Source organism: Drosophila subobscura, chromosome J (assembly GCF_008121235.1).
Source record: "Drosophila subobscura isolate 14011-0131.10 chromosome J, UCBerk_Dsub_1.0, whole genome shotgun sequence".
In the NCBI taxonomy this organism is placed as follows: Eukaryota; Metazoa; Arthropoda; class Insecta; order Diptera; family Drosophilidae; genus Drosophila; species Drosophila subobscura.
In genome coordinates, this window is record NC_048532.1 from 4430494 (window position 1) to 4681079 (window position 250586).

A 250586-nucleotide genomic window follows, 5' to 3' on the forward strand; every position below is an offset into this window, starting at 1 on the left:
TCCTTACTCCCGCCTGGAAGGAATTAATAAGGTCCTGCCCAAGCTCCAATAGGATTTTAGCCAATCCTTTTTCAACCACTGGCTCTAACCTTACTCTGGATGCCGGAATTGCATTTATTATAATGAATTTGGCATTTCCCCATAAGATTTTGATAACATTCAGAACCAGGGACTGATTTGAACATCGAAAAACGCCGATCTTTTCAGATGAAACCCAATTTCCCCACCCAGTTGGCGAGCTTTCTTGAGTATTTAGGATCATTATCTTGTTGAAAGCTCCTTTTCAACGGTTTTTTTCAACTGGAATATGAATGTAATGTATGAAAAAGCATGCTGCCCACACAATTTTTAAAATGCTCCAACTAGGAGGCTAGGAAGTACCACTTCATGTGGACTGGAGCTCATAAGGATCAGCCCAACATGCCCAATACCGTTTTTTTCAAGAATTTGAACACTAATCTGATGTCTGTGAACGCCAAACCTACTCTTTTTGTTATTTCTTACCATATTATACAACTTTACACTCATCAGTCAAAAGTATTTTTTTGTCACTGCGACACAGCTCAGCCACATGCGTTCTTGCAAACTTTAGCTGTATACCCCTATACTCTCAGAGACAAACGCGTAGCTTTCTGGGATTTCTTGCAATTAAATAATATGAAGTCAATCGTCAACGAGCTGTCATAACACTTACAGTGTGATATAAAATTGTTTTCATAATTTTTGAGGATATTGAAGACCTTGACCTTGCCTTCGACCATCTTCGACCATCTACTAAAAGACAATTTTTTCTCATAAAAAATCATTTTTCAGGGTGCTTTTTTTATTTTAAACTATTACATATAACAGTAAAAGCTCATTCAAATTAGTTTTGAATTCCATTATAACTCCTGATTTTAGTTTTTAGTCTAATTCTAAAGTCTCCCATATTGGACCGTTCAATGATTACTTCTACGCTCCAAAAACAAAAGTACCGCTATATTCAAACATTTCTTTCATCAAAATATTTAATATATAAACTAAGCTTACTGATGGTAACTCTTTTGAATTGATTTAATTTTTTTTAAATTTTTTTTTAATACTTGCACCCAGCACTACTATTTTATTGAACAGCAGTTTTCATGGGTATTATTCTAAATTCATGTAAAACAAGAAGATGGAATACAAATGGAATAAGATTTCATCGGGTTTATAATGCTTACTTTCCAATCTTTTCAAAAAGGTATAAATTGTTTAATTTGAAAGACTGGAAGGGTCTCAAAAATAGTTGTGAAAGTGATGGGGTGCGGCACTACTATTTCATTGAACACAACTGTACATAGATTGCATATGTAGAAAAAACATAAAATGTCACATTCGAAAAAAAACGAGAAGGGACGTGTGAGACGCTTCTTACGCGTCACAACTTTTATACCCGGCACTCAGTACTACATCTGTACATTCGCGGTTATTTGTCAAATTTTAAATTTTTTCTTCATCTGTCATCTACATCTACAACACTTCTCACACCAACACGCTCCTTTAGCTCGCCCCCCTTCCAAAGACCCACACACTGCAGACTCACGGCAGAGGCAGAGCCAGCGGCAGAGGCAGAGCCAGCGGCAGACGGTCAGTGTGCTGCTATAAGCTGCGGGATGGGGTGGGTTTGGCCACTGAAAATTAATTTCTTCATTGTGGCTATAATAATGATCCAATCGTATCCTAATTTGGTGATCTGATAGATATGGTCATTCCCTACGGAATGGCGTTTTAGTTCTCTGTTATCTTCAAAATTGTAGATTTGGAAGGTTTTCGCCCTTTTGCGGGGGCGGATCTCATTTTTGAAATACACTGGTTTCAGTGGAGCATACAGCAGTCTGGTGCCAAAATTTGGTGGCTCTAGCTCCTATAGTCTCTGAGAACTAGCCGACAAACAAGACGGACGGACGGACAGACGGACAGACAGACATGGCTCAATCGACTCGGCTATTGATGCTGATCAAGAATATATATACTTTATGGGGTCGGAAACGTTTCCTTCTGTGCGTTACATACAACCGTTATCCGCACAAATAGAATATACCCTATTTACTCTTCGAGTACCGGGTATAAAAACACAAAGGTATATGTCTTCTTGTCTTCTAAAAGATTCCATATAAAAGGAGCTAGGAGGAGAATTAAAAGAGCAGGAAAAACAGAGAAAGCGAACGTCCTTTAGAAAAATAAAAAGTTGCTGGGGAACTCAACTTACAAGTCCCTCCACCCATCCCAGCTCCTTATAACTCTCTCTCACAGATGAAAAACAAAATGTAAATAATTTTGCATTATGTTTACGTAGTGTGCGGCGAGAAGAGCGAGAGCGCAAGAGATTTGGATGGTGAAAGTTATAGTTTGAAGAGCACAACACCAAAATGAAAGCGAAAGTTTTGAGACGAAAGTACCACATTTCATTTTTGTTTTGTTTCTAATTTTGGTAATTTTGCTTGCTTAGCTGTTTTAGTTGTGTCTAACATCTATCTTTCCTGCATGTTCACGACATGTTCGGTTAAAAGCGCCGCGCGTCATGAGGCAGTGCCCCTCGGTCAGGCTTCGGCTTGGTTTCGCACGGGCCACTTGATGTTGCAGTCATTGCATATCAACTCTAGGATGTGAGCTAAGCAGACACAAAATATGATCTGGCTCTAGGCCAGTGCAAAGAATTCACACGGAACTGGACGTGTCAGTGGCGGTGCATGCTAAATGCCGGTTTTTCGTGAGATCCGCAGGACACACAGACGTTGAACCAGTATCAGGCTCAGGATCGCACTTGCACTTGCCCATAAAAATATAACAACAATTAGGATAAACGACGCTTAAGTGCCGCAAAGTTCTGGTACCGCTTAAAATGCGCCAACAGCCAGCACTAAAAAAAAATTGTTGGCTCAGAATGTTTGAGAACAGTTCCCGACCCGCTACCCTTTCTTCCTTTCGGGCCTATTAGCCTTAATGGGACTTTTGCATGCTTTACTACAACAACTTGGCGCTCTGGCTGCTGAGTGTTCCGACCACTCCTCTGCCAGCTCTGTCTTCTCTTTCACAGTGTGTTCCATACATTTCCATTGCCGCGCATGCTTTTTTTATAAGCTTTGGTCAAACCTTTGCTCAAGTCTCTTTTAGCACGTCTTTGCAGTTTTAAATTATTTATGGTTTGCGGATGCTCTTGCATTAAAAATGTCTAAATATTACCCAAGTAGGCCATGTTCAGGCAGGACTCAAAAATGGGCAAGCAACCAAATCGGCCTCACGATATGCCCTCCCACTGCATGACAGTCAATTTGCTGACTAGCCCCGACTATGCCTCCTGATCCAGCTAAAATTACGACTAAGACTATTTGCTGCTTACTATCTTCTTGTGTAAAATATCATTAGGCGCGCCCCAAAATACTTAACTGTAGGAAAGTGCAGACAAAAAAAAATAAAACACATACTTTTGGGCCTAAGCAAAAAACATAGAACATATTGATTAAATAACAAAGTCAGTAGTACCAACCCCAGATCTGTATTGAAATTAAATATTTTAAGGAGGTTGCAAACGTGTCAGTATTATAAACCTTGTTAAATTTGAAGGAGAAACTCCGACAGATACTAAAAAAGAAAAAAGGTAACATTTTAAATTTAAAAAAAAGTTTATTTGTAACTGGGTACCACATTATACTTTCCGAAATGTTCATTAATTTTGAAACAACTTTTGCACTATATGTGGATTTGTGTAAGGTAACAATCAATAATAGTGCAGCATTTTGTAATAAGACTCGTTTTAGCTACACCCAGGGACATCAACCCAACAAAAACCAAGCGAGTTGGAAGAAGAGGAGAGGAAGAAATAGTGAGAAATGGTACGGAAGAGTACCGGAGTGGCATTCAAATAACATCAGCAGCAGCCAGCAACTGAAATATTCAGGAACGAAGCGGCCTCATAAATAAATTTTATACCGAAAACAGCTTCTCTATCCGTGGTGATGGCGGCACCAAAGCAGAGACACAAGTGGCATTGGAGCGGCGCGAGAAACTAACAAAATGCAAGGGAGCCACACCTCCACTTCAGGTGTCCCCGATTCAGAAGCATCAGGGTTTGATGATTCTTCGATTTCGTGGAATTAGCAACGAGGCAGGCCGACGATGGGGCTTTGCCACTGCCTCTGCCAACTCCTCCCAATGTTTAACTTTTAATATCACCTGGGGAACTTACGGCTGGGTGTATAAGGGCAAAGTGCAGGTCAAAGACGAGTGCCGAATGCGCCATGCAGCAGCCATCAAAGTGCAACTTCTGAATTATTTTCCAGCGAGAGCAGGAGAACACTGGAACCTACACCAGCAAAACATTTGTGTGGCAAATGGGGCTGGAAGACTCGTGAATAAGTCAGACTAACCCAGAAGAGATGCTGATGAGGAATGATTTTCCTTTCACTCTTTGTGTGTATGTGTGTCCTACCCACAAAACCTGGTGAATATTGTGGCAGATTTCCATGGAAAATTGATTACATCCCATTCCTGTGGCCCGTATCTCTACCTTCAATTGAATCACGATTAAAGTGTGAAATGTGTTCTATTTAATTTAAGAAGAAGACACATTGGAATAGCTCTGCTGAAATCAGGATTAAATTTTGCAATTTGCTAACCTTTCAGTAACCGCCAGGCTTAGGTCGGGGATAGAGGATGGAGTTGGCGACAAAAAGCCATGAAATAAATTATTTCAAGAATCAATTACAACTAATTGCATAGACCACTTGGGATCCAATTGAATTCACTTGAAAGCCCAGACCCCAGACGCAGACGGCGCACAGTCGGCCCAAAAGGGATCTATCCGTCGTCCGTGTGTGTTCACAAAATGGCTTGTCGTACATTTACATATGTATGTACATAGATGCAAACGTATGTATGTATGTACATACATATATACATTTGCATGTATCTTTGGATTAAGCTAATGCATAATTGATTGAAATGCCTCGGCAAGCTTCGACAGAGCATCCCAACACAGATTTATAACGCAAAAGGATTCGGATTCGCCTTTGAATTCTCGCAATTATACTAAGACTTTTGTCGTGAACGTCGCTAAAAGCAACTTGCAATCATAAGCAATATCTGAATTGCGGGAAAAACACACGTATGTATATCCATAAGTTCAACTACATTTCCTTTTCTAAACTATCTAAATATCCTATCCTATCTAAACAGATGGAGATTGTTATGAACTGAATCAAAGTCGATAAACTCGATTTCCCAGATGCCCGAGCCCAAGGCAGAACCAGGCGACATCCAAGGACTTTATTTACCTTCGTGTGTTATTGTTAATCAATTGAATATGTCAAAGTATCAATTAGCATAATCAAATTGCAAGTTTTCCATAGAGCCTGTTTCTGAAAGGGTCCAAAACTTTTGACAAACATAACACTTTGAATATTAAGAAACAAAAAGAATAGGAAACCAATTCATTTAGAGTTTCATGGGAGGAAAAAGTTGGTCTTTTGTTATGCCAAGCACGGACACGCAGCCTACGTAGGATGCACAAGCACGCATATCCTTTGATGATATCAAAAAAGTGCAGACACACAGATAAAACCATTATAGACGCACGTTTGCACACCAAAAAGGAAGCGGTGGAAGTGCTGCAGCGGCTCTGTGGCCCTATTGGAACAGCTTTAAGGCCCATACATGTGCGCCGTAAGAACTCACTCTGGGGGGTAATTAAGAGAGATTACAGCTCATTAAATGATAAAGGAACTGTGTGCACGCAGAATTGTATTCCCCTGTGCCTCATCATTAAAATGATAAACATGCACGCGATTTCCTAGCCATGTCCTTGCCGCAAGCGACTCGCAATTGTGGCCAATGCAAGAGCAGCAGCAGGAACAGCTTGAACATGGGCAGTAGCAGTAATTTTTGTTCCTTGGCTACCTTCCAAGTGCAAGCAACAATTTCAAAGCAGCCGCCAAAGTTATTATCATTTTTTCCACAGGACCTGGTCTTACTTTTTGCTCCTGCCACAATTGCGGACAAATTGTTTTTTTTAGACATGTGCGCCCAGCATGTTAAATTGTAAACATGCATAAACGTTGTTTATTGGAACAAGCTATAAACAACAAATTCGGTCAGGCTGGCAACACGGGGTAAGAAAATGTTTTGGCAGGCAGCAGCTCTTATTTGAGCCTTAGATAAAGCTCCTCTCAGTGCTGGAGTGCGCTAACTGGGGACACTTTTGGCATGTAATTCCAAGTAGTAAAAGCAATAATTTCCTGTTATTTTATTATTTTATTTTATTATGTTTTATTTTTATTATTTATTATATCGCACTTTTACGGACATAACTCAATGTAAACGAACCGCTTTGATTTAAGGAACAATAAAGTGACACTGCAGCCCACTCCAAATTAGGTAACCATGCAAATTCGGCAGAGAGTTATTGCAGAAATGCTGGGCAAGAGGACCAGATGCAGAAACGACTTTATGCAAGAGCATTTGTAAGCGCAGCTGTTGCAGTTGCACTTGCCTCGCTTGGAGGTGCTGGGGTTGCTACAGCAGCAGCTGTTGCTGGCAGCGAAGACTAAAAGCGTCGCTTGGCATAAATCCCGACCAGGAGCAGGAGCGGGCAATCCTTCCACCCGCACCTAAGCGCATTTGTATTAAATCGAACCTCTTCGTTCACAGCCGTCGACTTTGACTATTCTAAGAGTGCTACACTAGAAAAATAGCTTTCAAATATGGAGTATAGCAGAGAAGATTATACATACATACATATGTATGTACAAGGTAAGAACAATCAAATCAAACAATCAAAAAGAACTAAAACGAGAACCATATCTCATGCGAAACTTTGCAGTCAAGTAGTGATAGTTTGGTAGTAACTATCGTTAACTATCGTCGGTAGTAACAAGTTTGGTAGTATACATTTCAGGAGTTCTGATCTGTTAGAGCCAAATAACCATTTCCACCAGCTCACCATTTTTGAGCTAGGTTTACCTCTCAGTGTTAAGACTCCTGCCACGTCTGGGGCCACTGCTTTCCCCTTTTTATTTAGGCAAGGGAGTACACAACTGTTTTATTTATTGACTTCACGTAGCGTGTATCCTTATAATTTTTGTATGTGAGCTGTACATATGTCTGAGCAACCAAAGGAAGGAGAGATCCCATCCGTTAGTTTTCTTTTCTACGCTTGAATGCACGTCCAAATATCTACAACAACTTCTTCGTCAAATGGCAAGGCAGTGAGGTACCTCTTGTTCCCTCTTCACTATTTCTCGGTCTCTTTCTATGTATGAAATCAACTGAAATTGAAACCTGCAACAAATAGCCATGTTTGACTTTTGCAGCGAGGCCGAATTCAGTTACCTTCCCGTTCTTCTTCGTACTCTCATGGTTAGTCGTCCATTTGTAATTCATTTTAACGGCTCACGAGCAAATAAACGATTTTGCATTTTAGATTTTTAAGCGTCATCCCGGCAGCGGATTCCTGCTACCTACATACATATATGATATTTAGGAAGATTGCATATCGATTGGGACTTCTCTCTCTCACAATGTCTGCCGACTTGATTCTCATTTCCTGCCTAAGATTACGGTTTCATCGTTGGGACTTAAAATGAATGAATAAAAAAATAAAATGGATATGGGGGTGGATAAAGTTTGGATACAATTAGTCACGCCTTGCGGATTCTTTTGAAGGAGGAAAATGGACTCTCAACCCCATGGCTTTCAGGGGCAACTATTTAATTGACTATTTCCTTGTTACTTCCAGGTGCTTGCCTCATGCTTGCTTTCTGATAACACTCTCCCCTCGAATTTGATTACTGGAAGGGGTGGCGGGTAGCAACTGGTATAGTCATTCGGACTATAATAATGATCCAATCTCTTCAGAAATGCGCTTTTAGTTGTCTCTTATCTTCAAAGTATTGGATGTAGGCACACAGACACGGCTATATCGACTCGGCTATTGATGCTAACGCTTCATTCTGCGCGTTACGCACATTGCTCCGACCCTATTTTCTTTTCGAGCACCGGGCATAATAATGTTGCATAGTGCGTGGCACCCCCAGTGATTTATGCCAGTCACACGGCACCACCCACCCTCACCCTCTCAAACCAGCAGCACTGAGCTCTAACTTTTAAATAACAGCAAGGCGGGGAGTGGTCCTACTGGCACAGTGGGAGGAGGAGCGTTATACCGCAAAGCTCCAGGTGCTAGTCCGCCCTACATCATCGCTTGACAGGTAACGGTGGTATACGAGGAAGTAGCGTTAAAATTGAGGCTTTACAAATACAAATATTTATATGCGTTGCAGTTGTTTCCATTTACATATCAATTTACTAGCTCCAATCGGTACCAAACGGTACCGATAACAGAAAACCACACCTGAAGTGCACTTGGTCCAAGATCCTTTCGAAACTGTTAATGTGGTGCGAAATGCATTGCCTCTTCCGCCCAACTGTTGACTATTTAAATGCATTCAGACCAAATGGTGGGCTATATAATCTACATATAGTACAAATGGATATGGCATTGAAGAAAATACTTGGAAATACCAAGGAACCAACCGACTTTTCTGATAGATATCGGTCATTAAAATGATTTAATGAATTATGTTTTTTTTTCTATGCCAGAACTTTTATTTTTAAGAATTTTTAAAGTGTCGTTTTCTCTTTTTTAAAGGTTTTTTCAGAGGTAGTGGATTGTTTTTTCACATAACTTAAGTATGCAACATCTAGTTGCAAAGAACTTTGTTTATCTGAAAAGCTGATTGATACCAGGGAAGTGGAAGGCAAAAAAAACCATTACTATTGATTGAATATCATATCACTTAATCCAGTTCGAAGCCAAATTGGCAGAGAATTAGAAAATGGTCAATTGGCAGCCACGCCTTCCGCCTCCAGTCTTTACCATCATCTCGGCCAAGTCCAAGGCGGTGACGCCAGAGTATGCCTCCATCAGTGATCCAGTCAGCATCTGCCTCGCTATGTATGCCATATAAATTTTAATTTCCTCCCTGCCTGGCTGTAGGCCAAAGCCAAATCCAACCCAAAGCAACAGCCAGAACCAGAGCTGATGCCCAGGCATAGCGTCAACCAAACCGAACAATCTGCAAAGTAGGAGCAGGGCGCCTTCCAATTTCAATTCCAATTCCAACAATTGTTGCAGAGTTAACACAAAATGCAGCCAATCTCCCTTGGCCAAGTCTATTCTGGCTATGGTTATGGATGTGGCTGTCGCTTTGCATATTTGTCAATGAACCCTGGCCAAAACTGCTTGGTCATTGGCAGCGCCCCTAACCAATAATGGAGTGTGTTTTCCGGTCTCTTTATGAGTTTATTAGTGATTCGGATTCTGAGCTTGGCAGCAATTTTGCATATAATTCTGGCGTTTATTTAATGCAGCTCTTGGCTCGGATGGCATTGATAGTCTTTCTGTTTGCTCTGCCGATTGTTGGCTGAGCAGAGACTCATTGAGTGTGTCTATCAATAGATTATGTGTGGGGTTTTCCTGCTCAACTAAATGTGTTTGTCTGTTTAATCTATTTCCATTTTCATAAGTATCACTCTGAACCACTTGACGTACGCTTAATATTTTGTTTACGTTTTCTAATGGCGAGACTTTCCAACTCAGCTTTGCTCATTTGTAGCTCATTTCTCTGACATGATGGCCTTCTCTGGCCTGTACCGCACATAAAACAAACTTTGCGGTTACTTTATGAAGCTGAAAAATTGCTTTGGTTTTCCCATTATATTTGCACTTGCTTTCGCACTGTCTCTTCTTGTTGCTTTTTTTTTTTTTTTTTTTTGTCTATCTTTTGGGAGGGGTTTGAAAGAGGTAGGAGAGCTGCTCGTCTCTATTTAAATATGCCTGACTGTAGCGAGCTTAGAAAGGGGACATTAGGCAGCCTCCCTGCCAACAGGAGAACACTTAAAGCAAGTCCTGCAACTCTCTAATCAGATGGACTAAAGTGAAAAACCAAACACAACAGGATTCTACACACCAAACTCGGTTTCAATAGCTGCTATATTGATTACAATCAGACATTCAGATCGACTCGGCTGATGATCATCCTGCAACCCCTTTTAAGACCACCATGTATTCTTGTAAAGCAAAAAACCGAATAAGTTAATATTAATTTAATTAATTAAAATCCTTTTGTAATGTCTTAATTGGGCTGTTAAGGTACTAGATTTCAAGTAAAGACTCAGCGCCGAATAAACTAAACTAAATTTGTATGTTCATCAACAATAACCATGAGTTATTGAAATGCAAAAGCGAAGTCAGGTCGAGCCAAGAAACAAGTGAAGTGCATAATGAGTACAACAATGAGAATCACAGAGCCGCAAGCTTTTCATAAGCAGCCCGATAAAGGACCTGGTCGAATGAGCCGGGGTAGGACGGAGTAAAGTGCTTTTTCCAAAGGTGCCACAACAGTGTTAATGGCTGGGCACTCTGAAAGTGTTCCAGAGTTGCGTGTTATGGCGATATATTGCATGGTGCTGCAGGCGCCGCTAGGCAAATTGCTTTAAAAGTGAAACGCAGAGAAAAAATATACAAAATATAAAAAAATTGTGTTATGGTTGAACAGTGCTATTACGATGATTAGGTACATAAATAAAAAGCGAATGAAAACCGCTACCCTTTGTGAGAATTTTACGGTGTTTTTGGCCTCAAAAACGAACTCGTTTCTTGTCGACAATTTTTGGCCATATAAGGTTTTGTATGCAATTGTTTTGTATTTTAAATGCTCAAACATCTTAGCTAACTTAATCTAATTCAGCTTGTTCATTTAGTTGTGCTGGTGATTTCCGAGCAGCTGCAGCAGTGGATACTGCACGTCCGGCTGCATTCGAACATCGATCGGTGGGTCCGAGATCTCGGAGCAGGGCGAGCAGCCACAGTTGGCGGGCACCTCGTGCTGTAAGCGAAGGGGAATGTGAAAGTGATTTCCAGGCAGACGAATCTATGTATAGAGGATATGCTCACCCTTTGGCTGTACGTGTGACCGTCTTGGCAGACCATTTTCACTGAGATCGGTTGGTAGGACTTGATGCTGCAGCAGGTGCAGAACTTTTCGTGCATGTCGGTGAGGCTGTTGTACTTGGATCCGGACGAGCAGGCACCCTGGCAGTCGGTGAAGCCCTTAATGGGTTCGGCATTGACACAGATGCCATGTCCGGACTTGGGGAACTTGAGGATTTCCTTGGTCTGCGACTCGGCCAAAGACACAGGCAGGCAAGTTGCTAACAATTTTCTCAAATAAGTAAAAAACTGCGTACAGAATTGATGATTCTACTCACATTTATCCTCCACCATTGGTTCCAATTTGCAGCGCTTGCAGCAGCCCTCCTGGTACAGGAGATGGGACAGGCAGCCGGTCACATCCGGACAGATCTCCTTCGAGGAGGTAACCATCAGCTGGTTATCCTTCTTCAGGCAACTGTAGAGCGTGCAGTTGTCCGCCGACTTCCACTGATCATTGACGCCGTACAACTTCTGCTCGAACACACAGGAGGATTGGATGCATTTGCCACAGCACTTGCTTTTATCCACGCTCTGATAGCTAAAGCCAGGAGCACAGTTCGTAGAGCACAACTCCAGAGTGCTGAGCACCTGTGCATTGCCATCGGGGCCATACGAACAGGTCTCGCGCTTGCACACATCCTTGGCATGAGTCCACTTCTCGCCCACTTGCTTGGTGAACTTTGCGGAGTCATCTAGCTCGTACTGGACAATGCACAGATTCTTCGGCGGCACTAAAAGTGAGAATAAATGTTGACTGAGCAATTAGTTTAATCTTGCTATTTGGTTTTTACACTCACCACAGGAGTGGGTGGAACAGCAGGCGTCGACTTCCTTTGTAGTCTTCACTTCGTAGAATCGCTCTGGACAGCTAATGGGCGCCTTGGGGCACAGCTCTGTCTGGCAGACGATCTTCTGCGTGGGACAGCAACCCTCCTCAATCTTGACTAGCTTCTCGCCAGGCAGCAGCTCCCTCGGCGGCTTCAGTACCTCGCACTCTTCCTTTGGTTTGCATTCTACAGAAGATTGATAATGGTTAGTGAATGTTACCTGCGGGTCAAGCATCGTATCTTACCGCATATGTATTGTGGGCAGCCATTGACATCGTTCTTCTGCTTCTTAAACTGTCCCGGACCGCAGATGGGCATCATAGGTGCCAGGCACAGTTTGGCAGGATCCTTGGGTTCCGGCACACAACGATACCTGGGGCAGCACTCCTCTTTGGTAACAATTATCTGCGGCTTGTAATCCTCGGCGCATATGTTCTCCTCCACTTGGCACTTCTTCTGCACGCACGACGTTTTGCCGTTCTCATCACACTGGCAGTCGGTGCACTTGTCCTTTGCCCACTTTTCTCCCGGCAAATGTAAACCATCGTCGCACTTTGAGCAGGCTATCTCCGGCACACACTTGCCGGCATCCATTACCTGCCCGGGGGGACAGAAGCAGCCTTCGAAGCGCTCCGAGCTGATGCACATCTCATCGCTCTTCACCGTCTGGATGACGGTCTGACTCTTCAGACTTACTGCATCGTACTCGGACATGGCCTTGATCGTGTCGCAGGTCTTGGCACAGCCGCAGGGCTCGTAGACCATATCGCTGGGACACTCATAGGGACACAGCTGCGGCCTTCGCCACGTGGTGCAGATGCCGTGCTGGTTGCACTCCTTGGCATAGGCAGCCAGAGCCACACAGACTCCTTGTTGAGTGTTTCCCGGCTTGCAGATATCCTGCTGGCACGCGGACACGTACGCAATGGGGTCCACGACCAGCGGACACTTGCCGAACAGCTCGGCGTTGTAGAACTGCAGACAGGGATCCTTCTCCGGCGGCAGAGGGATGCACTGCTCCTTGGGCACATCCTCGCTGAGGCACTCTTGCGCGTCGGTGAGTCCCAGCTTGGGCTCGTCGGCCTGCCAGCTCTGGATAGCGTCCACTCCCGGCTTTTTCTTGGCCGGATTGGGCTGCAAGTCATTGGCCGCGTTCCCGTTGCAGTCCCCGCAGAGGCCCTCCATCTTGCTGCCGTACTTGATGCTGGGCACGCCCAAAGAGAAGATCAAATCCTCGAACGAGGCAGTTAGTTCCACATGGGACTCGGGCAGGGAAAGCACCAGTTCCTTGCCCACCACCTGGCGCAGGGATATCCAGCTGTCCTTATAAGGCATCCGCTTCACCTCGAAACCATCGACCAGCACCTGAAGGGATTTCGGCTTCTGTGGCACCCTCTGTACGTGGATCACATGATCCCCATTGAGAATGTGCAGCGACTTGGCGCAGCTGCCGCCTTCGACGGGACTGCTCTGGCCCACCTTCTTGCAATCGTCCATGCTGACGTACACCTGGAATGTGTGGACGCCGGGCAGGACAACATCTCGAGACAGCAGATAGGTGCAGTTGCCGTTGAAGCTGAAGCTCTTGCGATCGTAAGTCATGTAGTTCGAGGCTCCCATGGCATTGCACACACAGTCCTTGCACTCGGAGATGGGCACGCAGTTGGGTCCCTTGCGGACGGTGCCCTCCGGACAGTAGCAGCCCGGGAAGCAGGTGTCGGGCAGCACGGGGCAGTCATCGCCATGGATGTTGTCGCAAGATGGCTCGCAGCGTCGCTTGTAGCAGTCCGTATGCACCAGAGGCGACGGGCAGCTGATCTCGCACTGAGCCACCGCCCTCCACGTGGGAAGCTGAACCAGCGGATTCACACTGAGGCACTTCTTCACGAAGCTCTCCAGAATGTTGCACTTGCAGGCGGCTGGGTCTCCGCCGTTGGCCATCATGCAGTCGCAGGCGGCCTCGAGGCAATAGTTGTTCAAGAACTGCTTATAGTTCACGGCCTTGTGGCAGCGCGCAAAGGTGGGATGGCTGTGGAAAGAGAAGTATCGATACAGTAACGACATGGATCAGGATCAACCATGGGACACTCACTGAATGATATTGCACAGCTGCAGGGCCTTTGCCTGCATCTCCCTAGAGCACTTAAGATCACCGCACTGATCCTTGGGCACTCGCTTGTCGTACCAGCTGTCGCCGAACTTCTCCGTATTGGCGATGATCTGACCCTCAGGCGAACGCTTGTCATCCCGGGGATTGCCATTGTAATAGCCGCACAGGCCGTCGACAGTGCGTATGAACTTGGAGGAGATGCCCACCTTGACGATGCCAATGTCATCGAGTTGAACCCAGAAGCCGTACTTGGTAGAAACAGCCAGCAGAGTCTTGCCCGGCTGGGAGACCACAAACGAGGCCTTGCAGATGGGCGAGTTGATGAGCTGCTGGACCGTGAACTCAAACCCATTGAACTTGAGCTTCAAGTGGGGCAGGAGGATCAGCTCATTGCCGGCCTGAATGTCCTGGATGGTGATCACTTTGTGACAGACCTTTCGCGACTCGTCAGTGCACTGCTGATGAACTGTACAAACGTGTCAAAAAGTTAATTATTTTCATTTTGATCAGTGATCAATCCCTACCCGATATGGACCAGCTTCCGTTGTGTATGTCCCTGGCCAGAATGTGGCTGCATGGGCCGTACTTGAAGAGGGTTCCATCGAAGGTGGTGAAGCTCTTGCCGCTGATCTCGCAAACATCGTCTTTGTTGGGCCTGAGAACACAGGTGTACTTCAGGCAGTCGCCCGCCTTTGCTGTGCTCATGTCCAGCTCCACGTCGTACTTTTCCGGGCACTTGGGCTCCGTGCAGGTGACCGTCTCGTTCTTGTCCACCAGCTTGCTGGGTATGGGCACACAGGTGAACTCGTCGCACTGCTCCTCCAGCTGGAAGTCGAGCTCTTGGGTGGGCATCGACAGCATCTGCTCCTTGGAGGATACGAACTTTGTCTTGGTGATGGTCACGCCGTCATCCACAATCGACACCTGCTTCGAGAAGCTAAACATCTTCGACATCTTGCGCGCCTTCTTCTCAATGATTTTGATCTTCATTTGCGGAGGACAAACGGGAGCAGGACAGGTGATGATCTCAGCTGAGAGGCGAGAAATTTTCTTAATTTGGGGAAATTCCTACAGTCTTTGGGAATCTACTCACTCTCATTCTTCTCCCGCTTAATGTCGGGCTGAACGGTGAATGAATCGCTGCAACTGGAGTCCTCATCGTCCGTACAATCCTGGACACCATTGCACCAGAGCACCTCCGGGATACAGTCGCCACTGGAAGGACACAACCTCTGCTGCTTGGGACAGGGCTCGCACTTGCAGAAGCAATCGCTGGTGATCACCGGACGCAATTTGGCATCCTGACAGGGCGCACACTTCTTGGGCTTGCAGTTCTTGTGGCCGCCGAGGACACAGACACACTCCTCGCAGGCGGAGTTCTCGAACTTGTTTCCAATCGGGTAGCTAACGTAGTTCTCTACACAGGGACACAGATTGTGCTGCACGCAACTGTTGCCATCCCAGAAGAGAGACGGCTGGCTCTGGCAAGGGCAGTCGCTGGTGCTGGACTGGGGACCTGCAATGCCATCGCAAATGTTGCACTTTGTGGGTGCGCTGGTCTCGACAGGCACTTGACGCTGGATCTCAGCTGGGAACACAAATTAGAAGCATTAAAACTCAACACAAGTAAAGGCATACTTTGGGTTGCGGCTTACGATAGGGTTTAAAGCATCCCAAGGGTTCGATGCGCATGTTTATGTTCCTCTCCCACTTGGCTGGCACCACCTTGAGGAACTGCGTGAGTATGGGCGTCTTGAAGTGATGTCTGCGCTCCGTGTCCCCGTCAACGTTGGCCTCAAAGATGCGCGGCTGCCCGGCCGGCGAGAGCACCGTGTTCCAGGTGGGCTTCTTCTTGGAGAAGAGCACCTTGTAGCCGGTCACCCAGCCATCGGGGCCGCCCTTGGTCACAAAACCAGAGATGTTTCGAGGCTCCAGGAAATCAAACTCCACGAATTCGTTCGGGGTGTTGGACAGAGGGCGCCAAGACAGGGGCGTCGATAGCTTCAGTAGATCCAACAGTGCCGGCTTCTTGGCCGTCTTGGGCAGCTGCCAAATGCTGCTCGATTGCACCTGGTCTGCATACATTTTTCCTTCATCCACACCCATCTGGTCGATGCACTCCATTTCCTGCAAGTGCTCTGGATGCTCCGTGCTGGTTGGAGGAATGGAAACGGTGGGCTTCGGCTCCTCCTTATCACCGCACACCAGCAGCTCCACACGCATGGCAATGGAGCCATGCCATTTCAGGGGATAAATACGCAACGAGCTCGCTTCAATGGGGATCTTGAAGAGGGTCTGCACGGGCGCTCGGGAATCCAGGGGGCCGTTGAACATCTGCGGCTTTTCTGTCTCGTCCACCAGATAGTGGTAGGCTATGCCGTCATGGCTGTGCAAGATCTGCAAGTAAAAAGGGTCAGAGACTGCTGAGCATTAGGAGTGGAGGAGGTTTCGCTCACTTTGAAGAGCGTCACGTAGTTGTCAAAGTCGGGACTGCCCGCCATGACCACTCCATAGAAGGGCTCTGGGCGGCCGAAATTCAGCTCTAGATACTGCATTTGGTCGTTGATGTTGGGTGACCAGCTGCCCCTTGGATGCTGCCTGGTGAGACGAGCCTTGCTCGGGCCGTATTCGGGGGCGAGCTGGGAGCTGGCATTGAAGATGCTATCGGGCACCGAGTGAGGGCCATTCTCGATCTTCGGGATGAGTCTAAAAGGAAAAGGACATTGAGAACAAATAAAGATTGAGCGATATTAAGCGATCTGTTACCGATCTGAAGTGCAGTGCAGTGGTGGGGTAAGGGTGACGGGGTAAATGGGCACAAGAGGCTCAACCTCAGGCACTCCCTCTAAAAGTACAAGGATATCCACAGATTAAGTCATGAATGGCCCAGGTGCGAGCTAAGCCCTCACCTATAGGTTGCTCCGGGATGGGATCCGGCTTATTTGGCACACAGGTAAAGGCATTGTCTATGCACTGGCAGACTTCAAACTCGCCGAAGACGGGTTTGTGGGGCTGGACGTAGTGCTCGGCCTTGTCCATGCAGGGGCACTCGTCGGCATGAACACAGGTGTCCTCGTCCCGCCAGTACTTAGCCAGATGGTGGCAATCGGGCCGTTGTTGGTCCACGCATCCAGGCTTGCAGTGCTCACCGGGCTGGCAGAGACCACGTTTCCGCAGGATGCTGCCGTAGTAATGGCAGGTGTGTTCGCACTGATTGGCACAGTCCGTCCAAACCTTGCCCTCGGGGCACTGCTTGATAGGCTCCAACTCGGGCTCCGGCTTGGGCTTCTTGCCACAGCTGGGCTTTAGCTCCTGGACAGTGGCGATGTGGTCGCAGATGAACATGGTGGGATTGAACATCATGTACTCGCCGCAGGTCTGCTCCACGTAGATCCAGCCTCCCTCCACCCCCTTGGGCTGGCAGTGAAGGAACTTGTGGCAGTCCCCGGGGAAGTCCTTGTACTCCACCACGCCAGCATCGCAGGACAGACCTATCTGAGGCCGCTCTGTGGGCTTAGGGGCGGGCGGCAGTGGCTCCTGCTCGCACTGGCAGAAAGCGCGCAGCTCGTAGTCGTGGCACTTGCCAGTGCACCGCAGGCCGTCCTCCAGGCTACAGACCACGTTCTCATCCATCTGCTCGGGCGCCTCGTGGGTATCCTTAACCCGACACTCGACCTTCGTCATGTACTCCTTTAGGCAGGTGCCGTAGACGTTCTCTAGGCGATCGTAGCGTGGCACCTTCTCCTCGTCGTTCAGCCGCACACTCTTGTCGGAGGCGTCCTTGTCCTTGTCGCACCATCTCGTCCAGCCCTTGACGCACTTGGTCTGATTCTGTGTGGCCAGTGGCATTGCCTCGGTGGTTCCCTCCACGAGTGGAGCGGAATGGGCGGGCGTGGTGGGTGTGGGCTGGTTGCACTTGACACCGCTGCAGATCTCCTTGCGCTTGGAGCAGCGACAGGTGGCACAGGAGTCCGTGTAGGTGACGTCGCCCTCGTAGTAGGTCTTTCCGTCCCGCACCGTGCACACGGGCTTGCACTCGGCCTTGGGCACGCACTCGCGGTATGTGTCGTTCAAGTAGATGAAGCCATCGTCGCAGGGTTTGATGTGGCACCCCTCGAGGCAGTTCTCCCTGTTGCACATGCGCTCCGCGATACCCTGATCCAGGAAGTTGTCGCATGTCTCCACGGCGCAGGCCGGAGTGCAGGACTTGTAGTCCGAGCAGTGGGGATCACATTGCATGGCTGAAAGAGTTAGGGCCGAGACCGGTTAGCTACTATCCGAAATGGTAAAGAGTCCTCAGCTACTCACGACAGAAGTGCTGCGATCGCCAGCGAATGTTGATGCCCTTCTGGGCACAGGCATCCGCATAGGCAGCCATCGCCGTGCAGAGACACTCGCAGTCGCCTCCCTGATCGCAGGCGCACGTATCGAAGATGCAGCGTTTCCAGTAGCGCTCCAGCGGCACCTCCGAGTGGCACTGCGCAAACAGCTCCGACTTTAGTGCTCCGCACTTGAGCTGGGCCCAGGTTTCGCGCTCCGGATGAGCCTTGCAGGCGTCGATGGGAGCCACCGGGGCTGAGCAATGCGGCTGGAGCTTCCAGGCATGTCCGAAGAGCATCGGGCTGGTCTCTAGACCCAAAGATGGTGTCTGCATGTCGTCCAGTCCGTTGCCGTTGTAGTTGCCACACAATCCGCTGACCTTGTGGCGCCACTCGTTGCCCAGCTTCACGTAGACTCGAGTGCCCTCGTCCCATTTGACCTGCAGCTTGAGGGGAATCACCTCGACTACCACGAATACTCCCGCCTTGTAGATATGGAAGGCATTGTGTCCCTTGGAGTTGACGCTGTCTCGCAGCTCTAAATGGAAGGATAATGATTACTACAGTGGCAGTTGGGCAATTTATCCTTCACTCACTCTTAATGGGCGTCTTGTTCGGATCCGTGCTGTAAGCGGAATCTGCACTGAGAACCAATGACTCCTGAGCATGGCCAGTGAGGGAAATCTCCAAGGATTTGGAGCAGGTCACACCCATTGTGCCACAGAGGACATTCTGTATGGTTATGCTGAAGCCATCGCCATTTTCGAAGGCACCCTTGGCGAGGACGTAGTCGCAGGCTCCCTGGAAGTCAAAGTCGTGGCCATCGAAGGTGGTGAAGTGCGAGTCTCCCCACACACTGCAGGTGGACTCGCAGCCGTTCTCCGAGCACTTCCAGTTACCCGCTTGACACACGCACAGGTTGCAGTCCTCCTTGATCTTCTCCCCGTCGTCGTAGCTCTTGCCGGCGTGGTGGCACGAGCAGTTGGTGGGCAGCACACAGGACAGGCGAGAGGTGTCGTACACATACCCCTCCATGCAGACACAGCCGGGCAGGCACTCTGACGAATCCGCCACATACTTGTCCATATTCTTGCACGTCTTCGGCTCCTTGGGGGCGCACTTTGTGAACTCGGCAAACGGTTGCTTGGAGCACTTGGATCGCAGCTCGGACGAGGGCGGATACTTGTCCTTGTCGCCCGGCTCGGCATCCTGGCAATCCCAGACACCGTCCTGGCATGTGCATAGATCGAGAAACTTCTCCCCGGGGCGCACCTCTTTGTAGCCCGGCCGGAAGGACATGCCATCGAAGCTGCAGTGGCACTTCTGCTTGGGCACACACTCGCCCTGGTCGTTAATGTACTCACCGTGCGGACAGCGGCAGCCCTCGACGCACTCCCGATTGCAGCTGCCCTTGCTGGGCAGATCATCACACGTGAGGGCACATCCATCGCCGCACTCGTCGAAGATCTGACCCATCGGACACTTCACAGCTGCGGGTATGGATGGGTTAGACTCCGGAGTTGCTGTTGTTTATTCTGCACTTACCACACTCCTTGACCGTCATGCGCCAGCCCGTCTTGACACCCTGGCGCATGCACTCCGTGCCATAGGCGGACAGGATGGGGCAGAAGCACTTGGACAGCTCGTCCTTGCAGGCGCACGTGTCGTACAGGCAGTCCTCGTAGAACTGCTCCGGCTCCACCATGAAGTGGCAGTCCTGAAAGATGTCCTGGAGTATCCAGTCGCAGTGCTTCTCCGCCTGCGTCTTACGCTCCGGATTAAGCGTGCACGGATGGGGGCCCTGATGTGTCTCCGCCTTGAACTGGCACGTGTCCTTGGTGCGCCACTTGTCTGCAAAAGGTTCCACGGCGGTCTCCACATCGCCCTCGGGCGTCAAGAAATCGTCCTGCGTATTGGAGTTGAAGGTGCCGCACAGGCCCTGTGTCTGGCCCCGCCAGCTGGGCGGGGCGTCGATGTATACACGTGACACGCCGTCCCACCAAACGCGAATGCCGTCGGCAAACTCCACGGTGAGGAAAGTGGAGCTGGCCCGCCGGATCAACACCTCTCCGAGTCCCAGCATCTTGGGCAGCTTGGCAATGGGCTTGTCATTGATGATGGTGGTCAGGCCCTGGTCCAGTTTTATCACAGAGGGCGTGCCATCCCGAAGGACGAAGCGAATGGTCACCGACTTGGTGCAGGACGGATCATCGGGTGCGGCAAAGTTCATGGCCTCCGAGACGGCGCCCGAACAGGGCACGTTCTCGGCCTCCACCGACATGTTCTGCGTCTTCAGCAGATGGTACGAGCACTTGCCCATGAAGTCGTACCGCTTCCCGTCGAAGGTCTGGTAATGCGGGTCACCGATGGCCCCGCACCGAGCACCGCACTTGTCGTCCGTGCACCGCCACTGGCCGTTCTTGCAGGTGCAGGTGTTGCAGTTCTTCTTCACCGTCGACTCCGGCTTGAACTCCTTGCCGCGCAGCGTGCAGGGACACAGCTCGCGGGTGATGCACGCGTCCTTGTACTGCACCGTGCCCTCGGGACAGAAGCAGCCCTCGTTGCACGTGTCTCTGGTGGGCGACAGGGCCACGTCTGAGTCGCAGGTGGGCTCCACATTGGGGCCGCAGGCTTGATAGACCCGCCCGAAGCCGCAGCTAATGGCTGAAATGGTACGCGGAGTTGTAAGGAACTCCTATAAATCGCATCTATCTTTCAGACTTACGACAAATCTCCAGATTGCGCCAGCCATGCTCCAGCTTGATGCCCTTGAAGCCGCACTCCTTGGCCAGCATGGCAATGGCATCGCAGTTGCAGCTCTCCGGGTGCTCCCGGTTGGCGCAGTTGCAGTAGTCGGCCATGCAGGTGCGTATCAGAGCCTCGTAGTTGAAGGGCTTGATGCAGTCGCCCAGCTTTTCGTTGGCCAGGAGACGCTCGCAGACAGAGACTGCCTTCTGCAGCTTGCTCTGCTCGCAGGACTCCATGCCAAAGTCCAGCTCGGCGCTGTTCTCCACGAGGCACATCTCACTGTGATCCTGGACGCGCCAGGCATCGGCGAACGCTTTGACAGTCTCCAGTTTCTTGCCAGTGCGAGAGACAAAGTCGGTGTTGGGATCGCCGTCGAGGGAGCCGCACAGGCCACCCACTTTGCCCCACATCTGAGGTCCGGCCTGCACCGAGACATACTGATGGTGGTCCCAGTCGAGCTTGAGGCCCACCGACTCCAGATCGATCTGCACATGCTGTGCCACGGGCATCACCTTCATGCCCATCACTTGGACGGACATGGGCAGCTTCTTGATGGGCGTGGACAGCTGAATGGTTCCATCTAAGAGAGTTTTCTATGTGAGGAATATTTCACCCATTAAGTACAGAATCCTTACTCAAATTCTCAAAGGTGTAGAGCACCGACTGCCAGAGCACCTTCAAGGTGTGAGCGCAACCATAGCCGGAACCATAGGGACAGGCCTTCAGAATTATGTCAAAGGTTCCCGACACTTTGTCCGTGATCAGCGTGTGCGAGCAAGAAAGAGGTGCCCTGCGGGAAAGCAGTTATCCGACTGAATCATCTTATCATCTTATCTAAAATGAACTCACTTGAACACCAATCCATCAAATGTTTTCATGTTGATGCCTCCCCAAGTGGTGCAAAGAGCGGGTCTCGGGGTCTTGTCTATAACCACATCCAACTCGCTGCTCTGGTACAAGGAATACCTTCCAGGGGTTACGACAGTCTCCTCCGACGACCACCATTCCTGTGGACATATCAGAATATCAACGAGTGTCAGTGCAGTGCCCCTGGAGCACGATTAACATACGCTTCGTCGCTCCATGTCCCTGTACTTGGCCAGGAGGGCCAGTAGCTTCTCCCGCTCGGTGCGTATCTCATACGCCATCTCGCCGCTAAAGCCGCCATGAAACACGCGTCCTGCCTGCTGCGTCACCTTCTGTGTGGACGTGCTGGAGCGGATGGTATAGCCAGGGCTGTGGAGATTTAACACTCATTCGACTCAATTGTTTTGCAGGATTCAATTATTATTAGCTTAGCGGCATAGTGGTGGCAAGAAGTTGATTCTTTACTTGAAATATTCGTTTAAATTTGCTTTACAACCCAACCATCACCTCTAGTAAAAACAAAACCAAACTTTCTCGCGTAAAAGTTATAAATAAAATTCCATTTAGGGACACTCACGAAATATACACTTTGGAAGCGGCGCGGGAAGATACTGTCCCCGCTGATAGTTGCACTTGTACTCAATGTCCAAGCGTCCTTGCACTTTTAGTCCGGGCACCTGGGGACAGTTGAAGGTGCACCGAGCCTCCTCCATCTCATAGGCGCACTTGTAGTTGCCATTGAAGTTGGTGTTGGTCACATTGCAGGAGGCGATGTCTGCGCGGAAGCGAAGCATTCAGAGATTGTAAGAGCTGGTGGGAATGGTAGTTCTTTGTGCACTTACTGTACTGACAGTGGGCACCGCGGAACATCTTGGAGCACTGGCAAACATTGAAGCTGATGCACTGGCCGCCATTCTCGCAGGCAGGTGCACAAGTGGCTAAATGGAGCAGAGTGAGAGAGGAACCATTCGGAATATGGGATCTACTTACGGCCACAGTCGGGGGGCTTGGACAATCCGGTCTTGGTGTGTACCCACTGGCCATCGCGGCATTCAATGTTGGTTATTCCACTGCCGTCGGGGAACTGGAATCCCCGCATACATTCCGCATGGCAAACACTGAAAAGAAGATGAGCAAATCGAACACACCGCTTTTCGTTCAAAACTCACTTGTTTTTGCAAGAGACCTTCGAGTTCTTCGGAGCCTTGGGAAACGAGGCGCACACGGATTTCTTCTGCTGGCACGCGACTCCGAAATAGTTCTCGGGGCACTGACAGACGCCCGCTGAAATGCAGATGCCATTGTTCTGACAGGCTGGCTGGCACAGGGCCTGGCAGGGGGGCACTACGGAAAATATGGAGTTGCCGATGATCCAGCCATCGTTGCTGCAGAACATCTCCAGCACTTGGATGTCCTGGCCGAAGCTGTATCCAGCCGGACAAGAGACTTTGCAGCGACCATTGTGGCACTCGGACTGCACGTTCGGCGGCAGCTCCAGGACTGAACACTTTCCGTACGCAGCCAGAGACTGTCCGGCGTGTCCGTAAAAGTTCCCTTGATTGCTGAGCATGAAATTCTTAGATGAAAACTGATCAGGATTATCGATTATGTCTGTACCTACCCCTTGCCGAAGACTCCGAATAATTTGTTCACCAACACACCTCTGAAGCAAGAGTGCATATTAGAGGATAGACAATGGACCAGATGATGCTTCCACTTACCCGTAACCTCCGGCATTGGCTGAAGTCTTGATGCCACCACCGTATCCTGCTCCCACACCTCCTCCACCAGAGCCAGCGTAACTGTACCGGGTGCTGTAATTTGGTATATAATTAGATCTGAACTTGGGCACACATCCTCCTTATCTTGCTTCCTTCCGATTTATCATTACCTCACAGCGGGTGCATTCCGCAGCGAGAAGCTTATGTGGCGCTCGTCGCGGCCGACTTCGTTATCGACGGCATCCGGTACGGCCTGGACGAGGGGGCTAAATATGCGAATATTCCAGATAAACAATTAAAACTAAGCGCAATTTAAGTGCGACTCACAAACATATTTGGCATTGACATAAAGCAAGGGAAATGGACGTTCTTCAAAAGGTTTTAAGGGTCAAGCACTCAAGGACATTGTCCAACAAGGACAACATTGTCTCCAAAGGATTCAGAGTTAAAAAGTTGTCCACAATTTTTCACTTTGGTTCACAATTTTTGTTGGATATTGTGGATCCTCCACCAAACGGATAATTCACTCACTTTATATCCTCGTCATCCTCATCGTTCATCACAAGATCTCCTTCCTCGGCCCACACATGGCTGATCAGGAGCAGCCACAAGGATGCATAAATCACTTTCCCTGTCATTCTGGCAGGACTTTTGAGTTCGTAGATTCTCAACTGCAAGCGACACTGGTAATCCTTTATCCTGTAGAGTATCAACACTGGTAATCCATTATATCCAGGACACTGCGACTAGGTCCTTCCTTGGCACTATGATTTCTCACTTGAACACTTATTCACTCAACACTTTTACACTTTTGTAGATATCCACGAGACTTGAAGACACTTCCAGGCAACTGCGCGATCGCGACTGATGATGCCAGTGGCTGGGGAACGCCTTTTATAGGCCCCCAGGCCCACGCCAATCTCCATTTTGTTGCTGGAGGGTGGGCTTATCAAAGAGCTTGGGATTTCTGGGGTCAAGCCCACCACTTTATCCGGAACGCGCAAAAAATTCACTTTTCTTGAGCTTATCGGCTGGGGGGACTGCTTTAAATAGCTTCGCGAATGTATCTAAACTGTGCCAAGTTGAGGCAGAGGCTGAGGCTGAGGCTGAGGCCAATGCCTGGCTGATAATGCCACTTCCCGTTTGGCCTATGTCATAACTACATATCCAGCCCACAGACTCGAGGTTCTGCCAAGTCGAGGGAGCCACAATCTCTGGTTACGTCGCCATTCCATTTATCAATAATGCAAAACATATGAATGGAAAATACGTACCACATTTACGCAAAAACTGCCATTGAACTTGAATAGTGCCGCGAGAAGAGATTAAACTACAACCCAGGCCTTGCCGGCATTTCATTGAATGTTTTATATCTGAACAGCTCTCTATTTGGAAGTTACTTTTATTGCTCTCAAGCAGTACAGCAAAATCGGATGTCCGATGCCCCTTAACTTATAACAAATCAAGGAGCTTCACAAGGAAGATGGCCCCACATCGATGCCAAACAACAGCAAACATCCAATATCTTCAGAACATTTGCCGCTATGAATGGGAAGGCAAAGTAAGTTGGAGTGGAGCTGCGGAGTATTAAGTTCAAATCCAATTGGGGTCCCAGTATCAGGCCAGCTATGTCAAGCACCACAGCCAGTAACTTTTCTTTCAAGCTCTAATAATCCTGTGACTCTGGCAAACCCATGAGAAAGATCTAGAAAAAAGCCACAGCATTTACTGCAGCAGCATGGTCAATCAGCGCATACATATATTTTGTATTTGTATCGCGTTTCTGTAAAATTGTAAATTTAATTGAGCAACGCTTTTTCTACATTTTCGATTCGAATTAGATTTAACATTTTTCAAATTAATTATTTATCGTTCGTTTCTATCGAAGAACTGTCATCACAACAACAACAATTGAGACCGACCAATCACAGCAAAGAACGGTTTGCATCTACGCGGCGCTAGGTGGCGTGGAACAAATATTTTATTCGCCACAAAAATACGGCAGGCAGCGCGCCACCCTTGCAAGCGACGCTAGGTGGCGTGGTTAAATGTTTGCCAATTAAATGAATTAAAAGATGATCGTTTATTTTTTAGTGCTCGTCAGCTGTTTTCAGACAAGGATTATCACAGCCCATTTGATTATGGTGGATTTTGAACTCTATTGCGGTCTAGATTGAGCGGAAACAATTTGTAGGTAAATGCCGAGGTGCAAATACTACTCCACATATGGTTGAACGTCGTGCTGCTGGCGCACAGCCTCAGTCTCGGCTCCCACGGCGCAGGCCAGCAGAGAGTTGACCGTCTGCTCCTCTCCTGCCTTGTAAACATAGCCGTTGGCCTTGTCGATGTGATTGCGTAGTCGCAGCATGCTGTCCGTGCTGAAGGAGTCGAGCAGCTGGAAGGATACCAGGGCATAGTCCTCCACCATGGAGCAGATGGCCTCGTTGAGCTTCTGGTACTTGCGCATGGTGGGGTCGTCGTCCAATTTCTCCAGCAGATACTTCAGATCCAGCACGTCCGTGTAGTAGTCCACGTTGAAGTGCAGCCTCGACTCGTGCTTCCGCAGCAGATCCGCCTTGGAAAGGACATTCACATGCGGCAGGCTCATCCTCATCATGGTGTTGAGCGCCATCAGCAGCGTGGCAATGAACTTGGCCGGCTCCGAGCAGTAGTGCGAGTCGATGAGATTCACTGTGACCAGACTGTACCGCTCCCGCTCCAGGCGCTCGAACACCAGCGCCATGGCATTGTGGTGCGTGTACAGCTCGACTTGTCCGGGGCAGTCGAACAGGAAGTAGTTGTGGGTGGCGCTCAACTTGCGCAGAGCTGGCAGTAGCCAGTCCTCCATGTGCTGCTCCAGGTACTCGGCGCAGTGCATCAGGGCACCGTTGGGCCCCAGCTGCAGGTGCTCCATGCAGTCCTCTGCGGTTATCAGCTCCATAACATTGATGACCGGCTCGTAGGACATGTTGTCATTTGCGGGATCCAAATTGACGACGCCCACCTGCCTGCCCAGCTCTCGGTAGAACTTGTAGGCCTCGTTGCAGTAGGTTGTCTTGCCGGAGCCCGGCGGGCCTATAATCAGCTGCCCATAGCGGGGATTCTCCACTTTCGCCTGCGTTTGGAAACGTTGCAACATCTTTGTTGTCAAAATATGTAAATAATAGTCATCGACGGGAACGCTTAACCCATTGTCGACCACGGGTGTATTTCGTTTGACGCATGAATATTGTGAAACGTTCAGGTGGTTACGTGGTTACGTTTTGATTTAAAATAATGATCTACGAGAAGAATATGAAAACTGAATTATTTGATGCCGATCGACTCAAGTTGTTCATCTTTTTAAATAGAGGGGAGTTAAGAGGAGTTTAATGACTGTTCTTTCCTCGGTATATTTACGGTATTTCTTGAAGATGAGAACGGTATGTTTCTGAGGGGCAGACTGTATATTTTATCGAAAATCCGCGGTCACACTTGCTGCTCAGTGTTTTCATTTTTCGAAAAAAAAAAGTCTTCAATTAAACAAAGTCTCCCAATTAAACTTAAGCACAAAGTTATACTACCCGCAATGGCTCAACCTCAACCACCAGCCTACGAAAACAGTGAGTGTGCCTGTCAAGAGTATCAGCGCATTAGGTGCTTCACAATTTCACCAACTGACTGTGACCACAGGGGAATGAGTCAACCTGCAAAAACGGTAAAAGCAGAAAGCAATCGCCGGAAGCGCCATGATTATGCCCATAAATGGGCAGGAGCTGTTCTCGTTGGCGAGCGCTGATTAATGGGAGGAGGGAGACATCGGCGTCTATCTCCCACTCCCATGTCTTCATGCAAAAAAGCAAACAACTCCGCCGCCGACGCCGGCCGGCATGAGGAGAGGCCGCACCCTGTTTTTCCTACATCTGTGAAATATTTTGTGTCTGTGCTTTTGTGTTCGCTTTTATGATCCTTGGTATAGTTTATGGTTCGTTTAATTGCAGAAAATATCTATGCAACGCTGCCGCGCACCCAACGCGGCCAGCCCATTGTCTTGGGGGCCGATCCCAAGGGCAAGAACTTCCTCTACGCCAATGGCAACTCGGTGATCATCAGGAATATCGAGGTAAGTTGATATTTTACGCAGCATATTCGGACGTACTCCTGCCTGCCTGCCATCATAATCTATGGCATTTTCCATGCCGAATGTTTTATTTTTGGACAGCTGCAGTTTCTGGTCTTATTCCTCCCCTGCATCTGTGTTTGTGTCTGTGTCTGTCCGCTGCTGGCAGCTGTTCTATATTTATTTTTATACAATATACGCCGTGTAGCCATCCCAGCCTATTCCACAGGCCGGCAAAAATCATACACACTCTCGCTACACAGTCCACACGGACGGAGAGACGGCCAGAGAAATGTTCTTGTTTGTGCCGCCCACGCATCATCATAATGATGGTGATGTTCGTTTGGGTCGCTTATTAATTGAGAACTCAGTTTTGTTGCCCCAGCAAAATGATTGTAAAAGTGATTTTTCAACTATTTTCCCCTGCTTCTTTGCGCCCTGTAGAACCCAGCCATCGCCGATGTCTACACGGAACACTCGTGTGCAGTCAACGTGGCCAAGTACTCGCCCAGCGGCTTCTACATTGCATCTGGCGGTAAGTGTACCATTGCAACTTCACACTTGGCTTGGACGCTGGCTTCTGGCTCCGCGGCGCGCAGTGGAGCGTGCAGAAGCCGTACCGCGACCAGCCAGATGAGTCACGTCACACCATAAGCGTTCGTTTCTCTGTGTGCCGTACCCCATCATTACCATAACTATATTTAGTGCCCATCGGCTGGGTTTCTTTATCTTATCTTTGCTTTTTTCTTTCGTTGCGGTTCGGATTGTTTTCGTTTGGTATACACTCAAAATTCCCCTCTTATTACCCACTCCAGACGCGTCGGGCAAGATACGCATTTGGGACACGGTCAACAAGGAGCATTTGCTGAAGAATGAGTTCCAGCCGATAGCAGGACCCATCAAGGACATCAGCTGGTCGCCAGACAACCAACGCATTGTGGCCGTCGGCGAGGGACGTGAACGTTTCGGCCATGTCTTCATGTCGGAGACGGGCACATCGGTGGGTGAGATCAGTGGCCAGTCCAAGTCCATCAATTCGGCAGACTTCAGGCCGGCCAGGCCCTTCCGCATCGTAACTGGTAGGTAGAAACAAAATCTGATGGAAATTGCAACTAGTAATTTGAAAATCTCTCCGAAACACAGGCAGCGAAGACAACACGGTGGCCGTGTTCGAGGGACCTCCGTTCAAGTTCAAGATGACAAAGCAGGACCACTCTCGGTTTGTCCAGGCGGTTCGCTACTCGCCCGATGGCAAATTCTTTGCCTCGGCCGGCTTCGACGGCAAAGTCTTTATCTACGACGGCACCAGCTCCGAGCTGGTGGGCGAATTCGGATCGCCCGCTCACAAGGGCGGAGTGTACGCCTTGGCCTGGAAGCCGGACGGCACGCAGCTGCTCACCTGCTCCGGTGACAAGACGTGTCGCCTCTGGCAGGTGGAGTCCCGCGAACTGATCAGCGAGTTTGTGATGGGCGCGACTGTGGATGATCAGCAGGTGAGCTGCCTGTGGCAGGGGGACAACCTGATAACTGTGTCGTTGTCGGGCGTAATCACCTACCTCAACGTGGAGGATCCCAGCAAGCCTCTGCGAGTGGTCAAGGGCCACAACAAACCCATCACTGTGCTGGGCCTGAGCGACGACCGCAGCACCATCTACACGGGCAGCCACGACGGTGTCGTGACCAACTGGAACTCTGGCAGTGGTGTCAACGACCGCATCACGGGCACCGGACACGGCAACCAGATCAACGGCATCGCTGCTTGGGGAGACTTTGTCTACACCTGCGGCATCGACGACAGCCTGCGCCAGTTCAGTGTGGAGGGCAACTCGTACACGGACTACGTGGTGAAGCTCAACTGCCAGCCGCGCGGACTGGCCATCTTGCGAAGCGAGAACATCGTTGCCCTGGCTTGCGTCAAGGAGCTGACTCTGGTGCAGGACCAGAAGAAGATCTTCTCGCTGCCCATCAAGTACGAAGCCAGCTCCATTGCCGTCAACTCTGAAACCTCCGATGTGGCTGTCGGCGGCGATGATCAGAAGCTGCGCATCTACAGCCTGAAGGACGGTGCCCTCGAGCTGAAGGCTGAGCTGGACCACCTGGGCGCAGTCACGGATGTATCCTACTCCCCAGATCTGAAGTATTTGGTGGCCTGCGATGCCCATCGCAAGGTGGTGCTCTACTCGGTGGAGGAATACAAGGTGAGGATTTGCAGACAGAGGCGTCTGATACTGAATTTACTGATGGTTTTTTCGTTTCGCCTTTAGCCTGCTCACAACAAGGAATGGGGCTTCCATAGTGCTCGTGTCAATACGGTGGCCTGGTCGCCCAACTCGCTGCTGGTGGCCAGTGGCTCCTTGGACACCACCATCATCATTTGGTCTGTCACCAACCCAGCCAAGCACACCATCATTAAGAGTGAGTCCCGCCAACAATTTTACCAAGTCATTCCTATAATTTTGTATTCTTCCCCTTTAGATGCCCATCCGCAGTCGCAGATCACTCGCTTGGTCTGGCTGGACAACAACACTGTGATCTCAACTGGCCAAGACTGCAACGTCAAGGTGTGGCACGTGGAAACTATTTAGATCACCCTCTGAGCGCTAAGCGGGAGAGCCAAGCCAAGCCAAGCATATTTTTATACTTATCCATGGGGAGTGCCACTAGCGCCCCCTTGGCTTCATTTCATTTCAGTGCAACAGTTTACGTTTAGCTATTTATGTCCCTGCAACTACCCACCCCCCATTTGTCGTGTCGTCTTTAAATTTAAGTCCAAAGTGTTTGCTAATCATCATATCATTGATTCAGATCTGTTTTGCCTCAACCGTTCAGCGTCTTTCGATTGTGTTTTCTATTTTGAACACCTTCCTTTTGTACTACAATTAAAAGAAACACAAGGATTAATTATGTAAAGTACGCCAGCGTACATAAATTATTGTATTATGAAATGAAGTAAACTAGTTTTTGCATAACCCGTTGTACTCTCTGGGGACCCATCCTGGGATGGAATCGGATCAGCTTCTATATGGTCTATAGCCTATAAACACACACACGTCGTCATCTTTTGGCTTCTTATAAATTTATTCTTTCATTTTATTCTGATTTGGTTTAGTAGGTCCTTTGCCTTGTCTTTTTGTGTGCAAGTGTTTGTGCGTGCGTGTGCGTGTGTGTGTGTGTGTGTGTGTTTGTGTTTCTTGGTGTATAATTACAATATTTATAAAAAACTTTACTTAATTTACTAGAATGTGTAGGTGCGAGAGTGTGTTCGTGTATGTGAGCGTAAGGGAGAGAGAGGAGAGAGAGCAAAAGTGAAAGGGAACGTAAAATTCTGTAATTTGAGAGCCCCGCTGGTGGCTCGCTGTAAGCTCAACAAAATAAAGATTTGTCCTAAAATAATAAATTATAATAAGTAAATTAAAGAGTGTATGTGTGTGTGTGCGGGCGTGCGTGTGTGTTTGTATGTGTATATAGAAGACGAAAAAACGAATTGCGCTAAGTATCACAGCCGGGTCTAAGACGTTGGTTTCGTTGCTTTTTTGTTTGTCGGTGGGGGATAAAGAGTTCCATATGTATATGCATGTGTGTGGGTGTTTCCAGTGTCAGTGTGTTTGTGTTTGTGCATCTGTGCATGTCAGCATTTTCAGCCGTTCAACATTCGAAATTCGAAAACATTTCCACCACCAAGAGCTAAGTGCCCGCCACCGCACTCGTATCGCCACATCCCGGCTCTCCATTGCTCGCCACGGCCGGCTCCCGTTCGCTTTTGATGTCTGGCGGCGCCTCTTGAGCCAAATCCGAGGAGGGTCCAGCATTCGAAGCGGATTCCGCCACGGCAGCTGCAGCTGCCGCCATCTGAAACTGATTGGGTAGAAAGAGGTACGGACTGGACATAGTTTCTCTCGGGCTTTGTCCCTGTCCTGCACTTCCCAAAATATCGCCGCTGGTCATCGTGTGGCTGGGCGTGGGAGTGGCCGTGCCAGTTGACAGCTTAGCGACACGCTTGCGTCGCGCTTCGTTTTCGCAGGGCGAGGGCGCTCCAGGATGGCGGTAGCTGACGTGCTTCCGCAGAGCATCCTTGCTGCGGGACACATGTGAGCAGACATTGCAGGCGTACCTGTGGATAAATGAAGACTAAATCGTAAATCATTCCTCGAATGATGTTCAACTACAGCTACAACGATCTTTCTTAAAGATCTTTTCCACAGACATATATTGAGAGAGTGGCAGAAAGCCAAAACTGGAGTAGAGAGGCATAATAGTGCTTGGGGAAGGTAGCGTGGATGTATTCCTTCTACAGTTCTCCCTAAATCATTCTCTATCCGAGCAACAGCAGTCTTCTGCATTTTAACATGTTGTTAACATAATGTTAGGTGGTTACCGCTCGCTGTTACCACTCGCTGCAACTGGTCGCTCGCTGTTATGATTCCCTCTCTCTGTTATGACGTGTGGACTTGTGGGAAACTGTACAGCTCTTGAGAACCGAGCAGTGGATGAAACACTGAACTACATATGTATACCGCTCGTCATTGCACTCCTACCATATCTACAATATCCAATCCACCCTCCCACTAACGTCCTTTCGATGTTCTTGCACTCACTTCCCCATCATCTACTTACCGCACATTCTGATGAGTCTCGAGGTGCACACGCAGATTGTATTGGTTGCTAAGCTGCTTGTGGCAGATGAAGCAGGTGGCGTAGAGCTTGGAGTTGGACGGCGGCTTGAGGGGGGCGGAGGCCAGCTGCTTCTCGCGATCGGCGCTCAGGGAGAGCAGATTCGGCTCCGACTTGGCGCTGACCAGAGCCATGCCACCAGCTGTAGCTGCTGCGGCTGCGGCCGCGGCCGCCTCCCGCTGATACTGCTCGATGTGAAGCTGCAGCTTGGCGTGGTCCTCCGCGGAGATGTAGGGCGAGGAGGCGACGGCCTGGCTGTGGTGCATTTGGGCCGCCTGCTGGGCGGCGGTGGGCGTGACAGCGCAACTGTAGAGCGGAGGCTTGGTGGTGTACATCTGGTTGGGCGTAAGGGGATTTGAGTAGCTGGCGGAGGAGCACTTGACCACCGGCAACTGGGGCGAAAAGTGCGCCATGGCCGGAGGCGCCAGGGTGATGGGTGAGGTGGCCACAATGGGATTGGGGACCGAGCACTCTGTGGGGCTTTTGTTGCTGTTGCTCGCGGAGTTCCTGAGGCTCTTGCCCAGCTTGTCCTGCCGCTTGAGTTCCTTCGGCGGACTGTCGCCCTTCAGCCGCTTGGCCCCGAAGCAGTCGTCCTCCTCCTGCATCCCGCTCTGGTACAGCTGGCACTGCTGCTGGTACTTGGCCAGCAGCTCCGTGGTCTTGTTCAGCGCCGTCTGCGAAAAGTTCAGTGGCTGCGGCAGCAGGCTCGGATAGAACTGCAGCGACTTGAACAGGTTCTCCAGGGGGGAGGCGGTGGCGGCGATCATCGGCCCTGCCGCTGGACCCACCGATCCCAGTTTGTTGGCCAGCAACGGGGTGCTCAGAGCGGGGCTGGCATGCTGCGGCAGCGGCAGACTCGGAGTGGAGGTGGGTGTGGGTGTGGGCGTGTGTGGGGGGGGGGTGGGAGCCGGCGAGGGTGTGCCATGATGCTCGAACTCCGAGGACTTCTCGTGCGGTGGCTCCATATAGGAGTGGGCTCCGCCCTTTGCCGTCTTGGGAAGCTGCCGGAGGGTAGAGTCAAGGTTAGCAGAAGGATTCGGAATAAGATTATGACGAGGCAGCACTCACATTGTTGTTCTGGACATCCGCCAGTCCCTTGATGCCGAGTGTCTCTGCCAGATTGAGGAGCATCGGTATCTGCTCCTCGTACACGTTCACCTCTCCGGAGTACATGAACGTGAGCAGCGACACGATGGCCCCGAAGCTGGCTCCGGGTATGATGATCACCGGGTGATTGCTCGCCTCCAGGGCCCGGAATATCTCCATGAAGAAGCTGCTGCAGGCACTCAGCACCACCCGGTGGGCACGCAGCTGCCGTCCCTCCGCCGAGATGGTCACATCCGTCAGCTGCGACTGGTCCAGCAGCACGGGCAGAGTGCTCAGCAAACTGGTCTGGAAAGAAGAGATCATAGGAGAGAATCTGAGCGTGAGAGATGGAGAGCAACTGGGTCACAAGATCATAAAAATACACTTGCCCAGGGCAGGACAGGACAGGACAGGACAGGGCAGGGGAGGCAGGGACTCTTTCCCAGGGATAGTGGATCTGCACTCGATGCAGTTCTGCTCTTCTGTCCAACTTTTAGATTTACGCTCGCTGCAAATTCTTTGGATTTTGGCAATTGTCGCGAAGCTTTTCATTTATTTGACATTTTCTCCGCACCGGCCCTCATCTCACCACACTCCTCCCTCTCCCCCAGCTGCTATTTTGGACAGCCTTTGGGGCTGCCTGCTGTACGAGTACGAGTGGCTGTAGTAAACATCGACAACACAAAATTGTCACTATATGAAAATGCGGAAAACTATGTGTGAATCTGTATGTGGATCGTGGTGTGGTGTGCTGTGTGTTTTTGGATGGATGGTTCCGCTATATATAGACGGGGTGACATTTCGTTCGCCCGACCAGACCATACCGAACGATGTCCAGTCCAGTTTTTATGAGCGACGCTAAGCCCCCAGATAAAACCTCAGAGAGAGAGAGAGAGAGAGATGCAGAGGCATTTCGATGGCATTGCTCATAGATAGAGTCATATATTTCCCTCTACCTTGAGGCTTTTCTATCTATTTGAATACCCTGGAAGCTTCAATCTTTAATCCTTTGGGACATCTGTCATACCTGATGATTGTGCCACCTGAGGCAGAACTGCTGCTGGTTATCATTGTGCTGTTGATGCTGCTCGAACTGATGCTGCTGCAGTTGAAGATGCTGCTGATGTTGCTCTTGCTGTTGCTGCTGTTGCTGCTGCTGCTGCTGTTGCTGTTGGTGCTGCAGTCTTGCATTTGTGGTATTTACATGTTCCATAATTCATCTGGTGTGGATCACATATGTGTAGGTGCGCTGCAAGAGGGGTGGAAGGGGAGGGAAAATTCGTTCATTAGTCTCTAATGTATGGCAATTACTCTTTCATTCATAATGAATTCATGATGAGGGGCATCTGGCCCCACTGCTCCTCGTTGCCCACTCAATTTTCACTCAGTTTTTGTTTTCTCGCCTCTCATAATTTGTTTGTTTGTTTGCCTTTTGGCTTGTTTATTTATTGAACATTTTGTCACACACTTTTCGTGTCGTTTCATTCCGCATTTCGTTTTATTTCGTTGCTTTTTAATAGACCCGAACACCACGCGGCGTATACGTACTATGTATGTCGTAGCAGTTGGCTTATTACTCATACGCCGCGGCATGCCAAGGGGATTCGAGCGTTGGATACCTTGATATCAGGCCATATCTATGTATCTATGGATGCATAGATAATTCTGGATAATCCTTTTCCATTTCATTTGCAAGTGGCAGGAGCAGGAGCAGGAGCCGAGCCACGTTGCTGTGGAAAGGTTAGCTAAAAGGTTGCCTGCGCATATATCTCTTAGATGGATATGAATATAAATATTCCCTGCAATTTGTATCTGTCAGCGCATCGTTGGGCATCAAGAAAACAATCACCCAAGCATCACGGATGCCATCGGAGGATAGAGAGAGAGAGAGAGAGTCGCACAGTTGACGAATCTAAATTACAACAATAAAAACCCACACGCACACACACACCACACACCACACACACACACTGCACACCAGAGATTGTTTCGTGTTTTGCTTGCTGGCAATTAAATTAAATTTATTTAAATAAAATAAGTTTCTTGGCTATCCTGGCCTGGCCTGGCCTAGCCTGGGACTGCTCTGGTTGTGGTGGTTGGCTGGTTGTTGCTTCTGTGGGTTTCTGGGTGCACTATAAATTTGGCAATTTCCATTGTTCGGATTGTTCTGGGTATGCTAGCTGGGATGGGGATGGGGATGGTGATGGGGAGAGGGAGAGGGGGCTGCAGTGGCCACTACACAATCAGATCTCATCAGACTTTTGTCCGAGGGCTATTTATAAGAAGATCTCTTTGCCTCGGTCTATGCTGCACTGCAATCCATTGGAGGCCCCCCACCTCCGTGCCGAAAAACAACCCAAAGTGACAAGTCCGTGTCCGAGGCTGTGCCCGTATTGGTGTCCACATCTCTGCCAGCCCAGCATGCAATTGTGGCTGGCTGGCTGATGTTGGTGTTTGTTTCTGCTGCTGCTGCTCTTGCTGTTGCTGTTGCTGTAGACGGACGGAATTTTCTTCATTCCATTATGTGTGCACATGAGACTGAATCGCATCTAAGCACTGCTCTACGAGTATTGAGAGACGATGGATGCTGTGGAGGTTGCCTGACGCCTGACGCCTGATGCCTGGTGGGGCACAATGGCTGGGCTGCTGGTTCGCTGGTTGCTGGTTCGCTGGGTGGGGCCCGCTGTCAAAAGGGGGTGTTGGTGGTGGTGCGACAGTGCGGCCTTTTTGGCGCTCGTTCACACAAGAAAGTGTCGTGGCAGAAGGCAGAAGGCAGCCTTCTTTTTCCGTAACTCTTTGGTATTTCGCTCAGTTTTTACTTGATTTTCCGAAATTAGTTTTTCCTAGCCTTTTCGGCGCAGTTCTGATTCTGCTGATTCCGCTGATTCTGCGACTGCTGTTGTAGTTTTTAAATAGCCATCCAAAAAATAAAGATCTGTGCTAAACGCTCTCGCCAGGCTGTCTATTTTGATTTGTTGTCCAAGTGCCTTGGCTGCCTTTTGTCTCCGCCATCGTCAGCGATTTGTTCATTCCACCTCACCTCATCGCACGGAATCGCTTCGATCACTTCAGATCTCTCCAACGCTGCCTCAGCTTTTAGTTCTGCTGATGCGTAATATTTTACACATAATCACTCATCCGCCTCCAAGCAGCAACAAAAGTGAGCAACAGTCAAGCGAAAGAAAACACATTCCTAAGCTCATTTTGCTCATTTTGCTCATTTTGTTGTTCTTTAACTTTCATTTGTTCCATGAAATGGGGCGCACATAAATTGTGTCCACTTTTTACTGTTGGGTATTTAAATTTCATTATAGAATTCGCACACACACACGTGACATGTGTCTGTGTGTGTGTGTGTGTGTGTGTTAGTGTTTGTGTGATTCACGCGTAATCCAGCAGCAGCCCAGCACTGCCTCTGGGGGATGGCTAATAATAGAGAGCTCTGCCCTGGCCTAGGTCCAAGGAACCCTTCTCCGACATGCCGCAGATCCTCTTCACAGGTTGAGTTTTATGCGCTTAATGGACCCCTCGTGGCAGCTATCAAATGAAGTGTTACTCATCGTTTTATCTTATTTAGTGTGTGTCTTTTTTTATTGCCCGTCGTTTGGTTTTTTAATATTCCGAAATACTCTTTGAAAATACTTTCGACACTCTTTTCCAAAGGTTTTCCTTGGCCAGTTCTTGTTCTGGTTGCACAATTGATTTGTACCAATTATTGTGTTCGAAGGAATCCTTCACATTCTCGTCGTTGTTGTTAGGATCCCCCTCCCCTGTGGCGACGACACGTTTCGCGCCCGCTCCGAAGTGCTCCCTTTTTTCCGATTCCGATTCGGCCACAAATCTGTCACCCGCTGCGCTGCGCACCTTTGTTAACCGTTTGCTGCTCGCATCTGAAATGAAAAGATCCGAAAATGTTTCAATTCTTTCGGTTTTAGTTGGAGATTTTCTATTTTCCGAATGTCCATCTCTTCACCATTTTTTTCCCTCTGGCTTTGGCTTTGCTTCTGCTCTGGCTTTTGCTTTTGCTTTTGCTGATTGTTGTTGTTGTTGTTGCTGTTTCTATTGCTGTTGCTGTTGCTGTTGCTGTTGCTGTTGCTGCTCCTCTTCTGTGGCTGTGTGCTGTGCCATTTGTTTAGTCCATTTGAATTTGAATCCGAGTGGCTCTCCTCTCTGGCTCGCTGTCGTTTTTCGCAGTTTGTCGCCCGATTCCATGTTCTTTAATTAATGAGGAGACAGCGCCAGAGAAAAGAGAAATCTCCGCAGTTTTGTACTCGCGATCGCGCCTCTTGGCCAAATTAATTGGCTGCCCCCAGCAGTTAGTTAATCAAAACATTTGCTGGTTGGAAGTCATCATCGTGCGAGTGCCCCATCCACAACCACATCCGAGGCAGGAGCTGTGGCCAGTTCTCCTCTAGACACAATTGACATGCCCCGAACCAGCAGCAGCAGCAGCAGCAGCAGCAGCAGCAGCAACAACATGAGGCCTCAGCCTCGTGTGCATTATTAATTTGCAATAAAATGTGGAAGCGGCGACAGCAGACGACACCGCCTCTGGTCCCCTCCCCATCTCTCGTGTTGCACTTGGTGCGGGCACGAAAATACATTTCGTACCTGCGAAGTGGATTTGAATTATGCCTGACAAATACAAATGGAATCGCCAGATGGAGACGTGGAAGGTGTGCAGAGAGAGCAGCCAACCCAGCACCCAGCCAGCACCTTCATTATGCACTTTTTCAATTCATTAAAATGCCACAAATACTTATTTATTATTGTCATCTCTGCGCTGCTCTATTTGGGTTAGCAGCGCCTCCTCCTCGCATTGGAGGCTGCAAATACCACAAAATAAACTATCCCTAGCCCTACCCTCAGAGTCCATAAATCTATAAGCTGTGGCACTGAGCCTCCGCCAGGGGCAGGCACTGCTGCTTGCGAGAGTCCCATCCGTACTTGTAGGGACATCGCACAATTGTCAGATAGCCGCTGAGGCAGCGGTAGAAGTACTCGCACCGCTGCGGATGGGGGTGGAAGCTGTCGCTGGAGGCGTCACAGTGTGGGCGTCCCACAGGTACAGACGGGGCAGGTGCCTCAGTCGAAGGAACACTCTCAGGTGCACCAGTAGTTGAGGGGTGCTCCTGCTCTGGGGCACTCTCTGCTGGCTGCAGAGTCTCCTCCATGGCAGAGGGAGCTTCCCTGAGACAGAATCCTGCATCGTCGAAGGCACACTCCTGGGCCTTGTCGTCGAAGTAGGTGTGTTCCGGACAGCTGTCCCTGAAGGAGTCCTCCCCATTGCAGTAGATGTACGAGGCGCAGTCTTCGATGGCCATCACAAAGGTCTCGGGCTCCACGTTCACGCACTGCGGAAACTCCTCTCCCCGACTCACAGTCAGAGCTCCAGCCAGGAGCAGTAGGCAGAGCACAGTTGGCACTTTGGTAGACATATTGGACTTGCTTGGAACTTGTGATGGAGTGCTGCCAAATGCCTAACCCTTTTATGACACATGTTCAAGGTCGTTGGATGTCTCTCCTATCACTGCTCTTGTACTTCTTATCTGACACGAATTTGCCAATCGATGTCTCTTTATCGCACCTAAATCTGTGTCAAGGCCGTCCAATGACTTTTTTGCTAAGGAAATGGGCAAAAAGATAAATAGATTCAAAACATACTTTCAAATCGGTCAGTTCACCATAACAAATTCAAATCGTGAAGTTCACCACACCCCGCCACATGACAGGGCTCATGTGCATGAGCGCCAGATGGCGCTGTGCGGCATGAAATTTCAAAATTCGATTTTTAATTGATAATCTTTATCGTTTATTTATTAATGTACTGCATATTGCACACTAATCCCATATTTGATAAGTGATTGGTTAATTAATTACTTAAAATCCTACTAATACTGTTGCTGCTGCGGCGGCTGCTGCTTGATGTGTAAGTATCTACGGCACCTGCTACGAGTATTTCTAATTTATTTTGTCGTTGCTTTGGTTTGTTGCTTTGGTTGCTTGTTTCGTGTTTTGTGGCTATATGATTATATGTATATGTGTGTGGTACTTTGATCTCTTCGATCTCGATCTCTTTCTCTTTCTCTCTTTCGCATATCACAGAACAAAAATGACAGTAGAAGAAGACATCTTTGGGTCGAAAGATCGTGTGTTTGGGTCGGTTTGGGTCGGTTCGGGGTTGGGGCACGGGACTTAGAAAGTGTCAGAGTGTAAAAATATTAGTCGGAGCTTAAAAGTACATATCCATAAATAAGTATATGTGTATATCTGATATAGTATATGTGTATATGCATCTGTATATGTTTATATAAAGGGGACTTTTTAGAAAAATACTGAGCAAAAGTACTTGGCATTGGGTGTGGTATGTGTGGGGGATTCAGGGCTACAGGGCTACAGGGCTCCAGGGTGCTGGGTTCCTTCCTCTGAAATCGAAAGCCTACCCTAGATGCCCGAGGCCTACACTAGAATCTTGTCGTAGGACGGCGGCGGCGACTCATCCATCGGCATCTGCTTGCCCATCGCGGCGGTCTGCTCCGGCAAGAGGATCGCTATATGGTAGGGCGGCGGACCGGCAGTCGCCGCACTCCCAGTGGTCACCTGGCGCTCCTCCAGATACCGCACATCGCTCATCTCCAGCAGGCAGCTGGCGGCTGCCGATGCACTGGCTCCGGGCATAGCAGCGTTCACCCCGCGACTATGGCACACAGTGGCTCTGGCCCCGCCACGGTTCGACAGCAGTCCCTTGGGTATGCGGCAGAGGCTGACCATGCAGGCGGCCAGGAAGAAGGTGGCCGAGAAGGCGCAGAAGATGAGCACCTCCAGTCCGGTGCCCTGGTGGTCGAAGTAGAACTTGGTGCCGGCCACGAAGACGGACGCCAGCACCAGGGAGGCGCACATGCCGCACTTCAGGTGGCTGGGCAGCAGCTGGGAGTCTGCGTGCTGCAGGAGCGCGTGATGCTGCTGCTGCAACTGGTTGGCGTGTGTCGTCTGGGCGGATGTTGCGGCAGCAGTGGCCACTGGTGCTGCTGCCATGACGGAAGTTGCGCTAGCTGCTGGCTGTCTCATGCTGCTGCTGGAATTGTGGCGACGTGGCGTTGCATAGGCGCTCGCTTGTCGATGACTGTGGGCGTGACTGCTGCTGTGCTGATGATGATGATGCTGCTGCTGCTGCAGCTGCTGCTGCTGATGGGGATTGTGGTGATAGGCGCTGTATGCATCATCGCTGGGTAGGAGGAGGATCGGTTATAGTCTGGGAAAGATAAGTCTGGGAGAACTCACGCATAGACGCCGGAATGTTGCTGCTGTTGCAACTGTTGCAATTGTGACTGCTGCTGCTGCTGCTGCTGATGTGTATCGTGGTGTCTGACGGGCACCATGTTCCCAAACTGTGGATGGTGATAGCTGTACTGGTGCTGCGCTGGCTGCTGTGTCCTGGGATGGTAGCGCGAGATACGCGCCACCAGTGGCACAATGGTTCCACTTCCTGTGAGCACCGCCGCCGCAGAAGCCGTGCCACTCGCGTTGTTGTTCGAGCTTCAGTTGGTGAACAGAAAGAAAGAAATTATTAAACAAATTAAACCATTTGATTATATTTTAAAGAGTAATTTATTCGTATGCTGTCCGAAACGATCTTGATTGCAGTCATCTTGAGGATGGTTGGAGGAAATGTTTATTCAAAAATAAACTTGGTTAATCCATGCTGTTTCCTATCATAAAATCTCCTTCTAGATTTTAAAGCATACCGATATAAAAATATTTTGAAATATATTAGAAGAATAATAAATGCTATTTTTTGCGCAGTCTGATCTGAGGATTTGGTTATGCACCTTAAGAACAATTAACAATCGAATTTATGCTCAGTCTTTGCTGCAAAGCAACTCTGTGGCTTCCTAGAGAAAGATATAAATTATTTTTGCTCAAATACAAAAATTAGTTTGTAGGCCTCGGTGAGTAGATCACTTCCTCATACTTCGAATTTGCAGTTTACCCCCACAACATTTTTTTTAAATCAAAAACATTGATTCGGTGACTGTTTGCTCTTTTATAAATTTAAAACAGATTCTCCAGTGCGGATTACCACAAATTAATTGAGTTTGATAGAGAATTTGACCAGGATTTTTGAATCGTGGTGATAGAATAGATATATTTGAAGATACGGATAAAACTTATTAGATGGATATGTTTAGGTTATTGGAATATTTAGTATGATTACTTCGTATGAGGCAAGTGACATTGCAATGTCATAATACACTTTCTAAAAATTCGAATTGCAGATGGAAGCGCTCAAGAAACCACCACAGACTGTTGCCAGCTGCGTCCCATCGCACTTCTATACTGCTAAAATGTTACTCAGGGAAAGGTTATGCTTGGTACATTACATGTTGTTGCTGGCAGTTGGAGTTCCTGTGCCAGCAGCCAAGTGGCTGCTGTTCACGTTGTTGTTGTTGGTGGAATGTTGCTGCATCATCTGCTGCTGATGCTGTTGCTGCTGTTGCTGCTGGCCATGCAGGGAATTGTTGTTCACATACTGGGAGTGGGAATGGGACTGCGAATGGGATTGTGACTGGGACTGGGACTGTGACTGACGACTGGTGCCCGGCTGATGGCAGTCATAGGGCGTCTGTGGCAGGGATCTATGCACGGGGGGCATGGTGCTGCAGCTCGAGGACTTGGCTCGCCTGGGCGGATGGCCGTAGCTGAGCCCGCTCCCGGCATGGGAGAGGGAGGCAGCCACACGAGAGCGTCCGAAGCCGCATTGCTGCGAGCGTTTGTCTATCCAGAAGTGCATGTCCACGAGCAGGAAGAGCAAATGGAGCAGTTTAATTAATCGGAGCTGCTCGGGCGGAAGGATTCAACTGCAAAGAAAGAAACTGAAATTAACAACAAAATAATTTAGGTTTTCCCCATGTTTCTCCCAGTGTTAGCAGAGCAACAGAGACTCTCAGAGACCACACCAGGGGGAGTGTTTAATCTTTTATTTCTTTTATCGTTTATGTGCCTAAGAGGAATAAATGTTAAACGACAGAGACAGACCGACAGTTGGCATTGAGTGCTGCAAACTTATTTGAAGTTCACGCTGCGGTGCGCAGGAAGCGAAACCCTTTCCACACACAAAGCGCATCTGAGTCCATTTGGCTTTGTGTCTGCCAGACGGAAGAGGGTCCTCCGCATGGGTAGCTGGCTCCCCCACGACAAATGCTAAAACAGGAAACGTGCTCATCGTATTTTACGATGCCTGCACTCTGCACACTCCCTTGTCTGCCGCACACTCTCTCTCTCTCACGTCTGACATTTCCTCTTTGTGCCTGGAGCTTGAATCCCTGCTAAGCTTCCCCTTTTTAAAGGTGCAACAAGGAACAAAGGCTGCTTGGGCTGCCTGGTCAAGGAACTCGCCCCAAAATATACGACTAAAACATTCATTGGCCGCTTTCACTTCCCGTGTCATTGGCAGCAGCAGCAGCCACACCACCACCAACAACAACCACAGACACAAAAGCCTCAGCGCGCCAAAACACACAGAGTCTGTGTGTGGGGACTCGAATCGGGATGGAATTTGGGGACCATGCAAACCCCCTAAAGGAGCGATGCACAGTGGAAAGGAGAGGTTCAGCGAAGCGAAAGAAAGAAAACGAACTTCAGGTTGACAAACTATTCAAAGATGGATTATGAGGATTGCTTCGATTGTTCCTTGGGTGCCGTTCCCCTTTCGCTTTCGCTTTTGGACCAACTTTCAGTTTAGTTCAGTTTGGCTAAGCATCCCATTCTTGGGTCGCTTAGCTGTTCGTTGAACCGAGACGCCGGGGGGTTGTCCTCTGTGTGTGCGTGTGTGTGGTTCCTGTGGCAGTGCCGCTGTGATATTAGTCAATCAACGATGACAACAGCAGAAATCATCGTACTTAAACAGCGACACAAAAATAATGAATTTTTAAAATTATTCCACAGACACAGAGCCCAACAAACGAGGGACATGTACATATGTACATATGTATGTATGTACATACATACATACCAACAGATATGCACGAGCACATGTTCAGTAGGCACCGTGGTCCGAGAACACCATAAAAGTCACCGCACCGTAAAGCAAATTTTACTGTGGGAACTTTCCTGTTCATTTTGGTGGAAAGGTTCAAAGTTCAATGCCTGTCAACGTCTTGAATGAGGAGAACGGGAGGTCCTGGGAGAGTTCTCGAGAGAAATTATACAATAAAATGCTGCAGCAGAGACTGGAGTGAGCAGAGCAGAGCAGAGTGCAAATAAATAAATACCCAAGCACGAGTCAGAGGGCAATAAAATAAACATATTCAAAAGAGACATTTTGACAACCTTTTGATAGGTTCATTTCGGCTCTCGTTTCTTGCCTGGCGCCACCGACATTTCTATCTGTTTCTGTATTTTGGGTGGGTGCATGTCCTTCTCCGGCTCCCGGGTTCAATGATTTTTGGTCGCTTGATTTGTGCTCTCCTCAGAGCTACATAAATACCCCTCCCTGCCTTGCGTTGGCGCATGATTACAACTTAGTTTTGTTGTCTAGCGGGGCGAAAGTTCAGCTCGATTTGGTTAAGATTCGTGCGGAACTCGAAGCAACTCAACTCGGACATTGACATTGTGTACATGGGAGGGGGCCACTCAATGGCAGCCAAGCCAAGTGTGACTATACGTAGATGGATGGACTTTCATAGAATGGGTTGCCCGACAAAGAACCATTGTTTGGCGTGAAACAGAACTACCATACAAATTGTGGCTATTTATACCTAAATATCAATCACTATCTCAGCAGCTAGACCACACCTCGCTACGCATTAATATATATTTTATCACCGCTGCCTGCTCCCTGCCCCCGCCTCACGAACACTCAACAATGACCAAACTGCCCAATCATTGAGTGAACATTCACACAACATAAAACTTTAAATAGACTTGGATTTTATTCACTGATCCAGTTTCCTTCTCCTTGGCCCATCGCCAGCAGGGCGGCCCCGCCGAGGCCCTCAAGTTGACCTTTTGGCGGCCATAGTTTCAACTGTTTCCGTGGTGTAGCGGTTATCACATCTGCCTAACACGCAGAAGGCCCCCGGTTCGATCCCGGGCGGAAACAGATGAAACTAACTTTTTTGAGCGCAATTCTAAAATCCATTTTTATTCTATTTTCTTTTTAAAATTCGAAAAAGTTCGAGCAAAGTCCGTTTATGGAAACATTTCTGTTCTGTTATGTTCTTGGCATTTCCTTAACAAGAAGAATATATTTTTATATTTCCAAATTAATTAAGCTCCTGCCATTTTATGCTAACACTATTTGAGTTCATTGGCGTATTATTGATTGATCCATCGTATGGGGATCAACCCTTTGGTTCTTCAGTGAGAAAATGTGGCTTTATGTCTATGAAACTTATTGAATTTGTTAGAAGTTTGCCTTCATGGAAACACCACAGATTTAGCTGGTATGTAGTACCCCTTAATTTTGAATATTTAATTATTTTAAACGGTCCAAAGAAATGAAAATGCTGAAAAACGAGATAAAACTTTTAAATAGTGGTTAAGAAGAGTTAACCGCTACACCGCGGAACGACTCGTCGTTCGGGCATAGAGGACTCTTGTGGCTCGAGAGGCGTCTGCTGTTGGGCAAGATGCCAGAAAACCATTTCAAACCATTGCGGAAATTGAAATTAAGCGAGCTGCCGCCACGCAGTGATAAAGATAATCTTGAATGGGTATAATACGAGAATGTGTACGAACTCGTATTTATATTAAAATTGTTGCAAATGTTTATTGTGTGGAATTTCTAGGCGGTGAAAAGTTCTTGGATGAGTAAGAGCAACGCCAAGCACATGCCAAATCGAATGTCTGACGCTTAAATCCTTTTCCCATGGTACCTAAAGCTGCTCCACAGAAAGGCGGCCAACACAAAACAGAAGTTGTAAACTTTAAATCGTGTGCACATCCCTCCCTGAGGACAACGACAACGACAACCAACAACGAACCACCAACAACAGCAACTCCCCTCGTTTACTCTCACTTGAACGGTTTGTTTTTTGCCATTAACCTTTGCGTTCTGTGTGCTGTGTGATGTGCTGTGCTGTGCTGTTCCTGCCTTTTACTTTTCGCTCTTTTTATGCGATTTCTCGTTGGCGGGAAGTGAATTTTGTCCCATTCGAGTGACTGTGCAAAGGCAAAGTTGCTCTAGGGGAGGTGGAACTGTGTGGGATGTGGTTCGGGACGTGGTTGGAGTGGCTAAAGGTAGATGAATATGGACTGAGTGAGGACTGGCTGACGGGCTGTCAGTCTGTCTGTGGCTGTGTCTCCTCCTCTATAAGAGCCACAAAAACGAACAAAATCCCTGCCCACTTGATGGCACTCGCTGCGTATGAGCAATGATAGCAAATGCAATGGAATTGTCAAGGGGAGGGAGAGTGGTATATGTATAGGTATTGGTGTAGGTGTAGCTGTTTGTGTTTGCGTTTGTGCAACTGTATTGGGGATATGTGTTCCTGTTCCTGTGCCTGTGTGCTTTCAAGTGCATGTCAATCCGTCAGCCATTTGTTGGCTCGCTTTTTTACCTGCAATATTTTCTTGAAATATTTCTCAGATATACTTGAATATTTTCCTTGGAGCTTTTCAATGCCTTTTCCTATGGGCACGTTTCTGTCACGTTCGTTGTTGCTGTTGCTGCTGTTTTTGTTGTTGTTGTTGTTGTTTGTGTTGTTTTTGTTGCTAATATTGCACCCATATTGTTGGTGCTTTTGTTGTTGGCGCAGCACTGGAAAAAGTCCTTGAACGCTCAACTGACCCGACACGATACACACACGCACACCCTCGCAATGGATATCCTCTTGAAAATGCTCTTCACACACACACACACACACACACACACACACACACACAAACACACAGATAGACAGAAGCCAGAAAGACAGACAGACAGACTGACGGACAGATACAGAGACTGAGAGATGGGGACACTCACGCGACTTGCAACTTTTGTATTCAATTGCAAGCTCTTCTGCTGACAGTCTCCACTCCACGAAATAAATGTACTTCTTAAGGCTCCTTTGGCCTAGCCTGGTCTGGTCTGGTCTGCTCTGGTCGCGCCTCCCGTTGTTCGAATTAGAAGCGCGCGCTGCCGTAGGACTCGCAGCCGACTGTGCTGCCACTGAGTGCAGCAGCCAGCCAAGAAGCATTTCGTTTTCACTTTTCACGAGCCACGAGAGAAGAGACTCTGCTGCTGAGAGACACCACACATATGTATATTGGGGCATGAATGGAGCCAGAAAGCTCTTTCTCTCTCTCTCTCTCTCTCTCTCTCCCGCAGTGTACGGATCATGCGCGGATAGCATTTCAAATCAAACCGCCAATGGATGCCATGGTGAAGCTTTTGGAGCTTTTAAAGCTTCACCAGGGTACGTTAGACAGAAGGTAAAGCAGCACATCATTCAAGGGGAACAACTAGCATTTGTTTATTTTTAGGATCCAATAAACTTTGGCTCTCGGCACTCGTTAACCTTCGGGTCAAAGTACAGACCCGGAGTACAGTCCAGGGTCAGACCATGGCCATCCACACAGTAGTAGTAGGAGTCCGAGCGCGACTTGTGCGGATAGAAGTGGACTCCCACCAACGGGCACTCGATGTCAGCGCGGCGCAGGGGCGATCGGTAGTAGGGCTGGATGTTCCGGGCCACTGCATTATTCTGAAAGTATAAATCGTCAGCTGAAGACTCACGCAATCAGTTCCGACTAGAACTTACGGTACAGTTGACGTTCTTGGCAAAGTCACAGCACTTGCACTCGGGACTGTAGTAGAGACCGGCGGAGCACTCTTGCTCCCATGGCCGGCCATTGGAGCAGATGAAGTACTTGTCGCACTTGGCTTTGCTGGGCAGGTAAATGATGTTTTCGGGCTGTGCCGTGGCCGAGCAATTGTTGGCCACACAGTCCACATACTCGGGGAAGTCGCAGCGATCCGTCGCGTTGTTGTACTGGAGGCCGTCGTGGCATTCCCTCAGCACCGGGCGCCCATAGTAGCAGAGGACATACTTGAAGCAGGTGTTGTCGTAGCAGTAGCTGCTCAGCGCGTAGTCCGTGCACTTGGGCTGGCATTGCACTTTGCTCACATAGGTGCACACCTGAAACACAGGGTCGAAGGCTAATTCAACGTTTCCGCTTTGGCAGTCTCCCATGCCCTTAATGTCCCCATCTGGAAGTGACAAAACCAATCAATCGCAGCTGGCACACAGCATGGGCTCTTTCCACTCACCCTCACACTCGATCCACTTGCTGCAGCTGCCGACATAGGGCAGGTGGACGCCATTGGCAACGTTGGCGCATATCTTTATGTGGGTGTTGTTGTACATGTCATACTTCGACAACTCATCCTCCTCACCCTCGCGATCATCCTCAGGCGAGGGAGCCACCACCAGGCCTTCGTTATCGTCGCCCCACACATTGTCGATCAGGAAAACTAGCACCAGCGCGCCCAAGTACATCAGCCACTTCACTGAAAAGACAGAAAGGTGTGAGCCAATGTGTGGGCAGACTCTGGCAACGAACTACTTACTCCTGGATGGCAAGAGATCCACAAGTCAACTGTTTCTCAATCACCCGCTAAATATGCAATTTATATCAATCCAAAATCGGTCGATTTTTATTCGCCTTGTTTTGCGCTCGTGCAGAGAGTCGCCTAATGAGTTCTTGCCAGCTCCCTTATCGATCCACTCCACTCGGCACACGACTCCCGCAGGAGAACTACATTTTAATTTCCCCAAACATTTCAGCACTCAATTTGTCTTTGCCTAAACATTGCTAAACAAAGATACAGTTCCAAGAAACAGATATCTGCACAGCTCGTGATTGATCGCCAGAGATCATGGCATACCCATACCCGTACCATAGCATATCTAGTTCCTTATTATCAGATATGTATCTCTACTAACTACTTTGCTCGTATCTCATGGTTATGTTTGTGTTACATAGCTGCAGACTCGGCAGTGATTCACGCCAGAGTAACACCATGGAGGAACACCCATGACAGTGACAATGGCAATGGCAGAGGATAACCAAATTTCATAATTATTCATATCCGTTACACGTGTTCCCACTGAATACTTTTATATGCGAGTTCTCATTAAAAACTTACTCGAGATTTTCTGTTGTTGTTGCCGCTATCTGTCAGAGTCGAATTTGAATGCGACAAGCTGGGAGCGATTCCAATTACAACTGGCAATCATGCATCCTCCTCATCTGATAAGTTTTGGCAATTCGCAGTGAACGAAGACGAAAGACATGGCCAGCAGCTGATTGCCAAAAAGGGTTACCTATAAATGGAGGAGACCGTCTCGACAACCCCACAGTAGACAGAGCAAGACTAAATCAACAAGTGAGTACGGAATGCGTGGCTCAGAGGTGGCATTATTAACGAGCTCTTCAAACGAACAGTGATGTACCGCCTGCACGCCTTGCTGGCCTTGGCCTCCCTGATTGGAAGCTATGGAGCCGTTGGAGCCGACATCAACATCTGCTCGGGTGTGGTTAGCAATTTGTTCTTGCCGCACATCAGCAACTGCAGCCAGTACTACCTGTGCATGAGTGAGTGACTCTCTCTCTGGTGACTCCTCCTCGCCATTCTATGACTCTATGACACTTTGCAGGCGAAGTGGCGGTGCCGCGGGAGTGCCCGCAGGGCTACTACTTCGATGCCACCGATCAGCAGTGCGTGGTTGTGGAGGAAGTCCGTTGCTTGCCCGCTTGTCCAGCCAAGGGTCTCTCATCCTTCTGCTACGATCGCACCTGCACCAAGTACGTGCTCTGCTTCGATGGCACACCCGTGCTGCGGCAATGCTCCGACGGACTGCAGTACAATGCCCAGACGGATCGCTGCGACTACCCGCAGTTTGTGGACTGCGTGGACAACCTGTGCGTCAGGCAGAACAATCCCGCTGACATTGTCTACATAGCCAGCAAGTCGTTGTGCGACAAATACTTTGTCTGCGTGGATGGCCTTCCACAGGTGCAGAACTGCACCCGCGGCCTGCAGTACAATCCCGCGACCACGAGCTGTGACTTCCCCTCGAAGGTCAACTGCACGGTGAGTGGACTTTTTCGTCTCCATCTTGGGAGGATATCATATCTTGCTGTGCCCTCTTTCAGGTGGAGACTCTGCAGCGCAACATCCTGCCCTATGCGAAGGCTCCGCCCCGAAGCGCCGGCAGTGTTTGCCCTGCCGAGGGTACTCACTTCTATGCACACAAGACCCGTCAGGATGCCTACTACTACTGCCTGAATGGACGTGGTGTCACCTTGGACTGCACACCCGGTCTCATCTACGATGCCAAGCGCGAGGAGTGCCGCGAGCCACAATTCATAGCGGCCTAAGTCCCGCACAGAATAAAATAAATTGCACTTGTCTTTGAAAAATATCTCTGGCTTTTGATTACCGCATTTTGGAATGGCTACTGGCAACTGGCTAGAGATCACATTTTAACACTGATCTAATTAATAATCACCAAAATTATACCCAAAGAGTGAGAGCTTGAGGAGCCAATTAATGTTTTCGAAAATAAAATTTGATTTTATTCTATTCATTGCATTCTCTTAGAGTTCTACATTATTGGGTTCTCGACACTCCTGTACTTTGGCATCGTACCAGAGACCAGGAGAGCAGTCCAGTGTCAGGCCATGGCCCTCCACACAGAAGTAGTAGACATCCTTGCGCGACTCGTGGGGATAAAAATGAACGCCCGCAGAGGGGCACTTCATGTCCGCGATCCGTGGGGACTGTCGGGAGAACGGTTGGACCATTTTCTGCCGGTAGGATATCTTCATGGACATAGGAACTGGTTACCTTCGGTTTCATTGGGGAAAATGCATCCAAAAATAACCCACCTGACAGTCAGAATCTGATGGCAAGACGCAGCAGTTGCATGTGGTGCTAAAGTACAATTCTTTGGCACAGCTCTGCTCTCTGGGCACGCCATTGCCGCAGAGGAAATACTTATCGCAGGACACCTTGCTGGGCACGTAGTGCAGTTGGTAGGCATTGTAGTAGATGGAGCACTCGGACTCCACGCAGTCGACTTTTTGGGGGAAGTCGCAGCGATCCGTTTTGGCGTTGTACTGGAGACCGTCCTGGCACTCCCTCAGAACCGGATGACCAAAATAGCAGAGGACATACTTGGTGCAGGTCCGCTCGTAGCTGAAGGTGCTCAGCGTGTAGTTCGTGCAGGTGGGCAAGCAGTGCGCCTGGTTGGGGCTCACGCAGCTCTGGGTGGGAGCATTAAACAGGTAAGGCCATTCGCACTGCAGTTCAATGGCCTGTCCGTCTGAGGTATGGAACAAAAATAAGCATATCAACATGGAATTCGATGAATCATGAGGATCCGCACATACACCGACAGAGATAGTACTTGTTGCAGTCACCCACATAGGGCAGGAACACACTGTCGGCCACGTTCTGGCAGAGACTGAGGTTGCCCGTGATTAGACCCATATCAGTGCCATCTTCCGCATCGCCTGCGGCTGTGATGGATGCTCGGCCATCTTCTCTGTCCGGCAAAGCACCTGTATTCACATCAGCATCTTTTGCTTCAACCAGAAAATGGTTGCAGAGCAGCAGTCCGAATATCAGCAGCCCTTTTCCTATTGTAGGTAGTCAAAGAATCATCATCAAATATGAATTTCAGCTTACAGTTTGTGTCCGACTTACCTCCAGTCATTGTCAGCTTATACGCCCAACTGCGGGCGGAGTTCTTCCTTTATAGGGCTTTTTCTGTTAAGTACAATCAATTGATAAGACAATCGCGCCATCGATGTCTTCTCCATGGGGCTGACAAACTAATTAGCTGCAAAAAACAAAGACTCTTGACTGTACAATTCTCTTTGGATTTCTAGGGTCTCTCCCCCATTGATGATACATCGTTTGGCTCGTTGCTCTGTGCATTCGGCCCCTAATTTCCTAGCTGCCACACATCAAGATTGAAACGTTCGCCGCCTGGGCCAGCCACCGACCGAACTTTTACTTATAGACAAGATCGTTTGAAAGAATTTCATTTTCGGCACGATTCAGTTGGATCTTTGGCATCATTCTATGCACTGCTCGGCGCTCTACGGAAAGGAGAATAATTACATTGGATATTTTGAAAAAGAATTTTCTGCATTTGTGGAGTGTGTTTTTATTATACCTGTTAACCTCTGTGTAAGTATACATAATGGCTGCATTTTTGAGTCCTCCCACGATTGCCGCACTTGAAAAGCAAAGCGTAAAAATGATTGACACATTTTTAACCGAAAAGTCAAACCGACACAAAGAACAACTTATTTATAGACAGTGCTTCGTGGTGGGCCTCTGTTTGTATTGAAAACATTAGCAATCTGCCCGATATAATATTTAGATAGAGATCTCGTACACTCTTCATTCAGCTGCATAATGGTTAACGAGCTCAACAGGCCGCCAAATGGGGATAATGCCGCACTCAGCGAGGTAAGAGCTGTAATTGGATATTAGGAGATTACAGAGTTTAATATTGTTCATCTTTCGAAGCGTCTGGCCGCCTCCAATCGGCAGTTGCAGGAGATGCAGGAGGAGCATCGTCAGCTGCTGGAGGAGATGGAAACGTTAAGAACACGCGCCGCAGAGCTCACCCGGCTGAATGCCCAGCGCCAGCAGCTAAGGCAGACAGGACGCGGAGAAGAGCAGCAGCCCTGGCTGCAGCGCCCAGTCCAGCAGAAACTCCAGCTCCAGCAGCAGCTCCAGTCGACCTGGACCCAGTGGCCGCTGGTTCTGCGGAGGCTGTCCAGGAGGAGGAGGAGGAGGATCAGGGCGATGAGGATAAAGAGGAAACTGCTAGTTATCTCCAGGAAAAGTTGAATGAGATTGCCAACCTGAAGGCTCAATTCAAGCGAGTCCAGCACATGGTCGATACCACAAAACTGATCGAGCAACACGTGTCCACCAGAGAATCTGTGCAGACCTCAAGTACCTCAAGTCAGAGCAGCAGCAGGCAAACGACAAGCACCTCAAATGCCAGGGAGGTCCAAGTAGCGGCGGAGACGGAAGATGCGCCCCAACCTGATCGAACCGCGGCTGCTCCTGACAACGCTGAGCTGTTGAGCTCCATGCTGAACATGTTTACGGATTTCACTAGCGACCTGCGTGGTCAGGCGGAAAGTCTACGTGCGGAACGCGATCGCATTAGGACGCTTAAAGAGGAGATTATTCAGCGTAAACAGGGAAAGTAATCTTTGAAAATGTTGTTACGAAAATAGAGCCAAATTGCAGCAGTCACTAACCGGCACGTGCTTTCTGTATCCATTTCGAAAGTGAGTCGAAATACACATCCATATCTGTTGAACCACATAGCTAATAACAGTAAATAAATATGTTGAGAGTAGGAAAACATGTTGCATTTACTTTTTTACTTTTGCAACCAGCATTATTTCGCGCCGAATAACTCTGTTTAAATAGAGTTGATTATGTTTTGATTGTTTTAGTTGTTTTTCCACTAGATGTAGCGTTTTTCAATAGCCAGATGCTGGATGGAGGCACTAACCAAATAGTATAATAGATATCCAGCTTTGAAGAAGCAAAACGTCACCGCTAAATGTGCGCCTTGGAGTCCCAGGCCTCTGCCTGGAGTCCCGGCCACAAGTATTAGTGCGTGTAGAACACGCAGCAGAAGCCCAAGCTACATGGGTATTAGTGCTTGTAGAGCGCGCAGCTAGAAGCTACATTTGTATAAGTTCGTGTAGCCAATGATTTTGTAGCGCTCCAAACCGGTTTTGTCTTCATTCACACGGACACTGCAAGCAATGTATGTGTTGGTGCGTTGACTTGCTAAACTGTGATGGATAAAAAATTCGTTTTGATGATTTGATTTTGTTTTCGGGGCTTGGCGTATGAACCTGACCTGCCGCAACATGTGCAGAATGAGGGGTGGGGGTTGGTGGCCAGACCCTTGGGGGTTGGAAAAAATAAATATACCAATAAAAGTTGTTATTGTATTTGAACTCTGTAATTGTTTTATGCATTTATGCATAAATTGTATGCATATTATGGAAACGCCGTCGCTTCTCGACTTCGTTGCTATCAACATTATCAACATTGTTACCAAATCCATCTTTTACAGACAAATCATTTCATTCAAAGCTGGATATCTATTATACTATTTGGTTAGTGATGGAGGCCTGTATCCATTTCGGATATGCCAATTTTCAGATCGAAAAAAAGGGTCCGCTAGAAAAATCAGGGATGAGCACAAGTTACTTTCTAGCGGCTGTACGCCAGCACTAACCATATAGTATAGTTGGGACAGTTCCTATACCATATGATTAGTTGCGCCAGGCAGTACTCAGATCGACAAAAAAACAGTCCGATTATATCTAGAAAGTCTGCCGATAGTATTTTGTGGTATTGATAGTATTTGTGTAATATTCGTTGGTATGTTGCTAGTAGCTCGACATATATAGATTTTTTTATATTCCGAGAGGGTACCTAGCAAACAGAGTGTAAAGTCTTAATCAAATGGAGGCAACAATGCCGCTGAAGTTGAAAGATAAATGACCACCGTGCTTCTAAAGGGGCTTAAGGCCATCAAACGGCAAAAAAAGGAAACAATAATTATAGATTAATAAGATTATATTGATTGTATTTGCATTTTTAATTTGTTTAACTTATTTGAACGCCAGTTGCTTCATGTTGCCAAGACACATACCGGGCTGGGCTGTTTTAAGCTGTTTTCGTTTTGGGACGAAGTACTGCTCCACAGGGTCGTGCCGTGGAGGCAAACCATCCAATTTTGAATAGGAAGGGTGCTTGGAGGCGCAGTATTACAACTTTGCAGCGGAACTGCGGAATATGCAAAGGGTATCGTTTCATGGGTTTCCATAAATGTACACATAATTATATGATATGGACAAACGACCGTCCTGGTCTTTCCTGCGCTTATTTCGTTGATTGTCCTCCTCCTCCGATCATGCAAGAGCCGCCAATCCCACTAAAAGCAATCTCCTGCATGGATCCATTTTACATTCATTGTTTTATTAACCTTTTATTCAATTTTCACATATTTTCAAAAAGGTAAACAAAACAACACAGCTACCTGAGAAGTGTAACCGTGCGGAATGCTGTTTTCACCTCTGGTCACACTCTGCTGCAAGCAAAATATATTGCACAGTTTGCTAGCAAGCGTGTTTTTCGAAATGAGTACTAGGCTTAAAGGCGGGTATCCAGCACCGAGAAAAAAAATATTCCTGCCAAATTTCATATTAAAGGCGGGTATCCGGCACCGCGGAAAATTCCATCCAGGAATTTGCTATATACAAGCATAAAAATTAGCTGTGATACGCTTTTTTAAATGTATGTCAGCAGTCAGTTGATGACTGAAGAAGGTCAAATGAATAACTAAAATATTAGCGTTAAAAAAATAAAATTCTTATGAATGAAATTTTATACAGCTTTGTTATAAACTAATTAAATATATTTATATATCAAATTCTGGAGCAACTACTTTTTGTTTTGGTTATTTAGCATATTCTGTGCAAAAAAATGTCCAGATATTATAACTCTTCAGAAATTAAATTCACCTCGGAACAAGGTGGTTATAATTTGCGAGATTGCTGTTACAATAAAGTTTCAAGACTTTAGCGTTTTTTTTAGCTTCCATCAAAATTATCTGTCTTTTTCTAGCTTTTTTGAAAGGCTAGTTTAGCTTTTTTTTTACCCAAACAGTTGGCAACACTGAATAGAATAACAGCTGTCAGCTGTGCTCAAAACGACAAGAGAAAATTTATTAGTTTAAGGCGTCTTTTTTGTATATGTATATTTTCTGATGGCGCCGCCCATTAAAATTGTTGTGGACCCAGCTAGTAGCAAGGGCCGCAGCAGTGGAAGCAATAACAACCACACGAGCAGTGGTACGGGCGCAGTGCCCAAACAGCAGCAACAAAACTCAAATGCAGGGGGAGCCGCCTCTGCCGCAGGATCTGCACCTGCCAGCAGATCGGCACGTTCCAGACGCCATCAAGAGCATCTAGGGGAGCCAGACATGGACTTTGTGGAACCTCTGCAAAGGGAAACACTAAAAACATTAAATGTGAGTTAACAAACTGCGAGATTCGGTTCTCCTCCCATGCACTGCCATCGATTGCCGCCCACCGTTTGAGGCGTTGCCATGGCATCCTCCGGCCTGGCATCTTCTAGAAGTACATAGTGAGAACTGGCCGCTCCGCTGTTCTCTTTCGATTTATAAATAATTTTCACACTCATCTCGGCCACCGTCTGAATGAATTCGTGGCTGCCGAACGTTTCAGTAACAGAAACGAAACGAAAGCAATCACATCGGACGACTTCGATCTGTCACAGAAATACTATATATATATATCCATATCTATACATCTGTAGAGATATATATATATATATGTAAAGACCCTATCTTCAAAATTACCGCGTTTCTTGTACTTATATTACTGGTAATATTTACTTGCTGCTGGTTGAAGGATCTGCTGCAACGGACCCGCATAACAAACGGCCAGATCCGCAGCCAGGAGGAACAACAGTCGGCCATATCAACAACCACATCGCCAGGAGTTCAGCAACACCAGAGGGAACGGGAGCGGGAGGCACTGCGTCACTTGGCTGCTGAGCACAACAGCTACGACCCAACAGGTAAGTGGCGGAAAAGTTCTTACTTGGCCCACACACTGAATGAATGTGCGCTAGTTCATGGTCTATAAATACCCATGGGGGCCACAGAAATAACAGCCTCTACGCTCCACGCTAGCCAGCAGCCCACACTTATGCCCACACACAATCTTCTCCTCCCTTTTGCAGAGCAATTGCAGGAGCAGCAGCAGCGCTATTGCTTTCCCGTCCGACCTGTGCAACGTGTCCAGCATCAGCCGTCATCTGCTGCCCCGCCTTCCGCGTCATCGGCCTTGCTGCGTTTGCGTCAATCGACGCCCCCGAATGCGACAGTAGGCGTGGTCATACCAAACGCGACCACAACGAACGGCAACGAGGAGCACTTGATACAGTTCGCCGGCGGACTGCAGACACTGGTCCAACGACTGCTTGGCGTCGCCTTGAGCCCCAGAGGCGAAGGAGCTCGCCCACAGCTTGAAGTGTTTCGCTCCCTGATAGAATTCGATGAGAACTTGAATAGCAGCAGACTGCAATCGAACGGAATCTCAGCCGAGCAACTGAAGAACATGGTGCACGAGATCAATCCCAGCGCCGAACAGGAGGAGGGCATTGTCAATTCGACCAGCCTCGAGGATGTGGCATTGAGTGAGGTAGGCCAAATCCAAACATTTATCAATTAATATGTCTGTCTTGTGCGGTTATCAATATGTCCTCTTCACTTTTAAGATGAGCGACAATCGCGCCCAGTCGATACAATCGTTGCATAGCGTCCTGGAGACGCCCACACCCGATGCGACGCCCAGCTTCGATGAGCTGCAGCAGCGCCTGGATGCCTCCAATCGCAATATGCAGCACCTGCAGGATGAGCAGGCCAAGCTGCTGCACATTCAGAACATGGCCAAGTCGCATCTCAGCGAGATGGAGCAGCTGCGCCAGCACGCCAGCCACATGCCCCACTCGAGCAACGGGGGCGAGGGGCCCAGCTATGAGTCAGTGCAACAGGTGCAGGACGACATGGCCTCGCTAGTGGGTCGCATGAAGAACCTTACCGCATTTATACACAATCAAAACGAGCTGAGCAGCGTCCTGGGTGACGACGGTCCGGAGATCCTTGCCGAGCAGCAGGCCCTGCAGGACAAGCTCGAATCGTTGCGAAGTCAGCGCGAGGACATGCGTAATCTCGTCGACCAACTGAATAGCATCAATCAAACGGCAAAGGAGACCAACCGCGCAGTGAGAGAAGCCAAAGAAGACACTCAACCGCCGGCAAATCCGGCTCCAGCACCGGTTCCGGCTCCTGCTCCAGTGTCCTCAACAGATCGCGTGGTGCCCGTAGAGTATCAACGGAATGTGCCCATTTTACGGCAGGAAGCGGCCAATGCCGCTCAGCGTGCGCTCCACGCCCAGACGATGATCACCCAAAAGACGGCAGACATTGATGCCCTCAAAGCCCAAATGGCAAGGCTCAAGGGCATGCTGAACACGGTCAGCCAGATTGAGGACTCTACCCCGAGCGTCGGTGCTATATTAGAGCGTGAGAGTGTGAGCATCGAACGACAGCTGCTCCCAGACGATATTAGCCATCGCGTGCACACCCTCAACGATGTCACGTCAGAGCTGAGGGCCGAAGCAGCCAGTCTGCAAAAGGAACGCGACCGCATCTTGGCGTTGAAGGCGGAGATCGAGCGACGCAAGCAGCAGGCAGCCGCCGCTGTGCAGATGGGTGAAGAGGCGCTCAAACGAAGCAGCCTGACACCGACACCCACGCCCATGAGGCAGCGTGAAGAAGCTCAAGAGGAGGAGCCATCCGAGGTGGAGACCTCCCTGCAGGCTACTCCGCCGCGCGAGCAACTGCGCGACGAGTTGCGGCTGCAGTGCGAGCGTCTGCGCAAGGAGTACGAGCAGAAGCAGCGCGAGCTTGAGCAGCGGTACATGAACAGCAACAACACCACCTCGGAGGCAGATGACGAGGGCAACGACGACACCGACAGCGACAAGTACTTTGCCAATGTGCGCACAGCCTCGTCGGCCACCCTGAAGCGTGCTCCCTCGGCCAGCACTGTGGTGGAGCAGCGACGGTCGCAGCCAACAAAAAACCCACCGCCTCCTCCCATGCACAACGAGGAGGATTTGAATGTGACCATCGACACGCTGTCGCTGGGCAACGACAGCCTGCTCTCGAGCAGCGCCAGATCGCAGTACATGCCACCGCCCATGGCGCCAGTTCAGGGTATGTGGGGTAAGTACAAATGGAACGCCATGTGACCTGTGATCTGATAATTATGTCTCGCCTGCAGCCACGCACAATGCCAGCAGCAATGCCTGGCACGGTCAGCAACCAATCTATGCCCCAGTGCATCCCAGCAACGTGGAGTGCAAGCCAACAGTTCCGACTGCGCCACAGGCCACATCCTCGAACGCCTCCGGCTCGAATGCTTCGGCCGATGCCGTGATGCTTCAGCAGTTCATGCAGGCCCAGCAGATGCTCATCAACTCGGTCTGCCAGTGCAATCAGACCCTGTGGCACCAGCAGCGAGAGATCGATAATCTTACCAATCAGCTGCATGCCGTAAGTCGAAGTCTCTTCGAATACCAAATTGATCTTTGGCCAATGTCTCTCACTCTCTGTTCGAACAGCTCCAGGATCGCTTCAATGTTGTGGGATGTCAGGACCATAGCTACGGCTTGCGCTCAGAGTCAGTGCCGCCACCGAGCCTCTCGGTGGGGACTCCCATTCTGGGCCAGATACCCAACAACCTCTGTCTGGGCGGCAGCAACCACCGGGCTCAGTCGGAGCAGATGTTCAATTTCGGTGCCCATCAGAGCGGCCATCAAAGCGCCTTCAGCAACTATCAGCGCAGCTGTCACCGCAACGCGGGCACAACGGCAAGTGTTTACAGCACCAGTAGCGATGCCCACCAGCAGCAACAGCAGCAGCCGTTCCTCAATAATGCAGCCCCGCCACAGCAGGCGCCACCGACACACTTCAACAACGAGACGCCGCTGTCGCCACCCTCATATCGCGCCAGTCCGGGACCCATTTTCATGAATCACCACAACAACACCATCCACCAGAACAACGCAAATCTGCGCACCCAGAATCAGTACGCCAACAATTTGCACTCGCTGCCAGTGGCCGGAGGAGCAGCTGTGGCACCGCCGCCACTGCAGCCGACGCTGAACAACCAGGTGCCGCCCGGCAATCGGGCCAACAACTACTGGGACAACTTCAGAAGGTAATGAGAACCCTGAATTACATCTATGTACGTGGGCTTGGGCTTGGTTGGTGGTGGCTTGGGCCTTGTAGTTGGTTTTTATTTGGTCAGTTTGGTTCGGATGGGGAAGGCAGAAAGAAGGCAAAGAAATAAAAATTATTAGAACCTTTGAGTGTTATTCAATTTTCAATTCATTTTCAATTCTGTCTAATTCTGGCGGTAAGTCTAAGCAAATGAATGGTTCAATTAACAGAGTTGAAAGTGACTAACTAACAAAGCTTATAAGTACTAATCCCTAATTAACCTAACACTTTGATTGCTAACCTGATTGCCTGCTTTCTATTAACCCATTAATATTTCTGCGCTTTTGCAGCTACTCGCGCCAGAATCTGCTCTCCAACAAGAGTAATGAGGAGCTAAATGTGGACCATCAGCAGTATCGCCGTCAAAGGTCGCGTCTCACATATTTCCCGTCGCATGCTGCTGTGCCATGTTCGCGCAGCTCCGCCTCAGCCAGCGCAGTCCTGTCTTTCCAACAACAACAACAACAACAGCCGCAGCAACAGCAGCAGCAACGACAGCACCATTTCTTAGAGTCGTCTCCACTAACCGCTTTGCATGGCAGCGGCAGCAGCAACAGCAATAACCTAAACAATACCACTAGTGGGGGCAGAAAGCGGGACTGGCGTGACGATCCACAGCTCGTGGACGAGGACTTGGACGAGGTGGAGGAGAACAATGACAATGCCATCTATGGCGGTGGCCGGCGACGTAATCGCCGCCGTCCTGCGGCCTCCCCTCTGCTCGATGACGATGCCGATCAGTCGAGCTCCTCCAATTTGGTCAACATGAACGTCAACTTCGGCAACAGTCCGTTGTATCAGCGAAACAAGGTGCCAGCCAAACCCACCACCTCGGCCGTCTCACTGACTCCACTGCAGCAACGTCATCTGCGCTTTGACTTCGAGCTTCCAGCACAGTACATCGACTATGATCTGCCCCAGGCGACTGCTTCTGCAACAGCGGCACCTCGTATCGATTCTTCCAGCTTCAATCATGAGAGGGGAGTGCCAGTGGATGAGTCGAATGCTTTGGAGCAGAGCGAGGAGACTGCCTCCGAGGAGCTGAATCGGAATCTGCTTGTTAATGCATTAAAAAGCGACAAGTTCACGACCAAGTTCTACGAATCCATTAAGGAAGATGTCTACAGGCGGCTGGAAACACTATTCGAGCAACAGCAACAGCAGCAGCAGCAACAACAGCAACAGCTGCAACAGAGCCAGGAGACGCATAGCCTGCGGAAGGCCCTCAACCAGGGTACTTCTCCCCCAGACCGTGCGCAGGCACAGGAGCAGGAGATCGAGAACGAGAACGAAGGGGAGAACGAAGCTTCTAATGCGGAGGGCACTGAGAGCCGCAGCGAAACGCCTTTGGAGGCAATGAGCCTGCAGTTGGACAATGACAGGCCCGAGGACGAGAAGGGATCCCCTGCGAAGCCAGCCCAAAACGGGCACGCCCAAGCCCTCGAGCTGAGCGATGGGGCTTACGGTGCTTCCGCTTCTGCTGTAAGGACAGAGAACGAAGAGGTAAGAGAGAGGGAGCAATCCTAACAAGATCTGTGCCAAACTCATCCTTCGATATTTTGCCAGAAAATAATTGAGCCGGCCCTTGAGAGTGCCGCCTCGGGGGCGGTGGCGGTGGCTGGGGCAGTGGCCAGCGTAGAGATGGCTCCGGATCATGCGCTGATCGAGTACATTATCAAGCGCATTCGAAACCAGACGCACAACAACACAATCATTAACGACTCAATGCTGGTGGAGGTCTCCAAGCTGACGGCGACGGCCGCACGAAACTCTGCCACCAGTTGGGCCCAAAACGCTTCCTCGCCCCTCATTTCGCCCAAGCGGATCTATGCCAAGATTAAGAAAATGGACATACCCCGACAGCGGGATGAGTTCCTGCTCTGGTATCGCTCTTATTTGGAGCAACTCTTTGTTGTGGATCATCCGAAAGGAGACAGCCATGCCAAGTCCAAAGTGTCGTCCACCAGCAGCCCCAAAAACCAGACAAACAAGCGAGTGCGCGAGCAGTCGCACTCCCAATCACAGGACTCCAACAACGATGCCGATCTTGCCGAGGCTGACCAGAAGAATGTCTCCTCTTCCAACGGCAACGGGGACCTCGAGTGCGAGAACAACGAGAATCCCGATGAGGAGGCTGACGCGGATCCGGATGGTCTTGCTGCTGGCGATTCGGGAGATGTGGAAAAGAACGATATCAGTCTAGACTAGCTACGATATACCCAACCCAACCCACACATTCCTAATCTCACTTAAAACATAAGACACAACATACGCATCTTTGTATGGGTAAAGTCCCTCGCTCACTCCCATTCTTCATCGCTAGAAAGTGGTTAATTTCTGTTTGTGTTTTCGTTTAGTTTTCACTTTGAGTTTTAGTTATTTTTAGTTTAAATAACATTATATAACAATTACATAAACATGGATTTTGACTAACACTGTGTCCTGAGAAGAATGGACTGCTCCTTCCTAGGCAGTGGGGCTAGCTCGCCTTACTGGCTAGATCCTCCAACATGCGATAGTAGCAGTAGCGACTGTCGTACTCCATGTCATACCAGAAATTGACTGCGATGCATTTGTGGCTCTGTTGGACATGATGGAACCAGTAGTTGGGCAGGTACAGGACGTCGCCAGCATGGACGCGCACTTTCAGTGGCTTGGCTCGCGAATACTCGGGATACTTGGCCAGGTCGGGGGCCAGCGGATCTATGCTGACCCACTCCGTTAGTTGTTCCCCACCATCTTCGTCTGTCAGTGGATCTATGTAGAACTGCCCGGAATCCGATGTCTTGTAGACGCCCGTGGGATAAGTGCTGCGTGGAACACAGCTCAGCTTATGCGGCGGTATGAGAATAAAGTCCTTATGGCCGGATATCACACAGTACATATTCTCATAGGGATCCTTGTGCATGGAGGTAATCGCGCGCTCGTCCCCCAGCCAAAAGTTGACGGCGTCTGGGGTCTTATTGAAGGACTGTTGGGCAAAGTCCAAGTCGCCCATCACCAGATCACTGGCCAGCTCCGGGAAGTCCTGGCTTAAGTTGGAGTTTTGCTTCTGTACGTAGTGGATGGCGCCCATGGGATCATCGAGTCGCACGATTAGCTCTGAGAGTTTCATTCGCTTCTCCAGGGGCAGGACAAAATACTCTCGCCCCTTTTGGGTGGCCAGACCATCTGCGTAGCCATTCGGTGTGACGGCCACATCCACAATCTTGTCGTTCAGTTTCTCGACCAAGTACTCCGGGGTCCATTTGCCAATGGCCGGCCACGCTACCGCATTGCGGATGACGACCGGCGAGTTTTTGGCATAGTAGTCGCGGCAAAACTCCAAGGCACTGGGGAGGTGGTCTAGCTCCGCGATGCTGTTCCCAATGCACAGATCGTCCGCCTCTTGGATCAGCAGATCGATGGCAGCTTGAATTTTAGACATAACGCATTGCGGGTGGCGACCGGCGACGGATTTATCAGTAAAATATATCGAGTTAAACCATATCATTTCAAAATATACCTTTAATCCTAAACCATTTTCCTAGACTTTGCTATTCTCATTAATATTACCAGCTAGTTGAGACTGTCAGCACTAAAACTATAATTTTATTGGACTCATCAATCAATTCTCCGCAAGATTGGCTAGTTTTTATGGCAAAGTATTGGATTGCATACAAAATAAGAATCAAACTAAAAAGGTAAAAATAAAAAAAGTAGCATAAAACGTAAGAATGTTACGGGATTTGGCTACTTGTAGCTTGTCAACCGGTGGTATGGTATGGAACTTCGAATACCCTAATTCAATTAAGTAATGTTAAAATTCTGGTTTCCAAACAGCTTTTAAACATTAATTATGAAACATAAAGCATGCTTTTAACCTATCAAGCATGCTAATGCCAAATGAAAATTTAAGTTGTCAACGGAAAAAGTATGGAATTACATAAAAATAAAAACAAATATTCATAAACAAGGGATTCATTAAATGTACTTTAGTTTCGCAGTTGTTACTTACAGTAATTTCGATATATTTTTGAGGGTCAGATGGTATATTTTGTTGATAAATCCACACTGGCTGTGACATATGGGAAAAAACATGTTGCGCTGGTAAAAATCGAATAAATTTAAGCAAAATTAAATTAAAACGGAGACAAGAGGACCAGGAGGCGACGCTGATAGCATGGGCGACTCAATAGCCAGCGAAGGCGACTGCGAGGAACAAGCGTTTAACTGCATTGACGAGGCCAATGCGATCATCAACGATGTGAAGGCGCACGTCGCTGAAATATGCATCTCTTCCAAGCTGGCCAGCGATGCCACGCAGATATACTTAAACATACGAACCATAGAGAGTGCAACCTGCTGCGTACAGGTCACCAGTCGCGGCTTCAAGATTGTCTCCTCCCTGTACGACACCGTCGATGCCGACAAGAGGATGGCTGCCAAGCTGCACATCGACGATGAGGAGGAAGCCGCGCCAGAGGATGACGAGGAGATCTTTGAAACGCCCTATGCGTTGCTGGACAAGATAAGTCCCCGCTATGTGGAATCTTTTGGCAACCAACTGTGCCAGCAACTCCGGCAGCTGCAGCAGATGCGGACAGAGTTCCTCGAGGAGGAAGAAGAGGAGGAGGAGGAGGAGGATGCCGACCAGTGACTGTAAAGAAACTCGGACTTGAGGCTGTATACTCTTTAGACAGAAGATTTTAATGTTAGTTTTATTTAATGTTTACTCGTAATGGTATCTCGTGCGTTCTCTGGAGCGGGTCTAAAGTCGAGGCCGAGGACGAGGCCTAGGCCCATCTCCGATGTCTTAAGATATTTATGTGTGTGTGTGTTTGTGTACCATAAAGTATTCCCGCGAGTGTTGGCCACCATAGAATATCCAATTGTAGGGCCAACTCCTCCCGTTTCGCGTGTAACATCGATGTAACATTGTCCTTGCTTAGCAAAACCAAACACTCAATCCAAATCCAAAATTAGACTTTAAGGCGTTTCAAGAATAAAGATTGTGATTGCAGTTCCAAGTCTGTTAGTTTCCTCACCGTCGGCACCAGCTGCTCCACATGGTCCTTGTAGCCGGTGCCGGTGTTCAGATTCTTCTGCCCGTAGACCACCTTGCCGTCGAAATCGTTGACGGGCACCTCCATGGCCTTGTCCACCTGCTGTATGGTGATGTTCAGGTGATCCTCGACTTCGGCCAGCAGGTTCGGCTCGTTATACCAAATGCAGCAGCCGCGAACTTCGGTCAGATTGGTGTTGCTGCAATTGCGGCCTCGCGACTTACACCACTCGCCATGGTACCAGACCTTTTCCGGCACCGTGGAGACCAAACTGATGGCCAGGCCCATGCGCTCGGCTCGACCAACACGTCCGATGCGGTGCACGTAGTTGGCCTTGTCGTCGGGCAGCGTTACGTTTATCACTGCAAATCGAATGGATAGGATTGGTAAGGAGATAAAATGTATGATGGGAGAAACACTTACTGAAGGGCAATCCAGTGATATCCAGGCCGCGGGCAGCCACATCTGTGCATATCAAGAACTTGACCTGCTGCTGCTTGAACATCTCCAGATTCTGTTTGCGCTCTTGCGGCTTACGGTCGCCGTGCAGGCAGACACAGGAGAAGCGCTGGCCCCCGCGCTGCTTGAGGTACTGCTCCAGGTTGTCGCAGTCCTGCTTGGTGCGACAGAAGATGATGGCACGATCCATCTTATGCTTCTCTATCGCATGGAAGCAGTACTCGCCCTTTAGGAGCTTGACAGCCTGCGAATAGGTCTCCTCCGACGGATAGCTGGCATGCACATTGTCGCGATCGTGCACCCCGTCGGTGCGGATGGGCTGGCGGAGGGACTGCCAGCTTCGATCCGCCTGCGGATCCACCAGGCATACCACATGATGTACGGTTTCGGGCACGGCATCTTCGCCCTTCAGATCCACCCAGGTGGGGAAGTGCATCAGGCGCTCGGCCATTTTCTTAACCTCGAAAGCGTGCAGCGTGGCCGAGCAGACAATCATCTGGAGGCGGCGCCCTTCCGCCGTGATCTTTGGTATTTGCTTGTGCAGACGGTCGATGAGATCCGTGTAGCCCTGCTTGAGCAGCGCGTCTGCCTCGTCCAGCACAAAGAACCGGCAATGGGTGAGCAGCACGAAGCCACTGTTAATCAACTCTTCCAGGCGGCCGGGAGTGCCTACCACAATGTGGATGCCCTGCTGGAGCTGCGCCTTCTGCTCGTCCAGTCGGACCCCGCCTATGAGCAGCAGGGAGCGCACTTCCGGATTACTCAAGTGGTACTTGAATTTCTCGATCTGGTTGTAGGTTTGTTCGGCCAGCTCCCGACTGGGCTCGATAATGATGGCTTGGGGAGCATTGGGGGCTGCTTTGGCGGTTGCCGCATTAGCGGTGGGACTGGCCAAGGGATTGGCCTTGATGTGCTCCGACCCGGCCTGGCAGACACCTACGAATCCATTGCCTGGACAGTACTTAAAGTCTGTTTTGCCAAAGTTGAACAACATTTCGGCGTTCTTCAGAACCACAGCCGGGTAAAATGTTTCCTTGCTGAGGTTGTCTGGCACGCGGAAGGCCACGCCCAGGCTCTGTCCATTCTTGGTGAAGCTCACCTCCAGGCGCTGCAAGTCCAGCAGGCAGCCAATGACGTCTGCCTTGCCAAAGGCCTCGCCGTAGTCATCGAACTGACGATTGTTTGACTTCTTGCCCGTTCCGCCAAATCCGAAGCCATGCCGGCAGGTTCCTAAATCCAAATTGGCCTGCTGTGTGGACCAGCCGACGCGGCACAATCCCTCATCCGTTACTGTCGTCTCAAAGTAAAACTTTCCCTTGCCGCGCACTCCTGTGGTGGCACGACATCCGTGCCACTCCTTAAACTCCCTCGACTGGCAGCGCAGCCCATCAGGGGTCACAGCTAGAGCATTGCCCCGATCGTAAAAGGACATTGTCCAGGGGGTCACAGCTGCTGCGGTGCCTCCGCCGCCTTTGCCAGCCTTTCCCTCCTCAATATCTCGTAAAGTCTCCCACACAATTTGCAGGATGGGCAGACAGAAGGCTCCCGTTTTTCCGGAACCGGTCTCGGCGGCCATCAACACATCGCCACCACCCAATATGAGGGGTATGGCCTCCGCCTGCACATCGGTCGGCAGGCTGCAATGATACCAATTTATTGTGAAATGTCTCATCTTGCAAAATGTTTCTTACGTCCAGTCTGCTTCGTCGGTGGCCTTTCCCAGCTCCGGGAGAACGCCAAACTCTAAAAGTGAATTATTCATTAACCAAAAGAGTATAAACTTTGCTAGCTACTCACCCTCAAATGCGGTCATTTTTTATTTTATTTGTATTTATATTTTTTATAATTTGTAATGCAAAAAACGCCGGCCGACAATCTACTGCGGTGCTATCGATCAAATATACCGAATATACCTTATCTGTTAAAATATATACCGTAAATAAACCGTCTTAAATCATTTTCCTTGATTTTGATGTTTTATGAATCAATCAATCAATTTATCAATTAATTCTCAACAACGATGGATAGTTTTCATGACTTTCTTTTATTTTTATTTATTTAAAAAAAAAAGTCAGCCAAACAATAGCTTAAAACGTTATGTGAGTGGGAATGTCTATCCTAATTCCGTTAATTGATATTAAAATTCCATTTTCCCAGCTGCTTTTTAACAATAATAATGACTTTATTTTAGACTGACATACTTTTAACCTTTCCCATGTTTTTCATATAAATACATGAATAAGTACATATATCGATTTAGCTACAATATAGGTATCTATAATTTGTAACTTTTCGTTGAGACAGATATCCAAAACTGATTGACTAGTTTTTGCATTGATTGGCGCCTGTGCTATCAAACATTTCCTCAATTCTATATTAGCCTTTTCCCAACGGTAGCAGAATGTTCCACATTCCGTGCTTATGGTGGGGAACAAGGTTGCTCGGAGAAACACCAAAATATACATACCGTAAACGGTCACACTAGACCGCTGTGCAAAATCAGTGCTGCAAAACAGATGTTTTGGCAAACAGCTGTGATTTCGAAATGTTTGCCAACACTCTTATTTGTATACGCGTAAATTGCAGAGATTTTTTGTTGTATTGTGCTAATTAGTTGAGATAAAATATGTAAAATTGGTCGTTCAAGATAAAATGTAAATGCAGACACGACTTGCCGCAAGTACAAATCAGTTTCGCCATGTATTCCAGATTGCTAACGTTCTCAACGTTCTGTTCTCCTTGCGCAGTAACTTTTCACTCGGAGGATGTACTTTCCAGTGGGCTGGCCCAAGCGGGTTAGTCTGGCGCTGCCCGGAGAGAGTGCCAATATACGTCACATCTGCTGTGATGCCGTCAAAATACTCGTGGCCGCCGTGGGCGATGATTTTCTTGGAATCTGGTACGCCAATCCCCTGATACCCATTGCCTACTTTCGCAGGACGGAGGAGTCCCTCAAGCAGTATGGGACGAACCATTTGATTGTCTGGAAACCCGACTCCAGGCAGCTGGCTCTGCTCACCAGCGAGGGAGCCTTGCTGCTCTACCAGCTGGACTTCGATGCCAATGGCAGTGGCATACTGATGCAGGTGGATCCCCCAGCGGCCAGCCTGAAGAGGGACTCTGCGGAGCTGTTCATCAAGGAGAACATACCCCGCCTGAGCCTGAGGGAGCTGTGCAGCGTCACCCTGGGCTCTGTCATCACAACCGTCTGCTGCATCAGCCTGAGCGAGCTGCTGCTGGCCACCCAATCGTGTGAGCTGCTGCGTCTGCAGTGGACCCAACTGGAATTGGCCGAGAACGAGCAGGAGCTGCCTGCCCTGGCCTCCATCAAGCTGCGCGACATTCCCTTCTACGTGCAGCAACAGCAAGCGCCGTCCAAGAACTTCCCTCCACTGGGCAGCGACTCGTTTGTGGCCTCCCTGGAATACTCACCGTTCATTGGAGGCTGTGCGGCCGTTTTCAGCGATCGCCGTGCCGCCTTTCTAATAGCCAATCACCTGAAGTTTGAGACGGATCACATGCACGGCTTTTGGGTGCAGGACGTCGAGGATGCGAGCGTCTGCAGCGTGAACCATAAGTTCCGCCTGCTGGCCTATGGCCAGGAAAGCTCGGCGGTCAATGTCTATGCGATAGACGATGCCACCGGAGGACTGGAGTTCTCTCACCGGCTGACCCTCACAGAGAACGTGCTGCCTGGTAGCCTGGGCGCTGTGAATGAACTCAAGTGGAGTCCCGATGGTTGTGTTTTGGCTGTGAGCTGGGCCAATGGTGGATTTTCGCTGTGGAGCACCTTCGGTGCCCTGCTAATGTCCACGCTTAGCTGGGACTTTGGCCTCAATGTCGATCTGCTGAAACAGAATCCGCTCAAGATGCGCCGCCTAGAATGGTCCACGGAGGGTTATCAGCTGTTCATGCTCATGAAGGAGGCGGAGAGCCAAGCCAACAACGTGCTACAGCTGCAGTTTGTGAAGAGTGCGCTGAGCATGAATCCCTGCATGACGGCCAATCCACACATTCTGCTGCAGGGCGATGACTGCCTGTACATCAACCAGGGAAACAATCTGGAGGAGACCTATGGCGGCAACAAGTTTACATTCCCCTCCAGCGGAGGAGCCGACCAGCCGGAGGAGGACTGCCTGGAGCTCAAGCAGAGCTTGAACACGGGCAGCATCCTGACGGAGAGCAAGTACTGGACCCTGCTGCAGCTGCCCTTGAACTACGCATCCACCAATTGGCCCATCAGGTATGCGGCGATAGACAAGGAGGGCCTCCACGTGGCCGTGGCTGGGCGAACGGGCCTGGCCCACTACTCCCTCATGACCAGGAAGTGGAAACTGTTTGGCAACGAGTCGCAGGAGAAGGACTTTGTGGTGTCTGGCGGACTGGTGTGGTGGCACGGCTTCATCGTGATGGGATGCTACTCCCTACTGGACAGAACTGACGAGCTGCGCTGCTACCCCGCTGAATGCAAGCTGGACAATCAGTTCGGTCACAAGCTGCAGGTGCGGGCTCCCGTCATCAGTCTCAATGTCTTCCGCAACCAGCTGATCGTGCTGACAGCCGACGGAATCGTGAGTCTCTTCCACATGTCCAAGAAGTCGGCCTACGCAATAGACATTGAGTGTGCGTACGAGCTGGATGTGAAGAGCATCTGCATCCACCCCGCCTGTATTGTGAGCCTGACGGTGACCAACCTGAAGAACGAGCTGAAGCTGCAGGGACAGCAGCAGGACCAGGCCGAGACGATCATCGTGAATGTCTGCGGCCGCATCCTGATGATACAACGCGATGCCAATGAGAATGTGCCCAACACTCTATTGGCCACGTGCCTGGCCAGCTGCGTCGAGTGCTTCTGGCTCTCCCACACCCTGGAGCGGTGCGCAATGAGGGACTGCCTGTGGCTGTACTCGGGAGCGCATGGGATGCGCGTCTGGCTGCCCATTCTGCCGCCTGGCCGGGAGAGAAGGGAGCAGGGTGGCGCCCAGCGGCTGCACAGCTTCATGTCGAAGAGGATCATGCTGAGTTTCCCCCTCAAAGTATATCCGCTGGTGATCCTGTTCGACAATGTGATTGTGCTGGGCGTAGAGAACGAGAGCACGCTGTACACCAACGAGTCGTCGTCCCATTTCTCCCTGCCATTCGCTCTGATGGAGCGAAAGTCACAGATCTACCTGCATAAAGTGTTGCGACAGCTTATCAAACGGAATCTCGGCTACTCTGCCTGGGAGATCGCCCAGTCGTGCCGCGCTTTGCCTTATTTCCCGCATGCCCTGGAGCTGTTGCTGCACGAAGTTCTCGAGGAGGAGGCCACCAGCAAGCAGCCCATACCGGACGCTCAGTTGCCTAGCATTCTCGACTTTATCCGCGAGTTCCCCGTCTACCTGGAGACCATCGTGCAGTGTGCCAGGAAGACGGAGATTGCCCTGTGGCCCTACCTCTTCTCAATGGCGGGCAAGCCCAAGGACCTCTTCCAGCTCTGTCTGCAGTCGGAGCAGCTGGACACGGCGGCCAGCTACCTGATCATCCTGCAGAACCTGGAGCCGTCGGTGGTCAGCAAGCAGTACGCCACAATGTTGCTGGACATTGCCCTGCAGCAGAGAAAGTGGGAACTGGCAAAGGATCTGATTCGCTTCCTCAAGGCCATCGACCCGAACGAGATCGATTCGCCGCGCTCCTCGATGGTCGTCAACGTGAAGATTGCCCCACCGCCGCAGGTGAACACCCAACAGCAAGTTAACCAGAATGCAGATGCCTTCAACATGGTCCTGGGCCCCATTGCCCGGGAGCGCAGTTTTTCCACCACTGTGACCAGTAATCTGCCCAAGGACAAGCAGGCGGCTGGATCTGGCGGCGGAATGGCAGCAACACCCATCGGCGAGACGAGCAGCTCGGGTGCGCCCTCTGTGGTACGTCGGCGTTCCACGAAGCATCGGGAAACGTTCTGCATTGACCTGATACTGCAGCGCCATGCCAGACAGCTGCTCCAGAACCATAAGCTCATGGACCTGGGGTACATGTGCGCGTATCTAGACTTTCATTTGGTCACCTGGCTGTCGCAGGAGGCAGAGCGGACAGCCAAGTTGGACGATTTCGCTGGCGCCCTGCAGGCTCTCCACGAGGAGCTGCAGCTGCCAAGTCCGTTTCCAGCTTCGGGCAAGGACGACTTTGCTCAGCTAAGGGCAACACATCGGCAGGCGGGCGGCGGTTCATCGCAGACCTCAGAGTCGGGCTACTTCAGCCTAGCCACGCCCAATGGAGCGGCCACGCAGTCGCCCCAACTGCAGCCCAGCATTAAGGAGGAGGAGGAGCTGCAGCACAGCTCCCTGCCAATCTTGAAAGCTCGCTCCAGCTCGCAGTTGTCGTTTGACAACTTTCGCTACCGCCGGCTGTACTCCTTGCCGGCTTCCGAGGATGACCTGCTGTCTGATCCGTTGCCCGAAAAGCTGTCCATCAAACTGCGGTACCTTCTGCAGCTGTTCATCGAGGCCAACTGCACGGACTACGCCCTGGTGCTATCCATACTGCTGCAGGATGCCGCCTCCATCTCCCGGATAGTGAATGTAATCATTCGCAGCGAGTCGGTAAACTCCTGCAAACGAACGGAGGCGGCTCTTAAGCTGCTCAGCCAGTGGACCTTTGAGCACAACGGCTCGCTGTATCGGGGCTTCGTGATGACGCTGCAGCCACACATCTATCTGCTGGAACAGTACATCCAGTCGCTGGGGGACGTTTCCAATTCGTCCACCCACGATGCCAGCACCAGTAACGATTTGACGGCCGACTCCGCTGACGCGCTGGATAATGATGAAGGCGACTTTGTGCCAAAATTGCAGCAGGTGAATGGAAATCAATGGAAGACGGACCTGATACCGGCCCACCAGCGCCTGACGCGGCATGCCAGCCTCGAGTCCAACGGAAATGCAGGCCCAACGCCCGGCGGCTCTGCCCAATCTACGCCCACGCAGCAGCGACTGCATCGCCAAAACAGTAGGGAGCGAGAGGGCTGCCGCCTGATGTAATTCGTACATACATACTCGATGAAAAGACGTAAATGCCGTACATGTGTACATTAGTGAATGTTTTGTAACTTTTGTGGTGAGAGATGTTTTGTTGCTGTACTCGTAATTTGTTGAAATTGTTCGTTAATTGTAAGCCAAACATACACACAAACACACACACACGCATGGACAACGAAACAAACAATTGTATAACTGTACTGTATGATGCATACATACATAAATACGTAACATAATTCTTAATTTAGTAGATGAAATTTGCTGCAATATTTGTTAATTACAATTATACAAACCATATACATACTTAAATATACAAAACGTAACTATATTTTTACTAATAAAAATAAACAAAATAAAAGAATAATCTTAGAAGTCACTTGAAGTCATTAGACGCTGTGCATTGATGATCAGCTCGAGATGCTCAAGTGAATTCTGATAATATGTGAGTTGAGTCTGCGATCGCATTGGAAACATTCGTTGATGCTCTCGCTCTCGAGATGGGTTCTTCCAACCGATTTGTCAGCCATCTCTGGTGCCTTTTGTGTCCATCCGCAATATACGGTTGTAAAAGTTAATCGCTGTGACTGATTCATTACGTGCAGTGCTTGATTTGCTAATGCAGGTGGATAGTTAGTCCGTGTCCGTATCCGTGTTTTGTTGGCTGCGAATTTGAAGTTTCCAGCAAGTTTTTCCGTGGAAATTCGCAAAGTTCGAAGGCAACAAACACACAGCATCAGCAGGGAATGGGGAGGGAACTTACAATAAAACCGTAACTTTTGCAGAGTGTAATCACTGTAATGTTACGATGCGACAGGCCAAGAGTCCTAGAACTTCCCCAACTCCATCTTCCTCTCAAGCGTCAGGGTGCCCCTGGGGCGTAATATCTATGTAAGTTGAAAGGCAGAAATTCGTGTACCTCACATCCGGCCTGCGGCTGGCTGGTTGCTGGCTGGTCGGAGGAATAACTATTGACGCTCCACCGGAGAGCGGGCCAAAGTTATAGAAGCAAAGGGCGCAACGGCAGCATATAAATAAAAGCATCAACACCAGACACATTGCTGCGGAAGTCGTCGCCGTCATCGTCAAGTGCGCAGAAATTTTTTAAAAACTTTTACAAATTCTTTATATTGTGGCCAGGAGGAGCAGCCGAAGCTCCAGCCAGAATCTCTGCTGGCGGCGCTGAGAGAGAGCGAGCAACGACAATAACAACTGTAATAATGCCGCAGACAACACAACATCCAACAGGAGCAACAGCAGCAACGTCTCTGCCACAGCCACTACAATGTAATCAACAACGCCACATGCGACGCTCGTCCTACTGCCTGGATGGCTGGCTGGCTGGCTGGCTGGCTGGCTGGCTGGCTGGGGCTGTCCTGGAAACTCCTGGGGCTGGACAGTAAAGTTAGGGCGGACTTGAAGCTCAGTGCTGGTGGGTCGGAAAGTGGCTGGTAGACCACTCAAGGACTGGGATGCCGATGTACTAGGTGTTGTTGTAACAAGTTTTCTTCAAATATCTGATGAAAATTCGAGTTGCCTTGGCGATTTTGATGAATTCCTTAATACACATAATCCCTTCCACCCTCATATGCATGGCAGCCAGTGTGTTTGGTGTGTGTGTGTGACTGTACATTTTATAGCTGGAACTGCAGTCTAAGTTACAGCTGCGGCTCCACTCTCCCTGCCTCGTTCTCTATGCAAACGAATGGCATGTAAGCTGGCTGGCTGCCTGCGGTTGCAATAAAAGTCTCCCATCGGCCATAACAACATTAAAATATGTTCAGGCATTTTATATTAAGGAACACTGGAGCTAGAACTTATCCGTTCATCTGGCCACTATTGTGGGAGTGAGTGCTTAACAATACCTTAAGAACTTAAGCGTACATAGCAGAGTTTACCGCTAAGTGGCTTTAAGATACTTATTCTGGGCAGGACAGTTGTATCGATCGAAGGAAACACAAATCGATCGATTGATTTGATTTCGATTCGAGGAATTATTATTCAAATAATTGTACCTCAAAAATACTGGCACGCTCCTCGGTAAAGCACATGGCATGGCTTTCTATTGGTACCAGAACTCCTATTATCTTCAAGTACATAACACTTGCTTTTCAATTTGGCCCAAACACAATTTGTTTATTTGTCTTGGCACCCTTTCCTTAACCCCCTAAGCCCTTACCCACTGCATTGGTGTTTTTGTGTTGCTGTTGCTGTTATGCGAAAAGTTTTTGTGAGTTTTGCTGTGGGGTGAAATTTTCGTTTTAAAAACCCCGAAACCAAAAACAATTTCATTAGCATAGATTACGAGTCATTCAGACAAAACAACGGCTTGCATTTCAAATGAACCCCCGCCCCAAAAGCAGAAACAGCAGCAGCAGGAGCAGCAGCAGACACTGCCACACAGAAGGATGTGCCTCAATCTGCTGTGCAGCTCAATGGAAGTGAACTGAACATAACCTCAAACAGTGGCTGGCACTGCGACTGCCACTGCAAGCTCTTCCCAAATTGCTTCCCCTGATGGGTCACGCCCTGTCCCTGCCCCTGCATCAGCCACTGCAGTCGTACTGGTTCCATCGAGTCTAGTATTTTTTGGTGTAAAAATTTCTAAATTGTACATTCATTGCATTTGCATTTTACAAGTAAATCCCCAACTGCCAATCTAATGCATGTTGCAAACGCTTCCCCAACTCCATTCATTCCACTCCCCACCTCTCTGTGTGTCCGTCTGTTTGTCTGTCTGTCTTTCCATCTGTTTGTTTGTAGCCATCCAAGCGTCTAACCATTCGTCCAGGAACCCGATTCCCGATCCCCAACACAGGCAAAGACACATACTATACTATACCAGAGAGACAGAGCCGGGACCCATCCTTCGATCCTCGATCCCCGACCTTTCCTTTCATGTCTATGCCGGCGCTTTTGTGTAAAACACTAAAAAGTCTACACTTTTCTTCGTTTTTCGTCCTTTTCCCGCCCCAAACTTTTGCAGCAACTTCAACTTTGAACTAACACGAGGCGGAGAGACCCCGCTCGTATCCCCCTCATCCGTTCACCAAAAACATAATAAAAGCTCAAAATGCAGCCAGAACGAGGACGAGCACGATGGCGAGAGCGAGGGCGAGGGCGAGGGCTAGGACGTAGACGAGTCCCCGAAAAACTTTTCCTCCCAAAAATCACGGAATCAACTTGCACTGCAGTCCATTGCTAGCAACGCCGCTCCATCTCCATCTGCAGTTCTGTTTCTGTTGTTGTCCCTACATCGTTAGCTGCATTGAAGTTTGCTCCTCTCAGCCCCCAGGCCAGTGCCTTGGCCAGGGCCACTGCCAGGTCCTGCCTGGGTCCGGCGTTCGAATTGCTTTTTGCGAGCATGAATAGATAAATACGCTGAGCAGTAGCACCAACTGGTAGGTGTTGGTAGCTCTCCCTGCAGCAGCAGCAGCAGAAGCCTCCCCTCGTTTTTGGCACCACCTCCTTCGCCGGGCTTTGGCCAGGGAATCCTCGGCCTGTCTGGGCAGAAATTTGAAAACCGCAAAACTGTCTGCCACACTGAAAGAAATGCCGAACTAGACCGATGTTACAGATCTGGTAATTTTTGTCAGAGCTCCAAAGATAAAAGACCTGTAAAATATTCGCTATAATCAAGCTCTAGAATCTTTATTGATATTTAGGCTGTGTGTTTTCTCGCAGTGTTCCAGTTTCCCATTCAGAGAGCAGTGTGGGGGTGGAGAAGGGGGAGCGAGGTGTCTGAAGATGTCCATCGCAACTGTCGAATTTTATTTATTTCGCTAAGGCTAAAAGCTCACAATAGAAACGTTAATGGCAACGTCCGACCCCGGGCGGGGATTTGAGGGCGTCCGTAACAGAGTTTCCGTTGCTTCCTTGAGGCATCTCCCCCTCTTGCTGGACCACACATTACCACCTTGTGGATAGATGGATGGATAAATGAATGTACGGTATGGATGCCCCGTACTCTTCACAAAAGAATTGCCAAAGTTTTGGTTGTTGCTGTTTCCCCACAGCTCCACCACTCCCCAGGCACCTGGAGTGTGCGTGTGCCATGTAAATGTTAATGCCTTGTGCTCTTGCTCACCTACAACGTACTCGTACCACTGCCCCCTGCAGCAGAAGCAGGAGCAGCAGCAGTGATGGGTGCCGGGGCAGCGTTTCATCACGTGTCAGCAACAGCATTGACGTCGACTTGGTACACACACAAGGGGGCTTGGTTTCTTCCCCTTCCTGGCTGGAGATGGACACGTGAGGAATGGGCCAGCTCATGTAAATCAGAGCTGGGAATGCCACGATTTGTGCCACAGCTTGATGACAAACGGGTTTTTACAGCTCCCTCTGCTGGCATGCATTGCATGGGGAGAAATACTAATCCATCTATCATCATAGCTGGCAAATGTGAATAAATGATTTTACAAACACATAGACGTTAGACTTTAGTTGAAAATTGTCTTAAAGTTATTAATAGAGTACAATTTATCACAAAATATCGATACACAATTTCCGATGATCGCTGGGATCCGTATTCCATCACTATGCGCAGGCTAAGTCTTTCAGGTTGCAGTCATCTTCTATTGCCTACTTTTGTGCGCCCGGCCAAAGTTTTCTCTGGGCTGACAAGCTTTTTTGCTGCTTCTCCTGCTGCTTGCTGCTGCCTGCTGCTGCCGGCTGTCGCACACTGACCTCTTGAACCTATACATTAGCAAACCAAAGACAGAGACGGGGCCAAAAAAACGTAACGTAACGTTACACGTAACGTGAGGGGGCATTAGAAGCAGCCATTGAACAGGAGCAGGAGCAAAAGCAGGAGCAGGAGCAGCACCTCCACCCGCTTTGCCTTTGACTTTGCTGTTGCCGTTGCCTTTTCTGTCATTGAGGTGCAAAGTTTACCTCATTAATTCATTAATCAATGTGTCTGCGCCCTGTACTTGTCTCTGTGTGGGTGTGTATCTGTGTCTGTGTGTTTCTTTATGGGTGGGTGTGCGTGAGCATCGGTATACGTGCGTGCGTGTGAGTGAGTGCGTCTGTCTGCTTTGTTTTGGCACTTTTGGACGAGCAGCACCTGTACATAATGGCCCTTTGTTCTACGCCTCAGCGACGGCGCTTGAAAGGAAATGGACGGGGAATGAGCACATTTCGATTCGCAGCAAAAAGGGAGGTGGCACCCGCCATGACTCGACGACTTCTCTTGCTCTCACTTTGGCCCAAAGGCGAAAACTCCAATGAAGATTTATGCCCTGTTCCAGTTACCATGTCCAAAACATGTCCCTCTCTTCCCCCAGCCAGTTTTCGTCAATCATTTCTGTTTGCTAGTAGTTTCGATTTCGATTTCATGGCTTTTACACGCGCTTTTGGCCCACAAATGACCAGAGCGGAGAACCAGAAGGGAGAACTAGAGTGAAATTTATGCAACTCACTTCCTTGGGAACTAAAAAGCCATTTACGCAATACAACAGCACAAAAACTTAATTTCCTGCCCCTAGTCCCAGCCCCAGTCCCAGTACCAATCCCAATCCCAGTCCACCCCCTAGATGACCCGCAACATATGCCGCAGATCATTAAGTTTTCGCCTTACCCAAGATGCAAAAATAGAAGGTGGATGAGGAGTAGTAGCAGTTGTAGCTGCAGGAAAAGGACGTAGGAGGGAGCAAAACTATCGCCGGCTAGATAAACTGCAATTTCGTTGCAACACCTGCGAACTGCTTAAGTTTTACCCAAAAGATACACCAGTTATGGCCATGGCTATAAGCTGCATGCCGCCCTGCCCTGTTGCCCCCCCACGTTGTAATCTAAAAGATTTCACCCTTTATGGGTGTATCAGACTGTGTGCAGTAAGTGCATAACACTTAAGCAACATAGAAAAGAGCCAAGAGAGAACCAAGCCAAGCCAAGCCAAGCCACTCCAAGCAGCTGTAAAAGTCCAGCCGACAAAGTAAACCAAAGTGCGGAACTTGGACTACGACTCTGCTGATGGTGGAATCTATGAGAAATTATTTCCAATTGGGATCAAATTAGAAGTAGATTAGTATTTCAATAGGGTACGCGAGAGGTGTGGAAACGGTTTAAGGAGCCATGAGATCTATACAAGTTAGTTCTGGTCCTGGCACCTTTCTGGAGCCCAGAATATGTTGGTTTCTTCTTGGGAAATACTTTGTCGGGTGTTGGCTTTGCTTGAGACAAAGTGAGACAGTGAAAAAGAGGATGTAGAAAAGAGGGGTTGTGGGTGTGTGTGTGTGTGTGCATTGCCTTAAGATCATTTATTGCAGAATTATGCATATTTTTATTACATTCGACTTGCATAAATTCTGGCATTATTGCACTTTACGACCAGCTGCTGCTGTCCCGCTGCCACGCCCCCCCTCTTACAGGTGATTGCCAGGGAATGTCGGAATCAAAAACCACAGACAGACGGACAAACGGACAGGATGAGTGCACAAGGGGAGACGGACTCATCATCTCGATGCAGGCTTAGATTTTTGCATGCCCATAGAGGTGTGTCCCCGCTGCAGCTGCAAAGTCCTGGCTGCACTTACATGTACTTTACCCCACTAGCCCTGCTTCCAAGCCAGGCACATGCACATGACTTGTGTCGAAAATGCTGTCATTCGGAATGTGTTTCGTCCCCGTTCTCTAGATACCTCTGGATGGCTCTCTTCGAGTCTCCCTGGCAATGATGTTTGGCAGGCTGCTTTGAAATTTAGATTTTTATGACTCGGCAGGGGGCCCGAGGAGAGTTCTGATGCTGCTGCTACTGCTGATGAGAGTGCTGAAATTGGCTGTCGTCTATTAGAAATGCACAGCTCAGCATTATTTCGCATATAAACTGTGGAAATATGCTAAAATTTCGTCCTGCCAGGGCTCAGGTATTTCTCGGGGGTTGTGCTACCATTAAAAGGGTTGCTTGATGGCCAAAGAAATGCGAAACTTGTCAGCAGGTGGGAGAAATTATTGAAATTCTTTTAGGTGTTGTGTTTGACTGGAGGCCAGTTGATATTGGCACTTGAATTGGGAGTGACAGCATTTAACTTTTCGTTTCTATTGCTGCTGCTGCATAATTTCCACCTGCTGTCCCTCAGTCCGCCCACTTTTCATTATCTCCTAAGTATCGGTTTACAAATGTGGCACGCTTTTAGGCACGCATTATGCCAAGTATTTGAGTGAGTCTCGTTTCGAGAGTGGAAATAGAATATCCTTTCACGCACACAGCTGGGCAGGCTCTGGACCTACTTTTGTGGAACATTGGGGACGATTGCGATTGGGGCACCCAGCTCTTGAGCAAATGATATGTGATAGTTCTGGAGCCGAAAGCGCCCGTTTCAGATCAATCGAATTAAGGCTCGCATCAACGTTATTCATGTGGCAACATTGCCATGGAAATCCCGTGCTCATCAAGCATAAACATAATTCTGTGTCTTTCTCTTGGGGAACTTTCGTGCTTTGTCCACACAATTTCACTGACAATTGTTTTCATGCAATTCAATTGTTTTCAAAAAAAAAAATGCTTAATGATCACAAAAAGTGGTGGAAAAAAAGCAAACGATTGCAGATTATATATCAGGCTGTATGACAGACCAAAACATTTTCCCAAATTATCCGCACTTAAAATGCTGGAAAATTAAACGCTTTTTAATATTAATTCGATTTTTTCATGATTTTAATTTTGCTCTTGTTTTTGCATTTGTTTTTGTATCTTTGAGGCTGTTTTGTTGTTGCTGCTGCTGGAAATCATTGTCCTCTCATTGAAAATAATTTAATATGCAAATTATTATAAATGCGAATCACTTTGCAAAGTAATTTTAATAACTGCAACTGCATCGACATCAGCATCAGCGTAGGTTTAACGACAGCAAAACCAGCAAAAAAATAGCATAAACTGTTTTTAAACATGGCCAAAACCGACTGGCCAATCGAGGGAGCCTGTTGAGCCTTACAGGCAGGGACAGGGATGCAATGAATAAATAAAGAAATAAATAAACAAGAAGGGAAGGACCCTGCTAGACGAAGAATCGATACCCTTTTACACCTAATTTTGAATAAACTCTGGAGATTTAATGAGAATAAATGTTAAGATGCAATGCATTTTGGAAGAGTTTTTTTATTGCACAGAATAGATAAAAACGAACCATACTCTCGGCAAGTGTATAACAAATAAGCAAACTTTGAATTGCCGAAATTTGAGCTGTTTATGTATGTATGCATGTATATTTTAGCTCACATGCACATAAATCTGTATGTATCCACTTGTATGTACATATGTATGTATCCCACTATGCACTTTTGCGATAATTGTTTAAATACTCTCAGGTCTTGGTCAAAAAGTTGACAAGCTCTGACTGTCGCTTGCTCTTTCGGTTTGCCAAGGTGCCTCTCTTTCTGCCCTTGTAATTGCGTCTCTTTTGCTCTCAATTGTTTTGTTGACATAGTTTAAGTGGTCGTAGAATATTTGTAGCTGTACAGTTTAAATGGTTAATTAATAGAAATTCTTTATGGCGTCCGAACAGCGAGATTGGTCTGGTAGGACAGCTTGCGGCAGATTTTGATAGAATGCAATAAGCTGAGATGGGCATTGCGATATGAATCATTTTTCTTATGGATACGCATCTGTCAATGTTAATGGGTTTACGGAAGAGTAATAAGTTATTAGATTAATAAAATGAAATTTTAAAACCAATCCGTTTCTATAGAAAACAAGAGACAAGCTAAAAAGATTAAGTGGAGAAATTTGTTTAATAGCTATCCATGATGAAATGGTAGGTGCTTTTATTGAATTCATCGCAATAACGGGTTAGTTAACTTTAGTTAACTTATTTTAATGGTATTTATCTCAGGTGACCCTAAGTTTCACATCTAGAAATTAAGTTTCACATATACCCATGTACATATGTATGTATGTACATATGTACATACATTCGAACGATGAATCTTCAAGTCTATTTAAACATTTTTCCCTGAATCTGACTCTATAGTTTCATACACGGTAGTTGAGAGTTAAGGGGTACTTTAGAATTGTGGTCGAAAATATTAAAAGTCATTAGGTTATGTTAGGTTATGTACATACATACATCTGTATATGCTGACTGAGTACCGGGTTTAAAGGTAGTGACGCTGCTTGTGCAGCGTCTCACCGCGTTCCTTCTCACTGTTATTTTATTGTTGGCCCCCAAAACTTTAAAATTATTTGTGCTGGTACTTGACGCCTTGCCGGCGGCACGCGCCTTCCATTTGGCACAGTTCCACCCCCAATGTTCTCTATTCCTGTTGACTTCCCTCCCCCTGGCCATGTGTTTGCGCTTTAATTGAATATAAATGTAAATTAATGATGCAAAAATAATTTTTGCTTCGAGGCTTACCTCGCTTCGCACCGCTTTTATCGTGTGTGTATTTGTTTGCTTGTTTATATTTATACCCTGTGCGCATATAGTGCAAGGGTCTGCTGTACTTGCATTACGTAGTGGATTCAAGAACGATTAGCGTTTTCCGTGGGTTTAACCTTTTTGAATAACCGAGAATCTGACTTTGCAAACTGTTAAAAAAGATTTAGCGAAAGTTGTCGCTTCGATAATAAAGATTGCGAGAAAAAAAAAATGAATGAAGAATGAATGAACACTTCACGCCCGTTTCTAGTCAGAACTTCTTTGTTAGTCAACATTTCGGATTTGATTGGCTCCACTGCACTGGGTAGCGGGTATCCCATTGTCTATGCACTCGCTTTCGCTTTTTTCAAGTGTGTGTGTGTGTGTTAAGTTAGCGATTCTGATGCGGCTTTTGATGTTGCTGGTGCTGAGTTTTGTAAACAGCGTTTTCAGCTTTTATAGGCAGTTATGTAATTAATTTGCATTCAACTAAATTTGCATAAATAAATACCAGAGTTTAAGTGGGTATAATCTACCCATACACTAATATTATATGTAGAAGCACAAATACACGCAAAAAAAAAAAAGAGAAGGGACGTGTGAGTCGCTTCTTACGCGTCACAACTTTTATACCCGGTACTCAGGCAGTATATTTGTACCTTAGTGTACCTCCAACACGCTCTCTTTAGCTCGCCCCCACCACCTAGCGATGCGCACAGCACGAAGCCAAGTGTGGAATGAGAGAATGTGCAAAAAATAATAAAAAACCGCTGGTCGGGGTGGGTTTCCACTGCAAATCAATTTCTTCGTTGTGGCTATAATGATGATCCGATCTGATCCCAGTGATCTGATAGATATAGCCCTTCCCTACGGAATGGCGTATTTTGGTTTCTTTTATCTTCAAATTTGTGGCTGTGGGAGATTTTCGAACTTTGCGTGGCGGAAGGGGGCGGGGCTAATTTTTGAAATACATTTGTATCAATGTGAGCATACATCAGTCTGGAGGCAAAATTTGGTGGCTTTAGACCTTATAGTCCCTGAGTCCCGACAAACAAGACGGACGGACCGACAGACAGACACGGCTATATAGACTTGGCTATAGATGCTGGTTAAGAATATATATACTTAATGTCCACTTTGTACACAAATACAGCATACCCTATTTACTCTTCGAGTACCGGGTATTAAAATTTAAAAAGACAATAGCCCCAAACAAAAGAAACGAGTCCCATGGGAGGATTACAATGGCACTTTGATACCACAAGATTTGGTTCCAGATAAAGAGTGAAAACAAGTGTCGATTCTATATATATATATATATATTTAATATATATTTTAATTTTATTGTTTGTTTTTGCTTTTGTTTTGTGTCTTTTATCAGATTTTCATTCAGTTTTGTTTGTTTTTCTTGTTATAGTAAAAGTTGCTTAGCTTGCGGTTTAGTATTTTACAAAATGATTTTAGTGAGTAACTTAAACACATTCATAGAGAGTAGTTGTTGTTAAAGTTTTAGTCGGAACTTAACTCACAATCAAATAATGAAATTCACAATAGATAAATGATGATGATTCTCGTTTTAATTCGGCTTCCACTTCTCGTCCGAGTATCTGGCTATCAATTAGTTTGGTATCAAAAAAGCCCTGTTTTTGTCGGTCTCTGGATGTGTGGATGTGGGCTTTTGGCTGTGTGAGTAGAGGCAACCGCTTGCATTTTATCTTTAGACAGAATGAGGCTGGGTTGAGCTCAGTTTGAGGTTAGTTTGAAACAAGGAGTTGGGAAAGGTTAGGGATAGGCCAGGTGGAAACTGAGAGTGAGCGTAATGGAAGCTTAATAGAAGATATTTCTGGCGTTTTAACGGTTGCTTCAAGCACAGTTGCCCCTTTTCACGCAGAGTTTAGCTTCAGTTTTGGAGTTTGGTTTCTGTCTATAGCTTATGATCGAGTGTTGTTATGTAGCTTGATTTCTACGCGCATTCTTTGGGTCTAGGTGAGGGTTGGTTCTATCTCCATATATATACTATATATACTATCTGTATGCGTTACTATGTATGTATGTATATATATATATGTATTGTATATGTATCTATGTGGGTTGTGTGTGTGTTCGTACTTATTCCATTTCATGCAGGAGATATACATACTCAAACACTGATGATGCGATGCTCTTCCTATGATGCTGGCTATGTTATGTATTGTAGTTCTCTTTGATTCGGTATGATGTATGGTATGGTATGTATGTTTCTTCCTCATGCAACTTTGCTACTATGGCTAACGACAATGCAACTACAATTTTGTTTTGTGGGGTTTTACTTGCCTACTAACGACACATTTAAATATTTCGCAAACTGCTCTACTTTAAAATAGTTTTTGTTTTGTTTTACTTGGTTTTGTTTATGTTTTTAATCATATGCACTTCGATTTCCCGTTTTTTCTTCTTTCGCCACACAACGCCCATCCCTGTTCCCATTTCCGTTCCTGCCAAAAAGGCTGCCCCAAAAAGAATGTTACCCCGTTTCACTCGTTCTAATCTGTTACCTAAATCTTTGCCTAGAGTTATGGTATTTGTTTAGCCTAATCCTCCTATCCGATCCGGTCCGCTCCTCATATCGATAGCTATGCGTTTGCTCTTTATTGCTTTATTGCTTTTCCTTTTACTTGATTTCTCATTATGGTTGCTCCTTTACTCGTACTCTATATGTATGTATGTATATATGTATGTATGTAGTTCTCCTGGGGTAATCCGCTCAAGGTTTCTTTCGCTTGGAAAAAATCAAGGTACACACTAAAAATAGTTAGGTTTTGTTTTCTTGCTTTAGGTAGGTTGTGTTTTTTGTTTTGTTTTGTTTTGCTTTCTTCGCTTCTACTCTGCTATTCTCATCCTGCTGCATCTGCTCCTCCGTTCCGCTTCTCGGCGAACTAAAGACTTTCAATAGAGGGCCTAAGGACATATACACATATCTTGATACTACTAACATCCTACATTGTTCTCGCTCTCTCTCTCTCTCTCTCTCTCTCTCCCTTTCCCTCTCTCTATCTATGAATGTACTGTGTCTCTGTGTGTTTGCCACTTTGCTACTTTGACAGACTGGAGCTGGAGTCGGGGCAAGAGCTCCCATCTCCTGGGATTCTCAGGATTCCTTTGAGTGGATGAACAAAAGGTGTCTTTGCGGAAGAAAAGACTGAGCCATGGTAAGGAAACAAGTTAAGCGAGCTAATTGGGGCAGTTTTAAAAACTTATTAGGTTCCTCAATGGGTTCCTAGTCGCTTCCCAGACCAAAGGACCAAAGTCAGAGCAAAAAAAAGCAAAATCTTTATAGAAAAGACAGCAGAGAGCTAGCTGGCTGATGCCAACAAAGGCATTAAGCCAGACCAGGTAAAAAAGGCCAGCAAATTGGCAGAAAGACAGAACTGGCAATGCAATTGAAATGCTCCACTCAGGAGTTACTCCATAAGCAGGATGTTCCATTGGTACCCCACTGCAGCAGCTCTTGGGCTGCGTCAAATTCCCCAGATGCCTTATCCCAACTCCATGCCGCGACATCTCTGCCCCACGGCTCCTGCTGTGCTCTCGTGTGTTTTTCTGGTTTTCTGTTGCATTTTAAATGTAGTTTCCGTTTGGATTTTGTTGTTTTTTTAGTTTTAGTTAGATTATTTTAGTTTAGTTTCTTCCATTTTTCTCGCTTCGTTTGCTTTTTGTTTGTATATGTTTTTAGTTTTTGAAACTATTTACTGACTTTTTTTTGTGTTATCGTTACTATCGCAAGTACATTTTCCAAAACCGTTTTTTTGTTGTTTGCATTTAATTAAATTATATGAATACATTTTCCTCATTCTCCATGTGTGTGCCTGTATGTGTGTTTCAGTGGATCTCTGTGGCAGAACAGAGCAGAACCCAAACTAATTTCCAATTGGCGAGCCAAAAGAAGAAATGTTTGCGTTCTGGTTTCCTTCCGCTTTTGCCTTTGTAATTGTGCGCCGTGTTTTTGCTCGGGTTTTCCTTTCTCCCGCTCTCTCTGTCCCCTCGCTTCACTGGGGCAAGAAGTTTAATTAATGTGCCAAACAAAGGTAGAATGGTTAAAAAAGACGAGGCAAGAAGGGCAAAAATTACCAGGTTGCTATGACAAAGGACAAAGCAAGCGAATCGAAAGCCAAAACTATGAGAACGATGTTGGCTGCTCATCGCTCCTAATTAGACCTAGTTGGGCCTGCCAACTCGACTCAAAGCGGTCGCATTCAGCTGAAAGGGCCTAACTGGAGGGGGGCAGGAGGGCATGCCTTTAAAAAGTTGCACGTCAAGTGGGAAAACCTCAAAAACAGGATGGCCCATATTTAAAGGGCACGCCTCGGGCTGCAACAAAGTTTCACTTTTTTTACCCTCGGCCTCACCAACAAGCGTTAAAGTTTTCACTGTGTGAGTGAGTGTGTGGGTGTCTGTGTGAGTTTGGAGGAAAACTTTTAATAGTTTTTTTTTCTCAAAATAAGAACTGTACTGTTTTTTTTGTTTAAACGTTATTTTGATTGTTTCAACTTTGCATTTGCATTTTGCTTACGCCAACTTGTCACTAATCATAGTTATAGCAGTTATCCTAAAATATATATCTATATATATGATTTTTATTGCATATATATATAGCGTTCGATCATGGGGGATCGGATCGTTATCTCGATCGTATAAAAATGGTTTATTCTTGTTCGGGTTTTGTTTTTTATCGCTTCATGCTTTGCTTTATTTGCTTTTTATTTTATTTTATTTAATTTTTTTTTTTTTTTTTTTGTATAAAATACTCACATTCACATTTACAACTACGAACCACGTAACTACTTATAGATGTAGGGTATTGTATATATATAGACTTTATAGTTATAGTTATCGTATGTACTATATATATTTATGTTAATGTCGTATGTGTGTATGTATATGGTATATTTTTACTACTTCGAACTGAACTTGGCGGCCCCGTCATACAATGCTACGTGTCCTCTAACCGTCTATCTGTATCATCTGTATCTGTTTCTATATCTGTATAAAGTACTCGTACAATCCTACGCCTAGAGCTGCTAGAGCTGATCGAGAGCCGTACCTAATCACACACCCTGTATAATGCTTCCGTATCCTCCTACTATTTCCCTCAATTACCCCCGCTTTTCTAACAATTCCGCTTTTAGTTTCCCCCTTTCCCATTTCCCCGTTCCCTTCTAGTGGAGAGTATTTACAGCTTATATCTAGCAAAACGTGATATCCTATGTGTGTGTGTTTGTGTATAAACTAGAGAGGGATTAGTAGAACGACAGCGAGTGAAAAAGAGAGGAGGTTGACACTTTGAGTGTTGAGAGTATTTCCGCTTCTTCCGCTCATTCATTTCATTCTGTCCCCAAAAAGCGCAGGTAGATTTGCAATAGTTAACTGAATTGAACTTAAGATTAAAGAGCGAGTATAGTGTAGCCACAATAGGTTAGCAAAATTATACAAAAGCACAGACTGCAGGCGGGTATGGTTAGCAAATAAGTTTTGAAAGATGGTTGAAACCGATGGCATTATGTGAAGAACTTTGACAAAAAAAAAAACCAAACTATCGACTTATCGATCATTAAGCGATTAAACGCACCATTATAAATGAAACTGATCCACTTGCCTCAGTCTCCCTTGTTCTCTGCCCTAACATATAGATAAATTACAGGAGTGCTGAACTCAATTAAATATTTCGGTTTGTAACGATGTCATGATTATTGCTTTTTTTCCTACACTACAGGGTTTTGCCTCTCTTTATGCTCATGTAAATTTTCCTCTTAGTCTTTTCCCAACAAAGTAAAGATATCCAAGTCTTTTTCTAATAATTACGTTAAACTAAATCGGTTTTGCCTTCTCTCGATCCCGCTTTCTATATGGACGTATAAAGTTGTATTTATGTATGTATGTATGAATGGGGGTGTGTATGATTTATGTTGTATGTTTTTTATGATTTTGCCCGTTCGAACTTAGTTCCACTTGGTTGTTCGCACTAAACTTAACTGGGGGGAGGACTCTGATGCCTTCGCCTAGGACTTGCCACTTGATGTCGGTTCCCTTCTACGATTGTTTCTTGCAATGCCCAACAAAACCCATCAGACGCTCAAGCTTTACCCAAGTCAGACCCTCTATTTATATATATAAATGTGTGTATATATGTCTAAATATACATATATGAATCCGTATATATGTATATATATACTATATGTATGGTAGAAGGAATGACTGCTCTATATATATGTAGTCAAGGTGTATATCTATAATATCTTTTACAATTTCGCGGTTTATATATTTCATAACGACAACAACAACTAATTATTGCTTTTCGGTTTTTTTTCGACATTATTCTTTTGCTCTTTTGCTTGTATTTGTTTTTTTTTGTTTTGTTTTACTTTTAGCTTAAACTAGACTAAAATAATCGTTAATAATTTAATAAAACTCTAGAACAAAATCAACAAAATTGTGGTGGTAGGGAGGAGAATAAATAAATGGGAGTTGTTGTGGAGGAAGTGGGTGTATAGGGGGTTGCAGAGGGAACAGCAGGTGCTGGTGTTGTAATAGGAGTTGGAGTAGGGAGAGCTGTTATACGCTAGCTTATTATGAATATTTCATGTTGGCTCTTCCGCTTTTCACATTTTCCTACTTCTTCTATTTGTATCTGTAGTAGGATTAAGAGATGTCATTTAAAGTTAGAGAGCTGTAGTTGAGTTGAGTTCGCATTTTCCGTTTTCCACAGATTTTGCATCTTTTTTTTCTGTTGTGTTGCTGCATGTTTAGTTTAGTTTAGTTAGACGGTGGTGCCTGTGATTCCTGCTGTTCCAAGTCCTGCTGCTGCTGTTGCTGGATTCCCTCACGTCCTTAACATGAGCAGGAGCCACCAGGAGGAGGCGCCCAGCCAGAGCAGGCAGCTGACAAACTCCCGGCAGTTGCCTCGACTTAAACTCAGTCCGTGGACATCGGTCGCAGAGCTGCGGCTACTCCGAGCCGCTCCTTCGATGATGTTGTTGTTGTCCAGCTCGTGGAGGACGGGAAGCTCGCTCAGATCGGAGGCTGGCGATGGAGCAGTCCTCTCGGTAATCGGTGCAAAAAGGCGCTTGGGCTTGCACCGCTTGTGCTTCTTGTAGGTCTTGGTAACATTTATGCTGTAGCCTTCGAGGAACTCGGAGCCCTGCAAAGGAAATGAGAAACATTAGCGCTGTGGAAGTCTCTCTCTTTTCTCTGGATCTGTACGTAATAAATTACAACATTAATTAAATTTATCTTTTTCCTCGCGAGTCTTGCTTTTTTCGGTTTTTGTTGTTCTGCCAACACAGAAAGAGAACCAGCGAGTCAGAGGAAATTGAAAAGCTTATTTATGCCGTTGACATTGCAACAAAAGAGAGAGATGAAGAGACAATATATAATAGGGATTTTAGAACTCTGGAATGCTCTTCAAATTAATATGTACTGTCAGAAAACCAGGAAAATAGGATCATCATTATGTTTTCTGTGATTATTTATTGGTCAAACTAGGTCAGTTTCTCCATAATCTACATAGCTTGGTAGCCTGCAGGTGCTATCCCAAAAGTATGCCACATTATTTTGGGCGGATTCCATACCCGAATTCCTTTGAGGAACCCACCAACATGGCAGGTGTTTTCACGCGGAACAAGCAGCCTAACAAAACAGTTATACCCTCCCATCCGCCGAGCGCCAGAGAGTAAGAGAGTGGAGAGCCGGCGAGAGTAAACAGAACCCACGCCAGAATAAATTCCTGGTACAATAGCAAAACAATGAAGCCTCAGACCCAAATAAAACAGACCGGGATCCATCTCTCACACTCCCCACACCTTTCTTGTTTGCTCCCGGAGTCCCCAGCGAATTCGTTGGCTCTGAATTTTGTGTTTTAATTACGCTGAATAAATTTGTGTTTATAAATAGGTGGAGTGTTGGTCGGGGCTGGGTCGGGGCTGGGTCGGGGCATGGGGATCCCCCGGACTTGTGCTGCGGTCAAATATTTTATGCCCAGTCCAAAATCTAAATCTAGCAAATGTCTGCATTTGTGTGTGGGGCGGAGGCAGAGTCGGAGGCGTGGCTGACTTCATAACGAGTGTTTACTAATAATATTATGCAAATCGCAACGACAACGACGAAGGACGATGGCAGGAGCAGAACGGACGGACCTTCCCTGCTCGTTGTTTTTTGTTGAATTTTTGAAAAGGCATTTTGTGAATCGTTTTGGGGCGAACAGAACGAAAAAATAGAAACCAAAATCTATGGGTCAGCTCCCAATCCCCTGCCGCCTTGGGATATCCTCGAGAAGCTTGCTTGACAGACATATCCAGGTGTTGGCTTGGCCAGAAGGAGCCAGCCTCTTGTTGCCACTGACAGACATTTTAATTGAAAAGGAATGTGTGTTGTGTGCTTTGTTTGTGCCATCTCCTGATGGCTGAAGCTGCTCCTAATGCTACTGCTGCTCTTCTGCCTTCATCGCCATTGAGGTTGAACATTATAAAATGTGCAATTTGTGTGTTGTGCATAAATTTAAGGCTTTAATTGCTCTCTTCTGGCACTCGGCGTGCCACAATTTGTTGCCTTCCCCGCAGAGCTAGCTAGGGCGTGGAGTTTTGTGTGTTTTTCGGTGTGCAGAGATTGACATGCTAATTAGGTGGCCGGCTTTGGCCTTTTATGTATTTGTTGGGTTTCTCGCTTTGCCAGCTTTGATAGCGCCCATCAAAATTGGGGCTACAATATTTTATATTATGCTAATTAAGTGGACCCAAAAAAAAAAAAGAAAGACAAAGCGGGACTTTGGAAAGCCTCATAGATGAAGTGCCTTTTGGTACTTGAATTCAAACCCAACTTAATATCAATCCTGCCGATTTCTCTGCTAGTTTTGTTATATTTTTATCCGGAATCTCTTCAGCCCCATTGCTCAGTGAGTTGTGTCTGCTTAAGGTATTTTTTGTGTGTTCCAGGATCAGGAACAGGGCAGGAACTAGGCCTTCCGACTCAACGAACCCTGCTAGAAAGGCGCTGGGCGAAAACTAATCAGGGACTTCTTTCGGTTCTTTGTCACCTTTTTGCCGCTGTATATTTCACGCTACATTTAACTGTCGTTCACCTTTCTCTGTCACGCAGGAACTATACGATAACTTTTTGCCCTGCTTCCCTGCTAATTTAGGCGCCTGAACGGGCTCTTCTTTTTTCCCTTCTAAATTCAATGGGCCTGTCTGTCACCGAGGGAGAGATTGGTTCGGCCCGGTCCTCCAATGAATTATTGACTAAAGAAGAGCTAGAAGGCACCCCGAATGGGCAGCATTTAACGCAATAGCACGGAAAATCGATGACAATTCAAGCGTTGATAATTTTGGTCTCGAGTGCTACAGGGAAAAAAAGGAAGAAATCACCGAGTGAAAGCCAGAGAGGCAAAGGCTGTTGCGGAGGCAGAGCCAAAGACAGAGAGCCAAGTCAGTGGCATAAAAATGGCAACAATTTCCAACTTAAGCAATTTCCCACAATTTCCACACAGTGGAAAAAGCGCCAGAGAGAGAGAGAGGGCGAGAAATAGAGGGAGGTAGAGGGAGAGGTAGAATCATGCTCATATGGGAGCATTCACTCAGTTGGTCTAAACCATTTTGGACGTGAATTAGAGGCAGCTTGTTGGGAATCGTCGTCCTAGTCGTGGTCGTGGTTCGTCCTCGTCCTCGTACTGGTCCTAGTCGTGGTTTAGTGTGTGACCCATTAGAATGATCGTTGTCGAAGTCGTACGTGTGTTGGCCTGATAGATGTGACTCCCCCTAGAACCACTCCACTCTGCGAGCGACTGCTGTAAAGTGGCGCCTAACAAACTCGAACTCGAACTCGCAACGAGCGGAGCGAACAGAGCCCTGGCCCTGGCCGCAATGCAATTGATTGCACTTTATAACGTGCGGTTTCCGGTAGACATTACCCGCATTTTGCCCGAGCCAAAGCAGGATGGTAGATGGGGATGGTAGATGGAGGTGGAGAAAGGGGTCCTAATGTCTTTTCTGCTTTAGCTCTACTCCGTGCGCCAGCCCCCATTCCTCTATCCAATGAATAAATGAGCACTTGTCTAGCTCTGTGGCTGTTTTCGTATCTGAGCGGCAGGGGGGAGGGTATCTGTGTGTGGGGGCGGCTGGGCCATCAAATGGCAGCAAGAAAAATTATCCCAGATATTGTCTAGCAATTTAGCTGATTAAGCTGATGGATGTAAAGCAGGACTAGGAGCAGCAGCGGCAACGACAAGCAGGACAAGGGAATCCAGCTCGAAATGTTCTCAGCGATTAGCGGAGAAAAAGCCAGAGAAGTGGAGAAAGAGCGAATAAGAAAAACGAGATTGAGATGCCCAGATGGATAAAAAGGGTTAATGCGATTTCAACTGTGACAGACACTCGGACCCAGAGAGGAGAATGAATGAGAGGTTTGCTCTGGGGGAGAGAGTACGAGCACGCCGTCTGCCGCTTGTCGCCGCCAGAGAGCCCGAGAAGCCAGAGAAGCGAGTGAAGCGAGAGATGACTTTTCCCATTGAAAAGTTTTAGCCGTTATCTTGAAGCATAAATCGGGGCAATGGGGAAATCTCTACGCTCTACTTACCGGCACCACATGATTCTTGGCCCCCCAGCAGATGGGCTTGAAGCTGCCCTTGCGTGTGGCCTCCTGGAATTCGCCAAATTGATTTTCCCAATCGTAGGATATCAGACGTGCCTCCAGTGTCATTCCGGCCAATTCGGGTGGCGATGATATAAGCACGGGATTCGAGTCGCTGCAAGATAAGACACAGAACGGAGAGTTACAGAGGGGTGTGGGCACAGATCTTAAATAACATTATTAACTTTATTATTATTGTCAAGTTTGATTAGGACTTAAAATTTATTACGTATACAGTCTGGCAGGCAAGCTGGCTGGCAGGCTGGCAAGCTGGCAGACTCAGTCACTCCACCCTCAAAAGGCGCTTTGCCAGCAGATTTTCGAGTTTTCCCCCCCAAGAAAGACGAAGGATGAAAAGAGGGTTGTCCTGACTCTGAATCTGATCCTTGGCTTGGCTTTGCTTGGGTCCCTTTTTTCGGTAAGTCGTCGCAGATTTGCGCTCGGATTTTCGTGGGGAGGCGCGCGCGCCCGACAAAAACTTGAGCTAATTAATCTTTTAGATTTTCATTTGTGACGCGTCAAATACGTTGTTACAATTTCTGGTCTGCCAAACGAAATAAAAACCGCACACGGAGAACCGCAGGACGACGGCAAGGCAGGGCACCACCACGCGAAGAAAATGGAACAGAAGAAGGCAGAGAAAAACCTAATAAATGGGCTAAAAGTGTAAAACCTCAGTGTGCAGCAATCAGTGGCGTAGTCTGGAGGGATGGAAACCCGTCACTCTCGGAGCGACTCACAGGGAGAGATGACTAATGGAATGGCTTACGGAAGTCGCTTTTTGGGACCTTGTGTGTTTACTGATTACTCAATTCAATGTCAACCCTGTGTCGCCCTGGGTCCTGATTCCGATAACAAATATGTATAATTTGGTTGTTTAATTTCATTTCGCTTTTGACTCAGAATTTGTCATTTATCATGATCTTTCAGTATCCATAGAGGGGTTGTCTCGTAAAAGCTATTGGGCTGTCTATTTTAAATTTACCAGAAAGTTATTCGCTAAAGATTGCCAAAATTGCATGAGCGAAACTAATTGAAATGGGGAAATCCTTGCTTAAAAAATCTACATTAAGACTCGAGTGCTTCGAAATTCATTCGCGGAGCAATTTTTTTTATAGTTCCACTTATTCTTGTCAATTTAACTCACTGTCAGTCCACTGGCAAAAGTGTTTTTTCTGTTGCACTCCACTCTGCAAGCCTGTCGACCCCCTTCTTTTTGCTAAAGCACTGACCGCCGCCACTGTCGGGTGAGGGGGATCTTGCGCAATATAAATTCCTTCTATATATTCATCTCATCTCATTCATTCGCTCCATTCATTCATTTCGCCTCGTTTCGTTGGTGGCTCAGTGTCTGCTGCCCCTCGACATGGCCCCGGCACCCGCTGTCCGCCCTTACAATTAGGCTAATTAATTTTGTTCTTTGCCCGGCATTACGAAAAATGTTGCTTTAATTTCATAGAACACCCACACATTGATACAGAGACAGAAGGAGAGGACGGGAGGAGGGGAGGGGAGCGGCCCGGCACTAGCACGAACGCACACAATTTCTTTGTGAGAGCTCTTTTGCTCTTGCGAGCTGTTTTTGCACTGGCCCAAGCCCTGGTACTGGCCCTGCCACTGCCACTGGGATGGCTGAATCCTTTGGAAGCCGCAAACAAATCTCTTTTAATTAATTTATGATTCCACTCAATCCGCATCGAGGGTTGTGTCTGTGAAACTGTAGTCCTCCAACGCCAGTCGAGAAAGGTGCTCTGACGGGGAGGGGGTTGGGTTGACTCATGTGGCGAGTGAACCGGAGAGAATCTGTAGAGAGATGTTGTTGCTGGGGGTGGGGTGGGGTGGCTGCTGCAACAGCCGCAACAATTTGCGGTTGCAAACACGAAAAATATTAATGTCTGCGGATTGATTGCAAAACCTCCCCTTCGACGGCCGACTGCCGACTGCCGACCCCTTCCTCATTGTGTCCGTTCTCCTCTAATGGCGCTGGCCACTTGTACGAGTCCCGCATGTCTGTGCGGTCCATGTCCATGTCCATATCCGTGTCCGTGTCCTGCGTCCCATAATAATAATAATAATATAAAATAATATATTGCATTTGCCCATCTCCGTCCATCTGCTCTGCACTGTGGAAAGAGCACACGAGAGGTTAATCCGTATGACATTGCATTCCAGAGTCCATTTGCAGAGTCCTGTTTCTCCCTGTGTACCGTGCTGCACTCTCTCGCTCGCTTCCTCCCTTTCTCGCTTCCTTTACATTTGGTGTTTGCGGTTCATTGGTGGCGGAGGAAGAGGAGGTTCGCTGCTGCTAATATATCCGGGAAGCATGACCGTAACCGTGGTCGTAGCCGCCGTAACCTCCCACATACATATAATAAATATAAATGCAGTGGAAACTCACACAGATGTTGGTAATGTAAAAACGGGATAACATCCTGGAGGGCCATCCCACCCGCTGTGCGGGCCAGGCCATCAATCGCCAGCGTTTTAGCCTTATCGCCATTGACTTCATTGGCACTCAGTATAATTAAAATGATGGCCCAACAGCAACAGGAATCCAAATCCCCCCGAAAAGCCAAACCCAAACGCAAACCCAAACCAGAAGCAACATCAGCAGGCAGCAGCATGACAAAGGCAGAGTCCATGGTTTGGCATTGTTGATTATAAAATCCAATAGCACATCACAATGCCAGCCCCTTCCCACACCCCCAAAATACATTTCGAGCTGAACCAGCTCTAGGCCATAGACTGCAACAACAGGGGGCTCCACTGCCACTTCCACTTCCACTTCCACATGCAAGTGCAACTGCAACTGCAACTGCAATGCGCTTTGCAATGGGTTTATTTATGTAGCGTTATGACGACGGCGCATTTCGACAAAGGCTGGAGTACGAAAGTAGGGGAGCAGGGGAGTAGGAAATGCCATACCAGTGGCGAGCAGAAGGAAGGGGGAGCTCTGTGCATTTATGACCTCCTGCTTCGCATTGGAGCAAAATTCAATTTTGAACTCGAATGCAATTGCAATTGGCTGGCATAACGGCCAAATGGCCATCTCCCGATGACAAATGAAAACTAAAATAGCACAAACAGGCAACTGGTTGCTGGTTGCTGTTTCCAGGAAGGCTGTTGCACGTTAGAAGAGGAGGATAGAGCATTGAATATCTGGTACAGCCCTACCCATTAAATGTTACAAATTTTTTTAGGGAAAAGAAACGCAAATCAATTAGGGTTTAAACCGAAGCTTGTAATAATCTGCAAAATAACCACAAAGAGACTTATTTTAACGAGATTCTCCCTCTTTAGCTTTGGCTTTAATTAACTTAAAACCTGGAAAATAAAAAGCAAAAATCAGGCAAGATGAAGGGAAGCCTTAGAGCTCCACAGCGAAAGAAATATCTTTGGGATAATTGCGACCAGCCACGCAAAGAGTATCGATAACAAAGAGTAGAAGAGAAGCAGCCAGCAACAGAGACTGGTACTGGTACAGGGACTTGTATTGGTATTGGGAAATTCCATGTGTGCAGTCGAGCAATCCGATATGCAAAGATGAGGCAAGCAAGCAGGAGGCACTGCAGGAGCCATGGGGCTGGAGGAGAAGAAGAAGTCATAAAGTAATAAAGGATATCATGAGCCTTAATGAGGCCCCTTTTTTATGCCGTAAAGGGGCTGGGTTGGGATGGCATGGGATCGGGCCCGAAGTGGATATCTATATCATTCAGCCTTAAACAATTAACAAAAGCTGCGACCCAAAGGCAACAACTATAAAATGAAGCCAATTTGCGTAGCTCAACAAACAGAAAGCGCCAATAAACAAAGGGACCAAAGGAGACTGGGGCAAAACCAGAGCAGCGACAGCGAAACAGTCAGAGACAGAGAGAGGGAGAGACAGAGAAAGTGAGGGAAATGCACACAACTTGAATAATTACTTTGATTTTAATGCCAGGACCAGAACAGAACAGCACCGAACAGAGCCAGGCCACACAGTCATGGAAAATGACTGGGAGAGAGATACGCACGTACAATTAAAATTAATTTCAGTGGCCATGGCAAGTGCGTAAATTGTAAAAACCACTATCACATTATTTTTACTGGAGCGAGAACCGTGGCCCAAATGGTCATCGAGCACACACACACACTGAAAAATCAGGCAGCAGCAGCAAAAACACAAAAACGTAAAACGTAAATTAAGCCAATAACGGGGCAATCGGGCCCAGGCATCAGGGCGATTCAGGAATCGCCAGGCACTGTCCGAAAGGGAACGAACCGTACTCCCGAGCATGAGGCGGGGAGTGCTTCAGGTGCGGATTCGGGCACGGGTTTTTTGGGCTATCCTGGGCGCATGATCAACGTACCAGGCGGCACTGCGAGAAATATAGCCTATTTTGTGGTTTTCTTATGGCATCAAAGAGCTTAATCTCGAAAAGGTCATTGAATCTTAGCAGCAGCTTGAACCATTCAGAGATCTTCCATCCATATTCAGCTGTGCGCTATGCGCTGTCAAAACTTTTGGAGGTACTCCGTAACCAAAATACACTGAAAGAAACTTATTAGCATAGCAGCAGCATCATGTTATGGAGACACACTACAAGGGAATGCCTGAATGTGGCTGGAAATTTATTCCAGTGCTGGACATGCCATTCCTCAGTCAGGCCATGTCCTGATGCCTGCCACTGCACTTCCTCGTGCTCATCCTTTACTCCCTCGCACTTCCCCTTCCGCCCCCACACTTCTGGTGTATTGTGTGCTTTATGTCCTTGGGCCCCGACGCACGCTAACGACTTCAATGAGTTTTGCATGATGACGATGACGATGACGACAACGTTGTCCAGCCGATGCGATGCTGATGGGCGCCTCATAATTCTCGGCCGCCTCCACTCTGGCTCAGCGCCTCCCCGTGCACAACCCCCGGTCACCGCTCCCCCTCTACACCCTTCGTCAGTTATTGTGTCGCATCTGTCCTTCCCTCACTCTCTTCCTCGCTCTGTACGATTCGGATTCCGTCTCTGTCTCTGGTTCTGTGCAGTTCTCTGTGTTGGTCAATTGAGCCGCAGTTGAACTGCAAACAATTTTGGAAGCCCCTTCGCTGGGACTATGGCATACACTGACCGAAATCTGTGCGTATCAAATTAAATTGAATTTCAACCACAACAAGCATCACAGGTCAGATGCGAATTCTAGAATGCGCCATGCAGAGGTGGCAACTGGTCCGGGGCATTTGCAAGTGGCTTATAATTACATTAGTTGCAGACCAATTGAGCCTCAATTTGGATGCTGCTGCTGCTGCCTCTCCGACCTCTGTCTCTGTGTGTGTGTGTGTGTCTGTGTGCATCATTAGCTTATCATTCAATGTGGCAGGCCGAATCAGAACTGAGTCGAACAGGACGAATAATATATGACCAGTGTTGTGTGAACCAAAGATAAAAACAATCAATTTTCGACTCGAAATTACTTAAATTTGCCAGGCTTAACAGACTGCATGGAACAGGTTTAAACGGTTTCTGTTGATAGAAGGCTATTAACTAGTTATAGTCCATTTGAAACAGATTCATTTGGTTCAATATTGATACTACTATATGTCTGTACATACATAGGTTCACTTTAAAGCACAATTAAATCCCTTGGTGATTGGACATAATCTTTCAGCTTATGGAATAGGCTTATTTTGTTGATGGGAAACATCTCTCCCTCTCTAAAGCTCTCCTATGACTGAGCAAGGCTCAATCGTTGGAAATAATTTAGATGTTTTTGAATAGTTTATACTGGAACACACAACTGTCCCACCTGCCCAACTTCGAAATGTGGTTATGGTTGCGTTTCTATTCGTTTTCTATCATTGTTTAATTAAACCTGAAACGTACAACATGCGGCTCCTGCGGGCCTCGAACATAGAACAAATAGAGGGACACACCGCCTCCCCCACCACTCATTGTTCAAGAGGTGATGGGTCCCAGAGAGTTGTTATTGTGGCTCTATTCTCTTCCCATCCACCTCCACTCTGATTCGTTCCGTTTGTTGTCGTTCGGGGGTTTTCATTATGAATTTTAATCCTCATATCGCATTCGCACTTTCGGTTGCAGTACCTCCCCTCCCTACCCACCAACACCATTGCCGACCCAGACGCAACCGTAGCCATGGCTCAGACCCGTAGCCGGACATTAAGCGCTACAAAATTGCAGTGGCCATAATAACTGGCCAGCAACAACAACAACAATAACAGGAATACGGAGGGAGAGGGAGAGGGAATGGGAAGCCCATTGTATTAAACAAACAACAACAAGCGCGTGAAACAACAACGACAACGGAGACGAACCGAATCGAGGCCCGAAACTCGGTTCTGGCGAGGGCCCGAGGCCCTGAGCCCTGGTGTTCTGGTGTGTCCTGGTGTTGCCCCATAACGACAGACAATTGCAAATGACTTTATCAATTCATGTCGATTTTCGGTACACGCAGGACAGCAGGAGGAAGGACCTCCTGCTCCTCCTTGTCGCCCTGCTCTCTCTGTCTCCCTGTGCATATATGGAGTCCATGAAGTGGACATTGTCTGGACAAAAAGCCAATGTATGGGAGGCCATGGGCCTTCACTTCACAATCACTTACATTGGGCCAGACAATGCCAGTCGATGATGGGTTTGTGTTCTGTTCCTATATCGAAGCGATTGTACCATGAAATGGGACATTATTTGACAGGATATGATATGATCTAGAAGTGGTATATTGAATGTTAGCCTCTATTACATTATGATAGTTCCGATTGAATGTTTTCCTGACCCTAACCCTTGAGATAAGGATTTACTACAGGTATATAGACGGGGCTGAAGGGCTTCCCCTCTTCCTCAACTAATCAAAGATTGAGTGAAGCTTCTGCATCGTTAAGATTCGCCCTGATGCTCTCATTCCCTAATCAGACTCAAAATCCAATCAAACCGCAAGTACCCAACTAACACTTTTAACTCAACAAATCCTTTACAGCTAACCTCAGCCCAGACCAGACTCTATTGGACCATTCCCTTCACTCTTAACTCATTTACGTGGCCATGTTTTCCCTTCTTTACATTTCCTCCCCCTTGGCTGTAATCTGTTTATGCCGTTTACTTTGATTTGTCTGCGGTGGTAAGGAATGGAGAGGAGAGAAGAGGAGACGGCAGACCATAGAAAATTATCTTTGATTTGGCTTGATTCGATTCGGACCTGGCCCTGTGTCAATAGGAAGTGATTAATGGGGCATAGCAAAGTCCTTGGCCATCTTCCGGCTCACCCCCAAATGCCATTCAAGTTTAATTTCGACTAATTTTTAGCGCACGCTTTAATACAATATTTATGTGGCCCCGAGCTGATTTATCCTAGACCATGGCGCTGCATTCCCAATTGGTGGCCAGAGCCATTCAGGAGTCAACTACAAAGTGGGGGTCCTGGGCCCAGAGCACTGAATGGACCTCGAATGACGGCTGAGTGATGGCTGACTGACTGACTGGCGGGCTCCCCGGCTTCGTACTTGGCTGTTTATTTAGCACTTGACGATAATAGAAATCAATATTTTCTAAATAAAAGCGAGGTCTCTCCTAGGTCCCTCCTGCGAGGACTCTCTCTCTCTCTCTCTCCCTCCACTCAGTTCTCTGGGGTTACAGCGTTTGGCTTTGCTTGTCTCGTAATTTATTTTTCCACATTCACAATTCTCAATTAGAGAGCAGAGCAGAAGAGTGGAGTAGAGTAAGGAAAAGCAGTGTGCACTGCACAGTTCATTTTCCGATTGTTTGTTAGGCAAATACTTCAGAATTGAGCATACCCGAGGACCCGACCTCTTGGCCTCTTCAGGCTGCCTCTGCTCCTCCGACTCTCGCTCTCCCAGTCTCTTTGGGTCTGTGGCAGTGCCACTGTGAGTTCGTTAGGTGATTTGGTTATGCAACAACATCATTAAATCACCAATTACTTTAGTCAACAGAGGAATAAACCAAATTTCCTTATACAAAAGCCAAAACGAACGGAGGCCAGGTCCCGGCAATGTCGAGTGGGTGGAATGAAAAGCCCGGGCCCTAGCTCAGGCCCCTGCAGTAGGACGAGAGCGGACAACAGGAGGAGCTGTGCTACAATGGTGCCAAATTGAATGTGAATAGCGAGTAAATTGATTCGGCGAGAGAGAATAGTTCTAGTTCTCAGTGTTGCAACTGCAGCCGTCTATCGATAAACGATGAGCGCTCATTCTGTAGCGCCTTCTGCATCGTTCGATAAGCCCCACTGTATGGTGGAGCTCATTTCTGTTTGAAGTTTCACGGCCTGCCATGATATACATATTCTTAATTCCGGTAGATGCCAATTTTCATTAGCCGCGCTTCTGCCTCTTCCGGATACGAGTACGGATACCGATACGGATCCGGAACTGTGGACACTCCCCGAGCGGGTAAGGTAAGCCCAGGCGTAACCATACAACATTGATAAAGAAATAAAGGAAGAAGGAAAGAAAGGAACTTACGTTGCCAGTTGTTCGATGCCAAGCGAATGCAGCACTGTGGGCAGACTCGGCAGTGAGTGACATGTTGTCAGCTTCTTCTGGCGTGGATAGTAGAGTGTCAGCACTGTGCAGCTTTCTTCCTTCATGGTGAGGCCACCTGTGCGGGGGGGGGAGAAACGGAGAAGAGCAAACGAAATGCATAAGAAATGCTGCTGTGAAAAACAAAAGCAAAATGTATCCCCCTTGTGCCATGCCACCATCCACCCTCCCAAGACAGGAGCCCACACACAAAAAAAGCAACAAATTTTCACCGAGAGTTGAGGACAATTTCCTGGCTGCCCTCCCCTACTCCATTGTACTCGCAGTTGCACCTTCGGCTTGAGTTGGCATGGCTGGCTTGCAACAAAGAACAAAATTAAGCGGCCGATGCAGTTGGCAGCGCCGTAAAGCAGCCCAGGCGCCATCATAAAAATATTGCAAGAACGGAGACAACGTTGATGTTGATGGCTTGGAACAGAGCCGAACAGAACGGTACAGCACGGTCTGCCTTTTGCTTTATTTGAGTTGGGAAAAGCTTTATATTTCCCGAGTACACGCCTGACTGCCTCGTTCACTGTTTACGGATCTATCTGGTACTCATTCCCATTCCCGTTCCCGTTCTTTTTAGTGCAACATCGTTACGTTTGTCTATTACGACTCACTGTGTCTCTATTGAGACCCGTTGTCACCCCTCGTCTATCTGCCCGACTGCCACTCCTTCTGCCGGCTGGCCTTCTGCTGAATTGTGTAGATTGTGTTTGAATTTGTGCAAGCAAGCAAGAAAGTCAAATTTACGTTAGGTGTTGTCTTTCGAATCAACTGGGATGAGGTGGCCAGTGCACTGATTGTGTGCTGGAGTGTTGAGCATTTATGGCATTGAAGGGAAATCTTTGTCGATCTCTGGGGAGGAACACTGCGGGCTGGTTCGGTGATAAATTCTTGCACCAGTTGAAATTTACTAGTATCAATCGCTTGCCTGTGCCTTCTGAGTAGATTTTCAAAGATACATCTGACTGTGGACTTGTTGCCGATGCTATGCGCTAATTATAATCTCATTTTCATTTGCACTTTTATGAAAACCAGTTTTTTCCACTATGATTATGATTATCTGTTGTGGCAGCTTCATTTTGCCATCTTTCGCTATTTCAATCTCATTAACAACATCCTTCTGCTGCACTCTGCATTGTCCATTTCGCTGGAGTCCTGAGCAGCTGTCACAACAAGACCAGAACAAGGCAACATCCACATCGGACAGAGCCCGCTTTAACACCTGCCAGCCAGCTTGCCTGCCAGGCCCCGCCCGTGTCCCGTGTGCTAAGTGAAATGTTCCAGTCTCTTGGTTTATGTATTTTACAATGACGTTGCTCCTCTGTCTTCACTGGCTTCCCTCCTGGCCTGCTCTGCTCCTGCTCCTTTATTGCTTTCGCCTTTGTCTTGAGCTTTCGTGTGCAACGATTCCTTCTGGTCTCAGTCCAAAGTGCGGAGTCCGCCCAGTCCTCCAGTATTCTGTCTGGGGCTCCTGTCGCATATCGTTTGGCTGATTTAAATGTGTCATAACGACGATTGCTCACCGTTGCCATTGCCTGTTTGCACAACCACCAACTCAGCTATCCAACCATCAAGTCAGCCCTTCCCGAGCCACATTGGAAATTTCATAGAATATTTTTCGCTCCCGACAATGTTTGGACTTTTTCTTCACTCGCTACAAATTTTTTTGCAATCTTTATTGTTGCTTGGAGGGTGTGTTGGGTGGATGGGTAGATGGGTTTGGATGTGTGTGTGGGTGTGTGTGTGAGCTACCTTCCTTTTATATACTCCCCCGAGCACTTACCCAAGGTAATTGCCTTTCGTGACGAACTGTCATAAATGCATTCGGCGATGAGTCTATCCCCAGGCAGGGAATGCACCGATTGTGGCAAACGTCGAAAATCCTGATAGGCAACATCTATATTGCTGTCGTGTGCAATTGGCGTCAACTCCTCGGTTTGTCGTATCTGTCATGGAATGGGGGGGTTAGAAAGCAGAAGTTTGCTCATTAGCATATACATTTTATATTCCTTGCGCGCAAGTAGGGGGACTGGGGACTGGAGGCCATTACTCACCTGGCGCAGCTTAACCTCCTTGCCGATCTGGTGGGTGCGCATCATCACCGCAAATATGTTGATGCCCTGCTGGGGGAAGGCGTAGCCGGTGCAGTCCTCAATGCACTGTCCCTCCGATATGACGCGCTTCTGGCCCGGCGGGATAATGTGTCGCCAGTTGGGATCCATTCCTGTAAAAGGTAAAAATTCGAATTTCGGGTTCAGAAACGTTTCAGCGCTTTTAATTAACGGTTCTACTGGGGCAGGGAGGGACTAAGAGCTCTGACTAAAAGCTCCCGTGGTTAATGGTAGCACGCCCACACGTCTGGCACATAGACACATACAGTCACACCCTGCACACACTCTACACACTCTCTCTGAAACACACTCTGCTGATGGACCCTGCCACGACACGTGGAATGTGCAAAACCCCAAACCTCGTTATCATCGCTCATCAGTGTCACCCCGGCTCCTGGTCGTCCTCCTGCTCTATCCTCTGACACTCTATTTAACTTTGAACGTTGATTTTTTAATTCGATTTGTCGCAGAACGTGTAATTACATTTTAATTGCTGCTTTTGATGTTTTAACAACTTTGTCAATGCAGTCGCGAGACCATGCCCCAATGCTCCTGCCCCTACTCCTGCTCCTCATACTCATCCGCCATTTATCAATTAGGGACATTTCCCTGTTCTGTTCTTCCAGGAATTGTTCACAAATCAAATTTTGAATTTTTGGATTTTTCTGGTGGGGAGAGGGGAAACACTTTTTTGTATGTTTGCTCCTCGCTGGCTCAATTAGTTAAATGTTGTGGAATATTGTTCATACATACACAAGGAGGGCAGGACCCCCTTGTTCTCTCATTTTTGGCCTGGCCTCGGGCAATATACTTTCCCTTTCCCGCTTCCGCCCACACTCAATTAGGGCCGCGTGTCGCCTGCCATGTTGAAAAAATATTTGAAATTCATGTGCTACATATAAATTTGTTTCTCTTTCTCCTCCACCACCAGTTCGCTGCTTCTGCTGCTCCTCCTGCTGCTCCACCACTGGATGGCATTTCCATTGTTGTGCGTGGGGTGTGGCACTGAGAGGGATACACGGGGTACAATCGTAGTACGAGCATGCCACGAAAGGGAGGAATGGGGAGTGGGCTTCATAGTATGCCAATCAAAATACTCGCGGGAAATACTTGGCATTGCTGGAGGAGCAGCGCATTTCTGGATCCAGCTGGCAATTGATTTTATTTTTGTTTCTGCGCTGCTCTTTTATTCTCTGGATCTCATAAATCTGCGCTTAAATGCCCTTTAAATCCTTTTTTTTCTTGAAATTTGATTGAAGCGATTTCTTTTATACCTACGAGCTACGATTTTTATATTTTTTATTGGAAAAGTTTAACTTCTGACTGAAGTTTTTCTCTGCATAATAAAAGGGGTTCGCCAGTCACTAATCATATTCAAGGCTGAAGATTCCCAAATTTGTTGGACTGATCTGTCAGATTATAAAGTGTTTTTTCTCTGTTTTCTCTGAATTTCATTTGACACAACCCCTTTAAAATGTTGAATTCACAGAGATTTCCGATTAGTTTCCAGATTGCATTAATATTTTTCATTCGATTTCTCTCGTTTATTTTTTAACCCAGTTCCAATTACCATATGCCATGCCCTTTTTGACCTACATGCTTGTGCGCCTTTTTCCGATTCGGTTTATCGCCCATAATCCCATTGAAGCAACGTAAAAATATTAACTTTAAAACCGTTTGCATAAAATATCCATTTGGCGCTGCTGGACTTTTTTTCATCAGCTCAAAATTTAACAAAATTTTACGTAATCAATTGTATTTTTCACAGCCTGCCGCCCCGGACAGTCACGGTGGTGTAAAATAGTATATGTACATACATATGTATGTATATACACAGCAGTCCCTGTATAAGTATGTACACACATACATATGTAGATATGTAAATTTCCCCTCTGGATGTTTGCAGTGGAGATTATTTCTATTAATTTTCATAGTCGCCCTGAATCGGGCTTTGGCTTTGTCATGTGGCCTGGAATCAATTTTCAATTACCCAAAAATTGCAAAAACGATGCCGTGTTGGCTTTAAAAAGTTTTCCCTCCTGGTTCGCGCATTTTGGTCATTTTATAGAATGTCACGCGAGGAAAATCAATCAATCTGGCTGGTAGGGAAGGGCAGGCAGGTCTGGGCACTGCGATGGGCGATGGGCTAGGGGCCATGGGCGATGGGTGATGAGCATCGGGAAAGTTATGATAGAAAAATTCTCCATCATCAATTTAATTGAAAGTTACAATTCATGCGAGTTCTATGCAAGCATCGGCCAAGTTTTTATCGCTTCTTGGAGAGCTGGTTGGAAATTCGATCTGAAAAGTTAGACAAGAGTTGCGAAAAGTTTGTGGCTGTCCCTTAATTGATTTCCATTAACTTTCAATTCGATCAGGTCTATTTGAATATTATCAGAACGTGTGCCACAGAGACCAGAGCTCTTTCTCTCTATCTCCCTGTGAAATGGTCGTCTGTCACAGATTGGAGCTCGTTGGGATTCATTTCATTTCCATTTCTGGTTCGGACTCTGATTCTGGTTCTGGTTCTGGTCTGTCTCTATTTCTCTCTTTGCGTTGCTGCCAATTTCCATTCATTAAATCAAAATTCAATATTGGCCATGCGAAGCATGACGAAATTTTCTGGCATGGCCAGGAGCGGGAAATTCGCAGGGAGAATGGCTCTATTTCTATTTGATTTGGCCCAGAATGCGACAGGGGGACAGGCGCCCCTTTCCCTCTTCGCTCTTTCGCTCGCTCACTCACAATTCATAACTACACATATTTTGCAAATCGATATTTAACGCTGCCATCGCGGGGTCCTTCTTTTTTGGCAGTTGCATGCTGACAGCCAGCGAATGGCAGAATGCACAAATGCAGTCCGATTGGAACTTTTCTAATTATTTTAAATGGCAATTTGTGTCAAAAGCGTCAGCTCAGACAGCGAGACTCTCGCCTGGCATGCGAAACAATTTGATTATAGGGTATTTTTGGAAGGCACAGATCAGATGCGATATACTCGTACACGTCGAATACCCGTATGCACCCACAGTTAACTAAAACATGACACAAAGATATTTGGGTGACCATTTTGTGGCTGAAATGGAAACTGAAATTCCAATCAAGAGTTTGATGGAATTTCAATTGCTATTCAAAGAATGCGAGGGATTCGCTAGGGATACGAAAGGTATTTTCATGTTGGATTGTTGGATTTTCAAAAGCTTTACGAATATCTTATCATAAACTATCTCATACATTTCAACATGTTCAAGCTCAGAGTAGGGGAGATTTTTAATTGGATTTCAAGTCTTTTCTATATTATAAAAAAAATTATAGGTTTGGGTTTGTCATGAGAAAAGAAAGCCCTTTCTTGATCCTCCTCCAAAGGTATTCTTCGATAAGCTTCAAGGGATTACAGTACCACAAGGAAGTTTGGCTTAATGTGTGTGTCCCAACCTCGATGATTTCGTTTCTCTCTTCTCTGGCTGGCTGGTGGCATCGTCTCCAAGGTGCCATAAAAATTCGCCAAGCCGCAACATTAATCACAGCTCCGTTGCATACACCAGGGCGCTATATCAATAACCAATTAAATTGAAATTAAATTTTCCCACACAGCCGGAGAGAGAGCCCGAACGGCAGAGAGGCTGGAAATCAGGAAACGGAGCAATTCCGCAGCTACTTATGCGAGTGTGGGACCCGAGAGAGCTTTAGCACCAGAACCTGACTCCCCCCTTGATTCCTCTGCATCACTCGTAATTCAATTTATAGCAAAGCAGAAGAAAATTGTAGCAAACATTTTATTTTATTTTTTTATTCGCTTCATGATTTTACTCATTTTTTATTTATTGACTTTCGTGTGTCTGTAGCTGAGTATCTGTATGTGTGTGTGTGTGTGGTATGCGTTAAATTCCAATTAAATATTTCAATAGCAAATGCCGACTGCCGCCCCTTAAGCCCACCCACACCCAATCGGCTTTTCCTGCCCATGAAATCTACCGACAATTTCGCTCCATTTTCTTTCGACTTTTTCAAAGATATTTTTTTATCAAGATGTATTAATCCACTTCTCGTTTTTCTCTCTGTTTCTCTCGTTCTTTGTGTTTCATCGTTCACCTCCGGAAGTTTTGGCAACACCTACTCAGATAATATATTTATGTGTATGTGTATGTGCCTCAGTATCTGCTCCCAGAACCTGCCACAGTCCCTAGTCGAGTCCATGTTCCCTGTTCCTTTTATTCTTGCCCCTTATTTAGCGCTTGGCCATGTCTCTCCTTCTCTCTTGTTGTGTGTGCGGTCGGCGAAAAAGTTATATTGGTTTGCGTGACTCTTAACAAAAGTGAAATAACAACTGCAACAACCACAGGGATCTATATCCTTGCGGGTGGCCCTACTCCGCTACCAACTCGCCCCAAAATGCCAAAAACAAACACAAGAAACGGGCACGAAAAAAAAATGGAAAATAAATTCTAAAGTGAAATTAGTATTTTAGTTATCCTCTGCCTATCCGCTGCCTTCTCACGAACCACACAATGAATATACAAACAAAAAATTGAGTACCCCCAAGAATTTTGAGGTGGTTCCTCCACCCCACCCTCTGCCAGGTGTAGGGCGTGCAGCGGTGTGTGGCTGAGAAGTACTCAAAAAGCGCTTAGTGGATGGTTGGGGCGATGGTTTGGTGGATGGGTGGGAAGGGCAGACTGGCGCTTGTAAATTGCTATTTTGCGGGTTATTCCAATCGAGAGACGATTGGTGAGTCAGAGAAATTTTCACCTGGTGGATAATTCCGAAAATATGTTTATTCAGGGGGGGTGGGGGAACAGCGAGGGCAGCTCCTGGCGAAACAAAAGGCAATGGCTTTTGCAAGCGTAGATTAAGATATTAGTTTTTACAGATTCCAGGGAAGGAAATTTAAGTTTGCTTTCCATTGAGCAATACATATATTTCCGTTTAACTTTTAACGAAATCTTGTTAAGGATAGAAAATAACATTATTTAATTAGAACTGAAGAAATTAAATACTCCCGATTATAAAGAGGATTACTCTCAATTAAGCAATACAAGATTGAATGAGTTTTAAATGGAAGGACAATTTTCTTTTACAGATCTAAGAATTACATTTTAGAATCTATTAAATATATTTACCAAAAATGATATTTTTATGAGAATTTGGGACATGGTAGAAGGACAAATCAAAATTTGCAATCAATTCTCTTACAATCTTATAACTCTTGTGGCCACACTCGCTGCAGCAGTGAGTGCACAAGCTACCCGCAATCAAACGACTAGTCGCAGAAGCCTTCGAATGCTTGAATTATTTAGTTGCTTGGCAGGAAAACTTTCATTCAGACACATGCCAGGCACCGACTATTTCCGAGTATTTGATTTAGATGCGTGTAAGGCCGTGTGTCCATGGTACGCCAAAAATTTAAAATTAAAATCTATTTGTAAGCAATTTGGAGCGGCAGGAAAAAAAGTGAAGAATGGAAAATGGAAAACCATTTTCATTGTCTGTCAGCCATATTAAAAATTGTGACGATATAAACTTTTATGTGGGGGGCATAAAAGGTAGTTAAATTGCTGTCTGGTAGCGGGTGCTGCTGCTCTTGCTGTAGCATATTCTCCCTGGATATATCCTTTTGTTTCTTGGTATTGTATCTGCAGACACACACACACTCCCATATATAGATACATGGATGGATACACACAGATAGATACATAGATACATGGCTAAACCGCATTTGGACAAGCTGGGCAAAGTCATAAGCTTTTGTTTTACTAGCCCCACCAATGTGGTTAGACCTTCCACACTCCATGCCACTCCACTCCACAGTTCCATAGTGCAGTTGCCCCCAGTCTCTCTTCTCTTCTCTCCTCTCCTCTCCTTTCACCCCTCCCTGCCGTTCAATCGGCAATCTCATAAATTGCATGACATGAGCTGCATATAGAAAGCGCTTCCTCATCTCTCTGTCGCATAAAATATACAAAAGGGCAGCAGCTGCACTCCTCCCATGATACACGCCAGACACACCCGCCCCGTGTGCATACATACATATACATATATGTATGTATATATATGTATATTGTAGAGATAACCCCTTTTGAGTTTTTGGGTGGTAACTTACCGATTGACAATATGCCAGCATCGTTTGGTCGCAGGACGTGCGTAAAGTAGATTTTCAAACCCGAATTATCCGCCATTTGTCGGGCGTGCAATTGGGCAAAGTCGGGCTTCAAATTGTTGTAATGAGTCTCCATTAAGTAATATTTGGCCTGTCGCGACTCGATCGGGTAGCCAGCCTCGAGTGGATACGTAAATCCCTGCAAAAGACACACAAAAGAGAGACCAAAAAATTAAGTCAGCGAAAAAAAGCGCAGAAAGGAGAATAAAAGGAGCAGCCTGGCAGGAGAGGATGGGGGAAATATGTTGAGTGTTTGTTTTTATACTCGTCCGAGTCTGTGTAAGTATATGGATATTTTTTGGGATGTGTGGGGATGTGTATGTGCCTGCAAGTTGGCGCTCTGGGTCCGATGGAAGTTGATGCCACGACCATGTGCAATTTAAATGCAGGCTGCCGGTGGAGGAGGAAAGGCCCAGTCACAGTTCCAATCCCTTCTTATTCATTGCCATTCAATTGCATTGCAGAGCGCCCCTTGGCGGACAGCAGCCATAACATGCCACTGCATTATGGCGTTGCTCTGATGAAATTATGAAAACCCTGGCCTGTCCTTCTCCATGTCCTTGTTTTTTTCCTGAGCCATGAGCGGAGCTCCTCCCAAAAACAAGAGCCATGGGGCTGCAGGTCAGAGGCCAGGGGCACATGGTATTTTCTCTTTCGGAATACTCTTTTGAAAATGGTTGTACCCTGCCTCAGCGATGGTGGATGTTGTGTTCTACGAAGGAATAAGCCCTTTGGAGTATTGAACGCATTTGGATTGAGGGTTTTTGGGATCTCTCGTTTTGATTTCTATCTCCAGTTTTACTTTTACTTTCAGTTGCAGCTCGTTGTGTATAAAGTTAGTACCAGATTGCATTTCTAGTAATATTTACAATTACGGTTTCAGTTTGAATTAGCTTTTAGCACAATTTTTAGTTAAATATTCCAGTTTCAGATCTTGAAAGTAGAGTCCCAGCTCCTGGTCGCTTTTAAGGGCATTTGATCTGGTCTGATATCTTCGCAACCTACGCTCTTCCTTTACGTATTTCTTCGTGTTGAAAGGAAGCATTTGCGAAGGTTAAATTAATATTGCATGGTTATGGTTATGACGAGATGGGCAGCATAGTGCTGGCCAAGGGGAAAGGATAAGGAAGGGGGTAAAGGGTTTCTTCTTCCGTTCCGTTCTGTTCTGTTCGGTTCGGATGCTTACCTCACTGCCGCGCGACCAGGAGGCAACAATGGCATTGCATGCCAGCGGTATGGATCGAGCGCCCATGCACTGGCGTCCCTGCTCGCGTGCCATCTCCTCCAGCTCCGAGTGGGCGCCCTGGCACTCGTGCAGCGTTATGTGCTGCAAGTAATGCACGCTGGACGATGAATCATAAATCGGCTCGTACTGCCAGCCATGAAAAGAAAATGAACCGACCCGAGAGCGGGTCGGCAGAGCGAGAGAGAGAGACAACGGTTAGTGCATTGTTGGTAACAGTGAGAGAGAGGGGTAGGGAGAGTGTGGATAAATTTTTAATATTTCAATTTGGTTATGCCGTGGCCAAGAGACAGCGGGAGCACGAGCAGCGTCAGCATCAGCAGCGGGAGCACGAGCAGCAGTGACAGCTACAGCTACAGCCACTGGCAGAATGCCACTGGCACTGCCACTGCACTTGGCCTTAATTATGCATTGTATTTAATAACGCTTAGTCCTACAGCAGCAGCAGCAGGAGCGGGTAAAGGTACAAGGGAGCAACATAAGCGTGTGCCTCACCCGGATCAGGTGGTGCTTGCGATTGATGTCCTCCAGCTTGAACATCTTGCACCAGAAGAGCGGCGTGTCCCCGCCGGGCAGCTCCACATCCTCGTTGCGCAGCTCCAGGACTCGCACGCGCTCGTCGTGCGTCGGCGAGGGCATCGGCAGTTGGGCGCGCTGCATCAGCACCATGGGGCGGTAGGGGCGGAAGGCGCGCACCGGGTCCGGCAGGGTGCCCGGGCGCACCGAGCCATGCGGCGGATCCTGTGCGTGGTACATGTACAGCAGGCGCATCGTGTCGTTCTGGAAAGAGGGCGAAAACAAAAGGAAGCACGGATAATGGCGGGTTGAAAAATGAGAAATGTGTAAAAAATTAGTTGCCAAAGGTGGTCCAAGGTAGGGCAGGCGGGGTCAGGGGTTGCGTCCGTTTGGTGGGGTCGAAATGGCGTTATAATGGCGTTGCAACAACCGACAGCAACAACAGCAATAATGTCGCTGCTGACGTATACATGGATGCCCTGTCTGGTCAGGGACTGGACTGGACTGGACATTGGACAGGATTCCGTGCTAAATGAAGTACACAGAAAAACGAAAGGAGAGAAGCGAAGCTCGCGCTTGCAAGCAGGAAGGAAGCGAGGATGTTTGCCTGTGGGCAGGCCATCCGCGTCGAAGGTTGAAGGTTAAAGGATGAGGAGTGGCAGCAGATGGGACTGCGGCCAGGTGGCAGTTTGGTCAGCTGCTTCTGCTTCTGTTTTTGGGGCCATTGTCGATTGTGCGTTAATGATGCAGCGTTGCCGCTCTTCAGTCGGTCCCTGCTGAGTCCTTCTTCCATTCATTACTATTCGAGTGATCCTCTTACGCTGGCCAAAACTCGACTCTAACTGACCGCATTTCATTTATTTAATTCCCATTTAACAAATTAATTTTGTAGCTGTAGCTGCCAGCCACGTTGCCTTGCTGCCCCGTTGCCACGTTGCCAAATTTCACCCCCAGACTCTCCAGACTGTACTTTCGCCCCGAATTACATTCCCGAGCTCTGTGCACTTGTGTAATTTGCACTCACTCGTGGCCTCCGCAATTGCATCTTTGGCCAGCCAATTTACACTTCAAGTGCTGGGGTCCGCCCTGCTGCTCCCTACCCCTCCCCTGGCTAAAAAAAAAGCCGGAATTTTCCCTCAGATTTTCGTTCAGTTCCCTGAGGGACCACCTCTTTCGCCTTTGTATTATGCATTCACTGGACGGAGGGGGGACTGCTTCGTATGTATTTTTCATTTGGCCACGTAGTTTTAATTGGTAAACCCGAAATTAAAGCTTTTATTCAAGAATCACGGGCCCGTAACCGTCGTATCCGTCTCCGGGTCTGTCTATGACTCTGCCGCCGCCGCTGCTGCTGCTGCTGCTCACCTCTGACTCTCGCGTTCTCTGTGTCTTTGTGAACGATGTGGACTGTACGCCTCCGGGGGCTTTTGGAAGCCAACAGTCAGCTGTCATTGTGTTCATGTCATGTCCACGTGTGTGTGCAGCAGAAACAGCAACAACAACAGCAAAAGCAACAACAACACATGTACGAGTATGCATGTGTAGCCCCTGATGGGGTGTCGGGTGTGTGTTTGCAGGAGCAAAAATACAGCACGAAAAAAAAGAAGAGAGCTCACGTCGGGGGCATCCATTTGAATTCATTGTGGCAAAGTGCCCATTGTAGCTGTTAAGTGGAACTGTAGAGTACCATGTTCGACAATTGACGGCCCAGGAGCGGCACCAGGAAGAGCAGAGCCGTGCTGTAGTAGTACGAGTACTAGTAGTTCCAGTAGGGGCCACGAGTCCTTGTTTCTACTTGTTCATTTTGCCAGCAACGAGGAGACAATACTTTAATTAACAATTCCCTTTCCCCCCAGCAGTAGTCTCCCACCCCATTCTCTCTCACTCGAGAGAGAGTGGGAGTGAGAGAGAGAGAGAGAGAGAGAGAGAGAGCGAGTGTGTAAAAAACCTGTACAAATGAGTCGGTTGTCCTGGTTGTCCTGGCAAACACTGCGGGCGGTGGCAAACGCGCGGCACTAACCGCCCGGCAATCGCCAGTAACAACAACCCACAATAACAGCAACAAAAGCAACAACAACGGAACGCACAGCGGGGGATTCACATCTACAGCAACATCCACATGGCACGGCAGAGAGCAACAAAAACTCTGTTGGCCAGTTTTAAAACATTTGGCCAGGAGACAGACGAAGGGACAGCAACAGAGAAACAGGACAGAGACAGCCATAGAGACAGGCGCAGCACAAAAGTCATTAACGTTGGAGGCTACCGAACGAAGCTGACTCTGGGGCAGGGGGCCTGGACATGGCCCAGATGTAAAAACATGACCACTGTGGCAAAAAACCCAACGGTCAGTCAGGAACAAAGAAAAAAAGAGGCCGTCACCCAGCCCCAACAAAAGGGGCCCTATGGACTCTGGACTATGCGAATGACCTGTAAATAGTTTAATTTTGCATTGAATGGATAGGGACAGGCAATGTCAGAGGATTGTTGATTGATGAGTTGATCAAAGCGTCACCTCTGGTTGACTTGTCAAAGCAAAAGTGGGTGAAAATTGCAATGGAGTGCTCCAGGGATGGGGAAAACATTTCCACAAAAGTTTCTAAACTAGAAATGCTCTCATTATTGAGATCAATGGGGTTAGTTGGAGCTGAAGCAGTTTCCCCTGTACCTGACTATTACCTTTTCTGATGATTGGAAATTTTTGCTTTGAAGTTTTTCCAGACTCTTTCCCCAAAACTCAGCTAACCCTTGCTCAGTGCAGGATATTCCCACTATGCCATGAACAAAGTGTGAAAAAGTGTGCACCGAACTATGGCAGACGCACGCCCCACACATGACTACGAGGACTACCGACGACTTCGACTCCCAGCGATGACTACGACTACGATGAGGAAGAGCCGTTGCCGTAGAAGGACGAGGAGGAGCAGAGGCAGCAGCTGCGAGCTGCGAGGAATGAAATGAAAAGCTTCGGCAAGGATTACAACCAAAAATTAATGAAAGCAAACTGGCTGCGGTCATTTGCCGTGGTCAACGGTCGGCCAAGGCTTAATTGCCAAAGACGATGACGAGAACGATGGAAGGTGGATGGTGTTCTGTGGAGGGGTATCTGTGCGTTGCGGTACTTGCAGTGTGGTCAAGACTACACTACAGGTTACACTTTAGAGTGAATGTTGTTCCAGCTCCGGCTTCAGCTCCGGCTACGGGGTTTAGGACGGGACTGAAGGACTTGAAGGCTAATTGTGAATGCGGCGGGACTCGAATTCGGACTTGGACTCATTAGAGTGGCTTTGGTTACGGCCCAAAAAACTTGCGAGGGTTGCAACAACACGCACACACACTGTGGCAGGGAGGCAGTCTCATGGCTCGAGGCTCGGCTCAGCAGGGACAGCCTCGAACGCTTGGCTGAATGTTGTTGCCTGGTTAAGTGCAATACAAAGGTCATTTAACCTCTGACTGAGCAGGTTTTCCGACTGTACTGTTTCGGGGTTGGTTTGGGTTTGGGCGAACGACTTTTTGGCCCAGTTCGCATTCCATTTAGCCCTGTTAACAATGTAGCAGATGCAGCTGAATTCGATTTGATTGGATTTGGTATTTGGCACAGGATACGCCAAGTGTTGTTCAGCGCTGGAAACACTTGCACTCGTATGGAAGTGCTGCCTAACACTAAAGTTGAGCTAATTGTTGCAGTACTCCACACTAATTGAATTATTTGAGTTTTTACTCAACACTTTACGAGAGATTCAATTTTTAAACTCTGTAATGCTACTGAAGAGCTTTCAAAGTGTTGCCCAACACACCATCTAGATGGTTTAGAACGCTAAACAACACTAAGTGGACGGACTAAAGCCCTGATCCGCTGCATTCTCCTTCGTTGCATGCCTCTTCTGTTGGCCATAAACTCTTTCCTGGTTAGTCTTTCACACATTGCACCTTTAAGGGCCATTGTAGTAGTTGTTAATGGCATTGTTAGCCCTTCGCTGACTCCACGGACTTCTCTCCACTCTTCTGCTCCCTCTGCGTCGATTCTCTCTTCTTCTATCATTGTTTTTTTTGCCCACTTTCATTTTGCCGTTTCAACGCGTTCTCATAATGGGCCAATTGTCCTTAAATGGGAAGCGTGTTCCGCTCGCTAAGTTGGCTCCAGACTCTGGGCTCTTCCTGGCAAATGGGACGAAGCTCTGGCCATCCATGGTAATGGCTGTGGCCGTGGCCCTGGCGCAGGCCCGGGCCCGGCCAAGTGGTCAAGTCTTAGTCCTTGCTCTGGTACCAAAAACTTTGTCTGTAAGTCCTGTGGCTGTGTGGCTCTGTGGCTGGGCTCCAGTTTAATGTGCACGTAATTGAAATGCATTTACAATTGAATTATAAACAGAACAAACAAATGCAACAGCAGCACAAGACCCGCACACACATTCACACTTGAGTGTGGCAGAGCCAGAGACTGAGCCAAGAGTTGCATTGTTGAAACTTTTCCAAACAGCAGCCGCAGCAGCAGCAGTAGTAGCAGCAGCTGAGCTTCAAACTCGCAACTGGCAACGCTCTAGAGGTCCTTCAGCTGCTGTTCTCGTTCGGACAGCAATCAAATCTACCGCTCCCCAGAAACCCATGTCCTTTGCATACACGTGTACAATATCCTTCTCCGTTTCCATGTTTGCGTGTGAGTGTGTGTGCGGAACAGGTTACCATGGTCACGTCGTCCATTTTTGTGAGTGGCTGTCGGGGGATCTGCTCTACTCTGCTCTCTTTGCTGCCTGCTGCTTACCGAAAAACTCGCCAAAAAACCCATTGAATATCCATTCGATATGCAGCTCGGATTGCTGGGAAATTGCATCGGAAATTCGCCTTCGCATTTTGACATTCTTTGTGGCATCTTTTTGTGCATTTCTTGCAGTGCATTCTTGATGCTTTCTCTAAGCTGGCATTTATGCCAATGCAATCACCAAGAGGCAGGGGCACATGTGCCATTTCGGAACTCTTTCTGACAGCTGATTTCAATAACTAATAGGGAAAAGTGGTCACCAGGACATCAGACCATCAGGCCACCAGCCACCCACCTAGCCACCTGCTTTCCCATTTATCCCAATTCTGTTGTAATCTAATTGCCGTGTCAGGCCTTCTGATTGCCCAGACCAGAGTGGGACGGGAGGGAAGACAGAAGGACTCCTTTCATATTGCTGACATCCGCCTGGGCAGACATTGGACACAGCTGGGGTCCCAGACTCAGGTGAGGATGTAGCAGACCAGATCAGGACAAAATATGTCTAGCTCTGTAATCGTATTTGGCTTTATCTCTGGCTCTAAGTGGCTTAATGATTTTTGTTTCATTAAACTGAGGCATAAAGGACTTGTCCCGAAACGAATCCTTGTGTGACTGCATTTGTTGTGGCAATTGACATTAATTTGATTTATTTATTGCAGAAGGCAAAGGCCATTTGCCATTTGGCTCAAGGTGCAACTGCTTTTAGAAATTGCAGTTAAATTAACAAATCTAATGAGGTTTCTGCTTGCACCAGAGCCCAGTTTCCTCGCTCTGCCACTCACTCACTCAACAACCCATTCGTCCTGCCCATTCACGTGTTTGTGTAAATGAAAATGTTGTTTAAGCTGTGTGGAAAATTAATGTTCATCAGTGGACAAAAGCATCAGGAGCAGCATCCACGAAGTAAATGTGTGTGTGAGAGAGGGGATGACGGGGAGCCCGGCTAAATTATTGCAGCAAATATATCCAAATTTGTGCATATACATACATATGTAAATATGTATATAGAATGTATGTAGCATTTGTACATAGTATATGGGTATGGTTCACATGAGCTGCTTAAGCGAAAAGTATAAACAAGAGGCTGCTTGCCTGCCTTCAAGTGGGTCAAAAGGAAAGTTCCTGGCCAAGCAAATAAGCTCGCAATTATGGCTGAAATAAATTATGGGAGAAAGCTAAGTAAAGAGCGCTCCCAAAGAAGAGTTAGTGAAGTGTGCTGCTGCTGCTGAAGCTGCCGCAATCAATCATGATTGAGTGGAATTCTCACAGAGGAAATGTTGGAAAAACACTTGCCAGAATTAATAGGGGAAGCTATCTCTTCTCTTTGTTTAACTTCAAACTATCCATAGACCTTCCGTTCCCTCTGCATTTTCCACCTGTTCATTCCATTTACCAATATTATGCAATCCTTTCAAGGGGAGATACGTTCAGATTCCCTGAAGCCAAATGCCCAAGAACATTCACATTCACATTTCCATTCACTGAAGTTATTCAACACATTTTCGTATTTGTGGCTAAAGGTTTGGGGGGCAGGGCAGAAAACTCTTCATACGATATTTCCAACACATTTGTATCTGTTCCGCTTTTGGTTGAAACTCCCTCTCTCTCGTCTCGTACCTCGCTTTCCTTGTTGCCTAATTCATATTCATTTATTGTGTTTGCTGCAGTAGTTATCCTCCAGATCCTCCTGTCTTTGGGGTGGAAGTGGAATGGCACTGGAAGGATATGGACATGGACTCGGACATGGACGTGGCCAGATGGAGTAGAGTTCAAGCCAAACTGGCATATCCGTTGCTTTATTACATTTCGTTTAGTTTTTGGCCAACTGACCACTTTTTTGCGGTTCTTTTGTGTGTGTCCATATATCTGCATCTGTATCTGTATCCGTATCTGCATCTGAATATGTGTGTGTGTGTGTGTGTGTGTGTGTCTGAATATGTGTCTTAGTTGCTCTGACTTTGCGGTTGCTTTGGTCACTAGCGCGCTATTTGGCTTACATCAGAATATGAGCGGAAAAACCCCTCCAACCCATAACCCTTCACCCTTGCATGGGGAGGTGGCGCATGGCGTATCCCCACTTGGCTTAAAATGAATTCACTAACCGAGTTTGTTCAGAGTGTACAAAATGGAACGAGAAGAGCGAAAGAGTGGAAAAAATGCAAGTTTACTTCGCCATTTGACCATAAATAATATAATAAAATAAAATAACTACACAGGTCGGGGAAAACTATTGCATACTTTATGGCGTCCCGCTGGGTGCCCACTGCGAGCCCGTACTCCCCTGCCAACTTCCACTGCCACTTCCACTGCTCCGCTCCCTCAATATGTGGTCTAATATTTTTATAAACAACAGCTCTACTTTCGGTTAGCCAGGGGAATGGGTGGCAGAGTCCGGCCCTGCTGCCACAGTTGATTTTCCCTGCATATAGAGTTTGTGGTTGCTCTCTATAGGGTTTTTTGTTTTTTAAATATTTCAGAGTTTTGTTTTGTTTCTGCTTTGGCCCTCGGCCTGTCAACGTTTGCCACTTTAATTACTTTGGTTCCAAGGATGCGCAGATTTTTTACCTCCTCTTCTTTTTTTGTTTGCCTTTTTAGTTTGTTGTCTGGTTTTTTGGGGCTTTTTCCTGGCCCTGTTGCATTTGACAGGGCGTTCCTGGTTCAGTCTGCTCCCGCTTTGCCGATGCCCCACCATAGTGCAGCTGCGTTGAAAAGCAACTCAACTCTCGGCTCGTTATTTATGGCCCTTACCCTTGCCCTCGACTGGACTGAACTGGACTGGACGAGGGCTGCCACTCACCTCAAAAAACGGTTCTCGGATGGAAAAATAGATGGCCAAAAATGGGCGATCCGTGGCGTACTTGCTTTGCCTTTTCCCCGGCAAAAACGCTCTCTCGCTCTCTGTATGGCTGCTGCTGCTGCTTTGTTTGTCATTGCATTACTTTAGCTGTTAAATCCCGCACTGGAGTTTAGTATTGCAGCATTGCAATGTATTCTTGTCTCCTTCCCACTGCTCACTGCTGCTGTCTCATTCGCTCGCTCTGGCTCTCTTTCAATATTTGTCGCTTTAGGGCATTAAAACAAACGTTTCCCATTGCGTTGCTGGGTCTGGCTTTTGCTTTTGCTGTTGCTTTAGCTCTGGGTTTGAGTTTGGGTGTGGGCCTGTGCTTGGGTTTTTTGGCCGTGCATCGTGCACGTTTCGCATGCACTTCTAGTGGTGCCACAACACCATCAGCAGGGACCACGAATCGTGAACGGGAATGGGTATGGAAACGGGAACGGGTGGTCTGCCCCAGAACAACAAAAGCGCACACAGGCACGCACACAGGCACACACACGCGCGCGCTGAGTGGGTGAAAACAGTAAGCGCGGGGAAAGCAAACTTGTGAGCGAGAAACGTGAAAATCACAGTCCGAAAATAAAGCGCAACAAGAGGGAAATGTTTTTTGGGGCCACTAGCAAAGGCGAGCAGATTGAAAAAAATACTCTACAAAAAGGAAGAGTATCCTTGAATAAATCACAGAATTTGTATGGATCGTTAAAAAGGTTATTCCACTGATCATTAAAATTGGATATTTAGATAATTTATTCCCCTTGGAAAATCTTGTTTCAATATAAGCTTATTGTTTCTTTCGAGATCGTTGGCTCTTTTACTTATAAAACATTCAGCAGCTCACGGTTTACCCTGCCTCTGTTGGATTGTTTTCTGGAGAGTGTACGGCAGCTGCTGCAACAAATCTGGAAATACGCGAATCTCTTTGCAGTTTATACAAGTGGAGGCTGCCATCTACCGTACCAGTGCCCGTACTCGTACTCCGTTGACTCGTTCGTAACTCGTCAACTGGCAAACTCATGTGTAAAAGGGACAATGCTGGGTTTTAACTTTAATAAAGCGACTATGCGCGCTACCCATGGACCACTCCAGGAGTACGCCATTCGGCCCTTTCCCCCATATATAGTACTTTTCGTATCGCTCATTGGGGAAAAGGGTAGCCCAACCACTTTTCGGACGGGCACAAGGCAACATCAAAATCCACATGGCTCTCTGCATCTGCCTCTTGCTCTTGCTGTTGCTGGCTGCTGGTTGGTTGTGTACTTGATTTTTGGGCAAAGCGGCAAATAACATTTTTGTTTGGCTTTGACGTTGTTGCAATTGCAACGGTTATTCCATTTGCTTGACAAATATACGACGAAGCGATGACGATGTCGGGCCTTGGTCTGGTTTGCTTTGGTGTGGGTCTGGTGCTGATGCTGGTCCTGCTCTAAAATCGTTTAGAACTTCCTAAAGGGAGTTTCGGTTTGGTTTGGTTTGGAGAAGTGGCTGAAAACTCGAAACTTTTACTGAGGAATTATGCGCAATTTTTGTTTGGCAGCTCGACCATTGCCAGTGCCCGTGCCAATGCCAGTGCCAGTGCCCGTGCGAGTGCAAAGTGGTCTAGGTCTGGGATGAGAGTGTTTGTGTTTGAAAAGAGGCTTTTAGGCGGGGGCAGCAGGACCAGGAGAAATCCATTGTGAGCTTCAAAGCAATCAACATAAAACGGTTTTTCCGAATAAAAAGAAAACCAAACAGCAACAGGAACAAACACGCCCGAAAGTAATGAGCGGGAAGTTCCATTCAAAATGAGAGAGGAATGTCTGAGGAATCCAAATTAAGGGATAGTTTTTCTTGTTTGAAGGTTTGCTTATAATTTTGTATATTTTCTTCGTGAGCTGTTGCTGCTGCATTAATGGCTTTCTGTAAGAGGAAAGGTGCAGAGCCACTTCCTCACATACTGCCGTGGACCACCTTGTGCACTTAACTTGGCTTTTAGTTGGTTGAAGGCTAACCATTTTTGGTTCGGTTCACGCTCTTGTGACTTTCGGCATTAACAAAGTGCCAAAGGATTTCCAGTTGGCTGACCCAACCTCTGGAACTCTCTCTTAGCCACCACCACCACCACCCACAGCAGCAGCAGCAACTAAAAAGAAGTCAAAAATTAAATCAATTTAAATTTACGTTGCATACTTTTTGGGGCACTGGCTTGGTCTTTTTTTGTGCTGTTGTGTTGTTGTTGTCGTTACAGGACCTATTAAATTTTTAAGTGCCAAGCGCTGCAACCGCAAGTCCCGCAAACACCACACGAGACGCAGGCAGCGGCCCCCGTTCCCACTCCGATCCCCTGACCACTCCACTAATAATTCATTATAAAAGTCGGTGCTTTGGTTTTCGGTTTTTGCGTTCTGTGCTTTCATACCCTACCCTGCCTCTCCTACATCCCTCCTATATCCTGCCCTGCCATTTCCCTCAAGTATAGCAGTTTCGAGCTTATGTCGTGACAAAGTGCACACATATGTGACCCGTAAGAGAGATGTCTGGGTCTGGGTGTTCATGTTTATGGCACGGTTTTGCACTAAAGTCAGCGTCAGCGCCAGCACCAAGAAGGGGCGCTCTGCTCTGTCTGGTTCCCCATTGCGCTTTCTCATACGAAACGCCAGCATTTTCCATTAGAAATGGAGCATTTGGCTTCATTGATATGTTTTTTTTTAGAATTTCCTCCTGTCACGTTGAATTCGTTTTGAGGAATTCTCCCCGTTGAATGTGGAAATTGCAATGGCCATTGGGGGGTGTCTGGGATTCAGGGGTCTTTGGGGGTCCTGTGGGTCCTTAGCGCAGCTTGTAAGTGTTGAAAATTACTGTCGACTTGACTTGTTGCCTTTTTGTTTTTCCCATTTGACTTTCCAAAGGGAAAACAGCCATAACAATACATATACTCGTACACACATTACATATATACTCGTATTTATATCAGAATGTGAGTTCAGGAGCCGGACCAGGGCCCCACCACCATTAATGGGCAAAAATTACTGTTTACAAGTGGGGAAAACTCCTTGGATTCCTTCATCTCTCACCCATTTGCCCTACTCGAGTGCAAGTTTCGTGTTAAAATAATAAACACATAGCAAAAAATGTAGCGCCATGTGGCTGGTTGCGCTGGCTTGAAATTGGTAAGGCACCTCTCCCTCCACACATATAGGGCCGTAATTCCATTACAGAACTACTTGTAGACCCATGCCCGGGCCAGGCACATAAATTATATTAAAAACAATATTTTCAACAGGCTTCGAACAGAACTTCACACAGGCAAAGTTTTCCCACAATTTTTCCACTCTCTTTGCAGTTCTTTTTTATGCATTTTAAATTGTTGGAACAGGGAAATGCCGTGGTAGCTTAAACAATTACCCCAACAACAAGAGAGAGAGAGAGAGAGAGAGAGAGAGAGCGCAGCAACAAACATAAAATAACAATATGAAATTATTATAATGACAATTAGTGTTAATTGTCACTTTCGGTGTGGAATGTTGTGGCTCTCGTCTCTCGTTCTCTCCGTTGAATTATAATTTTGCGTTGGCTTAGAGGAAAATTTGCATTTTAAATGAGTTTTTCTTTTGTTTTTCTGCGTTTTGTTTGTGTTTTTTTTTGTTGTTGTTGTTTATTTCAGTCTAAGCAAATAATGAGAATAATAATAGCCAGTAATCAACATGAAAGTCAATGAGAAATTAAAAAGTGTAATTACTCAATTATGTTGAATAAATCTAAACCAAAGTTTCAGTCATTCAATTCTCCTAAAAAGTTTCAGATGTATAGCATAACAGTGGATGGGCGATACTTAATGACAATTTTGAGTAGATGGAGGGGAGTACGGACTGGAGGGACGCATAAACATTTTAATGATTGGAAGTGGGCGTTTCAGCAATTAAGAGACTTCGGCCAAATTAAATTAAAGTCGCGCTTCACTTCTATTGTGAAAGGTATCAAATAAATGGAAACCCATTCATTATCGAATCCCTAAAAGACAGCTGAGACAGAAGAACGAGCAGGGGCTGTGGAATATTGAGTGATAAATGTATTTCAATCTCTTCCTGCCAGTAAAAATCCTTTCGTAATCGCTGCTGTTTATTCCCCGGTCATATTTCAGTGCAGAAGAACTTTGTTGGTTGGCAAAGGAAATCATTAAAAGGATTTAAATTGACCAGCACTTAAATGGAAAATGGAGAGAAAAGTTTTGAATGTGAAAGATGCACACTCTCCCTCCTTTACGTTATAAAAAGTTTTCATTGGGGAACGAAAGGAAGGAAATATCCAAAATCTCGAATCTGAAATCAAATTGAAATGACGCACTTAATGGCATTTTATGGTTTATGCCCAGACTTTTATTAGTCTTTCCACCTCACCCTGCATTTCTTTCTGTATCTTTTTCCTTCGTTTATCCACTTTTTTTTTGTATTTTGTGTGCTGCCCTTCATTTAATGCGCCATCGTTTTTGTTAGATTTTCTTCCGAGCACTTTCCCTCAGCCACAGAGGGCGTGGAGTCGTCTCTCTTCCTGACGTCATCTGTCCTGTCCTGTCCGTCCGCCCTGGACTTGACTCTTTTTGGCCAATTGGTAATTTCGTTATTAGTCACGCTCTTTGCGCTTCATTAATGTTCATTACACATAAATGAACCCACATCGATTGATATTTTTCAACTTGGTCGACGGCGGCATCGTCGCCATCGTCGATGGCGGTTTTTAGTGGCTGTAATTTTTGTATTGTGGTTGACGTTTTTGCGGTTTATACCCATACCCCCCACCACATCGCTCCTCAGGCACTTTCGGTCAATAAAAATACTGTGCGTGCATTTGCGGACCCGCCTCCGCCCCCGCGTCTGCAGTTTTATTTATTTATGAACGCAAAAAGGGAGGAGAAAAGGGTTGCTCCCCGACTGTTACGATTAATTATATAAATAAACATTTTTATTTATATTTATAGGAGAATTTGTCGAGACACAAACTTTGAACTTTAGCCCGGATAATGCCTCCCCGCACATATGTTCGCTCGACTTTCTGTCCTCGTATCGGTTCGTACTGTATCGGCATCAGTATCAGTATCGATAGGGGTGGATGTGACTGCGGCTCGGAAGGGAATTTATTGTACACGCTTAATTGAACATTGGCAGCTCTTGAAAGGTTGAGCAGCTGATTGACTCCGCCTACTGCTTCTGGGCTCTAACTTTCCCTTTATGCTATTTTTTTATTCGGTCTTTTTTTATGACCTTTCACTGGGAAATTGTGTGCTGTGGCGAGTGGAGGGTTGACTAGGGACCCAAACAAAATTCCAGAAATCGTTGCAAGTTATTTAAAATAGGGTTTTTTTTTATTATGCGCTTAAACAGCTGGAAATTTCATTTTGGTATATTAAAAATGCAGGCCCATCCTCCGTCGCCGTCTCCCAGTTTTCCGCTCGAAGTTCGAGTTCCTTCTGGGCTGGGTTAATTTTGGTAACCTTGCGGGACGAATGGGCCAGATACGGAGGGGTGGCTCGGCCTGATTATGCCACTTGAGCGGCTTATACTGATAAATCCATATGGCAGGCTTCAGTGCGCTTTGAAGTGGCACAAAATCCGAAGAGTGAAAATATTATGTGATGAGCAGATTAAAATTGGAAAATTTAAAAAAAAGGACCAACGGTCCACGTGCATTGTGGAGTGTCCCTTGTATCGTTCGGAAGTATTTCCCTAGCAAATTTTTGCTGTAATTTGCACGATTGCCACTAGTTAAACGCGGAAGGAAAGTGACTGGAGTGAGTGGGGAAAGCCTTCTGGGGTCCGTGAATAGTTATGGGAGATGGAGGAAAGCATAGTTGGAGAAACGCAAACAATTAATAAATTTTTAAGTGCATGGCAAATCATGCCTTGCGCTGACCTCAAAGTTCTCCGGACAAACCAAACTCAGACCTTGCAAATGGCTCTGCACACAATACATTATTAATTTTCACCAACCTCCCACTCCCCCCACAGTCCCTCCCTCGACCACCCCCTCGATGCACAACAAACAGCGCTTAATTTGCCAAATGGTTGCTTCTGCTTTTCCCTCTCTAGTGCGGCCTTCCATTCTCCCCTCCGCTACACCAACCTTCCCTCTCCTCCATTGCCCTTAATGCAAAAAACTGCAAGTTGTAGTTTACTTTTTTATTCATGGGGAGTGCGGGAGAGCTTAAGGGTGGAATATAGAAAGGAGAGAGAGCGAGAAAGAGCGAAAAGGAGCATACTCAACGCGCGAGTGGGCAAAAGATGCAAAATACCTTGTCCAGAAAATTGCACAAAATACGAAAATCGGGCAAAGAAGTTAAGTGAAAGCAGAGAAAAGCAAAGCCAAAAATAGGGAAAAACTTCTTCTGCAATAAGAGATAAAGGGAAGAGTAGGGGAAATACGGACAAATGCATCTCGACCCAATTGTTTCCCAGTAATTTAAGTGATTTAGTGATTTTACGACTCATATAAAAATGTTCTTAAATGTATGCGACCATAATAAAAACATTCCAAATATCAAACTTCAAACCTTTAATAAAGTTATAAAGTTTCGACTCACGTAAGATTCACTGCTATACATCCTTATACTTGCCACTTTGTAACTTTTAAATTCAGACAATTATCTCAGAACTTGCATAAAACTTCTTACATACATATGTAAGTACGTGTGTTTAAATGATTTTAAATATGTTTAACATCTGTTAAATGATTGCTGCTTGGGTGTTAGCCAATATACCTCATTAGCTGTGCATTCCCTAGGGTAACCCGAGTATACAAATAGTAACAAATTTGTGCAGCAGCCAAACGCTTGTGCCCCCGCTCTAGCTCCGGCTCTGGTTCGGGAGCTCTGCTTGAGAGTAAATTGAAGCGGAAAACTTAAACCAACTGCGTAAAGCAGGGTCAGCTAAAACAGAAATTCATTAAAACTTTGCATTGTGCTCCAAAATTACCCACAACAACATCCACAACAACAGCTCCGACAACATTAACCAGCCAGCTTATTGCAAACTAATTTGTCTAGGGCGATTTGCCCAAAAGATTTCATTTCGGCTTTGTGTGCCCTCCGTGTAGAGTTGCTACATAGTTCCTTGCCAACTCTCAGCATCAACCCCATCCTCATCCTAACAGTGTCGTTGATGACGCGACAAAATCCAATTAATACGCTAGACAAATAAAATACTTGGCCCCCAGCCACAGCCACTTCCACTGCCCCCAAAGAAATCTCTCGAGGGGTCTGAGAGACCGTTTAGATAAAGCAATAACCAAATGTGTCTAGAAGCAAACACACGCGACTCTGCATAACATTTTTCTATCCCTCCCACAATCCTCTTTTGGGGGTTAGTCAAAGTTGTGTGTGGGGTCCACACTAGTATATCTCAATATAATACGAGTGTATGACTGTGTGTGTGTGTGGTTTGGTTTGGGTGTCCTTTTCAGTCTTTGTCGCCATGTCTGGCATATGTCTCACTCTTCCCTCCCTCTGCCTGGAGGGGGAGTATTTGTGTTTGCGCCACGCGCTTTGTTTACTTAAGTTAACCAGAAAGTTTTCTTTAAGATTTACGCTTAAGTTATACGTGATAAAACTTTTATCACTATGACTTGTTCCCACTATCACCGAACCCCTGGCCAATATGCCAGTGAGTATTTTTGCGGTTTGGATAGAGTGCTTAGAGGAGGTAGCAAAAGATGAAGAGATTTCCGCAAACTAATTGCGCAATCAGTATTTATGTTTCTACAGTGCAGCAGCAGCATTATCGAATGCAACCCTTGATCCCGGGTCCTTAATCTTTGAGCACTCTCCATCTCCCCCTTAGCATTCCATCTACCATCGGATGCCCTCGGCCTGATTCCGTATGCTTAGCATGTCACAAATTTCAATGTTTATATTTGTTTAAGGTTATTGCCACAACTTAAACAACTCCCTCCCAACTACGAGCTAGCAAGGAAGGAAGGAGATAAAGACCGAAGGACAGACGGATGGATGGCAGGATGGAGGCAGCAGCGAAATCACTTTAGTACTTTGATGGCAGAAAGCTTATATCATCAGAGTTTTGGGGGCAGCGTAGACTCGCATCGCGTCGCATCGCATCGCACTCTCTGAAACTTTTTATTAACATAAATTACGAGGACGAGTACGAGAATGAGAACGAGAACAACTACGAGAAACAGAGAGACGCATTCGCTTTACGTAACAGTGGACTGGACTGGAGTGGAGTGGAGTGCATAAATTCCATTTGGAAGTGGCAAAACTTTGGCCAGTATATCTATTAAGGAAGGGGGAGGGTTGGTCGGTGGAAGGGCTGAAGTCTGAGGTCTGTGGACTGTGTGGACTCACCGTTATGGGCATGTCATGTGTGCCGTCGCATGTGTCCAGCTTGCGGCGGAATCGCAGGACCGTGTGCGTGGCGTTCTCGTAGCCCAGCATCAGCATATAATCCTGCGAGGGATCCACCATCGGCTCGGGGTCACCATTCCGTGTGACGTGTCGATCCTGTAATTAAATGCAGGGCACAGTGCGCCAGAGAATGGGATTAATGAATGGAAAATGCGAGAAAAATACTTAATTTACGGAATACAGAATACGGAATACTTTTTGTGTGTAACGCTACTTCAGGATGTGCTCCCTGCCTGCCTCCATGGCTTTTCGGTTCTCGGACATATTTTCATGTCATTATACAGATAATGGAACTGCTCGACTTGTTGTTATTCTGGAACACCCCACTCCCCGCACACCACCCATCACTGTCCGACCACAGGCACTCCCGAGCACTGCACTCAACTCCACTCAACTTTCCCAGCATGTGAGCTCAAGTTTTTCCCCATACATACGATATCGTACATACATATATACTCGTACGAGTTTATTTTTTTCATGTTTGTTTTTTTTGGTAAAATAATTTAAATTTTGGAGAAAACTGAAAGCAGAAGACGCCTGCCTTGGCTCTTCCTCCCCTCTTTCTCTCTCTCTCTCTCTCTCTCTCTCTGTGTTCTTTTCTTCTGTTTTGACAGAGTTGCCAGGCTAAAGTTGAATAAGTAGTTTTGCCCACCAAGAAGCAGATGGGAAGACCCTTTTTCGGTTTAAAAATACACAAAATTCTCCTTCTCTCCATCCTCCTCCACCTCCATCTGCTGCCGCTCCTTTTCCATCTTATCCAATTCTTTTGCACATGTTGGCCAGCCTCGAAGTCGAACACAGAAGCCAGATATCAGAGTGGGTGTCAGAGCGGGTGGGTGTCGAAGCAACGGAAGGTGTTGAGTGTGGGTCGGGCGTATGTAAATTCATATACATTCGAGTATAACAACATGACCTCTTTCTGCCTGCCCTCGGTATCGGGTAGAGTCGCCTCCCAGCATGGCCCGGCAAAATGTTCCCTCGGTGCAGGAAGGGAATGGCGAGAGGTACAGAGGTGCCTGGTAAAAGGATTTCAGCTTTTCATATTGGCAGTTGACTGCAAATGGGCGTTATGCTCCTGCCATCTTCTCCTGTCGCACACTCTTTCCCCACTTCTCCACTTCTCCACTTCTCCGCTTCTCGTTTTCTCTTCATCTTTTTTGTTTGGCTAAAAATTTTGATGATGTTGCCAAAGTCAAATTTGTGAAGGAGGAGCAGAGCGCAGAGCCAATGCTTGCGGGGCATGCCCCACACTCCTACCGTAATTGAAGCTGATGGAATTTCAGAGGAGACTAGAGACTGTCTCCTGTATAAGGATTGCTACATTTTATTGATTTAATTATTTGCTTTTCTATATCAAACGAAACAAAAAAGGGGTACCCGAGAGTACTTTCCTTTCAATGGCATTTGTATGAGGAGGGGGCAGGTAATGGAATTTTGTGAGAGATTTCTTTAGATTCCATTTACTTTTCTCCCGTTTGGCCATTTGATAATTCTGCTGTATTCATCTGGTAAATTGCATTCTCCATCATTCCCAAAAGGAAAACACGCAGCTGATGGTCAGTTTTTATTTGCTGCCCGCGTTCGCCCTCGCCCTCGCTAACACGTAGATCATCATCCCCACCACCTGAGGGCATTTGATTTATTTCCGTTAATGTTCTATCTTTTATCACACTTAACAAGCGGGCTGACAGACAGACGGACAGACAGAAGTGCGGACGGAGGAGGATGTTCCCTTTCCCAAGCTGTTTTATCCCATCTGACAGATTATAGCGCATAGAAAAAATCTCTCTCCTTTCTCCCACTCGGTGGGATAGCAAAATGAGCGTTTTCCATCATCTAATTACAACGAAAATTTCCCACACACACACACACTAGGGCACACTCGGGCACAGACATACACTCAGACACATACACCTGAGGCTGTTGCAATTAATTTGCCCCAATTTATATCATCTCTCATGCTCCTGCTCCTGCTCCTGTTTCGTGCCAAACGCCTCCCCCTGTTGCGTGTTGTTACATGCCAGCATTTCATTAATCATATCTCTCCGGCTGCGCCATTTGCCATTTGCCATTTTAGTTAGCTAATTAAAAGTTTTTTCCATCGCCATCACTTCGCTGTGGCTCTCGCTGTTTCTGTGCACTAGCGGTGTTCCCGTAGCGAAACATTTAACATACATTTTGTGAAAATAATTCCCATCTATTCTACAGATAATTTTCAACAGTTTCCTTTCTCTCTCTCTCTCTCTCTCTCTTCTGTGTATATCATATGTTTGTCCTTGTCCTGTGTGTCTCTCTCGTAGTCTCTTTTTTGGTGGTAATCTAGAAACGCATAATTCAAGATCACAGGCGTACAGTGCCAGTTCCTCTTCCCGTTTGGGCCTGTTTTGCACACAGTTTCCCTTTTAATTTTACATTATCTGCCTCACACACACACACACACTCCAACACACAGGCACATAGTCATACCTTGACATGTTTCCCGCTTATCTAGAAAAAAGGGAAAGAGCAGAGGGAGACAGAAACTGACGGAAATTAAAAATACGCGCTGCAATGTTGCAAAAGAGAGAAGCGACACGACGTTATCAAAATCTGCGTGTGCGTGGGCGTGTGTTCCTGGGGGAAGAGGAAGAGGAAAAGGGAGAGGGAGAGGCGATGGATGCAGAGGGGTCGGTCTCCTCTGCTCAGGTTCAGGTTACCAAGGGTCGTTGGGGGTAATTATGCAAAAAGGGAAGGCGCATAAATTTGCAATATTCTTAGGAGCTGTTCTGCTCTCAAATGCCAACGCGACGTTTAAACTGCTCACAACTTTTTTTATTGGTGTATGAGTGGTGCCATCTCCCTCGCAACTCCCTCTCTACCACTCTTTCAGCTCTGTCCTTTTCACTCTGCACAAAAGCGCAAAAGAAGTAGAACAAGAAATGTCGCCTTGAAGGAACCGAAGCTCCCAGTCAAAGGTACAACAGTTTTCTCATTTAGTTTGTAGGTCCTAAAAGGTATGCTATTTATGCATATTATTCTGGTAATATCCAAACCTGAATGATGGGAATACAACTGTTTTATTTATGCGTTTTACTTATTTCTTTTTCGGATACCAAAACCCCAATTAAATCTGCTTTAACTTCTTTCGATAGAGTATTCCCTGGGGGTATCCTTTCCCAGCGAAGGACATTTTCGCTTCTTTTTAAGTTGCATGCCACGTTGGCTGGGTGCTGTTGTAGTCGTCCTGCAGTTGCCACTGCCCCGTTTTCCCTCCCCTTGTCGTTGTCAACGCACACGTTTTTTTAATTGCTGAAATTTTATCACACCTTCATGGTTCGCAGGACTCGTAAATTGTAATCCTTGCGCGGCTCGCAACTCGCAACTCGCGTCTCGACTCTACTTCTGCTTGAGCAGCAGCAGCACCAAGACAGGACGTACGGCTCCTTGGCCCTGGTTTGCCCTTTTGCGATGTTGTCATTAACGTCGCTGGCTCTTAAGCATTTAATAGCCTTGTCAAGACTTTAATGCCTTTTAGCCTGAGCTCCTCTTCTAATATGTGGGTGTGTGCTGTGCGGTGCGGAGCGGTTTGTGGCAGCGGGTGGGGGGGAAATCAATAAAAGCTGCGCACAAATTAAGCACCTTTAGAGCTGTTTTTCTCTCCTTTTGCAGTTGGTTTACTTTGCCCGCAACGGGAATTTAATAGGATTATGCAGCGCACTAAGGAAAACGCCGCGAGGCAGAACGAGGCAAACTTATGCAAAGCTCTATCCTCTCCCTGCCCACCCCTCTGCTTTTACCACTGTAACTGCACTTAAGAGCAAATGGGAACCAATTCAAGTAAGAACGAAAGAACGAACCCTTCCACCATGCATGAGCCTAATTGTTCTGATTTTCGCTTGATGGCAACTTTTCACACCCACTCCACGCCCCAAGTTTTGTTATGCCAAAAACAAACTTTGGCAATTTATGATAATTCAACGTCAGCTGGGACAGTTCAGTGAAGTACATCGGTTGATGTGGGAATGGCAGTGGGAGTGCCAGTGGGAGTGGGAGTGGGTGCAGAGGTAGTCAACGAACCATCATCAACAAACTCAACTCTACTGCCACTCTGCTCAAGTCATCTGAGCTGAGCTGAACTGAACTGACAGCTGGCTAGCAAGAGGCTGGCTGGGATGGCTGGCTGGCTCAAGTGAAAAGCCTTAAAATATGCTCGGAGCACACATTAAACTTATTACCAACCCCCAGCCACAACAGACCCAAAACCTCCTCCTGTCCTGCCTTGTTCTGCCCTCACTAATGCCTAGCATCGTGTACAGATTTACTTTGCAGAGCAAACGGTACAGCAAAAGGGTTGGTTGCCCGCCCGACACCCCGCCACCCCTGCATCGCTCTCTAACATATCAAACAAATATCAAAATGTTGGCTCTCCTATCTCCTGGCTCTGTTCTAAGTACGACTACGAGTTCTGGAGAGTTGACTAAAAAGTTGTGGACCACTCCGGCAGGTTTGTATGATTTTGATGGAATGAGGTCTGGGGACCACAGCAGAAAGGAAACACTTTTTAAGAAAATGTTGCAACTAAATGATGGAAAACGCTGGTGACAAAAGGTGCCGTGTCTGCTTCCTCCTTTTTCCAAACTCAAATTTAGTTTTCTCTTCAAAACAGACTGTGGAAACCACCCTCGTGGGCACACGCCCCCTGCCCAATGCCAAGTGTCTTAGTCATCTATTGCCATTTGCCAGTGCCAAAATTGTATGCAGCAGTATCTCCTCGCTCCTCCTGCGCCTGCCCCTGCCCAGTCCTGTTAAGTTGGTGGCATTGTAAATTGTTTTCCTGTGCACTGCTTGTCCTTCCTTTCCTGCTCCCATTTCCCGGCCCCGCCTTTACCGACAGCCTGCACTTGATGTATGCTACAGGAGCTTCTTCTTCGGAGCCTTCCTCCCCACACCCGCAAGGCTTCTTTGGAGCCTGTTCCCCATACAGACCCCTTGTGCCCCGTTTTGGCTTAGGAATTGATGGCGTCGCCGTTTGATGCCTTATGTACATTTGATTACGTATACGCTATGTTGCCTGCCTATTTGCCTGCAGGAGTGCACAAGAACATCCTCTATAAGCATCTCTATGTGTGTCTCTGTATCTGTCAGCGCCAAAAAGAGAGCGCGCCCCTGGGCAAAGTCATCAAGAGCCAGGACTCCAGAATCATCCTCAGACACATCCCTCCCCCTATCTTAATGCTCGATGCCAATCCAAAAACCAAAGCCCTGGCCCTCTGTCTATTAGGTTGGATGATATAGCATTGGTAGGGGACTTCAGTTAGCTTAAATTACCGCTGCGAGCAAGTATATCAATTAATATAGTTACGAGTTCGAAGGGAGAGGAAGAGAGAGAGAGAGATAGAATGTGTGGGCGATGATTGCTAGGGCTGGAGATCAAAATCTCGCAGCCAATCGCAGGGAAATTAAATCGCCTGAAGTTCCTTTTGAGACACCACAACCCATCTGTCTAGCCTGTTCGGCTGTTCGCCTGTCCGCCTGTCCGCCGCCTGTCTCTCTGTCCATCATTCACTTCAACTTCAACTCATCTTAAACAGCTCCTGTGTGTTTACCTAACCCTAGACTTTGGCCATCTTCGACTTGTATCTATCTACAGAAGCATCCTCGTACATGCTAGTAGTATGCTATGCAGACACTGCAAATTGCCAGTTAATATTTTATGAAATCAAACAGCCACAAATTGTGCAATGCCATGCAACACGGCTTGGACTGCACCAGTCATTGGCATAGTTTTGGGTGAGAGAATTCTTCATTCACTGCCCCTTGCCAAACTAACAAAAACTAAAACCAATCCATTCAATCCTCTCTCACTCTTTGTTCAGGCTGATAAAAGGCATTTTATTAAAATTGAAATTGCCCAACGGAGTTTTGGCTCTTATTTTAGATTAAATATCAATCACTTTGTCTTGCTCCAGGCAGTGCGGTGAGTGGCTGAGTGACAGGGACAGGGAGAGGGGCAAAGTGAATGAATGACAGCAATTGAAACAAGTTAAATGCTCTTCAATGGTCATATTACATTATCATTTCCAATGATTATTGCCCAACTAAGGCTGCGTATGACGGCATTAAATGTCTATAAATTAGTCGCTGCCATTTGTCAGTCTCTTTGCTGCCCGGCTCTTCCTGCTCGCCATTCTCTTTATAACGGGCAAATGCATTGATGCATTAAGCAGCACTCGACGATAGCCACACACACAAAAAGCGGCATATTAAAATGATTAAAAACGGAATGGAGTGTGAATGGGTTTGGGAATGGGAATGGGTTTGGGATGCTATAGCATCGGATTGAATGTTGAGTGTTGCGTTGTGTGGGGTGGTGCGGAGAATGAATGGATCAGCGGCGAGAGGAATGGAATGCAGTTGCAAACAATCAAAATCATAGTAGATCCACAACGCAACACGCGACACACAGCACACAAAAACTGACATCCGGATTAATGGCAGCAATACAGTGGAGACACGCATAGGAAGGCAATCTAAATAACGCAATGTGTGAAATGTGAGGTTATCTACGATTAAAGTGAGGTTAAAATAAAGGTTACTTGAGGTTATATTGAGTTTATTAAAACTTAAAAGATGCTGCTAAGGTACAATTAAAGGTTGCCATCGTTAAAAGCTCAAACGGCTTTGGTTATATCGAATTTCTTTCGCGGAGAGTTAAAGTTAAATAATGATCCAATTAAGCAGGTTCAGATATAATTAAAGAGATTGGCTGGCACTTTGGATTAAATTACTGAAATAATTTCTAAAAACAAAGCGAGCTTTTATTGCATTTTAGGATTCTGGAAAGGAAAGATAATTGCATTGTTTTCTCAACCCCCTAATTGGACAGCAGCATCAGCAGCCATCAAAGAGATACTTTCATTTCAAAGTCAACGCGTATTTAATGTTTCATACTCTGAGACCCTGCACCCTCTCTTGCGCAATCTCTGCCACTTACACCCGAGGGAGGGACTTGATTTTCCCCATTTGCATTAAACAATTTCTGGTAACTCCGAGGTCGACTGCTCAACAAGGGGGAAGAACGCCAAAGAAGAGTTAGAGAGACAGGAACGAGACGAGGAATGGGGAATGGGGACTGAGGGACTGGTGGGTAAGCAACCCTTTTAACTAGTTCGCTCAATTAATGTCATGTACACAGCCCACTTAGCCAGTCCCCACTGTGATGCTGCGCTGATGTGCTGCTGCAGCGTCATCATCAATGTGACATACATATCAAAAAGGCAAATTCAATTAACAAACTTTGCACGTCACTCAAAATTAACTCTAGGGCGTTCAGCCAGACACTTCTCCCTTATGGACCGACCCTTTATCCTCTTCAACCCTTCAGCGATGACAAATACCACAAAAAAATACACTCTTATACATACATACATATACACCATAAAAAATATATAAAACAAATTATGAAAAGAAACAAAAAGAATCAAAGAGAGAGAGAGAGAGAGAGAGAGAGAGATAGAGCTGCAAAGAGAGCGCGGGAATAAGGAAGCGACAATTTTTATATGATAATTTCAATTGTCCAACGAGTGTGCCGCCCAAACGCTGTTGGGTCTCGCTCTGGCCCCGCCCACTCGGATGCGAGGATGATGACGACGGCACTCTGCTTCTGAAACTGCCTCTGAAACCGGGTGGTATGGGGGCGTTGTCGGGGGATGCCCAACGCATTATATAGTAATGCGTTTTTATAGTAAAATGAAATTATAATAAAAAAAAGAGAGACGAAAAATTGTATTTGTCATATTGTTAAGCTGACGTGTGTCAGTTTTTGTTTTTGCCTTTGCCTTGGCTTTGGCTTTGGGTGCGGGTAGACGCTGACGCCCCTTTTTTGATACAGCGGCTGAAGCTGATGATACCGTGGAGAAAGCTAAGAAGTTAAGGCTATCTACGACTGGCCGCAACTCCTGTCTTCATGAGAGCGTATGAGCTGTAAATGAAATCTCTAGAGTATGTAGGTGAATATTGTTCAATTTTCATCAAACTCCAAGCTGTTTTAATCTTCATTTGAGTCATTTTCTTCAACCGTTACTGGGTATTTTTGTGGCCTACCCATCAACTCTCCCACTGGGGCACCCATTCCCATTCAGTTTGTACATTGAAACCACTTTTTAAATGCGATCCGTAACGGCTGCCAACGAAATCTGTTGAATGTATCTCCCAGACACACACTGACGCAAGCCCGAAAAACTAAAAGCAAATTCAAATAAATTTCCAATCCCCCTGTGCATTTTTAGCTCTTCAGAGCCTGTTTTGGTGGGTGGGTTACGTATACGATACGGATGGGATGGGACTGACAGTCTACGTGTCGTTTAGCATAAAAGGGAAGGAGGTGTGTGGTCCTGAGAGGGCACGGGGTAAAGGACGGTCGGTCTGCCCTTAAGGGCTGCATTTATGACACTCCATTTGTCAAGCGAGATGAGCGACTGGTGAATGAAACGGAATGGAAACGGAATGGAAACGGAAACGAAATCGAATGAAATGAAAGTGCGTGAAACCAAGAGCAGGAATTGAGGGATTGGCATCGAGATGTGTATTCTGGGTGTCCTGCCCGTGTCCTGGCTGTACGTTTTCCTGACACTGCGAATTCAATTGCGTTTTGGTTTCGGTTTTCCAATCTCTTCCACCTCCCAGCTTCAGCTTCAGCTCTAAGTCAGCTCCAGATCCAACTCTCTCTCTCCCTCTCACTGTCTCTCTGACAGGGACTCTGACTCGTTCGGTTTTGATAGAGAGGAGTGTGTTTTGTTCGTGGAAAATTTTTGCATTTTGCCGCTGACTTGAAATCGCCTGACATTGACGTTTATTAAGCGTTTTTGACACTTTGTGCCACCCGAGAGCTATCTCCAGAGCAAATGTACTTCCACTCTGGCATCGCATCGCATCGCATCGCATCCCTCAATGAGGCATCTACAGTCTGCCCCTGCCTCTTGGCCTGCCCTCTTCTGACTGCCGCTCCTCACCACTTAACCACTCAATGTCAGTGGCAGATTTGAGGATTGCAGGCGACATTTCGGATTACCCTCCCCCTCGCAAAATATTCGGGTATTTAATATTTGTGCAAAAATTTTATTTTAATGAGCAAATGTTGGAAAATTTTCCCGCATCTTTTGCGTGGCAGCTGCTCCTTTTTGTTGGTGTTGTCTGTGACTTTATTTGGGAGTTTGATAAACTGTCAGTACGTCATGGGGAATATTTTTGGGTCGCTTACCAAGGGCAAAAGGTTTTTTGCACCCCACAAAAATATTCTCCACCATCGTTATGGCCAACCTTGTCGCCTGTTCTGTATACTCTCTCTATCTCTGGATGAAAAAATTGCTCATTTCCCTAAGAGGCACGTCGACAAAATCCTTTCCCTAATTACTTGTCCACTTTTGTGCTCCTTTTTCTGTCCAATTTAGCCACGCAGCTCCCTTCCTTCCTTCCTGCGTTCCTTGAGTATCCCTTTGCCGGCTTCCTTCCGCTTTTTGTCTATTATTAAGGCCATAAATCCATGATCGCTTTGATATGAGGAGGTCTGCTCATCTCCTTATTCCCGCTCCGTCTCAGCCTGCGCCCCCTCCTCCACCCCTGTATCTGTAGCTGCCTGTGTTCCATTTTTATTTCTGCCCCAAAACGTGCAGCTGCCGTAAGAGCCCTTCGGCCTGTTTCCAATTTCAGAGGAAAAATTCACCAACACCAAGGATGGAATGGGGTTGAGTGGGGGGCATGGGGTTCGGGGAAGATAAAAAATGTAAATATCATTGTTTGCGTCATAGTCCAGGGGAGAGTTTTCCTCGGGTGGGGGGTAAGTGTCGGGGAGGTCGATGGGCGGTTGGTGGCAGCGGCAGCCAAAAGGCGAAGGATGGAAAAAAAGGTTAACAACGACATTGGCATTGTTTTCACTGTCAGAGACGGGGAAAACACGTTTCTCTGTTGCTTTCCTGGACTGACGCTCCTCCTCCAGGGCTTGCCCTGTTTCCCTCTCTGATTTTTGACAAGTTTGCAAAAGGTTTTCTCCCCCTCTTAGAGCCCCATCGTTGCGAACACTCCCCCAGGGGAATGAACACCTTATCACCAACTTATTGCATCCGCCGGCTACAATTTCAAGAGTCTCGGCCTTGTTTATGCCGGTGTGTGTGTGTGTGTGTATTGCAAAGCACTTTTCCCCCCAAGGACCCCCACTGAAACGCACATATACAGTCGAAGGCAGAGAGAATTTCCCACCCATCTACTTTGTGTTGTTGGTGTTCTTGTGCCTGGCGGCGGCTACGTAAAACGTTTTAATTACATTTGTATGTTAAAACTTCAATTGAGGCAAGCACATCGCCGCCTAACGCCCCAAACTGCCCCCAACCACCTGGCAGCACCCTCTCCCCACTCCACAAAACAGTTTCGTTGCCTCAAACGCTTTTGAACTTTAAACAGGGGTTGTGTGTTGTGTGCGTGTGTGTGTAAGGGTGTTTATGTGGGTGTGTCTGAGTGGACGATTAGGATATAACTAGATTCCATTTGCAAAGCGAGTTTTTCGTTTTTTTGATGAAGGTAAATGGCAATCTAGACGCAGTTTTTTCTATAAGAGGTAGCAAAGGGTATGCAAAGATTTATGCCGAGGTGGAGGCAAGTTTGCTCTTCTCTGCAAATATTTGTAGCGTCTCCATGTGGACTGTTCTAACACTTCTTTCTCTTGTTTCTTAGGGTGAATTACCAGTCGACCACTCCCTTTTGGTGAACAGTTTTTTGTGTTGTTGTAGCCTAACCCCCAATTTAATTTAACTAAACTGTCAAATCAAAAGCTCAAGCTAAACACAAACACACACAAAAAGCGAAAGATATACAGAGAAGTCGAGAAAAAGAGGAAATAGAGGAGGCAGAGAGAGAGAGAGAGAGAGAGAGAGAATTAACCAAGCGCTTAAAGTCAGTCGTCGAGGGAATAGGGGGAATAGGAATGGGCTTCTCCTTAGTCGTAGGAGCCGCAGGAGCCCCCAAGGAGAGAGAAAAAGCCCAGCCGTCGAGCCAGGAGGCAGAAGTGGAAAAGGAAGGAAAGCTGTCAACCTAAGCGGCTAACACTTGTGTGTGTCAATTTTATTTGATGAAAATACAAACACAAACACACGCACATACACACACATACAAAGATAGAGGAGGGTTGGTGGGGGCATAGATAGAGGATGGAAGATGGCTTGTTGCTATTTGTCGAGCGTTCTGATTACTCTATAAGGCCAGGCTGGGGCGACACCACATCAGCACAGCACCAGAGCAAACCCGTGACAGCTGCCGTCGTCCTCATGAGGTCCCCTTTTAGGGCCAAGTGTTATCGGTACACAAATAAAAAAATACATTCGACAGAAGGGAGCGGAGGCATGGCTTTTGCTCTGTGTTTGCTTTAGGGATAATTTTCCACCCATCCCCTGTACACATGTGGCACAACCCGCTGCCTCCACTTCAACGCAGGAGCATTGTCCCAGAGCAATTCCCCAATCTTAATTCACTCAAATTCGATTATTGCTCCGTGCACTTTCTTGGCTCTGAGGTTAAAATAAACTTTCCAGCCACAGCCACAGCCAGAACCAGAATCAGAGCCAGAGAGCCAAGAAGTCATTTATTTGTACGTTTAAATGGCAAGAGCAACAGCTCAAAGGAACTCTCGAATGGAATCGACAACAAGGGCAACAATAAAAGCTAAGGCAATAGCTAGAGAAAAGAAGAGAAGGGAACTGTTTGGGGAATCGAATTGGAGCTGGGAAGCAGAAGAATTTCTACAAGGAATGACTTTCGATGGGTAGATAAACCCATAGATGATATGGCTAAAGCGACTCAGAGAGCACCATTCAATGAGTAACTCAGGGGTTACTCCATAGAATCACGTGAGGGATACTCTTCCCTGGGTTCAACGAATCAGCGTTTTGCTCTGCCTGACTACACTTTCAATATCTGGCTTCCAATTACATTCCTTCTTCTTTTCGTGTTGTTTTCGTTGTTGTTGCCCCCTTGCCACACCCCGGAATTATTGTTATTTATCAGCAATTATTTAGGCACATCTGCTATCTGCTGGGAAACACACTCCAGAGACACGCGTGTGCCCAGGCCCCCCGCCGACAATTTCACACACTCTCCACCAATTACTTTACCTGCCCCAGCCTCAGCCACAGCTATAGTCACAGCCACAACTCGGCAACAGGACGCAGGACCCCCTCAATGCTAGATTAACTCAATTGGCTTGAACGCGGAAGTATAGAGAACATCCCCCCAAGTATCCACCCCGCCAAAAGGGGAAGTTGTATCTTTTTATTTTGAATTTTACTTTTGTGCATTTGTACCTTTCAGGATGACTCGCCACGCCACCCAGGGACTGACTCGGGCTGGGACTCGGGCTCTCTGTTGTTTCTGTTCACTTGCCACCCAAAAAATGGCTGAATGTTTTGGTGTTCACCTTGCCACATGCCACAGACACAGACACACACAGGCACAGACAATCGCAATCACAATCACAGAGCGAGACACGCACTCACCCACTCAGTTGCCTGCGGAGAGCAATAAAATAAAAATTGAAAACACAAAGGATTTATAGCTTCAATAGGTTTTCAAGGAGCCCTCTCAAAGCTCAGTACAATTGCTACGAGGGCTACAGCAGACCGACCGACCGACCACCAGTGCTGAGCGGAGCAGAGCTCCTCTCCGCTTACACAGGCCGAATCATATCGAATTTGGGGCGAGAAATAAACCAGAGAGTCGACTGGGTCGGTACCCTACCATTAATAGCCTGGAACACCTTATGGATTAGAACAGAAATGTGTGTGACTGTGCGGTGCATTTTCTTACAGAATTCTTCTCAGTGTATGATCGTCTGCCCGCTGTGTTTGCTCTTTCCTACTGTGCCTCGGTCACCGTTACTTTACTGCTTAATTGTTTGTTATTGTATTTCGCCAAATGATTTGCGGTAAATTATGTTGTTCTTAGGAGAGTTCGCAGTTAGAGAGAGACTCGTTGGTAAGTAAGTATTGCAGAGTGCGAGCGAGAGGCAGATGTCTGGCAAAGAATTATAGAAAACCTTTTGGGATGGCACTCTCTTTGCCCTAGTGCATGGACCCTCTTGAGCACCCCTTGCTAGTGCAGGGTATATCGAGAGATATATATATAAAAGGGAGATATATTTTAGCAGCCATTTCATTGTTTATGTGCCTGGGTGTGTCTGTCTCTGTCTCTCTGTGTGTGTTTCTCTCATTCTCTCAATTCTCATTCTCATTCTGTCTCTGTGGGCATATGGCGCCCACAGATTTAACTTCTCTGAATATTTTTCCACTTCCTGATGCCCCCCGCTCAACCCACCAACCTTCAGCTCCACCCCCCGCTTACCACCTTTATATGTTTTACCTTTTTCGCCCAATTTTTACATTGATTGAAGTATTTTCCGTTTTGCCGGCTCTCAAACGCCCTGCGGCCATGTGGCTTACGGATTTGGCTTTGTCTACCTTTTAGACACATGCAAAACAATACCCTCCTCTCGGCTGTGGGTTCTCTGGGGCTATGCTATGCAGAACTTTCATCCTTCAGAGAAGGTGTAAATAAATATCCTGGGAATTCGTCTCAGGCCGAAAACAAAGCACAGCATAGACAGCCCAAAGAAAACTTTTTGTTTTCTGCTCCTTTGGCGACTTTAATGAGACGGAAGCTGCTTTGCTTTTCCATCACCAAAATGGGAGATATGTACATACATATGTACCTATGTATATACTATATAGTACATACACATATAAAGAAAAGCTGCTTTGAAGGATTCTTCGCTCCGGCTTCTTGTTGTCCCTATTTTTGGGGATTTTTCTTTTGAGCTGATTTCGTGAGGTTTGCTTTTCCCCTCTCCCCTCTCCCTCACCCAATTCCTCAAGAACAATATAAAAAGTTGAAGCTGTTGGTGAAATAAAAATGAAATTACTTAAAATTTGTCACAATAAGCTGGGGCCGAGCAAAGAACACGGACAGGACACTGAGGCTGTTGACTCCCTTTTCTAGCCACGATTTGTGCCATTTTTGGCTTTTCGTCTTCCCTTGGTCGCTTTTTTTTTGTTGTTCAGATTTTTCTGTTTTTGTATTATTAAAATTGTTTCAAATTGCGGGGGACGAACCTCTAATGGCGCAACAACAACAACAAAACACTCTAATGGAGCATATTGTGCGTTTGGTTTTTCATTTTTATTGCGAATTTAGGCATCATTAGTTACGGTTTTTTAATAAAAGACCAAAAGGCAGTCGCCGTTCCCAGTCGCCGGTCCCGAAGCCAAGTTTGATTTGTGTGCATTTTGACCGCCTTAAGTGCGCCTTTGGGTGCCATTGTCTCCCATCCTTCTGCCAGCTGCCAGCCGGTCCTCTCTCTCCCGCTGGAAGATGTGGTCAAGCTTTGTTTGACTTGAAGTGCCTTCGGAGGCGGCCAACTTTGACAGAAAAGTTGAAGTTTGAAAAATAAAAAGTTTCTCTGGACATTTGTTCGGAACAAATGGACAAATGTATTAGCCCAAGATGTTGGGTACCGTCCCCAAATGGGTTCAAGTGCCTGAATTATTGAAAAGATCCCCGCATCTGGCTCTCATCTATAGGCCATGCCCCATCCTTGAGTACAGTTTTCTAATTAATTTCCCATATCGAATAACTCAAATTCCTTTCTTTTAATCGAGTCTCGTCCCACGTCCCCTCCGCCATAAATGCCATTATCCGGCGTACATCAGAAATACTTATGCAAATAACTCAGGAGCTTTAAGAGGGTCGGCGTAGTCGGATGCCAGACTCCTCCCAGCTTCCAATCTCCAATCCCAGCTTAGGTCTCGGGCCTCGGGCCTCGGATCTCGGGCCGGGCCTGCACTTGTCTTGGCCGCGCAGTCTGCCGCACTTTAACACCTACCTAAGCAGGAAAGGCATAAAAACTACCGACTGATGACTGGCCCCAGTCGAGCAGTGCCCCGTGTGTCCCTGCCCCATGCTGGACAATCATTTTTCATGCTAAGCTCCAACGTCAGCCATTTGGTTTATGGCCTTAATCCTTTTCTACATAAATGAGGCCCGTACCACAGTTCCAGTTCCACTCGCAGACCCACTCCCCAGTCTCGGAGTCTCGCAGCCCAACCCAGCTCAGCAAATGCCACGCATTTCATCATTAGTCAGCGGACGTTAATGCCCAGTTCCAGTTCTCTTCCAGCTACTGGGTACGTGAGAGCGAGAGAGGGATTTATGAACGGGGGGAGAGAGAATGCCATGGTATGGTATGGCATGGGGCTCATATTGAAGCATGCAGCAGCCGCAGCGGCAACCTACGCATTTACATCCGAGTGTATTTATATATAGAGAGAATATACTTATATAAATATGTATGTACATATATACGTGAGTGTGTGCACTGCCCCATGGCATAATCAAGAGGCCGAAGCGTTGACTAAGTACCCAGGAAATGCCAAGGTTGTTGCACTCCTCGCCTCGCTTAGGAAAATCGCATCGCCCAACTCCCGGCCACTGGCACTCGCACTGGCACTGGCACTGGCTCGGGCACCACTCTACGGGACCAGCGTCCAGTGGCTTTTAATTAACAAGCAGCTCAGGGGCTGGGGAACCGCATCCTCATCCTCACAGGCCGCCTCATAATCGTTCTCTCCATCATCATCATCATCATCGTCGTCGTTGCTTCTATTTTGAAATCAATTCCATGCAGTTTTTAATATATGTAGTATATCCATAGACACACACACACTCTATCCCGGGCATATATGAGTCTTCCCTTTCCCTTACATTTCTTGAATATGATGTCATGCTGTGAGTGCTCTTTCCCTCCCCCAGATATCCCACAGATACACGACATGCCACAGCAGGCTTCTCTTTAGCGCTTAATTAATGATGAATATAAAAATTGCCGCCACGTATAGAAAAGAAACACACAGAGAGAGGGGGAGAAAGAAATACATACATATGTAGATACATATAGAGAAATAGTGATGGAAAAGAGAGAGGTAGAGAGTCGCAGCGAGATAGAGTTTCATTTGCCATTCGCCGCCAATTTCGATGTCAATTCTGCTGCGGATCCTCCGACCAGAGCAACAGGAGGCGCAGCAGAAAGAGGAGGCGCAGGCCTTTCAAAAAATCTTTGCATAAATATGCTTTCACGCAACTCCGTTTGGCTTTGTTCCCCCCAACAGAGACACAGGTAGAGGTGGGGAAGAGCTCCGTTGGTTCCGTTAGAGTCAAAGAAATAGACAGAGGTCCCAAAGTGTGTTTTGTGTGTGTGTGTGTGCAGATATCAGATGCGAATGCAAACACACAGCTTAAGATGCAGATGCAAATACGGCAAAAGGTTACAAAGTTGTTTGTTTTTTTTTTTGGGGAGAGTTTAAAAGTGCTAGAAATATTTGGCCTTACATCTTCTCTCTCACATTTAAACAGTCAGATGCGCCTCTTTAGGCATTTCTCTAGATGGGTTTTGTTTTCTGGCATCTTTATCTAAGGCTTTAAAGAGGAAAATCACAAGTCAGATACAGAATGAGAAGGGTTTTGAGGGGATCAGGTGCTGATCTTTCAGCACCTCTATATCCAGTATTGTTTATCAGTAGCTCACATCTCAGATACCTTTTTCTTTTTGTGGCAGAACTAGAATTTCCCGCTTTTTCAGTGCAGCACACATCCGTATCGCTTGCAGCATCTCAATCTGCTTGTTTTGCATTGACCAAGTCATCACCTGTGGCTCGGTGCGATTTCTTGTGCCTCGTACAATCAAAAAGTGATTAGCAAGGCACTCAACAACATCGGCATCAACATCAGAAACAGCTAAAGGAACAGCAACAGCAAACAGCGACAACTACAACAATTGGGAATGTCATGGTGCAAGGCCTGGGAAGAAAGAGTCGCCAAGCGATGCGAAGAGATCGCAAAAGGCAATGCTTAACATACAAACACACTTAACGTGTAAACATGGCCAAAAGAGCGTTGACCATATTCGGGGTGCAGCAGCTCTTCTTACGCACAGCACAGCACAACAGCAACAGCAACCACAGTCAGAGGCAACACGAACAGGTAGTACGTACAAACCAGCAACAACGGCAACGAGGCAAACGGGACACGCTAATATGACTGGAAGATGCTGCTGCTGCGGCTGCTGCTGGTGCCTCTGGGAGAACCGGTCGGAACTGGTTCTACTCCCCGCCCTACCCCACTCTCGTATCACTGTATATTCGCCTGCTGACATTATCAACATAATCAACAGGCAACACCCCTCTCGGCCTGGGCTGGCCTGGCTTGGCTTGGCCCAAAACCCCCCTTTCTAAGTCTTTTCAACGCTCATAAATTGCGAGGAGAAGACACACCAGTAAATATTTTGCAAACGCAATGAAAATTGTGCCTGGGCCATGGCCATGGCATGCCGTAGGAAATTATGAGGTGCGGAACGGGAGGGTTGTGGTGGGAGGGGGAGAGTGTGCTGCAGAGTGTTCTGGCCGAGAAAAAAAAATCGTTCGCATATGGGCAACGGTACTTTCTGCAATTATCCGTTGTCTTGGCCAACATCGTTGTCTCCGTCGTCGTCTTCGTCGTCGCTGGCTGTTGTCGAAGATGCGGTGCCTGCTAAAGCAAATATGCGGCGCACTTGGCATTGTCCCGCCGAACCACAGTGAGGAGAGCCACACAACGCACTAATAGCCCCCCCGAGAGAAAGACAGAGAGAAGCAGGCACAGAGAGAGGGAGGCAGAGGGGCAGAGGGGCAGAGAGAAGCGCAGTCAAGTGGTTGTGCTTGGAAAGTCTTGGGGCCATCGCCATCCCAACCACTGGCGGCTGTTTTGCGGTTTTTGAGGTTTGCGTTATGTGTAATAGATTATCCAAAATGCTTAGCAGAGGATGGGACGGGGATCCCAACCGACTAACCGACCCCAGCAGAAGACACGACAAGAACAGGGAGCAGGGAAAAGAGCCGTGAGCGGCAAAGGGGCCAAAGTAGGCCTCAGAACGGGCTAAAGGCATCTCCAACAACGGCTTATGTCACATGAATGTAATGAAATTAAATTTCTCTCTCGTACACACACACACATAAGGACCGGGTCTGACCAAGAGGAGGCAGGCCCGGCTTTGGCTCTGGCTTTGGCTTTGGCTTTGGCTCTGGCCAGACTGCAGTTTTGATATGTGCGATAATTTTAAAAGTCAACCAAGCTGCCAGCTCTTTGGGCAGCCAAGACAGCCGAGGCAGAGCCTCTTCTTGGGCATCCGTAATCTACGCAACATTCTGCAATCAAGTGTGCATATTTACTTCCTGTAATTGAGCATTTATGGCTTTTATGGCCTAACGGATTTGTCCAAAGAAGACTCTGGCTTGGTTCTCGGCTCTCTGTTTTCGGTCCTTGGGCCCCAACTCCTCCTACTCCTCATAATTGTTACGGCTTTGGCTTTAAAACAGACTGACAGACCCATAAGAGCAAGGGGGGCCAAGTGGAGACACAGAAGGTTGCGGCAAGTCGTGGGGCTCAAGTCTTCTCAAGTGCGCCCATGTCTATTGATTATAAAGTTTATGCATAAATTGTAAATTGATTTGGCAGTTAATTGATTTGCCAGTGTCTGCGCCTCCTCTCCCACTGCATATCTCTATGTGTTTAAGCCGAAAACTGATGAGTAATGACTTTGATATTGGCCAAAAGTTAACATAAATCTATACATTCTGAGCCATACAACTCGATTCGATTGGATAAGTACTTTTGGGGAAGAGGCAGAGACGGCACAGGCACATCCTGAGAAAGTTTCTATCATGCATAGTTGATGGCATTCGAAATGTGTCGAGTCCATTGGGGCATAGAGGAAGGGGAATGGCTGACGACGAAAGTTCGTGCAATTATGGATGGGGTAATGATAAATGAGTTATGGAATCTCGATTGGTTAGATAGTACTTGGAGTTATGCAAATGGATGGTTACTTTTGATGGAAGTAAATGGGAAATACTCCCGAGAGACACAAGTGCATCTAAGCGATTTTATGGTTGATGTCAGCAATTGATTGTGCCTAATGTCTCTTATGGAATGAAGATGGTCAGCTCTACTCCTGCTTAATGTCTGCCTCAGTATTTTCCCCATTCAAATCATATTTATTAGTCTGCACAAATTTCAGATCTAATGCAAAACCTCTCGACTCTCTCCACGACCAATTAAAGCAATTTGGCTGGGCCAACGCCAACCCCCAATACTCTCCGCAGACCGCCTAAATATCAGAAAATTGAATAACAAAATATTTGTGCGTCCACAAAAAAATATTTAACTATTATTTATTTGCTTTTGTGCTCTCGAAGCGCGAGCAGACCAAAAAGCTGGAGGCAGTATAACTCTCATCTATGTACATAATTTGCCAGCATATATACATATGTATATACATATGTATGTACCGTTGTACATATATTTATTTATGATTTATGAAGTGAGTGTGTGAATGTTTGTGTCAGTGTGCGTTGCCCACCCCCGTACCAGCTCGTGTGATATGCGTGTCCACAACTACACAAAAAAAAGAAGAGAAATAGTGCTTTCTGGAACAATACTCGTTGAGAATGAGAACCCAAATGGATGAATGGCCATTCGAGTGGAGGCCAGAGAATGCTCAGCACGCGAATCGCTTCAGCCATGGATACCCCCGCACTCGAACGCCCATAGAAACTCACTCACTCACGCACCCATAGACTAGCTGCGAGTATCCCGAGCGACAAAGAAGAAGAACAAATTGGATAATGTCTATAAAAACTAATTGAATTCTAAGCGCTGAGCACGCCACACAAAACAACACAACGCAACACAACACAGCGCCACAGCTGTGAGAAAGTAATGAAAGTACCCAGAACGGGAATACGTAGGAAAAAAGTAACCAAGAACTCTCGCGTCTGAAGTGATGACATGCAAGCTGCGGGATGGATAGATGGATCTAGGGTCTGGGTCTCACGGCGAGTGTGTGTGGGCAGCAGCAGCAGCAGCACTAGATAGAGATTGTTGTAAAAAAATAAAACAATTTCACACAACACACAAATTGTACAAAGAGAGGAGAATTACTCGAAAATGCTCACAAGATGTTCGCATGTCATGGCGGAAAACGAAACAAAAAGCTCATTACTCATATGCCAATCAAAAGAGGGCCACGGAGAGTGGTGTGGAGGGTGTGGGGTCGGACAAAACCGGACCCCAAAACAAGCCGCAGATCTCTTGCGAGTCCCCGACTGTACCAAACCGAACTGCCATAATTAATCATCGGCCGATAATTAACAGCACAGCCATAGCACAACGTGCTAATGCCAATGCCTAATGTATCTGCTGGATACTCCAATCCACTCTCCGCGTGGTGCGTATAAAAAGTGCGTACGCATGTTGGACTCTGGCTCCCCTGTTGGCACTGTGTGCAAGTTCAAAAGGTTGCCAAAACTGTTGTTTCATTTTCCAACCCTCCAAAAAACTTAAATGAGTTTGTAATGAAGTTTTTTTTCTCGCTCTTTTTTTGTGCATCGTAACCACTTGAAAGTGAGTCAGACAGATGGACACTAAACAGATACGAAGATAGCCCCTCAACCCAACCCAAGTCCCCTGTCTGCCTGCACCATAAGCAACCTTCAGTTTGAGTGATGTACTACGATGGACATCGACATCGACATCAGCATCGATGGATGGTCATTAGCAAAAGATGACGACGACGACTACGACGATGTTGATGTTGATGTGGATGGCGCTCTACGTGGATGTGTTGCTGCGTACTCGTAATTCTTCTATAATGGATCTGTTATCTCTGCGCTTAATGGGTTAGAGGTTTCTTTCTGTTTCTGTTTCTGTTTCTCTCTGTGGCTGTGTTGGGGTGCGGCTGGGCAGGGACGGGGAAGAGCTAGAGCTTTGCCTCCGAGTGACTGACAGACGCGAAGCATACTTAAAACTTGAAATTAAATAATTAGTCGCTGGCCAAGTTCGCTTTTCATTCGCTGCGAGTATGGGGCCAGTGTAACGACCTTTTAAGTACTTTTAAGATACTAATCGCTTCTTGGTTTTTCGTTGTTGGCTGCTCTCTAAACAGCTAATGGCTTGTTGTGGCTTGTTTGTTGTAGTTCTCAATTCCCCAGCAGCGAACGAGTGCAACAAAGTCGTCGCAAGCCACTTTGGATGCCACTAATTAACGTCAGAGAGGCAAAGAAGGCGCTTTTGGCTTTGGGGCCTTTCGGCCTTGGCCGAACAGCGCAGCGCATCGCAGCGCCATCTCGTTGAAACCATTTTCACAAAAACTTTTCTCAGATGCGTATTAATTAAAATTTTGATAAGGCCCCCGCCCCAAGGCTCCCGCGCGTAATAAAAGTTGAAAATAAATTACACGAAATTTGTATTTCTCTTTAGGTGTGGCATCATCATCATCATCGCCTGGTGGCGGCAGCGGCAGCGGCAACGGCAACGGCAAAAGGCTTATCACAAAAGTATCTACAAAATAATGGGCGACTAATAGGCCGAAACCCCATCCTCTTGTCTCCTTCCCTTCGTGTGTCTCTCTGATTATGTCAGCCTTTAAAGCGGATTCGCCGAGGCCATTTAGTAGCTTGTCGTCTTCTCCGCTGACTACTCTTCTCCCTGCATGCTCCCTGGCTGCTCCCTGTGGCTCTGTGGGAGTGAAAGTGTGCAAAGCTTTTGTGTTCGTGGGGAGTCTTCAGAACGGACTTATAGGGTTACACTTGTTGTCGCTCTGCGTCCGAGTCTGACTCCGGTCTGAGGCTGGTCAGCCTGACCAATAAAAAATGATAGTTCTGCTCTGGAAATCTGAGCCGTCAGCTTGGGGAGGGGGAATGTGCTGAGAGATGGAAAACCCCAGGAAAATTATTAACTGGTTGTCCCACTTGAGTGATGGCTGGTCGCGTGGGAGGCTCGGACTATCTGATGTATCTGTGGAATTTCTGTGAGATACATTTCTCGGCCTGCACTGCATAGCCACAGATGCAGATAGATTCTGTGGGTTCCAAAGGTGCTTCGGAAACAATTGTGCCATTTAGATGTACATCTGGATAATGTTTAGCTTTATTTTAAGAGCCTTCAACTTTCCCAATGATTAGTTGGCCAAAGCATTATGACAAGTCCCACACTTTCGGTGGCTTTCCCCAACTCTCCATGAAAAATACTCGAATGATAAACGGCTTGTCTACTCGGAGTCATAATATTCTTGGCTAAATGCAGAAACTATGCCAAGTATGCCAGTCAGCAGGGCACATGGCACATGGCACTTGCCAAAAAAGCAGCCAAAAAGCAGCCCAAAATTGAATGCGAAAATTCCCACACATTGTTCAATCTAATGAGAACTATGTCAATGTCTGCTTCTTCATCGTTTTATCGCTCCATCGTTTATCCCATTCCCATCCCCACATCCCACCCCTCCACCATCCTAATGTGAGGGTTGGGGTAGAAATACTTAAGCTTCGCCCTTGGGCTGACACTTGAGATAAAAAACTCTCGACAGAGCGAAGCCTCCGTGGCTGGGTTTTGGCCCCAGGCCGAGCTTTCTACAGAGTTCTTAAAGTCGATGGAACCGAATTCTGTGCACAGTCAATTCGTATTCTATGGTCAGTGTGTTTTTCCTCTGTGTGAGATGAATTTTAAATGAAAATTCCATAAACTCCAGACAATATTTCTTTGCCCCCCCCCACAATTGTATTCTGTTGTTTGACAATTTTAATAGCATTCCAAAAATTAGCCAATTAGCAGAAAAGCGAACAGCGGGACAGCTGCTGAAGTGGTGCTGTAGGGCTTCGATTGTCATAAATATTTCAAATATAACGCAAAAAAAAATATGAAATTATTGCACAATGAAAGGAGGGAAAAGAACGATAGTGAATGTGTGTGCGTGTGTGTGTGAGAGAGCATTAGATAATTAAGAAATATGTTACGATAAGCTCAAACAAAATAAAACACAAACACAAGAGCCCAAATAGTTCGCATGTGGCGTAGAATTCGACTAAAAGATACCTCTGAAGATGTTCTTCCTTCCTTCCAAGAATTATTCTTTCTATCAAAGAAAATAAATTAGAGACAAACTTGGGCTTTGCTTATTGGCTCTGATCATATATCGATTCATTATCTATAATGAATCCATCATTATCTATAATCTATCCAATCTTTAGGCTAATGGCACTGTTAGGGGGCCTAAATCCCCTTGTACATTCCAAATAAGGAGTATAATTACAAAAAGGGTACATCTTAGCCTGAGACGAGTGTAAACAATTGCGAGTGGTCCTTTGTCACTGCTTTTACACTTGTAGCACTTAATTAATATATTAAATCGGCATATCCGTTACAGTTCCAATTAACCTTTGAACCTCTTCACAAATCAGCGCCTACACAAAAAGTCAAGGCAGTGGGTTTGAGGGCTTTTGTTCCCACCCACTGAGAGGGCGGGTACCAAGGTGACAGTCACGAGTCCCATTATACGATATTGTATGTACAATTTGAGGCAGCTCCGCAATTACCAACGACACGTCAAGATGTGAAATTAACACCGTCACACAACCAGACAGTCAGACAGACAGACGGACGGGCTGGAAGTGTGGTTGGCAGACAAACAGACAGAAAGACAGAAAGAGGGGTCGTCGAGACAGTCAGACAGACATATTAATGTATCTGGATGGTATTTAACATTCAACAACAATAACAATCACTATGTGTGTGGGTGACATTTTCGTTGCCTGTCTCGAAAATCATTAAATCACACAACAACAACAATCGCCACCAAGGGGGAAAAAAAGCTGTCTCCTCCCTGTCTCTCTCACTGTTTGTGTCAGCCGCACAATTGGCCAACCAACCCCACGTGAGCCTGCCCCACGCATATCCTGTGAGGCCAAACAGGAAAGAGAGCAGAACAGAACAGGACAGAGAGCAGAGAAAAGAAAAGCGAAGAGCTACGCAACCACAGCACGCAATACTCGCATTTCATTAGACACTTTGCAGTGACGACTCCTATTACTCTTCCTGAATGGAGGGGGAATGTTGAATGGCCGCCGGGCCTCCCATGGGCCACAATTTTAGCCAAATGACGTCGTTTTTGGAGGACTTTCCCAAAGAAAAACGAAAAATTAGCGTTACATTTGGATAGCAGGGTCAAAGATGGGCATTCGGGTGGGGTGACGGTGACCCACAAAACAAAAACAAAAAACAATTGAAATGTTCTTTGACAAATAGAATGGGATCGGAGGGCGGTTAGGTAAATTAAAACGGGATAAAACGGGACAACTACTCGTAAATGGAATTGACATAGCGAAACCCCATCATTCACAGAGCGCAAATCAAGGTGACCCCGAAAGACAGTTCTGGGGGGAACTACTCGTACTCGAAGAACAGACGGCAGAAAAGGTCGACCAGCAGCTGGAAATCGAGGGTGGCGTGCGATTACTTATTCCCTAATTATACGTCGTTAACCAATAATACGAAAGGTTAAAGCAATTGGTGACCCCGATTATGCTAAACATAGCGACTAGAAACAGCAGGGACTGCGACTAAGGCATGCTAATCGACATAATTTGTTGGCCAATTCAGCAGTGAATACACTCACAAGCTCGTATGAGTATCCCTACCAGACAGACAGATAAAGTGCCATAATCGAGTGGCAGTTGCGAGAAGTTACTCCCCTCAAAAGCGGACCCAACTATTCCATTAGCTAACTAAAACAAAAAACTCGCTCTCAGTAGAAGTTCAAATAAAAAGTTTGCTGTTCCAACGCCGGACCACAAATGAGTTTGTCATTATTCAACCGCTGCCGTCGCGTTTTCTCCCCTGTCCCCCACTACTGTCCCTGGCAGACTGTCCAGCCTGTGTATACGTACATATATTTCGCGCACCTTTTTGTGTGACTTTTGTTTTTGCTACAAATTAATTACAATCCAAGTTGAGTGGCAAAATGTTTTTCTTGTGTATTTTTCATACAACATATTTATCAACCAGGCAGAGCCCTGGGAAGAAGACTTTTGCGGGAATAAATTGGATGATATTAGGGCGACAACTTTTCATTTAGTTGCCAGTGGATGGGTAAGGGGTTGGGTTGGGCAATGGGCAGCGGGACTGGGAGTTTTGACTCCAGGCTGGCGGCCTTAATTTCCGGCCACACGCATTGGGAAAATGAAAATGTTAGGCCGGGAATGAAAAATCGTTGGGCTCTCGAAACGCTACTGCTCTTTTTTTTTCGTTTGCCGTTCCTTTCGTATATTTTTCTTTATTTTATTTTGCGCTTCACTTACCTGAAAATAGGTTTGACCCTTGTCCACCCAGCCGATGGCCATATCGGCACCAGCCAGATTCCCATCGGGCGAGAACCCGAAGCCAACGTAGCCGAGTGTACGTGCTTGTATTTCGAATGTTATATCCTGATTAATGATTTGCCAGAGTATGCGAAAATCCTCATTCAAATCGATGGCATGATCCCAAATGGGTGTTGCCCCACCGCTGTTGGGTCCAGATGCTGCCGCTGTTTTGTTGCTGCCGCTGCCGCTGCCACTGCTGCGTCCGGCTGCCCGGGCTCCATTGAGCAGCACCAGAAGGAGCAGCAACAACGTGTGGCAGGATATAAAACATGTGATTAACGATGACCGCCTTGAACTTGAATGTGTTGCTGCTGCCGCCTGGGATGACGAGGAGGAGGAAGAGGAGGAGGGTCTTCTGCGCGTTGCTGCCACAGAACTATGGCCGTGTGCCTTTCTGCTTTGTGCCATTTTGTGCTGCTTGAACTGTAGCAAATAGTTGTGATTACTTTTCTTGTTCCACGTTGACATTTATTGCTCTCTCTCTCAAAATCACTCGCTCCGCTCTGTTCGGTAATTACGCAACTGTTTTCAGCCTTTTGTGAGCGCTTTCTTAGACTGGTTTTGTGCTGTTCGTGCTGTCTGCTGCTTGTGCTGTCTGCTGCTTTCTTTGGTGTTATCACAGTTACGATTATTTATTTAAGCAATTTTACTTTCGTTCGTTTGGTGCTGCTTCCTGTTTCCGATCTGCTGCTGCTGCTGCTGGCCGCTCATTAGTTTCGCTTGTCACACAAACAAAGCCCAAGCAAAGCTCCGCTCCTCTTCTGGCGGATGCAATCTGAAAAGGGAAGAAAGGAAAGAAAAAATGTTATATAATTGCTATAATTTGTTGTCGGCTATATAATAGTTGAAAGAACTCGATGGCTTCCCGTCTCCTACTGCCAATGCGACTGCCACTGCCACTGCCAGTGCCTTCTTTCGTGTTGCAATGTTTAAACGCATATAATTACATAAATTATGAACCGGTATCTATGAGATACACATCCCCACAACAGCAGACAACAGCACAACAGACTGACGGACTGACGGACATTATAGTTGACGTCTCTCATGTCTATCTTGAAGTTCAATTTTCTTGCTGTGGCTGCTTGTCGGAGAGTTCGTCAACATTTTCTTCGAAGCGTTAATTAGCCTGGTCACGCAGTTTTCCACAGAATGTACACTGGATGGTAGGAAGACCAAATTGCGGTGCCTCGAGTGAGCAGAAAAATTAAAGTCAGGAAGATGGCGAATGTCAGACACTTACATTCAAGGAAATAACTATCCAAGCCCAACACCATTTTCACAAGCCGAAGTGGAGAGGGATTTTTAAATAGTTTACTGTATTGAAACTCTGAAGGATTCGTTAGCTGGAAATCTGTACAGGCCGCTCCCTCTGCTAGTTCCCATGACTCCACTCGACCATTACCCGTGGAGATCTCTCTCAGAGATTCCCCTTCACCCATTTACTGGATTTGAATGACTAATTTCGCTGTGCCCTGTGCCCCGCTCTCCCCCGCCCACCGTCTCTTGTATCTCACACGCAATTAGTGCGTGGCTTCTTGGTCAAAGCAAATCGAAGATAATTACAGCTTGTCATAATTTTAATGAAGAAGGTCGCTCAAAAGTGAACCCGAGAGTCAAGTCTGTGGTTCTCTGCTACTCTGCTACTGCCCCGCCAACCAGTCAAGTGGAGGGCGAAACCAGACGAGGACGAGGACTCGCACTTGGACTCGGGTACGGTCTCGGTCTCGCTCTCAGGTTGGGGCCATGGGATTTATTGTATTAAATGGTCGTGGCTTAGCCAAGTGGGGAAGCGGGAAAGCCACAAGCGCATTGACGTCGACGTCTAAGGATGGAGCCCCTCCACAGCTTGTGTCCGTATCCGTGTCCGTGTCTCGTCGGTGCCCGTCTCCGTCTCCTGCTCCTGCTCCGCCTTCGCCGCAGCTGTCTGCGCATATTTGGTGTGCGGTTACATTTGATTACATGCCAAAAGTGCTCGCCCCCTCTAGCCACCACCCAATTTCCACACCCCCTCCTCTTGGGCCACGCCTCCACCCTCTAGATCTACAGCCCCCACACACACAAATCTTTAATTTGACGTCGGCGTTTTGGTAAATGTCAAATGCCTGGTAATTTGTTATAAATAGCCAACTTCCGCTGGCAACATTTTGTATCTGAGTCCGTGTATCTGCGTATCTGTGTGTGCGTTTGTACTTGTGTACTTCACGGATACTGAAATGTATTTGCGCTAATTCCGAGCTCTTAGTCGCGTGTTCAAAGTTGACAAAGGTCAACAAACGCCAAGCAAACAGAGAAATTGAAAGGCCCACGAAAAACGGAAAATGAATTAGCGGGAAAAACTGGCAAGCGAAACGAACGCGTTATACCCTCTGACAGATAGTGTATCTTTCGCAGATAAAGACGTGTACAACATCCGCATATTACAAACAATCTGTGCCTAATGTTGACCAATAAAAATAAACCTTAGGAAGTGCCTCAAATATCTGAATGGCTGTGCCGCACAAATGTATCTCGCCAATGGCAGTCAAATATCTAGTAGATTCCTATGGTTTATTTATAGGTGACTTTTATGCTTCACTTCCTTCCTCCTGCTGCCTGTGTTCTGTGTTCTCTTTCGTTTGCTGTTATCAAAAATGTATCCCAAAGATACACAATAATAATAAGCCAGCCAGCCCATGGAGCAAAGGGAGCTTTACACGTTGCTGTTGTTGTTTCTGTTGTGTGGTGATGGTCTGGCTGCTGCGGATGTTCCTGCTGTTGTTGTTGTTGTTGTTGTTGCTGTTGTTGCTGTGGATGTTGTGGATGGCGCTGAGTGACGGCCGGCAACGTTAAATGACGTTGATTATAATTATGCGGACTTGTACTTTGCGCTACACACAGAGAGTGGGCTACGGGGCTGCTTCGACTGCCCTCCAGTAGTCTGCGCTCTCTGTATCTGATAGATACTGTTTTTGCTGCTGTTGTTGGTTATTATTATTGCTGTCGTCATCATCAGCAGCAGCAACATCATCATCATTATGATCATCGTCGTTGCCTTCGATGTGCAGTCGAAGCGCTGCCCTTGATGGGGCGGTCAGATGAATGATGTCTCTTAAATACAGACCGAGGCCGTAGCTGGTGCTGCCAGGGCGAGGCCAATCGTCCTCATCATCATGATTGTTGTTGCCTGTTGTCGTCAGTAACAGCAGCACCAGCAGCAGCAGCAGCCGTAAAATTCAAGCCAATTTAGCCTGAGGGGCAGGTCCGGCAGGTTCTCCTTTTTTTTGTTCATTGCTTATTTTTGTAGCCGGGATGGACTGCACAGCATGTTGCCCAAGACGACATTCATAAGTACAAGTGCTTCTCAGTGGCTCCTTCAACACTAAAGATGAGAGCGTGAGGCAAGGAGCCAGCGAGGAATGCCTCAAGCAATGCCCAAACTTCTGGCCATCAGTCGTGTGACCTTCATGCGGATATCTCCAAGTACGAGCCAATACACTTCACTCTACTTTTAGAGTAGTCTTTTCTCTTCCCGTGAGTCTTCCCACCTGAGGAATATTAAGGCGGCACATTCTTCCTTCCGCTTAGCGATATGTCACGTTGCCATCTCTTCGTACAATTTCTTTCGTTCTTGAGAGTATGAAGACGACGAAGAGGACATTCATAAGTACAAGTGCTCTTGGGCCCCGGCTCGTATAATATTATTACTTGGCGAATTAACTACGACGAAAGGAAAACAAACACAAAACTTGAAGATTGCTCCGGCTCTTGCAACTGGTTCGGGCCTGGGTTTTGGTTTTGGTTTTGGTTTGGGTTCGGAGCCGCTAAAAGGCACGAAATGGCTTCCGTAGACACATTAGTCGCTTTTACACAGAAACGCCAGACAGAAACGGACAGAACAGAGGATGGCTGCTTCCCCTCCGTCCCACCCCTCTATTGCCGACTCTGCTGATGGTTGAGCGCAAAAAAGATGCAACTGAATGGGGCATATAAAAGGCCTGCCCAAGCGCCGCGGCACACACACACAAAAAGGCAAGAGAAGCGGAAAGAAAGAAAGAAGCGAACAGAAGGCACAGCAGAATGGCTGAAGAAAAAATGAATACAAGTCAAAGACTTTGCCCAATGGTTTTCCATCATTGCACGATTTGTAGATGAGGCAGTGAGGTGGGGGGTGAGGACAGGGACAGGGACAAGGACAGGGAGAGCGGCTGGTGTTTCTTCTGCTGGTCTGAGATCTGGTCTGCGGCTGGGCTGCTTCTGTATCCCCCAGCCGACGACGACGGACAACGACATTGATGAGGATGTTTTTTGCTGCTGGCACAGTGGCACAAGCAACGAGCAGTTGTTAAAGTGCTGCCTGCAAGTGAAGTTCCATCTATTAAAAGGGATAAGATAACCATTTAAAGCTTCTTCTCATACTCAATCCAAGTGGAGTCAAAGCTCCAAGTTTCTCCTTTCTTTTTGCTGATTTACGTTCTAATTGCAATATTTAGCCAATTCACTCAGTGACCCAATCCACATTCAGAACTCTTACTCATTCCCTTCCACCCATCCACCATCATTAATAACAATCTATTCTAAAGATCTATTCTGATGTGTGCGAAATGTTTGTATTCCTTTCACCTTCCACTGCTCTCGGGGGGTAATCGAAAGCTTTCACATTTTAATATCTCTCACCAAAATGGAATTCAATGAATCGATGTTCATGTTACCCTCCCCTCCGACTCCCTTGCAGTTGTGTAATTAGTGATTTTGGCACATTTCCATTCCCACAGATATACTTTCTAATCCCATCCAATCCCAGTGTGCAGTGCGCGGGCAATTTCTTTCGACTGGGGGGACTCCCGGCGACCGCAATGTATGTTTTCATTTAGCAGATACAAGCTGCAAGTACACACAGCACACACGAGAGATGCTACCGTCATCATCAGCATCATCATCGTGCTCATCGAAGATGCTTCATCATGTGGCAGCAACAACAAACGCAGTGGCCAAGGCAAAGCTGAGGCAAGGCACTCGGCTCTGCTCTGCTCTGCGGTTTACTGCCGCTTGATTATAAATGTAGTACCAGGCAACTTGTATGACATGTAAGTTGCTGGATATCCCGTGCATCCGTGAGTACGTCGTGCATCTGTGTGCCTGTGCAACGTTGCATGTGTGGTTGTCACTGCACCTGTCATCCACTCGGCTCTGTGGCAAAAATTGCCACAGCCAGAGGGAAAAAAATTATTATTTATCTTCGACAGCGGCAGCAAGGTCTTTCAGCTTCGAAACTTCAACTGGTATATTCAGGGATATATGTACATATGTACATATGCATGTATGTATGTATTCTTATGTGAATATGTACATATGTATATCCATGGGACTCCACTAATTACTGCACATCATTTGCTTACTCGAGTGCTGCTCCTCTTCTGCTGCTGCTGCCGTTGCCGTCTGTCTCTGTTGTTGCTGTTCCATCTTCTTCTGCCGCCTTGCAGATTTAATTGAGTAAAAAAATTGACTAATTAGAGTGAGTCCAAAGCACTTGGCCCGGCTACTTGCCCGCAAGCGCAACGCCCCTGAACACGGGGGGAGAAAAAGTTATATAAAACAAGTCTGGGGCTGGGACTGGGCTTGAGCTTGGGTTGGTTTCTGGGCTGGGCTGGGACTACCTGTTCTCATTTATTAAGGCCTGGTCAAGAGCGGTTTGAATCAAAACTGCGCCCGACGCGCGTCTGTCCCCATCCCCAGCTCCATCCCGAGGTCCTCCTTGTCGTCGTCGTCCGTCGTCCGCCGTACCATCGTCCATCGTGTGTCGTCTTCGTATTTAATGATCATTAAACAAGCTGGCAGCCAATTGCACTAAAAGCTGCAGGCTACTGCAAGGAGGAGTGGCTGTGCCTCTGTACCAGCCCCAGAACCAGCACTAGCACCAGACGCCTCACAGTGGGATGCATTTTGGGAACGTGCAAAAAAAATTATTGTTTTGCTAAGATTAGCCTTTGGAAAATGTAAACCTCTGAAGTGCAGAAAACGTAAACATAATGTTTTAGTATTTCTGTAGTACTCTTTCTCCACATAAATCCACTTCTTCGATGTCTAGTGTTTCAAAGAACTCCAACAGTTATATGGGTCTAGGAACCAGTAACTTGCTACTAAATTTAAATAAATAAAGTTCGTTGGTGAAATAGTTCAACAACATATGTAAACTCTATCATTGTCTTGACTCTCTTTATCCACTTTCTATTCAAGCTTTTTCTTCACTTTAAGTCCTCATCCAATCCACTGTGCCCTCGCAGGCTCTCTTTGGCTGATGAAAACTATTAGAGAAGGCAGCTGTGGAAGCCAGAGGCATTCAAGAGCTGCAAAGTGGCTGCCTTTTGTAAATTGCACCGACATTCCAGGCAGTTCTTGCCCGCTGTCGCCTCTTCTGGTCGGACCTGGACGGTCCTCTCCTGTCCTTTCGCGTAATTTAAATAATCATAAAAAATAATAATTCGTTCTATCGGATGCTTGCCTTCCATCCCATCCACCCCTCTCGGCCATCATATCCCCCCAATTGCCACTGTCTGCCTGCCTGTTGATTATTATAGCCAGGGTAATATCTTTTGCTCGTTAGCAATTTTAGTTTCAAATAAATGGTAATTAGTGTGCCAAAAAGAGTTCTCCTTGGAGATGTCCACCTCATCCACCTCTTGACTATTTCCCGTCCACCTGGAAAAACTATTGCACAAAGCACTTTCTGCACTTTGCTGACGTTCTCTGTTTTGGGCACTTTTATTTGACATTTTTCATTAAACACGAAATGAAAATGGTTTTCTTCTGCCAAAGGTAGAGACGGAATGCGGGGTGCTGTCGGCCTCAGAGCTGCGTTGACATAACATTTTTGTATAGTTATCCCCCTCGAACTCCCCTCCTTTGCCACCTCTCAACCGCTTTGGCATGAAAGTTTGAAGGCATCTGGGGAAATATGTCAGCCTTGTTTAAGTTTTTAACATTTTCGACTGGGCAGAAAGGAAACACTGACAGAGGGAGCAAAGGAAGAGAGAAGCTGGAGCTGAAGCTGGAGCTGGAGCTGTGGGTGGAGATTGCTATTTACTCTGGCATAATTGGCTTGTCGGCATAGTTATAGAAAAGTTCCACTTTGGGTGCAATTGGATTAAATGAATGGATATATAAATACACTCCGACATGGATAGATACTCTCCCTAAAGATACAGATACAGATGGAAAAGTTTGTGTAGCTTTTGCCTAACGAAAGGCAAATAACGAATTTGACTTTTGTGCCAAAGATATATTATTAGATCATGGATACAAATGTATCTGAGCACTTTTGGGTCCACAAATGCTCTTAAATCTTCAAGATATCGATCTAATCTCACATCAGACTTTAATACATCATAAACTCTCAATCTATTGAAGACTATTTTCGCTCTCCTCTGGACAATGGATGATTGATGGTCGGGAATAGAACTGTCCAGGTCAACGAGGGGTTAATTTGACAGCTCCTTGGGGTGGCCCCTTTTATCTCTCTCTCTCTCTCTATCTACTGTAGATTGATAACCTTTTGGTTGTGATTATCCTTTAGCATGTTTCTTATACAAATAGAAGAGCAGAGCCAGCCAGCCCTTGGCCAAATTTCTTCAACTGCAATTGGAGTATCTGCTGCTGACTGTTAACTGGCTCTGGCTCTAATTGTTTAAGCTCGGCTTACTTTTGGCCTTGTTTGCTTTTGTTAGTTGGCCAAATGGGATGGTATACACAAATATCTGGATAAAGCTTCAAGCTGCATCTTCCTACCGCATCTTCCTCCCCCACTTCCCTTTTTTGTGCCGGTTGGGCTGTGTGTCATCTTTTTGGCTTATCAGCTGCGCATCATAAAATTTGCCTCTGCCTCTGCCTTTGCCTCGCTCCCATCTCTCTCTCTCTCCTCTCTCTCTCTCTGTTGCTGCCACTCTTTCTTTTAGCTTTTCCTTATTTTCCGCAATTGGAAAACTCCATTCACTTTTCCCGCTAGCTCTTTTGGGGCACAACACCATCGCTTGCCCCTCTGCCCGCGATGCTGCTGTTGCTGGGGCATCTTCTTCAGCTCTTGCTGCTGCTGCTCTATTCCCAGCCGAAAACTTTCTTTTGTTTCTGTCTAAAAGTCAGGACCCCTTTACATACCTGACTCTCGCTCTCACTCTCTTGATGCTGCTTCTCTGTCGCACTACTCACTATTTTAGTTGTTTGTTGTCTTTCTTTTTTTTGTGTGGACCAAAAGCAAGTGAATTTTCTCATTTTGCACTTGATATTGTTGCCGCTGTGCCTTTGCAGGCTCTGCCTGGGAAATGCCTTTGCCTCTGCCTCTGCCTCCGCTTGTTTTTTAACTTTTCCACAGTACTCCCACTCCAAGCCCCTCCCACCCCCTGTGGCACCCACAGCCTTCGCTTGTACCTTTCAGTATCTGTGTTGCCGCTTTTTGCATCATTTTTGAAGGTAGGAAATTTAATCTCAAAGTCGTCATCGTCAACGCCGGCTCCGTCGACGTCGTCGTCCTGTAGCTGCCGTAGTCCTTGTCACCGAAAATATTTAATTAATTTTTCGAATTTTAATTAAAAACTTTTCCGTTGCGTTACGTCATCAGCCAGTGCATCCGCAGAGATGCCCGAAACCCCTGCCCCGGCCACCTCACTCCGGAGGCGTCTTCTAGGCCGCTACTTGGTTACTTCTTCCATTTTATTGGTTTAAGTAGCAGCCAAAACGAATATTTGATATGCCAGGTGAAACCCAAGACAACAAACAACTCTTCTACCACACCACACCCCACCGCCGCCCACTCTCATGGCCATCAATCAATTTGCTAAAGAGGCAGACGTAGGGTGGGGTGGGGCAGCAGCAGCAGCAGTCTCCACCAAAAGTCCATTCCAATAAACATAAAGCAAACACTTAATTGTCTGTCAGCGTTAACAAACCGACAACACAAATATCATATGACCAGAGAGGAGACTTTGCTGCCCCCCTCTCTGTCTCTCTCTCTCGATGCTCCCTTGGAGGGTTCCAAAAGCAGACACACACATATATCACCTGCTGCGCACAGATATGTATGTTTTTTCCACAAAACTTGTAAGAGATGCCAACTGGCTGATAGGCCGGCCAAAAGAGACCCAAACCCATGCCCATACCCATGCCCATACCCATGGTTGTACTCTCGTATTCCATTCCGAAGCAAAACCAAAGCAAAACTCTCCTGGCATGCATTTTGTTGTTATCTGTGACAAAGATCTCTTGGCCATTAAATTAACACTTAATGACTTGTGTGTGCGTGTGTGTCCGTGTGTAGGTGCGCGTCAGAGATGACTAAAGGAAAAACGAAGTAAAACGAACGAACCAGAGAAAAAAACACAAGAAGAAAAGACACTCTCTGCAGCAGCCACACATCATTAAGAGACAGCAGGGAGGCGGTACCCAAGGTACCATGGTCTTTCGTTACTTCTGCTGATGCTGCTGCTGCTGCCTCTCTTTGATACTCTACAAAAGATTCGAGCATGCCGCCTGATGACTTTGTTAGCCTTTTGCCTGAATAGCCAGGCCAAAAAGAATAGAGAGCTGGCCCAAAAGAATGGCACAAAGGCAAGGATCCGTACAAAAGACGGATGTATGGGAACACACCTTACCCTTCGTTGCGTTGCGTTGCCAAAGGGCAGGCAGGCAGGTCTTTTGTTGCGTTTCGGTTATCATCATGAAAAATGGAATTATGGAGAAAGGAAATGGATTAAATGTGAAGAAAATATAGTCATAGATCTGGATGAGAGTTGAGACTGCTCTTTTATGCTCGTATCTTACAAAATTGATTCTTAAAAGGAAAGTGAATTGTACAACAGAAATGTATGAAGATAATCAATTTCCACCAAAAGGGATTATAATTAAAGGTGCTGTGGGAGTATACTATCCATATATTCCACATATGTACATATGTACGAGTAAATGCATAAAAAGTAATCCCCAAGAAATCATGAACTCCCTACGAATTATAGTTGTCTCCCTCGTGTGGTGTTCCAACTGATCCTGCATCTGATTTATTACCAGCCACAACAATCCCATGCCCAGCCAAAAAGCATCATAAATTGAAATCCTAGAGCTTAGTTATCCGATTTCTTACAGAGAGGAGAGTGTATCACAGCTTCGTTGCTTTTCGGGGGAAGAATATCTCACTGATTCCATCTCATTTGTATCTACATCTCATCCGGAGTAGTATCTTGTTTGCAGCCATAAGTTCTCAAATTGTTTTTAGACTGACAAAATAAATGATGACAGGCGGCACGGCGGCTTTATCGCTCGTCTGTTCAGCTCAGTTCTGTTCTGCTCTCTCCCCATGCTCCTAAGTTGTTCTAATTTTTTGTTCCCCACGAGATCTCTTTAATGGGGGAATGTTGGGTGTTGGGGTGGGGGAAGGTTACATGCTTATATGTTAGATGAATAGATAAATATGTTTGGGACATACTTGGAAATTGCGTTTCAGAGAAGCATTCGATGGGGGATCGAGACGGAGGTGGCCATGGGGAATGGAATGGGAGGAGGGCCCCAGTCGTGTGGGCAGAAGTGGAACAAAATTTTATATTTCTCACTTAATTTGTTACGTCGCCTGGGAATGGGAGAACTAACAAATTTCCTGCCATTACAAATGTTATGTTTCCTCAGACTTATAAATATTTTTATGATTATTTAAATGTGATGTGTTGTGTTGTGGTGTGTGGGGAATTAATTAATCGCACAGGAATGCGGCAAGTGTGGCATACTCGTAGATATTTCATTTTGAATCAAAGGAGCCTCACCGCAGGAGGGGCAAGCAGCGGGGCAGGGAAGGGCAGGGACTGTGTGCTCTCTGTATCGGTGATAAATTTATCGCATAATTGAGGCAGGATGAAATCCTCTGGAAGGCCTCGGTTTCTGGTTTGCTTTACAACAGCCTCCTGGGATCACCTGGGCACATCCTCCCGATATTTATGGGCTTGTGGCAAGCCTCAAAAGGGAGAGACGCGTGGGGGGATGATGCGTGCGTGCCTGCGTGCTTTCGTTTTGTTTAATTAAGTAGCATAACAGTAAACAAATTAATTTCAATATTAACAAAGAAGATTATTGGAAAATCTCTCGCATTATTTACAATGTTGAATGACAAAACAAATAAATTATTAATTTTCCAAAGAGCAGAGCCCAACACGTTGCACATGCCTCTGTTTCAGTCTCTCTCTCTCTCTCTGTCTCTCGCAATGACAATGCAGAATATTAACGCCTCAAATACAGAGAGTGAGCGAGTGAGAGGCTGAGAGAGAGTGGTGTGTGTGGTGGGGTGGGGTAATGTCGGGGAATGTGCACAAAGCAGCCATTTGAGTGTAAACATTTTGTATGATTACAACTTCGGTTACCGTTTTAATTGTCCATGCCACAAGGCTGTGTGTAGGAGCCAACCAACCACCCAAGCAATTCCGCCCACTCATCCATCCATCCATCCATCCATGTATCCATGCGGCCACTGCCACCACCCAACAATCCACCTCCTCCAAGGCACTTTCCTCAATGTCATGCTCTGCCACAGGAGACTGGGTAGAGGGCGGGGAAGCGGAGGCACACGTCTGAATGGAGGAAATGTAGCTTGAAAACTGTGGCCTTTGTCGGCGTGGAGCTAAACTTGGCTTAGCCAATATGACAGCATCTGGTAGAGGGGGCGGTGGGGAGTGGGTCCGCTCTCCCAAGGGAACGCTTTGCTTGATGATGGAAAAGCAAGTCACTTGTCGAAAGGGTTGCAAAATAATGAAACAATTGCTAACAGGGATTAAATGAGCGAGAAGCCCGGAGGAGCTGCACAGAGTGGAGCATCGAGAATGGGCGGTAGGCATAATTGTAAGGGATATCCCTCCCCATCGATTGGGGGGATATGTTTGTGGAAGATTTACCCGTGAGGAGACGCCTCTCAAGACATTTACTTTTCACTTATCCGCTTCCCATAGTGCTACAGATTCTCCCCCCAACTTGGCTGATCTCTTGTCATCATATGCTTGAACTGGCTCTCTGGCATCCTCGAAGACATTTTGCAAGAGCTCTTTCCACTCTTGACCTTGCCTCTCTCCCCCTCTCTGTGTGTGTAATCATATCTTGTGGGTCGCCCTCTCGACTGCTGCTGACATGAGAGGATGGGGCTGGGACTGGGACTGGGAGGGGATGTTGAAAAAGTGCTTGGCAAACAATTAATAAAGCTCAATGTCGGTTAAGTCCTTGTAATAAACCAAAAACCTTAAGCTAGACAATTAAAGCCCAAAGCCCTGTGGATCGCTTTCGAATGCCATTGGGGCTCCACATCCGATGGGGGCTGTCAAAGCCAGTGACAACATATTGAATGTATCTCAAACAGAAACACACAGACAGACACCGACAGATAAAGAGAGTGAATCAGGATATATCTCTGTATATATAGAGTCCTCTCTGTCTCTCTATAGAGGAAATCTTTGGCTCATTTAAAAAATTAACTTGCCAGCATTCCCGCGTCCCGTCCGTACCTTTGCTGGTGGCAGACACAAAAGCGATTTATTGGCCACGCAAGATAAATGGGAAAATGTTTACAGTTTCCCCCGACCGCTGCTAGCAGCACCACCCCGCACCGCTGCCCCTGCCCACTTTGCGGAAAACGAAATGTAAGCATTTTCCGTAAAGGTTTTCTCTTTTTTCTTTTTCGTTTTCTGTGTGTTGTCGAAAAACTTTCGGCAGGTTTTCGCTTCTTTTACTCTCGTTTTTTGTTGCTACACATGCGATAAAAATTGCTCAAATAAACTGGGGAAAACTGATGGAAAGGACAGCAGAGCAGCGCAGCGCAGAGTGGGGAAAGGGCGGTGGGCAGGGCAGGGCAGGGATTCCATTGAGCGACAGGGGGGCGGGTATGGCGACTGCAGCAAAAACATCATTAGCATTACCAAATAAATCACATCCGTTTTTCAGACACACCAAGTCGCCCCAAATGTGAGGGCGCAGGGAACAGTGGGGTAGTGGGCGGAAGAGGAGACCAATTCAGCCAAAAAATAAAATGATAACAAGTGGGAGGAAGAGCATATTCGCGAGTAGGCAATGTCAGGATTTGACTAGCGGACGCTCTCTGCAGACTGCGAGAGAGAGTTAACCAGGTGACCTACTGGAGTAGGGAATATATTTCTAGGTCTCTCCACCTCAAGAATGGTTTATTATATTTGTCTAACGACCCTCGGAGAGTGCTGTCATGCCCTGCGCATACCCTCTAGTCATATGTGTGGCCTAGCCGTGTTGTATGGAAAGGATAAAAGCTTTGAACACCGGAGTGCAATAAATTTCTCTCGTGACGAGCATAAAACTTTTTAAACACAGAGTGGGAGAGCAAGGGAGAGGGGGATAGGGCGATACAAACAAACACAAGGGCAAGCGGCAAGTTCCGCTTAAATTCCTTGCCACACAAACACACACACACACAGACACATTCACAGACTCTTCCCTGCAACAGCAGTACTCTAGCAGCACACATGTGGCAGTGGCTGTGTGCACTCGCTCGCTGGCTGTTTGCTTGCCTCTCGATTCGCTTTAGTCCGTATTCTTTTTTGCTCCATTTCTCGCTCTCGCTTCTCGTCTCGTTTTTATTTGTGTGCATCAGTTTGGATTTTGTGGTTTGATCCTGCATCCTCTTTCGGTCATCCCTCAGCGTCGTCTCCATCGTCTCTGTCGTCTCCGTCGACGCTGTCGTTGCTCCACCGATGATAAAGTATGCCAACTGTCAGCCTGCCTCTAGCCACTAGCCCGCACTCTCTTCCCCCATGGCACGCCCACCAACTTGCCCCTGCCCGTGTGCCTAGCCGGCAATACATCAGTTCAGCAACTTTGCTCAATAAATTTTGCTGCACAGCAGCGCTCAGAAAGCGGCGCCCCGCAGTATGCTATGATTTCTGGCGAAGAGCAGGATATACAGGATGTTGAGAGCGGAGAGACAGGAGCTGGTGGCCTAAACAAGTTGCTTACTACCAGGCGATGGGTTAACAATGGAACTGGGTTCGAATTGGAGATTACCTGGGAGCACACTTAAAGTCAGAAGGATCCTATCGCCACACTATTCCCATATCCTGAACACGCCCATTGATACCCTGTACACGAAGAGGTATGAAATTAAAACAAGTTTTGTAACAACATGAAACGTTTACATTGTTTGACCACGGGCAAGGCGAGAGACTAGGACTTTGGGGCTGTTTAACACAGCTCCAAGCACACACACACACACACACACACACACACACACACGGGAGTATCCGTCGAATGCCCGTCCCAGTACCATCATCACAGCACGTCCTTCCCATGACCACACACACACACAGCGTGACCAATCTGACCATCCTGCGTCCTGCTTGTTTCCCGTCACAGTGGCAAATTTTATTGTTGCTCCTGCTGGGGGGCCAACACAGAGACAAAGAGTGCAGGGGCTCGGACCTGGCTGCCTGTGGAAAAATCTGCATTGGACATAAATGTCAACACCCGAGGAGGCAGCAGCAATAGCAGGAGCAGCATCAGGAGAGCGCAGAGTGCAGGAGAGATGGGAATTCCAGGAAGAGACAGAGAGATTTCCCCCCGTGACTCCGTGTGTTTGTGTGTGGTGCTGTCTAAACCAATCTGCAATCAGCTGCAGCTTTGGTCCTGGTCCGGTCCGTATCTTAATTTTTGGGCAGTGCGCTGCTCCTGCCTTTGACGATGCGGGGAACCGGCCCCAAAAGATGCATTCGTGAGTTCCAAACGTTGCAGACATTTTTGGCCAATTGGCGAAATGGGTCAACCGAAATAAGCGTCTATCGCTTCCCTCCACTCCACTCTGTACACCACCCTGGCCAAAGCCAGGCCATGTGGCAGTCGGTCGCACTCGTCGTACGATAGTTGCCGTTGCAATTGATTGAATACGTGATGTCCATGCAAAAAACAAACTTAAAGTCCCCCGCGCGGCATTCACGTTTCAGGATTTCGTCCATTTTGAAACGAAAAGTGGTTTTAAAAACGAAATTGCTGGCGAAACTGTTTGCACATTTTTAATCAATAATAAAAGGAGAGTTCCAGAGGAAGAGGCCTGAGCCAGAGACCAGAGGCAGAGTAGGAGTAGCAGTAGAATGAGCATTTGGCGTGTCTAGGCCTGGTGAGGCTCGGCACCAATCAGTTATGACCATCAGTGGGTGGCAGGGCCACGCGAACGAGGCCACGGTGGTTATACAATCCAATCCTTTCCCCAAAAACACCCCCGAACGCCCCTGCCCAGATATTTACTTCCGATTGGTGCATATTCAATTAAGCAATTGAGCAATTATCATAATTTTCAACAAGTTATGACTAAATGATAATTTTCGGGCCCATTCCTGCAAATTCCCGGTAGCAAATTGATTGAAAATTCCTCAACTTTTTCAGCGGAATGAAAAATGTTTTTTGGAATGCTCCCGCAGAATGCACCGCAGATTATCCGCACAATATGACGGCAAACCCCAAACAACTAAAATGTAACAGCAGAGTCCGCCTCTCTGTCTGGGTCTCGATTTATAATTTATGGCAAATATAGTATACAATATATTGTTAAAAAAAAGAGACGCAATGTGGGCGAAAATAATTTTTGGAATGGTTATTCGACTCGACTATTGTATGCACATATTCATGGGGTAATTGTTAATTAAAATTGAAATCGCAAAGAGAAACTCAGTTGGGTTTTCGAAGCAATTTGCTAGCTTCGCCGATTAATTTATTTATATTAAAAGAGAGACAGAGACCGAGACAGAAAGAGAGAGTGCTTAAAAATTGAATTTATTGTTTAAAAATACTTTATAAATCTATAAAGTTTCTCTGGAGAACGAGAGAGAGGTAGAGACAATGCGTAAATTGAATAAATTTTCGTTAATTGTCGTCGCGCACCTGTGCTGTGTCCTGGGTGTCCCGGGGACCTCGTGATCGTCGTGCGGTCGATTTGTGGCATATGAAAAAATATTAAGTGGCACCTTCATGCCACAAGCCCTGCCCCCTTGCCCCGCTGGGCACATTGTCTGCCCTTTGACATGCAATATATAATTTTTATGCCATGGAGAAGGCGCTCACGACTCGAACCCCAAAAACCAAACCGAACTGAAGCTCATCCCAGATGCTACTGGCAATTTGTTGTATATTTTCCACTGGTTGTAGTTGTTATTTTTGTTTTTGTTTTTGTTGTTGCATGGCCAGGCAGTTTAATTAATTTACATGGAATTTACAGCAACAAAAATAACAGAAGCAGGAGCACGAGTGCATGGACTATAACATGCGACATGTGAAAAGTTTAAGCGCGGAAAAGGTGAAAAATGAAAAATAATCGAATTGACCGACCGACCACGAAGCGATACAAAAATGGACATCGATATATATAGATAGATTCAATATACACATATAGATATACATATATATATGTTGATATACAGGACCAAACGGTGATTCACATGACATCCGACATTTTCTGGTACCAGATACCAGAGGGGCACCAAACGGGCACCCGCCGTGTCGTGTGTGTATTGCATAAAAATTTAATTAATGTAACTACAAAATGTTAGCATATCCCCCACCTCCCCTTAGGCTTAAAGTTTGATGAATGGCCGATGGCCGGACAAAACTTTTCAACTTTATTTTTGTTTAGAAAACTGTAAAACTTTAACTGCCTGAATGGGGGAAATACTCGTAAATAAACCCTCCTCTCTCGGCTGGAGAACCCTTCAGATATATTCTTAACGATTGTTGGTGCGCTGGACGAGGACCCTTGAACACAACTCTCAATCATTAAGCCGTTTGGCATTGTATGAAATCCCTCCATAAATACGATGCCAAAGGGCAAGGGGAAAACGCTCCCACAAAAACACACAGGGACACATCGAAACAGGAAAACATTTTCATTCATTTTCCAAGAGCAGTGCTGGATTGTAATCCGCAAGCAAAGCTGGAAAAGTGCAAAAATATTTGACCAAAAAATAATGGCAATCCAAAATCTAAATATAAAATGTAACAAAAGGTCCAGAGCATTTGGCCAAGCATAAAGCAGAAGATTTATATTTCTAGCAGGGGATAGGGCTACAAGAATTTAGCCCCGTTCTTTATCTAAACAGAGAAACGACTTGCACACACTCGTAGATACATATGTTAATGGGGGGAAACATTTCTGTATCTGAATGCCGGTCTCTGGTTCTGTGGCCGTATTCATTTATCAAAAATAATATATTAAATTGCCAACATTGAATGATATTTTAATTTGCATCTTCGTCTGAATGTTTCCTTTTGAATAAAACATTAAAATGTGAACATTTACTCTGTGTCTCTGTCAATGTATGTGTGCGTCTTTTCTCTCTCTCTCTCTCTCTCTCTCTCTCTCTCTCTCTTCCACTCTGAATATGACTGTGTGTGTTTGTCTCACTCTTATCTTTATTTATTCAAAAGATAATTTTATGTGTTCCGCAGTCGAAGCATAAAATTACTATGTCGAATATTGTTTGAGCAAATAAAAACGGAACTGAATAAGAGTCACATGCAAAGTGTGGGGTGGAATGGGATGCCAAGGATGCTGTTGAGGGGGAGGATGTTGGCTGGGTGAGGCATGCATCACCAAAAAATGGCTGCCTAACTGTGTGTCTGTCTCTATCAGAGGCCGTGTGCCTGTGTGCGTGTGTTGCAGGAAATGCTATGCAGACTATGAGAAAACGGAAACGGCATCAGGACAAAGTTCATTTACATTTATATGGTCTGCTTACAATGTTAACGCTCGTGTACGAGCACTCGAATATGAGTATGTGATGTACAGTACCTCATCCACATCCTTAGTTCCATATCCGTCGCCCACACAGCACCCCCTCAAACATTATCCACCCCACCCCAGTCTCCCACTTCCTGGTCATGTTTGAAGAGTCAGTGAGTCAGTCGTCTGGTGGTATATTTGTCTATCTCTGCCTTTTGCCAACTGATAATCTTTATTGCAGTGAAATATTTAATTTAATAAAAGGCCAAGCTCCTCCTACTTTCCGCTCAGCCCAACCCTGGCCCCTCTGTGCATACAATATTTTACAATTTATTTAATTTATAGACTCTGGTTCTCCCTTTTGTTTTTATTGTGCGAGTGTGTGCGTTCGAGTCTGTGTAAAAACCAACTCAAAAAAGCGTATAAATGATAAACACGCATAAAATATGCCAAAACAACAATTTAAAAAGAGGGATCAGAGGGCAGTATGAAGCAGGGATGGGAGGGGGTGGCGCATATTAGCCAATAAGCCAGATTTTGGTTGTTGTTAAAGGGTTGAATAGTACGATTTGTTATTTGCGAAACTCAACAAAAATTCGCTTTAACGCACTTCAAGCTGAGATTCAATTAGGGTTTTTTCTGAGATACTGATATACGAAATCTAATACATTTTTAAATACTCCAGAAATATTTTCCAAATGTATTGTTTGTCTTAAGGTATTTTAAAATACTATTCCCTCATCTGATCACTGTGACTTAGATAGATCATCCATCGGATGGCTCATTTCGACATGACCTACGGAGTATTCATGGACTCATTTATCAGTTTGCGATTTTATGGCAAACCATTTGTTGTTGTCTCTGTTGCTCTCACCCACTTGCCTCACTTTCTTGATGCTGGGCCATTTTTTTATGATTTTCCATTTTTACAATATTCAGAGCATGAAATTTGCATACAATATTTGTTATGTTTGTGTGTGCCCTGGAAAAATTATTATTTGCCGAGTTAGAAAATGTGTCGCGTTTTAATACAAAAAAAAGGAAGGAGCGTGTTGAGTGGAAAATCAGTATGGCAGGAGAGCGGGGTCAGGGGTGTGCAGCTTTTGGTTTTTGGGTTTCGGTTTTTGGCAGCCGACTTGGCGCCTTTTGTTATGGCCGCAGATAAATTGTGGCTGATACAAATGCAAAATAAAATATACGCAGCAAAAAACGAGCAGAAAAAATACAAACAGCGAGAACAGAAGTGTGCAGTAGCATATTTACATACATAGAAATAAAGAGAAGGGTAATCGGGTAGCAAAAGAGAGGCAGGGATGCCTAGACAGTAAATAAATAATGTGGTTAAAATATTTTCCCCTCGTGCGATAGGAGCGAGTGTGAGTTTGACTTTGAATAATGTTTGGATTGTCTCTGGCAGCAGCAGCTGAGAGAGAAGAGAGAACAAGGACAAAACAGGCTGTCCTGTCGCTGTTTCTACAGCTGAAAATAAATCGAGAAATTATAGAACTGTGACTGCTATGTATAAGAAATGGTCTAAGAACCGAGCGTAGACTAAGCGTGGCAAGATATATGACTGTCAGTTAAGAAGAAGAAAGCTTTGGTCTCAGCCTCAGCCTCAACCACAACCTCAATTCCTCTTTCTCAAAGGTGCCACATGTTGTTCAGCAACAACAACAAAAACAATAGCAACAGCATCTGCAACATCTGTTGCCCTCATAGTCAGCACAAAAGTACAGGGCAAAAGTTGTCAGATAATAAGGCAGAGAGAGAGCAAGACCTTGGACTATGAAATTTCCTAAAGACGAACAGAGACTTAGACAAAAATGTATTTATTTATATCTATTAATTATTCGCTAGACCCTTAGTGTAGGAGTCCCAAAGAAAGCCGAGAAATGGACGCAAACTTGGATTTTCAATCAATTATTCATAAGATACCTTTGTTTTATAATGCTTAATACATATAACTTGATAAATAAGGTACCTGAGGGATCCAAAAGTTCTCAAGGATCTTTTAAATCAACAGACAAAAGAAGGTTCACCATTGAAATGGCTGTGCGTTAATCGTCTTACCTCTGGAAATGTATGTTTTAGCAAACTGGAATTGTTCCCTTCACCAGTAGGGCCGCCTTCTGCGTAATTCAAACAACCCCTAGGGGCTCACTGTTATCCCTTGCAGGGTATCCGATACATTCAATAAGCCTACCCCACGGACATAAAAATTGTTTTCGTTCGTGTGTGGAGATTTTTTTATATGGCAATGGCCAGTAGGGCATAAAATTGTTTATTAACAAATCAACAGCAATAACAGCAAAAACAGCAAAAACAGGGGCGCCTCGGGCGAAACAGAAAGGCGGCTGGATGGCAGGGGAGGCCGAAGAATGCAAGGACTTTGACAAAACATTAAAATCAGCAAAAATTGTTATTTGTTTCTCCACTGATGTCGTTGATGTTGTTGCTTTAGATATGCCCCGTGGCATTTTTCAAATCGCTCGACTTACGAAAATGCAATAAATTGCAGACGTAGTAGGGATTTTTTCGCATAAATTTTTCACAAAAAAAAAAGGAAACAAGGAAAAGGAAAATAAGAAAACTCACCGACTACCGACTGATGATGATGATGATAAAAACGGAATGATGTATATACAAAATATATATACATATGTATAAGAAATATATATGTATAAATGAGAGGCCACGACGAGGACCCACACACATAAGAAAGGAAAGAAATATTTATCAAGAAAAAATGCCAAGGCAGCTCCAATGATTGGAGCAGCAGCAGCAGCAGCAGCAGCAAGAGAAGGGCTTGATGGCTGTGTGGGTTGGATTGTGTGGGTGTGTGTATGGGTCAGGGGTCGTAGGGTTTAAATATTTATGCATTATGGATATTAGTTTGAACCACAGGAAAAATACCATTAAAAGCAAAAGCATGAAGTCGATTACGCGCCAAAAGCAAAAATTGCAAGGGCAGAAAATGTATGGCGTTGAAGGAGAAGGGTGCTTAAGGCCCTACAATCCTCCAATCGACTGGGGGTGTGTGGTGAGGTGGATGAGCGCGATGGAACGACGACGAAGCTTTTGAAACTGACAGCCACGGCATGGACGCGGCAGTCAAAGCAAAGCGAGAGAGAGAGCATAGAAAAAAAATCAATTTACTTGAATATTTCTTCTTGGAGACACGCATCCCCAGCAGAAGAAGATGGAGCCTGGTAGCTGGTGCTTCTTCTGCTGTTGCTGCTCGAGGACCAGGAGCAGCTTGAATGTGACAAAGCCTTGAGGAATGGCCAGAGGGGTGTGGTAGGTAGAGAGAGGGTCGTTGGAGCGACAGCAGCAGATGCTGCTCCAAGAGATGCTGCTGCTGCTCCTGCTTGAGCTTCAGCTCCTCCTCCACTGCCAATGTCGCTGGCATTTTTCTTCTTTCTTAGATTGCCAGCGACAATTCGACGGAGTTGCAGGATTATTGTGTGGCATGGCTGACTGTGGCACGGGGAACGGAAGTAAATCTTAGGGGAGCGATGGAGGCAGCGGGACAACAGAGACAATTTGTTTGACGTGCAACGTGTGGCGAGCGGAACTAACGCACGTTTCGCCCTCCCCTCAAGACCCTTCCTCCACATATCCAAGGGGATTTGTGAGCGTGTGTGTGTGTGTGTTTGTCTAGTGGTTACATCGTTAGTGGGGGAAAAAGTGTCAAGGAATTTCGCAGTCATCAAATCAGAAGCAGAAACTAAAGCAGAACCTGGAAAATATCTATCAGAATCGATGAGAGTGCAACCCTTTACTTTTCCTTTATCCAATTTACCTACCGGAATCGATTACTCTTCGAAGAGGAAACCTTTCCTGAACCTTTGGCACACTATCTACATCTATCCGATCAAAATTCACTTTTCACGGCTTTTCTCACCTACCGCGGTAGCTACCCCTCTGGTTAACCCTTACGCGCTCATGCATAATTATTCCGGAACTAGACCTGGAAGCGCCCTTTATTCCTATATAAGTTATCGCTATCGAGAACCACTCGAGCACCCATCAGCCCCTGACCATACTTTCGCCTAATTTATGCCGCTGCCCCTTCCCCCATTACCCCTTCACACGCGACCGCTTCCGTTCTGGCCGCACATAAATATTCATCATTAATACGCTTTACGCTTTCGGCAGCTACTGTCCCTGTCCCTCGCTATTGACATTGCCCACACCCTCCAGCGGCAACCCTCTCCTGCCAATAACCATTTAATTAAAAGAGTTTCGAAAAAAGGAAAGAGTAGAGATAAAGTCTTTCCCCTCGACTCAAATTAAGCGAAAATTCTATTAAAAAAGGGCACAACCCGAGAAAAGCAAACAAAACAATGGAAAACAGAATAAACATTTGCTAGTTCCCCCTTCCCCTTCCCCTCTCTCCATCTATCTATCTCTTTCCCTCATGCAGTCCTGCCTCTAGTTTGCGTAGTTATTCGTACAGACCCCACGCACCCATCGTTAATTTTTATGGATACGACTCGAAAGTCGTGGAATTTTATGACTTTAAAAGCTATTTTAGAGGCCTCTACGCGTAGTTTTATTTGACAATGTCTCCCACCAACCCAGACCACTCCCTCTCCTGCTGCATAAAAATTGGTGCACAATATGGGATGGATGAATGGGGAGAACGAACGAGAACGAGAACCACTTTGATTCCCGAACAACAAGGTTAGCCGTAGAGCGTTTTAATGGGGCATCACTTGGATGCAGGTTGCTGCCTGTTCAAGGGTTAAGCTGTGAGCCACACACAGCGCAAAGAGCAGAGACCAGAAGGAAAGGGAACTTCTGTGGGGAAAAATGTGATAAGGAAAAGTGCTACAATAAAATGGTTAAAGACCAGCCATTAGCCAAGTTAACTTTGGCCATATCCACTACGTCTCTCCCCGCTTTCATCGGGATCTACTGGAGTGCTGCATTCCGCGGCGGTTTCCGAGCTCTAGCTGAGTCATCTCCTCATCTCCTGTGTGTAGACCCGATAAGAACTGCCGATATCTAGCCGCCGCCGACATCGTTGATGGAATATTAATGAAAAGTCAGACAGAACAGACCACTTTTAGGGTCAAATTGGTAGCAAATGGAATTAGTAAATGCCCTAAAGACCGAGATAGGACTGCCAGATAAAACTGTCATAATTCAACCCGAGGGCTAAGAGCAAATGGATATGCATTACCACATAAAATATATGAAAAACTCTGTTTTTATATTCACCATCACTAAATTAAGGGGAAAACTTACTCACTTAAGCAGAAATCACATCTGAATGGTTTACGAACCTGCAATGAAAAGAATACAATTTGTATATTAGCAAAAAATGTTGTATCTTTATGGATTAATATTTATCCACTTGTGTTTACCCACATTACACAATCATTTCAAAAGAGATTTCGCTCTATAAATGTGAATGAGACTTGTCAAAGGCAGCAGGCAGCAGGCAACTGAAACCCACAACTCTTGATCAAACAAACAAAAACGATATACGATATGGAACGATATCTGTGTGGGATGGTGCTATGGCTAGGGGTGGGGGGAGTAGAAAAATGTTGCGCAATAATTTTTGAATAGTGTGTAAACATTTGCGAAATGCATAAAGTCAACTTCCGGCTGTAAAAATATGTATGCACAAGCAGCAGCTCCGCAAATATTGTCATAATCATCCTACAGTCACCGCCATCAGGCATTTGCCATTGCCTTTGTTTGTTGCATAAATATATGTTTCAATTCTGCCCCACGAGGGGCCATTTCAGAAAGAGAGAGGGAGCGCAATTTTAGTTAGTTTGTCTCTGTCTCATTACTTGAGCGGAGATTTCACTCAAACAAAGCAGGGGTTAAGAGACCAGCGAGCGATGGAGAGGGAGATGAGAAAGTGAGGCCATAAGAAATGTCAAACAAAATAGAGACTGCAGTGCCGAGACAGTGTCAGCAGAGAGTGTAGATTTGTTGTTTTTACTTTACTTCATTCCACACAATTTCCCGTTGCATTACAGTGAAAGACATCGTCGACAGAGAGGGACTGTCGGCAGGTAAAGGAACAGATGGGAAACGAACCAAAATATATACAAATGTACGTATGTACGTGCATACATACATACATATGTACGTGCATACAAACATACATATGTATGAAATATCCAATTGAATGAATTCTCCTTTTACACGAAAACAACCTTTACCTTGCAATCGGAAAGGGGAGAAGAAGAAGGGATCAGCATGAGCAGGTGAAGAAACGAAACAAAACTAAACAGAGAGCAGAGAAAGAGAGCAGATACATACATACATATGTATGTCGACTAAACGAATATCCATCATTGATTCAAACATATTAGATTAATCCAAATCCAAGAAATATCAAGTGGGGATATCTTGCCAGGGGATCGATCGATAATAGTCGTATTTATATTTGTACATAATTTCTTCAATCTGTGTGCCTGTTGCACTCATACTATTCATAAATACAAGACACCCTCTTGCAAACACCAGTACGAGGTATGTATGAAGCGACCGCCTGAGCTCGCAGCAGGTAACGGGAACACGGAACAGCGCCCGAAATCGAAACAAAATCTACGATTTATGTGATTCATTGATTCTTTTTTTGTTTCTTGTTTTTTTTTTGGGTTTACACTTCAAAGCAAAAATCCGCCAAAAAAAAAAAATTACTCATCCAGGTTTAACAAATCAGCAGAGCAGAACAGTAAATGATTCATACTTGCAAAGTCTCTAATCAGGAAATACTTCAGGAACATTGTCATTGAAAAGTCGTTGGGAGATGTGTACTTTGGGCGTATCCCCTGCATAAATCCCTTGCTGCTTATTCATATTTTGCAATCGCAAATAAATTCAACATCATTATTTAGTAAATCTCTTGACTTTTGTACTTCACTTTCCACTGAGCAGCGGAAAAATAATAAAAATACCAAACAGAATGGGGCCCGAATGCAATGTAAGTAAGAGTGGGATAGGCAGAAGGAGGGAGAGAAAAGTGGGACTCCACTTGCTCTCCTGCTTCCTCTTGCACTTCATAGCAGAGCAGCTTCCCAGTTGAAGTTGGCGGAAAGTTTTTATTTCTACTTCTTTCGGGACTCCGGTACGGGCTCCCGGTCCTGGTGCTTCTGCTCCGGGTGCTCCTGCTGGTGCTCCTTCTGCTGCCAGCGAGAAGGCGAGGGCAACTTTGTTTTGCTTTTTTAGTACTTTTGATGACTTTCTGCCGAACAGATGTCGATATAATGCTAAATGTAGTTATATGCCATATACACAGCAACAAATGCAGTAACGAGAGGGAGCACCAGCAGACCCAGCAGCAGGAGAAAGAGAAAAAGGAGCAGTAGAAAGAGAATCCTGAAGGCCACTTACATGCAGGCAGCGCCATTCCCAGCTGCAACCGCAGAATAGAAGAGAGTGAGAGAGTGGAAACGGGAGAGAGAGAAAGCAAAAGAGAAAACTTCAATGAGGAGCAGCAGCAGACTTTTTTGTGCGTTTTGTTCTGTTTTGTTGTTTCCTTTGCCTTCTGCTCGCACACACACCCACACACTCATTTGATTTGAAAAGATGCAGGCAAAGGATGCAGCAGCAGCGGCAGCAGGTGGAGCAGGGGAAGGGGTGCCAAGCGGGGGAGCCATTAAAGTCGCGTTGAGTTGCAGCGAACGTTTTTATTATAAACGACATAACTACGTCAAACTGAGTTAACCAGCCAGCCAGGCAGCAGGAGCAGAAGCAGAACCAGGACTAGGAACCAGCAGCAGTCAGCAAATTACACAGCGAGAAAATATGGGGAAGGAGACACAGTGGGAGGAAGAAAATGTGGACCGTATGGAAGATGACTAGAATTTTATTTATTCCACCTGGCAGCCTGAAATATATTCAGTAATTCCTAGAATATAAATCTGCAAAGATCTTCCATTGTGGAAACTCCAATCAGTTTCCCTAAGTGCAGGGAGACTCTTCCCTCCCCTCCAGTCACTGCCTACCTTTTGTACATTTTACGTCATTTATTGCAACTTTGTTTGCCATTGCCGCCACTGCCTACCCCCATGAAACGCACTTAGTTGCACCTTCTTCTGGTATGCAACAAAGGCATCCGACACAGAAGAAGTAAGCGAGGACGACGGCGAAGAGAAGGCGGAAGAGCAGGAGGCACCCAGCACAATGCTACTCCATACTTAATTAGCTGTTTTCCAGTTAAAAATAATCAGCCCCCGCCAAGCCAAAAAGCAAATGAAAGTCAGTAATGAAGAGGAGCCCCAGTCAGAAGGCGGCAGCCAGGAACGGGGCAGACGAAGTGGCAACAAAGTTGTTGCTATTGCCTCTCCTGCATTTTGTTTGTTATATAAAACGTTGTAACAAATTTTTCATTAAAAGAAATCTAGAGGAGCTAGCCGGGAAAAAAACGCTTCGAAAGAGGAGCTAAAAAAAAGGAGAGGAGTGCCATAAAAAATGGCTGTGGCCAGAAAGGAGTCTCAAGAAGGGAAAAAAATGAAAGGAACTCTTCCCAGCAGCAGTAGTATAAGAAGCAGCTGGGAAAAAATGAAACCAACTGCGCCTTCTGCCTGGACAAGTTGCAACAAAGATCCCTGGGATTAGCCCTCGGACTACAGCTTCCTCCTGACATCTTTAATGATTTAAGAAGGAGCACGGAATATAAGTAATGAAGTTTTTACCTTAAGATGTACTAGAATATCTATAAAACCATTTAAGAAACGCATAAGACCATTACGGAAAACTTGGGCAGAAATATTCTTCAAATGACAGATAAATGAAATTCACATGAAATATATTCAAATTTCCTACAATAGAACCCCGACCTTTCCTCTTGATGTTTTGACTTCTCCCCAGAACTCTTTAATAAACTTTACAATGGACGGGAAGAACATCTTTGTTATGGTTTCCCTCTGGCTTAGTCGGAGTCCCCTCTGCCTTTATTAATAGATCAACATAAAAGTCAGATTTCAATGCCTCATGGACTCCCTTTGAAATGCTGATTTCCACTACCGATCCGACACACCAACGGACCGACACCAACTAGATCCGACCATATATCATAAAGTTACACTCCCACTGCGCTCTGATGGCAAAGCATCTGATGGGATGGCCCTCATATTACCAACAAATCTTCTGCTGCCCCAGCTCCAGCTGCGTTACTAAAACTATTAACTAAAGAGCTGGCATAATTAAAAGGCGTGATGGGGGCTGCTCATTGCTACCATGGCCCCATGGCGGGGAGGGAACGAGAAATGCTCTCATTTCATCATATGATGACGTCTCGATCTACCCATTCCCATTCATCCATTCCCAGTCGCATTTCCATTTCCATGCCCCCTTGCTAATGCCATAAATAAAAATCAGTTTACGTGCGGACTCTAAAAAACTTTTCTTTATGCGCTTTACATAAAAATAAACCACACATAGAGTCCGGAGAAAGAAATACGAGAGGCGGGAGATGGTGATGAAGAAAGAGAGCTGTACAATGGGGAGATGAGGGAAAAAATCCGCTTGAACGAACGTGATATCAAGTTTCGAACATAAATCAAGCTCACGCCCCCAAATACTCCCAGAGAGGGGGGCGGGCAGCGGAAAAGCAACCGCAAAGAGTTCTGCCAGAGCTCTGCAGACTTCACTCAAACGGAGACTCCATCTCCAATTCGCTCCAACTTTTGGCCAAAACACTAAAAACAACTAATTTATGACGCCAGCTATGTTCAGGGAACACATAGTAAATATTTTTATTAAATATTTTATGGTTTTCATTACACATCGACACCAATTTCAGCGTTTGCTTTATTAAAGTTCCCCACACCCTACCCCCCTGACGGAACACATGATGCATAAATAAGAAAACGAAAATGGGTCCATAGATGGCAGACGATTGGGGCTGGGGCGAGAAGAAAAATTTCACTTTTGCCCAGAGTTAAGTCAGCAAAAATTCCCAGCAGACAACGCGAATTGGGATGCAAAAGTCTCGAATAAACAAGGGGTGGGCCAAGGGAAATGTGGATAGACCGCAGAGATACCATTTAGCACACAGCCATGTGCAGATATCGTGAAAAGTTCGCTTTAATCATAACTTCCCGCCCTATGGATCCTACTCAAGCTGCAAATGCACGAAAATAGTCTTCACAAATCCCTTCATACCTCTAATACCCTCTAAAATCACAAAAAAAAAACTTTTACTTTCAGGAAAAAAATACCGTATAAAAAAATAATAAAATGTGCGAAATGCTTTTGACAATTTCATTCAATTTCCAACTTATTTCAACAAATTGTTTGACTTTGTCAACGAGACATGAAGTTGCCGCGGAGCACACAAGAGTCAGAGGCTCTCGATGAGGACAGTGCCTCGAACCAGTTTCCAGTCAGTCCGCGATTTGTCACCGCAGACAAAAAGCAATCACATGTGTGCGCACAGAGCCATTGCAGTGGTGGAGGGGGAGAGCAGCAAAGAGAGACCAACAAAAACACACACACGCACACACACAATTGTCTAATTTTAGAATCTTTAAGATACACTCAAAAAGATATCCACCCAGAAGGAGGGAGGTAGGGTAGGAATGGAGCAGCAGCAGTGGCAGAGCATCAGCATCAGCATCAGCAGACAGGCTGGAGGCCTTGTCATCGTATTAGGTGTAATATAAAAGTCATTTAATGACATTGACTGACATTTTGATGTTTCATAAAAAGCAACTCAAGCACACGATGAAGAGGGGGAGCAGGCGTAGCGACAGGGATAGAGAGTGAAAAGAAAGAGACAGCACGTCCACACACACTCACACACACAAACACAATAGTTTGACAATAGCAATAAAAGGCCTACCAGCAGCAGCAGGCAGGCAGTAGGCAGAGCCATCAGAGAGTAAGAGAGACAGCCACAGATGGAGACAAGACAGCCACAGAGACAGACAGACAGACACTCGCCTCTTCACTCTCCGTCTTGACGTACTTGTCGTATCGCCTTGGCATCTTCATTGTTGGGACTTTTGCCTACCCAGCCCATCCTCGTGCCGCCTGCCTGGGGAGTTCTTTCCCCCATTTGGTTGCCCCTTTTGGCAGCCATTATTGCTGGCATTTCCTGGTCGGGTCTCTCTCGGCATTGGCGTGCGAGATTTTCCACATATTCAAAATTAATACGTTCCCTTCTTCATATCCTAGACACACACACACACACACAGTCACACGACACATTTGTACCGTTAAGGGAAGCACGTGCTATTCGGGGACTCCCTCTGCGGCTTTTCTAACTGTAAAATGGCTTGGCCTGCCGCTTTCCAGGGCAAATCTGTGCCGCATCCACTTTAAAATATACGAAAAAGGACTTTAAGGCTCCTTGCCATCCATAAAAAACAGAGCAGAGCAGAACAGAACAGCGCCAGAAATGGCAGAAAGCGCAACGAAGCGAGCAAAGGAATTTTGATGTATGCAAGGGCAGAGAAGACAAAGGGGAGCAGGAGCCTTTCTTTGCTGGGAAGCCTCCGCCTCGTTCCATTGTGCTTTATTTTATTGTTTCTAGTTTTCTAAGAAACGCCCAAGGAGTAACGCCTAGCGCCTGCTGCATTCCAAATGATTCAGAAATCCGCCAGGAGAAGTATCTTAAAGATGGATTACATTTTTAAAGTCATATAAAAGTCGGTCAAAATCGTATAATTATATGTATCTGGGAACAATGTCTGGGGGATATCGTATTTATCCTCTCTTGAACCTTTTTGATTACCTTCCAGGAGGTGATCTTCACCTCTCTCTCTCTCCAGCTTGGACATCGATGCAACTTTCATTATTATCATTATTTCTCAACAATTTCCAATTGATTGGATTTCTCTTTGGAGATTAGTTTTCAAAGCTACTGAGATTGAGAAATCCGCTCAAATTACTTCGGGGTTCTCCTTACCGCCACTCTGCTTTTGTCGGGCTTGAGCGCACTGCTAAAACCCTTCTTAAATTTCCATAAAACTTGGCTGTATTGATGCCACTTAATACCGCTTGTCCAACCACTTCTCCCCCAACCCCGTTTCAATTAAACTTTGCACTGCTGCACCGTCCACTGCTAAGTCCGCTTGTTCACAACTTTGCCACCCAAAGTGGGTCTTCAGCTTCGTCTTTGCTGCTGGCTGCTGCTGCTTCTGCTGTTTCTGGTCTACTCCCTGACTAAGCCGCGTTTAAATACCTTGCCGTAATATCCCCCACTAATCTGCATAGCCAGACCCCCCACACTCCACCCACTTTGAGTGGCGGGAAAAAACCTTTTAGCGTGCATTAACTGGAGAGCAGACGGAGACCCGAAACGAAACAGAAAACTATGCCATGCCACAGAAAAAAAAGACGCTGAAGAAACAACAGAAATGTTTTTTAAATGCTTGCCGCCTTCTGAGTCGCCTCCAACTCCTCCCTCCCGGGCTTCTTATGAATTTAATTTCAGCAGCGTAATTACTTTGTAAACACATGAGCAGCAGCAGCCAGAGCGGTAGGGGGGGGAACTCAGTCGCGGGATTCAGGAAGCAAAACACATAAAAAAAGAACCCACGAAGCGGAGAAAAAAAAACTTGAGGGCCAAGGGAATTGGCCAAGTGCTAGCCTTCGACTGCATCTTGGGGTGGTCTCCGATCTCTGTCTACCTCCTCTCTCTCTCTCTCTCTCTTTTGGTCAAGATGCAGCAGTAGTCCACGTCCACGTCCTGGTCCCTGACTCTGGCACTGGCCCTGGCACTGGGCATGGGTTCTGGTTCAGTTTCTTGGTCTTGGTCTTTGGTTCTTTGGGTTCGTTCGGGGTGGTGTGTGCAGCGAACCAACATAAAAAGTTATGAGTGTCTTGTGAGTTTTGTGCCAAAGTGCGGTTTGTAAGTTTCCCATCCTCCCTCAACGGACTCCCTTCAGCCCTTTGGCGGGCACACCCCTGCCCGCGCACTACTCCGCCTGCCTTCTGGCACCTGCAACTTCTGGCTGGCTTTTACCTTTGGCTCTCTTTTTGCTACTTGTTCAAAATTTATGCGGTAAATTCTTAGCGCGCACTTTATGTTCGAAGCAAAAGTTAGGGCTACGTGTAGGATCCTCCTCTCGCTGCACATTTCTCTCCCCCTCCACCAGCCACCCCACGTTTTCCCACCCATTCTGATGGCCACAAAACTATGCCAAGTGTCTGACGCTGGCTGGAGAGAGAGAAGGTTCGCCCTGGTCTCGGTCTGGCTCTGACTCTAGCTCTCGGCCTGGCTCTGTCAGCGTGGAGCTGTCGGCCGGATTCCAAGGCTCTCGGCCAGGTGATAAATTCCTTCTCGAGCTGCTAACCCAGGAAATGTGTGTCTCGGGGGGAGGTCTGCTTCTGCCCGACTCATTGGGGACTTTGGTGAGAAGACTGCTCCAGCAGGGGCTTCCCTTTGGGTCTCAAACAATTATTTTCTTCCAAAGAAATCAGCTTAGGCGTAGATCGGAGGCAATCTGAATTCTTCTTTTGAAACAAAATACTTTAAACATCGATCAAAGATCGCGTAGGACCTTGCTCTAGCATTTAAGAAATTATTTTGTTTATTTGTTTACTTCCCTTCTAGAGCTTTACAAAAACCTTTCATTTTCCGTTTGGAATTTCATGTTTTGTTCAAAGAAACTTCCGTGGACTGCATTCGTTCAATTCACCCACCCCAGCCCACTTTGCGTGTGTGTGTGTGTGTGTGTGAGTGTGTCTCGTATTCTGGTGCCTGCCACAGCCAGTGTCCTGCATTCTGTGTCCTGTCCTCTGCGCTGCTGCTGTCCCTGCCCAGCCTTGTCCGTGCCAGTGTCCGGGGCTGTCTGTTAAGTGCCGCGACGCAAATATTATTAAAGTTTTTGGTGCGTTTCAGCGTGAAATTGATTTTCATACGCCTGCTCGGCCACAATCAAATTGCCGAAGCATGCACACGTTAAATAGCACAAAAAAAACGAGATACATACACAGATACACATATATATTTATATATATGTTATATATAAGCAATACTGCTCTGTGCGTGTGTGTGTGTTTTTAATTTAATAAGTGCCGCATCCACCCACGATATTCAAATACCCGTACCCCGTAAACGTGCCCCTCAACCGTGGCTTTGTTTCGTTCCCTATCTGCGCCCCTGCCTTATGGTGGGGCCTTCTCCTCCTCTGGCATGCAAGTCACATTCTCGATTGCCAATCAGCGTACAATTGAAGCAGCATTAATATGAAACGGGTGGGGGGTGCAGGTTACGGGGTGCATGCTGCAGCAAGAGGGCACACAGCCACAAAAAAAGTACAGATTTCCGTTGACATTTGGTAAAAAATATTACAAAAAATGTTTCGTTTGTGTGGAGAGGGGGAATATCGGATGAAAAGTGAGCAACGAGTTGCAAATAACAAACACAGAGATTTGATTTTTATGCACGTGTAGAGAAGGGATTCGATTGGGTGGGGGTAAAGGTACGGGGGAACAGGTGGTTAGTTGAGTGGAACGTGCCTGCGGTTGGTAGGGCCACAGATATTGGGCAGCAGTCTGGGTGGGAATCGAGAATCGAGTATCGAATTGGCAAGAAAAGAAGATGGATTGAGATCCATTATAGAAGTTTTAAGAGGGGGCATATTATCAACAGAGAGTAATTTCTAAAGTTGCTCAAACCATAAACGGATATGCCCGCTGACAGAACTTTTCATCCAGAAAAAGGAATTCCCATCAATGGCACAAACCAACCATTGATTTCAGATGGAGAATTTTGTTTTTTCGGGGGGCCAGAGTTCAGCCAAATGCGAAGCCATAGCAAAAAGGCATACGAAATGCCAGAGTCTACCAATCCCCTCGCTATCCCTCTCTTAATCAAAAACTAAATGCACAAAACTAATGCCATTAATTCCAGTAGACAAAATCTGAATAGAGAGCGAGAGACTGAACCAGGGAGTCGGAAAGGAGTTCGCTTTTGGCTGCCATAATTGACCCACATCATTAGCCCGAAAGGAAATGAGTGGCTGCTGCTGTTGCACCAGGGGGAAAAACGGGAGCAAGGACTCCACAGCGTTTGAAGCTTCAACTGGAAATGACTCGACGTAGAGGAAAAACTTGAGCCAAGCGTAGAGTCGAAAAAAAATGTATTTTGCTATACTTCAAATGAAATTATCTGCACTTGGTTGCTGTGTGGGGCGAGCGTGGGGTCCAAGGTGGTGCAGAGACTGCTCCAGTTGGCTGTGCAGCTGCTGGAAAAGGGGGTCATGTGCAGCTTCTCCACTCTCGTTCACTCGCTTTTGGGGCATCTCACGCACACTGCCAATTTGTGTGTGTATGGGGCTGTATAAAAAAATATGAAAGGAGAGCAAAAACAAGGCTGATGCTGCTGATGCTGCTGCAGCTGCTCCTCGACTCCTCTTCTTGCTGCTGTTTGCACAGTCCAGCAAGGCACCTAACCCGCAGCCCCCTATACCCTACACCCTCCGCAAGACCCCAGACAAAAGTAAACTATGAAGCAGGAGGCAGCAGCAGAAGCAGCAGCAGTATCCCCAATGCTTTATTGTCCTTGCCCCCAACTGGCATCCCAGCCACCCCCCCTAGCATACACATCCAAATTACTTTGCATAACCATGCAGCAGCGATAGCAGCACAAGAGCGAGCAGCTCCTTCCACAAGGATGTGTCTGTGTGTGTATTTTATAAAGTAAAACAATCCTGGTGAAAACGAGAAACTTGGGACTTCATGATGGGGCACTTAAACTAGTTCACAAAAATTTCAGCTCCTTCTGCTGCTGTTTCTGCTGCTGCTGTTGCTCCTCTCGTCAACTACTCTCCGCTCCCATATCATGTCAACCAAAGACATATAGGAACAGAGCGAGCGGCAGAGGGAGAAAGAGATCAGGGTGCAGGGAGAGGGAGAACAGAATCGTGTAAATAAAAACATTTACAGGGGGTGGGAGGTAGGGAAGGACACTCCATGCGGGTCATACTCGTGTACGAGTATGCCTCTCTGTTTTGTTTATGTGCGGGGGTTATGTTTGGTATTTTATATTGCCAGGAGCTGCCCGAGAACGGAACTATACTTTGCTTTATGGCCCCCCAATGTACACATACAACAGCAAGGCAGCACAGCGTCTGCTGCAAGTTCTGGCACTTCACTCCACTCCACTTCAGTTCAGAGCAAAACTATCCTGCTGCGAGTGCATGGAAAACCCAGGTCCAGAGTGTGTCTGGCTTCGATTTTTGTTGACCTTCCTCTTGAGCGGAAACCACTCTCCAGACAGCGGCGAGTTCACTGCCAAGCCAGGTTGCTTGCTGATCTCTCAGGGTCAGATCTGCTGCAAGTGCGAGATCTACGAGAGAGAAGTCCATCCCCCTTTTCCATCCCTAACTAACTCTAGGAAGGCCATCCTGCCGAAAACCCAACCAATTACAAGTGAAACTTTCCGCTAGCATAATTCTGTTCAGTTCGTTGGTTATTTTCACTTGGCTACCCCTGCCCTGCCAACACCTTCTCAGGACCCTAGCTGGCAGTCCTTACATCCCCCTCCTCATCGTTATTTGTATGCAAACCTAGAGTTCCGTTTCTGCCCCTCCACACCGCCTGACTGCTTCAGTGAGCTGTCTCTCTGGTACCCGGGTGCCTAGGTGCCTGGGGTAGGACTGACTCCTCCTGTCACCCCTGCGTCCCATCAAGTTTGCTTACTGCTCGCTCGGCCCAGCATCCCCCTGTCCCAGCATCCTCGTGGCACCTAAAAATCTACCAAAGAGCTGCTGAATTTACCTTTAATGTCATTTTGTTGCATTTTTTATTTATTTATTATACTCGTAGTGTTGCCTCCTTTAGGGTTTACCTCGCCCGAACTGCTGCCTCTTCTCCTGTGCTGTTGCAGCTGCTTTGGTGCAACGTCAACGACTCCTGTCCCCAGGTCTCTGCCTCCTGCCTGCTGCCTCCGTGGCGCAGTCTTTCTTCTTGGGTGGGACTTTGTTTGGCACTTTATTTATATTTAAATTTGTACCTCAAAGAGTGTTTAGTTTCGCCTTGAGCTTAACTTATTTTCCCCCGGGCAGCCAGCAAAGTTTCGGTTCCCTTTTCTTTTTTGCCCCCTTTTTATTTTCTGCGGCCAAGAAATATTGTCCTGCCAGGAGAGGCAGCAACCGAGAAAAGGAGACACACAAAACTGATTGTCAACGGCAGCACCTGATACAGAGTGGCTGCCAGCCCACAAACCTCTGAGCCCAGAACCTCAAACCCCAAGTTTTTGGCTAGACTTCCTGTTCGATATTCAAAGCGGGGCGCCTCTTCCTTGCCCTTCCCTCTCCCTGCAGTATTCCAAGTTGGACAAAACTTTTAATCAACTACAGAGAGAGAGAGAGAGAGATTCATCGAATCCTCCCGTGTCCGTAGATACTAATTTCTGACCAAGGGGTGTTCCTAGGAGGGGTCTCCTGAGGTTGAGGTTGCCATTTCATAAACTTTAATCGAAATGTTTTACTTCAATCAACGCTCCCTTGTACACACACATATAAACAGTATATAGAGAGCTATTGCCGTGATGATGACGGGGGCAAAACTTTCACCACTTGCCACAACCTGGGGACTGGAGTGTCTGTCACCTCATGGATCTCCCTCTCTACATCTCTCGGCAGCAACCAGCCAGCCAGTGGCTGCTTGCCTGGCGCTTTTTCACTATTTATCATTGTCAACTTGAGTGCGACGTTTGGCGCTGCTGCCCGGTGCTGCTGCCTGATGCTGGGAAACGGGGAAAATTGTGAAGCTGGAAGCCGGGATGGATGCTGCTCGAATTGGAACTGGTAGCTGATGCAAGCGACGGGACGACGGTCCTGGTCCTCGCTCCGTTGATTTATCTTTCCGCTAAGCAGATGTAACATTATACGCCACAAATACATCCGACGTTGCCGCTGCTGCTGCTGCTGCTGCTGCTGCTTGTCCTCCCGCTGACAACTCCAAGCGGACGGTCTGGGGTCTGGGCTCTGGGTCCATGCCCAGGGGTACAATATTTCGTATATTGTCAAATGGGGCAAGGCAGCAAGCAGCAGCGACAAAATACAGAAGAAAGAAAAAAAAGAGTCCCAAAAATAACGAAACTCTTGCTCTGCGGTTCCACACCAAAAGGAATTTTATCAAAGTTTTCAGGCGAAAAAAGTTGGTTTTGGTTTTAGGAAGTTGGCGCAGGGAATCGATCTGAGATCTGAGGGACCTCTGACTGACTACCTGGAAGCGCTGCTGGTCATCTTCAGTGACATTTCATCTTTTGCGGTTACCCTGTAGAATACATCTTCAGAAAGGAGGTTCTGCTGGAGCGGAATTTTAGAGTCTTTGAAGCTATCTTCACGGTGGATCTTCAAACACAAAACAATCCACAGAAAGAGCTTCAAGTTTGTTGCTGATTCACCATTCATTCGCACCTATTTCTAGGGTATTCGTGACATCGAGTGCCTGACCAAACCCTGACCCCCGAAGGCATAACATTCTCTTTATCTCTCGGTTGTGTTTAAATTTTTTAACAATTGCCGCCAGCAGCAGCGCAAAAATGTCGAACCAACCGAAAAAAACTGAGAAAGACAAAAAAAAAGAGCGGAGAGAAGCGGCGAGTGAAATAAATATGAAAACTTCCCAAAGCCAGGCGTCGGCAGGTCAGACCTGGGCACGGCCATCGGACTGCAGATCTGCGAGAGGGATTCCAGACAGAGTGACAGAGGGGGGAGGCTGGCAGAGAGACTCCCCCAGCAACGAACAGAGCGAGCGAGCGCTGGTTGCTATTATATTTATTATTATTTTGCGATTCAAACGAAGTGATATAAATGTGTCACGTTTTGCGAGTTCACACATACTCCGCATCGCCCTGCACACAGCCCCCCGCGCAGCCAACTCCACAGATCTGCAGATCCACAGGCAGTGAACAGAGTGGAGCGGAGCGGAGCGGCAGTGCTGCCATTGCCATGCAGGTAACAACAGCAACAACCACAATCAGCTAACACCAACACCAACGCCTCCTTTTGTTTCCGAGAGACCAGCCCCTCACGCTTTGGCTTTTTACTCTGATTTCGATGCACCCTATCGAGAGGGTATATCTTGGCAGAGAAGAAAGCTGCTACGGCACCAAAAGCATACTGTTTATTCGCTTTCAATAGCCACTGGATTTATGATTTACCCAGACAAAAAACGCGTACAAAATAAATCAAATAAGAATATCATATTGAACATATTAAATGTTTCACTTCTGTCTGTAATTTCCACTCACCAAAACCTATAAGATTATTCTGAATGTGAATCGTCTGACCATATTCTAAGCCTCATATCAAAAATATGCATCCATAAGAGTACCTACCTTTCGGTATAAAAATCTAGAGTTTTCATCTTGTAGCTGTTGCTTTTTTCTTTGTTTGGGGATTTTTGCTTTTGTTTTCTGTTTCTTTTTAAAGTTTGCGCAACAATTTCGTGAGCGCTGGAAGATGATTTGTGTTTTGGCTCTCTGGCACTGGACCCAAACTGAACTCCGACTCGTGGACTGGACTGGGCCGCCGCCGCCGCATCAGATACACGTCCAGCGGGCGTTGCGACCGGTCGGTCGTTCGGTCGGTCCATCGTTGCATTCGGCATCCCAGATAGATCCAGCATCCCAACCAGCCATCCCAACCATCCCAGCATTGTTCGCCATCCAAAGTTGGACTTAATTTTGTTGTTTTCTTGCTTTTGCATTGTGTTTGCTGCTGCTGTTGCTGTTGCTGCTGTTGCTGCTGGCTTCTTTGCATTATTCCTGGACGGACATGGACATGGACCTGGACCTGGCCTGGACTCTCCTACTCGTATTCGTATTCTGACTTGGGGAATTGTGTCTGTCTGCTGGTATCAGTTACTGTTGATCAGCATTAGCACCTCTGGTGGAGGCCGCCGCCTCGTGAATTGTTCGTACGTGTTGGTTATGAGGAAAAAGGCATAGAGGTGCATCCATAAGATACACGAGTACGAGTACGAGTCGGCGGGGGCATCGTCATGCACAGTGTGCGAAAATTATGTGCCATCAAAATGGGTTGAAGAGAAGGGGAGAATATGCTGCTGCAGCTGCCGCTGCAACAGTGGGAGGATGGATGGGAGTGTATAGAGGCAGGGACACGGAATGGTGTTGAAGCTTGAAACTTAATTTGAGCAAGCCATGTGGATTGATCCATGTGTGTGCCACAACAGACTCCGATTCCGACTTCGAACTGCATCTAATTTGTGATAATCTGTGGGAAGTACAAGCCAAAGAAACTCCAATTGCAGTCCCGACTAGAGGGACCATTCCGCAATTGTGGGAAGTTTTCCCAAGAAGCGCTCAGCAATGAATATAATGGACGGGAGACAGGAGAATGGAAGGTGTTGATAACCAACTTAATTATGATTATGGTATAATGAAAAGATTGCAACATATGGAGTGGTGCCATTCTGCAGTGGGAAGTGGCTTTAATTTGATGAGAGTTGTGGCATCAAAGGCGTTGCTCAGATCTCTTAATTGATGAGCGAAAACTGTAGCAACGTGTAGCTACATTTTTAGGTAATGGAAGTTCCTTGAGGTTATTTATCTGTCCATAAATCTTTCCATCTGTCCTTTGACTTATCCTTATATTCAATCTACCGGTATTCATATTCCCCACACGTATTTCATCCTTTATCCCTTATCAAATTGAACTTTTTGTCTGCAGTTCAACTTTCACTTTGAATTCAAATTGAAAGAGCCACCGAAATGCGTTTAACTAAAAGTCCCCATATGTAAGCCATTATAATTGAGCTTAACCCGGCTTTGTTAGAGCCCCTCCCGTACCCCGCACTCCCCTCCTGTTGCCTCCGCAAACAGACAGACAAACCGCAACCCAATCAACTTTCCTTCTGCCGCCAACCCCATCACACTAATTGTATGTTCTGGTTATGGTCCTGGTGCTGTCGCTTTTGCTGGTCCTGGCCTGACTTTACCCAGGGCTTACCCGATTCAAACCCTAAACCGATTTCAGCCCCAAACCCCTTCCCCTTCCCCTTCACCATCCCCCACAGCATCCTTAACCCCTTTTTGGCCTACCTGTCGTTTGTTTTGTAATGCAAATCTTTTTGCTTTCATCTGCTTGTTATATATCGAAAGCTATTAACCAAAGAGAAACGGGGGGAGTACGAAGGAAAACTCAAAATTCTATTCCTTTCGCTCCCCTCGGGAGAAGGGGATGTGCGCTTGAGTGTGAGTGTGTGTGTGTGCGTATTTGTGTTATTTGCATTTGAATCATTCGTTTGTGCGAAATCAGATTAAATCGCATAATCGAATCTGATGCTACATATACGATTATATATAGTATATATAAGCGATGACAAAGACCTGGATGCAGGCGCAGGAGCAGCCAATCAGATGGACACGAAAGGAAAAAAGGAAGCACACACACAGACATTTATGTATTGTATAAAAATCAATAGCGAGAGTGGAGGAGGCGGAGGCATTGAAAATCCTATGCACATACACACGGGACACGTACGAAAAACGTTGGCCAGGATCCACCAAAATAAAAAAAGGGGCGGATGGAGCAACCACAGGAGCAACCAAAAGTTATACCAGACACATGCGGCTGGAAAATACTTTTCAAAGTGGCATCAACAGAGAGCCGAGTCGCAGGGTGAGTGGCGGAGATGGAAAAGGGTTGAGGTTGAGGCTGGGACACTCCTGTTGAATGCCAGGAAGCAAATCTTTTTGTCTCAGCTGATGGCTTGTTGAAAATTCAAATTAACTCGATCATAAAAGCCAAGATGAGCCCCAGTTTGAGCCCCTCTGTGAGGGCACTTGCCAACTACCAGTTCCCTGCTCCTTCCTCCCACTCTCCTTGTTTGCCATACACTTGGCGCTACATTTTAACTTGAAATTAAGTTTGTGTGCACGTAGCAAACACAACAACAACAACAACAACCACATCAGCAGCAATGCGGGGTTGGCGGATTGGGAGGAAAAACCTTTTTCTCCTTTGATTTTCTATTTATTTTTGGCCTGGCTTGCACTTTTTTTGGCCCCCTCAAACAGCATTCGGCTTCGACTTCGACTTCGTTTTCGTCTGTGAAAATAGTTCTCCAAAAAGAAGAAAAACTAAATTGTGTTTCCCCCCAAGCACCCCAAGCTCCTCTTTGGCCATTCAAAAAAGGGCAAAAGACTGCTGCCAGTCACTGTGTGTGTGTGCTGGGTGATTGGTTTTGAGCGAGAGAACCAAATTATTGGCATTTATTTTCTCGTTTTGACTTTGTGCCCCTTCCCCCGAAAAACGTCACAACTGAAGCATCTAATGCGCTTACTGGAGAGGGGGCGCCACGATGGATGGGGGATGGGGGGTGGCACAATCTTAATGCCGCCTAATTAGCAGCCTGAATGCGCTAAGACTACAAAAGCAGCCAGAACCTGCCCCAGAGCAGAGCCCTCTGTCCGTGGAGGGGGGAAACGAAAGTTTTTTGGCCAAATTGAAAATGCGCAAAATGACTTTGACCAAATCCAAATCCCCAGTGCCAATTGGCAACCCATTGGGGCAGCAGCAGGCGGGGGCCAAGTGCTGAATGAGCGGAAAATGGAACAAGGAAAGGTGGAAAATTCCACTGGGAGGAATAGTTTGGTCTACGAAGCAGCTTTGTGTATGGGAAATTTCTTTGATGAATCATCTATACAGATAGAGAGAGAGAGAGTACTCAATCCTTTTTGGTTCGATTCCAAGAGCTATCCTCAAACTATCATCCAACTGTGATATTCTCTGAGGCATTCCTTGAACCAAATTCTACTTTATACTGTACCAAACATTTCCCAATTAACTCCTAGCCCAGATTAGCCATCACTGCACCCTCTAGCTCTGCCCCTCTTGGTGTTGCACATTCCCGTATATCCCCGATAATCCAAAACTGCATTAACCCAAGCCAAATTGAAACGTCGAAATGAACAGGATCTACATTTATGACATTTCGTTTGCTTAGGGAATCAGCTGCGAAAAACACAAAGGCAAACAGAGCACTACTTTTGATAGGCCTTGTCAGGACTTGCCATGAAATGCCAGGCCATGCCCTGCCCCATGTCAATGCCACACATTATACCCGATCCGCTCTGCAGTGCAGTCCGAATGTGGCAAATCTCATTCGGAGGCCATCCAAAGAAGCATCTACTCATCGCACCCAGCTTAGCAGCCAACCAGCAACCATATATCCCATCCCATGCCATCCCCTGAGAACATTCTAACCCCTGTGGTCCCTCTGCCCCTGTACCCAGCACTTTCTGTGCATGTCCTACCAGGGCCTCAGCTGTTGTTCCTCTTGTTCCTGTTGCTGTCGTTGTTGTTGCTATTGTTGCTGCTGCTGTTATTGTGTTGTGTTTTTTTTCTTTTTGTTCAATTTGAATGATTTAACATAAAGCGAAAAGGTAAAACTGAACGCGAGATACAGGAACACCCCTCGCAAATCTGCTGCTGCTGCTGCTGCTGATGTTGCGGCTATTGTTGCTTCTTCAGCCTTATAAGTGCGACTCCAACTTCTACTCCTTGCAACACGCGGCGGCGGCGGCGACGGCGGCCAGCAAAACTTTAACAACCAACCAACGAACGAACGAAGCAGCGAACGAACGAACGCGCGCAAATAATTTCAATCGTCGTGAATCATGAATAATTCAAAATCATCATTACCAACACCTTTTGAGCCGCGAGAGCAGGAGGAGATCATGGGAAGCGGTTCGGGCCAAGGGGTACGTGACAGCGGCAGGGGCAGGGGCAGGGGGCCGGGGCTGTCGAGTGTTGCCCAAAATGTTCACACTTCCCAGAGGCTGGCAAACTGGCAACCAAACAACGAGCGACGGGCAACAACTTTTGCTCAATCTGCAGCGGACAATGGGGGAGGCACGCAGCAACAGCAACAGCGGCAGTGGCTGTGGCAGGGGCAGGAGCAAGGGAAGCAGAGGCAGGAACTGAGAGTGAGGAGATGCCGCTCAAGTGCTAAAGTGAGGCGGATTACCAAACCAGCAAAAGCAAAAGCAAAGCTGAAGACCGAGCTGTAGCTCTGAAGCTGTATCTGAAGCTGTAGCCGTGTAGCCACCACCAAAAGCGTCGACTACTTGTGCAGCACCCAAAAAAAATACAAAGAAAAGAAAAACACAGCAATAAATGCTAGCTAGCCCATGGCGAACGCTTAGATGCCCTCACAAAAGTATCAAATTTGATGCAGTTTTTACAGTGCGAACTTGTTCCCTTGATGAAACTTATTAACAACAATTTTAAAAGGAACTCCCAGCAACCTTAGAACATAATCATACTTACAAATACGTACAAAAAACGAATAATGAAATTATAGTGAACTAAATAATTACGTAAATTGTTTGTATATCTTATCTATTCTATTTTCTGATAGAAAAGATTAATAAAGTATTTTGCGGATCACAATTATACTCCCATGAAATCATAGAAAATTCCTCTTTCTTCGCTACAAAATCGCAGTACCCTCTATGAAGTGAAGTAGAAAAACCAAAAAAACACACCTCCGCCCCTCTGGCACGCCTTAGTTGAACGTTGTTGTTGTTCCCGCCGTTGTTGTTTCATCGTCTATTGTATTCCATCGTCGAAATATGAGGCACGACTCTGGCATTAAACTTCAAACTAAAAAAAACAAAAACAAAAAAAAAAAACGAATGCTGCAAAATGCCAAAATGCAGCCGTAGAGAGGACTCTGGTGTTGGCCAGGCCAAGAACAATAAAATGAGCGCAACAACAGCGCGAAAGTTGGGGGGAAAAACAAGGAAGAGGAGCCGAGGAATGGAAAAGATAAGCAGACGGAGACGCGCGATGGATGGAGGATGAGGCAGTGCTTGGTGCTGCTTGGAGGCACTTCAGACGGGGCTGGGGCCTCCTTGGGATCGGCAAGTGTTGGCCAAGAAATAAAAGTTGCTGACCTTAAGCCAAGTCTTGGGTCTTTGTCTTTGTCTATGCAGCCGGAGAAGAGTTTTCCTTCTTCTGTTTCTGTTGCTTTTTTTGTCTTGCAGGATATGAGGCAAATACTAAAAGTGATGCTAGAGTTGCCACGGGGTGCAGGGGCAGGAGGCAGGAGCTGGTGCTGGTGCTGGTGCTGCAGTGGCAGCTGTTTAATAAGTTCAAGCAATTAAAAGTGTTTTCAAAGGTTGCCCCACAGGAGGAGCAGCTCCGAGCCTGAAAAGAAACTTCTGCTAGTCGTAGACGTTGATAGGCGCATAAGAAATGTGTGCAGCAGAGGAGCAGGAGGATGGTTGTGGCCCCTGGCGTTGGCTTAACGATGTGAGGATCATAAATGCAGCTTAATGATGCCACAACTTTGACTACTATTTGAGAAGATCACCAGCGAGTGGCACCAGCAGAATCAGCAGAGAGCGATCTGCTGAGAGATCCCAGGACCTGAAACCGAACCTCATTCAAAATATTTCGCTGCAACTTCACTTTCCCTCAATCAAAGCTCAATCTCAAAAGCAATGTTCACTCTTCAGGCTCTTCATTCTTCCGTCTACAGTCCAGTCGCTCCATTAAGTTTATTTTCGAGAACAAAATCCCGGACACCAATTTGGGTCATTAAAGTTCCTAAGTTCCCTAAAGAAAAAACTTTGCCGCCGCCAAATGCAGACCATTAAAAGTGCCAAACAAAATAATTTCCAACAAGCAAAAAAGGTAGGTAAAAAAACGTACACAAAATCAAACATAAAATTAAATTAATGGCCTAAACACTCCATCGCTTCGTTCCATCGGTTCGGACCAAGTTTGCCACAAAAATAAAACAGAAAGAAAAAGGTTCAATCCGTGGCATTAAAATTATGGGAAAAAATAAAGGAAATATTTTCTATGGGCCACTCGGATATTGGATGTTTACGAGGATATTTCCCCGATGTTTGTTTATGGCCAGACTTTTATATGGCCAGCTGCTGGTAGGTGGCTGTAGGCTGTAGGCTGTAGGGAGGGGAGGTCCCAGCCCCCCTTCATTGGAAGATAAACGTTCCATCGCTAATTTGAGTCTTTGTCACGTCTTACCATATGGAAATATTATTTGTAAATACTTTTATGTTCCGTACGTGACCAGGACCAGAACGGGGGTACCCGGACACACATCCCGGGTGGGGTCACAGAGAGACGGCCAGAGAGAGAGTTCAGTATGGAGTTCTCTTTGAGGTTTTTTTTGTTTTCTGTTTTTTTGTTTTTATTGAGGCGACGAAATCAAATAAAGCGCTTCGAGTGGGTGCGGAAGCGCAGAGCTTTCTTTCGTATCGTTTCGTTGCTTTCTTTCAGTATGAAAAATGTATATTGCAAATTTAGCAAACGAAAATCCCTCCGAATGCTCGTAAGAGGCAGAAATGTCATCGTAAAATTGCCAGACGGCTTAGCGTACGATGTCGGGGGCAAACGAACGAATAAATAAAAATTATTTCCAGATGACATATCAACGCGAGAGTCGAGTCCCTCGGCTGCTGACACCTTAAAACCCAAATGCGCTTATAATACAAAATGTTGCGTGTGCCCCCCGCCCATCCCCAGTCGCAGAAAATCCTCAGAAATAACCTGGAAAAAAAGAAACGAGACCAAAAATAAGAGAGAGGCGAAATCCAGACCGGGACAAATTGAAACGTTGAAGAAATTACAAAACTGTAGAGGCAGAGACTCCATCCAGAAATGGGAACAGGCGGCGGCACAGCGCCGAGGTAGGACTCTGAGTCAGAGGCAGCGGCAGCGGCAGTCACAGTGGCAGAGAGCCAGGCGAATCGCAACTGTCAGTTGCCTGGGCTCCCCGTCTCAGACGTCAACTTAACGTGAATAATTGTCTAAATCCCAACGACAAACACTTATTGTCCTGGATTAGCAGTGGGGCCTGGGCCTGGGCCTGTGCCTGGGCATGGGCCAGAGTGAACGAAAAGGAAGGAGACCAAAAAAGTCTGAGCTTCGCACCAGAAGCCCAAGGACTGCGTGTAAAAAAATGAGTGGCAAAAACTTTGAGCATTTTTTCTCTAGTCCAAACTGAAGGGTAGCAAATAGAGTCGATTTGTTGCTGGTTTAATCGCGGTAAAAAAAGACTTCCTAATTCCTTTTTATAATGAACTGAGGTAACATTAGAAAGTATGTAACAAGCATGTTTCACTTCTACCCTAAGAGAAACCTCGCTGTCGAGCGTGTCGTCTACATTTGCTCTGCTCCTGCTCATCCTTTTGTTGATCTAAAAGTCCCTAACCTTTGGCTAGAGCATCCCCTAGTCGTAGCCTCTGCTCCCAGCGCTCCATTCAGCTCTTTCTATTTGCTACGCTTAGGGTTTTCCCTCAGGTGAAAGCACAGCCCAGACCAGACTGGTAAGCGTTTTAAATTTAACAAGCAAGTTGGTCGGGAAACCAACCAGAAGAAGAGGACCAGGACCAGGACCAGCAGTAGAGGGACCAGCAGAGGGATCCAGACAGGTATATAGTGGAAAAAGTTTCAACGTCATCTCAGTCCTTCCTTCCCTGATTTCCTCCAGCCTTTTCTGTGTGTCTTCGTGTTTGCCTTCTGCATTTCTTTGCGTTCAATTAATTTGCTCACAATTTGGATAGCAAAAGAGCCCCAGCGTCGGGGCACAGCTTTGAGACTGCTCCGCAGAGAGGAGCTCAAAGAAAGCAGGCGGGCGGTATATATATCTCTCAACTCCAAAGACAAAAACAAACTTTAAGTAGCAAAAGTAGCAAAGGAAAACGAAAAGAGAGAGAGAGTCTCAATATGTAAAAAGACATTGTGGAAAAGTTTTTTGTTGCCACCCACTGGTGGCACCCCTGCTGGGCACACAAAGTTTGGCCAAAAACTATCCGTGAAAACCCCTTTAAAAGTCCCGGTGCACCAGGTGGAGTAGAAGCAGCAGAAGGAGCAGTCGCAGAAGCAGCAGGTGAGCATTGGCAACTTTTCGATTTCATTGCTGACATGGCAAGTACCCGTCTCTGAGCGTGTGTTATGAGGAATCAGCAATTGCACTTGCACCAGTGAGACAACCTTTGACAACCAGACAACCAGTGAGAAAGAGACAACCTTTGAGGTTATATACGTATGGAAAGTGAGGTTAGGTAAGAGGAAAGTTAGGTTATGTAAGATGGGATCAAAGTAGAAAAAATGTTAGAAAAATGGGAAAGTTCCCCTAGGGGATAGCAGTTTTGAGATTTTATCAAATAAAAAGCAGGCGATCAGTGCTCAAAAGTGATCACTGATCAGAATTAAGTGAATGTTAATTTTATTTACGATTACGAACGAGTTCTCACCCTTCTGCAAATACCGATTCATGCTTCATTAACTCTTTACCCGAAATTTCTTAATTAAAAACGAGTCCTTGCCCCTGGGTTCTGGATCTGGAACGCTCCAATCCAAAACCAAACAAACCGAATTCGTTTACAATTGCCAGTTGGCTGGTTAGGATTACTTTCAGATTGTGTTTACCTCTCTCTAACAAGCAGCAGCAGCAGCAGCAGGACTCTGTACCCAAGGGTTACCCTAAAGCGTGACGAGGCCCAAAAACCGGTTATCAGAGTTAGTTTTTCCACTGAAGGATTGATATATGGTCCCTCATACACCCATACACACACACCACATAACCCTCACTCTATGCAAATCTCGTGAGCAGAGAAAGGGACAAAGTTTTAACACACCGTGTGCCAGGGCTCGGACAAAAAGGATATACGAGATGATATATATGCAAATGCTATTTGAGAGGGTCGGTCGCCCAGGGTTGGACTAGGAGTAGGAGTACGACTAGGAGTAGGAGCAGGAGCGGAGTCTGAGGCGACAAGTTTTGTAGCCTGCTGCTGGTAATGTCCTTCAAGGCCTACTACGCACCGATATATAGGGCGGCCGTTTCTGGGCGGTCGGGAGAGCTTTTAAAACTTTCTGTGAAGGGCGGGTGGCGGGGGGAGGCTTTAAGCACAACGAATTTCAATTAATAGCCAAAGACAGACAGACACTCGGCAGGGAGCGGCAGGGAGCGACAGAGAGAGCAAGCCATTTCCTGCCACTGTCCTTTGCCACCCAGGCTGCTTCCTGTTGCCTGCTGCCTGCCGCTTGCCGCTTGCCGCTTGCTGCCGGCTGACACTAAGCCCAAAGGCTACAATCAGCTCGGCTGTGTCGTGCCATGGCCTGGTCCTGGTCTGTGCCTGGGCCATGGACCACCAAGTTCACTAGACAATTTATTTTTGCTTTCGATTTTCCAAGCTGTCAGTTTACGCTTAAATGCGCACAGTTCAATTTAAAATGGGTAGCCCAGGACATGCACAAGGATACGCCCCTCGATGTCAGACCCTCAGAATCAGAGCCTCTCCAACAGCAGCAGCAGAGTATCTGTATCTGTGGCAGACTTTCTGCCTCTCTCTTTCTGTCTGCCAGGCTGCAGTTGGATTGCACAAAACTGGGTTAAGAGGTTGTTATCCTTATGCCGTGTTTTTGAAAATAGGCAACCAACTTCGTTGCTCTACTCCGCTTTTCCCAGCCGCCAACAGCCACCAACAGCCGCCCAGCCCAGCTCAGCTCAGCCTCTTTCCCGCTCTGTTGCGCTCTATGCTCTTCGGTGTCGGCCTCTGTTTGTGATGCCTTTGCCTCATATCCGTTGCAGACACACGAAACGTCCTGGCTGCCAAACCACAGAGGGCAACACACACACACACAGCGAAATCAGTGCGAGGTTGAGAGAGAGTGTGCGGCAGGAGAGCGCTGATGCTGATGCTGCTGCTGATGATCATCATCACTTGGGTGCTGATTATGATGATGATGAAATTATGAGCGCAAAAGCATTTGCATTCATTTTTTATGAAATTTTTTCATTCCTTCAGTTGTTGGTTGCTCCAGAAATTAAACTAACGCCGCTCGTTAGTAGTGTGTACTCCGTCGGAGGAGGAGCAGCAGCAGCAGCAGGACTCCACAAGGATACGCGGGGGCTTAAATGCAATGCCACAAAGCGTTAATGGATTCTTTTCCCACAATTCTTTAGCAATTTTTTCTTATTTTATTTACACTTGGTAATGCGATGCGTACGAGTACTCGCCCGACGAGTGGTTCCGTCTCGAGTGTGTTTGCTGTAGCTGTCAGACAGAGCTCTGCCAAAGCAGGGGTACTCGTTCTATTATGGGTATTAATGAGCACTTAATTAAGGAATTAATGAACTCACAAGCGAAATTATATCTAAGGAAGTAGATTCTACTCGTATGTACATATTTACATGTACTGTATAACGCTGCTTCTGAGTAACCCTAATAGAAAGAACCCATTCCCTGCCTATGCGCTCCATGGTGACATTTTTGTATTGGAGAACACACAGAGGCCATGAAATGAACCATTTATAACTTTATTATCGCCTGGCCATTGTGGGATAACTTCCTTTTTGTGCGCATTTGTTTAAATGCATTCAAATTCTAATTTCCGTGGCAACTTTTTCAGGATGCTGAAGGACCCCCCTCTCCCCAGACAGCACAGTACGGGTACGGGCCACTTTTTTATTCCTGCTTGTGCTAAATGATTACACTTAACTAGATTTGCATATATTTAAACATTTCCTTGTACGCACGTGTGCGCCACTCACTCTGCTCGTCTCGGCTCGGCTCGGCTGGCTGGCTTTGTGTGTCCTGTCCTGTCCCGACTGTGTCGCCTGTGCACAAAAGGATTATTAAGGAGCTTCATATGTAAATGAAAACCAAATGCACACGACGTTCAGCACGAGACAAGGACTTTGCCAGAGGCAAGGAGAGCAGGAGATACAGAGGGATAACCTGGAAGCCACAGTTTGGCAAACACAGGCAGGAGAGAGCACCAGCCTGAGACCGTGCAGCTTCCAGTCAGAGCCATGCCAGAGCCAGAGCCAGAGTCACAGTCAGAGACGTAGACTCAGACAATGTTTGGCCTGGGCTCGGCTGGGGATACCCATGGAGAAGAGGTGCCCACCTAGAGAGAAAGTAGGTGAAAGCCAGAGGCGTGCACGGAAAAGCCAAATGGAGCCCGCACCCGTTCGTTCGCTCGTTCGTTCGTTGGCCCGTAATTTATGCTTAAGATAAAGTCCTTGAATAAATACATGGAAAATCCTTTGAAATTGAAATTAAATACGAATATCATCTTTTTTATACATATCAGAGGCAGAGAACGGGTGGAGTGGGAAGAAGAAGGTGGAGAGGAATTGCAGACAAAAGGCGAACGGGAAATGAAATTAACATTTGAGTGCGCTTTCCCAAAATTAAACGAGTCGACTCTGAGAATCCACCAGGTTCGAGGGGGCATGCCACCACACACACACACACACACAGACCCACACAGGAGTGAGAGTATTTATTTATTGAAGCTTCTGTTCAGCTCTGTTTTTGGGGTTTTTGGATATGTGTGGAGGCATCTTATTTAGCTTTTTTGGAATGTGCTTCTCCAATGTGTGGTAGAAAATCCTCATAGATTGTACGGCAAAACATTTTTCTTAGCCATTTGCCATATGAAATTAATTTTACAGTCAGCAGCCACAGAGACAGGGCTAGGAACGGAACCTCTGCCTGCCACATGGATGCTTTTGTGTGTGGTGCAAATAACTAGAGAAACAATTTGATGGCAACTTTATTTAGAAAAAGGAGATCTACGGGGATCTATGGGGATTCTGGCTAACTCTGGCAGAAGTTTATGCCAAATCGGAAGCATAAGGGATGCAAATGCAAAGAAAACTGCAATCACTTTAAGGATAACCTTTTCTATCTGCAGCTTTTGTTTACTTTCTATTGATTTCTCTTTTATCTGCACTATTTCTAGCTCTTAAAAGCTGATATTCCAGGGATATATTCTATCTCTCAGCTCGCCATGTGGTCCAGCGTAGCCCTCTGCATTATCTCGACAAATCTGAATTTTGGTGCTGCAGTTTTGCAAATTAAGTTCCATTTTGGTAATTTCCAATTCTCGCTCTTTGATTCGCTATCGCAGCGTGGAGCATTACGACTATTACATATTAAAACAATCCTTTTGTGTGTTTGGTATTGGGGAATCTGTTTTTCATTTTCATTAAAATTAATAATAATTTCACCTGGAAATTGCATTTCCGCATCCGAAAATTCCCATTGTAGCTCTCTGGCCAATTGGCTCATATAAATTGCATTGGATTTTTCCTTTGGCAAAAGTTTTATTATTTGGTGGGGAAAACAAGCACAGTACGAGTAATTCCCTGCTGCCCCCTGCCCGCTGTGGGCCTAGAATTTTGTTATTGCATTTTGAATTTGTGGTAAAGGGTGGCGTCTGCCTCTGGCTTTGGTTTAGAAAAGCAAAGCACAAAAATTAATTATGAAACATTGTTGGAAAATTGTGTAAATATCTGTATGTATGTATGTATCAATGGAAATGCAATCTGAACTGTGAGCAAAGGAGCAGGCGAGGCGAGGCGGAGAGGAATGGTATTTGAAAGTGATTTTTCAATCAATGCAAATAATTCACAAACATTTCAAATGTTGAAATGTGGGAAATATTTCAATAAGAATTATCATACACACTCGTACTCGTTCGTATCTCTGGGGCGCAAAAGTCTGATATTATGTTGGCAAATTTCACTTTTCCTCTGGCATTTACAACCAGCAAATTGGAAAAGGAATATATCATAGATACATCATGGATTTTTAGGAGGATTTTGTTACCTATTTCCACCGCTCGCTCTCACAACCTATCGAAATGGTCCTAAAAATGTGCAATATGAGTGTGGCAGATGAGCAGCAGAGAGGGGACCCAGTACTGGGACTGAGGCTGTGACTGGGGGGGTGCCATAGGCTATATAAATTTCAATCTATCATTTATTTAAGTCCTAGGCCAGCATCCAACGGGGGGACTGTCTCTCATTGCCATAAATCCCCATCAGAGATACGCGTATATTTATTTACTGCAGCTCACACAGATACAAAATCGCACACACACCCGCCCAGTTACACAGAGGACACACACAGGACATTGCTGGGCGACAAAAATTGTAGCCGAAAAATAAAATATCTCCTGCTACTGTCCTGGCCTGGCTCCTGCTTCTGTTCGTGCTCTTGCCGCCCGCCGCCTGCTGCCTCCTTCGTTCATATTTTATTCGTTCTTTATTTGTGCTTTTCCCGCCTTTTTTCTAGTTTTATTTTCCCTCTCGTTTTTCTGTTGTTCATTTTTTCTGTGTAAATATTTTGGAAATGCGTTTTCTCGTGTACCTTTTATACACACCCCGGACCACATCCACATCCACATCTATCTATGGCTTTCAATGAAAAAAGATTTCTTCTTTTTGGACGATTCCCCCGTTTGCTTGCCAATTTTTATGGTTAAAATATTTGCGTTGCTCTCCTGTTAAAATATTTATGACAGGCGCGAGGAAGAGTAAAATATTTCAATATACGAGTAGTAGTTGAGAAAAACGGAAAATTCTTGAATTTTTTTGTTGTAATTAAAAAAATTCAATTGGAAAGAGGGGTGACGGAAAAGAGAGGAACGCCCAGAGGGGAAGAAAAAATTGTAAGTAGTCCAAATGAATTTTATTGCGGTTCATTAGCCTTCGAATGGAATCGAATCGAATCAATCAATTGCTGCTTTCAATTGCCTGCCAGGAAAGGAGATCGAAATTAGATCATACTACAGATATAGGGGTGGAAACATATGCATAAGGAAATGGAAATGGAAAGGGAAAGGGAAAACTATTAGCCAAAGATCATATAGGGGTGACAATCGCATGCATCAAGAAAAGGGAAAGGCATGCATACATACATAGATTAGCTAGCAAAAGACCATATAGGGGTGACGATGCAATAGCAACCCTTTCCGACTGGTTCTATTGTATTTCTATAAGAAGAGGTTCTATCGGGCGGGAGGAGGTTCTCTCTTCAACTTTTCGCCACAATATCCCCCAACAAAACTTTTAATTACTCTTGCTCTTGCTATTGCTCTGGCTCTTGCTCTGGGTCTCTGACTATTCCAATTAAGCTATCATATTCTTGTCTCAGAAACTTGCCCCGAATCAACTGTTCAACCCTGCCTCTCTCACTCTGCCACAAGCCAGAACTGGGTTAACAAATATGTTCAATTCGGTTCCGGCAACAAAAACTTTATCTTAACAATTTCCATATTCCATAAGTTGAAATTTCGGGTGCACGGAAGAGTGTGCAACTTTTCTGTGGCACCTGCAGCAATTTTTCCCGCTTTTAGTGGCAGGAATTTTTCTCATTTTCCTTTATGGCAAAACTGCACGAGAATGCAAAACGGCGCAAAACGAAGTGCAGAAAAAACACAAACGAGAGACGAAGGAAGGAAGGAAATTCTGATTGAATGGCATTCCATTGAAGTTGATGGATGCATTAAGAGAGAGGTTGCATCTGCATTTGCCTCTGCCTCCTCTGCAACTAGCATCAGACTCCAAGCAAGAGAGCGAGTGAGAGAGAGAAGCAAGTTTTGTGGTAACCAAAAACACACACCACACAAGACAAAGATAGGGAGAGCCCATAAAGAAAGAGCTGGTTGCTGAGAGAGAGAGAGAGATAGAGAGAGGGGGCCAACCTGCATTTGCAGGGAAGGGCGCATATCTGTATAATGGATTGCACTTAACATGCCACACACAGCAACCGCAAGTGCCGCCACAGGATCCCTGTGCACCTCTCTCTCACTAATGCCACACACTCACACACTAACACACAAGAGCCTCCTTCTCCTCCAAAGTACAGGTAATACATCATTTACAGAACTTACCTGGAGAATGGAGCTGGTTCTCGAGATGGAGATGTAGCCGAATCTAGAGCTGTATCGGTAGCACTCTGCGGTGAGAATCCTGTGCTCCAGGAATCTTACGTTTAATCCTTTTGTTTTGGTTTACGTTTATGCCCACGTCTGCACACACTTTTACATACAACCACGAAGTTCGTCCAATTGTACGAGTATTTGCATAGGACTGAAATTTAAATTGCGGCACACATTTCGTGTCCTCACACACACAGACACACACACACTTTGACACACCGAAGCACTCTCTGCACAACGTAAGCTGTAAAGCGTAACCGTAACGGCAAGCGTCTCGCGTCGCGTTATGTTCAAGGGTCTCCCCAAAAAATTGTTGTTTTCCGGTTGCAAACGCCGGCACTCGGCTCCAAAGGGCGAGCAGAACCTAGAATTCTACGTGTGTTTTGATTTAATACGTAAATTATTTTCCGGCATTTGCTGCGACTCTGGGTCTTAACTGTTATTCGGAGTTGTTGTAGGGACCACGCTGTGGCTGCGGCTGTGCGACCGGATTTGCATATGAATGCCCTTTGCTGTGAAACCGCGTTTTACGATTATAATATTTCATTTACATATTTCGGATGCTTGCCGTTTCACTGTATCTACTGTATTTAATGGTACTGCTGTTTCACTGTAATCTGCTGCTTCACTGTACTGTATTTCACTTTGCTGTTTTCAAAGCACTTGCAATGCTCTGCTGAATTTCGCTTTATATTCGCCTATTTTTCCGTAAAGTTTTGCTCGTGCACTGAGAGGCAAATCGCTGAGTTTTCTCATCCGCCGCGGTGAACCGCTCGCTGGGAAGTTTCGAAAATAACTGGATTCGCCTTGCTCGCTACCTGGCGAGGTCGCCTCGGTCCCAAACAGAGCCAGCGACAGAGAGGGAAACATTTGTTTACCACTGCTTACTGAGGGTGGCAGAGGGAGAGAGACTGAACGCTGTTGAGCATGCCCAGAGAGCCGAGTGCGCTTCTGTTAACATAATTCAATTTGGCTGTACTTAAGCAATTACAGAGGCCATCAAAATAGCCAGAGAGCGCGAGAGCGGACAGACAAAGCGAGAAAGAGAGCGCGAATGGTTAGCAGCGACAGAGCCACAGGGCTTTCCCCAACAGCACAGCACAGCAGGTGCAGGGCCCTGTTAGCGGTCTTCAATTGAAATGCCAGACGAAGAGGTGGAGTGGCGTGGCGTCCACTTAAGAGGTTCAAATGCCATGCACGTAGGCTAATTATGACAGTGTTAACAGCATTTTTGTGCCTCAAATAATGCAAATTTACATGGGACACAGGAAACCGAACGCTTCTTGATTAAAAGGGGGAGTGGTGCAAGTGCCCGCGGTGGAGCTTTTATTAATGATAGTTTTTCGGTGCTCATTTAACATTCAAGATATGAAAGGTCATTCAGGAAATGAGGCATGGGCTGCCAGGAATATTTGAATACATAATGGAGACATCAAGCGCTCTACCTTAACCATCCATTCATAACACTCAAGTTTGGTTAACAGCCCCATTTGGTAGACCGAATCACCCAATAAGTATGTTGTCCCGGAGAAATGGACATGCACAGACATGCACGGGCCAGCCACACACACATGAGCCCCATAAACTGCACGCCGTGGCTTTTAGCAGTCTGTTAACGTGGCATCCAACGGCTCATTAACATTTCAAATTCATGGCGCTGAGCGGCAAACGGGCCATTAACAGCAGCCGCAGCTGCTTTTACATGCCATAACATTTAAATTGATGCGCGCTCTCTTTATCGCTCGCTCTCTCTCTTTCTGTCTTTTTGGAGAGCAATTCTAACAGAGCACGCTGAATATTGTCATAGGTTAACATGTAAACAAAGCATCTGTTAAAAAGGGGAGACGTCAGGCACGTTAAATGTTTTTAATTGTGGATCGGGTTCGAAATTTCAACTGCAACCCTTTTTATCCTGTGAAGAGCTCTATTTCGCAACTGTTAACCTTTTCAGGTAATTGTAACCCCACCAGCAACAGCTTAAGAGAAGCCTCAGAAATGCACCCCACCTTGTGCATTCCATCGAAAACCGCAAACCTTTCAATTCTGTTAATAAAAACCAGTTTCGGTATCAGCCGGCAAGTTAACATAGGGAGAGAGTGACAGTCGCCCTGAAACCGGTTGCTCTCCCGGCGCTGTTCCGCTTTTCTGTTAGTATAGCTATCCCGCTCTACCATCTTTACAGCATCCCAGTCGCTTAACATTCGCTTAACAGTCTGCTGCCGGGCATTTAGCCCCGATTCTGTTGACAGACGTAATTTCAATGTCATTATTACTGAGAAAAAGAGAAAGAGAGTGAGAAAAGAGCGAACACAGAGAGAGGCGCAGAGCAGAAGAGCATAGAATGTAAAATGCATTTTTCCATCCAAAAGAATTTATTACAGAGTTCAAAACGTTTACATGCCGTTGCCATTCCAGAGCTCTCTCGCTCTCTCTTTGCTCTCTCTTTCAGCACGTGGTGGGTGGTTGGACAGAAGCATGCCTTATGTTGTTGCCGAAATGGTACATTAATAAATGAGTGTTATTCGCTTTGTCCTAGTTGACTTCATGACATTCATTCATGGGATCGTTGGTGGCTGCTGCCATACGGTTGTCCTCTTTTTCTCTTTCATTCTCCATCCTCTACAGCGACAACACTCAATGAGAGGCGTCGAAATAGCTTTTTCCCTTTCTGGCCATCTTTCGTGTCCCGTGTCCCGTTAATTGGGTTTTATATTAACTAAATTGTGTATATTTAAAATTATTTATTATTTATTTGCCCGCTTTATTTTGTATTCATTTCGCCTTAATTTATTAATGATACTTTTTTTGCTCCGCTTTGTTTTTTTAGTGAGCATTTAAATTATTAATTATTTTCAGTTATTTATGTATTTGTGTTTATTTCGGGTTTGTTTTCATTATGCATGCCCTGTAATTGCAGGACAGAGTGGGTATACTGTTGGGTATTGTATTACCTGGTTCCTAATTATTGGTTATTCCTTACTTCCTAACCAGGCATTGGCATGGTTACATTAGCTCTTAAAATTAAGGTACAGCCAGAGCGAAATCGGTGCATAGCTAACTTACAATAAATCGATGAAAGAGTTACACGGCTAGAATATAGTATTTTGATCCCCAAAGGATTTATAGAACTCTACTGCTGTTTTACTACCATCTTACAAAAATGAAAAGTACCATTGAATATTAGAGATCTAGTCGAAAATATATTCCTTCACTTCGTATTCAATTTAAATAAAATCCAGATATTCATTTGATCATTTGTTGATGACCACAAAAGATTCAGAAAATAATACTTTGTTTTCGTTCCTAAAATGCTATTCCACCCTGAAGGAATGTCATGATGAAAATATTTTTTTTTAATATACCGATAGTTTAGGGTGTCAAAACATTTCGTGCATGTACCGATCTGTCAGGGTATTTCCGATTCTGTTTCCCAAAGCTATCCAATTTCTGTTGTGTTTCGCCCTGTATTGATTTTGCAGTCATTAGTTTTCTCTCCGTTTGTTTTACATTTTATGTGCATTTTTAATTAGCTGACAGAATCGCTGTTTCTTTGGACGTTGCTCTGGTTCGAGTTCTGATTGTTTTTGTTGCCGTTGTGGCTGTGGCTATGGCTGTTGTTTTCCCGCTGACCTTTGACACACTCGTAGAAAAACGTTGACAGTTTATGGCGGGCTTTAATTGGTTCCATCATCCGCTGGTCGAAGTTAATGCAAATGGCTTGTCAATCAATCAGTCGATTGCCGCAGGGTGTTCGTTCCCCGCTATAGATTTAAAGCGGAGTTTTTTTTATACCCCCTCCCAACGATTGGGGCTTAGTGCAGCGTAATCGATGAGTGCTGCATTGGAAAGAATTTAACTAACGCATGGATAAAGAATCGAAGTGATTGGAAAACGTTTTGCACTGGGATTTCCATGCAATTCTGAGAGTGTCTTATGTCTATTTGCTCTTATTGCAACTCCATCAATTAAGTGTGCATATAAATCACAGATGTATCTAGAGTACACTGTCTTCATTATTAATACATATAAATTTTTTTTATTCTATTTTTTTTTATTCTATCTATACAGAGAATTTGTGCTCGTTTGGGTTTCTCTTCTTGTTACTTTTCTGCACAGTAAAGACAATTTTCATCTTTATAGAATATAGAATCTTCAATGCAAATTCTCCGAGTTTTTCTTTATTAAGTATACTCTTTCTTAGATTCTCTTATAATGTAGTATAACACAGTAGTATTGAATATCCCTTTCACATAATTATTACTTAATTCCAATATATTCTATCTATGGAATTAACGTCTACGCAAAAAACCTCCCGTATGATTTCTAAATCACAATCCACATATGTACATAGATTTGTATCTTTTATTTATTTAAAGTTGTCTTCCATTTCCACTGCTATCGTATCATCTTCACAGCTACACAGATTGACAGATCACCACTCATAAGTGTCGCACTCCAGCCAGGGTCAGTCACCTCCTCTCTGTCTCACTCTTTCTCACTGTCAGAATCATGAGGGTCATCCATCATATGAGGGCCGGTCCGCCTATGCCTGCATAACTCTCTCTCGCCCTTCCAGAGTGTGTTGCACGATCTACGTATTTACCTGTTGCAGGCAGCAAAGAGCCCACCAATCAGCGAGCTGCTCTCAGGTGAATGCTGAGTCATGCAGGGCTTGGGGAACAGGTTGCTCAGATATCATTGGTAGATGGTGGGAGATGTGGAGCCCCATTCATGCCAATAGCGGATATAAAGCTGAGAAACTTTTGAACTTAAATTTCATTCCTTTTGGCGTCTGTCCCATTTCCATGATGCATTTCCATTAATTCATATAAATTTATGCAATTACTTTTGTTTATTTACTTGACCAAACCAACTCCCTTTCCCTGCCTGCCAACAGATTCCAGTAACGCTTCAGCCCGCCCTCTCTGCACCACTCGGCTGCGGTCTGTTGTGTGTCCTGTTCTGGTCATGCCTCATATCTCCCTCTACTCCGCCCACTGTTTGCATTGTGTGGCAAGTGCATTGTCCTTGCAAAATATTTGGGTCACTTTTGTTGGTGCTTCTCAGCCGAGGAGGGGTGTGGAGAGCTGGCTCAATTTTTTATTGACTTGACAGGACACTCCACTCTCTACTTCTTTCTTTCTTTCTCTTTCTGTTCCATTTTCTGGCGTGGCGCTCAATTTGAAGTCGCATTGTTGGCGACACATGTTTGACGTGTACAAATTTAATTTAATTTATTAAATTCATTATGTGCACAAAAGCAAAGCAGCCAACAGAAATTACCCATGCAACGTCCGACCCGGCCAGGAATCCTGGCTCCCTGGGAGAACATACCAGGCAGAACCGACCCCACCAGGACAGGACAGGACCAAGGAGTGTGCCATTGAATAAGTTTTAATGATGATTGCAGCGGCGTGCAGCAAACCCATGGCAAATAACAAAAGAGACGGAAAGGAAAAAATTTGAATCTCTCCCCGTTCGACCAGGGGAGTCGCACTCTGGCTACCCATTAGTATTGGGAGGAGTACGGCAATGGCTATGCCATGCTATGCTGGGTTGTTCTGGTATCTAGCTGAATCATAAATAAAATCACAAAATTAAATATACTCTTCATTCATCATTTAACGAAGCTTTCTTTCAGTTCGATCTACCCCTACCTCTATTGCAGGATATCCAACCATAGAACGTTGACGAGTACAAATTTCGTAGAGTTCCTCTGCTTGGTTCCCCCTCATAATTCCTTGCCGCTGTGCAACCACGAAGAAACCGCATTTAAATTTGTCGCAATTGCGTCAATATGAAATACCTGCACAGCAGAGGGGTTTCAGGTTCGAGCTAGAGGGGTCCGAGCACCTTGGCCGGAACGGAGAACGAGAACGAGGGCATCGACGTCGACGGTTAGCAGGCGACTTGATGGGCAGTCAGGCAAGTTAAGCAAACTGGCAGGACAGGATGGGACAGGAACGGAGCGGAAGGGAGTTGCACAGTAGGAGCTTCACGATAGACAGACGTTTGTTGTGGGCCAACACATGCGAATGTCAAGAGAGTTGGCCACAAGACAACCTACGCAGAGAGTACAACCCTTTTGTGCCAGGGTCCTGCAATAGCTAGAGGTCCCTGTCCCCTTCTGATACTGCAGCTCTCACCCTCCCGTCCCGTCCTGTCGTGTCCGTCGGTCGGTGCGTCAATGACAGTCAAATAATTGACAGTAGTTGCGTGTTTGTGTGGCCAATCATCCGCCACAAACACGACGAACCATCCACACAGCTGCTGCTACCCCTCCAAACCCTCACCCCATCTCTTCTGCCATTCTGCCACTCTGCCTCTTGCCGCACACAATGACTCGGACACTGCACTTGGCTGCCCGCTGCCTTCTTCTCTGGGCCATCATCCTCGTCTTCCTGCACTGCACTCCACTCCACTCCACTTCACTACAGAGAGGCGACAGCGTTTTATTATGGCAGACACGACACTCAGCTTTAGAGAGTGGGAAGGGGACAGGGACTGCGAGAGAGAAAGAATAAGCATAGTCTGGGCCAGAGCCCCAGCACAGCACAGCACAGAGAGCCCGAGAGCCGAACGAGTTATGTCTTTGGCCTGGGCATGGATTTTAATTTTTATTGCACACCAGTCCCTTCCCTGCCTCTTGGCCCTTCGCTCTTTCTCCCTCTCCCTCTCTCTGCTCGCCCTGCTAATGGTCGAAATTGGTTAAGAAATTAGGGGAAATTAGGGGTTGGCAATGCCTGTTATTAGAGACTCTCCAAAGCCAAAGCCTCGGCCAAGTGTGAGTCGTCCTTCCGCCGCAGCCTCGATGAAGGGCCCAGCCCAGACTCAGACCCAGGCATGTGTGATGTGCAATGGGAACGAACTGCGACATTGCGACAACATTGTGGCAGAAACATTGAAAGGGCCACAGATACGAGGGGAGTGTGCAAAGTGTTAAAGTATATTTTTTGGCAGTGGCGCAGATCGGGGATCATTCTGGGGGTTGCTGGTTGCTCGGCTGACTTTTAGTTATCTGTGGCAGGGTGCGCACGATAATTAATGATAGAATTCAGGGGCGGAAAGTGTTTGACTAATCGATTGTCAATGAATTGCATTTGGATTGCCCGGGCAATCGTGACTCACTCACTTAACCGTTACAATTGCCCGACTAATTAATTCGATTCACGATTAAAACCCAAGTTGAAGAACTACCAGCCAGCGAGTCAGCAGAAACCCCCATGAAAGAAGGAAAACCAACCACTCTTTGGTGCTTTCCGTTGGCGATCCACACTACACTTTTGTGGGAAAATGTTCGTTGAAATTAGTTGTGCGAATGATAGAGATTATTGGGGTAATTATCTTATACTCCGAAAAGCTAACCCATTCCATGGTGTACACATAAAGCTGTGCCCAACCTTTGAATCTAAAGTGAGTGCCCGGCAGCTCTTACCATACCCACAGTACCGACCCTTTTATGTCCCTTCCAGACCCAGCAATGGCCAGCCATCAATTTATTAATTTCGAATGAAATTTTTTGTATTTTTACAACTACCGCCTGGGTCCGGACTTGCTTTGGCTTTCAGTGCACAGCCTTTAGCCTGTTGCATATAATTAGGGCCAAATGGGCCGAGGGGACTGAGACTGGTACCCATGGGTGCTATGTGCCTGCACTGAGATTTTTCTGCTCCACCCGTCCTTGGTGGGCGTTGACGTTGCCTGTGACACAAATTACACCAATCGGCGAAAGCTAATCAAAGCACAACATGTCCCCGGCAAATTGCTGAGCACCGAGAACCGAGCACCGAGCTACTGAAGGGAAAAAAATGGAAATGAAATCGCACGCAAATGCGAGTAAATATTTAATTTAATTTAGCCAGGTTCCCTTGCTCCTGCCACTCCCCCTTTGGGGTCGCTGCGGTTCCACACGGGGGCGTTCGTCGTTCAACATTTGGCATTTGACGCGTGTCTGTTTGTGTCTCCACAGTAATAGCAGGGCAATATCAATTTGTTTTATGAATTGCACTGGCAATAACTTGGAGTTCTCTCCCCACCACCAACCCATCAACCCACCCAGAGACACACACACACAAACACAGCACACATACAAATAGATGGATAGAGAGAAATATCTCTGGGGGCGGGCGTCGTCAATACATTTTGCACATTTCTTCCGCTTCATTTCCTGTAAAGGAGCGTAAATTTCATAGTGATTGGATTTTATCAGTGTGGCCTCATCTTTGACACTACGCTCTGCACTGTCACTGGCACCGCACCGCACCGCACCGATTTCTAGCTAGGGGTAGGACATGCGAATCGATTGGTTACGCAAGTGAAAAATTATTATTATACCAGTGATATGGTCGGAAGGGTGTCTGCGAAGGTATATTGGTATCTATGGCTCACATGCACAACCCTTCTTAATATCAATCTGCAGTTAGCTGTTTAAGGGGTATCCTCAAAGTCCATCATCATCGTCGTGCGCTCTTCCGGCATCTGCACTTGTTTTTGTTGCGTATTTTTTATGCTTGGCCATTACTGCAAAAATTGTTAGATATATTTTTATGATACGGGGATAAAGGGACGACAAGTTCGGGGTTCGGGCATCGGGGTTCCCGGATTCGTTTGGCTTTTGTCAACTTTGCTCAATGCAGCATCAAATTGTTGGCTCGTGTCTCTCTCTGTGTCCGTGTGTGCGAGTGTGCGAGTGTTTTGATTTAGTGCAGCATTTACATACAAAAAACATTTCATCAATGTTTCGCTCCGACCGGCAAGGGGGTAATTGCTCAAGGGTGGAGTGGAGACGGACGACGGACTATCTCGGTTGGCTCATCGCCTCGTGACTTTGATGCATAACTCTCGACTTTTGTCGATCGGTTACGCTGATAAATGCTTCGATTGGATTAGAATATTTCTGATGTGCGTTGTCCTGCCCTGAGCTGTGATGTGCTCTCTCCCTAAGCTCGGGGGCGTGTCCGGGCCGTGACTTGGTGCTATGGAAAATTGAAATTGCGAATGAGGGGGGCGGTCATGGAAATTGAAAGTTGTCATGGCTGTTACGCAACGTCGAAAAGAAAACCCCCAGAACGGAAAAATGGAAATAGCGCAGCTGTTGAACATATCTAACACATCTAAGCCTGGGCTTAGCTGGGGCGTTCCAGGACCTTAGGAGGGGATGAGGTTTGGCATTCATGACAGCTGAGGTTCCTGCCAAGATTTGTCACACTCTCATATCTGTTTTGGTCGAAGGATTTGCGAGCAGGAGAAGCTGTCTGTCCACTTATGTGACAATTTGCATTTTTGTTGATTTATTTTCGTTTTGGGTTTTTCGGGGAGCTTTGATTGCAGGCAGTTCGTAATCCATTATATCATTTTTTATTTTTGTTTTTTTAGAAAGAGCTAAAAAGTTATCGATATGTCGTCGAAGAACTTAAATCTAAATTATGTACAGCACTTCAGAAAAACTATCTTCCTTCCATCTCCTGTCTGGTTAGACCCAACTACTTTAATTTAAATTTGATTAGAACTCAAATTTATTGCCCACATCCTAAACAACACAGAACCGCATAAGCCCCAAAAACTTCGTAGCCAACGCAACAAATGTAGCAGGAGGACACGAACTAGAGGTTGAAGAGGGAGTCAAAATAATCTGGCGGTGGCCAAAACCAATGACGACGACCGTCATTAACCACAAATCCTTTACTTAACAGTACGTAAATTTTTGGCACGGCCCGCCTCAAAGATAAGCTGGCTGGCCCCAGACCGAGCCCAAGCCTATCCTGGAGGGGAAATTTACATATATGCGCATATCATTTGACCTTGACGAAAAACCAACCCAACCCTCGGCAATGGGGACCGTCGTACTCGCCGAGTCGTAAAGACCACACACAGCCTGTGTCGCCAGAGAAAGAGAAAGAGAGCCAAGGCTGGGTGAAGCCAGGGAGCCTGTCTAATTAAACACTCCACATAGAGAAATAAATTTGGGTCACATCATTAAATAAATATAAGTGGGTCGGGGGCTATGCCGTCTGTCCGGGGGCTAGCGCTTTTCATTTCATGATTTACATAAAATCACCAACAAAAAAAAAGTTAATTTATTTCAAGCCTTTTGGCATTTTGGCTTTTACCCCCCTCAGAAGAGGAGTGTTGTGTGCCAGTGTTCATGCGTGTTTGTGTCTGAAGCCATCTTCTTCTCCTTCGTGCGAGTATTTGCTGTTTTCCCCTAAGCAAACTGACATCTTAAAGCCGTCAACCACAATTAAGATTTTAAAGGGTTGATGTGGTAATGGAGATGGGCAGCAAAACAGGATTATGGATGCAGGAAAGCTCTTATCGCTAGAAATGTAGTTGGCTAGATGATTTCTATCGACCAGAGCTCAGGAAACTCTTCAGTATGCAAAAATGATCAGTCTCTCACGCTCTGTCTCTCGCTTCCTGGCTCACGATTAGGCTGCAGGAAATCGATGAATATCGTTATCGTTTCGATTGTGATCCCCAAAGCTGTCACATCTCTAGGCAGTTGCTCTCGTTAGCTCTTCCCAAAGCACGCCCTTTGCCGCTTTGCTGTCTGCGGCCTGGCGTGCAAATATTGGAGCTTACTTTTAGGAGACGGCGCATGGCTCTAATTTAATTTTCTACCTATTATAACTGTGCATAGTATGTGTGTGCGTGTCAACTCTTGTAGCCAAGCGATTTGCGCCCACACACGACGCAACACGACACGGCACGACACGCACATGCACGTCGAAATCTGTACAAAGCGTTAAAGCTCAAAGCGGCTTCACTTACCAACTCTCCTGGCCTCCAGCTCTCCGTGAACAAGACTCACCTTCCCCACTTTCACCGCCCCCTGGTCGACATATGTACTACACACTGGGTACTGTCTGTCCCTGTCCCTGTCCCGGTTCCTGCCTCTGGCCGGTCCTGCTCCCGGTCTCGGTCTCGTTTGTTCTATTTGTTTGTTAGCACTACGAGTGCTCTAACTGGGTGTTCAACTAAGTGCGTGTGTGTCTGCCAGGGTGTGCAGGGGTGTGCAGGGGTGTGCGGGGGTGTGTGGTTGTGAAAATTTTATATAATTACACTTTGCGCATTTTCACAATGAAGTAACAATGTTTTAATTAAACCATTGGAAAGCCAAATAACTCTTGCTTGCTGTGGAATGGCGGCGTGGGGCGAAAGACAAAACCGTATGTCTGGAATGAAACCACACTAGAACGAGGAAAGAGAAAAGACTGACGAAGGAACTTGACTAAGAACACAAATCAAGGGTAAAAGAACAGAGAGAGGCTGAAGTCTAGTTACCAGATCACAGCACTTTAGCAATAAGAGCACAGAAAAGTCAGCTGATATGTCATCAGCATTAAAACCAATAGACATATTTTAGTCAAAGCTGAGATGTGACGAATCTGAGATTATCGATAGCTACACCTTTCATATACACAGAACTGCATAATATGTATGTATATACAGACATACATACATATGTACATATGTGTACCTTCAGCCTTCTTAGCAAGGACTGTAATCATTATATGTTTAATTCAACAATAAAAAAAAATCATTATAAATATAGAGTATGCAAATATTTAATCTGAATATTTTAATATTTGGAGCATTTTAAATTAAATCGAAATTAAATATTTATGTATTTAGATTATTTACATTCATGTGTATATTTCCCACAAATCGAATATTCAATAGATTAAATAAAGGCCGTATTAAAGAGACATTTTCTAATACAATTATTTTAATTTAAAATTAATTCTATTAAATTTCACACTTTGTACTAAAACAACCATTAGTTCATTTCAAAAAAGTTTTGTTTCTTTAGTACACTGGAATGCAATAGATGACGCACACTCAGATACTTATGTATGATCAACAACATTCCCACCACAGTTATTTAAACAATGCAAGAAGCCACAGCGAGATAGAGAGAGAAGAATGCATCTAAGACTATACATATGTACATACATACATATATATATGTATGTATGTAGCTCAAAACAAACAAAGTGAGCGTGAAGAGGGAGCTTGACCAATCGTTCCTTATCAGAAACGGTTTTGGCGGATACTTTTTCTTGCTTAGGGCTTCGAGACTTGCAAGTTTCTACCGAGCCATCATGCTGTACGGTTACACCACGTTGATGTTCATCTTGCTGATCTTCCTGTTTGTGAAGAGTAAGCGCCACTGCTCTATCCAAAACTCTATTTGCACCAAGAACAATGAATGCTGTGCCCAGTTGTTTCGTTGCATAAATTTCAAGTGTTTGGAAAAGAACAAGAACAAGATAAAACGAAAGCGATGGCGAATGCAAGAGCTCGCAGAAAATGCCAAAAACTGAAGACAAAGAACAAAGCGCGGGATCGCCAGACCTAGAGGCAGAGAGAGAGAGAGAGAGAGAGAGACAAGTGAGAGATGCTTTCGGCAGTGAAATTGAGAATAATTTAATTTTACACAATAAAGCTTAAGCAAAATGGTGGGACAACTTTACCTCACTCAAAGTTCTTCAAAATGTACCAAAATACACACACACACACATATGTACATATGTACACACGCTTCGCTGAAAGAAGGAAGGACTGTGCTTGGGTCCTGCTGGTTGCGTAATGTTTAACAGCAAATGAAATGCTATAGTGGATGCTGGGGGAGGGGGGATGAAGTGGAGAAGTGGAGCAAGCTGTCTGTTATATGAATTAACACACAGTCAAACGCACGCAGGCACACACACTGTGCTCAGTGTACCACGCCACGCCCCCGCCAGCGCCTTGCATTGCACAAATTGCGCACGAATCTTAAATTGAATTGTTGAGCTGCTCTTGCAGCTGCTGCCACACAAAAGCCCACCCACCCACTCACTCGCACACCACTCTCTTTGGAAGCGGCGGTTGCATACTTGAAGTTGCGGCAGGGCAGCAACCAGCCACCCACTTAGGTATGGGCCACTTCAAGCGATAGTGATCGAAAATGGTGGCCAGCGCTAGCTCAGGCACTTGCCGATGGCATCGATAGCTTCGACAGATTCCCGATAGTCCACGGCTTGTGCATCTCTAGAGTAAACTGCTATTTCATTGTCTTGCCTTCGTCTTCTTCTTGGGGCTCCACCATATTTGAGATATTCTCAACTTTTGCTGCGGTTGGTTGGCAATGCTGTTGCTGCTGGTGCTGCCAAGCAAAATTGCATTGCCTTTGTCAGCTCTGCGTTGCGTTTGTTTTATCTAATTGCTCTCTCCGGCACTTCTAACCTCACTTTGGTTCCGGGCGGTTCCAGCTGCAGCGTCTTCCTTCTCCATGCTCCATACCCGTGCTCCTGCTCCTGCTCGTTCTCGTACATCTAAATTTCCACACGTCGTCCGGCATTAGATAAAGTATCTCCTTATATGGACGACGCATAGTTTATCTTCTTGTTGAGTCTCAGCTGCGACTTGTTCGGGCGTTTTGGTGTTGGTTGGTCAACAGCTTTTTACAAATTAGCCAGCTTACGGGAAATGCCAAACCTGTGGGTGAGGGTCGTCCATGAGGGTCGTCCTTCCCTGTGCATTTGCGCCCTTTCATGCTGACTTGGAACTTCCGGCGTATTTATAATTTATTTCCTTTCTGCCCAGAGAGCCCACACAGGACCGAGGGGGCCCAGCAGCTGCTGCTCTTGCTATTGCTTCTGCTGCTGGCCAACCCCCAAAAAGTTTCCTTTGCTTTCCCCCCACTCCCCTTGGAGTGTGTATATATGGTTTGGTACGGGCCAATTTATTATCCGCAGTTTAATTGGAAAATTCTGATTTCCATTTTAACGAATTAGCACCTGCGACAAGCGCTCTTAATGAGTTATACGGCAACTCGCCTCTAGATGACATGCGAAAGCAAAAAAAGAGTGAATGCAATCAACTGATGGCACACCTGCTTACCCCTTGGTGGGTTAACATATCTAAAGGCAAAAAGTAGGCTATCAATAAGCCAAGTTGCTGATTTAATCGAAAACAAAATAAATTAAATAGTCATATAACTCCATAAATCTGCAATCCAATTTCTGTACCAACTGCCCGTCTAGACGAGTCCAGCATAGCCTTGCTTCCCTACATTTTCCTCAAGCTTTTGCCCTGCAAATTACATTTTTCGGGCTACTGCAGTCCAGCTCGCCCATCATCATTCCCCGCTACTCCACTCCACAGCACTCCTGCTCACATACCCCAACACAAACATATAAATTGCAAGATTTATATGACAAATTTTATTTAATGCATTTTTATGTGCTCTGTTTGTGTGTGTGTGTATGTGTCTGAAAGGACCCAAAGGACAGCAGTCGACTCCTGTCCCGTCCTCGTGGTCCTGTTTCATCCAAACAGCCTGAGCCCGTATTTATTTTTCCCATTGCGGCCAGCTTTTTTTTGACCGCACGGAGGGCTTAAGCTTTTGGCCTTTTTTAAACGCTTTGCAATGGCGAAATTCTAAAAAAGACCACACCAAAATTATAACGCCACAAAAAGAGCCGTGAAGATATGCAATTAAATTTGGTGAAGCTTTTCATTCCCCCTGGAGTGTGGGTGGGGGGTTGGCTGGCAGGGTCTTGGACTCTCTCCGTTAATCACCATTCGATTGCAATTCGATACAGTTCTGCATGCATAGGCGGGGAAAATGGAAAATGGAACAAATGGGATAAGCAGGAACGGCGGGATACAGTCGCCCATAAATGCGGCAGTGGGGGCTGCTAAGCGGATTTCCCGAACATCCCGACTGTATTGTGACGGAGTCCCGGCCATAGAAATAGCCGGGAATGAAAGTGCATTCGATGTAATTATTATTCGTGTGTGTGTGTGTGCCTGTCGCTGTTATTGCTTTCGACCAACTTGTGTGTTTGCTCTTGTTCTGGCCCTTGTTTTATTTGCCAGCAATACACAGGGGCAACATTTAGTTTCAATTAAAACATTTCAATTTTGTGGTTGAAAAGAACACTCTCAGAAAAAGCAAAAACACATTCACAAAAACGAAAATATAGTAAGGCTTTAGACACAAACAAAACCACACCAAAAATAAAAATTTCAACAAAAACAAACAGCCAGTACACAAAATTAGTTAGCATGTAATAATTTGACACTTGCTCTTAGGGGAGAACGGGCAGCTGGCCACCATTTGCGGGTGCTGAAAATCCCTCATAAAACTCAACCAACTGTAAATGAAAAATATCTGCAAAAAAAATGTTTGACAGCAATTTAATTAAAAATCTAAAAAATGTCAACGGCCACGTCATCAAAGCATTTCAATTAGTAACAGTAACACCCGCATGGGTCTAGATGGTACGAACATATCATACATATGTACATATGTATGTATTTATGAATGTATGTACATATGTATGTATGTATGTGTGTACATATATGTAGTACATCTGCTGTGTGCAAAATAAATGAAATTTAATAATTTCATATAAATATTTAAATGGCGATTAATCCTCTTTGTAATCTTCTTTATTTGGGAAAAGGCAATTTCCGGTGGATTACGAGTAAAACAAATTGGATTGTACATTTTGAAACTGGTTAAAAGTTCTAAGTTTTTTTGTCTGAGCTAATTATTAAAGAAATGTCTTTCAATTTGATATATTTTATATTATTTATTTAATTTTTTAACTGTTTACAATCACTTGAGAGCAATGAAAACATTCAGGAGGTCCATTCGAGACAATATCACGCTGATCGCTGATCAACGTCAAGTGAGTTTGAGGCTTTGCTAAAATTTGCTGACCATTTTTGGGGTTTTTCACAACAAGTCTAAGCGAATAAAGAAAGTTCTGATGCTGTTCTCCCTGGAAGTCTTGCCAAAATATGGACAGAGTGTTCAACTTTGATTGCTTCAGCTTATTGCAGAGCATTCAAAAACAACGAGAAAACAAAGAGACAGCGTGAGACAGGGAGAATGGAAGACAGCTTATCTCAGGAATACACTCGTTGAGAGTTTTTGAGACACAGACGACGACGACGACGAGGACGACGACGAGGACGACTCCTCGAGCCATCAACAATGTCTCAAACAGAATTCTGATACTTGACCCGACAGATCCCAATGGCCGGCATTCATCCATCCAGGCAGCCATCCTCAAAAGACCCTTGGGTGCAGCTTGAATGAATGCTTCTTTGTGCTCTCGTTATCATTATCACAGTTGGGAGCCAAAGTCCTGGCCATAAAAACAAACAGTTTGAGTTATGTTTCATACGAATGTTGCACACGGTCAGAGAGGGGGCAGGGGTTACATCTGTCTTAGGAACTCATTATCTTTGGCAAGTTTTTAAGCGAGTTAACTTTGCTTTGTTGCGAAAGCCCTCATGTATTTATTTCGAATAAACTCACTTGCCCCTCCGCCAAAGTGAAGCAAGCTTCAACTTCATATCTAAGCCATCAACACATACATTTTGCTGGGGCAGCTCTCCCTTTTTCTGCCGCTGCCACTGCCACTGCCACTGCTTCTTACATTGTTTTCCTTTTACCATTGTTGCTGCTGCTGCTGCTTCTCTCTCTCATTTGGGGATACGAAAAACCCGCAATTAGAAGTGAGTAGCAAATTTAAGTGGCAACTACACCACCACCACCACCACCGCCTCACATCTCTCATACCCAACACACATTGGGCAGGGGGGAGGGCACCCCTTAACTAGTTGTCGTAAAAATAATTGCCCACTACTTAGCAGTCCTGAAATGGCCAACCCTGGCACTCTCTCTCTCTCTCTCTCTCTCTCTCTCTCTCTTCCTTCTCCTTCTCTCGCTGGACTTTCGCTGGACTGAAGCTGTCTCTTTCTTGGGATTGAGCCAGAGCAAATGGAGCATTCCCCGAAGAAAGATGCGGTGCTGTTTAAGGACTTGAAGATACTCTTGGGTAAAGGGATTAGGAATCAAAGGAGGAGAAATCTACATGAAATAAATAAAAACTTACAGCATATATAGTTTTATGTATGGATAAGATCAAAGACTATAAAATACCCAGATATTGTAGAAGGATTGAATTCCATTTCACTTCTGGACTGTTTTTCGCCCATGACCTACTTGTCCCCAAAAATACGTTCCAAGTAAGTATAAGCTATATGTATAGGAAAGACTCTGATTTGACCGATCTTACACAAGATTCCAGACTGCTAAAGTTTGCCATTTTTTTTGTATTGTTTTTTTATTCTAGTTTTTTATTTCAACATAATTTCTCATTCAAGGAACACTTCTTCCCACAAATTAATCGAACTTTCATACACATTTGTTGACCGATTTGATCGAACGTCCATGCCGCCCCTCAGCATCTTGTTATATTGCCCGCCAGGATAACGAGAATCTCCATAAGAAGGTAGTTTCCTTTCCTCAGCTTTGCCTTGGGGTTTATAAATAAGAATGCCATCGCAGCAGAAAACGGAAGACTGTGAACCTTTCTCGGGTGGCTGAGTAAGTGGCAGTGGCATCATCCTTCTTTGAACCCCGTCCGGGCATTGGATGGGTCGTAGTTCATTTCGTTCTCTTTGCCTTTCCGCTTTGCCAGTGAATTCAAACACTTTTGGCCCCTCGGCCATCAGCAGCAGTAGCGGCAGAAGGTGCCGAAGGAGCAGCAGGAGAAGACAATGGCTCCACAAATTGTAGAAAAGTCGCATGTAATAAAAGTGCTGGCAAAAGCGCTGCCACTGCTGCAACCGAATTGTATCTGTAAGATACACAGAGCAAAGGCAGAAGATACAGACTGGGACTGCCACTACCACTGCTGCTGCTACTGCTGCTGCTACTGCTGCTGCGGCTGAGGCTGAGATCGGGCTGAGGGGTGAGGGCTGAAGGCTGAGGGCGAAGCTACCAGCATTTATATTGTATTTACCTACTTGTTTTTTATTATCTACAAATGCTCTTACCCACCTTAGACCCCAACCCCTTTGGATGGTCCCGGCCACCCGATGTTCCTATCTAGTTCTATACGCTCAACGAAGCTGAAAAAACAAGTCGAGCGTCGCCTGCACTGCGCTCCGGGTATAAATATTTATCTTTTCCTACTCCTTACACAAGTTCTATCGTTTTTTCCATCTATATTCTTTATTTTTTTGCTCTGTTCTGTGTTCATTGTTTTGCCCTTTGTTTTAAGGCAATCGGAATCGAAAACGAAAATCCTGAAGAGGAGAAAATATTGTCTATTGATTGATTGTTTGTTCTATTGCACGGCGCGCATTATTAGATACAATTTATTGTGCAGCAATGTGGAATGGCAGGCGCTGCCTCGGATTATTGTTTATTTTATGACACGTGGCAGTGACTCCGCCTCGGCATCAGCCTCGTTCTGGCCCGGCTCATGCCAAGGGCCCTGACACGCGTCCCGCCCTAAGCCTTTTGCCTAATAATGCCAATAACTGACTCCGTCCACTCTTTGGACTACTCCACAGACAGAGATTGGACAGAGGACATGAGTCCTTCTGTACGTCCAGAAACAAGTGAAATTGGGCCAACAAAAAAGGAGTCGACTCAGTGGATGCGCTGGAAAGCCAAACTTCAGCTGGAGTTGCACAGAAAAAAGACTCCGTTATTGGCAGCTTAGACGAAAGATTTCATCAAACAAATACACCCCACTCGTACCCTCTGCTAAAAATATTAGCTATATTTTCTTAAGACAAATTCCCAATGCAACTGAAGAGAAATGAAGATACGAAATCAGCCATTCCTCATCTCAACTCGAACTCGTACACGTAATCCCTCTCTCACTCCCTCTCCTCTAGTTAACTATCTTCATCTCTTTCGCTGCTATGCAAATAAAAAGAAAAAGAAAAAAGCAAGGGTCCAGAGGCTAGACGACGTTTCTGTAATTTCTGTTGTGTGTTTGACTTGACAAAGACCAAAAGTTTGCTCCAACAGTTGGCATGTGGATGAGTGGGTGTGTGGAAAGCATCTGTGGCATGTGTGGAAGCCGTCCAAATCGTCTTGAAGCAGTGTTTCTTTTGTTGCCACTGTCAGTTAGTTTAGTTACTTAATTGAATAGTTTGTTTTTGACATAATCTTTATGGGTCTTTTGTTTTTAATACCACACGCATGGCCAGCACAGAATGAACCCAATACACATTCTCCAGTGAAGAAGCCGGAGCCACTGACCAAGTCAGGGCCGCACAAAGACGTCACAGTTGGAGGGGCAAACACATCGTTAGGCATAAAGGAAGTTGCGTACAATCGGCAAGAATGCCAAAGCCAATATCGTTCGGAATGATGCGTGAGTGGTGCGAAAAGTAAAGCAACACGAAAACTTCCAGAATAAACAATTATTTGATGATAAATGAATTGGCTACTTAATGAGAGAGATTGGATAGCTCTGATATATCTTTGGCAAACATATTTATTTATTCCGATTCTCCGATTACCCTAAATTCTTGGTAGAACTCTCCAGTCAACCCTCTGTCTTACCTTTAGCCAGCACTGACCAGTGTCCAGCCTCGTCATTGTCCCTATCCTCATCGTCATCAGCAGCATTGAGGCTCGTGGTGATGATGATGATGATGACCAGCACAAAAATCTTAGCCACATGGACGAATGCTTCCATAGAAAAGGCATTTAAAGCCTTCACATTGTTAGGAGAGCCTGGTTAGTCAATGAGGTCAGAGAACAAAAGGTTCGCTCCCTATCCATACCTTCGGCCTCTCCCAGTTGCCTCTTAGGAAAGGCGCCTGACGACGCCTTTGAACCAAAACTGAACGCTGCAAATTACAGTTACTGGGGGGCTTCATCATCCCGATCATCGGCCCCATCATCATCATCATCATCAACATCAGCAGCAGCAGCAGCATCGTTGTCCTCCTCCATTTGTGTGTGTTCTTGGCACTTTAGGCGCCGTCGATGGCAGCTTATTGAGTGGCTTGTAATGTGTTGATGAGGGGGAGTCTGGGGTATGCTGTGGTGTGTGGCAAAAGTAGGATTGGCAGCTGGAACTCTGGGCTGTTATTGTTTTATTGTATGGCCAGGATGAGCTGGACTGTGGACTTGGAGCAGCTTGTACTCCAGCAGCAGCAGCAGCAGCAGCAGCAGCAGATGAAGCAGCTATTGAAACTATGCCCTGTGTGTTCCTGGTTAATTAATTTCTGCACTGACCAACAAAGGACTCAAGCTAGGACTCTGGGGCTCCTGGTCCACCTCCTCCTCCTCCGATTACCAGAGACTGATGAAGTGGCGCTTTCAAGAGCTTACACGCAGCTTAGCCCCGCCTTTGGCTGCTCATCTCCGACTTCGATTTAGTCACAAATTGGCCGTATACGGTAAACAATTGAGCTGTACCCGAACCCAGAACCCTGACCCCGAACCCCCGGCAAACCCACAGGATCCTCAATCGGTTTGCTTAATATTTAATCAACCTGCGGGCAAGGAGGCTGGCGAAATTAGTAAGACTTCCCCTTCATTTGATTTCGTTTGGTGTATTTCTTGGGGTCCCCGCTTATTGAGTTGCCTTATCCCGGGGCCATGGGTTTTTATATGGGATGCTACCTTTCCGCTCTCCCCATCTTGCTCCCTCTTTCCTCTTGCCTTTGAACAAAGCAAACACCAAAGGGTCTCTGGGAGGACGGGCACAAAAGCGCATAAAGTCCAATAAAAAGTGTGCAGCAAGAAAAGGCAACAAGAACTATCTTTTCTATGGCTTCCAACTCTCGTTATCTGTTTTCGGGCCTTTCCTTTTTTTGTTGCACTACTAATCCAGGCCATGAGCTCTGTCCTGGCTCACACACAGTGAGTGGGTAAGGGTGAGGGGAGGGTGAGGGTGGTGTCCAAGCCAGGCCAGGCCAGGCCAGGACAAAACAGGACAGTATAGACCAGGGCAGGGCTATCCTTGTTTGCTTTTGGCTTGTTACATTTTGATTAAAAAACGCCCACGCGCATAAGTCGACCAGAGAAGGACAGAGCGAGCGAGACGTAGAATGGGGATAGAGATGGATAGATAGAGCGACACACTCCCATACCAACCCGTAGACCGTAGACCGAGACTCCGGGTCAAATGTTTGGTCCAGCCCAGACAAAAAAATGTCACAATAGTGCAGCCAAAGACAAAAAGCAAATGTTAAGTTGGAATTGGGCGGCAGTTTGAAATTTTAATTGAACATTTATCAAGTCAATTGGGAATATATCCCTACTAGCAGGGTCTGCCACTCGAAAGAGGATGTCCTTTGAACATCGTGACATTGTCGTGTAACCCGAGATGCAAAGACAAACCATTTACAGATGAATCAAACGAGAAATGTATAAATTGGGGGAGAAGGAAAATCAGTTTTATCAAACCTATCTCAGGTGAAGATGTTTAGGGAAAGAGAAATAAGGGAAAACTAAATTCACTCCAACGAACAGACATGACAAAAACTTTTGTCAAAAATAAGTAAGAAGAAAAGTATCAACAGCCGAAAAGCCATGAAAATATATCTTACAGAAATGCAATTTGCAAGTGCCTCAAAGAAAGGTATTGGTTGGTTTGCATTATCTATGAAAAAGCTTTTGTTTAAGGCCAATAACCTGAACTAAAACTCACAGGAAGATAGTCAACTCACTTTCATAACATTTAAATATGTCAAAAATCTTGAACGAAGATTTAACACAATAATTTCTATGCGACCAACCAATTTCGCTGTAGCGATTAAATTTAAAAAAAAACGAGAAGGGACGTGTGAGACGCTTCTTACGCGTCACAACTTTTATACCCGGCACTCAGTACTACATCTGCACTTTAGCGGTTATTTGTCAAATTTTACATTTTTTCTTCATCTGTCATCTACATCAACAACACTACTCACGCCAACACGCTCCTTTAGCTCGCCACCCTCCCCTAGAAACACACACTGCAGAGTCGCGGCAGAGTCAGCGGCAGAGGCAGCGGCAGAGGCAGAGGCAGTGACGTGTCAGGGGCCAGGCCATAAACAGCGCGAAGCAGAGTGTGAATGCTGCGGGACGGGGTGGGTTTGGCTACTGCAAATTAATTTCTTCATTGTGGCTATAATAATGATCCAATCGTATCCCAATTTGGTGATCTGATAGATATGGTCATTCCCTACGGAATGGCGTTTTTAGTTTTCTGCTATCTTCAAAATTGTAGATTTGGGAGGTTTTCGCCCTTTGCGGCGGCGGAAGGGGCGTGGCTCATTTTGAAATACACTTGTAACAGTGTGAGCATACAGAAGTATGGATGCAAAATTTGGTGGCTCTAGCTTTAATGGTGTCTGAGATCCAGGCGCTCAACAAGACGGACGGACAGACGGACAGACGGACAGACGGACAGACAGACAGACAGACATAGACTCGGCTATTGATGCTGATCAAGAATATATATACTTTATGGGGTCGGAAACGTTTCCTTCTGTGCGTTACATACAACCGTTATGTGCACAAATACAATATACCCTATTTACTCTTCGAGTACCGGGTATAATAATAATTTCTATTGAAATAAGCTGTATGATATTCTCCAATTATTTTCCCTGTTTATCTCCTTCCTTTAAAAAACGAATTGTTTATGAAGTACTCTCTCTACAACTAGATTATGTTCCATTCAATTAGGACAATATCAATTGCAGATACATGGAGATCCCACGTGCACCCACTGCACTCGAACGAAGTCAAAAACCCAAACAAAAGATTCTTCAAGTTTTTGTGTAACCTAATTTTTTGTTCTCATTTTTATTGTGGTGCAGATTTCGTGCTCTACTTTTTGGTGGAGTGACTTTTGGAGATGGAACACGAATTCCAATTCAGGACAACAGATCCCATGCCCCCGAACGAGCGTCGAGCGCCCACTGGAGTTGAGCGCCCAATAACTGTGATTGTGTTAATTTAAATGTCAGTCAAGTAATATTTTTGCACACAACGGACGCTGGGATCACTAGCCAGACCAGGCAAGGCCAGCACACCCCCTCCCTGTTTATTTGGTACGTGCTCTTTGTGCATTGTGTGGCATTGAGGCGTGCAGGACGTAGGCGTGGCGCAGGCTAAAAGCGGATAATCTACCAAAAAAAATATAAAAATAATTTTAAAATTCCTAACAGGTTCAAAGGAAGTGAAAATGTGTTGCTTGTTTATGAAGCGAGAGGTTGGGTGGTAGGGTGGATGGGTGGTAGGTATTTCTGGTTGGTGGAAGGGAAGTGTGAGGGGGATACCCCAAATCCAACTTAAGCTATGCGGGGGGTCGACGTCCAAGGGCAAACGCATGTGCAAACGCATGAAATTTCATTGCTTGATTGTCCCACAAACACAGACACACTCGTACAGCCATGACTCTCTGTGTGTGTGCGTGTGTATCTATGTGTGGCTACATAATTTTGCGCTTGAATTCATCTCTGAGCCGTGCCACGCTTAGAGAGCGGTCGGCTGAGGTGAGGAGATGTGAGGAGAGGCGAAGCCACCTCAACCTCATGAGACCCAGATGCCTCCACAGAGACCTCCAGTGAAACCGCCTGCATTCGTTAGTGAAAGCAAATACCAAGGCAACCCTCACACCCATCGCCTGGCAGCCTGGGGCCTAGAGGGTATGGAGAGCCATTCACTTGAACCACTCTAATCCAAGTTGCCTGCATTTAGAATATTTTGTTTACTTGGCCCAGGAATTACGGCTAAGTCGAGGAGTTTGTCATGCTGAAGTGTGGCTAAAGAAAGGTTACACGAAGGTGGCAAATTCGCAGGATCAGATTAGTTTAATGCTGAGATAAATCATAGATACAGCGAGTGGCAGGAGGAGCTTCTGGCTTGATCATAGAAAGAAAGACCGAGAGGTAATGCTAATATCTACTTGAATAAGGCATACGATAGACCACTCCTGTTCTGGCCTTGGATCTTTAGGCATTTCAAACACTTACCGTTGTTGAGGGCAATTGTAGGACATCAGGCTGGGAGGCTGGGAAGCAGCCGGAGCTGGAGCTGACGCTGGGGGGCGCTCATATCCCGGAGGAGATTCCCCTAAGACAAAACCTCCCTAGACGCGCTGGCGTATGCGTGATTTTTTCTTCACTCGCTGCTATGCTAATTCAATTTTGTTTGCCCTGTCTACACGCCATGTAATGAGAAGCACAAACAGTGCAGAGGAAAAAGATAATGATGGCGATGATGATGTGTTCACAATTTCCACCCTGAAGCAGAGCAGAGCTGAGCTGAGCGGCTTGGCCACGTGGCAGGACTGGATCCCCGACCATTCATCGTCACGTGCTGTGGGTCGTGGGTCATGGGTCGGGCGTTGGTCCTTCGTTTCGGGCATCTGCGCCCGTACATCATTTTTTACACACAAATGCATATTTATTTTTAATTAAAAACTTATTAAAAACTAGTTAAGCATCAACTGCAGCATTTTTAATTACTTTCGACAAAAGCCTGACCTCTCTGCACTCGCCCTCCTTCTCTGCCCGTCAGTCCACACTTTTTGCATTCTCATCAATGCAAAAGACGTTTGCATAAAGCTCTTCAAATGCTGCGCCCAGAGGGCGGACCTCCATGCCAGGAACTTACTAGTTACCCTTTGGCCAAAACCGCCGATCGGCACAGTGGTCTCAGATGCAATTGAAAAGTATGGAGGCGAGTGCTTGGGCGCCGAGGCAGCGTTTCATAAGTAACGGCAGCAGCGCACTTCTTCTGTGTTGGAGCTTGTTTTGTGCCCAAAGAGGACTGCAAACTTTCACTCATTTCCTTTGAAAAACAAAAATTGTTTACATCACATCGCGACTTCCCCCGAATGCTTTTGCGTCCCTCTGCTTTTTCGAAATGAACTTTTGTCCACTGTGTCCCGAGGGGGGTGCGGAACGGGACTGACCCTATTGACTCATCGTCGATGGCTCGTCCGGCGGCTGATGCTGCTGCTAGTGCTGCATAGATTTCAATAGTCCGTGCAACATTTGCCTTTGGGTGGCGTTGCGTCATCAGAGTTCTCCTTTCCCCCCATCTATAGCCACCCCTCTGGCCAAACCAAATTTGCATTGCTGATATTGAAAGTTTTTTGTTGTCGGTGCGCACTCTTCTCTACCATTTTTTGTTCTTGTTGTTGTTGTTGTCTATGATTTATGTTGGACCGTTGTGTGTGTGTGTGTGGGGGGGCGTGGCACGTCTGTGCATGTTCTGCGGTTGCGTTTTTAAGGCTGACGAGCAGAATCCTCCCTAAAACCTCGTCTGTTCCGCCCCGTCCTCGGCCAGTCCTCCTCTTTGCAATTGGAATTCAAAGTCCTTTTTGGTTTGGCAATTTTGTAAGCGAAATTGCCGCTGTCTCGTTTTTCTGCGTTTTCATTTTCATCGTCTCGTTTTTTTCTTCTTTTTTTTTTGCTGCGCAGTTATTAGAAGAAAATGCCTTCCACTTTTTCCCGCTTGTACCGATGATGGTGGGGGAAGGTGTGGGGTCACAGTTGGCCAGCCCAAACTTCAGCTTTTTTTCGCCTGCCTGATGAGGGTTCCACTGCTGGGGTTCTCCTTCTGGTTGAGCTTCTTTCAATTTTCGTTGGAGTTTTTTGCGAAGGGTTAACAGGGTTGACATCTTGCGCTGGGAATTCCGGTTTCCGCTGCAGTTTTCTTTGAGCGGAACACGAATTTCGTTCCCGTTTCTTTTAGTTCCCAGGCAGCCAGCCAGCCAGGCTCTTTGTTGCCCCTTTGGGACAATATTTCGGACACGCTTTGTGGGCATTTTTGACGGGGCAAAAGCTTTTCAAGAGGTTCCCCAAAAAAGAAGCACAGAAATCGTTTTGATGGTGACCCATTGACCACAAACGTACTGCGAAATCTTTTGGAATCGCTTCACCAATAAGATGATCTCTGTACTTCCCATCCAAAATATGCAGCCATATCCGCGTTGGTAGAACCACAATTTATCTTCTAATTGTATGGCTTATAATAGTCCGCACACCCTGCCCCTCTCCACTTGTTATGGCCTTCTTTCCCTCGTACTGTCCTAATTCCATTTGTCAGAGCTGAAATATTTATGTATCTGGCAATTCAAATGGCCATAAATCAAGCACTTAAAGCAAATGTCAGCCACTCACCCGAAAATAAGTTTTGGGGTTTTTGGGTTTTGTCTTTCACAAATTATTCAGTTTCTTCGATTTGGTTTTGGCCATAATTCGCTCTCTCTCTCTTATAGGACCTTGGCATATTTGTATATCAAAAGTGAATAAAACTTTGACCTCGACACATGCAATATTCATATACATGTAGTTGTGCATGTCTGTATACTTACATTATGTATGTTTGTATAAATTTACATACTTATAATCGCACTTTTGATGCCATTTGCTGATTTCACAGTTGAAGTGCTGCTCGAAAGCGGGCTGGAAATTAAATGGCAGAGTCAAACGTGGCACACAGAGCGAGAGGGAGGGCCGAAAACAAAGTTTTTCCGCACACATATTTTGGCCAACAAACAGCTGACTCTGACTGCTCTTACCCCGCTTACAGTCCCTCTTACTCTCCACCCAGTTGGTCCAGTTTTTCTTGTTATTTTTTATGTGCCGACGACGACGACGTCCCGACCTCCCGGCCCTACTCTGAAGAGTTCTGAACAACAGGACAACAAAAAGCGAAAGCTCACACATAACTCGTCCTTCTATCTCTGTCCCTCTCTTTATCTATTTCGCTCTCTTTCTTCATATATGTGCATGTGTGTGTGTGTTTGCTGTCTGTCTGTCTGTATGTTATAAAAAAGGTTTGTGCTACATTTACATTATGGCGCTCCAGCGACAATAACAACGAGAAGGGACGTGTGAGACGCTTCTTACGCGTCACAACTTTTATACCCGGCACTCAGTACTACATCTGCAACTTAGCGGTGTTTTGTCAAATTTTACATTTTTTCTTCATCTTCCATCTACATCAACAACACTACTCACGCCAACACGCTCCTTTAGCTCGCCACCCTCCCCTATAGACACACACTGCAGACTCACGGCAGAGGCAGAGCCAGCGGCAGAGGCAGAGACAGCGGCAGAGCCAGCGGCAGAGGCAGAGCCAGCGGCAGACGGCCAGTGTTTTGCTATAAGCTGCGGGACAGGGTGGGTTTGGCCACTGAAAATTAATTTCTTCATTGTGGCTATAATAATGATCCAATCGGATCCCATTTTGGTGATCTGATAGATATGGTCATTCCCTACGGAATGGCGTTTTTAGTTTTCTGTTATCTTCAAAATTGTAGATTTGGGAGGTTTTCGCCCTTTTGCGGGGGCGGAAGGGGGCGGGGCTCATTTTTGAAATACACTGGTTTCAGTGTGAGCATACAGTAGTCTGGTGCCAAAATTTGGTGGCTCTAGCTCTTATAGTCTCTGAGAACTAGCCGACAAACAAGACGGACAGACGGACGGACGGACAGACGGACAGACGGACAGACGGACAGACGGACAGACAGACAGACAGACATAGACTCGGCTATTGATGCTGATCAAGAATATATATACTTTATGGGGTCGGAAACGTTTCCTTCTGTGCGTTACATACAACCGTTATCCGCACAAATACAATATACCCTATTTACTCTTCGAGTACCGGGTATAAAAACAAACGGCATAATCTACAAGAATAATTGAAGAGAAACCCCATGACACAATAAATAGTAGATACACTTACTGAGAGGCACAGAAATGTAGTTCAGGGCTAGGGGTAAACAGCTTCCAGATGGAGACTTACTTCAACGGTGAACATGAGAAATAATAATATAATAATACCTCCATGGATTATGGAAAATCCTGAACCCATTGGGGCCACCAAAATAATATGTTCGGGAACACCAAACTTAGATTATTTTACCCAGAAATATCTCTCATCCTGATTGAGGGATTGGACATTGTTTATCTTAAGACACAGCTCATTTACTAGCTAATATACCCCAAAACTCTCCATTGAGCAACAACAACAACAAATAGTCGCCTTTGGCTTGGCAGTCATCTCCGTGTGGCACACACCCTTCACACCTTTTGGTGCCCTTCCTTTGGGCCTTTCTCCCTTTTCATTTTTTTTTTGGCGGGCATTACAAAACTTTTGCCTTGTTTCGGTCTGTCTCTATGTTTCACTGTGTGTGTGGCAGGAGTGTGTTTGTGGCAGGCTCAGGGATCGCAGACATACATAATTGAATGCTTGAAAAAGGCAGGCCGACAACAAGAACAACTGGCAGGCAGGCAATCAGCCAGGCCTTCTAACATCCTGGCCTGTCCCGGCCCCATGTCTGACTGTGTTCAGGACTCCACTCGGTTGTTGTTGGTGGTCTTGCTGCCTTTGGTGGTTGCTGCTAGTGCCGAGTGGGGGGAATGGGTGTGTTGGTGGTGCATTGCTTTGGGCCAAAACGAGGAATGTTACAATTATGTTCTCTTCACACTTTTCAGCAATTTATGTTCGGTATGTGAATGTTGGCTGCCACCCCCCTCCCCGCTACACACTCCGTCGCTTAGCCACAGCTTGACACTTGAAACTGGGCCCACAATAATAATAAGGACAACAAACAGCAACAACAACTACAGCAAAAGGATCCTGCTTAGTTGCCCTTCTTGGGCCGGCATGTCGGAGGACTCGTTGTGTGGCCTTTTGGGCCATTTGCAATTATATTTTTCCCTCTGGTTAGTTATTGTATTTATGTCGCTTAAAAAGCCTTGCAACTTTTGGCCATGATTTATGCCTTTGGAATTGGATTTTCCCCCTCTCTCTCTCTCTCTCTCTCTCTCTCTCTCTCTCTCTCTCGGTCTGTCTCTTTTTCTCTGGCTGAGTTTCTTTTTGGACTATTTGGCGGCCTCATTTTTGTTCTTTCGGGATTCGTTCTCTCGCTGCCAGAGCTGGCGTCAACAATAATTCATGACAGAACACAAGTGGCAACAGTTTGTCAGCGAGTCGAGTCGAGTCGTGGCTGCAGCTTTAATCTGCTGCATAACCCTCAAAAATCACTGTTAAATAAAGTCTTTCTTAGTCCGTTGTCAGCCCCGTAAGCAATCCCTCTGTCGGAACTGAAGAGTAGCCCAAAACATGCAACAACATCATCGGACCTTTAAGAGCAACTTCTCTCAGGATTATAGACAAAGGAGCACCAAAAAGGGGTTCAGAGAGCATCTAGGTTCGGTCTGCAGCTCTTCTAAATGCTAGAGAGCTACGTTATGTCAACGGTTTTGGCTTACGTTACGCATACGTATCAGTCGCCCCCATTTTGGCCAGAGCATTGGGATCAGGGGAGAGTATGGAACGCCGTCTGGATGGGTGGGTGAATGGCAGACCACCCCCACTGATGCTCGCCCGACTGCACTGAAACACACAATGGAGTTATTCCAACGGAAAAACACATGCACTTCCGTCGAAGTTGACAACGGCAACGGGGGCAGCTAGGGAACGGGCGAACGGGGGCAACTGTGGAGGGAGGAGACCGTGCGGAGGAGGCAGCCAGGGAACGATGCCAGCGGCATCAGCAGCAGGCCTCGTCGCCCTGCCGCACATGGCTGAAGGGTGAGACGTAGACGATAGCGTTGGCAGCAGAGGATGGAATGGAGCACCTACGGCTGGCGATAATTGAGGCATGTTGAGCGGTAAGGGTTTGTCGAACCGAACCCCAGGCCAGTGCTTTAATATTGATGATGTGAAAAAATGTGCCAAGCAGGTGCCATTCAATGGGCGATATTTGTGCTATTTTATCTTCATTGGAGCCGCAAAAGGTACAAATCTTTTCTGGGGAAGACACTGAATACATTCACACGATCCTTTGGTTTGTTCCTCGAGTTTCTTTCAATCCTGGCCCCAGTCTTGCTTCAATCGTTGAGAGTGCCTGGATTTCCTGGGATTCTGCCGATTGATGGACAGTTTACGATCAAAGTTGAAGCTCATTAGAGAGGTCGTTTCGGCCTCAACCAACATCGGAACGCTAACACACTTTCATCACTCTGCCATGCACATACTCCTGCAGCATCTTCTACCACCGCCGCACATCGTAGCCCCCCTTAACGTGGCACAGCAGCGTGGCAACCTTCCAACCTTCCTTCAGCGCAAGGCAACTCGTAAAATGCAAATAATGCAACCAGCAAACGATGTGGGGTCGAGGGGGGAACGACAGTTGGTTGTAGGATAGAGAGGTGGACCCATGGAGCGGGACGGGCAGAATGACGGCGCCCAGACTATCGCAAACGATGCTAACTGACGATGGCAACTGGCAGTGACTGCCACAGCTTTTCTTTTTCACTTGGGCTTCTCTTTCTCCGTCTCCGTCACCGCGTTCGCCCATGTCCCTGGCACTCCCTGCGATAGCTTTTTCTTCCACTTCTTCTTTTTAGTATTTCTAGTAGAACTAGAAGATTTTTCATATTTTCTGACTGCTGCAGCTCCGCGCGACTCCAAAAATGAAACCGAGCATGCAAAACGAGGCAACGAAGATGCAGTCGCCGGGCGAGCTGCAAAGCGGTGTGGATGCACAGGGGCAGGGAGTTACGAGTGTGAGTGCAGATTAATGGATGTTGATTTTACAAATTCAAATGGCAAAAATATGCAAGCAAGTGTAAGAGATGCCATGCACTGGGAGAAAACTTGATTTTTATAGCATGAAATTAAAAGCTTTAAGGTAAACAACAAACTTTGGAGCTTCCCCATATTTGGCAAAGATTGAATCAGGGTTGAGCTGTACAGCGCTCAAAGTGGATTATATGTACATAGCGACCTGTACATAAGTTTTCCTCCTGAGACTGAGTTTCTCTTAGTGTAGCCGTCATCTGGGACAGTGGGATCCGCTGCTCTAGTGCGACTGTGACTGCAGGAGCTTCCTTCCACTCGGGCTTACAATTCCGATTCAAAATCCGAGTCCAACTGTTCCATCTCAGATCTCTCACTCTCACTCTCGCTGTCTCTCTCTCTCTCTTTCTCTCTTTTTCTGTTTACTGCGGACAGCATTGTTGTCGCAAATGCGATAACTTAGCTACCAATATGCGTTGACTGCCAGCGGAGAGTGGGATGGAGCGAGAGTGAACAGCAGTTGGGATGAGCGTATAACTCAATGCGAAGAGCGAAGAGGAGTGGGCATGTGTGTGTGAGTGTGTGGGCGAGCAGCAGCAGCTTCGGCAGCGGCAGCGGCAGCATATGCACGGCTGCATTTGTCAGCGAAGCACAAAAATGAGACAAAGTGACGCAGGCTGCCGAGCACCCATCTTTCTCTCTCTTACTCGCACTCACACTGCAGTGTCTCCTCCGCCACTGCCAGTGCCTGTAACTCGAGCATAGAAATAAATGCGCATTTATGGCTGGCAATTCAAAAGTCTTTAAGATTTTCACATTCCATGCATTGTGTGTCTGCCACGGACGGAAAACGGACGGAGCCCAAGTCATTTTTTTATTTTCGATACCCTCTGGAGTATAAATGATGAAGGTATGCTCATGGGTTGTGGGCTTACGGAAGAAAACTCAATCAATTTCAGTTCAGGTAGAGCAACAGCAGATCGGAAAGAGAGAGAGAGAGAGAGAGAGAGAGAGAGAGAGAGAGAGAGAAGAAGCAACAAAAACGAAGAAATAGTCAAATTTTCCTCACTAAAATAGAGATAAATACAAAAAACTGGGGGTCGAAGCTCAAAACAATTTGCACTCCGTTGAGCCAGATGCAGGGAGCTTTCGGATAAACTTTGCTTGCTAAAAAGGAGTGCAGGTAGCACAAATACGAAGGAAAAAATGGGTTTTGCTTTAATCCAAAAATTCACTGGTGGTCAATTTTAGGTAAGGCAAATCTCCGGATTGAAATAAACTTTCGAAAGAGCGGCTTAAGTTAGCAGATCAAAACGAAAACTTCAATTCAAAAATGTAAACCAAAACTCTCTGGCAGCGAGAGTAGCGGGTAATAAACAGTCGATCACTTGTTGAGCTTAAGCTCCCCGCTGCTGTTCTTATTTCAATGCTTCTGCTGCTGCTGCTGCTGGTGCTGCGTGCAGTGCACATAAATCGAAATCCGCACCTTCTCTGGCATTGTCAGGATACCAGAGGATGCCATTGCCTTTTCTTTAGCCCCTGGGTTTGGGTTCCTTTGGAGCCGGAGCCAGGGCCAGGGCCAGAGCCAGAGCTGTAGCTGGAGCCGCATTTGGTGGCTTTCCTTGGGTTTCCAACGACTTGGCTTGGCATGGCATGGCATGGCTTGGTTAGATAGCGATAGCGGCAGCAAGTGCCATGACTATGACTATGAGCGACATTGTGCGATATGATAGCGGGCGGACGCGCATTTTATTGTCGTTGTAAATCGTTGCCGTACGTTTCGGCATTAATAAAAGTTAGCAAATAACTTGACAGAGCGAGATGGAGCATGAGTGGAGGAGCGGAGAAGAGAGCCGAAAGGATGGCCCGAAGTGACGCTGCGACGATGTCGTCGAGGGTTTCGGTTTTCATTTTTATTGTGCTCGTCATCAAGTTGATTGTTGATGACTGCCTCCAGCTGCCGTCCGAAGCCTCATCGTCGTCCTCTGGGAGCATCTGCGAGGGGTGTACCGGGCACTCTGGGATATTCAAGGATATTCGTGCAAGAGGCACAATGAAATTGAGTAATTTGTTGGGTCAGGCGGTCAGCGTTGTGGTTTGCATAGCCAAACAGGTTTCCGTTTGCGGCTGCCTCCGTTTCCTCTCTCTCAGTCTCTCTCGCTCTCTCTCCTTGCACCAGGCTTCACTTCTGATTGATGTCTATGGATGCGTAACCTGTCCGAGTGCTTTTTCTCCGGCGGGGCACTGCATTCGAATTGCACTTGAAGATGCTGGGGGAAATGGAAAGATGACGACTAGCGATGGGCGATAGTTTTTCCAGAGTTGATTGGTAATACGCTTCCATATCGAATGACTACTGTGAGCGGTAAGACCTCCCCATCCACCCCGATAAGCCAGCACGCACAGACGTGTCTCTGCCTGTCAGCAACCTGAGGGTTCTAAATTACAAATACACACACACACACACACACACACACATATACAGTAAAAGAGGAGAGAAAGAGAAAGCTCAGCAGAGAACGGGAGCGGCGTCAAGAGAGTTGCCAGGTGAAGTCAGCAGCAAATAGATTAGGCAACGAATTGATGCATACCTGCCAGGCAAGGGCAGTCAGAGGGGAGAAGGAAGGCGTCTCGGAGGCCAGAGAGAGAGAGAGAGAGTTAAGAGTTGTGATAACCAAAAACCGCAAGAGGAAGAGCTGAGGAGCAGAGGACCAGAGGTACGTCAGGAGCAGAGTTGGTAAAGAAGTTGCCTGGAGGAGCAAAAGTCACAGCCAGAGCTGCATATTGAGCAGTGCCCTGATAAAGGGCTTTCGGCCCTCGCCCTGAAATTGGTTATTATACCCGGCTACCCTTCAGTGTACAAGGATACACTGTGTCCTTGCATGGAATGAATTCAAAGACCACAGCGCTAGAGCTATGCTGACTTCTGCGAGCCTCTGCGGATCAAGTGTGCCTTAGCTGGGTATCTTTTAGTCGGATTATCAGCTGAGGGATTCTGACTTGTTTTAACTCTGCTTTTTGTTGGCATTTGGCAAGTTGCAAGTTTCTTGTGGCAAGCGCAGCCATGTAGATATGCAAGCACAAAGAAGGAGCTCCAGCAGCAGCGGCAGCATCACAAGATTAATGGAAGTCGAATTCGGGCAAAAAATAACCCAAATCTGTTCGCTTTAATGAATAGAGAAAGAGCGAGAGAGAGAGAGAGAGAGAGAGATTGAGGGACGGGATTCGCGTCAGCCTCTTAAAGCCTCAGCTTTTCAAATGACATCTCGTTAGCGTTCAAGTGATTCAACAGAATGCTTAACATGCCTAATGTCATTTGACACATCGCTCAAATTAATAGCCAGCCACTTTTCACCTGACCAACCCAGGGCCAACACCCCCCACACCAACACTCTACTGGGATTTTTCTACGCATTTCCAGCACTCAAAATGAAAATGTTACATTTTCTTAGAGACGTTCTTTCAGCTAATCCGCAGCACACACGAAAAGAAAACAGAAAACAGCAGCGCAAGAATTGGATGCCGAAGCTTTTGATACCCTTGACCAAGAGAAATCCAATTCGGATCAAGTGTCTAGGGGGCCTTTGAAATGAATCTCAAAATCATCGATAAATAGAGATTTTCCTAAAGAAATGTCTAGACTTTCTCAAACTCTTAGCTTTCTGTCAAACGATTGATTGTTCCTAAGCCTTCGTATTTAGAATCCAAAATATAGCATAGAAATGTTCCTAATTAATTCTGTCGCTGAACTAAGTATAATGGATTATTTTAGTAGCAGCAATACCCTCTGTAAGGGCATCTAGAGAGAGTAAGCAAGAGGCACGGCTGAAGTACTGAGCGTTTATAGCAGAGCCCCAACAATTCCCCATAATAAATAGCCACGACTTGGTTCAGGAGTTTTTCTCCTCTCTCTTTTTGATTTTTATGCGTTTCTCCTCCAGCAGGAGGCGGCGGGCAGGGGAAAGGGAGTCCTTTTATATAGAACTTGGCAATAAAATGTGAACTGCGAATGCCAAATGTAAGCGACACACGAGTGTGTATGTATATGGGTGCAGGAGAACTGGCCATTATGACTAATGGTTGACATTTAACTTAATCTGCTTAAGATGATTATTGAAAATGAGTGCCACTTATGCCAAATGTTGCGTCATAAATATTCATGCACTCACGAAGCACCAAGAAGAAGCAGCGGAAGACGCTGTAGGCGTGGGAGAGGCACAAAAAAGAAACAGCGAATGAAGAAGAACCACAAGAAGAGAAGGCATCGCGATGCCTTTTATAGGAGACGCCTTGGCTAATAGAAAGGCATAAAAACTTGCCAACATGATTTATACATAAATATACATAAATTTCCCCCCCCATACTCCCTTATCAACATAATGCATGTTTATGTCGCGTTTATATGTATATTTTTACACACCACAACCCCACAGAAAGGAAAAAAAAATAAACTCATTTCGAGTTTCGGTTTCATGTATTACATACATGTGCATTCGTGAGTGCGTATGGGTGCGCGTGTGAGTGTTTGAGTCCAGAATTTGATTTATTGGAATTTGGCATATATTTTACAATTTAGCGGCCATAATTCATTTTGTCGGTTTTGGCGATGTGATGCGCTGCGTGGCGCTCTCCCTCTCAGAGTCGAGCATTAAGATATGCATATGCAGTTCGACATTTATGGACGCTACAAAGGGGATAATGCAGCTCAAGATTTGTGCGTGTGTGTGGGAAGAGGGGAATTAGCAGAGCGACGGGTAGATGGGAAGATCAATCTGGAGTGGCAAAGCTTACGAGTAGAATTTAATTTTAAATTCTATTTCAAATGGATTGAGTTTATACAATTCTTGGGAATAGATCCAGCATTAAATTGTCTTATACTCAAATGGAATTTCTATCTTCTATTCAATTAGAACTTCAACTGTTGCTCAGTGTACCCGAACCTTGGCACCCTTCCATAGTTTTCGTATCGCTAGTCCCCCCTCTCTCTCACTCTCTCTCTGTTTTCACACCACGCTCAGGCGCGCACCAGCGCTTAGCCAGCAGCTGTTGGCTGGAGCCTGTTCCCGGGTTCTTCTGGCCATATTGCAATTGCCAGTGCCAGTGCCAGGGCAAGGGCAAAGGGCAGGAGCCAGGGCCATACTCGAGGGCGTAGATTTTGGGCCTGGCCTGCGGTTATGTTAATGAGCTTGCACACAATTAGCAGCTGCTGCTGATTCTGCTCATGCTCCTGCTCCGACCGCTGCTGCTGTTGCTGTTGCTCCTCCTGTCTACCATCAAAAAGGGACACGGGGCGGCACTCCAGGGGAACTCCAAACCATTTCGATGTAGTGGCATTTGTGCTTGTCACTTCAATTATGGTAAATATTTAATGCAATCGAGGGGTGGCCAGAGGGGGTACTAGGACCTGGACGCAGGACTGGGGGCCGGAGGGCGTAACCATATAATAATCAACGCAAAATCAGTTGCGCATTCTAATAAATAAATAAATAATCCTGGTCCTTGCTTTAATTACAGAGCGAAAAATTAAATTGAAAATAAAATGCCGCAGATTGTGTTGTGGATGGACATGGGTTAAGGGATAAAGGATACCAGAGGATATATTAGGGTAAGTGACATTTTGTGTTTAAAATATGTTCAAACGATGCACTTATTGGTTGCAGTTTGAATGTGGAATTAGCATGGGAAAGTGGCTGAAAGTATCAGCAATCAGTATGAAACAATTGTTTAAATATTTCGGAATGTACAGAACCGCTAGGTATTCAATTTCTATTAGATATATTTAATAAATTGATTCATTTGTTTCACTGGGCATCTGTCAGTCGGGAATCAGTATTCTTTTTTTCCTTCCGACACGATACTTTGATAAATTGCATTTGCAATTTGCATTTGAATATTTCCAAACACGAATCTAAAAACCGCCAGTCAGCCAAGTTGCTGATGGCCAGCCAGCCGTGGCCTGGCATCATTTGAGCTATCGAACTGAAAAATTTCCTTTTAAATTACAAAATTGCAAATTAAACTGCAGCAAAGGACTGAGAACTGAGGACCAAGTGTACAGCACCCAACAATCAGTTCCTTACTCTTTGTCTGTCTGCACTGAGGAGAAGACACATCACACGCTTTCTCCCTCCGTTACTTACTTTGGCTCTCCATCTGTCTGTCTGTTAGTCCTTCTGTTGCTCGGTCACATAATTCAATTCCAGACGAAATACATGCAATTTCTTTTGCCAGAAGAGAGCACAGCAATACATAAGTAAAACATAATTGAATTCAAATTTGTGCAATCGTAAGTAACTAAGATACAATTATGTACGTGGCTGGTCCTCTCCAGTCTCCATCTCTATCGCTATCTCGCCTCACTCCTTGTCTCGTCTGAGGACTGTCAGGTCTCGTCATGACTACATTTTGACACACAATTGAAAGGCGCTGAGGACACACGCACACATAGCAGTCACACACACACCCCAAGCCCTCCTTCCCTCGGGCAAGGACTGAGGACCTGGGCAGACAATGAAACGTAATCACACTAATGGCTCCAGGAGCAATGAAGCGCACGTAATTGGTAAAGAGCTCGACAGTGTACGCTGTAGGAGTGTTGCATAGCGCTGCCAGCAGTGTTGTGTAGAGATCTTGCAGTGGTGCATGATGCAACTGATGAAACTAGGGGTGCCAACCCTTGAAGGGATCATTTATGTCGGTGATAAAATATTTAAAAATGATCTCTAAACCTTATTTGGAATTGGTAACACTTTCATTGAGATTCTACATATATTCTTTAAAACTATTATTTCCCCCCTCAGGCTGTACCAATGTGTCCTGATTGCAATCTACAAACAGTGAAATTTCCTTGAAAATCACTTTACACCGAAACCCAGAACCCAGAACTATACCCAATCCCAATCTCACCCCTGGGCTCCCCTTGCATCCCCCTTGCAGACTTACTTTGCCACCGCCCAGCACTCATCTCCAGCTCTATTATGTAGAACACGCTTTTGTGTCGCTATATTGGTTAGCTTTGGTGGTTGGTGGTCCTGAAGAGTTTCGGTCTGGGCTGAGCTGGGCTGGAGTCCCACTGGGTCTTGCCAATGCATTGCATTTTCGTATGGCATGGCATGGCATAGCATAGTTTTTGGGGCGTAAGCAAAAGTCGTTGACGCTCGTTACCATTACCTCGCCCACCCACACACACACACACACACACACACACACACACACACACACACAAACCCATACAGACATGCCTACATATACATATGTACACCTACACAGAGTCGTACAAATGATGACATGTGATGTGATGTGATGTGAAGAAACCTGCGCCAAAGAAATGCAATTACATGTTACCGTTGCCTCATACGATATATGTATGTATGTAGGTATGCAGGTATCTGTGTGTCTGTGTGTTAATGCGTGTGTAAGCCTGTATGTGCTGGTGTGTGTTTTATTAATGAGTTGCTCGCTGCCGCTGCTGCTGCCGAGAGTTTGAGTTTGAGTTTCAGTTTGAGTTTCAGTTTGAGTGGGCGGCTCCATCTCCTGCTGCTCGAGTCCTGTGTTTTCTGAAGTTATGTCCCCAGCCAAAGTTGCAACTTTTGCAGCGGCATATTGAAAAATGATGCAAGTGTCTTCATTCTGCCTTTCTTCTTCTCTTTTGGGGCTTCTTCCTCCTGCTTTTTAATGCGAAAATGAGCGAATGTCAGTCGAATAGATGGATAGACAACGACAGGGTGGCGAGCCAACCACCACCACCACGACCAGGAGGAGTCATGCATTTGGTTTTCTTCCTGCAAGAAAGAGAGTAATGAAAAGTTTCTGAGAATCTCGAGAAATGAGAATGTCGTGTGTGTGGTGTGGTGCGAGTATCCTCTTCGTAAATTAAAAATCAATAACTCATTTGCCAAACGTCGTCAGGCAAAGTAACACAAAAGTTGTCATAACCAATAACGGTGAAGGCAACGATCATCAACCAGGATAACCATCATGATGATGACGCTCACGATAAGGGGGCTTAAGGTGTATGTAAGTATGTAAGAACGTACGTCCGTCGGCCTACACTGTACACTTTTGTAATTTGCTGAAAGAGTTATGAACAGTATTAAAAGTGGGGTGTTGGACTGGGAGAGGAGCTGGAGCTGTGTGGCATTTGGGAATCTGGAGTAATGGGTATTAAGGAAAGTTTACCGGGTTCAGCGGGGATGATTCCATCAATGAAACTTTTCTTAATGAGTTGTTGGCTGATTAAACAACAAAAAGAATTGTACGAATGTAATGAATGAATGCAGCAATGGGCGGAAATGGGAAACTTTAAGTGGGACTGGATTTTATCAGTGATTTTGTACAAATTGTGTGTGCAACATAGACTCCTGCGTAACTGTTATGCTGTAATAAATCGTAAGGAAATTGTTATAGTGGATAATTTTAGGGCTGGACATATATAATTCCCAACTATCTTATACATTCAGAATATCAATTATAAAATTAGTAATTGCAAGAGGTATTGTGTGTTCCCATTTCTCCCTCTTTGTCTCTTTGTGGTATTCATCAATAGATTGTTGGGAGCCGTCCCACCCCCCTTTCTAATCTCTATAATTGATGCAGTCGGCAGTTAACCTACATGCTAAAAACCCTCCAAGCAGTTCTGTCAGCTCCAATCAAATCACCTTGCCCAAAAGTGCACTCCAGCACTAGCCTCGATTCTACCGTTCTGTCAGTTTTGCCTTTAGCAAACGCAGCACACCCACGGACAGAGGGACTGCAGTCTGACACATATCAGAGTGATCCCATCGGCTGGCCTGGCTCACTAAACTCAGTTTAGTGGAGAGTGGGCCGAAAAGCCACACAACTGACAAATAATGCTAATGAGCGTACAAAAACTGCCATTTTCTAACCAATGAACTTCCGTCAATTGCCGGCACAGGGAGAGACACAGAGAGACAGTGCGGAGGAGGGGGTGGAGGATTGCGGTTGTTGGAGTAGTGCAAATCGGACGCAATGGTTGCAGAAATGGCGGCCGGCGCTTTGCCAAGTGCCTCCAACAACCGAAAATTGTGCTGCACTCTCTGCTATAATAATAGTTAGTAGGGCAACCGCAGGGCAGGGACAGAGCCAGGAGAAGGACATGGCTGCAAGTAGCTGGGCGTTGATTGGACTTTCTCTCGGAGCCTTCTCACTGCGCCTGCCTGCCTGCCTGTCTGCCTGCTGCCTGCCGTCGGGCATTTATGTCAGTTTGTCACGATAGGCGATGGAAGCACAGAGATTACCTTGGTTAAACTTAACAATGGCTCCATGCCATGGCAGACACCAGGATCCACCCCCATCCACAGTCAGGAGCCGAGCCAGAGCCAAAGCCCGAGCCCGAGCCCGAGCCCAGGTCGGGCTCCATCCGCATCCACATCATCAAAATGCAGCGCCTGGCCGTGCCGGTTGTCGGTTGCCTCAGCCAGTGCCTGAGCCCAGAGGCTAACCAGCAAAACGGTCGACAATCTGGCACTGTGTGGCGAAATGCAGCTGGCGAATGCCTTCAGACTTCTCTCCATGTACAGCAGTTTCCCATGGCCCATGGCCCACTGTGCTCTGTGAGGGGCTTTGGAGTTGGGAAAACTAGGAAAACGTTTTGGGCTCGCGTGCAGAGCTGTTGAATCGCATTAAAATCAGTTTGCTGCATCTTCACTGACTGCAATTTTCGGGGCAAGGACAACACCGGCATGCCACTCTCCTGCAGAGAGTTAGTGGAGGGAGTAGGTGGGGTAGGGGAGGCTCGCTCGCTCGATTGGCTGCTGTCAGCAGCATTTTATGTTAATTTTCATTAGCACTGCCAACGTGGCTGGCTGGGCAATTTGTATGGAAAGTGAATTTGAAACTTGGTTACCCACGGTTTGTCCACCCCGGCCATCCCCTCCGAAAAACTGTGCCAATGGGCAGACTCAATTTCTGTGGCTCTCTGCCTCCCCACCCCACACTCCCTCTCATTCCTGAAACTGTCTGTGTGTGGGGCAATAAAATTGGACAACAAAGTATTTTTCAATTAGCCAAACGGAGAGCTTTCGGGAGCTGTGCCAGAGATGAGCTCGTAAAAACAATAACTGTAAACGGGAGAGACACTCGCCCTCCGTCTCTCTACTCTTTCTCTCTTTCTCGCTCTCTCTCTCTCTCTCGCTCTGTAGTGCTCTGTCGCTCTGTCCCTTTTCTGCAGTGTTATGGCTTATGGCGCGAGAGTTTTTGTGGAGCAATTTCAGAAATGGTGAAGCTTACACGGCAGGCCCGAAACATAAATTGTTTAATTGCTGGCCACTCTTATTCTTTCGTTTTTATGACAATCCTACCTGGGGGGCCAGCATGAATCAGTCGCAGAGTATCCACAGCATCCATGCTAATGCACCCACATGGACTCGACTGATTGAGCACTTTCCATTCATCGATGCCATTAGGCAATCATCGGCATCATCATCTTAATGAATTTCCATAAATTTTGCGACGATAATTAAGCGGTAGCGTTTCTTCAGCCTTGTCAAAATTCATTAATGAACGAATATGTACATACATGCATATCCCATAGCACCCACCCCACTGCATCAATCGTTTGCTGTTTATGTGCGCCGCCTAATTACAGCAATCAGGGAAACGAAATGGAATCAAACGAAACGGAACAGCAGCAGTAGAACTTTCCCACAGTTTCATACACAAAATTCGTATGTAGTTGAAGGAATAATTTCCACTTAATACTAATTAGTGGGCACTCCAGTCGGAGGGGCAGACAAATCGTGTAAGCAAGTCAGTGCAGTTAGTGGGTTTTATAGGCCTGTGCCCTGTGCCTGCGCCTGTGCCGTTCCGCTTGCTTCATTAAGCTGCATTTTCAGGCCAGTCAGCAGCAGAGCCGAGAGAAAACAGAACAGCCACAGCAGAATCGAGAACATTCATTATATGGTCCACACATGTCCACAGTGGGCATCACTAAAGTTTAATTCATTAAAACAAGGTGTGCAACCATGGGTGTGCAGATGGCGTGGGTTATTCCTATTCCTATATTTATCGGCTAACCTGCAAGAAAAAGCGGCAGAGCTTAAAACCATTATCACTCAGCTTAAGGCCACGGATCTGGTTCCTCAATTGCGAGAGAGGCAGAGAGCGTCTCGTTTGACTGTTTCTCGTTCTTCACCCACTGTCCTGCATTATAAATGAGCTGCTTATGTGTGTGTGTAAGTGGCACTTGACTTGTTCGACATAAACATGAAAATGATGATGTCACATTTGCACAATTGTGCGTACAGCAGCAGCAGCATCCCAGAGAGTTCGCCCGTAATTGTTATTGTAGGCCCCTATGCTGTCCCCGTACCGTACCGTTCTGTACCGTTCCCCTTACCCTGCGTGTGTGTACTTAATGCGCGTAGTAGATCGTGCAAGCGTGAATCTGTTGATATGGCGATTAAAAATCGTACTGCCCAATAAAAACAATACAAAAAAAAAACACCATTTACAAACGAGTGTGCGTACAACAATGGCCAGACACATTCGATGGGATTTCATTTTTGAAATTTCCTTTTTTTGGCATTCGACATGCGACGGGAACGATAAAACAAAAGCCGATTTTCAGCTGAAAAGTTTAATTGAACAATGATAATGTTGGGCCGCGTTTTTTTCCAGCGACGACCGAGCAAATGTCCGCACACATAAAAAAACTCCAAACAAAAATGGACACACGGATAAAATTGTATTTATAAATGCATGCCTACAATGGTTGCACTTTGCTATCACAACAATGCAAATTGGTTAAAAGCCGGGCCAATATTGTGATAGATTAAAGATCAGGCTGCCCGCCCCCCGCGCATAGTTCAATTGTCAGCCCATTATCATGACTAATCAGACTCCATCTCTGCCCTGCTGGCTAGTATTCGATTTGCACACCCTTTGACACTCGACATTCTGTCATTATTTCCCTGGCACTTTCAACTTGGACTAATTTAGCCCTGAGGGGCATTAACTCCATTTAAACTTATAGCCAAAAGTTTCCCTAACAATGCAAAAGAAGAATGAGAAATCTGGGAAATCAATTCATTGCATTTCCATTTGAGAGCTGCCTAGGAGAGCCTTATGGCAGCATAATTCCCCTGACACAAAATAGCAGAGGCCCGATTGCATTTCCACACTTACCATACTCTTCCAAGAAGTCCTTTTTTTTGGCACAGAACTTTGAAATGCAATGCAATACGGGAAGTGAAAGCAGAAAATAATGAAATTTAACTACAAATACCTTGAAAACACTTGAGATATAGATGACAGCACCGAATTTTAAGGGTATGGCAGAGTCGACACTAAACGAAAAATTGTCTTTACTTCTTTTTGTTGCGCTTGAAGCCCCGAGGACATTTCAGGTTCTCTCCTTTCAACTGTGAGAAGTTTCTCGAGCATCTGAGGAAACTCGCCCCTGATGGGCCACTCCCGGCCCGGGGCCATCTCTCAGCGGGTGGGGGGGCCTTCATTTGTTTGCCTTTTGTTGCCGCCACAACAATTGGCGACGATTTTGGTTCAACTAAAAGTTTTGCACACTCTCCTACCCCACCCCGTGTCGCTCGCCTTGCCACTAATTAAATAAAATCTATTCTATTCTTCCGCTCCATCATACAAACATATATGTACATATATTTATACATTAATTAAGACTTTACAGTGCAGATGACACATGCAAGACAGGAAAGAAAGGGAGGGTAGGGTCTAAGCAAATATGACAAAACAATAATGAAAGCTTTGACACGACTAATTGCCTGCGGCGTTTGCTGTCTGCTCAGATTTCACTCTCTGGCTGGCTGGCTGGCTGGCTGGCTGGCTGACTGGCGCTCCCAGGGTTGTGTCGTGTCCCTCTCCCACTCGTTGTTGGATTTGTAATTGAAATAATGCAATTTCCGTTACTCGTTTCAAATACATTTCACAGGAAATCTCAAAGGGCTCGTCGACTTGGCCCTCCGAATCCGTTCGCTGAAAACTTAAACCAAAATTCATTAAAACTTTGCATTGTTTCCCCATCAAACCCACTTACCCTCCGACACACTCTTTCAGCTACTCCTTTGACTCTCCCTCTGACACTGCCACTGCCTATTTGTGTCTGTCTGTGTGTGCGCTTCTCTCTTATTTGAATAGGTATCCATTTTATTGTTTATTCTAGACTTTTGGTATAAGCATGTCGCGACTAATTCCAATTAATTCAGCAGACAAATATCCTCGAACGACGGAAGCCCAAAACTTGCAAACTTCCTTCGCTCTCTTTCCCTTCTCTTTTCCCCACTGCACCCCTTTCCTTCCTGGCTCAATGAAATGCTGAGCATGCAAGACAGTCGAGCCAGCCGGCACACTCAACATGGTACAACAGAGAGAGAGAGATGAACGGAACAGAGTGAGTGAGCGAAAGCGCTGAGCTTTTGGCTTCAGCGTTGGCTAGTTGTCCGCCTTTGATTCTTGCTGTTGTTGTTGTTGTTGTTGGTGGTGGTGGGCAAGGTCGCTTACGGTTGCAGGGGCGAAACAAACAACGAAACCTGAAAGTGAAGAGGCACAGTGGAGCGAGAATAATATTATGTTCCTTCCGACAGTTCCACAGTAAAGCGACAACATGTCCCAGAGTCACAATGGTTCCTCAGATATTTAAGAATTTACACTCGAGGTTTCCTGTCGAGGTTAATCAAGTAAGCTAATCCAAATTTCGTCCTTAAAATGCTTCAAGTATATGGCACGCTTGCTTACTTACCCCACTGTGCCGCATAATCAAATTTCCTAAAATTCCGTGGGTAGCGGAGAGAGACAGAGGCAGAGAGGGGGCAGCACATCGGAAACATTCAGAATCAGAATCAGAGTCCTGAACTTCTCCAAGTCCTGGGCCCGGCATGTGTGCATGTGGAAAATCAGCTTATAGCCTCTGCCCTCCACTTCATTCCAGCGCCCACCCACACTCACTCCCACTCTCCTCTCTCTGTGGTGTGTGTGTGTGTGTGTGTGTGTGTGTGCAACACCGAGTCAGAGTTTATTTAAGCAAGTTGAAAGTTTTTGCCTGAAAGATTTACCTTCTGCCAGTGGAAGACAGTCGAAAAGTTATTTTTGCAGCACCATTGACTTTTGTATTTGTTACAGTTTTCTTCGGGTAATTCAGATTTTAGCAATCTGCAACGTGCAACCTGCCGCTGTCAGCTCCCTCCCACCACGTCCTCCAGCATGTAATTTGTTTGTGCCCAAAATGCTAAGATGCTGAAATGAAATCCACACAGATTTCGACTTGGAGTAAACAAAGGAGTGCAGCGCAGTGCATTGTAGAGATTACGTACCCAGGGAGCTGGCTGTTTGTTATATGTTTTTGCAGCCATAGGTAAAGAAAAACAATTTGAGACGCGTTAGAGAGTCGTCTGCTCATGAGATTCCAATACAGAGCAGCAGAGCAAATTCATTAAGCCATATCCATGCTCATTAGAAGTTCAAATAACTTTCAGATACTTTGAGAGCAAACATAACCCAAAAGTTCCGTCAGATGTTGATATCATGGAATGGCATGGCTTGGCATGGCATCAAGGGTTAATTGGCTGTAGCCGGGCCGAAAAGTGAATGAAATGGATGGCAAATCTCTTCTGGCTGTTAATCATGTTATTACTTGGCAAGGCAATTAATTAATTTGAGCTATTTATATATTATGCATGAGCCGGATACAAATGTATCTGTGTCTGGCCATCAGCAGAGAGCGCACAGCACACACAGTGTGTGGATGGGTGGATGGGGGGAAATGTGCTGAGCCAAGCTGTCAGAGACTTTGGTCATATGTATTTGGTTTTATTATTATATGCATATGTTGACATTTACAAAGCCAACAGTGGAACGGGGGAGGAGAGGGAGTCGATGTCGGAGTCGGAGTCGGAGTCGGGGGTTTCAGCTTGTGCAAATAACTTTTTGTATCTATGATCCATCAGCAATGCAGTGAACAAACTTTTCTCCAAGCAAAAACATGGTTTTTTAGCCCAACCCCAGACTCCTAACCACTCAACCCACCCTCACCCAGCACCCCCGCTCAGAAACCATAAACCAAACACAGCAAAGACATTTAAACAAATCAAGCAATGAAGCTAAAAGTCTCTCAACCGTATCACACATGAGACCCCTCCTCCCCCACAGTGGAGTGGAGTTTAGCCCAAAAATGCCAAAGCAAAGGGTTAACAGTCCCTCTCTCTTTGGTTGGTTACTGCTGTCTTAAGTGATGAATATCTGGAGAGAATTTGTATCCGCTTTAATGGATAGATTGCGTTAGCCGAATGAGACCCCTGGGACAGGCGCACTGGAACCAGAATGGAGCGGAACCGAAAGGAAAAAGTACCAAAGCTAAGTAGGTACATGGATCGTATACGTGTCGAACCCCTGATGCGGGGTTACTTAATGCCGAGTGCTAATTCGGATAGCAGATGTTTCGTCACTCTATTTAATTGACATTCGAGTGGAGTCAACTGGAAAATAATAACGAACCCTGCATCGGGGAGTTCCGACTCCGTTTAAACCTTCAACTGATAGTTTTTATTTGGAATCCTTTCTGGTAGTCACAACATTACTTCCCGTCGACGTGAATATTGTTTTCATTTATGTTCTCATTCCCAATGAGTTCGGTGGTTGCAGCAGAAGCCCCCGCTAGGGCAAGGACCAGGATCAGGCAGAGAAACCTCATGTTGATCTCCGTCTAGATGGTTTTTTGAATGTACAGCTTACTGCTGGCAGACCCCCATATATACACTCCTATTCCAGGTCATGCTTAAATGATATTTTCAATGCTTATTTAATGCAAAGTGTGACATAGTTGAGAGCTATTTCAGGAGAAAATTTGAATACTCTTTAATGTATAGATTATGTTAGGGACTAAAGTTAAATCTAATTTAATCCGTAATCTTTATTTGTTATTAGTTTTGATCGCCACTAAACTACTTTCTATCGTCGATGATGATTGTGTTGGTATTCACGTGTTCTCATCATCAAGGTGAGCAGATGCCCCCACCAAAATAAGAGATATAATAAGGTAGAAAATGTGCATTTCGATTGTGGGTAGTACGGTGACTGGCGACCCCTC

At 46.3% G+C, this 250586-nt stretch overlaps 16 protein-coding genes, 1 long non-coding RNA gene and 1 other non-coding gene across 25 annotated transcripts; 8 read left to right on the top strand and 10 right to left on the bottom strand.

Moving 5' to 3' along the window:
- Positions 1 to 10702: 10702 nt before the first annotated feature.
- On the bottom strand, positions 10703 to 24471 carry LOC117892948 (hemocytin). Its single transcript, XM_034799270.1, has 27 exons — positions 24135 to 24471; positions 23774 to 23869; positions 23604 to 23696; positions 23504 to 23545; positions 23052 to 23444; positions 22873 to 23000; positions 22725 to 22820; positions 22456 to 22657; positions 22086 to 22251; positions 21865 to 22022; positions 21651 to 21805; positions 20993 to 21595; positions 19813 to 20931; positions 18864 to 19757; positions 18257 to 18805; positions 16858 to 18189; positions 16715 to 16793; positions 16405 to 16654; positions 15604 to 16345; positions 15042 to 15536; positions 14473 to 14979; positions 13931 to 14414; positions 12084 to 13867; positions 11809 to 12024; positions 11287 to 11742; positions 10973 to 11229; positions 10703 to 10904 (listed from the first exon to the last, which is right to left on the bottom strand). Exons 1-27 carry the CDS (start codon positions 24239 to 24241, stop codon positions 10776 to 10778), a joined length of 11532 nt encoding a protein of 3843 aa, XP_034655161.1. The 5' UTR covers positions 24242 to 24471; the 3' UTR covers positions 10703 to 10775.
- A 1197-nt stretch (positions 24472 to 25668) lies between these two features.
- LOC117894736 (GPN-loop GTPase 2) lies at positions 25669 to 26767 on the bottom strand. Its single transcript, XM_034801934.1, has one exon. It carries the CDS (start codon positions 26740 to 26742, stop codon positions 25819 to 25821), a length of 924 nt encoding a protein of 307 aa, XP_034657825.1. The 5' UTR covers positions 26743 to 26767; the 3' UTR covers positions 25669 to 25818.
- A 280-nt stretch (positions 26768 to 27047) lies between these two features.
- LOC117893721 (actin-interacting protein 1) lies at positions 27048 to 30603 on the top strand. Its single transcript, XM_034800410.1, has 7 exons — positions 27048 to 27205; positions 27584 to 27705; positions 28147 to 28237; positions 28518 to 28781; positions 28846 to 29900; positions 29967 to 30117; positions 30178 to 30603. Exons 1-7 carry the CDS (start codon positions 27172 to 27174, stop codon positions 30285 to 30287), a joined length of 1827 nt encoding a protein of 608 aa, XP_034656301.1. The 5' UTR covers positions 27048 to 27171; the 3' UTR covers positions 30288 to 30603.
- Positions 30604 to 30743: 140 nt separating this feature from the next.
- LOC117893720 (modifier of mdg4) lies at positions 30744 to 37354 on the bottom strand. Of its 2 annotated transcripts, XM_034800408.1 has the most exons (6): positions 37324 to 37354; positions 34624 to 34708; positions 34487 to 34590; positions 33442 to 33765; positions 32317 to 33374; positions 30744 to 31813 (listed from the first exon to the last, which is right to left on the bottom strand). In XM_034800408.1, the coding sequence occupies exons 2-6, from the start codon at positions 34670 to 34672 to the stop codon at positions 31387 to 31389; spliced, it is 1962 nt and encodes a 653-aa protein (XP_034656299.1). In that variant the 5' UTR covers positions 34673 to 34708; positions 37324 to 37354; the 3' UTR covers positions 30744 to 31386. The 2 variants fall into 2 exon arrangements, with proteins under 2 accessions (XP_034656299.1, XP_034656298.1); XM_034800407.1 differs by having other exon boundaries at positions 34487 to 34708.
- A 566-nt stretch (positions 37355 to 37920) lies between these two features.
- Positions 37921 to 61713, top strand: LOC117895743. 2 transcript variants are annotated; one of them, XM_034803610.1, is made up of 9 exons: positions 37921 to 37934; positions 55424 to 55541; positions 55945 to 56113; positions 56279 to 56739; positions 56816 to 58328; positions 58387 to 58658; positions 58727 to 59325; positions 59678 to 60890; positions 60954 to 61713. In XM_034803610.1, the coding sequence occupies exons 2-9, from the start codon at positions 55494 to 55496 to the stop codon at positions 61593 to 61595; spliced, it is 4917 nt and encodes a 1638-aa protein (XP_034659501.1). In that variant the 5' UTR covers positions 37921 to 37934; positions 55424 to 55493; the 3' UTR covers positions 61596 to 61713. The 2 variants fall into 2 exon arrangements, with proteins under 2 accessions (XP_034659501.1, XP_034659500.1); XM_034803609.1 differs by lacking the exon at positions 37921 to 37934 and having other exon boundaries at positions 55200 to 55541.
- Positions 38340 to 38897, bottom strand: LOC117893281. The gene has a single exon (XM_034799844.1). It carries the CDS (start codon positions 38895 to 38897, stop codon positions 38340 to 38342), a length of 558 nt encoding a protein of 185 aa, XP_034655735.1.
- Positions 39300 to 46645, bottom strand: LOC117895744 (ell-associated factor Eaf). 4 transcript variants are annotated; one of them, XM_034803613.1, is made up of 4 exons: positions 46427 to 46645; positions 41841 to 42317; positions 40741 to 40995; positions 39300 to 40684 (listed from the first exon to the last, which is right to left on the bottom strand). In XM_034803613.1, the coding sequence occupies exons 2-4, from the start codon at positions 42248 to 42250 to the stop codon at positions 39919 to 39921; spliced, it is 1431 nt and encodes a 476-aa protein (XP_034659504.1). In that variant the 5' UTR covers positions 42251 to 42317; positions 46427 to 46645; the 3' UTR covers positions 39300 to 39918. The 4 variants fall into 4 exon arrangements, with proteins under 4 accessions (XP_034659504.1, XP_034659505.1, XP_034659503.1 ...); XM_034803614.1 differs by having other exon boundaries at positions 41841 to 42332; XM_034803612.1 differs by having other exon boundaries at positions 46423 to 46645.
- Trnav-aac lies at positions 44488 to 44560 on the top strand. Its single transcript has one exon. It is a non-coding gene; the product is annotated as a tRNA-Val (tRNA).
- LOC117895750 (protein obstructor-E) lies at positions 46895 to 48029 on the bottom strand. The gene is made up of 4 exons (XM_034803620.1): positions 48014 to 48029; positions 47714 to 47953; positions 47205 to 47653; positions 46895 to 47147 (listed from the first exon to the last, which is right to left on the bottom strand). Coding segments are annotated over exons 1-4 (915 nt in total). The 5' UTR covers positions 48015 to 48029; the 3' UTR covers positions 46895 to 46922.
- On the top strand, positions 48757 to 49863 carry LOC117895747 (protein obstructor-E). Its single transcript, XM_034803618.1, has 4 exons — positions 48757 to 48832; positions 48892 to 49041; positions 49104 to 49540; positions 49603 to 49863. Coding segments are annotated over exons 1-4 (813 nt in total). The 5' UTR covers positions 48757 to 48831; the 3' UTR covers positions 49828 to 49863.
- LOC117895746 (protein obstructor-E) lies at positions 50047 to 51284 on the bottom strand. Its single transcript, XM_034803617.1, has 4 exons — positions 51158 to 51284; positions 50842 to 51090; positions 50338 to 50774; positions 50047 to 50271 (listed from the first exon to the last, which is right to left on the bottom strand). The coding sequence occupies exons 1-4, from the start codon at positions 51165 to 51167 to the stop codon at positions 50047 to 50049; spliced, it is 921 nt and encodes a 306-aa protein (XP_034659508.1). The 5' UTR covers positions 51168 to 51284.
- LOC117895748 (zinc finger protein 853) lies at positions 51524 to 52847 on the top strand. The gene is given in 4 exon segments (XM_034803619.1): positions 51524 to 51646; positions 51871 to 51931; positions 51992 to 52162; positions 52165 to 52847. Coding segments are annotated over 3 exon segments (750 nt in total). The 5' UTR covers positions 51524 to 51646; positions 51871 to 51877; the 3' UTR covers positions 52690 to 52847.
- A 38-nt stretch (positions 61714 to 61751) lies between the features above and the next one.
- On the bottom strand, positions 61752 to 62916 carry LOC117895745 (bifunctional peptidase and (3S)-lysyl hydroxylase Jmjd7). Its single transcript, XM_034803616.1, has one exon. It carries the CDS (start codon positions 62878 to 62880, stop codon positions 61867 to 61869), a length of 1014 nt encoding a protein of 337 aa, XP_034659507.1. The 5' UTR covers positions 62881 to 62916; the 3' UTR covers positions 61752 to 61866.
- A 518-nt stretch (positions 62917 to 63434) lies between these two features.
- On the top strand, positions 63435 to 64396 carry LOC117894031 (GSK3-beta interaction protein). Its single transcript, XM_034800870.1, has one exon. It carries the CDS (start codon positions 63550 to 63552, stop codon positions 64024 to 64026), a length of 477 nt encoding a protein of 158 aa, XP_034656761.1. The 5' UTR covers positions 63435 to 63549; the 3' UTR covers positions 64027 to 64396.
- Positions 64069 to 66787, bottom strand: LOC117894030 (ATP-dependent RNA helicase Ddx1). Its single transcript, XM_034800869.1, has 4 exons — positions 66689 to 66787; positions 66583 to 66634; positions 64856 to 66528; positions 64069 to 64794 (listed from the first exon to the last, which is right to left on the bottom strand). Exons 1-4 carry the CDS (start codon positions 66702 to 66704, stop codon positions 64349 to 64351), a joined length of 2187 nt encoding a protein of 728 aa, XP_034656760.1. The 5' UTR covers positions 66705 to 66787; the 3' UTR covers positions 64069 to 64348.
- A 630-nt stretch (positions 66788 to 67417) lies between these two features.
- Positions 67418 to 72235, top strand: LOC117893631 (guanine nucleotide exchange factor subunit Rich). 3 transcript variants are annotated; one of them, XM_034800314.1, is made up of 2 exons: positions 67418 to 67545; positions 67639 to 72235. In XM_034800314.1, the coding sequence occupies exon 2, from the start codon at positions 67657 to 67659 to the stop codon at positions 71908 to 71910; it is 4254 nt and encodes a 1417-aa protein (XP_034656205.1). In that variant the 5' UTR covers positions 67418 to 67545; positions 67639 to 67656; the 3' UTR covers positions 71911 to 72235. The 3 variants fall into 3 exon arrangements, with proteins under 3 accessions (XP_034656205.1, XP_034656207.1, XP_034656206.1); XM_034800316.1 differs by having other exon boundaries at positions 67461 to 67567; XM_034800315.1 differs by having other exon boundaries at positions 67464 to 67571.
- Positions 72236 to 88012: 15777 nt separating this feature from the next.
- Positions 88013 to 204935, bottom strand: LOC117893456 (MOXD1 homolog 2). The gene is made up of 11 exons (XM_034800076.1): positions 204106 to 204935; positions 151687 to 152524; positions 126392 to 126547; positions 110453 to 110737; positions 109901 to 110086; positions 108658 to 108853; positions 102501 to 102670; positions 102230 to 102392; positions 100381 to 100516; positions 91863 to 92031; positions 88013 to 88434 (listed from the first exon to the last, which is right to left on the bottom strand). Exons 2-11 carry the CDS (start codon positions 152215 to 152217, stop codon positions 88117 to 88119), a joined length of 2310 nt encoding a protein of 769 aa, XP_034655967.1. The 5' UTR covers positions 152218 to 152524; positions 204106 to 204935; the 3' UTR covers positions 88013 to 88116.
- LOC117893457 lies at positions 92181 to 92797 on the top strand. The gene is made up of 2 exons (XR_004648806.1): positions 92181 to 92334; positions 92417 to 92797. It is a non-coding gene; the product is annotated as an uncharacterized LOC117893457 (long non-coding RNA).
- Positions 204936 to 250586: the final 45651 nt, after the last annotated feature.

Bases quoted from the DNA above. Each gene is read 5' to 3' on its own strand.
- LOC117895747 (XM_034803618.1), top strand. The intron at 49,042-49,103 runs GTGAGTGACTCT...GACACTTTGCAG, and splicing joins CCAGTACTACCTGTGCATGA to GCGAAGTGGCGGTGCCGCGG. The intron at 49,541-49,602 runs GTGAGTGGACTT...GCCCTCTTTCAG, and splicing joins CCTCGAAGGTCAACTGCACG to GTGGAGACTCTGCAGCGCAA.
- LOC117894030 (XM_034800869.1), bottom strand. The intron at 66,529-66,582 runs GTAAGAAACATT...GTATCATTGCAG, and splicing joins ACCGACGAAGCAGACTGGAC to CCTGCCGACCGATGTGCAGG. The intron at 64,795-64,855 runs GTAAGTGTTTCT...TTCGATTTGCAG, and splicing joins TATCACTGGATTGCCCTTCA to TGATAAACGTAACGCTGCCC.
- LOC117895750 (XM_034803620.1), bottom strand. The intron at 47,654-47,713 runs GTGAGTGGAAAG...TGTCACTTCCAG, and splicing joins CAAGTGGATCGAGTGTGAGG to ATGGGGACATTAAGGGCATG. The intron at 47,148-47,204 runs GTAAGTTCTAGT...TTATACTTTCAG, and splicing joins CCAAGAACGTCAACTGTACC to AATAATGCAGTGGCCCGGAA.
- LOC117895743 (XM_034803609.1), top strand. From the start codon at position 55,278: ATGGCGCCGCCCATTAAAATTGTTGTGGACCCAGCTAGTAGCAAGGGC. The intron at 55,542-55,944 runs GTGAGTTAACAA...TGCTGGTTGAAG, and splicing joins AAACACTAAAAACATTAAAT to GATCTGCTGCAACGGACCCG. The intron at 58,329-58,386 runs GTAAGTACAAAT...TCTCGCCTGCAG, and splicing joins GCCAGTTCAGGGTATGTGGG to CCACGCACAATGCCAGCAGC.
- LOC117893721 (XM_034800410.1), top strand. From the start codon at position 27,172: ATGGCTCAACCTCAACCACCAGCCTACGAAAACA. The intron at 27,706-28,146 runs GTAAGTTGATAT...TGCGCCCTGTAG, and splicing joins TGATCATCAGGAATATCGAG to AACCCAGCCATCGCCGATGT. The intron at 30,118-30,177 runs GTGAGTCCCGCC...CTTCCCCTTTAG, and splicing joins CAAGCACACCATCATTAAGA to ATGCCCATCCGCAGTCGCAG.
- LOC117892948 (XM_034799270.1), bottom strand. From the start codon at position 24,241: ATGACAGGGAAAGTGATTTATGCATCCTTGTGGCTGCTCCTGATCAGC. The intron at 22,821-22,872 runs GTAAGTAGATCC...TGCTCCATTTAG, and splicing joins CAAGCCCCCCGACTGTGGCC to CCACTTGTGCACCTGCCTGC. The intron at 19,758-19,812 runs GTAAGTGCAGAA...CCATACCCGCAG, and splicing joins CATGACGGTCAAGGAGTGTG to CTGTGAAGTGTCCGATGGGT.
- LOC117895745 (XM_034803616.1), bottom strand. From the start codon at position 62,880: ATGATATGGTTTAACTCGATATATTTTACTGATAAATCCGTCGCCGGT.
- LOC117893281 (XM_034799844.1), bottom strand. From the start codon at position 38,897: ATGTCTACCAAAGTGCCAACTGTGCTCTGCCTACTGCTCCTGGCTGGA.
- LOC117893456 (XM_034800076.1), bottom strand. From the start codon at position 152,217: ATGTCAACGTGGAACAAGAAAAGTAATCACAACTATTTGCTACAGTTC. The intron at 110,738-126,391 runs GTGAGTCCACAC...CCCTCTTTCCAG, and splicing joins CACATGACATGCCCATAACG to AACGACACGATGCGCCTGCT. The intron at 88,435-91,862 runs GTAAGTAGAGCG...TTTCCTTTGCAG, and splicing joins CCAAGAATCATGTGGTGCCG to GGCTCCGAGTTCCTCGAAGG.
- LOC117895746 (XM_034803617.1), bottom strand. The intron at 50,775-50,841 runs GTATGTGCGGAT...TCCATACCTCAG, and splicing joins CAAGTACTATCTCTGTCGGT to ACGGACAGGCCATTGAACTG. The intron at 50,272-50,337 runs GTGGGTTATTTT...ATGTCCATGAAG, and splicing joins CATCAGATTCTGACTGTCAG to ATATCCTACCGGCAGAAAAT.
- LOC117894736 (XM_034801934.1), bottom strand. From the start codon at position 26,742: ATGTTGCAACGTTTCCAAACGCAGGCGAAAGTGGAGAATCCCCGCTAT.
- LOC117893631 (XM_034800314.1), top strand. From the start codon at position 67,657: ATGTACTTTCCAGTGGGCTGGCCCAAGCGGGTTAGTCTGGCGCTGCCC.
- LOC117895744 (XM_034803613.1), bottom strand. From the start codon at position 42,250: ATGCACTTCTGGATAGACAAACGCTCGCAGCAATGCGGCTTCGGACGC. The intron at 40,996-41,840 runs GTAATGTACCAA...CACCAACTGAAG, and splicing joins CCAACTGCCAGCAACAACAT to CTCGAACAACAACGCGAGTG. The intron at 40,685-40,740 runs GTGAGTTCTCCC...CCTCCTACCCAG, and splicing joins CAACATTCCGGCGTCTATGC to CGATGATGCATACAGCGCCT.
- LOC117894031 (XM_034800870.1), top strand. From the start codon at position 63,550: ATGGGCGACTCAATAGCCAGCGAAGGCGACTGCGAGGAACAAGCGTTT.
- LOC117893720 (XM_034800407.1), bottom strand. From the start codon at position 34,672: ATGGAACATGTAAATACCACAAATGCAAGACTGCAGCACCAACAGCAA. The intron at 33,766-34,486 runs GTATGACAGATG...TCTTCTTTCCAG, and splicing joins TCAGGTGGCACAATCATCAG to ACCAGTTTGCTGAGCACTCT. The intron at 31,814-32,316 runs GTAAGTAGATGA...ATTTATCCACAG, and splicing joins GAGACTCATCAGAATGTGCG to GTACGCCTGCAATGTCTGCT.